The sequence below is a fragment of the Panthera tigris genome, chromosome D1 (assembly GCF_018350195.1).
Source record: "Panthera tigris isolate Pti1 chromosome D1, P.tigris_Pti1_mat1.1, whole genome shotgun sequence".
Taxonomy (NCBI): domain Eukaryota; kingdom Metazoa; phylum Chordata; class Mammalia; order Carnivora; family Felidae; genus Panthera; species Panthera tigris.
In genome coordinates, this window is record NC_056669.1 from 2,639,410 (window position 1) to 2,927,767 (window position 288,358).

A 288,358-nucleotide genomic window follows, 5' to 3' on the forward strand; every position below is an offset into this window, starting at 1 on the left:
AGTCTGTTTCTTGGTTTGCCTCTCTTTCTCTCTCTCTTTTTTTATCTTTGTTCGTTTGCTTTGTTTCTTAAATTCCACATACGAGTGAAATCATATGGTATTTGTCTTTCTGGGGCTGACTTATTCTGCTTAACGTAATACACTCTAGCTCCATCCATGTCATTGCAAATGGCAAGATTTCATTCTTTTTATGGCTGAGTAGTATTCCAGTGTGTATATATATTCCACATCTTTATCCACTCATCAAGTGATGGATGCTTGGGCTGTTTCTATAATTTGTCTATTGCAGATAATGTTGCTATAAGCATAAGGGGTGCATGTATCCCTTTGTATTAGTGTTTTTGTATTCTTTGGGTAAACACCTAGTAGTCCAATTGCTGGATCATAGGGTAGTTCCAGCTTTAACTTTTTTTTTTAAAGTTCATTTATTTGAGAGAGAGAGAGCCCTGGAGAGGGGCAGAGAGAGAATGAGAGAGAATTCCAAATGGGCTCCATGCTGACAGCAGGGGTTGATCCCACAAACCATGAGATCATGACCTGAGCTGAAACTGAGAGTTGGAGGCTTAACTGACGTAGCCACCCAGGCACCCCTCCATTTTTAATTTTTTGAGGAACCTTCATACTTTTTTCCCAAGTTGCTGCACTAGTTTGCATTCTCACCAACAGTGCCAGAGGGTTCCCCTTTCTCTACATTGTCATCAACCCTGTGTTTCTTGTGTTGTTGATCTTAACCATTCTGACCATTTCAAAGTGATATCTCATAGTTTTGATTTGCATTTCCATGATGATAAGTGATGTGGAGCACCTTTTCAAGTATCTATTGGCCATGTGAATGTCTTCCTTGGAAAAAAATGTCTATTCATGTTTTCTTTCATTTTTAAATTGGATTATTTGTTCTTCAGGTATTAAGTTTTCTAAGTTCTTTATATTTTGGATAGTAACCTTTTATCAGATGTCTTTTGCAAATGTATTCTCCCACTCTGTAATTTCCCTTTTGGTTTTGTTGATTGTTTCCTTCACTGCACAGAAATTTTTTATTTTGATGTATTCCCAACAGTGTATTTTTGCTTTTGTTTCCCTTGCCTCTGGAGACATATGTAGAAAGAAATTGCTATTGCCAATGTCAAAGAAGTTACTGCCTGTGTTCTCCTCCAGGATTTTTATGGTTTCAGCTCTAACATTTAGGTCTTTAGCTCATTTTGAATTTTTTGTGTGTGTGGTGTAAGAGAGTGGTCCAGTTTCATTCTTTAGCATGTTGCTGTTCGGTTTTCCCAGCATCATTAGTTGAAGAGACCATCTTTTTCCCATTGCATATTTTTTCCTGCTTTGTTGAAGATTAATTGACCATAATAGTTGTGGATCCATTTCTGGATTCTCTTCTGCTCTTTTGATTTATCTGAACTCAGTTGAGAATGTTATTCAGTCTTCTAGATCCTTGATGATTTTCTGCTTAGGATTACTCTGACTGATTGAGAATTGGGCATTGACATCTCCAGTTATTGTTGTTCATTTTGGTATTTCTCCTTTCAATTGTGTCAATTTTTGTTTGTGTATTACGGTTCTTTGTTGTTAGGTGCATACCTGTTTAAAATTGCTATGTATTACGGATGAATTGACACTTTTGCTATTAAGACATGTTCTTTCACTCTATTAACTGCTTGTCTTAAAGTCTGTCTTTTTTGTGTAAAATTATAGCCACTCACTTAGGGTTATCATTTGCATAGTGTATATTTTCATCTTTTTTAACCCTTAACTTTTTGTGTCATTGAATCTAAATTGTGTTTTGTACCCATTACATACAGTTAGGCTTATAAAAAAATCTAGTTTGAGAATGTCTGCCTCTTGATTGGATTGCTTGGTGCATTTATATTTATTGTAATTTTTACTATGGTTGGATACACACACACACACACACACACACACAATCTTATTTGTTTTCCATGTGCCTTGTGTAGTTTTCTCTTTGTTCCCCCTTAGTGTCTTGTTTGTGCCAAACAGATAAATTTTAGTATTCCATTTCATTAATTTTTACTATATTTTTTAAGTCATTTTGTTGGTGGTTGTTCTAGGGGTTACAGTATGCATATTAATTTAGCACAATCTACTTTAGGTTAATACTAACTTAATTTGGTAAAATGTGTAAATTTCATTCTAAATTATTTCCATTTCATCTCCCTCCTTTGCACTATTATTATTAGATATATCACATCTACATATGTTGTAATTCCAGCGATACAGTGTTCTTTTATGCATTCAACAACATTAGGTCAGTATTTGTCCTTTTTTGTATTATAGTCTCTGTTTGACAGCAATGATAATTATGTGTTTTCTTGAAATCAGATTTTAATTTTGAATGCTTAAACTGTTATTGGTGTGTCATTTCCTCATATTTGTTAAGCATGTTTGATAAATGTCAACCTTTACACCCATTTTTTAAAATTTTTAACATTTATTTATTTTTTGAGAAACAGGGAGAGATCGAGCATGAGCAAGGGAGGGGTAGAGACAAGGAAAGCAGAATCTGAAGCAGGTTATAGGCTCTGAGCTGTCAGCACAAAGCCAGAGGCAGGGTTCAAACTCCCAAACCATGAGATTTTGACCTGAGCCCAAGTCGGATGCTTAACCGACTGAGCCACCAAGATGCCCTGTTTTTTATACCCATTTTTAATCTTTAGCTTATATTTTCCACTTCCATAGGATTTTAATATTACAAAGACTATAGAAACTTTGGGGGGTAGAATGAACTAATCCAGATAAGGTGATTTCATTTACCTTTGAAATAATTCATATATTATTATATTTTTGAAAATTCTCAATCTTAGTATCTTACAGAAATTTAAAACATTTTATTTGAATGGCCCATCACTTAATGTAGAAATTTTGTGGCTGTGTAACTGGACCTGAAAAAGTGAATTCTTTTCCTCTTTGAGTGAGTCATATCAGTTCTTCAGACCCTCTTCACATGTCATATATTTCATAAGTATTTCCTGGTTCAGATTAGGTCTACCAACTTCTCCCTTTTCTGAACTTCTAGGAACCTACTATTTTATTCACCTGGTTATTATTGTGCTGCCCAATTAATTTTTCCTTTTACGTTTATGTTTCTAAGCTTAATCATTGTCTCAATCTTTAGCACTATCATTATTATGAACATGTATTCAAACTTTTACAAGTGTTTTACATGCATTACATTGCTGAATATTTTTTAAGTTTATTTATTTATTTTGAGAGCGCAATCACAAGCAGGGGAGGGGCAGAGAGAGGGAGAGAGAGAATCCCAAGCAGGCTCTGCACCATCAGCACAGAGCCTGATATGGGACTCCATCTCATGAACCACGAGGTCGTGACCTGAGCCAAAGTTGGCTCCTTAACCCACTGAGCCACCCAGGTGCCACTACACCACTGAATATTTAAAGCACCTTTTTAATGTGGATATTAAGTGATATTTGAAATATTTAACAACTTGTAAATCATGAGCGCTGGCCACGCTGAATGGATGTTGGCCATAAACAATTTTTACAATCATATTGATGGGCATTGGTGTAATATCACCTGGAAAGGCATTATTATTATTATAATTTTAATTTTGTAGATCTGTTGCTTGAAAACAATCTATAGTGCTTAGTCTGTGCCTGACAGAAGGCTCTGAAAGTATAAAGATAAATGAGAAAAACATGTTCCTTATTCCCATGGAATCTATATGCTAGTTGGAAGGACATAAATAACAAATAGTACCCTCTTTTTATTCTTATTTCCAGAATTTACCATAATGACTTCTGAATAATAGACAATCAAAGATATTTGTTTGCTAGTAGTAATTACAATGATGGCCCTGGTAGGAGTTAGGTTCTGAAGCAGCCAGTTTTCATATTAATAAGTGTTTTAAACTGTGCATCTGACCCCGATATATTCTGTACATCTATAAAAATAAATAGGAGAGAACAGCAAATAGGACTTGATGGTGAGCTTGTTTTCTATTTTAGTGGCTAATCTCTGATAAATTAGCAAAAATAGAAATTGCATTAGAAAGAGCATGAAACCCTGTTTTACCAAATGGATTCTACTTACCAACCCCATTATTAGATAGAACTGCATGCTGAGAAATAGTATTATTTCTTCAGCCTCCATTCATATTTGTAAAGATAATGAAGCTGTGTCAAATATTTATGTAAACCCATTAGAAAGCTCATTTTTAAAATATTGTCATAAATAATCATTAAATATTATTAGTAGGCATCGTCATTCTGATCCAAACCGAAGTGCTTTAAGTATTAATTAGGTGTTCAGTACCTAGTTAAACTAAATTAAAAATCCATTTCAAATTAAACATAGAGGTACTAAAAATATTGCAGAAGCAAAAATAGTCTTGTGGGAATAGAACAGTGAACAGAGTTCCAGGGCAGGGCCTTCAGTGTGGCAGACTCTGCTAGGCGTTTCTGGCCACAGATCTCCTGTCATATGTCTCTCCCCCTGTTCAGGACAGTGTTTCGTACACATCCAGTATCTTAGCCCCTATTTATGAGCATTGATGTATCATCACAGAACATTGTTATACTTCCGGAAGATTGTCTGCTCTTCTTTCTATTTGGAGAAGAAAGCCTCTATTTTAGTCCCAAGGTGGAGAGGTCATGAGATGTGGAGTCAAAAGACATTGACTCAAGTCCCTGCTTTGCCATTTCTTAGCTCTTGGACAAGACATTCTTTGAAGCTTCCGGTTCTTTAACTGCTCAGGGGGGAGAGCAGTCACATCCACTTACTGACATCCCAGAGGTACTATGGTGATTGAGTAAAATGCAATGTAGCTGCATGAAATGTAAAACCAGAGACATGTATAACATTATTTAAACAGTGGTGTTTATTATGTTATTAAATACAGTGACTACATGTTATTCAGCCACCTCTCATCTCATTTACTTTTCATATCCCCCGGAGGTAGGCATCACCAATCTTGTTCTAGAGACAATGGAAACTGAAGGTCAGAGAGGTTAAGAGACCTCCCAAGTGTAGCAGCAGAACCAGGATTTAGAACCAGGTTTGGTTTTTTAATCCAAAAATCAGTTCCACAGCTCTTCTGTATGTTCACTGAGCCATGTATAGTCAAGGTAAGGGGCAGGAAGCCTGGCAGGTGGCAGGAAGGAGAGGTTGTGTCTATGAGACTGGAAGTAGGCGAAGCATATGCCTTGCTTTAAGGAAACAGAATTTAGGAAACATCCTAAAATATAGAAAAATGAAAATTAAAGATAGATACTATGTTTGTACTCAGATGACTTTCTAAGGTGACATGACCAGGGACATTTAAGAAGCTATTTCTTGTGTATAAAACAATGTGCATCTGCAAACATGGCTTCCATATCCTATTTATCTGTACATACCACACCTCTGTAATGCTTCATCAGGTGAATTACTTCCACTGTTGGACACGAGTTAATCTCTACCCCCTCCTGAGTGGGAAAGATATTTTTCTTATAGTAGATCATAGGTATTGTTTTCCCAGATCTGGGTATGGAGCGGAGGACAGTATGTAAATGTGGTTGTATTAGTTTTCTATTATGGCTATAACAAACTACCACAAATTTATTGGCTTAAAACAATACAACTTTATTCCCATAGTTTTGGAACTTAGAAGTCCAAAATTACCCAATAAGGGGTTAATACCCAAAATATATAAGAAACCTCTACAACTCAACACTCTAAAAAACTATCCAATTAAACTATGGACAAAAACCTAAATAGGTACTTTTTCCAAAGAAGACATCCAGATGACCAACAGACACATGAAAAGATGCTCAACATCACACATCATCAGGCAAATACAAATCAAAACCACAATTAGCTATCACCTCACACCTGTCAGAATGGCTAAAATTAAAAAAAAAAGAATAAGTGTTGGTGAGGATGTGGAAAAATAGGAACCCTCTTGATTGTCAGTAGGACTATAAGTTGCTGCGGGCACTATGGAAACAGCATGGACATTCCTCAACAAATTAAAAATAGAAATACCATACTGTCCAACATTTCTTCTACTGGGTATTTATCCAGGGAAAACGAAAGCACTAGCTTCAGAAGATATATGCACCCCATGTTTATTGCAGCGTTATTCACAACAGCCAAGACATGGAAGCAACCTAAGTGTCTGTCAACAGATAAATGGATAAGGAAAATGTGGTTTATGTATGCAATGGAATATTACACAGCCACAAAAAGGATGAGATCGTGCCATTTGTGACAACGTGGGTGGATCTAGAGGGTATTATACCAAGTGAAATAAGTTGGTCAGAGAAAGACAAATACTGTATGATGCCATATGGAAAACCATACAGTGTGGAAAACCATACTGGTGCCTTCATTTCTGGCGGTAACAAAGTTCTGACTTAGGGATACCTGTTCCTCCCTTGCCTTTGTACTCTGGCTGAGGAGCATGGCCAGGGAAGGCTCATATGGAACCCTGTTGACGTAGAGAGAAGATGCTACTGTGTCAAGAAGATTCATTTCCCTTTCCTGGAATTTTTCTCACTCACTTCCCAGGGTGCACACATTCCCCAGTCGGTGTCATTTTCTCTTAGGACTACATATGTGATCTGTATGTGCAATTGGTAATTTGTCACAAACGTTAGCCCAGTTTATCTAGATTAATCCTGCTATAGATTCATCATCAATGACTTCAAATGGTCTCTCCCTACTGGCGAGCAACGTTTATGTGGCCTTCATCAGCGCTTTTGATGTTGTATCCAAAACAAAACCAGTCTTCACCATTTTATTCCAAACGATGACCTTTTGTCAGCACTTTGCTTAGGAAATGGAAGCCCACCGGACGCAGATGTCACACGTTGAACTGACACACACCAGCTTCTTTCTCTGTCTCTGTGCTGGTTAACGAACAATGCCCCCCCCGCCCCATTTCGGTGCAAAATGGTATTATTGCTTCTTTCGTCTTTCTTCTGTGGGATCATCACAGTCCTGTTATTTCCACGACCTTGATGGTTTATTTGGCAAGTCTCAACGAGCTTAATAAACAGAACAAAAAAAAATAATAATAATAACCAGAATGGAAATTAAAAACACGTGCTCAGAAGTCAGAAAATCTGGATTTGAATCCAGGCTCCTTGACAGTTTTCTGAGCCCACCTATGACTGTCTACCCTCATCTGTAAAACTGGATAGTTATGGCGTACTTCCTAAGGGTATTGAAAAAGATAAACGGAAATGATGGACACAAAGGGCTTTCAAGAATGCCTGGCATGTGGTCCACACTCAGGAAGTTAGTTCTTGTAGTTATTACCCTTCCTACCCAGCCCATATTAAATACTCATCAATGTTGTTTGCTGTGCTGTTGTGATTTGAGCTGAATGGTTTGGAAATCAAAGTCTACTTATGTTCCTCTCCGATAGCTTATTATCCGTGGGATACAGTCCCAGCAGGATGTGACGCCCGTCCCCTGCTGCTCCATGCCCTCGGTTTCTCTACTCCAGCCATACTGGGGCTTACTGAAGCTGCTTATTTAAATATTTCTAAGCTGTTTAAATGGCAGAGTAAGGACTCACCGCATGCAAGCAATTATTTGTGTCTTTATTATCATTAGCAACAGCAAGCTTTGCCAACTGTCACCTGTCTTCCTCCGTGGCAAGCCATTCTCTCTGCTCCGAATGCCTGTTGTCAGACTGAGTCTGACACCCCACTGCAGAGTGCTTTCCGTGTCTTTAAAATAAAGCCAAAGAAGAAGAAGAAGGGGTGGCATTGATCTGTGAAAAGAATCACACGTTTCTTGCAGATTTCTGGTTTTAGTTTTCTAGATTTAATTCTCGAGCTGTATTGAGATGTAAGTGAGAAATACCACAGTGTAGATTTAAGGTGTGATGGTTTGATAAACATCTATGTCGTAGAGTGGTTTCCACAGGAAGGTCAGTTGATGCATCCATACATAGCCTCATCTAGTTTCCCTTGTTCCCCTAGGCCTGGTGCCTCTATCTCTCAGGTTTGCCTCATTTCCTGAATCGCTACTTGGCCCACAGGACTGGGCTCAGGTGCGAACTGTTAGCTGGAAACCTTCCTTCTCTCTGCCAATGGCCGTCAGCTCGCCTTCTCAGTGCTCCCATCCCACTTTAACTCTCAAAGCAGATATCGTAGCAAACTGTGTCCGGATGTTTCCCTTTGAGCAGACTGAGTTTAGAAACTGGGGTTTGGGGGTGCCTGGGTGGCTGAGTCAGAGGCACCCTCAGTCAGGGGGTGCCTGGGTGGCTCAAAATCAAGCGTCTGACTCTTGAATTTGGCTCAACTTGTGATCTCCTGGTTCGTGAGTTTGAGCCCCTTGTTGGGCTCTGCGCTGACAGCTCGGAGCCTGCTTGGGATTCTCTCTCTCCTCCTCCCCAGCATGTGTGTGTTGCTTTCTCTCTCTCAAAATAAACAAGTAAACATTTTTTTTAAATAGGGCTTTTCTCATCTTTTCCCCTCTGCTTCTAGAAAAGTGTTAGCCACTTAGTATCTCCTGATGCTGACAGAATGAAGTAATAATTTGGAATTATGATGAATGAAAAAAATGAACTGATTGTGAGTTAGGAAGAAACCCAAACGAGACTGAACAAAGGGGCGGGGGGGGGGTGGATGAAAGAGAATGGGAATCGTTCCATTTCCAAAGTTTCCATCCACCTTTTATTCTCAGTAACCCTGCGTGTGACAGTCTCACTGGGGCCACCAGGCATGCCAGTCACATTCAGTTCCCAGTGAGCTGCTCAACAGTGTTTATGAAGCCTCCCCCCCACCAATTCTCAGAACTCAGAAGCGGTGAGATGCCCACGTTCCCAGCAGAACAAGTGGCTTCTTTCCAGGGTGACAAGCCCATGTTGTGGTTTGCTCCCAGAGATTCTGAGCAGTTATGCGCATTCCTCCTGCTCCTTTTCTCCTAAGGACACCTACTTGTGGGGGAAACTCTTAGTGGTAACTCTGTTTAGGAAGTTAGAGTTTCTTAAAGAAACACAGAGAAAGAAAATGATAATAGATCCCTATGGATAAAGAAATAAAGTGTTTCTTATGGCTTTGGATAGATGAGACCATAGCCCGTGTCACTCAGAGAGCATATGCTTGCTGAAGAAGGGACTCAGCCTTTATCGATGGCGAACTCAAAGATGCCTTTTAGGGAAGAACTTCTTTTCTGTCGCCTTCTCGCTTGTCCTAGATTCTTGTTGCTGAATGCTTTTCAGAGGGAAACGGTTACTTTGAACTAAGGAAAAACAGTAGTTGTAGTTAAGTCTGACGTTTAAGCTTGACATCGGTAATTCTTTGAATATCGTTGGGCAGAATATGTTATTGCTTAGAAATCTGTCCTTTTATTTTAAGAGTTCTTTTTAACCCCACTATCAATGGGATGTGTTGATATAATTACTTCTTGCTTAGAGGGGGTAGATTTTAAATAGGGTAACTCGATAATCTGCACAGTAATTTTTGTATGTGTGATGGTGAAACATAAAATTTTATATGTCATAGTCTGTTCCTCTATCGTTTCACACCCTCTAAAACTGATTTTCAATGTATGCATTAATAAAGTATTACTGTGTTATATTTTTAATTTTAAAGATCCTAAGGATTATAAAGTGGAGTGACATCTGCCACAAGATGTGATTGCCCAAACGTGGCCTGAGACCACCTGACATCCTAACGTTGCGAGTCAATGGCTGGTTCAACGTATCATAATATACCTTAGGGAAAATCATCTTTACTTCTTTTTACACCAGGCACCGTTGAGACCACAATCCCTTTTCTCAAGGAATTTATGACGCAGCTGTTGCTGGAGAATGACTTATTTTCATACAATTATAAGCTAAGAAGATAAAAATGTAATAACAGCTCAGTGGCTGGTGGAAAACCAAACATCTTCATGGTTTAGTGTCTGCTTCAGAAAGCAGGTGCACTACGTACCTAGATGGCAGGGAGGAATTGTGGAGAGGTGCCTCAAGCTAATTCAGGATCTCTTGTAGAAAGTCAAAGGGATCCAATTGACCACCGTCAGCAAATGCTCTAACCATTTTTCATATTTCTCTCTTTCTCAGTTTCCCACAGACCCCCTAACTCTCCTTCCTTCACCCACAAACCGGCCAAGCTCTGATCCTGACATAAAGCACAGAGAACTCTCTGCTGGCCCTCTGTTACCTCCAACTCTCATCGTTTTATTACGGACATCCATTTAGCATCTGCAGTTTCCTTAGTTTGTCTTCCTCTTTTACATCATCTTTTTCTCTTTCTCTTTCTTTCCTACATCCTCCTTTCTTTCCCTCTCACTGTCAAATAAGGCTGTTTCTCCCTGAATCCACAGTCCTCAGTGTCCTCTTCTGGATCCCTGAAGCTTTATACTTCTCCGGTGATGGAATTAACTCACAAAATACACCTGACATGAGATGGTGCTATGGTATTCTTCCCCCAAATTGCCAAGAGTCACTGTGATTGGCCTCCTGTCTGATCAGTTTGGAATGGCCTCAGAACAAATATAATGATAGATGAGGATACGATCAGATTTAATCAAGTTATGAGGTCTTCCTAAATGGTTTTTTTTATGTGACTGGTGATAAATCAACATACTGAGAAAATTAAGATGAAACACAGTCTCTGGATGCATCCTTGTCCAACTCAATGTGGAGACTTATCAAAAAAGCCACAAAGTATTTCATTTCCCATTGATCCTTGTTTTTAAACTCCACAAAAACATGAACAATCTGTGTGCCATAAAAGTAAGTTACATTTGCTTAGTAAAACCAAACAAAGAGTTCGGCCATGATATAAATGTAAATAAAACAGCAAAAAATATTTCTTTTTTTAACATTTTACTCATCTACATGAGCCAGGCTTAAATGATTCTGACCTATCTAATATTGTTTAGTGTTCCGGAGGACTTCTATTTTTACCACTAAAAGAAATGTTTTTCACTTTTAAAGACATGAAATTAAAACTCACAAATAATATACATTCGTACCTATGTATGGCAAATATCATTGTCAAATATACATATACACTTGTGAAAAATATTTTTGCCAATACGTTTGTCAAAAATATTTACATGACGAATATATTGCACAGCAGGTTCCTGGCAGGGAAGCTGCCTTTTCTGCTGCTATATGGGCACATGCAATCACGATTGGCAAAGCTGTGTCAAAGAAATGGAGAAGTCAGTAATCACCCCAGTGGGTGTCATAGTGAGTCGTTTAAAAACCAGCTCATAATTGATACCAAGTAAAAGCACTGGGCACCCATTAAAATACGACGTGATTGAGAAACAAAGTACACTTGAAACTTTCGAAAGGAAAAAAAAAACCACCTGATTTTAAGACTTGCTCTAAAGCTCATTAATCACGACACTGTCATATTGGTGTGAAAGGAACAGAATATAGAGTCCAGAAATGGACTGCCACGAATATGATCAATTGATTTTTGGTAAAATCGTCAGGGCTGTAAAATAGAGAAGGGCTTGCCTTTTTAAACATGGTGCTGGAATAATTGGCCGTCTGCTTGCAAAAACATGAACCTTGGCCTATACTTCACATCTTATGCAGACATAAAGTTATGATGGATCATGGGCTTAAATGTAACGTATGAAACCATAAAAATAATAGGAAAAAGAGACAGTAGAAAATGTTCATGCCCTTGGGTTAGAGGAAGAGTTTTTAGATATGATACTAAAAGCATAATCCTCAAAAGAAACAAACTGACAAATTGGAGTTTATAGAAACTTAAAACTTTTGCTTTGTAAAAGTCATTATTTAAGAGAATGAAAAACGCATGTCACAGGTATTTATAAATTATATTTCAACACACAATTTTTATTCAGAACATATAAGTAATACCCTCCATAATAAATTAACCCAATTTTACAAATGGACAGAGACATTTGGCTAAAGAAAATCTATGGATTGCAAGTACTTATATAAAAAGATTCTCAACATTCAACAATAGGGAAATGAAAATTGAAATCACAGAGCTTCCATTCTAAACCTTTTAGAACGGTTAATCATAATAACAGGGGGGATACTTGACAATTCCACATGCTTGCAAGTATATGAAGCTACTTAAATTCTCCTGTTTTGCTGGTAGAGATGCAAAATTGCAGAGGCACTGTGGAAAACAACTTGACTGCCTCTTATAACGTGAAGCATGCGCATACCACATGACCCAGAGATCTCACTGCTACATATTTAGCCAAAAGAAATGAAAAGTTGTGTTGGCAGAAAGCCTGTGTGCGAGTGTTTACAGAAGTTTTATTTCTCGCACTAAATACGTGGGAACAAGCCAGGTATCATTCACTTGGTTAATGGATAAACAATCAATGGTGCATCTACAAATGAACGACAGCTTAGCCATTTACAAAGGAAAAGGACGTTCTGGGGAATCTCGTAGTGGCAGAATGTGGGGAAGTACTTTAAGAGCAACATAAGATGTAAATATGTGGAAAGGGCGCAAATGCAGTGCCTCGTGGCCGAAGGTGAAACAGTTTGTGCAACCTAAATAATAATACTGGATTATAATCCAAAGAATAATGTAAACATTTTTGAGTCTAAACTGATATACAAATAGCTGTAAGAATAAATTAATGGAAGAGAATGGACAATTCTTCATTATAGAAGAAATACAATGAATAAGTGTGGAAAGAATGAAGGACATAAAAACATCTCCATTAGAATACCATGATAATTCCTGGGGGCACCTGGGTGGCTCAGTTGGTTAAGCATTCGAGTACCTCATTGGGCTCTGTGCTGACAGCTCAGGGCCTCAGTCCTACTTCAGATTCTGTGTCTCGCTCTCTCTCTCTGCTCCTCCCCCACTTGCACTCTCTCTCTCTCTCTCTGTCTCAGAAATAAACATTAAAAAAAGAAGAACACCATGGTAATTCCTGCAGCAGGCAAGATCCACAAATGGATGCTAAAGTTAACAGGCAAAACCTTGAGGATAAAGAGTGTATTTGCCTAATTTCAAAGCATTTTCCACAAAACAAATGTTAACTACAAGGAGAAAACATAGCAACTTTATGTTAGAAGAATATGGCACATCATTTAACCAAATGATGAAATTGAGCATCAGCAGAATATAATCTGTCAACATCATGTGCCTCCAGAAAAGATGCACTTAGGCACTTTGCCTCTGCGGCGTTCTTTCCAGTAATGTGTACCCTCAGTTGAATTATGAGAGAACATATGACAAAGCCAAATTAAGAGACCTTTTATAAAATAATTGACCAGGACTCTTCAGAAATCTCAAGGTTAAGAAAGAGAAAGAAAGACCAAGGAGCCATCACAGATCAGAAGAGAGTAAGGAAACATGATAGTAACAAGAATTGAGGACCCTGGACTAGATCCTAGTGCAGGAAAGGACATTAATGGAGGAGCTTGTGAGATCCCATTAGAGTCTCTGGTTTAGTGCATAGGAACATACCCATGCGAACTTCTTAGCTGTGGAGACGGGGCTGTGGTTCAGTAAGGTGTTGTCTTCAGGAAAGTCTGCATCACTGTTCAAACACTCTCTGCTACTTCTGTAACTCTTCTGTACCTCTAATTTTTTTAATTTGAAAGAAAATGGAAAGTAATCTTTAATCTTTAAATTAGGATTTCCTTTTCTAGGAGTCTCTTAAAATCAATAGTCAAAAAGATTATGGGGCACCAGGATGGCTCAGTTAGCTACACATCCAACTCTTGGTTTCCACTCAGGTCATGATCTTATGGTTTGTGGGATCGAGCCTCACATTGGGCTCTGTGCTGAGAGTGTAGAGCCTGCTTGGGATTCTCTCTCTCTCTCTCTCTCTCTCTCTCTTTCTCTCTCTGCACTTCCCCCACTCATGCTCAATCTCTCTATCTCTCAAATAAATAAACATTAAAATAAAAAGACTATGACCCAGAAGGAGAGCTACTAGAAAATACAGGTATGTGATAAGCCACATAACAAGACAATTCACGAAGATGCTGTAAGAACCAAGAGAAAAGTTAAGTGAAAAATGTGAGACATTGTCACACTTCATGGCGCCGAATAGAAGGAAGTGTCTCACCTTCTCCAAGATTCTGCCCAGGATTTCGTAAAGCTTTATTTTGTAAATCAGCCAGCTGCCTTTAACAGGGCAACATACAGTTAGAATGGAGTTGGTTTTGTAGGTGAACCAACAAAAGGTCCTGAAAAGAAAGAAGAATTAAAAGGAGGTCCGAAAAAGAAAGCACCTGTGGAAAGACATCACAGATCCAAACAGAATAGGAACAATCCCCTTTGAGAAAGAACATAGCCACTGTGGGTGCTGGAGTTTCCCCTTAGACCATAGATCTTGACATTTGACCTAACTGATCTTCAGATGTGACATATCTTTTTGCTTGTCCAAAAGAAAGGACATTTGCTTTCCTTTTGTAGATTTACAAATGCAAATATATATATCCAAATATATCACTAGTTTATTAGATTCAACTCTAAAGAAGCATGTTAAAACAGCACTGCTGTCCAGAACAATAAACGTGAGTTCCACCTTGTACTGGTGCCAACATCTCCCAACTGTGTCCCTTTCAGGCCATTGTTTCCATTCCCGGCTAAGAAAGCGCAGTCAAAAAGGTACCCTGAAATCGTCAAATTTGGGTCCTGATTTCCAAAATGCCTATGTGTGGTCCTATTGTACAGTTTTCATGAGGCGAGAAGGAGCTGAAAGCTACAACCCTCTAATCATGGGTTGGTCTTTCTGGCCACCAGTCACCATCTGGCACCTATCTGGAGATCCCAGTCACCTGCCACCTCATTAACATACAAAAGACTCTCTTATTCCTCAGCAGATTCCAAGGATTTTAGGAGATCTCCTTCTAGCCTCCTTCTAGCTGCCACTCAAAATGACAACCAACCTCTCTTATTTACTGCAGCTGTGGGCTACCCTTGTGCCCGCGCTCATGAGCAAGAGAGGCAAAGGTGGCAATTGAGAAGAGCTCCATGTCCCGAGAGAGGTGGGACTGACCACCTCTTTGAAACATAGCTTAGAACAATAAACAAGCAGTAGGAAGGACTGGTTGAAAAGATGGCCAAGGGGAGGACATGGCACCTTTTTGTGGTAGATAGCATCTGCAGTCTTTATCACTACTAAAAGAACATCTGATCTGAACAAATATCAGCAGTTACAGAATATTTACCTAGGTGAAAACCCGAGCTTTCTTTAGCAATAAATGCACCTATTTATAAATCTGAAATATCAGGGTAGAGCAGGAATGAAACCAAGGTTACTCCAGTCAATAATACATTAATGGTGTCTTACTGATTATATATATATATATATATGTATATATATATATATATATAAGCAGAGAGAGAGAGACAGACAGAGAGACACTTTGGCCCCAGTTTATGGCACAGATCTCCTAAAATCCTTGGAATCTGCTGAGGAATAGGAGTCTTTTGTATGCTAATGAGGAGACTGGTGACTGGGATCTCCAGATAGGTGCTAGATGGTGGCTAGTGGCCAGAAAGACCAAGCCATGACTACAGGGTTGTAACTTTCAGCTCCTCCGTCTACAAACCCCACCCTTTGGAGAGAAGGCCTGGGGATTGAATTCAATCACCAATGGCCAATGATTTAATCAACTGTGCGTATATAATGAAACCTATACAAAAACCCATTTGTAGTGTAGTTAGAGGATCATCCTAGTTGGTACACACATAAGTGTGCCGGAAAGGTGGCGCGCCATGGGAAGGAATGGACCTACCTACTAGGCACAACCCTCCCCCCACTGAATACCTTCACCTACGTTTTTCTTCCCTTTAGGTGTTCCTAATGTGAATCTCTTGAAATAAACTAGTAAACATAAGTAAACACGAGTTCTATGAATCCTTCTAGCAGATCGTTAAACCTGATGAAGGACTTGTAGGAACCCAAATTGATCAGAAATATGGTGGCCCTCTCTACCAGGACTTGTGAGTGGAGTCTGAAGGGGCAACAGTCTTATGGAGCTGAGTCCTTGACCTATGGGGTCTGCACTAACTCCAGGAATCGGTGTCAGATTTTAATCAAATTGTTGGACACCCAGATGGTATTGGGAAATCTGAGAAAGTGGATATCTCTTTCTTAATCTGACTGCCTGGATTTTAACCTGTTCTATTAGTGGAAGGAGGGGGAAAAGATTTACTGCTTGAAGGTATCAGTAGGTTTACAATTCATACTTGTGGGAATATGAGCGAGAACATGGAGAGGTATAGCCACTTCCACCATCACCAAAAGAACCAGGGATCAACCTTTCCCACCTCACCCCTACCCTTCTGTCTTGTGGCAGGACTCAGGTGGCCAGAGACCAGCATCTACCTCATTGAAACCTTGGAGTGATACTCAAATTTGCAAGATGCAGACTTCAGTAAACTGTGAAAAGAAAGGGGAAAGAGTCTAAGGGAATGGGATTTTTCTCTAAAGAATTGACATTTTTCTCACAGATGGAGGTCAAGATTCAGAACACGAGGTGACTATGGAAGGTACATGAACTTAAAGTAAGAGGAGCGAGATTAGGAATCAAACAAGCATTCTCAGAGGAAGCCCTATTATGACAGTCCATTGTCTTCAAGTGTCTTCGTCCTTGATATTCAAAAAAAGTTCACATTGGAGTCTTAATTTTCTTTTTTCTTTATAGCAAATCTCCTTAATCCTTTTCATATTATCTTGAGCTCTCTGAGGAGAGGGACTCTGACTACTTAACTAGATTACAAATTGTAGGTGAGGAACACTGTCCATGGTGAAGACTAGAAAGGATAAGCAGACTCGGGATCCTCAAAAAAAAAAAAAAAAAAAGGTGCAAGAGATATAGAAAGAGGCATTCTGCTGATGCAGGATGATTTTGGCTGTGGTCCTCTCATTGGGGAAGAGAGAGCACGTGGGGGTCTCTGTGTTATACTTGCTCTTCATGATTTGCTGATGCATTTCAGTGTTCATTCAGGGTTATTTCTCTGGTGACAAAGGGCCAGTCCTAAAAGGGAATTTGGGACTTGACATCCTAGATATTGGGAAGGATCCATGCTTTGAGCGTGTGTGTGTGTGTGTGTGTGTGTGTGTGTGTGTGTGAAGTGTCTGAATCCATTTTCTCTGAACATATTTGGGGACCACAAAAACAGTCAAGAGTTCCTAAGTATGAGAAGTGAGGTTGAAGGGGAATCAATATTCGTGTGTTTGTGCTACGTAACTCTCTGTGTGTGTTGAAGCATGCATGTCTGTATTTTAGTCCTAGATGACAAATTTTACTTTGACATTTGAGGCAACGGATGTAGGATAGATTGTAATAAACGGGGTGATCTCTAATTAGTTCAGTGCTAAATTATGGAATATTCGAATGGTCTTGCTCCTGGTGGGAAAGTGGGGAAATGACAGCAAGTTGAGAATTCTGTAAAAATTGACTCTGATGTGCATGTCTTAGCTTCCTAAACTCTTATACATTATGAGGGCTAAGGCCGTACCTTGCGTACTTCTTGTATGTTTTTGTTACCTACCCATAATACTAAGCATGTAATAAGCCCACATCTAATTAATTAGTAAGTTGCCTGAGTTAGGGGCACCTGGATGGCTCAGTCGGCCAAGAGTCTGACTTCGGCTCAGGTTGTGATCTCACGGTTCATGGGTTCAAGCCCCAAGTTGGGCTCGATTGTTGTCACTGTGCAGCCTGCTTAGGATCCTCAGATCCTCTGTCTCCCTCTCTCTGCTCCTTGCCTGCTCTCACTCTCTTTCTCTCAAAAATAAACATTTTTTAAAAAGGTGGCTGAGTTAATAATAGAGAGGTATTATATAAATAGAACACTCAGATGTTCAATATTTGGCCAGTGACGGATGAGGGTTTTAAAAGAGCGTGGAGAATATTTGTTAGGAAATCTGGGTTTACGACTAATTGGATGCATAAATTTGTTTGTGTTTAAAATTGAAATTGGGCTAATAAAATCAGTACAATTCATGTTCACTTTGGTCCCCAAATTTGCATTATCTGATAAGCAATAGAAAATGTGGAGTCTAAATCCAGTACGAAGATAAAGTAAAGATTTATAATTTCCTTTTAATGAGGGAGTCAATAGTGTCTGAAGAAACCTAGACTATTACTTATTTCCCAGAACAGGATCCTCACTGAGCCTGGTGTTCCTCATGAATAAGAGCCTGTTGTCTACAGAGACACGACTTGCCTTTGAATTTCAGATCTGCCACTGACTATCTGTATGAACTTAGGCAAGTTTCCTAAACTTTCTGTGCCTCAATTTACCCTCCATAAACAGGGGTAATAATAGAAGCCACCTGTTAGCATCCTCGTGATGATTAATGGGTTGATTAATGGATTAGTACATGCACATGCTCAGTATGTAGAGATGGCCAGGCACAGATTAATTAATCACAAATGTTATTCGTGAGCAGGAGGATTATACTCATTTCCTGTTGCTCCTGTGGCAAATTCTCAAAGTTAGAGGCTTAATACAAGTCCGTTTTATTATCTGACCCCATGACTTTAATATCTTACGATATTGTCTTTTTATCTATCTGTAGGCGACACGTCTGATGCAGGTCTCACGAGGCCAACGTTAAGATTCCGTTGAGGGCATTCCTCTCTGTAGGCTCGGGAAGAGGTGCTGTCTGGTCTTGTTGTCAGAATTCACTTCCTTGTGGATGTCGGGTCTCGGTCTCTGTGTTCTGGTCGGCTATGAGCCTAGGGCCATTTCCGGTTTCCGCCTCATTGCTTGGCTCATGGCCCCCACCCCCTATGTTCACAGGCAGATGAGGTCCTTGTCCTGTGGCTCCTCTTACGCTCCTTTCGTGGCTGTAATCCCCGATGGGAAAGGATCTTCCCTTTCGAAGTTTCATGACATTGGCAACGAGGAGCCCGCCCGGGTGATCCAGGATCACCTTCCCAGCCGGGAGTCCAGGCCCTGAATTGCATTGCATCCCTTTGTCCTTTGAGGTCACGTAGTCACAGGTCCGGAGACCGCCGTGTGGAAATCCTTCCACTGTTGAGGGGGGTTATTCTTCTGCTGCGGGTGGTGATAGCCTTACAGTTGAGGGCAAGGCTTCAGATCATTGCCGTTGCCAGGTGATCAGCAAGGGGATTTTTCGGTTTCTTGTATGTTTTTCAAAGTGGGAAGGAGGAAGTGACCAGCTACCCTGGGGTCTCTGTCCCAGGGAGTGTTTATAAAATATTCTGCTGACACATTATTTTTGTGAGATAACAGACATGAAATGAAACAAAAAAGTATGTATAGGAGGGACTCATGGCTGTTTGTCAAATAAGACTGATAAATAAAGCACGTTCAATCTGATTTTTTAACGGAAGATTATTTACTACCCTTACTATGCTAATGTGCATTGTGACTTTCTAAAAGGGATGGATAGTGTTTCCTAATCTTATTTGACTACAGAAATTTTATTTTTATTTATTTCTTGAGGGCTTCCGAATTACCTTTAGAAAGTGATGGTCTAGGCACTTGGCATTCCAGCAGTGTACTTGGCAAGCAGTGAGGACAACGTCTCATTGCTTACGAGGGAGACTCTACTCTGGACATATTTAAATGTTGTCTTAGGTATAACATCCTCTTTAGGGCTTATTTTTCTTTCAAAAGATATGAAGTATTTTCCCATAGTTAGTGTATTTGGAAGCATTTTTTTAATGTTTATGTTTGAGAGAGAGAGAGAGTGTGCGCGCGCACAAGCGGGAGAGGGGCAAGGAGGGAGGGAGACACAGAATTTGAAGCAGGCTCCAGGCTCTGAACTGTCAGCACAAAGCCTGATGAGGGAGCTCGAACTCAAGAACCTCTAGATCATGACCTGAGCCGAAGTCGGACGCTTAACCGACTGAGCCACCCGGACACCTCTCGAAGCTTTTGTACTAGCGGACATAGCTAATGCCTTAATAATAATTATTATCAACGTTGGATATCCTAGCTGGGTTGAATATGTCCTAGGCACTGTGCTAAGGACTTCATGAGTAGTGTTTCACTGACTCTTCATGACAACACTTATGACGTAGGTACAGGAATTAGGGAGAAACCGAGACTCAGCAAAGTTACAATAGTAACTATTAGGTTGCTTGACTATGTTGTTTCACGGCATGTCCTCCTTCTTTCCGTGTTCTACTGCCAGTGTAAGTGTGGTTATAAATACAGCACCTGATGCCACAGTAGACTTACAGGCGGTTTTTCTTTGGAAGTGGACATTCGTGACTACGCGGCACTCTGAGCATAAGGTGGGCATGTCTAGATGTGCCCCAGATGTGACAGTCATTGCTTCCCTGCACCTGTCCTTTTCATGAGAAACTGCCTCCTCCCCAAAGCCTCGTCTGGCTTTCTTCTACAACTCCTCATCTCCCTCTATCCTCTGACCCCCACGGAGATAACTGTACCAGGTAGAGAATCCAGGCTCCAGAATAACCAATCCATGAACTGGTCTGAGCCAATTAGATGATTTCTTGAGACTGAGTTGAGTCATGTGGGAACTGAGCTCCACTAAAGAGTCATCAGAAAAAGGACCTAGTATGAGGACCTGAATGGACCAGGGAGATGGGTGCCTTCTGGAAATAGCATTTGAAGGTTTCCTTTCCAAAACTGAAGAGACTGGAAAAGACAAATACAAAAGAGAATATGGATTTCTACAGAGCGGGAGAGTGAGAATGTACAGTTTTTGTGAAAGGCTGAGAGTCCCTGTTGACCGGGAATTCTGGCCTATCGGTCAGAACCACCTGGTCACTGGGGAGGGCGATTCACCAAGCTGCCACTGCCTGATTAAAATATCTTGCAAAGTCTTCAAAATTCCCTTAGTGTTATTTTTCCATTTGCTGAGCAACGCTCTGATTTTAATTTGCTTTCCCACAGAGGCCTAACAGGTGGTGAATGTGGGTGACAGGACTATTCCTCACAGTGATTTAATAAATCAGCATTCAGATTGTTAAATCAGTCTTTCCTCAAGAGGGTCAGAGAGAATCATAAGGTTTGGTCACCGCTAGATGAACAAATTGTTATGAACCCTGAACCCCTAGGGGTGCTTGGTGACTCAGTCGGTTAAGCATTTGACTTTGGCTCAGGTCATGATCTCATGGTTTGTGGGTTCGAGCCCCGCATCAGGTTCACAAAGCGGGTAGAGCCCACTTCGGATCCTCTGTCCCCCCCTCTCTCCCTACCCCTCCCCCACTCATACGCAAGCTTGCTCTCTCTCTTTCAAAGATAAATAAATGTTTAAAACGAAGAACCCTGAACCCCTTGAGGAGATGAATGGCCAGATCCAGTCCACCACCTTGGAGACCTGAGCTGACCCCAGAAAGCCACACACACTCCTTCAGTCACGAATCAGTTCAGCACATATTTGGTGGCTGCTTCCTGCTCTAGATGTTAGACACCTTGTCGTAAGCTGAGCAGAAGTGCACACGGGCCTCAGAGAATTTAAATTTCAGAAAAAGGGAACAGACAGCGATTTGTTAAGGTAAAGAAATAGATACAGAGACAAACACCGAAACAGACAGGAAAAGTATCGGTGTCAGGAAAACTAAAACGGGTGACACGTCGAAGGTAACTGGGTCTCAGCTACCTCGGAGGCAGAATTCAGAACTGGTGACAGACATGGCCTTCAGACACAGGGCCAAAATTATTTCTGTGATCGTAGGCAGTCGTCTTAGCCTCTCTGTGCCTCCGTTTCTTCCTCTGAAATTGAGGTTCAAAACCATAGGATCTCCTCGTAGGTCTGTTACTAACAGGATTGGGCTCATGGACGGAAAGTACTTGGGATTATGCCAGGATTGTGGGAAGAGCTGTGAAAGTGTGGGTGGTTACCACTGTGCCTACTTCTCTTCAAAGACATGTAGTTGACTGGACCCAGGGAGTTCCCCCCCCACCCCAAAATAAATAAATAGAGACATTTAGTGGAGATTTGAATGAGCAGAAGGGCTGTCCTTTTGAGTCATGCAGTATATTTCAAGAAGAGGAGAAAGCTGGTGCCAAGGCTCAAAGACAAAAATGCAGGTGGCCCTGTTCAGGATGGAACGGAAGGTCATTGTGGCCAGAGTGTGGGTGGGGAGGGAGTGGTGGTCTGAGAGGAGCCCCCTGTGTGGTAAGCCAGGCTGGGCCAGGAAGGGCCCGTCAGCAGTGGGTGGGATTTTCTTTGAAAACAATTACACTCGTGTTGCTGGGAGACTAGATAGAGAGGGTTATGGAGTTAGAAGAAGAGCAAAGATGGTCGACTAGTCAGAACACTCTGTCAATAGCCTGGATGCGTTGTGCCCATTTCAGAACCAATATGTGTAAGGGCTTTACCGTGGAGTACCTCAACCTGTATGCAATGATGTAGTGAGCAGTGAAAAGGGAAAACAGAAACGCAGAATCTTTGTCCTCATGCAGCATTCATTACATCATAAATCTTAACTCTGGGCAAAAAAGCTGTCCCTTGGGGATCCCCACCCCTTGTCCTGGGGCTCATCCCAAAACTAATCAGTGATATTTGTGGGACACCCAGGGCTGTCATTATATATCTCTCTTAAAGATGCTCAGAGCATATGGACGCCATTCTTCCCATTTGGAAGGATCCTTCATCATCCCTTCGGTTTGTAGAATGATGGCTTAGGTATCCGTTCTGGGTTTTGTCACTGTGGTAATGTATCAAAATGTGTGCATTTCCACCTGGGTCAAGAGTCAGCTATGTGTGGAAAGTATGTCATTGTTGCTATAAGACAGGAATTGTCAGGCTCTCCATTTGGTGGCTCTTCTGTCCTTCTTGTGTGCTCTTGGCACAATTTCCATAGTGTAGTCGGAAACATTTCTAACTAAACGTCAAATTGGCATAGATTTCTAGAGGTTTATTTAACAGGCAGCCAAGTGATTTTACTTCAGACCTAGAACCTAGTCTCATTCTATTTACTGTTTCGAAAATTATTCCGACATCAAAAACTAGAGTTTCCAAACTCTTGACCTGTCTGCTTGATCTATTTAGATCCCATCAAGTGATAACTCAGCTCTCAAACTGTTCATTCAACTCTGGTGGTTTCCTTTCCACTCATACCAAAAATAGATAGATAGATAGATAGATAAAATAAGAGTGAGATATTGATTCACTCTTTTCCTTCTTAACAATAATCAATTCATAAAATAATTGTGAAATAGCCTATTTTTTTGTATCAGTAATTATTTCTGGGGCTTAATTTTCTGCTCAGGACAATTTTTCAAAGTCTAAAAATTTCCAAAAGATTGTTGAAATATACTCTAATATATAAAAGGAGAATGTGTCTTAAACACACTCTCCTCTCTGCAGAGATGTGGGAAGGCTGGGGCCTAGCTGAGGCGGTCTTGTCTGCCTGAACTCTCTTCTTCACACGGATCTTACAGGCTCTAAAATACACAATTAGAGATTAATTAAGGTGTTTATCTACCTTTTGAGGTCTTCTTTAAAAAGCAATTAGTGCCGTAAAGAACTAACTCCTGCTGACCTAATATTTGACCTTATTCCAACCGGTAAGGGCAGGGCATTAGAAGACATGCCTAGAGCTTGGAGTTGGGTGAATAGCACTCAAAGAAGAAGAAAATGCTTAAATAAAGTGAAGACAAGAGAAACACTTGCCTTCTTTATCACAGCAATGGTTTGCATTTCCCAAATGGTGGCCATCACATACCCACTCAACCTTTTCAGTCCACAGCCTTGAGCAGAGTTTGTTATTGAACAAGGATCCCAACATAGTCCGATAAAGTTTGGATCATGACTCTGTTCTCTGTCTTGAGCCCTGCTCTCTCTCACTAATACTTTGGAAAAATCAAAACCCAAACCTCGATATATATTTTCACTATTCAGGGCCTCCGAGAAGACAAACAAACAGGTGGCAAATCCAGGGAGAGGGGGCTGCATGTGAGCAGAGAGGCGATTGGATTCCGTAAATATTTAAGTGAGAGTTGCCCTGTGACTGGCCAGCAGGAGCGATTTGGGGGGACCTCGGCCACCTGCCGTAAATGCCATAAGTGCCCTAAATGCCGTGGAGAACAATGAGGAAAGATCCGCAGCGTTCTGATCAAAGCACGCAACATTCCGCATGAACACTTTGCCCTTAAGTGAAATCAACCCTGCAGTCCATATGGGGGAAGCCTCTGTAGATCCTTACTGCTGTCGGAGCAGATGGGTCTGGGGATGCACATGTAGCTCTCTGTTTTAATACCTGCAGGCCTGTAGGCACGTGCACACACACGTGCACACACACACACACACACACGCACGCACGCACAGACACCAAGGCACCATATGGTGCTGCCTGTTGACCTTTGAAACATCAAGCTACCAAAATACATATGCTTATTTTAGGCATAAGGCACATCTGCTTGACTTCTAATGAGAACTATTATCACACTCAATAGTCTGTTTTAACTTCTGGTTTGCTCCCGAGCCCCATTTCACGTGTTTACTACAACCTGACTGTCCTCAGTAGCCTGAAAACTTTCTCCCCAGAAGATACTCTGCTTATATCCAGTGAGGCAGGAAAATACAGCTCAATTCTGTTCTTTCCCACGTCCTTCTAAAAGCACAGGCGCTAGCTGGGTCACGATTGTGAATTCATAGCAAACCCGGAGATGACTGTGGTCCAGTCGGCCCTCCGAGACCCGGGCAATAAAGACTTACTGAACCCCGGCGGTAGTAGGCAGAAACTTTATCGGACTAATGCGGCTGGGCCAAGCTAATCTATTGATGTTTCTCATGACATTGAGCCAATGTAAATCTCAGAGTGAATTCATTCACTTACTCACTTATTATAAATTATTCCAGGGCTTCGCTTCAGTTATTCAGTGAACATTTACAGAACATTTAATGAGAAGTAGCAATAACAAAAGAATAAAACCACTAACTTCGTGTGCCACTAATTCGCGTCCCGAGCTGACACTATGCAAGGACTCTGCCATAGTCTGTCCGCTCTGTGACAGCCATATAGACAGGCACTGCTCTGGCCGGGCTTACGCAGGGTGTACACATCGTAGTTAATATGACGAAGCTCCCAGTCTGAAGGAGGTAAGACTTACGCATAAGCACTCGTGAGGCTGTGTGGTATGGGCACCACGTGAGCTCACAGAAGCTGGAGAGAGTAATCTGGGTATAGGGGATACGGAGTAGGGGTTCCAGAGGTTTCATCTGACCTGAGCTCCAAGAACAAGTAGAGCCATAACATGTCATGATCGGAAAGACAAACCTCTCAGAAGGAGTGTAGGCACGCGTGAAATTCTAAATCTAGGACACCACAGAAAACATTTTCTCCCATTAGTGGGAATAGCAGAGCTCTGCAAACAAGCAGTGGGAGAGCAGTAAGTTAGCTCATACGATGAGCGGTGACTATTGAGCGACTCTTCCACAGCCAGGCATTGTTCTCTGCTCTGGGATGTGGTAGGAAACACAACATGAAGCTCATATTCCAGAAGGGCATGCGACAAGCAGCTTGCAAAATGGCCCCGGTGAGCCCTACCTCCTGGAGGTCATGTCCTTATGTAATCCCGTCACTCTTGAGTGTCCACTGGACCTAGTGACTTGCTTTGAATGACAGAATGTAGCAGAAGAGACAGGATGTCCCTTCAGAGATTATGTTACCAGAAGACTGTGATCCTCATTTTGCTCATTCTCTCCCACTCTTCCTGGCAGCCTGTGAGGGGAAGCCGGGTGCCTCACGGTGAGCTGCGCCATGGAAAGGCCCATGTGGCCAAGAACTGGCCAGCGGGGAGCTGAGTGCAGCCTGCAGTGACTGAGCCTACAGGTGGCCCCTCCCCAAGTTAACTTGAGGTGACTGCAGTCCTGGCTGAAAATGTGATCACAGCCTTGTGAGGATCCGTAAGCCAGAGATGACCCAAACGAGGCCTGACTTCCTACTCCACAGAACCTGAGACCACACACATTTGTTATTTGAAGCTGCAAAGCTTTCGTGAATTTGTTATGCCGATATAGATAACTAACATAGGGGAAAATAATCTCTCTCTTTCAATCTCTCTCTGTTTGTCCTACGCATACATTTAACCTTATCGTGACTTAGAAGAAAAGTCATATAGGATAGAGGGAGCCACCTGGGAGCTGGGAGTTTCAAGGGAGAAGCTGGAGGAGGTCGCGTTACAGTTTTGTAGAGAGTGGTCAGCGACGGCCACTGCGATGATGAGGTATTCGAGCCAGAGCCTTAAGGAGGAAGAGGGAGTGGGCAGGATGGATTGCTGGGCTACCACAGTACTGGGTAAAGAAGTCCTCATGTAGTACCACTTTGGACAGCAGTGTGTGGGATTGATTTGAGCAAGTGCAGGGGGCCGGTGTAGCTACCGGGGCAAGAATGGTGTGGAAGGGGCTGGTTATCTGTGAGGTCAGAGATGTAGTGGGGAGACTGAATATGTAGGGCTTTAGAGGATATGGTCAGGCCATTGGATTTAATACTGAGTAAACTGGAAAGCTTTTGAAGGGGTTTAAGCAAAGGAATGATGTTACCTGAGTCACATTAACATATATATGAAACTGATGGCTTTATACCATGTTCTAGAGGAAGGCAAGGGAAGAGGCAAGGATAGTAGTCAGGAGCCCATTATAATAATCTTGCTAAGAAATGATGGGAGTGATTCAGATCAGAGAGGTAGCAGGTGGTGGGGGGAGAAGTTAAGTATATTTCAAAGGTAGAGAAGACATGATTTTTGGATGGATTAGATGTAGGTGAGAAAGAAAGAGGAATCAATAACGACTCCAATGCCTTGGCCTGAACATCCGTAAATGAAATTTCCATCTACTCTTTTGGAGAAGACTCCTTAAAGAGTAGGGTTTGTGAGGGGCGGGTTGAGTGTTGTGCAATCAGGACATTTTATTTTTACCTATAAAGTTTAAGAGTTACTTCATAGACATCCCTGGAAAGATGGCAAATAAGCTTTGGAGTATGAGTTTGGAGGTCAAGGAATCTAGGCTGAAACTACGTTTGGGGACTGTTGAAAATACAAGACAATATTATGAGGCCAGTGCCTGCACTGCATAATTTTAAGAGGTACCACTTTCTTTTGGTTCCTCAGAACAATATTCATACGGATACTGTGAGAATTAGGACACTGGAAATATGAAAGATAGTCACCCTATATGAGACAGGATGATTCATCTCAGGAGTTAATGATAGAAAAGAAGGAGAAAGGTCTATAGACTGGACCCTGGGAAGCCCAACATTGGATCTTTGGGAGCAAAAACAGACTAGCAACGGAGGCTCAAAAGAGGACGCCAGCAATGCAGGCGGGATGTATCAAGGGAGCCAGGCAGAGAAGTTGTGTCAGGAAGCATAGAATAAGCAACTGTGTCAAAGGCTACGGAGAGATTTAACATGATTAATATAAGCACTGGACTGATTGATTGGACCGCATGGAGATACGTTTGTACACTGGTAGGAACAACCCAGCAAAGAGAAGAGAAAGTCAGATGTGCGGAAGGAGAGTCAAATTGTCAGAGGGAGGGCCTTGATTGTAGGACAAGTGAGGTGCTGTATCCATTGCACCGACGTGATGGTTGGTGCTGAGGAGAAAGCAAGGTGTTCGTCCACAGAAAAGGGGGGACCACACAGTAGGATCAGTCCTTGAAGGTGGATATGTAGCTGCAGGGGCCTGTGGGATTTCTCTTTTGATTGTGAGTATTTTGTCCGTGGAACAGAAAGCACGGCTCCTGAGAGTGAGGCTGGGAGGGGAGGAAGGAGGTACAGGAAGTGTGTAGAGACATAAGAAGGTATCGAACTGCCATGTCAGAGAGAGGAAAAGTGGATGGACCAGTGGCAGGGCTACCCCATAGCTCCATGGGCCCACCCGGTGCTCGTCCGGTCTCACTCAGGGTCCACATGTGAAGTGAGACCAATCAGCATGAAGGCGTGTTTTTCTGCAATGTCTCCACTGTCCTGGAGCAAATGTAGGTTAGGTGGAAAGTGGGATTTAACCAAGGGTTGGGCTTTGGCCAAGGGAATGTAACAACCTAGAGAGGACCACACAGGTGGGGATGTAAGCTGTGTAAGGACAGAAACAGAACAGAAGGATGAGAGAGAGTGAAAGAGTAGTAGCATTGATGGGTGGTAGATTCTTAGAAAAAGCTAAGGGGTCAAAGCTTGCTGGGGTGGTGGTACTGGAAGGAGCAAGCAGGAGCGATGGAAGATGGTAATTAGTGTGTGAGACCCAGGCTGTAGAAGCCGGAAGCCCCTACTCCATGATGCTCTCTTCCCCGAGGAAGGATAGGTCAAACCAGTGTGCCCAGAAGACCCATCCGATAGTTACATGCATGGCAAGAGGTGGACGAATATGTACGGGGCATTCCAATAGCAAAGGTGATTTTTTTTGACAAAATGTTTAAGTTGCATTGTTTTATACTCATCTCGTCATTGGAGAGTGTTCCTTAATAGTTACTCTCTGAAAAAGGCAAAGATAGATTTCCTTCTCTAGAGCACCTGCAGCTGGTCTCTTGTCAGTTGTTCAAATATCATTTGCCAGCTGGTAATGAGACAAAGAAAATAGTGCTGCCTGGGTGTGCGGTGACATCTTATACCTGCAGGCTGTGTGTTCAGCCGAATCGGTAGACTTGCACGCACTTGGGATCGGGCACCCCTTTACGGGCTCTGACTTCTTCCACTGCAGGCTTTTGCAAAGCTGTGTGCGTGAAGCAATATATTTAATGCCCATAGGAAAATATCATTGAAAGGAAACTCGAAAGCCATCCCTTTATTAAGTAGAAAAACTATATTTCACAAATGATTGTGCTGTGGCATAATTTATAGCTTTACTTCCAATGTCAGTATTTGAACATAATGTTAGGAAGTCATAAAATTAAAACATAGAGAACTTCTCCCCTGATTTCTCACCCCATAGAAGTTGCTAAGTGATCTCAAGAATATGAGTTTCAGATACTGTTTTTGAGATAAGCCTGTCCGGAGGAAAAGGACTCCCCTGTTTTAGTTACAGGCTCTCTGAAACTTAAGATGTAAATGCATAGGGGAAATAAAGTCTTCCTCAAGATCCAGACTTGCTCTACCCACATTTAGAACCATGTAGATTTAAATAAAAGATATTTATATTACATGACAGATAACCTTATCATAGGAAGTTCTGTTGACCTTTTCTTCTGCTATCCTCCTCTCAAAGATAATAGTATATTAAATGAGAGATATTTGTATTTCTTCTGAAATGACCTAAGATCATTTTTTTTACTCTTTGAATATTAATCAAAGTTAGGTCATTGAAATGTCATAAGCAAAAATTTTCTGTCTTCTAATGGGATCTTGGGAAAGACTTTCACATTTATTATTATTATTAATTATATTTTGGCTTCTCTATGGAACTGTGGGCATAACATTAAAAGATCTTCACTAGATATGACATAGCTCTCTGAAGCAAGGGTACATCTGGCTAGCCTCAGCGTGGAAGTTCCAAAGGACTGTAATAGAACTGAATTTTTCCTGTCCTATTCCTCAGAATTGTTGTGAAGAATTAGAAACAAAAATCTCTGTTGAAAAAGTGTCAAAGAAGGAAAGGAGGGAGGAGGGAGGAGGGAGGGAGGGAAGAGAGGGAAGACAGGGAGGGAGGGAGGGAGGGAGGAAGGCAGGCAGGCATAACTGGAAGAAGCAAAAGAAAAGCTAGGTGATGGAGAACATTGGTGACCCGTTTATCAGGAAAGTCTTAGCACCCTGATTTTCAGTGTCTGGAACAGAAGACAGTAAAAGAACGAGGGCTGCCAAATAAGGTAGTGCCCTTGAGCTGTTCCAGTCAACTGGAATATGTTTAATTATATGTCATTTATTATGTTTCCCTAAGGAGGGAAATTCAGGCATTTTTCTTCTCCTGTCAAATTCAGAAAGTTATTCTTTTTACCGAAAGGGATACAAAATAATCACCTATCTCTAAGTATGAATATGAGTGAAAACTGGTGTAGCATTGCATCACTGCGTAAGTAATTGAGATTTGAATACATAAACGAAAACTGTTTCTAGGGTAAGAAGAAATTAGCAGCAGATATCATGTAGGATGTTTTGGGACGAACAAATCTTAGGGCACATTAATAAGTAATCAAAGTTAAAAGGAACTTTGATTAATTCTAGGTGATGATTGAGAGTATCTGCAAACCGTTCTTTGAACCCTGGCTGCTGGAGGAGGCCAATCCCAGGATACTCGACGTGGTCCCAAGTGGTATAAGAGAAGGAGAGAAAAACAGTAGACCTTGAGCAACACAGCACGAATACCAATATTGCTGTCATGCCTATGGCTGCTACCACAGCAAAGCCTACAGATACTTAAGCAGTTGCTGAAAGTCAAGCACTATCATGACATTTTACACACATTAATTATTTAAGGAAAAGGAGACTGTAAACTTCATGAGAAAAGAAGACTAACGCTTACTCAGCTTTGTAATTGAAGGCATCCAGTACAGTACTTGACATAGATTAAGGACTCAATAAATGCTGTGGAACCAGATGAAAGAATACTAGGGCTAGAAGAAAGCTTGATTCATGCTGCCCAAGGCCTTTTGCTAGTTCTTTAGTAAGAAGAGCGGAACAGTGGTATTGGAATATTAAATGCATGCTAGGTCTTCAGGGAAGACAAGCCCATTCTCTCCCTGAAAAGCCTGACCTAGTGCGTCCCATGCTTGATCTTTCAAACTTGCAGCAACTCATACTCCTCTGTTTGAGTTCTGAAATGCCTTCTCAGTCACCTCCCGAAATGTCAACTTGTCCCAAGAGAGTAAGTTATCCTTGGCTCTTATCTGTTACCTGTGAGACCCAGTGTGTGTATGTGGCAGGGAGTGGAGGGCGGGAGGGGGGGCTTGGTAATGCTCTGGGCATCAGATAGAGTACTTACAAGGCATTGCCTCAATAATGAAGAACAATGGACTCTGGAACAAAGGCTGTTGTGATTTAGTTCTCTGTGGCTGAGAACTCTTAAAAAAAAAAGGCAACCTTAAAAAAAAAACAATTTTTTAATTGTTTGTTAATTTTTTAATCTGCATTCCATTACAGAGGTCAAGAATATTTAAAAAGAAATTTTTTTAATGTTTATTTATTTTTGAGACAGAGAGAGACAGAGTAGGGGAGGGGCAGAGAGAAAGAGGGAAACACAGAATCCGAAACAGGTTCCAGGCTCTGAGCTTTCAGCACAGAGCCTGATGCGGGGCTCAAACTCATGAACCATGAGATCATGACCTGAGCTGAAGTCAGCCGGCCAACCGAGACACCCAGGCACCCCAGACCTCAAGAATGTTTATAGGAGTACAGAAAATGTCCCACATCAGCAAAGTACAATTCGCAATATCTAGCATCCAAAAAAATTACCAGCCATGCAAAGAGAGAGAAAAAATACATTAATAATGAGGAAATCAAGAAATGACACAGATGTACCTCATGCCTGTTAGAATGGCTATCATCAAAAAAAAAAAAAAGTTAGAGAGGGAGGGAGCTAAACCATAAGAGACTCTTAAAAACTGAGAACAAACTGAGGGTTGATGGGGGGTGGGAGGGAGGGGAATGTGGTGATGGGCATGGAGGAGGGCACCTGTTGGGATGAGCACTGGGTGTTGAATGGAAACCAATTTGACAATACATTTCATATTAAAAAAAAAAACTCTCACAAAAACACAGCAACAAAACCAAGAGATAACAAGTGGTGGTGAGGATGTCAAAAAAAAAAGGAGACCATGTGCACTGTTGGTGGGAATGCAAATGGTGCAGCCACTGTGGAAAACAGTATGAAGGATCCTCAAAAAGTTAAAATTAGACCTACCATATGATCCAGTCATTCCACTTCTGACTGTATACCCGAAGGAGAGAAAAACACTATGTCTGGTGCATATCTGTCCCCCTACGTTCACCGCAGCATTAGGTATAGTAGCCAAGACATAGCAACAACCTAATTGTCTATCAACCTATGAATTGATAAATGGATCCATACACACACACACACTCACACACGATGGAATATAATTCAGCCATAAAAAAGGAGGAAATCCTGCCATTTGTGACAAATGGATGGATGCTAAGTGAAAAAAGTCAGAGAAAGACGAGTGTGATCTTACTTCAATGTGGAATCTGGAAAAAAAAAAAACACTCATGGAAAAAAGAGTTCAGATTTGTGGTTACCAGAGGTGGGTGCAGGGAGGGGGGGGCACTAGAGGAAGGTGGCCAAATGGTACAGACTTCCACTTACACGATGATTAAATATCGAGGACATAATGAGCAACATGATGATTATAGTTACCGCTGCTCTTCGGGATTATTTGAAAGTTGTTAAGGAAGTAGATCCCAAGGGTTCTCATCACAAGGAAAAATTTTTTTTTCTCTTTTTTTGTTACCTATGTGAGATTATGGATGTTATCTAGACTTCCTCTGGTTATCATTTTACACTATATGTAAGTCAAATCATTACTATGACCTTAAACTTACACAGTGCTGTATGTCAATTTTAAAACAGTTCAAAAAAGCATAGCAATAGATAGGATTCAAATGAAACACAGAAGAAGAAAGAAAGAAAGAAAGAAAGAAAGAAAGAAAGAAAGAAAGAAGAAAGAAAGAAAGAAAAGAAGTAAGGAAAGAAAGAGGAGAAGAGAGAAGGAAGGGAGGAAGGAAGGAAGAAAGGAAGGGGTATCTCATTGAGCTGCAGAGCAATTTCAGTCTAACGTACATGGTCAGAATCCCTGAAGAGGAAGGCCAAGAAAAATACTTGAAGAAATAATAGCTTAACATATTATAAATTTGGTTCACCACCATAATCTCACAAATCCAAGGACAGCAAAAAAATCCAAGAACAAGAAAATGAAACACGTGTTAAACCAATTACTCTAAGCCAGTGATAAAGAGAAAATCTTAAAATCAGCACGAGAAAAAAGGCACATTGGATAGCAGATAGGGGAATAGAGATAAGAATGCAGCAGATAACTCCAAACCAAAAGCTTACACAGGGCAGAAGAGAAACAGAGTTTTCGATCCATGTGCTAGAAGCTGGCCCATGGAAAATTCTTCCAATCCTCAGATGGCTAAAATATAAGTAGAGCACCCACAATACAAGCCAGAAGCCAGAAGAGCAACATGCTAAAAGGGGAAGAAACATAACACCTCACAACCCAAAATTCTTTACCCAGTGAACATATCTTTAAAAGTGAAAGGTAAAACAAAGGCTTCTTTCAGACATCAAAGGTGAAAGAGTTGATCACTAGCAGTCTTACACTGGGAGAAAACTTAAGGGAGGAACTCGTAGCGGTAAGAAAATGACATCGGACGGAAATCTGCATCTTCACAGGAAAGAAACGGGCACCAGAAATGGTAAATGTGTTGAGTTGTAATGGGTTCTCCATTGTAGGAATGTCTCCATTCTGGCATCACATCTGGATTCAGGGCGAGAAAGCAGAGTGTCAGACGCTATCCCTTGACATAATATGCCCCCGGACACTTAGTACCAGAAGTTTATTAGTAATGGAAGAGAAACACGGTTTTAAACCCTACGTGCCAGAAGCTGGCCCGTGAGAATGTTTTCCAGTCATGAGATGTGTAAAATAGAACTGGAGGGTTTCGTTCCTATTGACAAGTAGTCAAATGCAAATTTTCTACTTTTAGTCCTGTAATTGATATAACCATGTTTATAGTTACAAATGTAACATGTTTTTGGATGTGCATTTTTGGAGAAAGAATTGTATCGTAATTGTGCTTGTAGGGCAACACCTGTGGCAATTCAATTCTGTGACTCTCCACCATAACCGCATGTGAATCTGCTAATTATGTGTATATCCCAACATTTCAAACTGCATCAGTATATCTGACACATTTTTTTTTTCCTGATGAAGCCTGGTCCTTCCAGAAAAGTAAGAGGATTGCAAAATCACCATCAGTACAGTTAAGAGAAGCCCTACCCGGACTCACCAATAAATAATCGCATGTAAATAGGAGAGTGATCGGATTAAATGCTGTGTTGTTCAGTGAAACAGGGCAGCGATTTTGCATGTTTTTGGATCGCTCTTGTGCAGGATTTCATTTCAGATTGATTTTCTACATTATGAAAAATTAAAAACAAAGGACAGCTGTAGTGAGGAAGAGCTGAATTATCTTTTTACTTTCTCTATGGAAAACTCTATTATGATGGCTTCATCATAAGAAGAGATGACCCAGCGTATTCGGCCAGAAACTGTAGAAAAGAAAGAGTATTCTAGAGGACAATTAAGTAATACAATATGACATTATTTCCTGAAATTGACGACAATGTGTCAGCTTTTAAAATCGATAATTGGCTTTTATGTTCTAAGTGTACATTTATTTTTATGTCCCATTTTGTGACGGTTATTTTGTTTACGTTTCTTAGAACTTCACCTTAACTGGATAATCTTTTAGCCCCACAAAACCTGTGTCTGTGCCACAGCATAGCCCTGGTGGACATTAAACTTTGGTGGGGCGCCTGGGTGGCTCAGTCGGTTAAGCATCCAACTTCGGCTCAGGTCATGATCTTGCGGTTTGTGAGTTCAAGGCCCGCGTCGGGCTCTGGGCTGACAGCTCGGAGCCTGGAGCCTGCTTCGGATTCTGTGTCTCCCTCTCTCTCTGCTCCTCCCCCACTTGTGCTCTGTCTCTCTGTATCAAAAATAAATAAAAAGTGTAAAAAGGCAAATTTTAAACTTTGGTGTGGTGTCTCCCTAGACCTGTTTTAAAATGCAGCTCTCGTTTTAGACATTTTTGATGGAGGTTTTAATGTGTCTTCTTTAGTTAATTATATCGGGGATAGTATAATATACTCTATCCAAAAGGAAGTTAGAGATGAAAAGAATAGTTTGTTAGGGAAAGGAAGGTGAATTCACATCGATCCTGGGTCTTACCAAGCTGAACGGTAATTACCGGATGAAGGATCGCATAGAATGTAACTTAACATTTGCATGTTCAGGAGTGATAGCCGAGCTGGGTGACTCTATTTTTATTTTCCTGCCAGCCATGAAATCCTGCTTTTCCCAGAAAACCCAGGTGTCGTCTGGAGCTCTGGATCCTCCGGAAAGGTAGGTTTTCTCCAAACACCCTTCCCTCTCTCACCCGTGGTTTCTCTGCGTCACTAGGTTTGTCCTTGTGCCAGTAATGTCTGTTGAGCTCACATGAGTCAGGCAAAATTCTGCCCCACTACAGATTTCCACAAAATGTTCGCTCATCCTAGAACATTAATGAACCACTGTGAGAGAATCTGGGACTTTGTCCCGCTAGAATTCTCACCCCCATCTTTGAGCTGACTCTTGACACGTGGAACTTTTTTGACAGGTTCCAGGTAGAAACACAGCTCGCTGAAAGATGGATGACGCCGAGGGGTCCCAGAGTCTTACCGTGGAAGACCACAATTCCCCATCACACCAGGCGAGGTGGGAGGAAATTTGCTTCTGTCTCGCCCAGGGACATTGTTCTGGAATTACAGGTTCCCCGACGTACTTCCCCAGAGCCACCAGGAAGGAAGTGCTCACTGCTCGTGAAGGATTCCCTTGCCTGTTCCTAAATGGGTACCAGTCTTTGCGGTGCTGACTTCCTGGTTAGGTCAGGCATGATCTATCACCAGAATTTCCTGTCCTTATAAATTAGCGAAGGTCACACAGAAGAAAGGACTTTGTCTTGTTCGCAGTTCAGAAGGATGGAAGGTTTTCTTTCTCCTGTGCGATCCAGACGAGGAGCACTGATTGGTGAGTATCCAGTGTCGCCTCCAGAAGAGAAGATGACCGGGCAGGAGAAAGTTAAGTTTCCTGCTGAGCTTTGAAGTTCAATCTCTTGACAAAAAAAGATTAAACTGGATGGAGACGCTTTTCCACCTTCCACACACGTACAATAGACACTCTAAGATGATCACTTTAGTCTTCTGTGTAAAAATGTTACATGCAGAGATGCTGGTGGTCATGACATCACACCGAAAGGGGGCATAATAGGACTTGTCCGGCAACTGCCTCTCTCTTCAAATTTAGGACAGGCCTGGGCCCCTTAAGTCATGAGGTGTTTGCTATTTCCGAGCTAAACTCGTTCTTCAGCGAGTGCCATTTCTACCTGTAAACGTGTTCTCACGAGCCATTTACAAAGCCCAAAGGAGAATATGTATCAAGAGTTGAGTGTCCCAGAGCCACTATATGAGGCATCGTGTGTGATGTTCAGGGTGTGCACACATTTCCTGGGCACACGTATCTACAGAAGGGAATAGTTATAATCTTTTTTTTGTTTTCTTTTTACCAGATACACTCTTCCAATGAGTTGTTTCAGAGGAACGCCTTTCTGTGTTTGGACATTCATCGGTAAGAGAGCGTGTTACGTGTCATTTATCTGGAGCTAGGAATTGACATAGGTGGCATACAGCTCGATAGATTAGTTTGTTATTTCTGTAAGTAGAATTATTTCTCCTGGTGCCCACTGCCAGTTGAATCTCATGTAGAGAGTGAAGCAGCCCTTGGTCAGGTGAAAAGAGGAGAAAAACAGTTCTCTTGTGGTTTATGCAGACTTTCGGATCTTCTCTTAGTGAGTCTGTTTATTTAGTGTGACTTTAAATCGACATCGGATAATGTTTATGGACTCCCCCCTTCTGCCCTTCCCATCCCAGCCTACCTGCACTGAATGGCTAGTGGGGAATTTGACACCCTGGGAGAACTACTCCTTCAAACTATGATGTGTAGATGGGATTGGTAAGGACGGGGAAAAGTCTAGTTGATGCAAAAATGCTTCACCATCTGCTTGCCCTTGTGCCTGAAATTACTACAATGGATGGTAATTTACATAGATGGTAAAACTTTGAATGTATATTTATTTCTAAGCAGAATACCCGTCATTGACCCAACAGTTCTATCTGAATAGCCAGCGGAAACTAGAATGACTCCATACTTTTTTTTTTTTTGAAATGTTTATTTTTGAGAGAGAGAGAAACAGAGCGTGAGTGGGGGGAGGCACGGAAAGAGAGGGAGACACAGAATCTGAAGCAGGGTCTAGGCTCTGAGGTGTCAGCAAAGAGCCCGATGTGGGTCTCAAACCATGAGTGAGCCGTGAGATCATGACCTGACCTGAAGCTTAGCCGACTGAGCTTAGCCGACTGAGCCACCCAGGTGCCCGATTCCATGGTTTTAAACGTCATGCCTTAACTTGGTATAAAGGAGGCTGGAACAGACGCTCGGCTTTTAAAAGGTCATGGTTTAGATTCGTGAGTTCCAGCCCCATGTGTGCCTTTCTGCAGTCAGCATGGAGCACCGTTCAGTTCCTCTGTCCTCCTCTTTCTCTGCTTCTCCCCCACTCACACACGCTCTGTCTCTCAAAAATAAATAAACATTAAAAAAAATAGTAAAAGGTCATGATGTACTCTGGAGACCTCACCTTGTATACACCTGCACTCTCTGGTCTGAGTAAATTCCTTTTTATCAGCACCTCCTGACTTTGGCTTTGATTACTTAAATCCATCTGCCTTGGGATCTTGCCTTGGCCCATTTTTGTCTAATATCTCTCATTTCCTCTGTCCCAAAATTCAATTCTCCAAGACCATTTTGGTTTGCTTTCTGGCCTTGATTTTGATGATTTGTCTCTCTTTTCTGTAATACCGGAGATTTTTAAAAATGCTGTAGCAAGGACAGCTTCACCCTCTGACACTTCCTGGAGTTTTACAAGGTTGCCGATGCCGTGAGAAATGGAGAAAAAGATTTTCATTCAGAAGTCCGGGGAAACCAATGACTTGGGGGCACTCCTAGTACGTCAATGGAGAAAGATCAGTAGTCCTTGGGGGAAGGACAGGAATCCAGAAAACACTGTCAGTTTGGTTATTGCCAGGAAGAGACCCTGCCCTGAGTAGGTACTGACCTTGCAGGGTCAGAACTCCCCCACATGCTAGGCCCAGGCTTAGAGGATTTCTACAGGGTTCGCCAGCCATTTCTAGGTAGACGAGACCCACCAGTAGATCTCACAGCTCCGCCTGGACTGCGTATAAAGGAGTCACCACCACTGTTTGTCTCCTGGTAATTTGCCGGGAGACCCTAACCCCCCTAAAGCACTGCCCCGTCATCGGTGATCTCTGGCCTTTGGGAACCACTGAAACATCTCCACGGGCTGCAGAGTTTTGATACAAGAATAAGAGTCTTCCTCGCTCCTTCTTCCTCTCAGCTCAAGTGTGTTCCCTTTTGTGGGAGTCTTGACCTGCTGTTAGGTACAGTTAGGGAGCTCCTCCTTCTTGCCCCCGGGACCCGTTGTCCACGTTGTAGTTGTTCTTTGTTTGCACCCATGCCAACTACTATTTGTCGAATGAATTACCTGTAACGGTGTTCCGAACTCGCAGAGCATGTTTTCCAAAGCTTCTAAGGTAAACGCTTGCCTTATTTAGTAATGCTGCTCTTCTTTAGAGGTGATGTATCGATTAAAATGTGGAAGTCACTGAGAGTGGTCTCAAAAATTTGCATTTCCCGTTTCCTGCTTGCACTTTGGTTTTGCGGTATCCTTTCTTTTTGCTGTTCATTTTCATTGCAGGAAAAGCTAGGAAAAAGAGGCTCCTGGAATACATCCTTATCTTTTGGAATTATTGCATAGAACATTTTGAAAAAACTATATATTGGCTCTATTATACTTTTTCAACCATAATCATACTCAATCTGTGGTAGTTATATAAACAAATGAGTGACGCAGATAACAGCGTATCATATCTAGTTCCACAACTGAGCCTCCTGACTTATGACAAGGTGTGTTACTTTGACAAGGTTTGGGATGAAACCTGATATCCACTGCTTACTTTTCTGAGTACATTTCTCTTTTGGTACATAAGCCTTCTTGCTCTGGGCTTTACACTTGAACTTGGAGATTGCAATGGATGTCTTAAGTCTAGTTTTCCTCCCAGAGACTGGCTACACAAAATTAGGACCCTGAACAGCTGGCTGAACTTGCACTCCTTCCAAGGGCAAATTCTTCTAAGTTATTGTATTGATTTAATTTGCATTCAAATTGCTCAGAATTTTGGCGGTGTGTTTCCACTCGAATGATCTGCTATCAAGTGGAGAATGAATAGATGACATGTACAGACCTAAGTGTGGAGCTGAATCTTAAAATATTTACCGATTTTAATAGAACGATATTAATACCATAACAAAGGGTAAGCTATTGCAGCAAATGGTGGTTTAACATTATTTCTTAAACAAATCCTGGGAAATGGCATTGATTGTGAATTATCTTTATGCATTTGGTTTTATTTAGCATAAGAATTCATGATACAATTTTGTTAATCTGGCTTTATTGAGCTTTAATTATTAATTTTTTCACTGTAATGAAATTATCATTTAAATCAGTAGTTCCTTTTGATGCATATTAACCACAGGATGCAGTAACTATCATTTAAATGTTCACTTTATAACGTGTGATGTATATTTAATGTGTGATATGTTTATTATTCTAACCATCTGACTGCTTAGAATACAAATAGAAAAAAACCCTTTCATTATCTGTCTTGGCATTCCTGCCAGTAGTTGAACCTGCCCTGGGACCTACTGAAAATGTTAATAGTCAGTAATATTTGAACCATCATCTGTCACCACGCGGTGCCAAACCCTGCACATGTAGAAGTTGCTTTTGGCTCTTCTGGGTTAAGAGAATGCAAGTGTTTCCTAGAGCACATATACTTAGATCGCCTGCAGGCTCCACGGACTACGTTCACTCTATGGTGAAATTTGTCTGTAGCGGTATATGTGTTTATAAGTGAAATGGATTAATGGCTTTGTTTTTTCAGGAACTTCCTTCTTTTTGCTAGTGTTGAGGCAATATCGTGGAGAAAAACGTCTCTATTTTACGGTGTGGCAGATGGCAGGAAGCACAGTGCTAACTATTTAACAGGTGCTCAAATATTTTATAAATAAATAAAAGGAGGGAACATGAATAAATGAAGTAAGCAAAGGCACGCGGTGGAAATATACCAGGTTCCTGACCTGTAGCAGAGAGACAGAAATCAATCTCTTCTTGTTTCTTCTTCAAAGAGATGAGGATTAAAGTAAACGATGAGATGTGAGCATATTACAGTGTTTTCAGTCAAAAAGAATAAATAAAATCACAATGTAACTATTGTGGTTTTCTTGTTTGTTTGTTTATTCTTGACAGAGAGAGTGAGACAGAGCGTAAGCTGGGGAGAGTCAGAGAGAGAGGGAGACACAGAATCAGAAGCAGGCTCCAGGCACTGAGCTGTCAGCACAGAGCCCGACTCGGGGCTTGAACCCACAGACCGTGAAATCATGACCTGAGCCAAAGCCAGACGCCCAACCGACTGAGCCACCCAGCAGCCCCTTTAAGTATTGTTTATTTGCAACCAAAGGGCACCTAGAATTACACATTTAATCCTCAAAGATTTTTTTATGGTAACCACCAATATTATAATTTTGCTGTATTTGAGAAGGCTTAAATGAATTTTCTCTGGTTTAAACACCATGTTTGTTAAACCTCTTATCACAAACAGGTCTGTCAGATAGGCACAGTCCTAGAACACTGCTCCCTCCTTCATACGACACCTGAGCCAATATTTAGGATTTAATTAATTGGTTAATTATAGCTCCTATACTCTTAAGATAATGCTGCTTTTTAGTTGATTAATTTTCTTTTTTTTTAAGACTTATTTATTTGTTTGCTTGTTTGTTTGTTTTGAGTGGGGGGGTGGGGAGAGCAGAGAGAGAGAGAGGAAGAGAGAATCCCTAGCAGGTTCTGCACCATTAGTTCAGAACTCATTGCAGGGCTCGATCCCATGAACTGTGAGATCATGACCTAAGCCAAAGTTGGATGCTTAACCAGCTGAGCCACCCAGACATCCCATGTTGGTCCATTTTCTGATTCCTCCATTGACTGCTTCAGAAATGAAGGTAAATATTAACCATGTGTGTGCTCTGAGAGTGCTGGGGGAAATAGACTAAGCAGTGACTGAGAGAAACCACGAGACATCAAAGAAAGGTCAAGAAATGACTGGATACCAAGAGTGCATGGGCACTGTGGCCTCAAGGGTTCACAGAATTATAACCGTCGTATTATAACTTGGTACCTTGGCACGGCGTTTTGCATCCTGAATGTTTATAAATTCAATTCAGTCTTTCTAGAATAAAACACAAACAACAAAAAACACAAACTTGAGAAATGTAAGGTTTTGTTATTTTATGAATTCCTTAAAATTCTCAGAACTATGACATGAATTATATTTCGGAAAAAGTTCTCAACTCAGTAAGGAACTTGTTTTAGTTGAAAAAATGTCTTCCTTTTCTAGTGAGTATCTACACTCTATGATGATTACAAGTATTGGATAAAATCCATTAAACTGAGAGAAGCCTTGGGAAGAGATGAGAGCCAGTGAAAGAGGCTCTAGAAAAGCACGATAGTGACCCTTGGTTATGGGGGCACGTGGTGCAGGGTGAGGTAGGCATGCGGCAGGTTATGGATTTTCTGGGAAGGGCCAAACTATGTTTAGGTGTGATTACAAGTTATTGGACTTTGTCCATGTGACTAGTCTTATTTTTACAAGACATTTTTTCTCGAAATATCACATAGAAGACGTGACCTGCTTATCCAGAGATTTTATTTGCTTTTTGTTTGCATGTGTGAGGGATAAAGCCACTGAGGTGATCGGAGGGGTGGAGCTGGTAGGAGCAGAATGGGGACACCTCAGGATGAACTCAGTAGGATAGTTAAGAACCTTTTCAGTTGGGAAAGTGAGTTTTGACTGTCAATCATCTCCCCATCTCCTTAATACGAGATGCTCTTAATTACTTCCTAGACTAATTGTTCTCCAAAATGCAGTGATCTTCTGAAGAACACCTCTGATCAAGAAAGTCCTCTGGTCAAGAAGTTTCACTGGTTTCCATTGTGTATTGAACAAAGTTAAGGAGGAGGAAAGAGGTTTGTTGAATTTCTGGACACTTAACATAATCTCGTGTAACCTTCAGCAAAATTCTATGAAGCAGGTAAGACTGCACAGGGAGGCACTTGAGCTTTACTGGAAGCAAAGCAGCCTGACAGGAGAGTCTGTGAAGCCCAGTACTCACGTACCTTGCTCATGTTGTCTCCAGAATCCGTTAACGTCCGGGAGATTTTTCAGACATATTTGTTGAATGAATGAATGATGTAGGACTGTGTTTATACTCTATACATTGGTCCCTACTATAGTTCATACCCCTACTTAGCAATCACTTACTTGCTACCCCTACTATGGTTGTGTAGAAAAATTACATAAGCAAGACTGGGAAAATAGTTGACTGTGTTTTCCTAACAGGCTTCTGAGATCTGACTCTACTACTACCCTACTGAAATCATACAGGTGGAATTTTCTTTGCCTATCTCTGATTTCAGTCAGAGTTTCAAGCTATGGGTTTCAATGTCTGTGATTTCCTGTTTCGGCATATTTAAATTAATGTGGGGATGTGAGGGCGTGTGGGAAGCCATCAGAATTCAGAATCCCTCCAGGTTTTATACTTTTCCCTTCTCTATAACAGTTGTTGTGCTAAAAATAATCCTAGGAGTTGCTGGAGGATGTTGTTAAAATGCATATTCTAATTCAGTAGGTCTGGAGTCGTGGACTGGGATTCTGCATTTTTAACACATTTTCAGGTGTGGCTGGTGCTGTTGGTCCTTGGATCACAACTTGAATAGCAAGGTATCCGCCTACTTGTTACAATCTTTCACAATGCCGTCAACATTAGTATTTGTTTTAAGAAAACAGGGAGCTTGTCACGTGTAGGTTTCTTAAAGGGAATGTCTCCTGCATAGTTATGTTTGGTAAGTAGAAAGCGGAGAATGAGTGTCATCTTTGTTTCTTACCGAGTATACAACGAAGGCACTATAAAATGTTGGCAAGTCGATCACATGTAACCGTAAACCTCATCAACATTATCAGTAAACATATGACCCAGGGATTGACGTTAGGTAAGAGTCTGTGTAAGTAGCTGGGGTTCAGCGTGTGAAAGTCCAAAGATGTCAGCAAAGTGCCAGGATTATTTTAAAGAATGAAATCTAAGGGGCACCTGGGTGGTTCAGTCAGTCAGGTGTCCAGTTCGTGATTTCAGCTCAGATCCTGATCTCGCATTTCACAAGATGGAGCCCGTGTAGGGCTCTGACAGGGTGGAGCCTGCTTGGGATTCTCTCTCTCCCTCTGTCTGTTGCTCCCCTGCTTGTGCTCTCTCCCTCTCAAAATAAATACACATTCTTTTTAAATTAAGGAAAAAAAAGAAAGGAATTTAAAAGCAAGGACAATGTATAGGAGAAAAACATAATATGAGCAAAAGAGATGATTGCATAATTTGTCAATTTCTTTTTATTATGGTACCATGCTACATATGGTGTAACACAACAAAATTAGAGGGCTTCTAAAGCTTGAGTCTTCGGTCTGTGTTGTTTGTAGCTTCACTTTACTCTCTGGGCTGTAGTATCTTTTAGCAAATGCTTTACTGTTGTAAACAGTTGCAATAGCTAACCAGTTGTGCTAAAGGGCCTTCTGTGTATAATCACCAATTTAAATAAATTTACTCAGAGTATGTGAATATTGGAATGGCCTTTGTAGTAATAGCAAGGACAACCTTTAGCATAGAGGGTGAATTTAAAAATTGTTTTTAAAACTCTTGTAATGATAATAAATTGTTGAAGAAAAATTGAAATTTTCCACCAAATTTACACCACGTCTCTAATACCCAACTCTAACAAAAACAAGTCATTCTCCTGATAAGAGTTGGGGATTTTCCAGCAAGATGTGGGCACTGAGGAATGTGAATCGTGTTCTCGGTCAGGCAATGCAGCTTGAAACACATTAATTTATGAGCAGGAAAGAATGTAAAATGAGTAGCAAACAGTAATGTCTAGACACGTGCGAGCAGATTTTAGGGTTCTAATAAAACTCAGTTGGTTTTACATATACTTTAATCAAGTATAATGATGATGCCAATGATTGTTACAATAATTGAGAAGCAGAATGGTGTGGTGGAAAGAATAATAACTGAGGAATTAAAAGACTCGAATTTCGGTTCCAGTCCTGTGGCTCTGTGATGGGTACACAGCCCGAGTATAAGCCTCAGTATATGCACTTGCGTAATAAAAGGACCGACTTGAAGGGTTCTTTTATTTGAAACACTTGATTCTCTGGGATCTGTGGCAAACTCTATGTCCACTCTTGCAAGGTGTATGCTTAACAATGATGTACCTTTATTTGTAAAAGGTTTTTTTTCTTTTTACAAAGACTGCATTCCCTTCTTTCTTTGTTTTCTATATTACCCCACCCTTGTCCATTAATTAAAAAGAGAGATAGAAAATATGTTCTGCCCTTCCCTTCCCTCCATGAATGTAATAAATACGGTATAGGACAGAAATTATGTGAAGACACACACAATAAGTGAGATAAGTATGAGAAGTATTCAATCAGATCATCCTGATCAGAGAGCACTCAGAATGTAAGTGCAAGTGGGTTGGCTTTATGTGGAGGGGGTCAGGGAATGTTTGTATGAAGGTTTCAAGATCTGCTTAGCATCTTGGAAGACAGGAAGGAATTGAATATGCTGGGGGTGAGGGGTGGGGGCTCACTCTAAGTAGGGAAATAATGTACTTTAGAGATCTGTTTAAGGAATTCGTCCTTAAATATTTTTCTCTGGCCTTATTTCTTCCCTTCATTCCCCTACCTCTCATGTCCTTTTGTTTTTTCAAATCTCACTTTTATCTTCAAAGCCAAGTTATATATAACTTTGTGTGTAGAGCCTCACATAAGTTCTAGACTGTGACTTCCCAGAATGCATTATTTCAAAAACTCTTTCAAGACATGACAATAGGCATAACATGGGGAAAAAATAATCATTGTGTTGTAAGGATTAGCTGTGTACATCATGAAATCACAAAAAATGAGGGTAAGAGAAAGGTTGTAGAAAATGAAATTGAATCTTGAGCTAAAATCTTTAAGGAATGAAGGACAGTTATCTCCAGGAGTTAGTAGATGACTCAGATAAGGAGCCTCAATCTCATGTCAAGTGATTCCAAGTTGGGAGTTTTTAGAAAGGACAGAAGGGGACACTTGCCATACTCCAGGTTCAAGGGTAAGGGGAGAACAGTGGAGGCATCGTCTGGTCTTGCCAACTTAGAACAAGGGTCATCCACCCTCATCCAGGTCTGGAGGTGAGAGGGGTAGGGGAGAGGAAACAGTCCATTTTTGAGTGTGCTGTCAAGAAAGCGGCATCATCAGTAACACACTCAAGTTTAATTGCTGCATTAAGATGATAGACATTTTAGAGAGGAGACCAAGACTTTAGGGGGTCTTTCTGATGACTGAGTACAGGGCCCAAGAAAAGGGATTCTGGGTGTTGATAAGTAGAAGTTTATGGGGTTAGAAAAGAAGATGTATAGAGTCATATGGTTTTGGCAGTATGAGTATTGATGATTTAGGTTTGCATAGTTTTTCTTAGTAATGAGAATGGAAACCCAATTGGAGGGGAATAGGGAAGACTGAGAGATGAGGAAAAAGATACAGTGACTCTGGCCCCCACCTGAAAGACTTTGGTGTTGAAAGACACAGAGAAAAGAGGGCACTAGCTCAGAGGGAATGTGACGTATTATTTTTCTAACTTGGAGGAAAGAGAGTATGTTTATAGATGATACAAAGTCCCTTGAAGAAAAAGATAAATACTTTATGTGGGAGAGAGTGACAAGAGAGAGGGTTTGATTGGATGAGGGGAGCTGGACTCCAAACCGAAGTGGATGGATTAGGCTTTGATTGAACAAGGCTACTCTATTCAAGTACTTCGTACAGTTTTTATTTAATTCCAAGGAAAACTGAATGATACGAGTGTAATTATGATCCTCATCTTACAGATGAGGGAGCTGAGTCATGAATCAATGAAGTAAAAATTTACCCAGTGTTGCACACCCAGTAAGAGGTGGAGTGAGGATGCAAATCTAGGTTGATTTGAATACAGGTCATGACATGTCAGTATGGCAACTCTCACTTGGTTGACGGTCACAAGGAAGATGCCTGTAAAAGTCACAGCTGGGCTGACAAATTTGGAAATGGCTACGATAATGACAAATATTATTAGCATTTTCCTAAAATCCCATTTTGCCTCTAATCTGCTCAGTTATTTTAGTCAACGTGTTCCTACACTAGTCATAGAACAACGAATCGACACGTAAGTATACTCGTTCTGGTAGAGCATGGCATTCTATGGAGCTGCAGGTTACTTGGAAAAGCCATGTAATTAATTCTCTAGGGAGCAATTTGAACTAAAGGAAAACAAAAATTCCAAAACTGGATTAGAGACCGTGCAGTAGGTTCCTCAAGAGTCCTATGACCTTGTTCTTCTGGAAAGAGGTAGAGGGGATGCATGGTGGAAATGCTATTCTTTCAACCAGTTCAAACTTAAATATGCACTAGTTTGCTACTGTAGCCGCAAGTATTTTCATAATTTTGCAGTTTAATTATTGACAAATTCAAATGTATCGTCTTCAGTAGTTGACACGCGTCTTTGGAACACACGCATTACGTAGAAGGCACCAAACACCATGCGGTTTTATAAACTTTGGTGTCTTTGTTAACCCTCAGTCGTCTTGTTACAAGTCCATATGTCAGCGAGTGCTGCAGAACTCAGTCCACTAGCATGTGTTGGTCTGTAGGGTTTTGGAGAGCTGGGACAATGTCTATCTTTTATGTTGTTTTATTCTTAGCACCTGTCATACTGCTTCCTATTAGGTGTCCAATCCATATTTATTAAATTACAGAACAATGCACGCTGACATTAATAAGATATCTGTAATTCTGCAATAGCTTTAGCTTTCGGGTGATTTCTGGGAATCATGTGTCATCTCATTTCGCTCCAAGGGATCCTATATATCTACCAAATGGATAAAATCTATCTGAGGGCAACAGTAAGTGTTTAGTACAGATGTTACAAAACTTGTGTCGACACAATTTTCAAGGGATAGGGATTTGTTCGTTTCAAAAACAAAATTCTAAAGTAAAAAACTGAGTTGTGTGTGTATCAGAAATATCTCTGTGCCTGATGTGCTCAGTTTCTGTTTAGATGTTAGTGAGACAAATAGATATGATAATTCATTTTCCCAATTATTGATTCATTCATTCACAGAAAGATGCGACCTAGGAAAACAGTGAATTAATTATGAAACAATCAAAACAAAAACACTTTTATCGCTAAAGACATAACACATAAGAAAGCAGAGAATTCTTGTTTTTAAGCCATTACTTCTAATCACAGGGAATACAGTGACAATGAAATCTCAGTGGAATCCGGTATGAAGTCATATTAGAGTAAGATATTTATAATATTATAAAAAAATCCCTCAAACTTTTTGGGGTTCATATTGTGTTTACACAATATTAGAGTTTTTTATTTTGCTCATGGAAATGGGTATTTCAAGAAACTCAAACTCATGCAATAGAACATTCAAATTAATCTTGAATTTACACACTCAAACTAATGTGAAAATCCAAAAGATAAGGGAAAAACTTAACATTTAACATTTTTTTCTGGAAATATTTGACTCATCCATGTGTTTCATGCTTCTAATGATGCTGAACATTTATAGCTGCTTTTCTGGACCAAGAGTTGACTATACTTTGGTAAAATGAAAATTTTCACTGGACTTTGGAACAAAAAAGACTATAAGTACAACACACAATCATATGAATCGACTAAAACAAATGGCCTACATGTTTTATAACATTCAGTCCAAAATTACTCAATTTTATGTCAGCAATAGAACATTGTTTTACTGATACCATTAGCCACGTATTAACACAGATATTCTAAAAGAGGCTCTCACAATAATTTTGTCATGTTAGGTAGATGCAAAGTTTTCTGTCCTTTTTGTATTGGAATATAAATTCAATGTCTCATGACTACCGAGGTCTCAGTGATAGGAATAGCACTTCTAATTAATTGTCTTATTTATCTGAGGTTAATTCAGATTTGGAAAACTTCTAGTTATAATTTTTGAGTTATTTCTTGGCAGTTGATACGACTTACAATAAACGTCTCCACCTGTCAGAATTGCCTTCAGACCTACATTCCCTTAGTTCCAGTTAAATATAGAAATTTTAGTCCCATAGAGCTCCATTCCTGCAAATCGTTTTCATATTAATACTGTTAATAGGAAAATAATCTATTAAGAAGAACACTTAGAATTTAGGGGTGCCTGACTGGCTCAGTGGGAAGAGCATGCGACTCTTGATCTCGGGGTTGTGAGTTCGAGCTCCACATTGGGCATAGAGATTGCTTTAAATAAATGAATGAATTTAAAAAAAAATGAATAACACTTGGAATTTAAAAATAATTAAATATTAGTTGAAATTAGATAATTATATATTAGAATAATTGATTACTTTTAATATTGCATCTTTGTTACACACCTAACAATACATCGTTAAAATTATTACTTTATACAATCTTATATCTTTTAAAGAAGCTGAGAGAGAAAACAGAACATGTATCTATTTATAGAGTTTGTTTTTATTAACATCTTATTTATCATTTCTAGCTCTCCTAATTCCTTCCTGTGGCTTCTTTCCATCTTGTGTCATTTCCCTACCCTAAAAGCTTTGTTCTCACCTTTTCCCCGTTGTGTTACTATCAGATATGTTACTTTTCTATTTTTGATAGACCCGATAATACAGTTTTATACATCGTTTTTATGTAATTCCTTTTCAAATCAGTCAAGAGAAGAAATATGAAATGATATTGTCTTCTGTAATTACCTGTATACTCACCTTTTCTTGTACCTTTGTGTGCATGTGGTTTTAAGTTACTGTTCATTGTCACCTGCTTTCCACCTGAAGAACTTCCGGTAGTAGTTTTTCAATTCATGTCTGCTAGCAATGAATTCTCTTAGCTTTTGTTCGTCCGGAGACGTCTTTAGCCTTTATTTTTTTAAGTTAGTTTCTTCAAACAAAAAAGATCTCCATTGGCATTTTTTTACTTTCAGCATTTTGAATATGTTCTCCCGCTCTCTTTGGTGTCCATACCTTTCTGGTTAGAAGTCAGCCATACTCTTGTTGGGGTTCATTATACATAATGAGTCATTTTTCTCTTATTACTTAGATTGTTTTCTTCATCTCTGGCTTTCAACGTTGTGGCTATGAAGTGTCTGTTTGTGAATCTCTTTGGGTCTATCATATTTGGAGTTCATTGAGCTTCTAGGATGTTGTAGTTTGAGGTTTTTCAAACACCTTGGGAACTTTTCAGCCATTATTTATTTACATTTTTTATCTATTCCTTTCTCTCTTCTCCTGATACTCCCATTACACATACGGTGGTGAATTTACTAGTACCCCACATTTCTCTAAAACTCTTATCTCTTTGCCCTTTCTTCTGTCCATGCTTCATATTGCATAATCTCCATTGCTGTCTTCAAGTCTATTAATTCTTTCTTTTACCAGCACCAATCTAACACTAACCTCTCCTAGTGAACTTTTCATTTGGGTTATTATACTTCTAAATCCAGAATTTTCACTTGGCTCCTTTTTATAATTTATGTATGTTTATTTATGTTCTCTGTTTGGTAAGACATTGTCATCACACCTTCCTTTAATTCTTTTTTTTTTTTTAATTTTTAAAGTTTTATTTACTTATTTTGAGAGACACAGAGACAGTGCAAGCAGGGGTGGGGCAGAGAGAGAAAGAGAGAGAGAGGGAACCCCAAGCAGGCTCCACACTGCCAGATGTAGGGCTTGAACCCACAAAACTGCAAGATCATGACCTGAGCTGATAACAACAGCCAAATGCTCAACAGTCTGTGCTACCCAGGTGCCGCTGGTTTTTTTCAAATTTTTTCTAAAGTTTTCCTTTAATTCTTTAAACGTGGTTTCCTTTGTTTTCTTGAACCTATTTACAATCAGTCCTTTGAAATCTTTGTTTTCCAGGTCTACCTGTGGACCCCTCAAAGGCAGTTTCTGTTACCAGCCTATTTTCTGTGTATGGATTAAATTTCTCCATTTCTTTGCATGCCTCTTACATTTGTTGTTGTTGAAAATTAGATAATACACTGTAGAAACTCTGGATCTGGTCCCCCTCCTCATCCTCCAGTCCCCGGGAGTTGTGGTAGTTGGTGTTCACTTGGACACCTGTAATTTGTTAAATCACTTGGCTAAAGTCATCGTGCAGTTTATTTCCACAGCAGTGTGTAGTATCTGACGTTGCTGTTCAGATTTGTTTTCTCTCATTTTTAAATTTTGGTCTGGCGACCTATGTTTCGCCCTGAGATATGCCACTTACTGGTCAAAGGTTAGATTTTCACCCTTTACCTATGTGTGTGTGTGTGTGGTTTGGCACCTGCTATTGTAGTTCAGGGAGTTTACGTTTTGCCTCACATTCAGCCAGTGACTGGTAGTTTGGATGTCTCCTCTCTGAGTTTTTTGTTTGTTTATTTGTTTGTTCTTTTGTTTTTCTGTAGGTGAGAGGATACAGTCTTCCACACTGGCAGGGATGAATGTAACTTATCAGGAATTTCGTTTAAGCTGCTTCTTCTATTGAGGATTCATCCTGGGCTGATGGGTCCGTGTGCAGTTTGGGGAAAGTTTTCAAGTCTGTCGTGTGTGCAACTCTGCCCTCTTCTAAGTGGGTACAGCCTAGTGCATGCACAGACTTCTTGACCCCCAGCATGACTGTGATCCCAGGAGGGTTCCTCTTGGCTACTTCTTTTCTTGCCTCTACAAATATATGACGGTTCTAGTCTTTTTCTTATATCACAGAGCGTCAGCCTTCTCTTAATTACTTTCTACACGATCTCCACTGTTTTTGACAAATTCCTTAAGCATGGAGCTCTCCACTCTACCAGACGAAGTCAGTCCTCTCAGGTAGAGCTTTGGAACTCTTGGTTCTTACGGCCTTTATTCCTGAGCTGGAGTCCCATGCCATTGCACTGAAACTGAGGATGGGGACCCGCTTCCCCTGGAAGGACACTCCTGCTCTAGGAGTGAGTGGTTGCCACCTTCTGGTCTTGTTTTACCTATCCCACAACAGAGCTTTCGTTCTATGAGTGAGTTGGGGGTGGTGGCAGTCAGTGCCCACTTGTTCCCAGCCTGCCACACCTGGTGTGGATCTTCTGGTCTGCGAGTGGAGGCTGGGTAGGGGGAGGGAGAGCTGGTCCTCTTGGCCACACTTTCCTGGAATAAAGCTTCAGCAAAAAACGGGCCCGTTGGGCTGGATAGCATTGCTGGTAGTCTGCCCCTCCTGAGGTAAAACCAGAGCGGGACTGGCAGGTGGCATGAGAAGCAGTTCCAGGGTTTTTGGCCATATCTCGCTGGGGTACGGCATTGGTGACTGAGCTTCTGTAACGAGGAAATTGTGGTGGTAAGTGAGCTGCATGTGGTTCTAGTACCACAGATATGCACTTTAGTACTGAGATTTAGCCCACTTTTTTGAATGAGTGTTTTTCTGTTTGCTATATGCTCTGAGGGTAGTTTCCAGAGACTTTCATGTGTGATTGTTATATAATTTTCATTAGTTACATTGTTATTTTGCTGGCAGACGTCCCGCCGAGTGACTCTCCTTGTCGCTGGTCAATGGATTTTTGACAGACGTCACAAGGTTGTTCAATGGGTAAAAGATTATCCTTCTAGTAATTGGCCCTAGGGCAACTAAATATTCATGTACAGAAAAAAAGAGAGAGAGAGCTTCTACCATTAACTCACATCATATACAAATACTGACTTGAAATGGATCGTAGCTCTAAACATAAAAATATACAATGATAAATCTTTTAGAAGGAAAACTTCGAAGAAAATCACCGTGGTCTAGGACTAGGCAACACTTTCTTAGAAAAGTCCCCAAATCATGAGATGATGAAATGAAAAATCACAGATTAGGAGACTCTCTTCACAAAGCATAGGCCAGAATAAAGTAAAAAAAGTCTTTAAACTCTATAATCCAAAGGCCAGGCACTCAACTCAAAATGGGTAAAATAATGGACAGACGCTTCACAAAATAAGACGTGTGCATGGCCAATAAGCCCACTGTAAGTTGTTCAAATTCATTAGTCATCAGAGAATCTCAGATTAAAACCACAGTGAAATACCACTATTTACACATTAGAATGAACCATCTTAAATAGACAGTGTTTGGGTGGATGTAGGCCATCTTACATGGAATTCTCATATATTACTGGTGCTACAAGGTCTTGGGAAAACTTTTAACACTTTCCTATAAAGTTAAAGACCTATGTTTTGACGTAGCAACATCCTTCCTAGATATTATTACCTGGAGGGATGAAAATACCTATCTCCACAAAAACTTGCCCATGAATTTAATAGTAGCTTTATTTCTAAGAGCCAAAACCTGGAAATAATCTCAATGTCCAGTAACAGATGAGTAGGCACACAAAACATGTTTTACCCGTTTAGTGAAACACTACTCAGGGACACATAAATGCGTGCCACAACATGAACGCACCTCAGAAACATTAGTTGGAGACAAAACCAAATTGTCACAAAGGGCTGTATATTGTGTGATTCCATTTAAATGAATTCTAAAGTGGCAAAGCTAATCTATAGTGATAGGAAGCATATCAGTGTGGCCAAAGTGAAGGGATGAATTGCAAAAAAGAATGTGAGGGGACATCTGATGGTGATAAAAATGGGTTTTGGAAAGGGTTATGTTAATGTATATATTTGCCAAAACTCACTGAACTATATACTTAAAAAGGAGGTGTTTTTAATATAAATTATACCTGAATAAATTGACTGAAAAGTGGTAATACGGTATAGCTACTAAGAAGCACAGTATGATTATTACAAACTATTTTGTTATATCGAAATGTGAAGCGTACTTCACTAAATTTTTCGAATGACATTTAACAAAACAAAACAAACGATGCCAAAAATGCACTGGGGACAGCTAGAGCAGAGATGTACTTACCGAAAGCTAAGTAACAGTGATCAGTAAAAACAGAAGTTGAATAAAACCATTCTTCATTTGAGTGTCTCCTGAGCATTTGAGGGAGGAAAGGAGAATAAATGAATTAAAACTGTGTATTATTTGTGCTAGGTTTTTATAAAGGAAATGTCTAGCCTATTTAGAGTTCTACAATTTTGGTTCATGGTTCAACAGTAACTAGCACCTCTGACTTGAGGTTTTGTTTTCATGATGATGATAAATATCTCGAAGCTCATTCTGGTTTTGATTATTATGGTGTTTCTGATTTTGTTTCAAATCCCTATAAGATGCCAAATAATTTTAAATGCTTATTTTTCTGAGGTATATAATTAATATGTTTGCACACACATTTGTGGAATGTAGGAACTAAATGCAGATTTTAACCAGAGGACGTGATTCTTTTGACTCTAGTTATTTATTCAAATGAGTACACATTGAGCAAGCCATCTATTCCTTAATGGTGATTTTTGTTCTGTCCCTTTTCTTATTATAATATCCAGATGTGAAAAAAAAGTGTTTATATTCCTTGTCCTTTCTAGCTTACTTAGAAGAAACAAATCTGACGGGCAAAATAGGTAAAGGGAATTAAGGGAGAAGAAGGAGAGGGGGAAGAGGAGGGAGAAACACATTTGGAAAACGATCATTTATTCTTTCTAAGAGGGAAGAAGGGCAAGCTAACACATATGTGTTGGAACTGACAACACCGTTTTGAAACTGGGACACAAGTGTTCAGACCATTACAGTATTATTTAGCATTGTTATTTAATATGATACATTATTCTTGCCCCTGGAATACATCTCTGACTCTTTAAGCCTGAGTTAGGAGTCATCAGGATATTAGGAAACCCTGTGCATTTCATTATAATTCTGCATTAAAGAGTCTTATCTTTTCACTAGGTTGTGAAGGTGGGAGTAAAGTTTTACTCCTCTCTCCACTTCTATAACTACTACACGGCCTGGAACATTGAACTGATATATATTTCTTCCTGAATTTCTGGGAGAAGAGCCTGTGGAATAAAGCATCCACAGTCCAACAGGAGCACAGTTGGTTAGAGGCTGGTTAGAAGGTTTTCCATTGATGAGATTGAAGAACCAAATGCATCACCATGGAGTTCCCAGCTAATGCCACTGTCAGTTTTCAAGCAAAACCTCTCTCTGTGAGCTCACCATCAATTTTACATGAAGTAATCACAGCAGGTATTTGTGATATTTTTTTTTCACTATAACTGGAAATAGCATGGATACGATGTCTTAATTCATGTAGTAGGGGCAACATAAGGTAGTAGAATGGTAATTTTCTTTTACAATTGTAAGAGCTAGAGTTCATCTGACCATAATAGTAGAGATTACTAAAATAAAAAGATTCTGTCTACAACATTGTATTCCCATAGCTTTGAAGCATATTAATAAATTTTATTAATTATAAATCCCGATTTTCTATACAATGGCTTGATTCCCCAAATACTAATCACAACTGAATCCCAACACCAGTCAACATGGTGGTTGGTATTGCACAATGGTTAAGAGCTTGACCACTGGAATCAGACAGATGTAGTTGCTCAATTAAATGATAGCACTTATTAGCCATGTTACCTCAAAGAAATTGCTTAGTGATTCTGAATCTCAGGCTCTTTATTTGTAAGATGGAACAACAGTAGTACCTATATCTTGGCATCATTGGGTTAGTAGGTTAAATATCCTACTGCAGTCTATACAGTATTTGGCACAATACCTGGTAGAAAATCCTCCATGAGTTTGGTGTTTATTGTTATTATTTTTAAAATAGTCTAATGCATAATTAATATAAAGGAAAGGGCATAACATATAAACAAAAGCTGAATGAAGTATCATAAAGTAAACATCAGTGCCAAGAAAGGAACACGTGCATCAAGAAAGAGAGAAATGAATACAGCCCAGGACCCTGTGTTTGTCCTTCCTGATCACAACTTCCTTCCTCCGGTCTAGTTTTAACAACTATCCAGACTTGTATGGAAAATATTTTCTTGCTTTGTTTGAGTTTTACTACCCATGTACGCATTTCTAAATAAAATTCCTGTTATTGACCTTTATGTAATAAAGAATCTCAGAAGTCAACAACAGAACCAAACAAACAAAAAATCTAATTAGAAAATCATCAAAGTACATAAGGAGGCATTTCACTGATGAAGACATCCAGATGGCAAAGGGGCACATGAAGAGATGTTCAACATGGTTAACCATTAGGGGATTGCAAATGAGACCATTACAAGAGATCGTTACACAACTATTGGAACCGTTAACATTTAAGGAAAAAGATGACCACAGCATTTCCTAGTGTGTGGAGAAACTGGGTCTTTCATACATTATAGGAGCAAATATAAAGTGTGGTACAGCCACTTTGGGTGACGGTTTAGCACTTTCTTAGAAAGTAAACGTACACTTTCCATAACACCTATCCATTGCACTACATTTATCCTGGAGAAATGAAAATTTATGTCTACGCAAAAAGCTGTATATGACTGTTCAGAGCAGCTTTATCTGCTAGAGCCCCAAACTGGAAATGACCAAGATGTCCTTCAATGTGTGAATGTTTAAATAAACCACAATCCAGGGGCACCTGGGTGGCTCAGTCAGTTGAGCGTTCGACCTCAGCTCTGGTCATGATCTCATGGTTCATGGGTTTGAGCCCCACATCAGGATCTGTGCTGACAGCTCAGAGCCTGGACCCTGCTTCAGATTCTCTCTCCCTCTCTCTCTGCTCCTCCCCTGCTTGTACTCTGTCTCTCTCTGTCTCTGTCTCTCTCAAAAATAAATAAACATTAAAATAATAAATAAATAAACCATAGTCCATTCCAAACAATAGAATACTACTCAGCAATAAAAAGGAGTGAACTACTGATAGACACAACAACTTGGCTGGGTCTTGAGGATATTATGCTGAGTGAAGGATATTATGATTTCTAACGGTTACATACTATTTATGTTGTATTCGCAATGTCAAAATAATCTAGATGATAAATAGATTAGAAGCTGCCAAGGATTAGGAATCATAGAGGGGGATGGGGTGAGTGTGTCTTTAAAGGCATCATTCAGTTAGTATCTTTGTGTGATTGGTAGTTTTGCTGTTGTAGAAGCGTAAAGGACACAGAGGTGCACACACACATATTATTCAAGTGCCACTTTCTGGGTTTGGTACTGTACATAAGGTTATCGTAACACCACGGAGAGAGCAATCACTGGCAGCTTCCCAGGATTCTCACAGATGCATTTGGACCCAAACAGAAGGTACCAAGTAAGACTGCCCATTGTGACTCACCGTGCAGATTTTCACAATTTCAACTGATGGACGTCCATGAAACAAAAAATAGGGGCGCCTGGGTAGCTCCGGTGGTTAAGCTGCCGACTTCAGCTCAGGTCATGATCTCATGGCTCATGGGTTTGAGCCCCATGTCGGGCTCTGTGCTGACAGCTCAGAGCCTGGAGCTTGCTTCGGATTCTGTGTCTCCCTCACTCTCTGCCCCGCCCCTCTGCTGGCGCTCTCTCTCAAAAATGAATAAAAACATTAAAAAAATGAAAAACTAAATAAATAATAAGAAAGAAAACTGTTCTGGCTTTTGTTTTAACTTTCTTATCTTTCATCTTTAAATCAAATTTCTCTAACTAAAAACAGATATAAAATAATACAATAAAATTAGCTGGAATACCATGGTTGCCATTAGTGGCTATCTGATCTTTGTAAAATCACTCAGCCTCTCGAAGGCTCCCTTTCTCCATCCCTAAAATAGACTAAATGTACCTACTCTAACAGTCTTACTAGAGAAATTGCAATAGAAAAATGTTACCTGTAACAAACACTAAGTATGTGTGTTATTATTGTGTTTCCTTATTTTCTCCTGAATAAAGATTGAGCTGACCCCACATATTCTCTTCTAATAGACCAGTGGAATTTATTTAGGTGTTTAGACTGATGAGCTATTACCCCTGTTTTCATTTATGATTCTTTGAAAATGCCCAATGTGTCTTTGTAATTATTCAAATGGCTCTTGATTCTTCTTAACTGAAGGTATACCACACAGTTATTAGCATTCAAGAAAGTCTGAGCAAATTATGCGTGCCCTTGATTTACATTTGGTATTTCCATCGTTGGTTAACGACTGGAGTTTTACAAATAAACAGACATTAATAGGAAATTCATTAATTAAGGTAATCTTAACAATACTTTTGAAATTATTAAATGCTGGTGGGCTGTATTAAGATTTATTTAGTTCATTTGCAGTCATCGGTGACTGGTATTAAAAGAGAACAGAGTCAGATTTTTTATTTTGCATCTCTTGAAAGTGCAATGCAGTCACATTTAATGCTTTCACGCATTAGCAATTACAGTTGGGGTTAAATTCATAGGCTAGCTCTCCCATTTCCGTGCAATCGCAAACAGTACTATTATTGATAAATGTGGTGATGGCTCTTCTCTGTTTTGTGATATAATTGCTCTCTTGTCTTCACTATAGAGTTCCATCTAGGCTTGGTCATATTTTTCTTTTAATCCAGTATATGTATGGCTAATTTAGGGGGTAGTAATGGAAGAATACCGCACAGGCTTTGGCATGAGACTTATTTTTTCAATATTTATTTACTTTAAGAGAGAGTGGGGGAGGGACAGAGAAGAGGGAAAGAGAGAGAATTCCAAGCAGGCTGTGTGCTGACACTGAGCTCGAACTCAGGAACTGTGAGCTCCTGACCTGAGCTAAAACAAGAGTTGGACGCTTAACCAGCTGAGCCCCCCAGGGGCCCTGCATGAGATGTTTTTTCTTTTTTTATTAAAAATGTTTTTTTTTAATGTTTATTTTTGAGAGAGAGACAGAGCGTGAGAGGCGGAGGGGCAGAGAGAGAAGGAGTCACAAAATCTGAAGTGGGCTCCAGGCTCTGAGCTGTCAGCACAGAGCCCGACCCGGGGCTCAGACTCACGGAGTGTAAGATCATGACCTGAGCTGAAGTCAGACGCTTAATCGACTGAGCCACCCAGGCGCCCCTCTACATGAGATGTTTTGAATGCACCCACTTATTACTAGCTATGAGACGGGGGTAGGTCATTATCTCCATGCCACGGGTTCTTCAACATTAAAATACAGACAATAGTAACTTTTTAGAGCTGTTGTAAACATCGAAAAGACAATTCCTATAAAGCACTGGGCAGTAGCTGAAGAAATGGTACCAATGATGATAGTGATTATCGTTATTTCTGACGCTATTATTATGTTTATTAGATTCTACGTATCAAAAAGGCAGGAAGGAGCCACATGTACACACAAGAACTGTTTAAAGTGCTCCTGGCCTACTGTCGCTCCATCAGTGTTTTGTTTTTGACGGTTTCTTTTCCCTAGATCAGTGCTGTCAGTCCTAATTTGTAAACTCTTACGGGGATGGAGCCGCATCTCTTTATCTTACTCAATAAATCCACATCACTCTGACAAATATTTCTTGATTATGCTGCTGATTCAGCTGTCTTGTTTCCCCTAATCCAGCCGAGGACATTCTGGCACGCCTTCTCTTTTTGCACATACATTAATTCAAAATGAAAGAAAGACCATTGCCGGTTCAGTTGGCTTGGCCCGACACTACCCCTAAGCTTCATTTTTGGATTAACATGGGCACTTTTGCCATTTCATTCTTTCTTTGGCCCCTTCTGCTATGTAGGATTTCAAGATGACGATTCCCTTTGGACTTTTGGCTGAAGGCACCTGTCACTTCCAATTTATTATTTCCTTGATATTTACTCACTGCAGGGCCTTTGTCTCCACGCAAGTGGCTTTGGTAGAGGGTACACATCTCTGTGATAGCAAGACAAATATGATGCCTGATGAGAAACTTAGGAAAATGAAAATACAGGAGGGCTATTTTAGAGTTTCAGAACCTCCCATTGATATGTCTTATCAACACTGCTATTTGAGTTTCTAGCAGGTATAATGCCTATGACGTACCTCCGGGGAACAATATTAGTCATGGAAGGCAGGTTTACTTGCAGATGTTTTATCCAGCATTGTCTCCTGCATCACGTGACCTGACTTAGGATGATATTCATAACCTGGAAAATTTCATACCTTTGAATAAACAAAGGCTGGCATGCCTTGTATGAGGGAATAAACAAGCAATATCTATGAATATAACTCACTCATTATTTTGACTCATGACACTTGGTGCTAAATTTTGTTTGTACTTCTCCTTAAAAAAATGTTCAGAACATCCAACACCTTTCTTCCCAAGCAGTTCACCAGTTAGATGCTTACCATCCAGAAGCTACTAGCTTTCATATCACTTAATTCTGCTAAAGATGCAATTGTGAACTATTGGACAAATGATTACAGGCTGTGAAGCCCAAAACAATTGAGAATGTGGCATGTTATAGTTGGGAGAGCAGCGGACTTAGAATCAGGAGTCTGAGCATTTCTGTCTCCTGAATTTGTGACCTTAGTCAATAAGCTTCTCTGGGCCCATGAAATACGTGCTTCCCCCCGGATGACAGAGATCTTGGAAGATCTATAAAAAAATAGTAGATACGGGGGCGCCTGGATGGCTCAGTCGGTTAAGCGTCCGACTTCGGCTCAGGTCATGATCTCACGGTCTGTGAGTTCAAGCCCCACGTCGGGCTCTGTGCGGACAGCTCAGAGCCTGGAGCCTGTTTCAGATTCTGTGTCTCCCTCTCTCTCTGACCCTCCCCTGTTCATGCTCTGTCTCTCTCTGTCTCAAAAATAAATAAAGTTTAAAAAAAATAAAAAAATAGTAGATACGAAAGTATTTAATGTACACAGCAAATTTGTTCTTTTGTGATCTATTATTGCGTGAAAGATTTCATTGTTTTTATTTTTTTTCTTTGCAATTATGGCCTCTGACCTCTACCAGGCATTCCTTGTGCTTTACTTTTAAGAGCAAGTATTCAGTAATCCATTCATCGCCTGTTTTTGAGCACTTTCTGGTAGTAGGTGCTGTGGATACAGCAAAATCGAACCAGCAGGGCCAAAACTAAGCACAGAAAGGACGCTTTAGCAGGTGACGGCATCTGGATGTTAAGTTTCAGCGTGTTACAGTTTCATTAGTTTCAGTATTAGGTCATTAATTCATTAATTTAGGGCTACAATAGGAAAAACTACAAACAATTGTAATGCAAAAAAGATAAAGCTTATCTTAAAAGAATAATTAGTTTGAAATAAAAACAGTAACATGTGGGGCGACTGGGTGGCTCAGTTGGTTAAGCCTCTGACTCTTGATTTTGGCTCAGGTCATGATCTCAGGGTTCATGAGTTCAAGCCCTGGGTCAGGCTCTGTGTGGACATTGGGGAGCCTGCTTGGGGTTCTCGCTCTCTCTGCCCCTCTCCTCCCCACAACTCTCAAAAAAAAAAAAGTTTAAACATAGTAACATGAAGTTTACACTGAGAAAAATGAAATGTATTTTTTAAGTATTTTTTAATGTTTATTTATTTTTGAGAGAGACAGAGTGCCAGTGGGTTAGGGGCAGATGAGAGGGAGACACAGAATCCGAAGCAGATCCAGACTCTGAGCTGTCAGCACAGAGCCTGATGTGGGGCTCGAACCCACGAGCTGTGAGATCATGACCTGAGCCGAAGTTGGACGCTCAACCGACTGGGCCACCCAGGCACCCCCAAAAATGAATACTTTAAAAGCTATTTTCTACATTGTGCAAGCAACCAAACACACAAACCCATGTGGCTATAAATTGAAATATTTAGTTCATCAGCCTGATGGTCATAGTGAACATGTCAAGGGATCTGAAAACGATGGCATTTGTCACATCTACCATGTCTTGAAGAAGCTGGGTATCTGGAAGGTTATGGAACAAGTATCGCTGAAGATGAAAGGACTTTGCACTTTTATCAACTCACGTGGGTTTCCTTGAGAAGACATACAAATCAAGGTTTGCGATGAACGGCTTGCCCCTCCACACTTCGATGAGCATGAACAATATGGTCCTATGGGCAGAGAGTGGTCAGTAGGACTGGACGTCTCTCACCCTGACATCCCATCATCAGCACACACTAGTTGAGCTGAGTTATTTTTTACCTCTTTTCCTTGGGAGAAGAGCTGCTGATGTGGCTTGAACCCTCCGTCCTGTGCGTCTCAGCCTTGTTGTCCTGCGGATCATATGGAAAATCAAGGCAGAGACACAGCTGCTCACTGGACAAGGTCTCCTTACTTCTGAAATCTCTAAGGAGATTTTAACTTTTTCTGCCTAAGTATCGCTTTCAACAGAAACTTTACAGCAGGCTTTTTGTGGATGTTGAGTGAGTGAATCTAGAGATGACTTCCGTCACCTAGAACTTTCTAGTTCTGGAAACGGTGCTGGAGTCCAGAGGTAGTGCTGAGTGTGTGCAGTTCACGTGCTAGAGTCCAGAGGTAGTGCTGAGTGTGTGCAGTTCACGTGCTAGAGTCCAGAGGTAGTGCTGAGTGTGTGCAGTTCACAAGGAGTGAGGTCTTACTCAGTTACCCGGCCGGCTCTGGCTCTCTGTTTTTCTTTCTTTCTTTTTTTTTTTTTTAATTTTTTTTTTTAACGTTTTATTTATTTTTGAGACCGAGAGAGACAGAGCATGAACGGGGGAGGGGCAGAGACAGAGGGAGACACAGAATCGGAAGCAGGCTCCAGGCTCTGAGCCATCAGCCCAGAGCCCGACGCGGGGCTCGAACTCACGGACCGCGAGATCGTGACCTGAGCTGAAGTCGGACGCTCAACCGACTGAGCCACCCAGGCACCCCACTGGCTCTCTGTTCCATTTTCTGTAACATATCTCTTAGATAGATGCCTTTGCCTCTTTGAGTATTTATTGAGCAGCTCGGTGCTGAGGGTATAGGAGTGGCTGGAATTCTTTAAGTCATCAGAATGCTTTCAAAGGCACTGATACATAATTTTCCATTATTCTATGAAATATATTTCATACAGGTGGGGAATCTCACTCTTTCCAACATACAACATGCTTATTTCTCCCGTTGTGATTTTTTTTTCCTTGTAGAATCTTCTTTATCTGGCACACCTCCTCCATCCACCTGAATATGTAAATACCATCTGTACCTCAGGGACAGAGCTCAAATCTCACCCACTCCATAAATCTCTCCCATTTTCACTATTCCAATCCATGAAGCTCAATTCAATGTATCATCTTACTGTTCAGTTCCCCTTTGTTAAAGTGTGTTAGTTTTCTTTCCAGTTACAATGTAAACGCCTTTAGTTTATAAATTATATGCTGTATCTCTTTTGCTGATCCTCAGAACTTACCTAAGAGTTAACTGCACAAGAGATATCTAATAAACACCAATTCTAATTGCTTAATCAGTTTTTAGCTTTCAGCACCCCAAATGCTCCAACAGATGAATCAGGTGTTGTTTCCCCAAATAACGCAATTGATGGACTGCTGACTCTTGACTAGATCCAGTATATTTCCTCTTGGTTCTGAAGTTAAAAAAGCAACAGTTGAGTATTCTTCTTATGTTTACCTCACAAGGACATTCAGTAACTAACCAGATAGTCCCCATTAGCTGTTGCAAACAAGTAACAGTTTAACAGTGTTGCACTGGAAGGACCATGACCTGGTAATTTTGCCCAATGAGAAATTGTTTCCAACTTGAGCTCCAATGAGAAATTTGACCTTTCAGTAAATTTTTACTTTTAAGTAAAAGCCTGCTCGGAAAATGTTGTAGAGAATTGCACAAAAAAGGAAGAAAAGTCCTTACAAAGTTAACAAGCAAAACAGGGAGCCAGAATTTTTGAATAACATATTGAAAGCATCAAAAAGGCATTTAAAGTCTAAAATTTGAAAACTGGTGCAACGTGAGACTAATTGAGAGTTAGGTTTCTCAGAGGGGTGCCTGGGTGGTTCAGTCAGTTAAGCGTCCGACTTCGGCTCCGGTCATGATCTCACGGTTCATGAGTTCGAGCCCGGTGTCAGGCTCTGTGCTGACAGCTCAGAGCCTGGAGCCTGCTTCGGATTCTGTGTCTCCCTCTCTCTCTGCCCCTCTCCCGCTCGTGCTCTGTCTCTCTCACTCTCAAAAATAAAATAAACATTAAAAAAAAAGAGGTGAAAGGTACCCTGAAGAGACCAACACAGGACAGAGGGCTTTGGGGGCAACTCTGTCCTTTTCTAATTTTTTTTAAAGTTTATTTATTTATCTGAGAGAGAGAGAGAGAGAGCACACAAACAGGGGAGGGAGAAAGGGACTCTCAAGCAGGCTGCATGCTGGCAATGTAGAGCCTGATGTAGGACTCGAACCCACCAACCATGAGATCATGACCTGAGCCAAGATCAAGAGTTGGACATTTATCCACCTGAGCCACCCAGGCTCTCTCTGTCCATTTTTAAAGTGAAGGGCTCTCCATGCTGTCCCCATCCTGAGACATGGTATGTATACCCATTTCCACCTGGGCAAACTCTTCTGTGAAGCCTCTGGCACCCAGAGTGAATAAATTCAGGTACCAGGTGTCCTCAGAGGACGTCATGTTAATAAGTGTTATTCAGCAAGCAGTAACTACAATTGTACCACTTTCACCGTAGATTATAAGTCACAGTTTATTAGTTCATAAGATAACTTATTCATTTATTTATTAATGCACTTATATCTAGCTTTCGATAAAAAATTAATATGTGACGGCTAGGTCAAGAAAACTGTTCTTTAGTTTTGACTGTGCTACAAACCAGTGCCTTTGGGCAATTCAGTCAGTCTTTCTGGGGCTCCTCAGTTTCCACATCCGAAAATAAAGGGATGAAGGGAAATGATCTATGACATCTCTTCTTGTATATTTCTATACAATGCTCTGATTTCTTTAATATGCTTAGCAGGAATCACCAGAAAGGGCTTGTTGTGAATAAAGTATCAGATGAAGAAGGAGGCTATATAAATGCAAAGTAATAATAATATAAATGCAAAACAATAATTATCCCTGAGATCTGCACTTTACTACCAGTGGTGTCATTGGTAGAAGGTGATTCATAGAAGCACAGCCGCCCTGATTAAGGCAATAATGAGAGAGACTTAGAGGGAGCAGAGCTAAGTAAACACAGCATGAATAAGCAATCACTAAGTGGTGGCAAGCTCTTTAAAAGTCAAAGCTGCAAGGAAAGAATGAATTTATGGTATCCAAGCATGGGGCCCATCATGGGATACAACGAATAGAAATTTGTAAGGAAATGCAGGCTAACCATGATCAAATCTCCACAGTAACATAAAGTCCTGTGTTTTGGAGATCTCAGAACTTTATACATGGCTTCAGAGAGTGAGACCATTGGAAAACTTGCAAGATTCCACAACGAACTTAACTTCAAATAGAACAATCCTTGTTAATCTGCTTCCTTACCTCCATCAGGGCCTTGGCAGATCCCTAAGGAGGGACCAAAGCTGTTAACCTGGCTGCCTACAGACTCTACTTGATGCTAACAGTCTCCGACCAAGATGCTTTCTCTCTAGTGTTCTCAGGGACCGGGCTCTCCCTGCTCAGTCCTAAGAAACACAGCTTGAGACTTCAACTTCCATAAATGTGTGGCAGTGGGCTCATTGTAGGTGGGGGTGCGGATGGAGAGGGGCGGAGGAATAAAAGGGAATGAACACATTAATTCCTCTGTGGCTTGCCCTGTAATAAAATGCAAGTTCACAAACCACCGTGCAGATGGAAATATTCTCCTCGGGCTTTACGGATGGTGACCACCACACCCTGTTCTCTAGACTTGGATAACCTGGTTGAACAACTGCAGCTCAAGACATTTACCTGATGATCTTTTCGAGAACTTCCCTTATAGTAGGGACTTTAACCTGTTATAGAGTTTTATATGTGCTATTTATTCTTGTCACATCTTTGTTTTATTCATTTAAAAAAAAGTTTGTAGACAATGTCATCAAAGGCAATTTAGTCAAGTCCTTAAGTCTTTGTCTCAAATATGCCAATAATAATTAATTCAGTCAAGTCAGAAAAAAAAATTAAATGAACTTCAGTTAAATTACCAGTTGGCACGATTGTATTTTTAAAAAAAGGTTGGTGGGGATTTTTACTTTAGTTAATTGTTTTGGCATACTGTAAGAGTCATACACAGATTTTAATTCAGTTATTGCATTTCATATTTAAAGTACATAATTACAATAAATATTAGTTTCTAGTTTGATATTCATATTTCTTTATATTCTTGTATATATCTTTTGGGAGATTAGCCACAAGAAGGATTGGTTTCTTTTTAAAAATAATTTATTGTAAGATCAAACAAAAACGCAGAAAACCACACAAATCAAACGTGTGGTGAAACAAGCAAGTGAAGAAACATAACTTTGCAGTCACTCTAGAAGCGCCTTTCCTGTGACCCGCTTCTAATTTTAATCCCCCTCCTCCCCACACATAACCAGTATCCTGATTTGTATAGTAACTGCTTTCTTGTGTGTGTTTGATTCACGCATACCTTCCTAGACGCCATGTTTTAAACCTGCCATTTTGAAATTTCAATGTAACGTGTGCTTTAGGTAACCATCTGGTTCTTTGCTTAGAGGATATGGCATCTGTAAAGCTTTCCATGGCCTCTGGATTTTGCAGGTTACATATTCATGGTACAGTCCTTGTAAGAAAATGTACCAGAACGATACGATCTCTCTTTCTCCCCCTCTCCTCTGCTTTCTCTTTCTCTGAGGAGAGATTACATCAGCACACAAGGAGAGGGGTGCGGTCATTAACTCAAGAGGAGAGACCTCATGGGATACTAACTCTGCCGGCACCTTGATCTTGGACCTCAAGTCTCCTGAACTGTGAGAAAATAAATTTATTTTGCTTAAACCCCCCCAACTGTGGCATTTTGCTATGGCAGCCCAACCAGGGTGGACCAAGACCGTGAATATTGAATAACCACCTTTCTAAAAACCAACTATTGCCATAAATGGCCAGATTCAAGCTATCCACATGACTTTGAGAATAGAGTTGCTAAGGGACCTGCACAAGTGGTTCATGAGCTACATCATGTGTGTATATCATCATTACACGCAAACTCTTTCCCTTGGAACCTTTGTTTCTCTTAATCTACAACTAGCTGTAGGTTTCACATTTACCCCTAACCTTCGTGTCTCTGATTCCTTAGTGGTTGTGACTGTGCTCACCCACGCATTGATTTCTCAGGAAGAAGTCTCTGCAACAATGGTTCCCGAATTCTGGCAATAGGATACCATTGTTCTGTGATTTGCTGGGTACGACCCCCTGCACTCATGTTTTTGTCTACTTCCCTGCAACCCCCAAGAATCTAGAATATGCTACTCCTCTTTTCTTGTGGCATAAAGTGATATCAATGAAAATTTTGATGACAAACTCATGTCAAGTCACATGCCCTTGATTTCAGGATATTTTTCTCTTATTCTTTACTTTAAAAAAAAAATAGTAGGATAGATTTAATTTTTCTTTTCTGGCCAGATCAAGTATTCTCAGACATGGGGTACATTCTTTCAATGTATAGTTTCTTTTCTATTTCAAGATATTTTTATGATAGCCCCTAGTATTTATTTTCTTTAACTTCTTTCTTCAGACTTCTGTTTTTTTTGTGTTGAATTATTCTTGTCTTCCATCAGTATTCTTATTTTTCTTTCAAACAATTTTATCAGTTTCTTTGTATGTATGTATGTATTTAATGTTTATTTATCTGAGAGAGACATACAGCATAAGTTGGAGAGGGGCGGGGGGGGGGGGGGAGGCGGGCAGAAGATCCGAAGCAGGCTCCAGGCTCCGAGCTGTCAGCACAGAGCCCAATGTGGTGCTCAAACTCACGGACTGTGGGATCATGACCTGAGCCAAAGTCGGATGCTTAACTGACTGAGCCACCCAGGTGCCCTCCCAATTTTTTTTAATGTTTATTTATTTTGGGGGAGAGAGAGACAGAGTGAGAGTGGGGGAGGGGCAGAGAGGGAGACCCAGAATCCCAAGCAGGCTCCAGGCTCTCATCTGTCAGCACAGAGCCCGATGCTGGGCTTGAACCCACAAACTGTGAGATCATGATCTGCACCGAAGTCGGATGCTTAACTGACTGAGCCACCAGGGGCCCCTCGCCTTCTTTGCCTTTCAAACATGTTCTCGTTTTAATTTTTTTGTATGCTTTCTGATGTCTTCACTCCTGTGTTCCTTCTATTTTATTCTTTCCACCTGAAGTGATCTGTCTTTCCCTTTGTATCTAATTATTTCCTGTGCTCTGCCATGTCTTCAGTTTGTACATTTTAATTGGCTCATTTTGAAATAATAGTTACATATCCAGTGTCATTTTTGAGTGTGTTTGTCTGGGGTCTGGGTGTGCTTCTTGTAGGAATACCTTCTTGTCTTGTTTCCTTTGTGTTTATAATAACAGGTGTGGGATTTAACCTTACACATTTGTATTGTTCTTTCTCGTGTGATATTACTTTTGCTGAACTTTAGAAGGAGATGTGTTTCAGGGAAGTTTTTCTTATTTTTTAATGTACTTGTTTATTTTTGAGATAGAGAGAGAGAGAGTGGGAGAGAGAGCGCACATGTGCAAGCAGGGAAGGGGCAGGGAGAGAGACAGAGAGAGAGAGAGGGAGAGAGAATCCCAAGCAGGTTTCGTGCTGTTAGTGCAGAGCCCGACCTGGGCCTTGACCTCATGAACCGTGAGATCATGAACTGAGGCGAAATCAAGAACCAAACGCTTAAATGAATGCCCCCCCCCCACAGGGCGCCACCCCCCTCAATCCTAGGCAAGCTTTTCTAACTTCACAGAACTTCTGTTGTTCCATACAGTGCTTAGAAATAGAGGGACTTTCTTTGTGAGAATCCTGAGCTCTGCTTCACTTCCATCTCCCCCCTTTTTTCCCCCAGAACTTTCTCTTTCTTCCTTCTCCACTAGTGTGAGCTTGCTCAGTTTTAAATCCACTTCCAGTAGGTTTTCATCAGTATTGGATCCTATCCTGGAAAGGAAGGGGTTCAAGGGCAACAATGAAGCTAACATCTTATTCCCTTCTTACAGTGGGCCCATCGCACCTGCTGTTGGGTGGGGGAGGGCCCCTCCCTTTGCAGTTGGCTTTCTCAGATTGACCTGATGTGTTTTCTAGCAAATACTCATTGCTGCTGTCAGATTCTTGTATTTCAGGTCCATCAGCCTGCTTGCTTGGTTTCCCGTTTTTTCCCATATGGATGCTAATAACATTCCAGTCATGTAGCTGAGAAGATGTTGTGTGGCACCCTCCCTAGACTTTTGATTTTGCCGTTCAGGTTCTGTGTCCATTTTTTATGTGGAGATTTGGAAAGAGTCAAAAATGACGCTGCCACCATTACCGCCTTCCCACAACTTGTCAGTATTGGCTCCTTAGCCTACAATTCTTCAGATGCTTATTGTTCGAGTACTAGGCCATCTCTAGGCATTTGGTTATGAATCCTAAGATGAGCTGATCTATTTTCCCACAACTACAGAGCATGGTGTTCAATTAGGTGGGAAGTCCTGACAGCAAGTTAAAAGGAACATTGACCTTGCAGCACTTGGGACAGCAGACAGAACATGGCTTAAGCTGGGGAAAACGTTTCTCAAGGGCCGATTAATAGGCATTGAAATCTGACTTGTGCTTTAAAGAAATTGTTGCAAAAAATAGTCAGACATATGCACACACATGTTGACAATTTTCAGTACAGTTCAGGGTAAATAAATATTAATAGATCAATGGATGCATTCTAGAAGAACCTATATGTCTGTTAGTAGGAGATAAGTGAAAACATGTTATGCAATCACTGAAAATAATGATGTCCAGCTATACTCAATATTTAAGGGAAAGAGCTCTATAATTAACCATTTCCAGAATATTATTATTTTTTCAATTTGTTTTAACTCTCTATAGCATTCAGGATCATTTTTATATTTTTATTTTTATTTTTTATTTTTTTAAATGTACATCCAAATTAGTTAGTATATAGTGCAACAGTGATTTCAGGAGTAGAGTCCTTAGTGCCCCTTACCCATTCAGGCCATCCCCCCTCCCACAACCCCTCCAGTAACCTTGTTCTCCATATTTATGAGTCTCTTCTGTTTGGTCCCTCTCCCTGTTTTTACATTATTTTTGTTTCCTTCCCTCATGTTCATCTGTTTTGTCTCTTCAAGTCCTCCCATGAGTGAAGTCATATGATTTTTTTCTTTCTCTGGCCATTCCCAGAATTATTAAACCAAAATGATGTTTACACAGTCATTGTGTAGATATGCACACATACACATATATAGAGAAAGACTTAGGTGATATAATTTTCGTTGGTTAAAAATTGTTTTGAGAATATTTTTTGCATGGCTCTCTTTTTCCCCATGAGAATGCATTACTTTTATATCCAAGAGAAAGAGGTGGAGACACAAAGAGTGGACATGCATTGGCATTCAACAGATCTAGTATCAAGTACAGTCATCACCATTATTTATGGATTCTGCATTTGCATATTTGCCGATATGCTAAAATGTTTTTGTAACCCCCAAATCAAAACTCAAAGCCCTTTCCCAGTCACTCACAGACACCTGCAGAGCAGTGAAAAATTTGAGTTGCCCAAAGAGCATGTTCCTAGCTGATGTGTGAACAAGTTGACAATTTGCCTACTTGTGTCTGCTTTTACAGTGGAAACAAGCAAATACAAGTGTGATGTATTTAGTGCCATGTTTTTATCATTTTTTTGCTTTTTTCTTGCTAACTTCTCAGTTTGGCCTTGAGCATAGTGCTGAAGTGGGGTCTCACATTCCTAAGTGCAAGAAGGCTGTTGTGTGTCTTCCAGAGAAAATACATGTGCTGGATAACTTTCATTCCAGCATGAATACGTATTTTCCAGGAATTCATTGTGAAGAAAACAATAATATATATTAAATAAGTTGTCTTTAAACAGAAACACACATAAAACAAAGTAATGATCAGTCAATAGTGTGACCAGAGGATTGCAAGCATCTAAACCCTAGGAGCAAGAGGTCCACATTTGCTAATTAAGTGGTCACAGTCACTTTAGAGAACACAACTACTATGAATAGTGGGAATCAATTATATGGACTTGTCAAGTGCTAGTTATTTAGCCTTCCTGGGACTGCATCTACACGTGCAAAAAGAGGTACTTCTTCTTGGGATTTCTGGGTATTAAATATCATTGTGTATGGAGAGCCCATGTTGTATGGTTAACACTGAGCGCATATGAGACTTCACTCACTCCCTTCTCGAACTCCCTCACACCATCACTGCTACTGATGATTTTTAACTCTGCATACTCGTACTATAAACAATTGTGACCAAGAACGTACTTTATCTTTGTTGGAACATCTGAAGCCTCTCACATTTACAGAACTTCCCATGGTGGATCATGGGAATGTGTGGGAGTGTAGCATGTGTAATGTAAAAGTCATAGGAATCATTTATTTTTAATTCAATAAAGTTTTTTTTACATGTTTGACATAGGAAAGTATTCCTGAATGCTATCTCTTAAGGAGAACATGGCCAATGATATTTGTTTCTGCTTAAAATTCTGCTTTTTTTTTTTTTGGCTTTGAATTTGCCAAGAATGACTTGCTTCTCTGTGGGCAGTTCTGAACCCTCACTTTCAATGTGACCAGTTCTGGCTGATGAGTAGCAGATGTGTCTGAGTGCAGATAAGGGAAAATAATGACTCAACTCCTAAAAATCCCTAAAGATGAGACTAGAACTAAAGCTAAAATAAAGAGCAATTTCCTACCTACCATTCCTTTGAGAACCTATTTGTTAGAGACCAGCCTGTGGCTGAACTGGTAGCAGCTGTATTTAGGAATTCTAAAGTCAGTGGGATTTGGGATGAATGATTCTGGGGATAGTTTAGTGAGCATAAAAGAAATATGACCACGTAGAATCCCAACCAGTTTATAATTTTTTAGTGCCTTACAAATTATTTCAAAAAATTCATCTTCCATAAGGTGACTTTGGTCAGTGGGTCAAATGGCCAAAAATATATGATATCGTCTTCCAGATTTGGAGTTTTTCGAAATTACTGTGTATTAAGGTGTATCTTAGAGAAAAACAGGGATTAGGAACTTTAGCTATGGCCTACGGCAGAGCATATACACAGTACATTTTAACTTAGTACCAACATATAGTGCTGGTGATGATAAAGATTCCTTTATGCATTTATAACTTGCCAGGTATTAAGTAGAGCATATGTTGAAACAAATGCCTCACTTCCTTCACCTTCCTTGGAATGTAATCATACGAGAAGAAAAACATATTCTGTAGGAATTTTGTTGTCATAAACTCTGAAAAGAATTTGTTCTATTTTTGATCTTTTAACCTCTGTTGAAATAGCTAATTTAAAAAAATTTTTTTTAACGTTTGTTTATTTTTGAGACAGAGACAGAGCATGAACGGGGGAGGGGCAGAGAGAGGGGGAGACACAGAACCGGAAGCAGGCTCCAGGCTCTGAGCCATCAGCCCAGAGCCCGACGCGGGGCTCAAACTCACGGACCGCGAGATCGTGACCTGAGCTCAAGTCGGCTGCTTAACCGACTGAGCCACCCAGGCGCCCCGGAAATAACTAATTTAGGTAGATTCTCCAAATGAAGAGAATAAGAGTTTAAACTTGAATATAAGGAAAGAGAATGGTTTGGTGAATGTGAAATGATGGAGTGATCGACGGTGAACAAAGGGTCTTGATATGTGACATATATGCATGTGCAGAAATATACATGTTCAGGATGAAGGAGAAGACAGACTTCTCGAGTTCTGGGGACAGGTGAGATGGGAATTATGGAGGTGATCAAAGGTATGATACAGCCAAATGCATCATGAAACTGTAAAGTTGAATCTAGATCAGAAGTATCTCACAATTACAAGTTAAATTAAAACAAAAGTTAAATAGAATGCATATTCTAGGAATCCTTACTGCTTTTTACAGTGGTACCAACTATGCCGTTTGGAATTCTGGTCAGAGTCACAATAAAATATTGGATTTTCTTTGTTTTAAGATGAAAGATAGTTGAAATTGCTATTGGATTGTTGTCCTGCTGGCTATTCTAGGGTAATGTATCAAGTCACTGAGGACATTATTTTGTACAGCTTATATAAGAATAATTTTTTATTGGATTTCAGTGAGACCATCAGTTTTCAGTTGCCAGTAAAGAAATACTTTCAAAGTTATTGGTGCATGTACCCTTTCACTGGATGCATACGCTCCTAGCAAAATCTGGGGAGACAGGATATTTAACTATGGCCAGACAGAACAAGAACACAGTGCATTCTTAATTTTAGGAGCATTTTCTTCCCTTATCACTCAGAAGGATTTTTAATATATCTATTTTGTTTTAAACTCAGTATCAATCACAGTAAAAATCATATAAAAGAAATAGAAGATTGTCATTATCCCAAAAGTTTATTACAACAACTGAGTGTTACAACACTTAAGGCTATCAGATTTCAGTACATTCAACTAAGCAAGGTCACCTTGACCCTGTAATTTTAGTGAAATTACATTTAGTGCCCATCTAAGATTTAATACCATTCTCCAATACTTTTGTTTCTCTCCCCCCCCCTCCCCCCAGCTCTTTATAAATCTCTTGATATTCTTGGTTCACCTGTAACTTCAGCCTTATTTTTCCAGTTTCTGCAGAATTCTCATTACTTAATTTACAACATGCTATGCTAGGTTCGCCTGCCCTGGTGTGGCCCATCATTGGAATATGGCTCTTTTCATTACTGATTCACTCTCTCCCTACATTATCATTCACAGAAGAGGGTGTTCTTGGGTTTAAGGCAATCCAGTGATAGTCATTATCACAAAGCCACAGAGAAGATCCATTAAAAATTTGAATATTAGATACTTCTAGGTAAGGAGAATAGACTGAACATTTGTGTTTATCTCTTTCAAAACTATATTAAATCATATATATATGTGTGTGTATATATATATATATATATATAATCTAACAACATATATACTCTCAAGTAAAAAGAGATTATTTCATTATCTTGAATAAACTTTATTATAGCAGTTTTAGATTTACAAAAAAAAAAAATTACAAGAATAGTACAGAGGTTGCCATATGTCCCATATCCAGTTTCCAGGGTAAGGAAGCAGAAACACCTATATTTAACAATATTCATTATTTCAATGATGAAGTAAACGGGAGATATTTTAACTATAAAATAAGAATAGAATGCTATTTACAACAGCAACAAAAATATCAGCAAGAACTTTTGCAATTAAAAATAGATTACACACATTTTAAAACAAATAAAGAATTCAAGGAAAAAGTTTATGAATAAGGTTGAGGAATTTTCCGAGAATAGAAAATATGTATGTATATATTCACGTATATATGAAGATGGATAAAGGAAATATAAAAGAAGCTAATTGTAGGAGGTCAAACATCTGAATGGTAGGCATTTCAAGAGGAGAAAACAGATGATACGAAGAAGGAACTCAGCAAAGAAATAATTCAAAACAAATTCCCGGAGTTTTTAGATGAAAAGGGCCCATTGAGGACTAGCACAACGAATGAAACGATCACCCAGGCACATTAGAGATAAATGTCAGGGCACTGGGGAACAAGAAATATTCTCAAAAATTTCCAGAGAGACAAGAAGCCTACATAGAAAGAATCAGGAATCAATTTGGATCCAGAGGTCAAGTATGTACTGGAAGCTGGAACATTAAAAAAATAGCTTCAAAATTCTGGAGGGAAATTATTTCCAAAAAGGTATTGTGCTCAATGAAACCTATTATTTACAAGTGAGTAGAGACAGAACGGGCATTTTTCAAAAAAAGCCAGCCTCTATACGACCCTCCTTAGGAACCATCGAAGTATGTGTCCACAGAAATAAAAACAAGAAAAGGCAGGAGGAGAAAGAAAGCAGGAAGAGGGAGCCCCAGGCAGGACCGTCCTGGCGGCAGGGGCTCCCCCGGCGGCTGGGAAGTGCCCACAATCCCCCACAGGAGCCATCTCTGCCGCCCCGCGGCAGGTGCGTCGAGGCGCAGCAGGTGCGTCGAGGCGCGGCCGCAGGGCATCGGGATGAGCGCCCTGCGCGAAGGGATGTCTGGCGCCTTCCGCAGCCTTCTCCAGCGGGAAGCCGTCTTCGTTGGAGGACCGTGGCCCAAGCCGCAGAGCCGGGGCCCGGTCGTGGTCCGGGTGGGCCAGGGCGGGCTTTCCCCGGAAGACAGACGTGAGCAGAGCGAGCGGCACTCTGCGCTCTGTGACTTCTTCGTTAGGTGTGAGTCCCGATGGCCGCGCGAGGATAGGACGGCCTCGGATGTGCTGAGCCAGGCGGCGGCGGCCCCGAGAACGGCAGGTCAGGCCTGCGGCGCTGCAGGCGGGACCCACTTCCGGAAGAAGCCGGCCTTCGCAGGCTCTCGGGTTCTGCGGCCAGGCGCTGCCTGGAACGAGAGGCACCTGCGTGCCAGGTGCCAGAGGCTCCTCCTCCCAGACTCCGCCCACCACCGCGCAGGCAATCCCCGCTGCTCGTGGATTCCTCGCCCCGCCCCGCCCCCCCCACCCCCACCCCAGGCCCCAATTAGAGCCACTTCGTGGCGGCACCTAACTCACAGGCCCAGGCGCCTGGAACCTCTGTGGCGGGAACGCTGAGTGTGGGCGGGACTTCCGGAAACCGGGCCCAGGGAGTGAAATGCGCAGGCGCGGGCTACAAGCCCAACCGCGGAAGCCTCTCAGTAACCCCCAGAAGTGCTCGTGTGGTGATATGGGGCTGGGGCTACAATCCGGGTCCTGCCTGAGCTTCAGCAAACGTTCTAGGCCAGTGCGGCCCTAACGCGTGGGTCCACGGTGTCCACAGTGTGCAGGCTCTCGGGGGTCCCCTTGGGGGGCTCCTCTGGGGAGATCACGTCTGCGGTCCGTTCAGCCCTTGCCTCCAGCGCAGGGGACATGACGCCCCGTCTTCCAGTCGCTGCTGTGGACCGAGTTCTTCTCGGGATGTGAACAGATAAGACTCCGGCGTGTCGTTTGTGCGCACGTTTGCAACTGGTGGAACCTCTTGATTTACCTCTGTGGTCTGGAGACCTGGGGGCTTTCCGGGGGAAAAGCTGAGACCGCCGGATTTCGTGGAGCGCGAGGGGACGCTGCGGAAATAGCCGGGAGCCCCACGGAGGAAGGTGGCGGAGGTGGTGAGCATTGCGCGTCCACACGAGACTCGTCCGCCGAGGACTTACCGGTTCGTACCTGTAAGATACACCAGCCCTAGGTTCCTTTGCGTCCCCCGACCAGATGACGTCAGTGCCACCTTGCCCTGCCCCCCCCCCTCCCCCCCCCCCCCCCCCCCCGGCCGCGTCCTTGCAGCAGCTCCAGGTAGTGGGATGCTGGACAGGGGTGCAGGGCAAGGATGGGGGCTGGCGGGGCAGCCTCTGATTGACCGGGGTCACACCCCCTCCCTGACTTCCTCCCACCTCACTTTGCTGTTTGCATTTCCGCTGTTAGAATAGAGTCATTTCTTTGTCAAGATATAGGAGTTTGGTTCATAATTTGGGTGGTGAACAGGGATCCTTTCTATAGTCCATAAACATTTACCAGAGATCTTTATAGAATGTGCTAATTCAGTCTCCTACCATATATTGAGTGACTTCTGTGCCACGTACTATGACAGGCACCTGGGTTGTGAAGGTAAATGGTATTAAGATGTGTGATCTGAGAGTTAAGGAGGTAGTAGGGGAGGCAGTGTATATAATTGTGAACACGGGGCACCTGGGTAGCTCAGTCTGTTGAACTTGCAACTCTTGACTTCAGCTCAGGTCATAATCTCACAGTTCAGGAGTTCGAACCCCATGTCCAGCTCAGTGCTGACAACTCTGCCTGGAACCTGCTTCGGATTCTGTGTCTCCGCTTCTATCTGTGCCTCCCCTGCTTGTGCTCTCTCTCAAATGTTAAAAATTAAAAAAAAAAAATAAATAAACTTGAAAAATAATTGTGAACATGTATATAGTATAGTGGATTTAATATAAAGGTAGATGCAGGTTACAGAGCTGGGGGGAGCAGTCATCTCAAATTCAGGAGCAGGGGTTTTTTGGAGACCTTACTGAACACCATGTACACAGTTTGAGGAGTGTGTAGCAGTTTGGCTGGACAAGTGAGGTAGAGCGCTTTAAACATGGAGGGCAGATCATGCACAAAGTGACAAAACTAGTTTCTTTAGTAACATGCAAGAGATTTCATATAATTCATCACTATGGTTTGTATATTCCATATAGTTCTTGAATAGGATTTGTTATTTGAGTGGGGGTACAGACAAACAGTGGAAAGTAGGTTTAGGGATATGTGTATCAGCCTTACAATCTTGAAGATCTGATAAACACCTGTATCACATAATGGATAGTTCTTAAACCAAGCCTTGGATAGCTGATGTTTCAGTGCCATTAGAAATGACCCAGACCTTCTTGGATTAGTCCTAACTTGTACACATTTCACTCTTGTTCCCATCAAATATTCTTAACTCTTAGTTCTAGTCTCTTTCATTTTAAAAAAAAACATTTATTTATTTTTGGTAGACAGAGATAGAGCACAAGTGGGAGAGGGGCAGAGAGAGAGGGAGACGCAGAATGCGAAGCAGGCTCCAGGCTCTGAGCTGTCAGCCCAGACCCCGATGCGAGGCTCGAACTCACAGATTGCGAGATCATGACCTGAGCCGAAGTCAGACGCTTTTTTTTTTTTTAATTTTTTTTTAACGTTTATTTTTGAGACAGAGAGAGACAGAGCATGAGCAGGGGAGGGTCAGAGAGAGAGGGAGACAGAGAATCTGAAACGGGCTCCAGGCTCTGCACAGAGCCCGACGCGGGGCTCGAACTCACGGACTGTGAGATCATGACCTGAGCCGAAGTTGGCCGCTTAACCAACTGAGCCACCCAGGCGCCCCTAGTCTCTTTCATTTTTAACTTGAATAACATCTGTTCTCATTTTAACTGTTTGCTATTTTTCAAAATTTTTGTCTTTAGATATTTTCTCCTGGATTCCAGAATTTCCTGGAATCTTGGATCTTAGGGTTGTTTTTGACCATCAGTGGTAGTGATGCAATAGTAGTAACCTTTTATTTTGTTGTTGTTGTTGCATTTGGCACTGATCTATAGGGAACCACACACAAATCACGGATGTTTAAAATTCCTAGTGTATTTTCATCTCCTGGATACCAGATACCAGTAACATACTGGGTCACTCTAACCAGGTATACAGTTACATTTTCAATTTCACCTATAGGATAGATGTTGATTAGGTAAGCATTCTTGTTTTTCCACACATGGGTATTTTGAAATTTCAAAAGTAATGTATGATTGACTTGGCTACCTTCCAAAATAAAAAGAAGACCAGAAGCCCTCAAATAATGATAGGTATGGTTCCAGTGTCCACGTTGACATCTAAAGAACTTTATTTGGTGGTAATATCTCTTGTATGGTTACATAAAATAACCTACTTTACTGTTTGTGTAGAGAGAGAGACAGAGACAGCATGAGCAGGGGAGAGGCAGAGAGGCAGAGAGGGAGACCCAGAATCTGAAGCAGGCTCCAGTCTCTAAGCTGTTAGGACAGAGCCAGACATGGAGCTCAAACTCAAGAACTGTGAATTAAGCGTCCAACTCTTGGTTTTGCCTCAGGTCTTGATCTCACAGTTTGTGAGTTGGAGCCCTGCATTGGGCTCTGTGCTGACAGCCTGGAATCTGCTTGTGATTCTCTCTTTACCCCTCTCCCACTGCCTCTGTCTCTCTCAAAATAAATACATAAACCTTAAAAAAATTAAGTAACTTACTAGCATTTTTAACACTCCATAGGATGAAATATACATTATTTTCCCGTTAAAAGCTAACGAATCAAGGAAATTTCCAGCTAATTGAGAAATACAATAAAAATATAAATTTTGACAACATGCTTTAATTCTGCACCAAAGTATCAGTCTTAAAAATAACAGGAAGTATTTCAAAAGTATTTTTTGCTGTTCATGTAATAATCCTTAATAAAGTCATTACCTTCATTACTATTCTGAGGACATTCTTGTTTCAGGATCTGAAGCCACGGGTGAAATTAGTGCAGTGGAGTGCTCGATGCATTTAGTAAAAACTTAATAAATAGTAATTGATTGATGAAGTGTCAAAGCAGCTTTATTTTTTCCCCTTTGATCGTATCTACTCTAAAACACCCAATGGAAAAATACAGCTATTCAGTTGTTACATTATGCTCATGCAAAAAAATTAACTTCATATGAATGTAAAAATTACTTCAGAACTGAGTCAAATTGATTTGTATACATAGACACGTCCAGAATATAGGTATACTTGTATTTAGTTAAGATGTATCTGGTTATATAATCACTTTATTACTTCTCAAACTGTATCTTAACATGTCAAGGAATTAACATTTGACAGGAGTTAAGTTTTGCAAATCTTGATAATTTATAGGTAATAGTCACAAAGGCTATGTTATGAGAAACAAAAATTGTCACAGGCGTTAAAAATGACTGATTAGCACTATCATTCTTTTTATCAGAATTGTTAAATGCTGGCTTTCCCTATTATAGCCTTTTATATCACCTTTTAAAACTAATAATTTAATCAATATGATTTGATTAGTATGATTAATTCAAGTCACTGCAGTATGGTAAGGGTCTAGTCTTTGGAGCTCAGTGTCTGAGTATGAATTCTGGCTTTGCCACTTTCTACACCTAAGACCTTCAGCAAGCTATTTAACCTCTCTCTGTCTCAGTTTCTTTTATAAAAAAAAAAATAGGTATAACAATATTCATTTTATAGTGTAGTTATGATAATTAGGTTAATGTTTATAAAGCACTTAGAATAATCCTTGGAATATAGTAAACTCTATGTAAATGTTTTCTCTGTAGTAATGTAGGTAAATGAATAAATTCTCAGTGAACAAAATTCTTACAACACTGAAAACTGTAAAGAGGGATTCAGTGAATCACATACCAAAACAGTTTCATTACCAAGATAGAACATTTTGTGAATATTATTTCAGAATTTTCTCTTTGAATATGTATGAAACGAATAATGGATTGATAACTTGGAAAGAAAAATAACTTTATAAGAAGTATTGTTGTATGGGCTTTTAAAAAATAAAATAGCATTAGATATGATTTTATTTGAGTTTAATAGATGAAAAGGAAACTAAAGTGTAATTGATATAATTGCCAAAGTTCAGATAGTTAACTCAACGCACATTAATATTTTATAAAGGATCCCTCTTTTAAGAAAAGAGATTGTAAAACTCATTAACATGTTAGAATCTTTATTTTTTAAATCTGTTTTAAATGACTTGTTATGAGAGGTGAACTGATTAACCTTCCCATTCATTTTTTTATACTTCTTCCCCTTACCAGTATTTCCTCCTTGCATTTCAAGGATTCAGCCAGAATTTATCTTTAGGGGAGGACTAGGTGGCTTAGTTAGTTGAGTGTCCAACTCTTGATTTCTGCTCAGGTCTTGATTCCAGGGTCTTGAGATTGAGCCCTGCGTTGGGCTCCGTGCTGACGGCTGGGAGTCTGCTTGGGATTCTCAATCTCTGTCTCTGTCTACCCCTGCCCTGCTTGTGCATGCATGAGTGGTTGCACTCTCTAAAAAAAAAAAAAGATAAAAAAAATTAACCAGAATTTATCTTGAAATTAATTAGCGTGTTTATCTTCTGTGATGTGTTTTGTGGTATTTTGCAGCTTCGGCTCTCCCTTGTGTCCGACGACCTCTCTGATCACTTTTCCTGTTATGCGTGTTCCTGACTATTTCAATTGTAAGAATTACCTTCATGTTGAGTCATTCTCTGTCTACACAAGTGGTTGTCATCTTTCCATTTGTTCTCATTTATTTTACTTTAGTTTTTGCCTCCGTAGTTACTGAGATCACTCTTATCTGTTCTCCTTATCATCGATTTGATTTTTAGGAATGTCTTGTTTCCTGTTGTTTCTAACTTATTAGGTAAGAGTCAATGCTGTGTTTGTTGTCAACATTTTCCCTTGGTCCCCTACTTATTCTGATTTAGTATGTTTTTTCCTTATTGAGGTCTTTTTTCATTTGTTACATTTATATATATATATATTTTTTTAATTTTTTTTTTCAACGTTTATTTATTTTTGGGACAGAGAGAGACAGAGCATGAACGGGGGAGGGACAGAGAGAGAGGGAGACACAGAATCGGAAACAGGCTCCAGGCTCTGAGCCATCAGCCCAGAGCCTGACGCGGGGCTCAAACTCACGGACCGTGAGATCGTGACCTGGCTGAAGTCGGACGCTTAACCGACTGCGCCACCCAGGCGCCCCTACATTTATATTTTTGAGAAATTATCTAACATGAGGCAATTGAAAAAAACCTCCTTCTATTGCTTGAGTTACCTTTTCTTCCACACTGGTTCTTCATTTTTCCTTTGTCTGCCATTCTATTTTGACTTCGTATTTTTGCTGCACCATGCCTGTCATTTGTATGCCATTTATTTTCATCTTGTGCATACTCTGCTGTGATTCTAGAACGTCTGCTTGCTCTGATAAAGTTATGGGTAAGTTCTCCTTGACACGGGCCCCATTTGTGCTGTGATCACTTTATCATCCTTTGGAGCTACAGGAGCTAGAATCAGGTATTGCTTTGAAGACAACTGTTCTGTAGTTTGAGGGTTGAGTGGAAAATGAAGTGGTAGGCCGATTGAAAACCTGTATTTGCTCTCTGTTCTGAGATCCTGTTACGTGTGACCCCACACAGGGCTTCATCGGGGTCCACCAGTGGGAACAGGGCCTGGAAGCTGGCACGTCCTGGTTATTGTTCTTTTTACTACTAAGATGTTGCTGAAACATGTATGGGCTTCTGATAGATATTAAGGGTTTTTGCCTTACTGATTAAGTTTTTTACAATTTCGTATTTTCTCCCTTGACCTGTATCTCTATAAACTGGAGGGTATTCATGAAAACTCTGAGAATTTTTCAGTCATAAACCTTGTGTAATCATGTTCCTTCCCTTTCTTTAATTGCTGCGTGTATTTATAAAATCTAGCCATCCATCCTTTTATCTGTCCATCAATGTTTTAATGACAGGAAACTCTGTAATGCTAATTTATTTTGCCATCATTAGTCCCATTTTATTTCTCTTTATTTTTTTATTTCCCAGTTCTTTTTTCTTAATTTGTCCTTGTTACAATATGGCTTGGGATTTGGCCTACATTGTAACTAAACTTAATGACTCTTGACTCAAAGGTTTAAAACAGTGGTATGAAAACACTGCTTTTAGCCAAAATGTATACACAACCTTGAACCTGGAGTATTTGAATTATTGGTGGTACCTCCGTGACATCAGTGCCGTGATGCATCATGATGGCGTGTCGAGTTCATTACCCAGTTCATTACAGGGATCATCATGAGGACAGGGGGAGCTCAGTTGTTCGTCATTGGTCTTTCCCAGGGAGGTAGATCGCCCCATCACTTCATGCCTCACAATGGAGCAAGCACTGCTTCAACTCGCAGAGGTTTAAACACAGATGATGGTGACTTTTGGGGACAGTCCTGGACTTTGTTCTGATGCTTTCAGTGTTTAGACTTCCAGTAAGTAGAAGTGTGCTATAATGGAGTAATCAGAGATTTTTCTGAGTCAGGTAGACTTGGTTTCAAACCCTGGATCTATTAGCTCTGTGATCCATTGTAAATTCTTTGGTCCCTGTTTTTATTGTGTGATCTGTAACTTATCAAAGCTATTTGAAAGGATTAAATTAGATTAATTACATGTGCACAGCACTTGAAACATTGTAGTTGCCCAATAAATACTGTCTTCCCCACTATTCATTTATGACTGTTTTTAGGATTGTTAGTGATTGCCTGTCAGTTCTATTCTATGGTAGAGAAAAGCAGTAATTGGTCTTTTTTTCCTCAATATTGTTTTAGGCTACCATAAAATAGATTTTGGCATCAAGGAAGGCACACATTTTAGTTTTGCTCTGTTCTGCCTGATCACGTGCTGTCATGGGAGTCCTCAGGACCAATGTTGTCAATTACACTTTGACAAGGTCTCCACATAGGCTCTTAATCCCAGAGGTGTAGTTTATTTATTTATTTTTTTTTAAAATTTTTTTAACGTTTATTTATTTTTGAGACAGAGAGAGACAGAGCATGAACGGGGGAGGGTCACAGAGAGAGGGAGACACAGAATCGGAAACAGGCTCCAGGCTCTGAGCTGTCAGCACAGAGCCCGACGCGGGGCTCGAACCCACGGACCGTGAGATCGTGACCTGAGCCGAAGTCGGACGCTCAACCGACCAAGCCACCCAGGCGCCCCCCAGAGGTGTAGTTTAAAGGGTAGTAGTTAGGAGGCCAGATTTTGGAATCAGGTCTCTTGAGTTTCATTGTAGGCCACACTCACTTGTATTTTGGTCAAGTTACTCTTGGCATTGTGTACCTCAAATTTTTTCATTTCGGCGGTAAAGTGGGCAAGTAGTTGTTAAGTGGTTTTTATGAGTACTCACCAAGCTATTTCATGTGAATTGCTTAGCATACTGTGTGACATGGGGAACATGTAATATATGTTATTGTCTCTTACCACTAGGGGCATTGTTAAAAGGAAGATTCAGTTCAGTGGTTAACTCAACATTTTCTTGATATCTTCATTCTTATAGGTAGGATTAGCTGCTGTCTCCTTTGTAGCCCCAGCTAATGTAGTATATACTGCTCTGATAGCATAGTTGACATTTTATCACACCTTCCAAATTACCTATTGTTTCCTGCTCTCAGTCTGCATACCTTAAAGGGCAAATACTACATTTATTCACCTGTGGATCTTTGATACTTGGCACAGCCTAGTATGTAATACGTGCTTGATAGGTGTTGTGTAGTGATTAAGAATGAAAGCTCTCGAGAGAGACTGCCTTTGTTTAAATACTGGTTTGGTCATAGGCTAATTACTTAATATCCCTGTGACTCAGTTCCCCTTTGGTAAAAGAAGGGTAATTATATGCCTACATCATTGGGTTGTTACAAAGATCAAATGAATACATACACATGCAGCGATTAGAGCAGGGCTTGGCCTATTTTGAGAGCTCAATAAATAGTAGTTTTCAAACACTTCTCTACTGTTGTAAAGTTGAATTGGTATATGAAAAGAAAATGGTAAGGCATGTCATGGTCTAACATGTAAACATGAAAGTTTCAAGTCCTGACTGTCAAGGGAGTATTACAGGATATTTCCTCACGGCCAGAACAAGTCCAGAGTCCACATTCAGAAGATTTTCTTCATCTCTTGTTTATCTTCCTCTGGGAAGGAGCCATTTTTTATCACTTCATAATCACGTGAACCTGGTCTGCCTTCTTCTCTCTGCCCTCTGAGTACTTGCTCAGAGTCCCACAGCTTTACTTGGGGGACATTGGTTTCCTCTTCCTGGCGTTAGTCTGTCCTGACTTCAAGATTGCGACATTTTCTGGAGACATTACTTTTTCCCATTGCATTCTTTCCTGACTTCACAGATTGGGCCTTACCCGGTGAAGAGACCCACTGGCTGTTTCAGTTTGCTGAGCTTTAATTTCATGGTCCACTAGGGAGAAGATTCTTTGATGTTATTCCTAGTAGCCATTGGAATGGGGTGACGCAGGGTGAACAGAGCAATAGAGGAGATTTATGTTGACTTGTGATGTCTAATAGCTGGCCGTTTGTGGCAAACAATAATAGACAATTCCTTAGTGGAACAATTTTAATCAAAAGCAAGCAGTATTACCTTCATATTTTTCTCCCTTATTGACTGTTTTCAATTTATATTTGTTCTTAGTATCATTTGGTCAGAATTGGGAATATTGCAATTTAAAAATATATATATATATAAAAATCTCTCCCTGTTTTATCTGTATGCATACATAAATATACATGCATGTATCCTTTTCTAACCCATTGAGCCAAAAGAGGGGAATTGTTTTGAGGGTATGAATCATGCCATTGATTTCACCATCCCTGGTATCTAGCACAGGCCTATTATAGATAGGATAGGCATACCCGGTAAATGCTTATCAACTGAATGAATACAAGTTTTCTGTAAGGTGGTCCATTTCGACTCACTGAACACTCTGAATATTTGCCGTGTTCAAAGCCCAATAGCAAGCAGTGTCTCCTTCGTTTCCCAGTTAGTCCTCCTCATAATCTTCCCTTAGATCAATTCTGTTAGTCTCCTTTTATAGAAAGAGAAAAATAGACCAGCTAGGTTAAAATCACATCCCCAGGACCCAGAATAGGGTATGTTTATAAATGAAAATGGCCAAAGGATTCAAGATTTCTTACATTTTTTTTGGTAACATAAGATAACTTCATGTCCAGACAGAAAGGCAAGTCCAGTTAAAGCGTTTATATTTGCATGATATATTTGCATGAGGTAATTATACAAGTGAGTACATGGAAACTACATTTCACGCAGTACACCAAAGCGGCGGAAGTGAGCTGTGTGTGTGCGTGTGCACGCACATGTACACATGTTCATAGAGGCGTGCATATATATTTTAGGTGAGCGAGTTTTTGTAAGTAATCGGTTAGACCAGAGGGAGGATCCAATTGGCATATATGAATGATGAGGGAGATTCAGAGAGAGGGTTGATAAAGATCTTAAACTCTAGGCTGAATAGTTGATATTTTACGAGAACGGATAAGTTCAGGATGGGTTCTTCTGCGGTGCATTAACAGCATGAATAATGCATCAGAAGAGCGCTCTGATCCTTATGCACAGTAAAGGTCTTTGGGTCGAACTCAAAGCTGTCACTTCATCTTGGCTTGCTTCGGGTTCATTGTAGTTCAGAGCATTGTGCTGACTTAGCACAGGGGTCCTTTTTCTCTTGCATACCAATATTTCACATATTTAGTAAGCTTTTACGTATGTTTTGCCTGATACCTACTTAAGCTTGTTTCCGGAGCATAGTCCTAAGCAATCAGCAGTCCCTAAATGACTATCTGTGGGACTTGCGAGAATGCTCACAGCCCAGTGAGCTGGAAGAATTTCCTGGAGGACTAGAAGCATATTGTAAGACCAGCTTTCAGGATCCTTGTGGTTTGTCATGCGTTCCTGAGTAAAATAGATGGCATAAAATATTCACTTAATACAACCTTGCTTCATGCCTTTGGGGAGGTTACAACCCACTGTAATTATTATTAGCAGACCATACATCAACAGATAGGTAATGAAAGAAGTGCGGGACTTAAAATTACAGCCCAAGTTTAGTCTCACCACAACTAACAGTTACCAGAGAGGGATTTTTGAGGCCACAGATAACCTAACTGTTGACCTAAGGAACCCTACCAAGCAAGACTCTCTCTGTACATTTTGTTTTTCTGTTGAGATTGTTGTAACTCAGTCCTTTTGAGACCATAACTCTCCATGATTTAGTTCTTTTGGTCCCATGCCTTACTCTGTTTCATACTTTATGTTCCCAGTAATGCTACATAAAGCTTTCTGTAAGTTCTATGCTCTTTCTTGCTTTAGTGTTGAGAATAATGCCGTCCTTTTTGCTGGGAATGTTCTTTCTTCCTCTTATTCTTTCAGATTCAGCTCAGTTTGTCATGGCCTTCCATGACTGTAAAGACTGGGTGTGCCCTTTCCTTATCTGATAGTTGGTTCTCATTTTTGTAATCGTCATATAACTACTTTTTATGTTTTTTTTTTTTTTTCTTTTGCCGGGTCAGATTCTGTGTCTTAATCATATTTTTAACTCTCAGTCCCTAAAACAATTGTAAGCACAGTCTTGGGACTTAGTAATAGTTTGTTGAGTCATTAGCTTCAGGTTGTCCCACTCCGTGCAGGAGGAGTTCCAGCTTGAATATTTAAGGAAATGTTTCTGGAAGACTTGATAGACAAAGAAAGCTTTTTACTCTGTCCTAACCAGTTAGATCCCAAAGATCCATCAGGGAGATAGCAGGGTACGATGCTTACATAATAGAGTAAGGTCTTTATAATTTGTTGGTTCCTATAAGTGAATAGTAAAGACACATAGCTATAGGTGAGGGTCAAATACCAAGAGTTGGTCAGGATGCCAACATTTAGTCTGGGAAGGAAAATCGGAGTCTTAGGGATGTTGGGACATCATTTGTGTCTGACACCTGTGAAAGTTAGACCCTTAAAAAAATTTAAGGTCAAAATATGGCAAAACCTACCTGGGAGACATGGCTGGCAAGGCAGCAGACTGATTACAGTGGATTCGACACATTGTTGTGGACACAGACGTTTTTGAGCATTTTTTTCCAAGGCCTAGTGTCTGGATCCTGAAGAGTCTCCCACGTTAAAAATTGTGGTGATCGTTGAGCCTTGATGTGACAGCATGATGGCAGGCTGGAATCTGCTAGGATAAGGAGGAGGGGTCAGATTCAGGCCAGAGTCTTTTGTAGGGTCCCATGCTGAGAGTTTGAGGGGATTAAGAATTCTAACTTCTGAATGCACACTTGAATGACTGATGTGGAAAGGCTGTATTCAGAGGTAGAAGAAAAGAATTGAGATTCCAGATAAAATTCTCCGGTGGTCATTTTCTTGGGACCTGTCCAACATTGTTGCCGGAGATGTGGCTGTGATTAAGACTCTGGGGGATACAAGCAATAGATCGATCAGAAGGAACACAAGTGGAGAGGTTCATTCAGGATGTGTCGGAGACGGTGGTGACTGACGAGGACCTTCCCCTCCTCCTGTGTTTCACAGTTCCCAGTGATTTGTCTTTCCTCCTCCCCGAGTTTCTTAAGGTTTGATGAAGAAGTCCAACCAGATTCAGAACCAGGTTATGAAAGAGTCTTCAGCAAATCCACTTGGTGGTGTTCCATGCAGATTCTTTGAGAAGTCGCTGTGACTTACATCGTCTTTTATGGTAACTGTTGGAAGAGACCAATCTTTTCAGCTTGAGGCTTCCTCTAGTAGGAGATAGAATTTTTGCTTTATTCCGCGTCTGTTGAAAAATGGGAGCTCCTCACCCATGTGACTTTGCTTTCTTTCCACTCTGGTTTCAACATCGTTCTCGTTGGCTTAGATCCTTGATTGACATTGTTTCTTCAGTCTGTCTCCCTATTCTAACCATGCTTTGGTTTTTTTCCTACAGATTTTAGGACTCTCATTTCATTGTACAGGATGACTTTTAATTTAACAGTACTCGTTAGTTAGTTCTGTTTATTGAGTTAGTTCTGTTTACCAAGGCTTCATCCTCCTGCACCCTGGGACTGCTTGTCTTTGTGTAAGCTGTCCTCCCTGGGCAGAATAGAAAAGCCATAAACTACAGAAAACCTTAGATAGTACTGATTTGGTAAAATTTAGATTGATAACTGATAGTTTATATTTTGATAAGTTCTGACAAATTCTCTCTACATATCCAGATTTCATGGGAAAATTAATATAAAGACAAAGTGCAAACAAAAAAGAAAAAAAACCATTTTATCCAGGTTTTTAAAAGCCCCCCCCTTTTAAAAAAAAAAAAAAAAAAAAAAAAAAAAAAAAAGCTCTTCCTTCTCCATGGTAAGCACTGAGGCCCAGATATGTTAATTCAGTTCTCTGGAGCTGAGCCGTTGGTCAGAAATAGAGGGGAACAGACAGCAGGCTCCAGTTTCCTAGTTCTGTAACCACAGGGACAGCCTGGGTCCCTTTCTCTGAGCTTCTACCTTTAAACTGATAGCGTGAAAGAAATTCCATTCTTCAAAATGAAAGAGAGTGTTGCTTTTGTGTAACGTTACAGTTCCTTTGTAGCGCTAAGAATGTGTTGTAGAAAATATATCATTCCCAACTGCAGCAGCATAAAAGATAAAATACAGGGAAATGCTCCCATTTTTCTAGGTTACCTGAGCAGCCAGTGTGCACATTTGGAATAGACTTGCTGTTTGGGGCTAAAACCAGCGTTTTATAGCATTTTTGGATGTCGCACATCTCACTTGGCTTTAAAGTTTGCAGTGTGTACTGAGAGGCATTTCTGTGTCTCTTTTTTAAGGCCTTTTAGGGAATTGTGGAGATGTTAAGTAGTTCAGGAAGCACGTTAGTACACTTGTAGATAGGCTTGAAGATCATGAGAAATTTGTGTTTTGTCATTATTTCACTTATGTAGAAAAATGTTGAAGAACTCTCAATGTGCCCCAATAATCGCACGTTGAGCTGCAGTAAAAAATTACTAGTGGCTAAATTGTTGTAATTTTTGTTTTTATATTATTGTGAGTTCAAAAGCAACCTGCCTTATGATCTTAATTCACCCTGTTTCTTTTCTTAAATGCCTTTCGTGATTTTTATTCCTGTTTTCAAAGGTTGGACAAAAGCTCCAACTAGACAGGCAGGCTGCCTTATTTGTTAAGCTTTATTAAGCTTTACAACACATAATATACTTTATTTCATGCCTTAGCCCGAGGCAAGCGTGGTAGTGTGGGACTTCGGTCTTTTATTGAGAGCGTACAACACTCTGTCTACAGGCTTCACACACAATCACAAATAATGTTGTGTTATGCAAAGAAATTAAGAAAAAATGTAAGTTTGACTTTCTGATGCTGTGCGACACAAACATAACCACCCATTCTGCCCACGTACCTGTGTCTTTGGTTATAAAACAGCATGTGATAGGAATAAAAGTTAATTGAATAATTGCTTTTGACAGTTTTTAGTTCCGCATTTTTGAGGAATTGAATTAGTTTTGGACATAGGCTGTGTTGAGTAAAAACTCTCTGGGGCACCCGGGTGGCTCAGTCGGGTGAGCGTCTGACCATTGATTTTGTCTCCGGTCACGGTCTCACGGTTCGTGAGTTTGAGCCCTGCGTCTGGCTCTGTGCTGACAGTGCTGTGCCTGCTTGGGATTCTCTCTCTCTGCCCCTCCCTTGCTCGGCTCACTCTTGTGCGCTCTCTTTCTCTCTCAAATAAATAAATAAAAACATTAAAAAATTTATTAAAAAAAAACTCTCAGAAGGTAAGTGCAGAGCTCGGTGCCGTACCATCCTCAGATTTTCCCAGAGCCCCCAGTCTTGCCCCCTTTGCCCTATAAACCCCCCTTCACTCCTGTGAACAAACTGTAGTGCCTGTAATACCTCAAAGAAGGATCGTTAGGGAGGTGTTTTCTAGAAAATGTTTTCCAAATGGCGTATTTAACTAAAATGCTACTTCCCCATTATAGGTAGCTTTAACTTATTACATATTAAAATAACAGACCAATGGAATAGAATAGAAACCCCAGAACTAGACCCACAAACGTATGGCCAACTCATCTTTGACAAAGCAGGAGAGAACATCCAATGGAAAAAAGACAGTCTCTTTAACAAATGGTGCTGGGAGAACTGGACAGCAACATGCAGAAGAATGAAACTAGACCACTTTCTTACACCATTCACAAAAACAAACTCAAAATGGATAAAGGACCTGAATGTGAGAAAGGAAACCATCAAAATCCTAGAGGAGAAAGCAGGAAAAGACCTCTCTGACCTCAGCTGCAGCAATTTCTTACTTGACATATCCCCAGAGCTAAGGGAATTAAAAGGAAAAATGAACTATCGGGACCTCATGAAGATAAAAAGCTTCTGCACAGCAAAGGAAACAATCAACAAAACTAAAAGGCAACCAACGGAATGGGAAAAGATATTTGCAAATGACATATCGGACAAAGGGCTAATATCCAAAATCTATAAAGAACTCACCAGACTCCACACCCGAAAAACAAATAATCCAATGAAGAAATGGGCAGAAAACATGAATAGACACTTCTCTAAAGAAGACATCCAGATGGCCAACAGGCACATGAAAAGACGCTCAACGTCACTCTTCATCAGGGAAATACAAATCAAAACCACACTCAGATATCACCTCACGCCAGTCAGAGTGGCCAAAATGAACAAAACAGGAGACTATAGATGCTGGCGAGGATGTGGAGAAACGGGAACCCTCTTGCACTGTTGGTGGGAATGCAAACTGGTGCAGCCGCTCTGGAAAACAGTGTGGAGGTTTCTCAAAATATTAAAAATAGGCCTACCGTATGACCCAGCAGTAGCACTGCTAGGAATTTACCCAAGGGATACAGGAGTGCTGATACATAGGAGCACTTGTACCCCAATGTTAATAGCAGCACTCTCAACAATAGCCAAATTATGGAAAGAGCCGAAATGTCCATCAACTGATGAATGGATAAAGAAATTGTGGTTTATATACACAATGGAATACTACATGGCAATGAGAAAGAATGAAATATGGCCCTTTGTAGCAACATGGATGGAACTGGAGAGTGTTATGCTAAGTGAAATCAGAAATACAGAGAAGGACAGATTCTGTATGTTTTCACTCTTATGTGGATCCTGAGAAACTTAACAGAAGACCATGGGGGAGGGGAAGAAAAAAAGTGGTTAGAGAGGGAGGGGGCCAAAACATAAGAGACTCCTAAAAACTGAGAACAAACTGAGGGTTTATGGCGGGTGGGAGGGAGGGGTGGGTGGGTGATGGGTATTGAGGGGACCTGTTGGGATGAGCACTGGGTGTTGTATGGAAACCAATTTGACAATTTCATAATAAAAAAATAAAATAACAGTAAATTGAATTATTAGGAAATTAATATCACCCTATGTTGCTTATTTCTTCTAAGCATTTTATTTTATTAAAAAATTTTTTTTTCAATATATGAAATTTATTGTCAAATTGGTTTCCATACAACACCCAGTGCTCATCCCAAAAGGTACCCTCCACAATACCCATCACCCACCCTCCCCTCCCTCCCACCCCCCATCAACCCTCAGTTTGTTCTCAGTTTTTAAGAGTCTCTTATGCTTTGGCTCTCTTCCACTCTAACCTCTTTTTTTTTTTTTTTCTTCCCCTCCCCCATGGGTTTCTGTTAAGTTTCTCAGGATCCACATAAGAGTGAAAACATATGGTATCTGTCTTTCTCTGTATGGCTTATTTCACTTAGCATAACACTCTCCAGTTCCATCCATGTTGCTATTTTTAAAATTTTTAATGTTTATTTTTGACAGAGAGAGAGAGAGCGTGAGTGAGGGAGGGGCAGAGAGAGAGAGAGAGAGAGAGATAGAGAGAGAGAGAGAGAGAGAGAGAGAGAGAGAGAGGGAGGGAGGGAGACACAGAATCTGAAGCAGGCTCCAAGCTCTGAGCTGTCAGCACAGAGCCCGATGCGGGCTCGAACTAACAGACCGCAAGATCATGACCTGAGCCGAAGTTGGACGCTTAACTGACTGAGCCACCCAGGTACCCCAACATTTTAATATTATAATACCTTGGACTGTTGTGGAAATAATTTTATCATATATTACCTATTCTATTGAAATGCATTTTAAAAAATTTAGTTTGATGTAATCAGATATGACTGTTGGAATTAATCATTGTCTCCTAGTTTAGCTGCCTATTTTTATATAGTAAATCATTTCTTATTGTTTCTATTGATTATTTTACTATTGAGACCAAAAATAAAAATAATAAGGATTTCCATTGGAATGGAAAAAATGCTAATCTTCATGGGAATGAGAAAAGAAGAAATAAAGTCTCAGGTATTCATTCCTAAAGCCAATTATGAACTAAAACAACAAACTTGATAGCACATTTTACCAGATTATTTTGAAGGCTTAACAATTTATTTATTATTAGGTATTTCCCTGTGTCTATAAGCATGTGCATGGTTCATCGATTTTACGCATCCACTCCTGCTGTTTCTGGAAATAACTCTCTACTTCAAAATGTATTCTAATCCCCTATCAAATTGTTTGAGTTCAAGAAAAATCATGAACATAAAAAAATGGCAACTGCGTTATCAAACTTATTTTTCTTCTCGAAGGGAAGGGGACATGTTAATAGCAAGTTGTACCGGTCATAGTTGTTTTTTAAGTTTATTTTGAGAGAGAGAGAGCAAGCACAAGTTGGGGGAGGGGCTAAGGGGGGGGAGAAGAGAGAAGAATTCTGAGCGGGCTTTGTGCTGTCAGCACAGAGCTGGACGAGGGGTTTGAACTCACAAACTGTGAGATCATGACCTGATGAAGAGTTGGACTCCCAGATGAATGAGCCAGACAGGTGCCCCAGTCATACTGGCTTTTAAAAAATTACGGGATACAGGGGCGCCCAGGTGGTTAGGCGTCTGACTTCGGCTCAGGTCATGATCTCACAGTTGGTGAGTTCGAGCGCTGTGTCCGGCTCTGTGCTGACGGCTCAGAGCCTGGAGGTTGCTTTGGATGCTCTGTCTCCCTCTGTCTCCACCCCTCCCTAGCATGTGCTCTGTCTCTCTGTCTGTCTCTCTCTCAAAAATAAATAAACATTAAAAAAAAAAGTTATGGGATATAGACAAAGTTGATTTATTGTACCTTCTTAACCTAAATTAATGGTCTTATTACCGTCTCCTTCTTGCTGGACCCCCCATCCAGTCCACCTCCAGAAGCAACTCCAAACGCTCTATCTAGAGCACCCCTACGTGCTAACCAAAGATATTTCCAGTATTTTATTGTGAATGTTGGGTTGGTTAACGATATACCAAGTAATAGCAATAGTCCTGACTGAATGAGCTGTCATCGTGTGGTCGGCATTGTACCCATCAGTGTATCATGTGTTGGTTTATTTAATCATCACAAAAATTCTGTGAGATGGTTGCATTATTCTCACTTCTCAATGAGGAAATTGGGTCCAGAAAGGTAAAGGCAGTGAGCTCCAGGGCTGGGATTTGAATTTGGGGCCGTATCGTGCCAGAGTCCATTGTCTACTCAGTGATCAATGAAACACCAGGCTGATCAGCTCATCTAGCGGTGATGTCAGTTCTATGAAGTACCAATAAACTGTTTCCATCCCCTCGATGGCGATTTGGAGACACGTAGGTGATGTTCTGGTTGTGACCATGATTGTGAGGGGTGCATCTGGTGCTGGTGGGGCCGGTGGAGGTAGAGGGCAGTGTTGGGCAAGGGCGCCAGACTTCCTGCACTTCTTGAGACAGTTTCATGCAAAAAGAACTTCCTCATGACCTGCTGAATTTTGAAATTCAGGTATCCACGAAAGTGAGGAATTTGATCACTTTTACCTGAGCCTAAAACCTACCTCTGCTTTACATATAAGTGCACATTTTTGCTTTTTTCTCAGTTTTAATATACACGAGATTTTCAAGGATGCAATCACCATACAAATTGAAGGGAGAGCATACTTTTTTCTTGAGGGGTGGGAGTTGTGCTTAGAATTCATGGATAGCAAGCCAATTGTGGTCTTTCAGTTGTCACTAACGCTCATGTCTATCTTTCTTAGGAGCCGTCACATCCTGTGATTCTACAAACAGATGCTCGAATCTGCCCGTTCCATCATTTTTTTCTAGTATAGTCATGCCTGATGATTTAAATGACATAATGCATTTTTTTACTAAATTGCTTTTATTTTGTTACTGTTTGTATTTTTATTTTCTCCTGCAAGTTACATTAAGTGCATAATACTACTTTTCTTTAAAGAAATTAAGTGGGTAGTTAGATTATGTTACCTACTGGTTTCATTTTTGCACAGTGAAAAGTGAAGGTTATGTGAAATATTTGGTAAGGTGAAGTGTGTTGGGTCTGATAACCACCATTTCCTTGTCACTCTCTCCATAGGAGGGCCTGGTAAGCAGGAAGTAATGGCCCTTGATTATAGGAGCAGTTTCTGTCTTGTGGGGTCTCTACAGTGTAAATTAACTTTTTCTCTGTCCTTTGGAATGTTTCAGGACCCTTCATTATCCCAGCTGCTAATTCCTTGTTACTTGTACTGTAGTGAAAACTATGGTCTGGAGTCTAGGAGATGAAGCTTAAATGCTAGTTTTCATACTTTTCATTTGGGAGACTGCACAACAATTTTCATTTTTATGAAGCTTGTTTTCTTCATTTAAGAGCTAGAAGCCAGGGGAGTGTGGCTGGCTCAGTCTTTAGAGCGACTCTTGATCTCAGGGTTGAGAGTTCGAGCCCCACGATGGGTGTAGAGATTAGTTAAAAAAAAATCTAAAAGCTAGAAGCCAGTTTTCTATTCGACAAGATTGTGGTAAACAATAAACAGTAATTATGTGCTCATAAACAATAACTGACAATGATATGTGTGTGTGTGTATATGTATTTATATGCACCACATAGGGTCTGTCACTGAGTTTTTAGTTAGTTACATGACACAGTTCCTCCTGAATCCCACCCAAGGAATAGTTGTACATTTTCTTTGCTCTGTGTGTGTGTGGAATGTCCTTGTTCCCTGGTTTTGTTCTCTCTCACGAGCTGCCTGCCTGCAGTCCTCTGGTACGGCCCCTTTTGCGGTTCTACAGATACCAAGTATTTGCTGACATGTAGCTTAACGGGCTGTACCGTTTTCCCCAGAAACTGGACATTCGGGAAGCTGGGGGACGGCTTGTGCTCCTGACTGAGGAGCAGGGCACTCTTCTCCTTCTCCTTTCCCAGCCAGGAAGGCCGTTCCCACAGGGTTCAAGACAGGCTTACTGTCTCCAGTGCAAATGATATTCCAGCCCCCAAGGAAGCCGCCATAGTGTGAAGTCCTTGAGTGGATGTGGAAGGAAGGCGTGAAGTGTGGGGGACATAGCAATTTTACTTTTAAACCTTTATTGAGTACCATTTCATGTGAGAAAATACGCATGGGATATCACTCGTTCAGCAGTAGGAATAATGACAGTACTAATGACAAAAATGGTGACCCTTCATGAGTCTAGGTGTTAAACAGTTAGCTAGTCACTTTAAATGTATTATTAGGTCGATTAGTACATACTAAATTAGGTGGTGAATGTGGTTGCCCCACCATTCTACAAATAGGGAAATGTGCCTCAGTTCACCTGGTTTATAAACTGCAAAACTGAGATTTGATCCTGGGTCTGTCTGATCTGAGACTCCTGCTCCTTCCAGATCTAATGGAAATCCCGATCTGTAACGTACATACATCTATGGCATAAGAAGTTCTCTGAAATATAAGAAGTTCAAGTCTGTAACTTTGGTCTTGTCAGTTGATGAATGAATAGATTCTTCTGATTACTGAGTTTAGAAAATAAATTGTTAATTGACCTTTTTTTTTGATGTCTCAATAGTGACTTTTTAGACATTTCCCAAAATAGCTTTCAGTGAACAAAATTTCAGAAGTCTCAGAAAAGTACACTAAGGTAGTACTTTTGAAACTCACTGCACTGACATAATAGAAAATAAAAAAAATAGTGATTTTGATTGTAAAAGCATAAAGAAATTGAATTCAGCTTCAAAGGGATGCTGCAAAGGACTTTAAGGGTACCACCAAGATTTTATTAGACCACGGTGATCTGCTTTGGAAGCCTTTGAAGTTAAATACCCCTGCGAAACTTGAAAGTATACAGCTTAGAACCCAGAATAAAACTGCTGGGGGCCTCTCATCAACTACTTAGAGGAATTTTTGAATTGGCAAAGAAAATCGTATTTGGACATTGTGTGTGTGCGTTACTCAGAACAAATCCCAGAGAATTGACAAATTGTTGAAACTTAAACTGGGCCTCTCCACAAGCAAGCTTGTCTTGATTACATAAAACACTCCTCTCTCCTTCGAAAATGGAGACATGTGTTCAAAAGTATGGGCTTGAACCTTAACATTGCAGTTTATTGGCTGTGTGGCTTTGGGCAAATTTAACCTCTTCACCTCTAAATGTTTACATCTTTAAACCAGGGTACCAGTCCCTACCTCCCCTGTAGAGTAAGAGGTATTAATAATGCTAAGTGCTTGGAATAGTGAAGAGCACACAGTGTATCTTCCGTAAATCACTAGGAAGTATGCTTTTCCAGATTCAAAAATTCAGGAATAAAATCAGAATTTTTGAGATGCATTGGAGTCCAGAGAAAACACCCGAGTATCATTCTGCCTGATTTTATTCTCAGAATTCTTTTTTACTTAACAATTATTTTTCATCCTAACATAATGGGTAATCCTAGAAATGAAATTAGCTCATATGTCGTTTGAGATACAAAGTATATTTTTGTATTATAAACTCTTACTGTAGAAAATTTTCAATTTTGGAAAACAGAAAAAATTCAATGCCCACACCTCCAAAATAACTTTTTAAACATTTTTATGTCCTTCTCATTTCTTTTTCTCTATGTATTTGCACATTGTTGATTCAGTAAATATTTGATTAGCCATTTAATAGGCCTGAACTGTTAACCTAGGAACAATTACTCAATGCCTTTTTTAATTTTGCATTTTCACACTTTAATTCAGGGCGTCTCTTTTTATCCTTAATTTTTTCAAATGTTTATGTGAGTGAGAGGCAGAATGCGAGCCGGGAAGGGGCAGAGAGAGAGGGAGACACAGAATCTGAAGCAGGCTCCCTGCAGGCTCTGAGCTATCAGTGCAAGCCCGATGCCTGGCTCGAACCCAGGACCTGGGAGATCATGACCTGAGCTGAAGTCTGATGCTTAACCTACTGAGCCACCCACGTGCCCCAAGGGCTTCTCTGAATCAACACAGTAAACTGACAGTGTAGGAACTCAGATTTGGAACCTTCCTTGATGGTATTCAAGTAGTCCCTTTGGTTTTCTTCTTCCATGTAAATGGGATTAACTTCCTTTGACGCTATTTGGAAATTTTATATAAAATGTCTTTTAGCTGTGATTCTGTGCTACCCCCTAGGTTTATGTTGGCCTCAGATCTCCTGAATGTGTGTCTTTAATCTGGCCAGCCCACCGGTGTCCTGTTAACCAGTGCAGGTACTGGCAGAACCCCCAGTCAGCCTTCTTAAGACCACTGCAAACCCCCTGAAATTCTGGACCATATTTGGTAATTTTACAGTTACTTTTCCTGTCTTTCCTGTGGTATGCTCATGATTTACCTTTTTTTAATTATATATGCAAATAATTTTACCCCATTAACATAGATCTAACCACATTGAATTCCCCTCTTCCTTCACCCCCAGATTTTTTACCGGAGCCTTCAGCTGTGCCTTAGGGAAGCTTTTATTCTGACCAAGCTAGTAATACCTGTTTGCAGCCAAGTAAGATCTTCCTTCCGGAATTATACTGTAGACCCCTATCCTCCTGCTATCCAAATCAAGTCACTTTATAGGAAATGAAAAAGAACAGCTGTGAGATCGTGAATGCCAAGTTTAATTAAAAAAACTTTTCATTTTCTAGTACTCCGTATACCCGAATGTGGATCCTGTGTAAATTGAGAGGTTTCCTAATTACTTAGCTCAGTAATGACAGGGCAGGCTTGGTTCCTACCTGGACGTGGAGGTGCCAACACAATTACTGTTGCTGCACCAGTGACGAGTCCTAATTTACCGTACGATAGTTCCACCAGCTAAGTGTCTGCTTCTCAGGTCTGATTTCCATGCAGATTTCACAGTTACAGTCTTGTTTACTGAGAATACAGCATATTTGGGAAATACGTGACAACACAAGACTTGGGTTATAACTTGATGAGCAGAGCTCAATTAGACAAGCCCCAGATACTCAGGATTGTGGAATGCCTTGGTATAAGACACTGTAGAGGTCTTCTGTTCCTCCTAGAGCCCCGTAAGGGAAGTTGTGTGGCCATCATCACAGATCCAGTAAACAGTGAAGCCAGGCCTTGAACTCCAGTCACCTAATGCTCGTGGGTTCCAGGTCCAGTGTATAACCCTTTAATGAGATTTGTTTTGATTATGCACCTTCAGTGTACAGATCCTGAGAGTCAGGCCCTTGTCACTCGTGTGTTATAGGTAAGTCTGGAAAAGATACGACTCCATCAATATCAGAATTTTAGAGAGCTAGAATAACGACTTGCATGTGATTTGTATTAATGAGGGAAAATTGCATAGTGAAAAATAGAAGAGCGGTAATTGGGAAAGATTTACTGTTCCTATTTTCTTCACAATTCCAAAAGGGAACTGTTTGTTCTTAGTTCGTGATAAAATTGTGCCGTGTGCCTTGCAACGACCTTGGAGTTGAGGCACTTGAAAGGTAGGCTCACTTTGCTGTTTCGGCGTCTCAGCCCTACATGTGTTCTTATAAATTCTACTTATTAATAAGTGTACAGCATTCAGATACGCTTACTTTGTTTGGTCTTAACACAGTTTAGGCACATCTGCTTCAATGATTTTTCTTGATGTCTAGAATTTTACTTTTATTTACAAAGCAAACGTAAAGGAGATAAGCATATAGCTTCTGTTTTCTTTCAGAATTGGGTATTCATGCAGTGTAAGAGTAGATGCTCACAATGCGTTTGGTTGAAATCTGTATCTAATTGAATGTGTCGTAACATGAGATCACTTTTACCTTATAGGTAGGATTGATTGGTTTAGTTTGCAGGGACATTGTTAGATTTATCAGTCTAGAAACATCTGTGTTGTTTTTCCTCTTTTCTCATGATGATATTCACAAATACAGTCCTCTAAACAAAGTCCTAATCAGCTTAGCACAGCAACGAACATGAGTGGTACCAGGTGCAGAGAGTCCTACGGTGTTGCCTAACTGAGGTTCCTGCCTCCCTGGGACCATCACTCAGGTTTAGTCTCCTGAGGGATTTTGCACAAGGGATAAATAAGCATGTATCCTAGCATTGTTGTAAAGCAAAGTTTATTCCACAAATCCCTGGTCCTTTCTTAATTGTGACTTAGCTTCCATGGTCTAGAAAAGAGTCCGTATAATATGGGGCTTAAGCACTTGATGTTGAAGGCAAGCTGCAGAGTTTGAATTCCAATTCTATTTTGTATTTTCCATGTGATTTGCATGTTATTTCACCTTTTCGCCCTAAAATACACACCAACTTCATAGCTTCTCTGCCCGAACTGAATGTAGTAATCCATGTGCAATGCCTAGCCCATGTGTGGCACGTGGCGGGTGGGCAATAATAAAACGATGATGATTATCCTGCGTAAGGAATTTTTTTCTCACCTTAAGCATTGACTCCCAGAGAGCTTGTTGGGTGAAACTGCCTTCTGTTCGTGGAAAACGTCCTGGTGTGTTTCCTAGACTGAGTGCCTGGACCCAAAGTGAAAGGGAGATGGAAAGAGAGTGAAATGCTAGACTCGAGGCAGAGAGGGCTTTATCAGGATCTACAAAGTAAGACTGTGTGCTTGAGTTTTGACGTCTGTAAATATTTTTCATCCTACTTGTGAGAGTTACATTTCTCTAGGGAATGCTGTGGTGGGTGAGGATCTTAAACATTTTTTCGAGTGACCTTTCTACTTGTAAAGAAAACTAGGGCAAGAGAGGAAGAGAAAACCTCCATTTGTCAACAGGATCACAGTGCTGAGTAACAACAAACTCACTGTATCTGTCAGGTTGAAAAATACAGTTTATAAAGCCTTGAGAGGCTTCCAAAGGATTAAAAAGCTAACTCCTTAAATTTTAGTTTTAAGAGGGGCAAAAGATTAAGTAGAAATGTTTTTGTTTTGTTTTTATACAGTGAACTCTGTTTGCTTACAGCCTCAGCAAGGGTGCAGAGTTATATACACTTTACAAGGTTTGGTTTATTTGAACATATAGACTGGATTCAGCCAAGTTAAGGTTTCGTTGTATGTTATTGTTATATCGTAACGTTTACCAGGAGAGGTACTTCCAGATTTGTTAAGCGCCGGAACATTTATTAACAAGTGTGCAGATGGTACGTTAGATGCCTGAATATGAGGCTGTTTTACCTCCGAGGGGGAGCACACACACTGTGTTCGCACAGCACTCGTATAAGCTTATTTTAGAGCGTACTTGCCCTGTAGTATCGTGAGGAACTGTCTGTGTGTCCGGGGCACAGAGTGAACTCTGCGTTTGTTGAGGCAAGGTGTTAGGCTTTTCTCATTGTTTCCCAGAACCTGACATAAAAGAGCTTGTTAATAAAGTTGTGCTACATATTGAGCTGTTGCCTTTTAAGAATAAGGAGGATTAAAAAGTCTGCTTCTATCTAAAATCGAGTAACAGGAACCAGATTTCCATTTGAAACAACGAAAAAAAGAGACAGAGTACAGGAGGCAGTAGTTCTCAAGACACTGGACGTCAGCCACTGAAGGATGCTGATCCCTGAGAGATGAGGGGCAGTGGGGTGAGTCCTAGGATTGCCCCCAGCCACCGTGTGGGCAGAGCTCCCTGCCACCGTGTGGGGAGACAGCCGCAGGGTGGACTCTGCCTCTGAGGAGTAGAGGGGGAGCTGGGAGAACAGAGACCGGACTGGACTTGCGGAGTGCGGGCCACAGTGCCGAGGAGAGAGCTGCAAAGAAAGAAGGCTCAGGTCGTTCGCAGAGGACCTACCTTGCGCATCTGGCAGGACCGTGGTTAGTATTGTGTATAAGGAATTACCTGGGAATAGGGCAGGAGGATTAGAGGAAAAGCATCCACCTCTCACACGGGCTCTGGAATAGTACCTGTTTCTACCGCTTAGAGGGGAACTTGGGATTGATGATGCTTTGGGTGGAGAGCTCAAAATGGTCTTAACCCGACAGGAAAGTTACTTGATCTGAAAGTAAATGATGCTCTGTTGCCTCCATTCAAGGCTTGAAAGCAAGACCCAAAGACTAAAACTATTTCCAACAGTTGACCTTGTGCAGTTTTAGTGTAAGGTCTGGTGTGGCAGACAGACTCCATTGGGCTCCCTCCCGCCCTGCCCCCCTGAGTGTCCAGCTCCTAGTATTGCCACCATTGTCGGGTTCCTCCCTCATCGTACTACTAGGAGGGAGTTCTTGGCACAACCTGAACATCCCTGGAAGCAGATGGTTTGTAGCCCAGCCCCCGGATGGGAAGGCAGCTCAAGGGAGACCTTGATGGCGGGGTTGTGAAATCCTGAGCGGAGTACCCAGCTAAGCCATGCCTGGGTTCCTGACCCACAGAAACCAAGAATGCATTTTCACACGTTGCTAAGTCTGTGGTAATTTCTTAGGCAGCATAGTAAACTCCTGTTTTTGACATCCAGACATCACTACCAGGTACCAGAGAAGTAGTGAGAAAAGTCAGCCAACGCTGACTGAGGAGTGATGCAGATGATAGCATCAGTAGACAAAGGTCACGACGGTATGATGGCTTCAGCCTCTGTGTTCAAGGAACTCTGGGAAGGATTGAACACGGGAAGTGTGGACACAGAAGATACACAAATGACCCACACTTCATTTCTAGGTGGAATGGGGGGAGGGGTTGCAGATGACACATTGTAGAAGACAAGATCAGTGAGTTTGAAGATACAGCCCCGGGACCTGCGTAATGAGGCACACCAAAGATGAGAAGGTGGAAAATACAGTGAGCACAGCGTTAAGGAGCTGGGGGATGACTTCAAGTGGCCGGGCCCGCATACAACTTGAGTCCCTGATGGACATTTCTTTTCCACGGTGGTGGCAGAGGTGGTTGATTTGCAGGCTGCTCTCTCGGCGGGTGTCCGAGAAGCTCACTCTAAATCTGTACTCATCAGTACCTTTGCATCTGGCTCTCAGGCAGTGGGGTTTATTTACGATAACGCCGTAGCAGTTCTGAATTATTTACAATGTTGATAGACTGTGAGTGTCCTTGACGTGATTTCCATTTCATCATGATCAAGCTTCTGTTACTTAGGTTCCAAGTAACGCTCAAAACTGCATCAGCACTATTTTTGTTGTCTCTCATCCATTCCTTCTTTCTAACGAAGTGCCCCTGGGGAATCGCCTCTTTCCTACTTTGAGCCCATGTGGACCACATGGGGTGGATCCCCCCCTCCCCCAGCCCCACAGGAGTTCCATGACGGGTTCTACCTCCTGGCTACAGTGGTGGGTTCCAGACTCACGTTTCCACCTTGAGGCTTATTGAGATCTTGGACTGAGACTCGGGCTTCACTGGTTGGAAGAGAGAAGCTTTCTCTTTCCCACCAGGCGCAAAGCTGTGATTGGAGGTGAGTGCTGCCACAGCTGTTCTGTAACCAGAACTGATAAGGTGACGACATCCCATATGAGAATGAGGCTCAGGCCGAAGGCTGTAGAGTCAGTTGGAGGAGAAGGAGGACGACGAAGATGATGACCACCACCACCAATAACAGCCTTTTGGTTTTAGCCAGTTTATGTCAGGTTTTCTTTCTCTCATAATGGAGGGATGTTAAGAGGAACACCTTTGTTCACTCCGTCTCAGATCTGTGATCTGTGGCCCTGAGAGAGAAGGGCATGACTGGGGCCCACTGCTGACTCGTACACACCTTGGCCAGTTTTCTGTCAGACATGTGTGCACACAAAGGAAAAAAGATGTGGAGAGGTTTGCTTTTAACTCAAAATGAGGCATGGCCGTCGTACATATTAGGGTATTTGAAGAGTGAGGGGACGCATTCACTAATTATTATGGATGTAATCATTTCATTTTGCTACTGGTTTCAAACTGGCAAATACCATGTCAAACTGGGTGAGTATGTGTGTGAACACCTTGTCCAGGTCGTCTGTCCCAACTTCATCTAAGGAGACCTTATTTTAGAAAACCAGAGCTTTTGATCACTTGTCTCAACCAAAACTCCAGCTACTAACTGTTTGGTTTCCTAATACTATTGGCTCAGAAACAAATTCCCAATGCCCTTCCCTGCTGGCAAGCCCTCCCGGTGTTAGGTTTTGGGGGGTGAAGCTTTGTGCTTCCCCTGGAGCCTGGAGGTAAGTCTGGCAGGTGGGATCATTTGTCAAGATGGAAAACACAAGTGTAAATAGTGCTTGACAAAGTCATCTAGGTGTGTCAGGCCTGGCCTTGTTCTGTCTGAGATAATCTTCATAAAGTAGTGTAGTTTGATGGGGTAGCTACCTAAACCCAGAAAGAGAAGGTCTCCGCTGAAATCTGGGTTCTTCCTTTCACTACCGATCATATGAACTTTAGTATCTCTCCTCTGCCTTATACTGGGAATTCCAACATTTCCCCTGCCTAGATCACCGTGTTATTTAAAAAAATTTTTTTAAATGTTTACGTTTGAGAGAGAGAGAGAGAGAGAGAGAGAGAGAGAGAGGTGGGGGAGGGGTAGAGAGAAAGAGTGTGGTGGGGGAGGGGCAGAGAGCAAGAGAGAGATAATCAGAAGCACAGAGCCCAACCTGGGGTTCAAACTATCGGACCATAAGATCATGACCTGAGCTGAAGTTGGACCCTTAACCTGCTGAGCCACCCACGTGCCACTCACAGTGTTATTTTAAAAATATGATGAAGGCACCTGGCCATCTCAGTTGGTAGGGCATGTGACTCTTGATCTCGGTGTTGTGAATTCAAGTCCCGCACTGGGTGTAGAGATTACTTAAAAAAAAATCTTAAAATATATTTTAAAAATACGATGAGATCGTTCTCTTCAAGGGCTATATAAATACAAAACATTACACTTACTGTTTATTTTCCTTTTGTATTGCTAACTTGACTTACTGTTAATTTTTAACACTCTGGAGCATCAGTAGGTAATGGATGTTTCACTCCTTTCCTAGAAAACGAAAAAACTAACATTGAGGCTTAGAACACTTAATCAGTAGTGAGTAGAAGAACCCGCAGTTCATTTGAGGTGCATTTTCTATAAATATTGTCAATTCATCATAGTTGCTATATTAGTAGTTCATAAACTGCTTTCCATCTCATTCACAGAGCATAATACACAAATAATGATCAGTTTACTCTTAAAATCTTGGATATTCAAACTGTTGAAACGTATCTATGTATTATCTTTTTTTCTCTTCTGTCATCTGTTTATTTATATCTGTGTATATCTGTGTGTGTATGCATATGTAGTCTACAGTGTACTAACAGATTTGTATCGATACCGTGCTTCTCTCTTTCTCCAAACTTGACATTTTAAGTGTTTGTAATTATCATGGGAAAATATCTTCCCAATCTAAACTGAGACATTCAGAGAAAGAGCAAAAAGAATTTGATGCCACAGGATGTCTCTTGCCTAAGACTTTACAAACTTTGGCTATACCAGCATTATGATATAGATGAGTTTCCTCATCTATAAATTGAGGAAAGTATTTGATTGCATCATTTCTAAGGTACTTTCCAAACCTCAAAGTTGATAGCACTTTGATTTTCTTTTCATTTGGGGCTTACTTTCAGACACATTTATGCCTAGAAGTTGCTTTTGTAAGTACATAGCTCTGAGATTAAATCTACCAATATCTTTATGGTGTCTTTTGCTGGAGTATGTGTTGCTGATATTTTCAAACACTGGAAAAAGCAAGTGAAAGAACTAAGAGCAAGCAGTAGCAAACAATGGTTCTTTATTATGTGACACCAAATAAACAGGCCTGCAAAACATGAGGCTCTTGAAGATGTAGACTGTATTGAATAAAAATATTGCCAGGTAAGGAGTTTCTATAAATGAATGTAAGAATTGACTGGACAGTGCAATGTTTAGCCCAGTGACTTGAATATTGCTGGTGTGTTTCTTACGGACTTATTCTAGAAGCAAAACCAATACTAGTTATTACTAACATTATTCATACTAGCAAACATTAATTATAGATTTGGAATTAAAAACTGATTTCTTAAAACAGTTTTCACAACCATTTTTATTTCTTATTAGAACAGTGTACCCACCACTAATAAACAAAACATTAAATAATAAATGAAACTAGATACCTGGTTATGAATGAAATGTAACCAATTTTTGCCAAAATTTTTATTGAAATATTTTTCTTGCATAGATCTTATCTACTTGGTAGTATTTGCTTAACATTGAATTTGAAATATTTAGACAATCATGTTCGTGATGCTCTTTTTTGTGTATTCTGAGTAGACTTAATACGGCATTTGTATACTCCCATTCATTGGGCAATCTGACATCAGTGTTAGCTGCAAAGAGGGTGGAGTCATAACCATGTCCAAAGCTAACATGAGTACTTACAGAAACTTCTAGAGAAAAAAATGTGTTTAGTTGTTTAATTACCTACTGTGTGTTTGCACTGATCCCACTGAAGTGAATGATCTGATTAAGAAAAGGTGCACTACAGAAATCAGCAGTCAGAAGGAGTAAACGCCAAGGTAGACTTGGGGGCAGACTGTCATTGGTCGCAGTCACATGGGACGTTGGTGGTAGAGCATCTGTGGTGAGAGTCAGAGTTCGACTTTCGTGAGGAATCCTGAAAGCTCTTGGTCCCTGCTGCCAAAAAAACGAAATGTTGTGTGAAATGCACATACGGAAGAAAAAGTAAAGGAAGGGAGTTTTAAAAAGTTAAAATTTTGGTTTTGAATACAAGTGAGGGTGTGCGTGAGGGACGGGCAGAGAAGGAGGGAGGGAGAATCCTAAGCAGGCTCCATGCTCAGCCCGGAGTCCGATGTGGGTCTTGATCTCACAACTGTGACATCATGACCTGAGCTGACATCAAGAGTTGGACACTTAACCAACTGAGCCACCCAGGTGCCCCAAGGAAGGGACTTTTAAATTGTGCTCTTCCTTTTGTTTTTAAGGGTCTTGTGTTTTAATGTCTAAGCCTAAACAATCAACATTTAGCTTTCAGAGCGGAAAATCATTGCTGAATCTCTATGACCTGATAAATTCAGGGCAAAATGATTGAACACCTACACTGTGTTTGATACATTTGAAACTGGTTACAAAAGATGAATCTCGTGGATGTAAGAAGATAGCTGAGAAGTGTTTCTTAGGCATCTTCAGTAGCATTTGAAAATTATATGAAGATAACGGGACTGTAGTTTGAGGCTAGGAGAATACAGATTCCCTCAAAATGGGAAATGCACAAGTTGGGGAGGGGCAGAAAGAGAGAATCCTAGGCAGGCTCCGTGCTCAGCACAGAGCCCGACATGGGTCTTGATCTCACAACTGTGAGATCATGACCTGAGCTGAAATCAAGAGCCCGACGCTCAACCAACTGGGCTGCCAAGGTGCCCCAAACATTATTCTTTTTAAAGTGAAGAGTTCCGCGGCATCATAGCGTTCAGAGACTCTGCCACTGTCCAGTTCATCATCGCCGTCGTTACTCCTGGAAGAGCCCTGTACCTGTTCCTCTCGGCCAGTTTGTTTCTGTCCCCCCCCCCCCCACTCCCCGCATCCAGTCTCAGGCAGCTGCCCATGTATTTTCTGTCGAAATGGATTCACCTGTTCTAGATGTTTCATACAAATGTCATTGTAAAATGTGTCATCTTTTCTGCCTCCCAAATTAAGTCATTTTTATCAGAATAACATAGTATAATAAACCCAAAGAAATTTTAACAGCCTAATAAAGATGGAAATCTGTGAAATTGAAATCAATGTTACATAAGAAAAAAATCAAAATTTGTTAAAATGAATCAAGTCAGGTGGGGAGAAAAAGAGACAAAGCAGTGTTAGGAATAATTACTGATGTAATAGAAATTAGAGAGTTAAGAGGTAAGAAGTTTCTATAACATTCTTAAGGTACACCAATAGACATAAATGAAAAGATCCTAAACTTATTGCTACTGAGAGAAATGAGATTAAGACCATTGTGAAAAACCACTCAGCAAAATGAAGACACCTTACTTGGTTAGTCGGTGTGGAGCTTTGCCTAATCAGTTTGCAGAATACTTTGTTTTTTTGTAAAATTGAACACGTACATTCTTACTCTCTGGTCATTCCTTTATTAGAAATACCTTAAAGGAGTGCATGGGTGGCTCAGTTGGTTAAGCATCCAACTCTTGATTTTGACTCAGGTCATGACCTCACACCTTGTGAGATCGATCCCCACGTTGGGCTTTGTGCTGACAGCGTGGAGTCTGCTTGGGATTCTCTCTCTCTGCCTCTCCCCTGCTTGTGCACATGCCCTCTCACTCTCTTACTCTCTCAAAATAAATAAATAACAGTAAAAACAACACACAAAAGAGAAATATACCTTAAATTTACTGTCATATTTATGTACTAGAAATATGCAGAAATGTTCATAGCAGTACTGAATGTAATAAAAATAATGGAAATACAACCAAAAAGGAAAAAATCCCTTGGTAGACAAGTAAATGAGATGCGTATATGAAATAATTGTGGGAACATCATCTTAAGTGAAAAGCAGGTCACAGAAGAAGACTGCACCCAGCATGGGAGGGTACCCAAGTAAACACAGTATTTAAGGATACATTTGTGTTTCAAAGATTGCGTAGTAATGATCAACACTGAGTTTCATGATACAGACCATCTGGGGTTTGGGGCCCAGGAGGACCACAATGGTGGATTCAAGGCTATCTGTAGGATTCTTTTTCTAAGGTTGTAAGTTCACAAATGTTACTTTCATTATTGTAATTCATAACTTATGTAACAGGTAGATGTGTGATTATGATATATTAGATTTACACACTTAAAAAAGCGATAATATTTACAGAGATTTGTGGGGAGTAAGGTAATGGGGGAAACTATACTGTCATACATTATGCCCAGTAAATGTTGGCTGTTACTATCACTTTTCTCTCAGAGGTCTAAACGTTTCTAACTCTGTCAGTAAAAAACACGTTCATACACAGTTCTAACATATTTATTTTTAAATTATGTTAGTACCACTGCTCTAAGAATTCTATTGAACCAATAAATATAAGTATATAAAATATCAATAAAAATATATGAAATAAACAATATTTTTAAATTAGTAAGTTTTATATATTAATGGTAAATAATACTAGTGAGTGTAGATTTCTGTTTCTAATAGTGCCCTATATCAGAACATTTTTATTTACTTTCTTTATAGAGTGTTTAGACACTTACTGTTTTCATAATGTGAGCTGACAAACTCACTTTAGGACAGAAAGAAGCATGAACTCTTACCTGCTTTCATTTGCATTATTAGGAATTAGTCTTTTTATTTATTTTTTAAATTTTTTTATTTTTTTATTTTAGAGAAAAGGATAGAGAATGTTCATGTGTGAGCCGGGAAGGGGGGGAGTGAGAGAGAGAGAGAGAGAGAGAGAGCACGCGCGAGCGAGACACAGACAGACAGTGAATCCCAAGCAGGTTCCACACTTAGCTTGGAGCCCAACGTAGGGTCCCGGGAGCCTGGGACCATGGCCTGAACCGAAATCAAGAGTTGGACGCTCAACCGACTGAGCCACCCTGGCACCCCAGGAATTATTTTTAATGTGTAGTTTCTTTAAAAAATTATTTTAAAGCTAATTGTCCATTGTTTGAGGATTGACTTCATGAAACCTGATACAAGATTGCATAAATCCGTAATAGCTTGCAGTGTGTAGCACTATGCTGAAAATGAGTGCAAGTGTGGGGCACCCATCCCTCCAGGAATGGCCACCCTTCCTGAAATTGTGGCATGGGTGTGCTTCAAATACAAAGAGATGATTCACGTTTCAGTCACAATAGTAAATGTCAGAAAACTTCTGTTTTTAAAATTTGGATGAAAAATACTTTAAGTTCTAAGTCTTCCATCAGTCACTTCCTGCAGGTGATTGTCTTGCTGGTCTCCACTTTGGGTTCATTAATGTCACAAGTGAGGAAGGCTGGCCTACCACCCAGCGTCCAGGCTTCCGTAGTGGTGGCTTTTACCTGGGGGATCATTTGCGATTCTTTGAAAGTTTCACTCGCCTGCTGTCTAGAGCCCAATTGGTTAAAGTATTTATCCATTTAACTGTTGATGAAACCAACTCTGTTTCAGGCAACGTGTTCGGATATGAAGACGCTTCAGACATAATCCCTGGCCTGGAGAAGCTTTCAGCCTAGTGGGGAAGCAGGTAAGTGAACAAGTACAATGTCCTTTGCTAAGCACGATGGTGAACACTATTGCTGTGATGCCGTGAAGTCTGCTTATCTTCATGACACTTCGTGAGGTCAGTAGGGTGCCTGATCTTACTTCATTGTGTAGGTAAAAACACTGAGAGGTCATCAGAGTCACATAGGCCCCAGTACTGTCACGTCACTGTCCTAACCCAGGGCCACTGGGTTTTGAGGACCGTGTACCTTCCACAGCTTGGTACTTGCTGCATCGATTTCCTAAACCTGAGCACCTGTGAGAGAAATGTTGTGCCTTTCTTTCAAAATCCTGTTGATTCTTTTCCTCATAAGGATCTAAATATGAAGTTTCGTATTTCAAGAAACATCCTGATGAAATGAGGAAGGAATGATGTTGATAATCTTGGATGGATACACGAGGGCTTATTAAAAAATTGTTACTTGTTATGTGCAAGACATTTCTGTAGCCAAATGTTTTAAATTGTCATCTTGAGCTAAGCTTCATGATCTCTTTTCAAAATGTAGCCAGGTCATCATCAAGAACAAAGTTGAGATATTAGGTTAGTGTTAGAAATCCCTCTTGCACCAGCTAGGGGGAAAAAAGCCTCGTTAGGTGGTTTTAACTCTCACTTTTGTGATCGTGCAATAGGCATTCTCCCTATTTTCCACTAGTGCTTTGTGTACTAGTCACAACAACAGAGCCATATTTTCAGAAGCAATTTAGTTAGCCAGAATTCTTTTTTTTATATATATATATTTTTTAACGCTTATTTTTGAGACAGAGACAGAGCATGAACGGGGGAGGGGCAGAGAGAGAGGGAGACACAGAATCGGAAGCAGGCTCCAGGCTCTGAGCCATCAGCCCAGAGCCCAACGCGGGGCTCGAACTCACGGACCCTGAGATCGTGACCTGAGCTGAAGTCGGACGCTTAACCGACTGAGCCACCCAGGCGCCCTTAGTTAGCCAGAATTCTTAAAAAGAACTGCTAATCGCCCGAAAGAATTTGCAATCATTAATTAGCAAAGAAAGATTACAGTAATGAAATTATCATGAAATTTAGAGAGCATGAAAAGCATTTCAAAAACATATTTTAGAAATTAATTTGAAGGATAGTGATGATTTCCTATTAAAACCTCGATTTGAGTATAATCTGTTCTGATGAGCCTCTGCTTTTGAGTCTGCATAGGAGAGATTTTTCAGGAGAGAATATTTCATTGAAACAGTTTTAACATTGAAATTTTCAAACCATCAATCTCTTCTTCATTTTCTCACATCATTTGGTTACATTCGTAAATCATCTAAAATGTTAAGCTTAGGATATTAGGATCTAATGTGAAATAAATCACCACTGCAATACTTTTTCTAAAATTTCATGAGTTTGTACTGAAAGAAAGGACATGTGATAAGGGAAAACCCAAATACCACCTTGCATTAGGTTGAGTAGGGTTTAAATAAAATATTAGGCCTCTCTGTTTCTTCCCCTACACTGACTAGGAAGGAAGTTAGGAACTTAACTAAAACGTCCTTGAGGTCCGTGAGGTGGGTAGAAAAATGTGGCCAGGTCCGGGATGCTCAGTGGTGGCTCGCCTGTTGTGTTGCAGCTAAATTTTCCCTGTGTGGTTGTGACATATCCTTTCCCAGCCAGAGCATACAATAGGTGCGTTTCATCAAATTTCCTGTGTGTCAGACACAGAGAAATACCTGGGTGCTGATCGTGTCATCACGTCAGAGCACAGAACCTTAGAAACCACCTCCTCTGGCTGCTTTGTATTTCACATTCGGGAAGCTGGCTCCAGGAGGTGAGCTGTTGCAAAGCCCCTGACGCTGGAGAGGAGAAGTGGAGTGAGAACCCAGGACGCTTGTAACTCAGAGCGTTTTCTCCTCTGCTCTCTTCCTTTCACTGGTGTTCTTTCTGTTCCATGTGGAGCAGATGGTCCTGAAGAGACAATGTTTGTGAAAAAGGACAGACTCTGCGAATGTTTAATTTTGATTCTTCTGTCTCAAGTCTTCCATGTCTGTAATTTGATGCCCTAAGTGGATGTGCTTTGACCTGTTACTCTTGACGAGCTCCCTGGGGAGTGTGCGTTCAGCCAAGCCCGTGTTCACTCATCAGGAGAAAACTAACAGGGATTAACACGCTCCCCACTGAGGTTGTCTCCTTCTTCCACCCTCCACCCCCACCGCCTAATCTGATTTCACCATAACCCAAACCCTACATGTCTACAAACAACTATTCCTTTAGGAAACAGACATGGGAACCAGAGGCAGACCCCAGACAGGGCCGTGGTCAGGTCACAAAACTGTGAACACTTTACGCGAGATGCTTAAAGAGCCAGCGTGTAAAAGAGCATGTCTGCCGAGATAGCAGAACGGCGTCTTCTGCTGGGCCGCTTAACTCGCATCATCTCCCTCTTGGCCCTTCATCTCCCTCCGAAGATGCAAACCTCTGAGCAGCTTTGTCCTCTTGGGAGGTATGTCATTCTCACTAGACTTCTGTTGAGCCCCTCGTACCATTGTGGGCCTACACTCTGCCACTGCCAGGTACGTGGGACCCTGCCCCCGGGGGACACGCTGAGCTGTAGACAGTTGTGCCCCAGAAATCAGCTCAGTCTTCGGCAGTCGCGGTGTAGTCGGAAAGCCGTAACAAATCTATTAGAAGCGTGATTTTTTAAGGACATTTTGTCTTTTACTTCAATGTACTCATCTCTAAACTTCGTGTTCTGTTATTCGCCTACTTTTCAAGAAAACTAAGTAGCACTGTTTGGTCCAGCAATCATTTTTCTTAAATAATAATTTAATTCTGATTCTTTCCATTGCAAAGCTAATAACACACATTTCGTGATGTGAAGTCCTTTTAAAGTATCAGCATGCAGAAAATGTTCTTTACCATTTTAATTAATGTGGCTGTCATATTCCAAATATTCTGAAATACTTTCAAGGGGTGTGAAGTATTAGGTACATAAATAAATAAAAATATTCATTGTTGCATTTCATTAGCACTCAGGCAATGAATAGAAAAGGAAATTTCCATAAATTGATGTATTGAATTTTCAGCTCATTCACTGAACTCAACTCTTTGAAGCCTGTAATTTTCCATCTCGAGTATTCCCTTCATCAAATAATTTACTTCTTCCTTAATAAGGCTCAACATTGAGAACGGCAGCAACTAGTGAGGAAGGGACATGTGCCATGTGTGTCTGTGTCTGTGGAGTGACCTGCGTCCAAAGTAGATGTTTTCTTTGTGGATTTATGGTAGAGGTTATGGCGTCACTGGTGTTCTGAGCGTGACGGGCGGGACAAAGCAGCTGCTCCTGGACAGCAGGTGCTTCTGGCGACAGCCGGGGGATGGGCACAGGTTAGTGACCAGGTCCTGCTCTCACCCTCACCCTCACCCACAGCCGGGGGACGGGCAGAGGTTAATGACTAGGTCCTGCTCGCACCCTCCACTGCTGAGAGGACTCACCTCAGAGCAGGAAGGGTTCCCTTCCTGCCTCCTCTCTTCCCCTTTCAGATTTTCCACCATGTCCTTGCGTTGGTAGAAATGAAGGAGAGAGCCAGCTGGCTGGGAGCCTGGAGCCCTGACTGCACACCTGCAGGGTGGAGGGAAGAGGGTTGCGTCAGGCCTGTGAAGGGTTAGGACAGTGACGGGCTCGGAGATTGTGACCCATGTCCTAGAGGGAGCTTGCACGTGGATATCCACCTTGCCGTTGTTTCCAGTCGTTACATGCTGGATGCACTTACACGCTCCACAAGATGATGGGGAAATACGGAAAAATGGGTAGATAACTGCCTCGTGTCAAGTGGATAGACATAACAATATAAAGTAGAAAAAACTGGAATTGCTAAAGAATGCGCGAAGTGAGTTCACTTAGGTAAGGTCACAAAACACAGGTCACCCTGTACAGTGGTTTACGGAACAAGTAACAGATAGCGATGGGGGGTTACTTGTAGGAAACATGGTGATGGATAGAATTTAGGAAAAATTCAGAGGGGTTTCACCTGTACCTACTATTTGTTTCTTAAAAAAAATATAAATGAGTCAAACATAGCAAAATGTTGTGGTTTATTATAGATGAATGGCCAGTGCGTTAATGCTTATTTTCTTATTGTCTATTATTGGTCAATATTTGAGTTATCCCGTAGTTTTAAAAAAGACATACAAAGAAGTCCGGTGCTCCTTTTCACGACTCCTCGGTGGTTCCAGCGCGGGCACGGGCACCCACCTCTTAGCCCTGGTGGTCGGCTCTGTTCCCGGCTCTGAGTGTCCTTGCAAGGACAGGACAGGGAGATGTCCAGTGCCTCCCAGGGGAAGGCCCTCAGGGATGCTCCCTTTGTATTGGTGATAACGTTTGGCCCACCTACAGTACATGTTTGTTAAATACATGAAAACCAGTGATCTTAGGCAACTGGCAGCCTATTTTTCTAATTTTTCATATGAACTTTGTATTTCACAAATGCTTTGAAGTTTACTGGTTTCCGTTTTTATGGGTAAGAAAACTGTGGCTCAGATAAATGAAAGTTGCTTAGGGTCACCTGTTTGTGTCAGTACAAGATACACCGCCCTGCGTCCTTTTGCCTGTGATGCTCTACCACCCATGGTCAGGGAGGGGTGTCAAAGGCCTCCCTAACCAGCGTACACAGTGCAGACTACTGTGCGGGGACAGAGACCCTTGTGCAAACGTTCAGACTCGTCATAGACCTGTCATCCCCGTGTACTTGTTAGAACATCAGCTGTCATCCTTCACAGCATCACAGTTTGAGGTATCACTTCTCTCTTTATCTTCACACTCAGGAGAGCAGTCGGCTTGCTCTTAGTTCGTCCTGAGCAACATACTTGCTACATGCTGTCCTAGTTGGCTGGCAGTATTTTAACAAGGGTCTTGACAAAATATTCCATCAAAAAGGAAAAAAAAAAAGACAAGACTGATAACCATTTAAGGACTGTTTGAAAGATTTAGGCATCCTTACAGAAGAACAGATTTGGGGGAATGGTGAAGTTTGTTGTTTTTGTTTTAGTTTTTGGTCAAATTCTCAAGCTGTCAGGTTAAAGAAGATTCGGGCATAATCTTTGTGACGTCTAGAGCAAAATGAAGACGGCTGATGGTTGTTACGGAGAAACAGCTTCTCTCAAAGTCATGAACTTGCTAACAGTTAGAATGGACATTGGTTTCTTGTGTCTGATAAATGTGTTGGGATTTCCAGGTACAGGATCGTGACACCAGCATGCACACCTAGCTGGCCTCTTCACTTCCTTTCCGGTAGAAATGCTCTGTTTTCTCTGGACGGATTGCCTTCGCTAAAGTCTCTCATGAGACGTCTACAAAATGGCAGCTTACGAGACATCTTTGTCTCACTCCTGATTTTAGCAGAAGTTCTGTCTGTGTCTGCATTAAGGAAATCTGTTTTTATTTTTACTCGGGAATGGGCGTTGAATTTGTTCAGTGTCCTTTGACTACGGTAATCATACTGTTTTTATTATTTATTATTTATTATTAATATTTTTGAGGGGGGGCAGGGTAGAGGGGGAGAGTGAGAGGGAGAGAGAGAGATTGATTTTTAAGCAGGCCCCCTGCTCAGTGCAGAGCCTGACACGGGGCTCAGTCTCATGACTGTGGGATGATGACCTGGAGTGAAATGAACAGTCAGGTGCTCAACCCACTGACCACCCAGGTTCCCCACAACATGGACTTTTAAATCTTCTGTTTCAGGGTTATTTTCCTTGTCATTGTTGTTTCTGACAGTTGACTCTTTTCCATTGATTTTTACGAAGTTGCTACCTATTTATCTTTTTCAGGGACTTTTTAGAGGAAACAACTTTGTGGTGTAATTACTTGGCTGGATTTTTTTTTGTTTCTAACTCATCTGCTCTATTACTTTTCTGTTTTATCTTTATTTTTTATTTCATGCTTGCTTTCTTATTCAAAAAGATGTAACTGGTTTTTTAATTTTTATTCCTAATTTCTCTTGATTTGAGTGTTTAAAATCATGAATTTAAAATTATGAATCTTGTATATCACTGCTTTCATTGTATTCCGTAGATTATGATTTATGTGTTGTCTTTATCATTTTCTAGCAAGGCTGCATCTAACTTTTTATCCCTTCATTAACTGAAGCTAATACACACACATGGATAGCATATATACACGTGTAAATTTCTAGGAAAGATGCTGTCTTGGGTTTTTGTTTCTCTCTTTGAATGAAATTCCTGTAATGTTTAATTTATGATAGTTATGAGGCTTTCCATAATCCAAATGTTAAATTTTTAAAATATTTAGTATGGATTTGAAATGTATACTTTATCATAAGGATGCAAAGTTTGATAGATGTTCATAATATCTCTTCCGCTTATTGTATGCTTTAGGACTTCTGCATGTTTTTGCGGTGTCTGCGTGCCATGTCATGGACGGAGTGGCATGCTGACTATAACTATTGGTGCCATTCTAGATATTTTTCCTTGCACCTCTTGAAATTTCTGCTCTTAAAAAGTTGTATTTTGGTTCATAGATATTGCTAATTGTTCGGCCTTTATGCAAATTGTGGTTGTTAGCATTCTAGAATGTCTTAGTTTTGGGGGGTAAATGTCTTTGGCTTGGGTTCTAAACTTTTAGCAAACAAAATCGTAACACAGATTCTTTCAAAAGAAAGGTTCTATAAATCAACTTTATAGAGGTATATAATTTACTAGCTGTAAAATACATACATTTAAAATTTATATTTTGATTTGTTCTGTTGAATTTATATACTTGATAAGGACCACCACAAACAAGATATAGAACATTTAGATCATTACCCCCCAAATTCCCTTTTCCCCTTGAGTTGTTTTCTGCCCCAGGTGACCACTACTAATCTGCTTCTGGCCGTTTATCAATCAGTTTTGCCATTTCTAGAATTTTATGTAAATGGAATAATATGCTGTATAATTATTTGAGGCTGCCTTTTTTTAGTGAAAATGATATTTTTGAGATTCATTAAAAATGTAGCAGGTGTTAGTGGGTCCCCTCCCCGTTAATAACTTAGCAGTATTTCATTGTATGGAAATATTCTAATTTGTTTATCTGCTTACCTGTTGATGGATATTTGGGTTATTTCCGGTGTTTAATTACTAAGGATAAAAGTCCTATGGATATTCATATGTATCTTCATTTCTTTTGGTTAACAATTAAGAGTGAAATTCCCAAATTATATAGCAAGTGTTTTTTTTTTTCTTCATAAGAAACTGCCGACCTTTTTTCCAGTGTGATTGAAAGATTTTACATTTTTTCCAAAGTTAAAAAAAAAAATCACCATGACTTCATGTCCATATCAACACCTGTTACTGTCACACTTTTAAGTTTCAGCCATTTTAATAGGTATGTATTAGTATCACATTGTGATCTTAATTTTCATTTTCCCATTGACCTATGATGTCAACCAGTTTTTATGTGTTTATCGGACATTAATATATCTTTAATGAAATACTGTTGAAATCTTTCTTCGTCTTTCATTAGGTTGCTTGTCTTCTTGTGAATAATTTATTAATATGGTGGATTAAATCTTTTGGTATAAGTATGTATATATAAAGAGAGAGCAAGAGAGAGCTTAGAAGTTTATAAGTATGTAAGAGAGAGAAAATTTTCTCTCCATCTCTAAACTACCTTTTCATTTTTATCACAGTATCTTATAAAGAATAAACATTTTGGGTTTTGACGATGGCAACTCAGCATGGCACCTTCAGCTTCTGGGTATCAACTCTACTTAGTGTTTCTTTTAAAACCACAAACTTGCCACACTTTCCCTTGCCAAAGGCAACTTCTACCTGATTCTCTTCTCTGCTGCGATCTCGTGAGCTTCCTCTCTTGCTTTTGGGCTTTTATATCCGCCATTATGTTACATTATCACAGTAAACTCTGTCTCAGTTACACTGGATGCATGCACTGTAGGTGATAGCAATATTTGAATTGCTTTTGTTTACACAGCACACACACACACACACACACACACACACACACACACACACACACAAAGTTTAGGAATTAAAAGTCAGGTTGCCTCCATTATTAAACCGCCTTTCAAAATTTGAATTACAACTAAAAATTTAGTAGCACGTTGATAGTCACAGGGAAATTATGTCATTTGTTATTACCACTATTTCTATAAGATAGGCAGAGAATTAATTTTAGCTTCACTTTATAGACAAAGAAAAAGAAACTCCACATTTTTTTATTTCATATTCCTATGGTTGTAAAGTGAAAATGCAGAGCCAGGAATTCATGATATATACTCTTCCCAATCTACTGTGTTGATTCTTGATAGCTATTTTCCTTTTGGACAACTCTAACCTGTGTTAATGGAACCAAGAGAATGATACTGTAAATAGAGAAGGATTGTCTGTACTGGAACATGGCTCAGAAGTACCAGGTGGAAAGACAGAATCAAAGCAAGAGAATTAAATGTGCCAGTGAGTGAGTGAGTGACTGTGTGTGTGTGTGTGTGTGTGTGTGTGTGTGTGTGGTGGGAAGGAAGGAGGAGATAATTGTGTGGGGATTAAGAGGTAGAGAGAAGATTTGATTGGTCAATTAGATTTCACAGTCTCAACAGTGTTTTCTAATTCATAAACTTTATGCTTACTTTTATTTACTAAGCCAAAAAAGCATAATAGCTTTAGTACAGTGGTATCAGGTGACCAGTGCACAAATTGTTGTGAGCATTCCTTTTTCATATTAAGGAATCATTATCCTAAGTGAAACTTTGCTAAGGGGCTTACCTGACTTTTATTTTCTGAAAGTGGTTTAAAGGGAAAGAAGAAATACAGAAGATGTTTTTAATTTTATAGAACCATTGAGATACATTTATTCCTCCAGATGTATTCGTGTAGACTATGAAGACTGATGAGAGAAAGTGGGGGTGAGAATCACAGCAGAGGAATTCGTTCTCTGATTCTGCCCGTCTGTTGGTATGTGGCGACCCCTTACATAGAAATGGTTACATTTGTGGCCACTTAGCTCCTGACGCTGATTTACAGCTAGAGTCTCACAGAGTGGATTTTCTGTTGCCTAACTGTGATACAGAGACACACATAGATGTCGCGGGAGATGGGTGATCGCGCACAGTCGTTCTGATCAGGTCGGGGTGCTTGGTGTCTCTGTTCAGTGGCCTTCACACACAGGTCTGCCCACAGGCTCTCAGGAGCAACTGAAAACCGGCATAAAACATTACCCCACCTCCCCTCTCAAATTCAGTTTATGCGGTAATATTGCTGGTCAGTTTTAATAGTGGTTCACTTAAGAAAGCAGGGGTTCTTAAATAAAAGATTTTGTGATGGGATTAAGGAGATGAAGCTTATTTTACTTAATTCAAAAATGGGGGGGGGGAGCTCTTTGTATGCATAGGGAAAGGATGTAGAGAGGAGGAAAGGGACTTTATGAGAGGGGAAGACTGTTCTGACGATTAAGGGGATGTTGCAAATATTAGCAAGATACAAATTGTTTTTAATTACACATCCGTTTTAGATGATTCCAACTTTGTAAGGTGGTTTCTCATAAAATTAAATGCAGGCATCTATTAAAGGACTGTTTCTTATGTTTTCACTCATATGTGCAAGACTCAGAAGACTGAGGGGAAGAGGAAAAAATAGTTACACACAGAGAGGGAGGGAGGCAAACCTTAAGAGACTCTTAAATACAGAGAACGCAGGGAGGGTTGATGGGGGTGGGGGAGGGGGAAAAGTGGGGGATGGGCATTGAGGAGGGCACTTGTTGGGACAAGCACTGGGTGTTGTATGGAAATGATGAACCACGGGAATCTACCCCCCAAAACCAAGAGCCCACTGTACCCACTATATGTTAGTCAACTTGATAATTATGTTAAAATACAAAAATAAAAATTTCTGTATATATATTTTTACATTAAAAAAAGGACTATTTCTTAAAGGTCTTCTTTCTACCAACAAGTCACAGAACCAAACAAACTGCCTCCGGTTATTTAGACCTTTGAGGTATAATGATTTCATATGTTTCTTTTTACGGAACCCTTACCTAGGGAAAGGGGAAAAATAACAAACATGCATTCCTAGAGAATAAGCAGTCACTACACAAGCATTTAACCCTGACGTGATGATGTCACTCTGAAAAGCCGCAAATGAAGATAACGAATAACTTTTTGGAAACTCGTATGTCTAGCATTAAGAAATCTTTTCAATTCCAGATCCGTTTACTCCCCTGAAAGTATCCAAGCTGAATTCTTTTTTAATTCAGCATCTAAGCTGTCTGTCTAGGGCAAGATCATTGCTACCAGTGATCTCTGTTTGTTGACTGTTGCCTTAACAACGAGCCTTTCATTGTTACATTGCAGTTTTAGAAAAGGTCTCTCCTTTTCTGTTTCTCCTTTTGAACCGCTTCAAGCGTGTGACATTTAATGAAGTACGGAGAGCCTTCTCCCCCTGTATCTGCGCCCTGAGAATCCCTGTCCGGTCCGGTAGCCATCCACCCGACCACATGACTGCGAACATGACTCAGCAGTTTGTCGTCAGGGAGGTTCATGCCCACGGTGGCTGGTTTTGTGTTCACCTACACAGCTCCCTGCTCAGGTTAGCACACCCAGAGGGGAGAAGTGAGCCCTTGTGTTTTAATTGATTCTCTGTCACACAACATTTCAATTTAGAGAATCATGGAGAAAGCTACGCACACAAAATACCCATATTTAGGTCTTGTTTATTTAAATTATTTGTGTAAACTGATCATGGGAAGTAGCTGATTCTGTTTTGTGCTGAGCAGATGTAACTTCAGAGAAAATAATAATTTAATCTTCCAGATTTTTGCAGTCAGAACGAGGCTGTGTCGTGGGAATAGCTGAAATCAGATCAGCCGTGGCCAGAACCAAACGTACATGAGAAATGTAGACACTGTTTTGCTGATAAAGGTTTTAGCAGAGGAGTAGAAAATAAATTCCTGCTTAGGTTAATACAAAATAGATCAAATGATCAGGGACCATAGTGGTTTCCTCCCGACCTGCTTCCTTGTGGGTTTTCTCTGTGAGGGTGTCTGGTAGGTAGGCAGGGGGTGTGGCGGGTAGGGGGTCAGGTAGGTGCCCAGAACTGAGAGAAGATGGGGCAACCCTGCCAGGCTGCATTTTACGGCATCCTGTCGGGTCTGCCGTTTGAGTGGGCCTGTCCAGGTAGAGCTTGCCTAGGCTTCATCATCAGAGAATTAAAGAAAGGTGACCTTGTTGAAAGAGAAATGCCTGGTAGAAAGTCAGTTTTCGCTTTATATCAGCCTATTTGCAAACTTCATAAACCTTGTGCGGGAAGAGCTTTGCAAGGGCAGCTGGATCTGAACGTGGCGTGGTGGTGCTTCAACACTCGGAGACCGTTTGGCCACAAAAGTTTGGAAAATTAACAAAAAATGGAAGCAGTGTTTTTCTTTCTTAGGAATGGTTCAGAGAAATGCTCAAATTGCCATTTCTGTAAAGAAGTAGTCTTAGCAGAAAATTTTATTTTTAAGTCTTGTTTGTTTTAAATGAAAAAAAGCCGAGCATATGCATTCATGTGGCATCTTTATTTCCAGAACTTTTAAATCTACCAATAGAATTAGAAATACTGCACATTGAAAACACCATCGCAGAGTGTTTTTACCCTGCATTCAGTTTCGTGAACTAGATAGAACACAGAGTCCTTGTGTGTAAATTGGGAATGATAATACCTTGCTCATGGGTGGTTTTAAGTTTATTTATGCTTAATTTTTAATTTATGAAAGAATTCCTTTCGGGGTGGGATAGTTGCCACGATTCTTTGGTAACCCCAACTAAGGATCGCCAGTATGCATAGGATTAGTGGTTGCAAATAACAGAAACCAATTCTGCTTTGCACACAAAATGCAAGCTCTTTAGTGGGAGAGCATTGAAGAGATCATGGTATTTCCCCGAATGCCGGAGGACCGGTGGACCGGTGGACCGGAGGACCGGTGTGGGGACTCCTAAGGGAGGAAAGGCAGAGGTAGGATCCTGTCAGAGAACTAGTCTGCTTAGGACACCTCCGTTCAACTCTTAAAGGAGATGGCTCCTGGAAAATAGTTAGAGGGGTGCCTGGCCCAGGAAAAGGACTTACTTAGGTAGGATGGCCAATTACTACTTTGATTTTGAAGAGTCATTTGAAAGCAGAACTTTAATGGGGGAGAATGGGATGGAGAAAGGAATGTCTTCATTTTGGACTGTGAGATGCTGCTCTGAGAGGGATAATCTTTGGCGCAGAACTGGTTGTCCCCAAAGCACTAGCCTTGGGGGAGTCACAGGTGGAGGACTGCACCCACGCTGCCATCCAGTTACGTGCTCGGGCCACTTCTGTCGTTTTGTGTCAGGAATTGTGCTCAGAAAGGATGAAAGAAAATCATCAAAGTCAAGTTAATATTCTCTTACTACACTTCAAGTGAAGATATCCTTTGTGTGGGAATAAGCATTTTTGTAATTAGATAGCGACATACAAATTGATTGGCGGATCAGTGGAAAGCATTTTTAAACGATGAGAACAAAAAAGCCAGCATCGTCCTTTAGGAGAAGTGTGAAAACAGATACTCGTTGGAGATGGTTTTAAAAAACTATGACTGAAGACCAGTGACTTCTGTCTACTGTAGACAGATGACAGCACCACTATTGAGTACGGGAGTAGATGCGTGCCTATGCACTTTTAAATAAAATGTGTCTCTTTAAAAAAAAAACAACACATATTTTTGAGAGAGAGAGAATGCGTGCATGTGCACAAGTGGGGGAGGGGCAGAGAGGGGGGGAGAGAGAGAATCCCAGGAAGGCTTGACATGTCAGCACAGAGCCTGACGTGGGGCTCGAACTTACCAACCGTGACATCATGACCTGAGCTGAAGTGGGACAGTCAACCGACTGAACCACCTAGACTCCCTAATAAAATGTATCTTTATGTGAAAACACATTGAACGTCCAAATATGATAGAAATTCTGTGTCCTTCTGGTTTGCAGAGGGTCTCTGGAGATATAGTTTGACATAATTTGTACAGCAATGTTTAGACTCTTTTAATTTTTGATGTGTCAGGGGAAAAATGGGGAGATGGGATAAAACTTAGGGTTTTTGTATTGTCCTGAACAGTACAAGACGTGTGGTCTGTGAGCCAGTTACACTTCCATGTAAAGGAAAGGGTATTGTGGACCCACTGGAGATCAGTCAGTCTTAAGAAATTGTTATTATTCCTCTTGATGTTTCAGCTGTGGTTTTGAATCAGATTTAAGTTCCCCCCATTTCTCAGTTTTAAACTAGAAGTGATACCGTTTTCAGGAATCCTCTGTGGAATATTATCTTACACAGTAATAGTTAACATTTCCGCCCGTGTGCCTTTCCTTGTATGATCTCTAGGAGGGGTGTATACGATACAGCTCATCAGAGGGAAATAATGTTTCTTTCTTGACCTAGCTACTGCAGTCTCTCATTCCATACCTGACGGTGATGGTTACATTTGTGAATGTGCCACCTGATGTCCTTGGAATACTGTAGCTTTAGAGACGTTTATACACCGACTGTGCTAGGAAATTATCTAGCTGAAAAGAATATCCAGTTAACTGGATTAAGAAAACTAAAAAACCAAAAACCAAAAACACATAACTATGCTTTATTAATTTATGATAGAATTCCTTTTAGGGCCTAGATATTTGCCACGGCTTTCAGGCAAGTACAGCTAATGCTTGCCAGCATACATCGGATTAATAGTTGCACATGACGGAAACCAGTTCTTATTTGCACAGAAAATATCTGGTGGAGGAGTTGAATAGATCATGGCGTGTAGCTGAATGCTAGAGAGCCTGATGTGGGGATTCTTTTTTTTTTTTTTTTTTTTTTAACGTTTATTTATTTTTGAGACAGAGAGAGACAAAGCATGAACGGGGGAGGGGCAGAGAGAGAGGGAGACACAGAATCGGAAGCAGGCTCCAGGCTCCGAACCATCAGCCCGGAGCCCGACACGGGGCTCGAACTCACGGACCGCGAGATCGTGACCTGAGCCGAAGTCGGACGCTCAACCGACTGAGCCACCCAGGCGCCCCCAGGTGTGGGGATTCTTAAGGGAGGAAAGGCATAGGAGCCTGTACTCCAAATCTACTAATTCTCTAAATCTGACATACTTATATCCAAAACTATATACTCTTTCTTGCATTAAAATTTTTTTTAATGTCTATTTATTTTTGAGACAGACAGAACATGAATGGGGAGGGTCAGAGAGAGAGGGAGACACAGAATCTGAAACAGGCTCTAGGCTCCGAGCTGTCAGCACAGAGCCCAACACGGGGCTTGAACTCCCAGACCGCGAGATTGTGACCTGAGCCAAAGTCAGACACTTAACCGACTGAGCCACCCAGGCGGGGCCCCATCTTTCTTCCATTTTAATGGGTGGGTTATTTGTTGTTAAGTTTATGCTGTGTCCTTTGAAATGAGCATTGGGTCCCAGAGTCTTGCTTACTGAAGGACTTTGATCGTGAAATTGTTTTCTGTCTTTTTTGCATTATCATTTTCCCTGAATTGGATCATGTGCATCGTTGTATAAATATATTCTTATATCTGAGAGATATTAAAATCTGTTGACCACATATCTAGTTGAACTACTGCCACTTAAGTTCTCTGCCTCCCCCTTTTTTTGTTTTTACACAACTGCAAATCTGCCAGTACTTACTATATCCGTATTATCTTCTCTTTTATCTTAAAAAATTTTTTTAAATGTTTATTTACTTTTGAGAGAGAGCGTGGGTGGGGGAGGGGCAGAGAGAGAGGGAGACAATCCAGCACAGGTTCCAGGCTCTGAGCTGTCAGCACAGAGCCCGATGTGGGGCTTGAACTCACAAACGGTGAGATCATGACCTGAGTTGAAGCCGCATGCTTAACTGACTGAGCCACTCAGGTGCCCCCTCATTTATCTTTTGAATCCATACCAAAGAGCCTTTTCTCTCCATCATTCTGTGCAACTATCTTTTTTTTTTTTTTTGTAATTCTTAATGACCTACATCTTATTTTTTTTTTTTTAATTTTTTTTTTAACTTTTATTTATTTTTGAGACAGAGAGAGACAGAGCATGAACGGGGGAGGGGCAGAGAGAGAGGAAGACACAGAATCGGAAGCAGGCTCCAGGCTCCGAGCCATCAGCCCAGAGCCCGACGCGGGGCTCGAACTCACAGATCGCGAGATCGTGCCCTGAGTCGAAGTCGGACGCTTAACCAACTGAGCCACTCAGGCGCCCCCTCATTTATCTTTTGAATCCATACCAAAGAGCCTTTTCTCTCCATCATTCTGTGCAACTATCTTTTTTTTTTTTTTGTAATTCTTAATGACCTACATCTTTTTTTTTTTAATTTTTTTTTTTTAACTTTTATTTATTTTTGAGACAGAGAGAGACAGAGCATGAACGGGGGAGGGGCAGAGAGAGAGGAAGACACAGAATCGGAAGCAGGCTCCAGGCTCCGAGCCGTCAGCCCAGAGCCCGACGCGGGGCTCGAACTCACAGATCGCGAGATCGTGCCCTGAGTCGAAGTCGGACGCTTAACCAACTGAGCCACCCAGGCGCCCCGACATCTTAGTTAATCCAATCACCAATAATCCATCCTTGTCTTACTCAAGTCATCCATAGCATTTTACAAAGTTGATCAGTTGTTGTCTCATTTTCATTAACTGATTTTTTCCTCTTCTCATTGGCCACTCTGTCTTTTCTTCTCCCTTCTTTTATCTTGCCAGCCTCTAAATACTGTAATAGTCCAACACCCAGTCGTTGGACATCCTGTCTTCTCTGTCTGCTCTCACTTCCCAAGAGATCTTATCCAGATTCAAAGATGGCCCTACCATAGCGAGGCTGATGACTTTCATCTACTCCTAATTCTGGCCCTACACCCTTCTTCCCTCACCTCTTCCCTAAGTAACATCTGGCTCATTCTAGCAGTGGCTCAAGTCACAACCCTTTTAGCTGTTCTTGACTTGGGTTTTTCATTCACACTCCAAACTCAAACCATCAAGAAAAAAAAAACTGGATACATTCAGCGTCTTACCATTTCTTTGTTTAAAAAAACAATTTTAATGTTTATTTTTGAGAGACAGAGATAGAACACAAGCAGGGGAGGGGCAGAGAGAGAGGGAGACACAGAATTGGAAGCAGGTTCCAAGCTCTGAGCTGTCACTGTAGAGCCTGACATGGGGTCAAGCCAAAATCAACAGTTGGATGCTCAATTGACCGAGACACCCAGGTGCCCCAGCATCTCACCACTTCTGTTTGTTTTTAAAAAATTTTTTTTTTAATATTTATTTATTTTTGATAGAGACAGAGCACAAGCAGGGGAGGGGCAGAGAGAGAAGGAGACACAGAATCCGAAGCAGGCTCCAGGCTCTGAGCTGTCAGCACAGAGGCCGACACGGGGCTCGAACTCATGAACCGTGAGATCATGACCTGAGCCGAAGTTGGATGCTTAACCGACTGAGCCACCCGGGTGCCCCAGCATCTCACCGCTTCTAACCACCCCCATTACTGCCACCTCTGACTCAGCCACCTTCATCTCTCAACCTGGGAGTTCTAATGATCTTCTAAAATTATCCCCTTGCTTCTATCTTTGCCCTAGCCCAGAACATACTCCACACAGAAGTATGAGAGATCTTTGAAGTTGTAACTTAGCACATACTGCTTTTCAGTTTGGAATCTTCCATTGGCTTCGTATATCACTTAGAATGAAATAAAGATCCTCACCAGCCATGTACCCCTTATGAGGTCTGGGTCCCGTTTGTGCTCTGGTCTTTTTGTCTCCCACTCTCCTCCCCATCACCTGTTGCACTCCTCCTGCAGTGGTGGCCTTACTGTGTCACGTTCTTGCCAGTCCCACTTCTTCATCAGTCATCACATGGCTCTTGTCTCTTACTGTCTGGTTTCTTTTGCCCTTACCCCACCCTATTCTTACTCTCTTTGTGGTTTTCTTCCTCCCTCCCTCCCTCCCTCCCTTCCTTCTTCTTTCCTTCTTTCCTGTGCTTACCCCACCCTATTCATTCTGTCTCTGTGATTTTCTCCCTTCCTTCCTGCCCTGCAGATTGGTCTCCAGGGCCGTCTTATATGACCTTCCCCTGATGGATCTGCTCACAGTGTGCCACCAGCTTGCTTCAGCTCTGGCATTCCAGGTCTTCTCTTCTTACAAGAGACCATTCCCTGACAGGTGCAAAAGCAAGTCATGAGCTCACCCGCTTTGTATCTTTTTCCTTGCTGTTGTATTTTCTTTACCAGCCAGCACCTAAAATAGACGATACGTAAATGTTTCTTAAATGAATAATACTGGGCACTCAAATCAATGCATTTCAACTATATCTTAATGTAGTATTAAACACATTCTTTCGATATGAATTGCTTTCAACTAAACAAATACTGTAAGAAGCTGGGAGCTCAGAACTGTACCTGCATCATAAAGTAGGAAGACATTTAACTTGAAGGTCAAACTCAAACTATGGAACATTTTTAAGCTGCACATGTTCAGGAATAAAGATTTTACGCATATCACATCTAAGAGCTAGTGATCTGCTTTAATCTGATGCTGTGAGCTTTTATCGAACCAGGACTGCACCTGCATTCATGGCACAGAAGCAGATTCTCCTTGTGATTATGGTTTCATGATTTAGTCCCCAAAATGAGTATGTTCTTCGGGCTTTTTGTTTGTTTGCTATTAGCAACCCTGAACCAAGTTCAAAAAACTTGAAGTTATGGATTCCAAAATGAGGCAATATAAGCACTAGGAATAAAGAGAATCTTCAGTGGCGTTATTAATCACACGTACTGAAACCACACAATGTGGATCCCACTGGGTTATAGTTTACCTCCCTGTTAGAGGACCACCTGCTTAAATACACATTTTTGCCCACCTAGTAGTTTAGTTGTTGTGCTAAATACTGAAAGGGGCTTTCAAAAAATGTAACTCAGGAATTTCTGGGAAGTTAGAAGGATCTGGAGGCATGCTAAATGCTGAGGTGATTCTACAATGATTAAAACACACAGAACTTGTTTCTTGACTTTATGAAACTTATACATAGAATAAGACCATCTTTGTTCTTTTTTTTTTTTAATGTTTATTTATTTTGGGAGACAGAGTGCAAGCAGGGGAGGGGCAGAGTGAGAGGGAGACACAGAATTGGAAATAGGCTCCAGGCTCTGGGCTGTCAGCACAGAGCCCGTTGTGGGGCACGAACCCTTGAACGGTGGGATCATGACCTGGGCCGAAGTCGGATGCCCAACTGACTGAGCCACCCAGGCACCCCAAGACCATCTTTGTTCTTAAATGAGTTTACATATGAGTGATTGACAGATGTATATATGTGTCTGTTACAGATTTTGTGATGAGAACAATAGTGGTTAAAAGATGAAGGGATTCAAAGAAGAGTAAGGTCCACTCAAAGCCCATGAGTAGAGAAGGCTTTGTAAGGAAGTGTTATATCTACCTTGGAAAATAGCATGTTGGCATTTGGTGGATTGAAACAGAGATAGTGAAATCGAGTGGGGAAAAAAAAGGAAAGAAATTTCTAAGTATACCTCTTAGGAACATTAAAGATTAGAGGACTACAGGGGAAGCCATTACCAGTAATGCCCGTTCACTTAATTTTTACTAACTATGTATATGACCAAGTGTTTGTAATAGAGTGTGCATGCTTACAGGATTATACACCATTCTGAGTTAACTTGTCCGGAAGTACGATAGAGACCTGTATTGGATTTATGTTAGCATTGAGCTCATATTACTAATTAATCAGTAATTAGCTGATAATTAATCAGTAACATAGTTAATGTTCGTAATTAACTAATTACTAATATTGCCTTAGTAGTCAGTGAAACATGATGCAGTTCACCAAAAGATATTGTGTTACTATTAAAGAAGGAAGTAGGTTCAGCTTTATTTTTAATACTGCATGGTAACTAAAGTTTTTTTTTATAAGTGATTTTATTTATTTGCCTAAGTTTATTTATTTTGAGAGAGAGAGAGAGGAGAGAATCCCAAGCAGGCTCTGCATTGTCAGCACAGAGTCTGATGCAGGACTCAATCCCACAAATTAGGAGATCATGACCTGAGCCAAAATCAAGAGTTAGACTCTCAACCGACTAAGGCACCCAGGCACCCCCACCTCCTAAATTATTGTTATTTTAACATGTAGAAAGTTGGATTCTTTTTCTCATGGTTATCAAATGTAAGTGAACACCTTAGCATTACAAAGGAAAACATACGTCTTTTATATATTTATTCAGTAATAACTTATTCACTGCCTGCGATTATAAGACATGTCTTTAAAATAACCGCTGTGCTTGAAAGTTTGATTCCCCAAAGTGCTTCTTGAATAAATAAAGAGATTAATTGATAAGAATGACTATTGAGAATTTAAGAAAGAGCTAAAAATAACAATGGCATGGCATATTTTACCCATTGCACTGGAGAAAAAAAGTCATATCCAAATCTGGCAAAAGTATATGGAAATGAGCCTTATCACAAATAATCTTTGGAGTATAAAGTCCTATAGGAATTTTGGGAAGGAATTTGGGAGTATTCAAATTTAGGATGTAGATAACCTTTGACACATTTTGTGAATATATGTTGAGATAAATATATTTTTTGGTAGAAAGTATTATAGGATTTTTATGTGGTTAGAATAAAAATATAATTAGGGATTAAGAATCTACATTTTAAAAATGTTTTTCCAACAAAATAATTCAAAATAAATGATTAGTATCATAAGTCCACTCCCCATGTCACTGGATCACTTTGTTTCTATTTGTTTTCCACCTCCTTCAATTAATAATGCTTCTCTGTGGAAAGGAATAGATTTAAAGTGGCTTAAGTTAAACCTTCAGAGATAAATTTATATATATTTCCTCACATATGTTCATGAAGTAAAGGGGCAGTAATCCTCAGAATATATTCTTGGATCTTTGACAAAATTAAAACTAAAATGCTGGTGCTAATAAAAAGCTCCTATTTAAAACTCTTGGCGCAATTTTTCTCCCAACTTCTTTTCTGCTGAATCTGTGCTTTTCCTGCCAACTGTCTTCCTGATTTGGTGCCATCTCTTTGTAATGGACCGGATTTGTTGGTAGGATTTGTCAGGGAGCCCTCATGACTCACCCACGCTGAGCACTGATAGGTAATAGGCTTTAATTTAGCAAAGTTAATGGACAAGAGTCCTAATTAGGACCGTAAACTCTCCGTGAGAGCAACTGACAAGACGTTAAGCTATTCTTGTTTAATTACTTGTTACTTAACATCCTTAAAGGTAAATATGTTAGGATTCAAGAGAGTGGAAGGCCAAGCCATCTGTTGACATGTACTCTCTTGTTACTTAGTGTGACTAATGTTTGTGAATTTTGGATGCTGCAAGATACTAGGGAGCCAAAGAGAGCTTGTAGGTGTATCTGTGTTTTTCCTTACAGATGTGATCTCTCTTGCTAAGAGTCGAAACACTTACTATTCTGTTCTTTAATGCAAGTTTCAGTTGCTGTGTTGACCCTACTGATTCCCTCTTCAGAATTCTTCTTTTTTCCTCTTAAAATACCATTCATACCAATGATAGTGATATTATTCAATTCTATTTATCTATTTCTCATACACGACAATATTTTAAAATCCCATAGCTAACATTGAAAATACTTACAGTATAGGATAAAGCAGTGAAGTTTTCATGATAAATCAAAAAGCGTAAGTTAATTTTATTCAACACTTACGTGATTTCTCTGAAGTATGGAAGTCGACTAAGCTGTCTTTCTGAAAATTCTCCAAAGCTAAAAATCACCCTCCTAGTGGGACTAGGGTTCATACTGTCTTCCAGCTTTTTCCCACTTTAATACTGTCCACGTTTTAGTATTGTCATATTTCTTCATGGCCCCATGTTGGTGTACAGGTAGTGATGTCCATGAGAAAAAACCCATAGCACTGGTGAGGAGATAGTGATGGGGACTTGATTCATTTTGATAGCAACGAGTAGTTTTTTGAAAACTAGAACATGCAGTACATTTCTGAGTTACCTAACTGATTAGTCATCTTATTAGAGAAACAGGAGTAATAGAAAATTTGAGGAAAAGAAACTCTCAAATGGACAGACAAAAAAAAAATAATTTGATCTGATATGCATGATATGAAAGGCAAGATTAATGAAAATGAACAATTTTATAGGAATAAATGCAAATACCTTATAATTAGTGTACAAAAGACCCCTACCCAATGTTTTATTTAATAGAACTTGGTGTATTTTTATTTTTTGACTTGAAGTTATTTGTGCATTGCTCGTGGAAAATGACTAAATGGTGATTTAATCTGGGGCTGGTCTCATGGGTTGAGAAAGTGTGCAGGGTGGTGGTGCATGGTAGCATCTGGACAGCTTGTGGGGAGGGCGTTGGTGGCAAGGCCAGGGGAGTGGGTGACTCTTACTGTGTGGGGTGTTTCCTCTTTGTGTCTACATTATCACAGTAATGACAGAGTAAGATCCTATCATTTCTTTTTTTCTATTTTAATTTATATTTTAGTTAATGTACAGTGCAAGATTGGTTTCAGAAATAGAATTTAGTGATTTATCACTTACATACAACGCCAAGGGCTCATCACAACAGGTGTCCTCCTTAATTAATGTCCACCCATTTAGCCCATCCCCCATCCACTTCCCTCTATCAACCCTCAGTTCTCTATTTTTTTTTTTTAATGTGAAATTTATTGTCAAACTGGTTTCCATACAACACCCAGTGCTCATTCCAACAGGTGCCCTCCTCAATACCCATCACCCATCCTCCTCTTCCTCCCACCCCACATCAACTCTCAGTTTGTTCTCAGTTTTTAAGAGTCTCTTATGGTTTGGCTCCCTCCCTCTCTAACCTCTTTTTTATTATTATTATCATTTTTATTTATTTTTTTTTGTTCTCTATTGTTAAGAGTCTTTTGTGGTTTGTTTCCCTGTCTCCCCGCCCCCTTCCCATATATTCATCTGCTTTGTTCCTTAAATTCCACATATGAGTGAAATCATGATATATGTCTTTCACTGATTATTTCACTTACCATAATACTCTCCAGCGCCATCTATGTCATTGGAAATGGCAAGATTGCATTTTTTTGATGGCTAATATTTCATTGTGTATATACCATATCTTCTTTGTCCGTCAGTTGAGGGACAGTTTGTCTATGGACAAACTCCATAGTTTGGCTATAGTTGATAATGTTGCTATAAACATTGGGGTGCATGTGCACCTGTGAATCAGCACTCCTATATTCTTTGGATAAATTCCTACTAGTGCTGTTGCTGGGTCATAGGGTAGGAACCTTCATACTGTTTTCCAGGGTGGCTGTACCACTTTGCATTCTCACCAACAGTGTGAGAGAGTTCTCCTTTCTCTGTACCCTTGCCAACATCTTTTGTTTCCTGAGTTGTTAATGTTAGCTATTCTGACAGGTGTGAGGTGGTATCCCATTGTGGTTTTTATTTGCAATTCCCTAATGATGAGTGATGTTGAGCATGTGTCTGTTAGCCATCTGGATGTCTTTGGAAAAGTGTCTGTTCATGTCTTCTGCACATTTCTTTTTTTAAATAAATTTTCTAAGTTTATGTATTTATTTTGGGGGGGGAGGGGCAGAGAGAGAGGGAGAGAGAGAATCCCAAGCAGGCTCCACACCGTCAACACACAGCCTGATGTGGGCCTCGAACTCACAAACTGTGAGATCATGACCTGAACCAAAATGAAGAGTCAGATGCTTAACTAGTTAGCCACCCGGGTGCCCCTCTTCTGCCCAGTTCTTAACTGCATTGTTTGTCTTTTTGGGTGTTGACTCTGATAAGTTCTTCATAGATTTTGGGTACTATAACCTTTCATCAGATACATCATTTGCAAATAGCTTCTCCCATTCCATAGGCTGCCTTTTAGTTTTGTTGATTATTTCCTTCACTGTGCAGAAGGTTTTATCTTGATGAGGTCCCAGTAGTTCATGTTTGCATCTGTTTCCCTTGCCTTTAGCAATGTTTCTAGTAAGAAATTGCTCTGGCTGAGGTCAGAGAGGTTGCTGCCTATGTTCTTCTCTAGGCTTTTGATGGTTTCCTGTCTCACATGTAGGTCTTTAATGCATTTGGAATTTATTTCTTGTGTATGGTGTAAGAAAGTGGTCCAGTTTCATTCTCTTGCATGTCCGGTTTTCCCAGCATCATTCGTTGAAGAGACTGTCTTTTTTCCATTGGATGTTCTTTCCTGCTTTTTCTGAGTTGACCGTATAGTTGTAGGTTCATTTCTGGGTTTTCTGTTCTGTTCCATTGATCCATGTGTCTGTTTTTGTGCCAGTACCGTTCTGTCTTGATGACTACAGCTTTGTAATATAGCTTGAAATCCGGAATTACGATGTTTCTAGTTTTGTTTTTCTTGTTTAGGATTGTTTTGGCTAGTTGGGCTCTTTTGTGGTTCCATACAGATTTAAGGGTGGTTTGTTGTAGCTCTGTGAAGAATGCTGGTGGTATTTTGATAGTGATTGCACTACACGTGTGGATGATTTGGGTAGTATAGACTTTTTAACAATATTTGTTCTTCCGGTCCATGAACATGGAATGCTTTTCCATTTCTTTGAGTCCTCTTCAACTTCTTTCATAAGTGTTTTGTAGTTTCCAGAGTAGTTCTTTTACCTCTTTAGTTAGGTTCGTTCTTAGGTATGTTACTGTTTTTGGTGCACTTGCAAATGAGATCAATTCCTTGATTTCTTTTTCTGGTGCTTTATTATTGGTGTATACAAATGCAACAAAGTTCTGTACATTGATTTTATATCCTGCAACTTTGCTGAATTCATGTATTAGTTCTAGCAATTTTTTGGTGAAGTGTTGTGGGTTTTCTACATAGAGTATCATGTCATCTGCAAATAGTGGAAGTTTGACTTCTTCCTTACTGATTTGTATACCCTTTATTTCTTCTTGTTGTCTGATTGCTGATGCTAAGGTTTCCAGGATTATATTAAATAGTAATGGTGACAGTGGGCATCCTTGTCTTATTCCTGACTGTACAGGAAGGGCTCTCAGATTTTCCCTATGAAGGATGATATTAGCTGTAGGTCTTTCATATATGGCCTTTATGATGTTCATGTGTTCCCTCTATCCCTACTTTGTGGAGGATTTTTATCAAGAATGGATGCTGTATTTTGTCAAATGCTTTTTCTGCATCTATTGACAGGATCACACGGTTTTTATCCTTTCTTGTATTAATGTGGTGTATCATGTTGATTGATTTGTGAATATTGAACCAGCCCGCAGGCCAGGAGTAAACCCCACTTGATCATGGTGAATAATTCTTCTGATGTACTGTTGAATTTGGCTTGGTAGTATCTTGTTGAGAATTTTTGCATCCAGGTTCACCATGGCTATTGGCTATAATTCTCTTTTTTACTGGGGTCTTTGTCTGGTTTCGGAATCGAGATTCTGCTGGCCTAGTAGGATGAACTTGGAAGCTTTCCTTCCATTTCTGCTTTTTTTGGAACAATTTGAGAAGAGTAGGTGTTAACTTTTCTTTATATGTCTGATAGAATTCCCCTGGGAAGCCACCTGACCCAGGACTCTTGTTTTTTGGGAGATTTTTGATTACTGATTCAATTTCTTTGCTGGTTATTTGTTCAAAAGTTCAATTTCTTCCTGTTTGAGTTTACAGTCCTATCATTTCTGTCAGGAATGGAGAATTCAATAAATGAGGCTGCCCTAGCAGGATGCTCCCCTTAACGCTGGGGACTGTCATTGTGATCTCAATTTCCAACCGCAGATATCTGCATGCATGTTTTATAGACTGCTTACTCCAAGCACAAGATGTCAGTTCGGAGCGCCCAGGGGGCTCTCATGAAAGGCTCCGGCATCCTCCTTCCTGTGTAGGATAATCTGAGGTACACGTTTGGTGCCATCACCCAGAGCTTTTCTTACGGATTAGTCTCCGACCACCCACTACGCAGGCCGCTTTAGTAATTCGCTCTTTTATCTGGTATCCCCTATTCCTCCTCCATTTCTCCTTCTTTGCTGTATCACCAGTGTTTCCTGTACCTGCCAGAGAAGCTGTTTGCACGCCTGTTCCTATTTTAGAGTCTGCTTTTCAGGGAACCCAAACTGTCATGCACTGATGTGGCCACCATTCAGGTTCATGCCTGTCTCTGAAGCCTGTGGCCTTTTCACGATGCCCTGTGGTTTTCCTCCAGATAAACGGCTCCGGATGCTCCTTTATTCTGGAATCACATCATGTGATTCTGTGCCTGACATGGTCACATTTACGATTTTGAGCTTCTCTGACCAATAAAGAGGTGCACTATGATGTTTTGTTCCCACTCTTCTGAGAATAATCTGATGTCTATTATTAATAACACTGCCCGTGTGCTGAACTAGCCATCCTGTGTGAGCTGGTTTTAGAACAAAGGAACTTCTGAAAGCTTGGCAGAGCTATTTGTTGTTTTAGTCAATCCAGCATATTTAATATTCGGAGGAAATGGTTTACTCGTAAATTGCCTTTATTACCTGTCACTGCTGGGACATTATTTAGACACCATTAACATGTTTGTGCCATTATTTTCATTTTTGCTCAGAGGCATTTATGATTTCATATGCTTGAAAACCCAGGAACTTTTTTTTTGCCTATATATATATTGTCTAATCTCACTGAGTTTTCTAAACTGGATTTCAAATGGATCTTGTTTTTTTAAATAGATGCAGCGAAGTTTGTCTTCATTGAAGAAGACAAGACTATGGAGACTAACCACATGTGTAGGCATGACTTACTTTTATTCTAGATTATGTCAAAGCATAACCAAAACTAAATGACATTTGTCAGTGGAGTCTTTAAAGACCTTTTCCATTGCAAAATTCTGAGACAGTAGAGAGAAGACTTCGAGTGGTTCCTAGTTGAGCCGTAGTCCAGAGTAGGAAAAAGGTGCTGTTGTCATTTTCATTATAGTTAATCTTATGATCCTATTTTGTCCAAGAGTTTTATAAACTCTTCACGGGAAGAAATCCCTATCTCTTCTATAAATCCTGGAAAACCAGCCAGTCCTCAAGGAGAGAAAACTTGCCATCTTAGGAAACTGATGCATTCCTTTGCAGACATTTGTATTTCGTGCGATTTCTTTCTTACGATTATATTACTTAGTTACCACTAATTGGTCCTAATTTTACTCCTGGTATCACATAGTAAAAAAACAAAACAGGGGCGCCTGGGTGGCGCAGTCGGTTAAGCGTCCGACTTCAGCCAGGTCACGATCTCGCGGTCTGTGAGTTCGAGCCCCGCGTCAGGCTCTGGGCTGATGGCTCGGAGCCTGGAGCCTGTTTCCGATTCTGTGTCTCCCTCTCTCTCTGCCCCTCCCCCGTTCATGCTCTGTCTCTCTCTGTCCCAAAAATAAATAAAAAAAAAAAAACAAAACAAAAAACAACACACAATCCTTAGAATTGATGTCTTTGGGTGTGAAAGATGGCTCTTATTTCTAAATCTTCTTCCATCCTCCCAGTAAAGTGCCGTCATCGCGACAGGCAAGTCAGGTGTGCTCAGGACTCTCTCTGGCCCTTTCTTCTCATCCAGGAGTGCTGGGCTTCTGCCTCCGGGAAAGAGCAAGTCGACGTGAGGGTGTACCATGAAGCAGAACGAAAACGAACAGTTCCCCTGTTTCAAGGAATAGAAACAGAGTATTGATTGGCTTATGCCACTTAAAATATTTATAGCTAATAGTATATACGGGTGATCTGTGGCTTGGCGTTCGGTGCCATCGAAGGCCTTTTTAGTTTACGCCGTCAATCACACTAGAGTGATTTCTCCTGCTTTGGTTGTATCTTCCAGGGGAATGTGGTAGAATGAGCCTGTGGGACCACTTTCTCAGAGTGACACAAAGCAGAATCGCTTTTTAACTCTGTGTTTTGAATAGACATCAATGCCATCCCTACTGGGACGGGAACTGCGTACCCATGGAATGTACTGTTTGAGCCCGGTGACACCACGTTGACTGGCATGCATAGTTTGAGGCCCTTACATAGAAAGTAGACCATTGGGGTTCGCGAATTCAACCTTTACTCTACGATGGAACAGTGTTACTCCCTCTCGCTTCCCAGTTGTACGTGAGACCTGGCCTTCTCTCACCTGACGCCTTTAAGGAAATCAAAAGAGAGACAAATGAGAAGGGATGTGTCAGGAGCAGCGTTTACAAATTTGTGATCATACATTCTTGCTGGCACTTCCTGGTCTAAAAGTTCTTCCTACCTCCAGAACTGTTTTAGGATTCCCCATCATTCATATCTCGCCAGGCCAGTCAGCTGAGTGGTTGGTAGAATGAGGGTGTTAATTCCATGTGCCTCTCATGACAGTGCTCATTTATCACTCTTTCCACTTCCTTACTCTCTGCTCTCCACCTGCAGGAATCAGGGTTTTGTCCTTGCAAGTATGTTACGGAACCAGGCTGGAACGTTGGCGGATAAACTAAGCGGCACTCTGAGATCTTGGTGGATCAGAGATTTATTTAACATCGGCAGGCCCAGAGGAGACCCTTTCCCCGAAGATCTGAGCCCTGAATGCAAGGGGGGAGGATAATTTATAGTTGTCAGCTTCCACATCTGTGGGGGTTTTTGCCCACACAGCAAACAAAGGAAGAAGACACCGGAGGAAGGGTCTCTAAGCTAGAGACCAGAGTTTCTTTTGGCCCCATTGGCCATCTTTGGCGTACTTCATTTACTTCTCCAACAATTACACTGGTGTTTCTTTTTTGAATGCCACTCATGGCCTCCAAACGGATAAAACTTGGTTGTATTTGGCTCCCTTCCTGCCTCTTGCTGGATCCTTCTCTATGATGAAGTCTGTGCTCAAATGTCACCTTCTCTGACAGGCCTTCACTAAAAGAGCTCCCACCTCCATCGCCCTTACTACATAATGTTTCACATATTTGTGATTCCTTGCTTTCATAGCTTGTTTATACGGGTGTGGTATACACATATGTATGTGTGTATTCACGTACACACATAATTTCATCTCTCCTTTCCCATTAGCAAGTAAATTTTAGAGAGGAGGAAGGATCTGTTTACTTTTTCATGGCCATGTACTCACTGCTAATAACATGATATGAACATAATAGGTCCTTAGTAAATACGTATGGATGACTAAACGTGGATAGGACGTGGATGTCATGAACACATTCATGCCATGGGATTTCATGTCAGGTAACGCCTTCCTGATTCACTTTATATGAAAGTACAGGTTTGGTCGAAGAGTTCTTAATTGGTAGGATTAGAAATTCTTAGTGAGGTAATTTTGGTATCACCTTTGTGGAATAAATTATACCTGACTGTACCATCAATGACCTTCAGTTTAAATTTATGTACAATGGAACAAAAAAACTTTAAAAACAACATGTGAAAATCAATATTTATGCAGAGACTTCTGGATTTGTGTTATTTCTCTACACCCAACTCATCACCACTACTTCTTACTTGATTTCACTGTCTTTCCCCACCATTCAACTTAATTTTCATATGAACAACAGCTCTTTTGTATTGTATATCCCCTTTCACATACATTTAAATTAGATCAGAGACTTAACCTTCTAGCACTACAGGACTTAAAAGCACAAATCTGACTCTTGGGGAATTCAGGCTTAGCTCTGGAGGCAGAAGTGGGACTGCCCACCAGCTGTTACTGAGGAATGTGCCCTAGGGAACAGGGAGACTTTTGTAAGGAGAGGTTTAGTTCATTAGAGATCTGGTAAGAAAACTCCAGATGTATCAGTTTAAAATTTTTTTTATTAATTTATATTTACTTAGATACAAAGAATATAGTGGATTGGACATTTTAATATCAGTCTTTTAGCAAATTAGATTTAGGTAATTATATGAAATGTAAATGGAAAATATTTGCAGATAGGAATGCGTTTGTAAACTTTTTATTTTAGCCAGTTGTCCACTGGATGTTTCTTAGGACTTATTTGTTTGTGTACTGATTCAGCAAATGCTTACTGAATATTTCCCCTGCTAGTCGGTCTGTAGGAATACATCGAAGAACAAAACACAGATGTCTCTGATTTCCTTGGGAAGATGTGCTGAGGACCTTCTTTGCCCATCCATATGTACTCTACTCTTTTCCAGTCTAAGGTCCCTCCCGGGAGCTGACTCCTGTGGCTGTTAGACAGCTTCTCCGAGGCTGATTGTGAACACACAGGCCTCTCTAGGCGGCCGGCTCCACATGGCTTTCTTTTTCTTAGTCCTTGTAACCTTCCCATCCCTGATTCTTTGAAACCTGGAGGCAGGAAATGGTCCTTTGCTAGGAGACCTGGGGGTCCTTAACTGTCCCAAGTGATCCCTCCACCCCCTACTCTGAACCTTCTAGTAAGTCCTTTACAAATTAACTCCTCATAAATTATCCTAATTTAAGTGTGCCATCCATCTGTCTTCCATTTAGACTTTTTGTATATAAGATTCTTTGAAAAGTTTTGAAGTTTCTTTTGAGTTATGAAAGATTGAAACACTTTGGCAAATTTTAGTACCGATTTTATCTTAAGACAGTCTTGATTGTGCTTTGCAAGTTTGGCAACCAAATGGACTGTTAACTTGGTTAATTACCAAGAATGCCGTAATTACTAGAGTAAAAATCAAACTTGCCAAAATTTAAGAGGCTTGCTGGAGCATTTTTAGAGTGCGTGGAGCCTAAAAATACTATTTAAGGGTTTAGACAAGGATAAAGAACTGTAGGCCAGACTCAGGCATGAGTGTAGATCCATAGTATTAAGTAAAAGGTTAGCAAGTTGTATTTGGTATGTGTAGTGCTTTAAATTTTAATGAGTCATAACTAATTATGTTTTATCAGATGAATGCAAAGATGGTTCAGCATTAAGAAATCTGTTAATATGATTTGTTGCATTAAATTAAAAAGAAAATCCGTATGAACACACATATGCTCAAAAAACAATTGAAAAATCAAACCCCAAACTATTCTTTTTTTTTTTTATTCTTATTTTATTTTTGAAAGAGAGAGCAAGCGAGCACGCATGAATGGAGGCAGGATAGAGAGAGAAGGAGATACAGAATCTGAGCCAGCCTCCGGGCTCTGGGCTGTTAGCCCAGAGCCCGATGCAGGTCTTGAACCCAAGAACTGTGAGATCATGACCTGAGCCGAAGTCGGACGCTTAACTGACTGAGCAACCCAGGCGCCCCAAACCCCAAGCTATTCTTAAGTTGTAAAGGGTGGAAATAGCCCATCTCTTGTAAATATACAACTCTGCCACTGGTATTATGTTTGATGTCTACATATTGGATGCATGCTCAATAATGTTAAGAACAAAACAGTATCCAACTGGCACCGCTGTTGTCTAACTTTATAATGGAGGTCTAGCTATTGTAATAGATCAAGAAAAATAAATAAGAATTATAAATATTTGGAAAGGAAAGATAAACTAACTTATTTCCACATATTATGTTAAAAACCTACAAAACATAGACAATAATTTATTAGAATTAATTTAGAAATTAATTTTGATGGAAATAGTATCAACAAAAAAATCAGTAGTTTTTTCATTCCATTGGTAGGAGTAATTAGTTGAGATCTGTATGACAAAATTACCGTTTACCATAGCAACCAAAAATATCACATTCCTAAGAATAAACATTAAAAAAAAATCCTACAGAAAGAGTAGAAGACATTTAAATTTTTTAGTAAAGGTTATACAAACAGATTAATCAGTGAAAATATTCAATGTTATTATCTGTTGCTCCTAAAGTATTCTCTATATTGAATGCAATCCCGGTCATACTAAATCTCTACATCATGTAGAGGAGAAAATGAGAGAGGATAGCAAAGTAAAACAAAAGACAAAAACAACGATGGTCAGGTACTGAGGCATGTTGCAAAATCAAAAGAATAAAAATAGAAGGGCAGTAACAAAATAGACTACACAATAACAGTGGGAACAGATTAAAGCCTCTTGAGTCATACCCAGTGCAGTAAGTTCCCTGACATGTTTTAAGAGAGAACACAACTTCAAAGCAATGGAAAATGAATTTATTTTCAGGGGCAAATGCTGATCTATTAGAATGAAACAGATTTCTGATTTGTGCAATATTAAAAAAGGCATACCAATTTAAAAACTAATTCAATAAATCACTAAGGATATTTTTCACAGTATTTGGGTATGAGAGGCCTTTTTCAGTAGGTTACAAAACTGAGAGCCATAAAGAGATATATTTACAAAATAATGATTGTAAATATAATTTTAAACACTTTGTTAGGAGGCAGATAACTTGAAGTAAACAAAAACAAAAACAAGTCCTATCTTGTAGAAAAGATGACGATTTACGATTAGTCGTATAGAGGGTTTCCTTAAATCAGTAAGAGACATATAAACAACCCAACAAGAAAAAACAGGCCGTGACTGTAACTCTTCACAGAAACTTACAAGTTTCTCAAGCCTACTTATAGTGAAAGGTATGAGAATTGTCATAGCATTCAGATTTTATGTAATCAACAAGATTTTCAAAACTTAAAACAGTAACTTGGTAACTTTCAGTTGAAACAAGAACAAAAGTGAATATTAACTTTCAAATATTGATTGGATCTAATGTTTAGAAAGTAATCAAGAATTTTTTTTATCAAAATAAAGAATGAATTTTCTTACTCCCTCTCTCTAAAAAAAATTACATATTTTGCCCCCTCCCCCAAATGTTTATCGCAGCAGTTTTCCTAACAGGGAAAGTTGGAAATTACCTAAGTATCCATCAATAGGGAATGTTTAAATAGTTCTTTTTTTTTTTTTTTTTTTTTTTTTTTGAGTTTGTAATATAATCAGAAGCCAGTGGAAAAACATGGGAAGCAATTTATATTTACCCATTTGTCTGTGACAGATTTTGTAAATAGCTGATGTTATCTATGGTGCAAGCTGTAAAATCACCTCGCTTCATGTGCTTGTGCATAGACATGTAGGTAAATTAATAGAAATGCTGCAAACCTGCAAAATAATTTTGGATGTTTGGATTTTTTTTATATACTTCCTTGCCTATGGAGAGCGTTTTCTTGCACAGTTTGTAAACACCTGTCAAAGTTTATGCCGGCATTTTTGTCAATGAAGGAAAATGGCTAACTTCATCGGTAATTCTAGTTACCTAATGTTTATTATAAGTCTAGTTCTCACATTCATACTTTGGTACCACGCAGTGAACGCATATCCAATTGCTGTGCTCGATTGTTAATTTTGTCCATGAGAAAACTCCAAGAGGTAAGAATATTTGCTAAAGTTACAGGGCTGGTATGTGTGAGAGACGCTGGTAGCCACTATCAATAGTTTATTTTTCTTGAAAAATAACATTTATCTTGCCTTCAGCACTTTCAATGGATTGTAAAATAGAGAGTATGATAGCATGATAGACCCCAGAATGTTGAAGAGATAAATAGGCTCCTTTCCTTCCCATGAAAATTATAAAGCTCTTGTCCACCTGATTATTCACAGTCATCCGCTATGAGAATGGGAAACAGTGTCCTAGCAAACGCAGCATGGCATGAACCGTACCGGTCTAGATGGCACTTGATTCTAGGCTGCTTGAGTTCGGGGGTGCGGTTACAGACACAAGACGTTTCGGGTGCCACCGTCATACGCTGAGTAAGACGGGCGTGTTAAGGATGGAGTCTGAAGTACAAGTGGGTCCCTGGAGATACTGCTTGTGGAGGACGCAGGCGGGACCCTGATGCTGAGTGCCCTCTGTGCATGGAGGCTGGGGAGAGGGAGGCAGGGAGGAAGAGCCCGGGGGAGCCTCAGCCAGCTCTGGCCCGGGATTGGCCGCACAGGAGTGGACTCTTAGCTGAAATGGCCAGAGCGTCGCCAGGTCAGACAGGCGTTTGCTGGGCGCTGCCGTGGGGAGTGTGGCGTGGGGCCCAGTGCTACGGTAGATCTTGAAGGGGCTGTGTTTGGAGACGCTCGGGACACTGCTCCCCTGTGCCGGGTGGCCTTTGGAAGGGACATGTGAGGAGCGCACCTGCCTGGCTGGTGCACCGAAGGACAGTGCTTTGTGGCAACCTTCACATGGAACTTAGTGAGTACGCCTGCCTCTCGTGTCCTTGTCTCCAGACAGTGTGCTGTGATTGCGACGTGCTTGTGTTGTGTCTATAGCCCATATCCGAGATAGTTGTGAACAATACATGAATTGGTACGTTAGTAATGAATGAGGGTGATTCACCCCACTGAGCCCCCTTGGTCTTTAGACCACACAGGTAGGAGGTGGTGTCCTGGAGGAGTGAATTCACACCTCACACGTCTAAGGGCATCCCGTGTCGTTAACATGCTCACAGTGTCTAAATTATTGAGCCATGAGGTATTTGAGCGGGTGGTGAGAAAATCACTATATGAATTTAATTGTTTTCCCAATTGAAAAAAAAATACCTGTTGGAGGAAAATGTGTTACTTTGCTGTAGTGCTCTGCCATAGCCAATGGACAGATTTCTTCGCATGTGTACAAATCCTTTTTAATCATCAAAGTATATGACTGACTGGCTTAGAGATGATTAATATTTTAGTGCCACCAAATATCTTTTTTAAAGAATAAATCATTTCAGTGACTGTATAATAAATAAAGCTGAAAACTGTAATTCACTTATTTTTAGCCAAAAATGATTCCAAAGTTACGTTAAGTCATCTAAATGTAAAAGCTGAATTATAAATTTTTACTTAATTTTTCTAGTAGACTTAAGAATTTCTTTGTATTTATGCTTTAAATATGTGTTTGTAGGGACTGTTGCTACTATGGTCTGAACCTGCCGGTGCCTTGATTTTATATTTCCTAGACTCTAGAATTGTGGGAAATAAATTGCTGTCTCTTTTTTTAAGTTTATTTCTTTTGAGAGAGCGAGAAAGAAAGAGGCAGGGAGAGAGAGAGAGAGAGGTAAGGGGATAGAGAGAGAGAGAGAGAAAGAGAGAGGGAGAGAATATGAATCCCAAGCATGCTCCACACTGTCAACACAGAGCCTGATGTGGGGCTCAGTCCCATAAACCATGAGATGGTGACCTGAGCCAAAATCAAGAGTTGGACACTCAACCTACTGAGTCACCCAGGCACCCCCAAAGTTCTTTTTTAAGCTACTTTGTCTATGGTATTTTGTTATAGTAGCCCAAATGGACTAGGAAATTGGTTAAATTGATTAAATGTGTTTGAAATGTATTTATCCCTGTCTCTACCTCATTGTCTGGGACATTGCCACATACACAGAATGATCAAAAAATATTTGTTAACTGAGTAGTTGCTTACTTCAAATATATATTGTACTCATATCAACTTTTAGATGCCACCGACACCCAAGGAAATATTAGAGGTAAATTTGCCTTAAAGGTTTCTTTATCAAAATCCTATAACTGTATTATTAATTTCATGATAACAAAGATAAAAAATGTTATACCTGATTTATGTCTCTTTCTTATATTGGTCTCTGGGAATAGGGCATCTGTCTTTCACATCCTTGTGTCATGAAAAGTGGAGATCTTTGTTGGGGGGGATCATCAGCACTTAGCAGTAGTCTTCAAGGGGAGAGTCTCTGGGGAATCCCGCAAATGACGTTTCTCTCACCTTTTCCATAAACGTTGCTATTTGTGTCCCCACTTAATGTTGTGCGCAGTGGTATTAGCTCCTTTCTGAAAATTAATTCTCATGAGGAGTTTGGCATTTAGATAATTTAATGGAATGAAGAGATGTGGTAAGTTGACCCTATGTATTAGGATTTTTCTTGGTTTACATCTGCTGACTGACAGGTAGTGACCTTACTCTCTTGTCCTTCCTGCACCTGTATTGATAACCTAATAATCCTGTCCAGCGTGGTAATGTTTAATTGGAATGTATCAGCTAATATAGCATATCCATTTTTGATAAATTATGACGTGAAATACAGTTTCTATGACAATATGTTAGATGTTTATTATATAATATATAAAATAGAAGTTCAGAATATAAAATATAATGTAATATATTATGTACTATAATATAATGTATAATATGCATATATATATTATTCCCTCCTTAGCTGCAGAAAACTCACCCACTGCCAGAAAAAGAAAGTTATAGAAGCTCCTAGGTAATTTCCTTGGATTCTTTTCGCATTTCCCTCATCCTGCATTTCCTATCAGTCTTTCTGTGACTACAAACCTTGGCTTAACACTGGGAATCTAGCTCTCATTCTGTTTTTGGCCCTCTGGTGTTTATACTTGGCCTTCCTGGAGTTTGGCTCATGGCCTCGGACTTAGACTTGTCTTCTGGTTTGCTTCCAGCTCTTGGAAGCCAGTTCAGGTGCTGGTCGGTGGACAGACTTGCCTATCAGGTCATTTTTCCTCCATCACTCAGAGGAATGTATATACACAAACAAATTAGGACTCTTATTATTTTATAAGAAGAGAAGTCTTCATGAGAAAGAGACTAAGGCAGGTCTCTTTCACATTGATTATATTGAATTGGCATTAAGATTTGTCTCTGGACTCAACATCCTTAGCCCCTTCCATTAAAATATGCTTTCTCAAGACGTGTAAGTTTCATATTATTCTTGGACTCTGGGTTCTGTCTTCTAACTTCACTGTGATTTTACTCCTTGCCTTTTTTTTTTTTCTTTTTTCTTGGATAGTGTGTCACTGGTTACAAACTTTGATGAGCTAGTCTTGTTATCTGCAGGAGGGTAAATATTTTATATTTTAAGAAATTCAGTGACTGATTCAAATACTTGAAAATATATCAAGAGAGAATTAAGCTTTCTTTGTTTGATACTAGATAGAACTAAGTTCTGCAGAGGTGTTCTGCCAAAGATTTCTTCTGGCTCCTGTCCTAGAAGCCTTCTGAGAAAAGTCAACATGTGAACACTTGATTGGGGCAGTAGATGTTGACCTCTGCCCTGCCTTCGTCTAGGAGTCTTACCTTAAGCAAGTCCTATCACTTTTCTATGCCTTGGTTTCCTCATTGGTAAATTGGGTAGATGAAGAGAGAGTTTTAATTCTCTTGATCCTGGGATCGAGGCTTGGGAAGAATGGATTTGTTCTGGAAGATGGGAGCTTACTTGTATTTCTGTACCCTCTGAAGCCAGGATCTTACCTTCACTGTTGAATGCACCCATTCTCTATTTCTGGTGCCTGGTACCATGTATTAGGATCCTCCAGTCCACGTGGTAACAATGAAATCACAGCAGATCTTACGTCCCAGAATACATCCTGTAAGCCACAAGGTTCCAGACTACAGGAGAAAGAATGTGGCTCAGAATTTGGTTTAACCATGTAACGGCCTTTGTAGACTAGAGTCCTGTTTACCATTTGGCTCATCCATCGCCACTGAGCTGCTGTGGATCAACTCTGCCCATCTGTGCTGTGTTCTAACCAAAAGGATGGGAAACTTCCTTTCTCACATGGTGTGGATGTGCCACCTGGGATGAAATGGAAATACTGGCAGTCTGGGGGTCATGTTTCTCATTCTCCTCTGCTTTTGTCTTTCTTTTTTCTTCTCTTCCCAGTATTCCCCGTCCAGGTGTTTAATGATCTTGCACGGCCCTTTTCCGATTGAGGTTCTGGAGTCTGCCCCAGAATTCCTTTTTCTTCCTTCTTCCTCAACTACATCCCCTCTTGGCTAGTGGTTTAGAGAGGAAGCCACACATTAAACTCATGTCTATTATAAGTGAAGGGCTCCAAGTTTCTTAAGATAACTTACTCTTCAGAGGTGTCTGTATTTTAAAAGGAATTGACACCTCGGAAAAGGCTAGGCTAGGCATGAGATATATAGGTGAGGCATATATATATATTTACAGAATAGCTTTTCCAGAGCCTCATAAATCATACCTAAGGATGCCCAGCACATTTGCTTACTTTTATACTTGTACACAGTAGAGTAGTGACATTTAAAACATAAAAAAGTAAACGGTCTCTCAGTTTTACCAGTTGTTTGGTTTTCTATGAAAAGACCAGTTGCTGACCCTCTTGTGTCCTTCATATTTCATCCATTTCTTTTACTTTTGTCTCCACAGTGGAAGCTTTGTCTTTAACTCCAGGTATTTTAATGACATTCTGCTGTTTTTGGAATGACCGTGTATTGAAGGCTTTAGTATTCCGGGAAATTTGAAAACTATGTTAAATCAAAATTTAAAATGTCCAGCAAGCACTTCTTTATGGGTTTCCATCTTTAAAAAAATCCTAATACTCAGCTATTAGGGTAATCTTCCACTCAGTCCAAGAGAACACAGTGTTTAAAAGTTTTCAGCACACATGTCTCTCTTTTACTGCTGACGAAGCTAATGATGATGATACCTTGGCTCCCTACAATTGTGTGGAGTTAAGTTTTTAAAAATGCTCTGAGTTGTCTTTTCCTGTCGTCTTCCTTGTTTTCTATTTTTACTGGCAGAAAGAAATTGTTGTTCCTACCAAAGGAATCATTTTAGTTGGGAATGAAAGTTTGAGTGGAGATGGGTCTGTGTGGCCATGAACAAAGGGTGCCAGTAAACTTCATATAAACAGCATGTATGAGAACTCTGTCCTTTTCGGTGACGACACACTTTCTTCACCTTCTGAGCCACCACTGACCATTGGATCCAGGGAGAACAGTGAATAGTCTCAACATCGTCTGTGGTGGTGGTTTTGATAGTATCCGATTACATCTCAGCAAGACTCCTCACTGTCCTTGTGTATCTTCGTCAATTCACGCAGTCCACCATTCCATTTTGTAAAATTTATTTTTAATTTTCCCTCTTCTTCTGTTCTCATTGTATTTTCCCTTTTTCTTATGCCAAGCCATCTATTAGCCAAACGGTATGGTCAGGTTTAAGGGTTATGTTTGTCTTGATCTAAAGTTTCTAGTTTGTGGTATTCTCAAGTCAGGTGACCTTAGGTAGCTTTTACAGGTTTTCTGGGACCCCTGTGAAATAGATACTATTATTGTTCCAGTTTCATAATAAAAATTGGGACTCAAAGTGTTAAATAAGGTGTTCAAGCTCTCACAGCAAGATTCAAGAGTTTGTGACTCTCAAGTCCTTGATCTTAACAATTCCCGTGTTTTATGTGTGTGTGGTGCTGTGAGGGCAGGTGCTAGGAAGGGCGAGGGGGTGGCTTAATCCTCTTTATGCAGAGAGAGATAATAGAACCTTTGAGGTTGGAAGGGAGGCTTTAACCCTTAGCATTTCTAAATGCTTTATCTTTTAAAAGCCCATTCACTCTCTCTCCTGTGAAGGGCCAGTGTCCTATCTCTAAGTGATTTGAGAAGAGGATGGTATGTTTGGGGAACTGTTTTTCACTTGAGGCTACATGTTAGATTCAGGAGGGCAGGCGCAAGGTCCCCTTGTCCTGTGCTGAGTCACATGGCCCCTCGTTGACGCTAGGTGGGTATCAACTGAGTGAAAGGGTGCAGGTTATAGATGTTGGCCGTCGAAAGTAGACCTAGGACATGAATGTTCAGGATGCCAGGATTCAGGCAACAGAATGGTCGGAGTTGTGGGTGCATGCTAAATTCTGAATATTTCTCTGAGCTCTACTTGGGATGGTAATAAGCACACACATGCACACACACACACACATGCACTCACACACCCCTTATGAATCATAATCATTAAAAGAAAATACTAATTATTTGAGTGGTTGTTAGAAGAGTCAGAATAATGGAAGGAATTGTCATGTGGACAGCGATAAGCTGCTGTGCAAATTTCTGATTGAATTATACCCTAAGGCAAAGATAGTATGGCTGAGCCCTTGGAAATATTAAAAAACTAATTAACAGGGATTATATCTTTAATATTCAGATTTTACCAAGTATAGAAGCAATCTTGAAAAATATAAAAGATTAATGTTAAATTTGTGTTCATTTCTTCTCCTCCAGCTCCTTACCACCTCTGCCGTTCACCAATATTTGGTCCTTTTTCTCTCCTAAAACCTTGGATAACGTTCTCCCTTGACCATATTTTTTTCTTAAGCAATTAGCCATTTGAGAATTATAGCTAGGAAACAATTATCCCCAGAATGCATGGGAATAAAGTCCCCAATGTTTCTTTAGTTGTCAAGCCTTTAGCAGTGCCAAATTATTTTAGACTTGTGATCAGATAAGAATTGATTTTCCAAATTAATTGGGCAAGTTCCAGTTCGGGTTGAAAAAAAGTAACAACAGCAAAAAGATACTCTTATTTTTTAACACAATTTTTTAGAGCGGTTTTAGGTTCACAGCAAAATTGAGGGGCAGGTACAGAGATTGACAATATGCCACCTCTCCCACACATGCATAGACTTGCCCATTGTCAACATCCCCCACTAGAGCAATATGTGTATTACAGTTGATGTATCCACATTGAAATGTCATAGGTTACTGTAAGGGTCATTCTTGGTGTTGTATATTCTGTGGGTTTGGACAAGCATGTAAGTGACATGTATCCATCGTTATGGTGTCCCATGGAGTACTTCTGCTGCCCTGAAAGTCTTCTGTGCTCCACCTGTTCATTCCCCTGTTCCACACTGGCAGTCACTGACCTTCGTCAGGAGATCTATGTCTCCATAGTTTCGCCTTCTCTGTAATGTCACTTACCTGGAGCCATACAGTATGTAGCCTTTTCAGATTGGCTTCATTCTCTTGATAATATGCTTTTAAGCCTCTTCCATGCCTTTTTAGGGCTTTGTAGCCCCTCTCTTTTTAGTGTAGAATAATACTCCACTAAATGGATGTATCACTCATTTGCTGAAGGACTTCTTGGTTGCTTTCAAGGTTTGGCAATCATGAGTAAAGCTGCCGTAACCATTTGTGTACGGGTTTTTGTGTGAAAATATGTTTTCAGGTCTGTTGGGTGAATACCGAGAAGTGTGATGATTGAACCAGATGGTAAGGACATCTTTGGTTTCGTAAGAAATTGCCACATTGTCTTCCAGAGTGTTGGTACCATTCTCATTCCCATCGGCAGTGAGAGTTGCACTGCTCCACATCCTCACTGGTGTGTGTATTGTCAGTGTTCTGGATTTTGCTTGTCCTCACAGGTGTGTGGTGGCATCTGATTGTTGTTTTTATTTCCCATTTCCCTGATGACATAAGACGTGGAGCATCTTTTCATATGCTTCTTTGTCATCTGTGGATCTTCTCTGGTGAGGCATCTGTTAAGGTCTTCGGCCCAGTGTTTATTGGGTTGTTTTCTTATTGTTGAATTTCAAGAGTTCTTGGTATATTTTGCAAAGAGTCCTTTTTCAGGTGTGCGTTCTGCAAATTCTTTTCCCAGTCTCTAGCTTATCTTCTCATTCTCTTGACATTGTCTTTCTCAGAGCAGAAGTTTCTAATTTTAATGAAGTCCACTTTATCAATTATTTATTTTGTGGATCACAGGTTTGGTGGTGTTGTATTGAATAAAAGTCATTGCCATACCCCAGGTCATCTGGGTTTTCTCTCCAATTTTATTTAAAGACAAGTAAATATTAAGTGAAATTAACCTCTTTTAAATCTCCATAATCACATCTGAGTCCTTTCTCTTAAAGCAAAAAATAAAAAGAAGACAGCACATCTTTAATATTTCATACCACGATGCAGTGATAGAAGGAATACTTGTCACACAAGTTCAACAGTCACCTATATATGAGGGTGAGATGGTCTGTTTCGTTATCTAAATTTTAGAATATAGAATAAAAAGGAATTAACGTTCCTTGCTTATTTTTTATCATTAAAGTTTCAATAAACAAGATGCATGCTGGGGGCACTCTTCATGTACTGAACATGATAACAGTGCTAAAAATAAAAAAGTACTAAAATAGCCCTTTCGCCTTTTTTAAATATGTTCACTTTATATAATGTTAGCAGCAGTTCTGTGATGTAGATATTTTTATGTCCATTTTAAAGGTGAGAGTATTGGGTTTCACGGAGGTTCCCTGGGTCTCCAAGGAGATGTGGCTCCAAAGTGGCTATCAGTGCTTATCGAAGTGAGTAGTGTGACTGTTAGCAGTGGAAGACATACTTGGGTTTAAATGGCCACAGGGGCTTCGGTTTTCTCACGTGAAGCACAGTGTAGATGTGGACGGCTGCTGGCCTTGCCTCAGTGGCCTGAGAGTAACAGGGCTGAATTCTCTGCAGCTCTGTGCCTCCTCCCTCTTGGTGACACAATGGCAGTGCCGGTATAGACACTGTCTTTCTGGAAGTTCAAAGAGGAAATGGAAGAGTAGAGGGGAGAGTGGTTCCTGTGTCAGGAAAGCAGTCTTTCTCTGAACTCTAATCCATCATGGATGGGCCACTTTGCAGTCTTCAGCCTCCGATGATCCTGGGATGGTCAGTGTTTACCTTTTCCGGGTCTGCTACAAAGGACAGCAAGGAAGAGGTGATTGGGAATGGGGACAGGAGAGCCAGACTGTAGTACCTGTCACAGTGGTACATTCACAGTGGTAAACTCCAGTGTCAGACGACCAGCTGTGTTTTTTAAAAACATACAGGCCTTCCAGATATACACATATTGTCCTTCAACGCTACGATCAAAATAATTAAGCAAAATAAAATTGTTGCTATCCAAAAGAATTCTTGTCTTCCCCTTATACAAGTAATTATCTCTGTACACTAAATATAAACATGACTTTATTGCATTTAAAAGGGATACTGGTCTAACTTAACATATCAGGTGTAAATTTTTTTTTTTTATGAGGTATAACTGATGTACAATATCCTGTTAGTTTCAGGTATGGATCACAGGGATTTGATATTTTCATACATTATGCACTGATTCCTTGGTAAATCTAGTTACCACTGTTACTGTATAAAGTTAGTAGTATATTATTGACTATGTTCCTTGTACTGTACTTTTCATCCCCATGACTTATTTTGCTTTAATGTTTTATTTATTTTTGAGAGAAAGAGAGAGAGAGCAAGCTGGGGAGGGGCACAGAGAGAGGGAGACAGAGAATCCGAGGCAGGCTGCAGGCTGTGAGCTGTCAGCACAGAGCCCGATGTGGGCTCGAACTCAGGAACTGTGAGATCGTGACCTGAGCTGAAGTTGGACACTCAGCCGACCAAGCCACCCAGGTGCCCCTGACTTACTTATTTTATAACTGTAGGTTTGTACCTCTTAATTCCTCCTCATCTATTTAACCTGTCTCTCCACCCCCTCCCCCTTGTCATAACCACCAGTTTGTTTCCTGTATCTCTGAGTCTTTGTTTGTTTTGTTTTATGTGTTGGGTTTTGTTTTTCAGATTCCACATATAAGTGAAATCACACAGTGTGTGTCTTTGTCTGACTTCGTGCACTTAGCATAATGCCCTCTTGGTCTATCCATGTTGTTGCAAATGGGAAGATCTCATCCTTTTTTTTTTTTTAAGTTTATTTACTTTTGAGAGAGAGAGCACGTGCACACTTGGACACACAAAAGCTAGTTGGGGGAGAGGCAGAGAGAGGGGATCCCAAGCAGGCTCCATGCTCTCAACGCAGAGCCCAACATGGGACTAGAACCCACGAACCATGACTGGAGCCGAAGTCAGATGCTTCACTGACTGGGCCACCCAGGGGCCCTGAGATCGCATTCTTGGTGATGGCTGAGAAACTATAAATGATTACCAGAGGTTATTTTTAGAGGAGGGTATGTGGTCCTTTGTGTGGCTGAAGCTGTTCATTGGTCACAAGCCTGTCTCCTCTTCTTACAACCCTCCCCTTACAATCACATTCCTTTGTTGAGCCTCCCTTGCCGTTAGCTGTGGCCTTACGCCATGTTCCAGCTGCTGGAAGTTGCCCGGAAGCGAGGTGTGGCACCTTTCAGGGTGAACCACATGAACGTTCTGTGCGCCTCCGTCGTGTCGCTCGCTCTCCACCCAACTCTTGTGGCAGACCCTGGTGGTTCTGGGAAGTGGGGGAGCCACCATGTGGGAAGAGCTGTCTGCAAATGAGAAACACTCACATGGGTCCATCAAGTGAGCAAAACATTAACATTTGGTGTGTTAGGCTGAAATTTGGGGGTTTTCCAGTGAGAGCATTTATAACACTTCAGAAACAGTTATGTTTGGACAAGGGAAGGAGGTAAGAGAGCTCATTTGCTGTCAGGTTTGGCCGTGGCCCAACCTTCTGCAGAGTCACCCTCAGAGAGAGAGGCCTCTAAGTCAAGGCTGGTGGTGCCCCCTCAAGAAGGACTTGGCTTTGAGCGTCCCTGCTCAGCTCAGTCCGTGCAGACCGTTAAAGTCTGTCCCACTGAAGCTTTTTTAAAAATTAGCTCTTGTTCGAAACTGTGTAAGTAAATCACAGTAACAGTTCGGTTGGATTTTCTAGGCCAAGAAGCCACACAGTTAAAATCTGTGAATAGATATAAGTATATACTTTAATATATCACTTTTGGCAAATGTTTGCAGATGTGTTTGAAAAAAATACTTTGTAAAGCGTGTGTTTCCTGACCTTTCATAGCCTGGGTGTTCTGGCTCTGCGTTTATTTCCTATAGGAATTCCATAATGTCTAGACATTTATGAACTGCTAGATACCAGATTTAATGGCATCGTGATAGAACATTGTTGTCAGTGGCCTTCTGAAGAGGCTGGCTTGAATCTCTTGGAGGGCGTATTAAGCTCAGGTTGATATTAAACTTCCCGAATTGGGCACCTGCCCCTCCATACCGGGCAGTTCCCGGTCCTAGTTCCTTGAGGACAGGAGCCTTGTATGACTCATCTTTGTACCCTGAAGCCCTCTATCATGCCATACCCACTGGAGACATGCAGTGGATATTAGGTGATCAAATGAGTAAATGACTTAGGAATGGGTATAAACTGTTACAGTTCTGTTTCTGCTCTGATGGTTCATTTTTAAAGCATGCAGTTTCGTAACAGAGATCAATACAATTGAATTCACAGTTCAAATGCTGACATTCATCAGTGAAGTAATTTGTGATGACATTATGAGAACTAGCATTGAACATTTAACTTCAGGTGACCATAAAGAGAATGTGATCTGAAAAGAAAAAGGTGTCAGTGAGCCATAGCAACAAGCGTGCTCGCCGGGCTGGTGGTGATGGTGATGGGAAGGGGAACCTGTCACACGCTACTCCTCCCTGTGTTGGTCATGGTCCAGGCTGCCGCGTGAGTCTGCCTGCCTCCCTTGGTTCTACCTGGCATCCTTCCTCTGGGCTTGTGTGTGGAACACGTGACGGCATACGTGGGAACAGAGAGTGTGGAAGATCCAGAAGTCGCCTGTCGTGGTATCTGGGAGCCGACCAGATCTGACTCCACCTGAGTTTGCAGCCCGTTTCTTTCTGGCTTGTCTTCCACCATCTATTCCTCCAGGTACAAAACTCTAGAAACCAGCGTTTACGTAAACGTGTCCGCGTGGAAGGCCTAACCCGGGCTTGATGGTCTAATGACCTCCTCCTCACTGTGCAGATTATGGCACAAATGGTCAAAGAGCAAACGGGGTGATTGTAGAAGTCTTCGGGGGCAAGGCAGACGGGAGCACGTATCTGTGATGGCTTCATGGGCCACCAGTAATCAGGGATTCATCAAGAAGCAACTATTGTGAACCACAGAAAGAGACGTGATATTAATAGTCGCTGGAACTTCTCCAATACCTTTAGGTCTTCTAAAAACCCATTGAACGAAACCACTCTGCACATCCCCAGAAGGCTCTGCTCATTTGGCGAATGGGAGCAATTCAGAAATAGTTTTATGCAAACTAAGGATTGCTGCGATAAACAATAGTGCACTCGTTTATTCTTCCCTTGGAGTCCCTGCAAACTGGAGTCGGGGGGGATGGAGAAGGCAGGACACAGAGCTTGCTGCCTTTATCCGGTGGCTGCTCTCATGTCCTGCCTCCTTCTCCCATAACCCGGGACGTGAGTAGACGGCAGCCTCGGTTCTTCCTCCCTCCCAGCACAGCAGCCCCTCACCGCCCCCCCCCCCCCCCGGAGCAGCCCCAACCCTGCCACTTTGACATCGGCCACGGTTTGGCACGTACCTGAGGGAGAGCAGCAGTTCCCCAACACTAGGCGGTTGTCTGTGCCTTCCGAGAAGATGCTCTGAAGTTTGGCTCTTCGGAAATGTGACCCAGAAATTGAAGTGCAGAACGTTGAGGGTTTCTTCCTCAGTGACTTGGTCCTGTGAGCAGGATGAAACCCAAGGGACAAGGTGCTGTTTGAGTTCAGTCTCTCTGCACACAGGTTATTTTATGGGGGTTTCTTGCGTGCGTCCGATGTCTTTAAAGTGCCTGTGTGTGTGCAGACACACAACTTTATGAAGAACGGCCTTGAGAGTGCTTTATAAAAGAGGCTATGGAGAGATCAAAGTCATGAAGGCCAGGCAAACAGATAGTGGAAAACAGATTTCGGGGTCAGTCAATGCTCTGCTCTTCCTTTCCTCCTGTTAGTTGGCCCACATCCATGGTTGGTCTGCACAGTCAAGAGAGGCTTCTGTAGGAGCTTCTGGGGGAACCATATGAGGTGCATCAGTTGGGCCACCCGGCCCCGCTGCTTCTCCTGACTGATGCCCTGAGCATTGCCCCAGAATCGCAGGACCAAAGTCTTTCCGCCCATTTCATCTGCATTCCCCTCTGGGGTGTGTGTGTGTGTGTGTGTGTGTGTGTGTTGTTCATATGTATGTGTACATTTAGCAGCCACAGCCTCTGCAGTCAGAAGGTGGACGCTTCCTCACTCGGAACCTGTAAAAGTGATCTATGCAGGGTATAACATTAAAGTCTCAGGCGAAGAAAAAATAAATCCTCCTGCTTCACGTGTTTCCCAGGCTTGATGATGGACAATTTTCTTTCCCCAATTCCTCCTAGCCTAATTATTCCTATCTTTGTGCCTCACTCAGGTTTGCAGGACTTTGCAAATTGTGGGCACTTGATTGAAGCCCATTTATTCACCGCTGTGCTGCACAGAAAACTTGCATGGCGAGGTCTGAGTACTGGCCGTCCCAGCCCTCTGCCTAAGACTTCATTCTTCATCTGATTTCCTGTTTGAATTCTCACCGTGCCATAGATTCATTATGACATTCATAACATAGAAAATCTCAAGTAATTTTTGGTGTGGATTGTTTTTGGTTGGTGTACATGTAAGTATGTATGCATGTATGCCTATTATGTGAAGCCGTATCACTTTTACGTTTTTATTTTTGAAATTTTCAAATGGTTGAGTTGGTTCTGTGTTAAAAAATATTCTCAGTTATCCTAGGTCAGCAAGCAAATTTTCTCTTCGTAACAAGAGAACCCATCCTTGATTTCACAACCCCCAAGAGTGACGTCTGGGTTCTTTTTTAGGAGGGCACAGTTACCAACCCCCACCTTCTTCCCAGATACAGAATGTCTTCTACCCGTGCTATGTCACTATTTTCTACGAACCTTTTTGTGACGCTCAGTATGTTTCATTGTGCCGTATTGATGTATGTGCTGGTGTCCTCTTCTGAACTCTCAGTGTCCAGGCAGACCTGTGTCTTTATGTTTCTGTGCCCACTAGCACGATGGCTGACATGGGAAAGTGCTCACATGAGGCCCAAGATTCTCTTCTGTCTGTTCCTCTTGTTGATTGAAACTCAGATGAGGGAAAGCAATGATAGGAGGAAGTTTCTCTCAGCTGCTAATAATGAGAAAGTAAGGTAGGTGCTTTCTGAAAACCGCCAGACAGAAAGAGCACCGTGGAGGTTGACACTCCGGATGGCGTCCCTGGTCCCGGTGCGGCAGTGCTCACGTGCGCCCGCCTGGCCCCTTTTGCAAGATGTCACTTCTTATTCTGGAGCGAGAATCTTGCTCTCACCCATTCCAAAAGAACGTCTAAAGCATCACAAGCAGAATAGACTCCTTCTGGAGCCAAATCACCCAACGTGGGTTTCAAGGAAGCAGATCAGGGTAAGGTGAGAGGCTGGAGAGAAGCAGCGGCGATAGAATCGCAGCCCTTTGGTGGCTGGAATGTGAAGGAGGTGAACGGCGTCTGATGCCGGAGACCGGCCCTCGCCGCGATCCTGCCCCCCACGAGGAGACGCCATGTGTCCCCGAGCCTGTGTGAGCCTTGACCTCGTTCCACTCACACAGAGGAGTCTGTCTCTTCTCATAGCTGCTGGACAGAAACGCGCTTAAAGTACATCTTTTTCTCGTGCTCATTGGTGCCGTTCCCTCTGCCCAGACGTCTTGTTGTCTGCTGGAAATGCAGCAGATAGAAGCACACTGCCGGCCGTGCGCGCTGTGAAATGTGTGGGCTCCCATTCACGGCCAGGAGGCCCGGAGAGCTGCACCGTCCTCAGGGGAAGACAGGCCCTCCAGGTGACCACGGCGATGGCCACAGGCCAGGCCTGGAGAGCTGCACTGTCCTCCGGGGAAGACAGGCCCTCCAGGTGACCACGGCGATGGCCAGAAACCAGGCCTGGAGAGCTGCACCGTCCTCCGGGGAAGACAGGCCCTCCAGGTGACCATGGTGATGGCCAGAAACCAGGCCTGGAGAGCTGCACCGTCCTCCGGGGAAGACAGGCCCTCCAGGTGACCACGGCGATGGCCACAGGCCAGGCCCGGAGAGCTGCACCATCCTCCGGGGAAGACAGGCCCTCCAGGTGACCACGGCGATGGCCACAGGCCAGGCCCGGAGAGCTGCACCGTCCTCCGGGGAAGACAGGCCCTCCAGGTGACCACGGCGACGGCCACAAGCCAGGCATCGGCCTCGTGCTGGCAGTTGTGAGTGCCTGGCACGTGGTCTCTTGTTAAGTCTTCCCCACAGTGCCCTGAAGAGAGAGCCCTGCCTTCTCAGTTTCTCTCGTGGGGAGATGAGGCGTGGAGCAGTCAGGGCGAATGTCTAATGTAAGGAGAGGTAAGCACCACGGATTCACAGCTACATAAGTGTGACGTCAGAAGCTGAGCTCTGATGCTTCTGTGCTGCTTCCTGGTGTGGGATACACGGACGAAAGGATGGAACTTTTGGACCATGCTTGTCCTTCCCTCCTCCCTCCCTCCTCTCCTCCCCTCCCTTCCTTCTCTCCTACCTTCCTCCCCTCCTCCCTTCCTTCCTTCCCTCCTTCCTCCCTGCCTTCCTCCCTTCCCTCCTCCCTCCCTCCCTCCCTCCCCTCCTCCCCTCCCTTCCTTCTCTCCTACCTTCCTCCCCTCCTCTCTTCTTTCCTTTCCTCCCTTCTTCCTCCCTTCTTTCCCACCTTCCTCCCTGCCTTCCTCCCTTCCCTTGAGACACACAGGGACTGTCCCATGTTTGGTAGAAGATCCTATTGGTTGTCAATACATATGAATTTTAGGCAAGGAGGTACCCTCCTCGGTACACACGTGGCAGAAATACTCTAAGCTTTAGACTTTTCACTGTAATTAACAGCTGGGGCTGTAACTATTGAGGACTAGAGAGAGATCAGCAGGACAGTAGCCACAGGAAGAGAAGTGTGAAGAAGGAGAGAAGTGACTCAGAGTTTCCTGAAATTAGAGCATTTTTAAAATGTTCATTTTGAGATGGAGGGAGGGAGGGATGGGGGGGAGAGAGAGAGAGAGAGAAGGAGGGAGGGATGTATGGGGGGAGGGACAGAGAGAAAGAGAATCCCAAGCAGGTTCCATGCTGACAGCACAGAGCCCACCATGGGGCTTGATCCCATGAACCGTGAGATTGTGACCTGACCTGAGCCAAAATCAAGAGTCACATGCTTAACCGTCTGAGCCACCTGGATGCCTCCAACTTAAAACATTTTGTAGACATTTTTTTTGACATTTATGTTCTCGTCTCTAAAAGTCCTTAGGTATAAACAGTGAACATTTCTTTATCCATGAAAATAGCTCTGTGGTTAGCTCATTATATATGTGGTTAGCTTTGTGGATCACTGGATCCATCTCTTTGATATACAATTGATGTAATTTATGGACCTTATTTCGCTGTCTTCATCTAAAAGGAACGAATTTAGCCTGAAGGGAAGAGGGAATGATTATCAGTGGGATACTTGCCCCAGTCTACAGAGGATGGAATGAAACACGACAGAAGTTAGGATGAAGAGGGGTCTAACAGGGAAAAGCTTTTATTATCAGAATGTATTAAGAGCCCGCTTACATGCTGCCAACAGAGCAGTAAAACGTTGTGGGGTACACTGTTAAAATGTATAGTCAAGTTTGTTTTAGCTGTATAGCCTATTAGAATTAATACAGATATGATTTTGATATCACATTCCATTTCTCTGTTCAATAATTATTATTCAGTTCTGTCATTATAAAGCTGGACTATACAGTTTGGTAGCTAATAGCCACTTGTGACTATTGAGCAATTGACAGGTGGCTTTTCTGAATTAAGGAATTCTGTAAATGTAGAGCTAGAACAAACAATCCTAAAATTTGTATGGAACCACAACAGACTCTGAATAGCCAAAGTAATGTTGAAAAAGAAAACCAAAGCTGGAGGCATCACAATCCCAGACTTTACCTCTATTACAAAGCTGTGATTATCAAGACAGTATGGTATTGACACAAAGATAGACACACAGACCAATGGAACAGAATAGAGAAGCCAGAAATGGACCCACACACATATGACCAACTAAGCTTTGACAAAGCAGGAAAGAATCTCCAGTGGAATAAAGCCAGTCTCTTCAGCAGGTGCTTCTGGGAAAACTGGACAGCGACATGCAGAAGAATGAACCTGGACCACTTTCTTACACCATACACAAAAAGAAACTCAAAATGGATGAAAGACTTAAATGTGAGACAGGAAACCATCAAAATCCTACAAAATCCATCTTTGACCTCTGCTGCAGCAGCTTCTTACTTGACATGTCTTCAGAAGCAAGGGAAGTAAAAGCAAAGAGTATTGGGTCCTCGTCAAGATACAAAGCTTCTGCCCCACAAGGAACACAATCAACTAAAAGGGAACAGACAGAATGGGAGAAGATATTTGCGAATGACATATCAGATAAAGGGTTAGTATCCAAAATCTATAAACAACTTAGCAGACTCACTACCCACCCCCCCCCCCAAAATAATCCGGTGAAGAAATGGGCAGAAGCCATGAATGGACACTTTTCCTAAGAAAAGTGGCCTACAGACCAATGAAAAGATGCTCAACATCACTCATCATCAGGGTAATACAAATAAAAACCACAATGAGATACCACCTCACACCTGTCAGAATGGCTAATATTAACAACTCAGGCAACAACAGATGTTGACTAGGATGTGGAGAAAAAGGAACCCTTTTGCACTGTTGGTGGGAATGCGAACTGGTGCAGACAGTCTGGCAAATAGTATGGAGGTTCCTCAAAATATTAAAAGTAGAACTACCCTAAGAGTCAGTAATTACACTACAAGGAATTGATCCATAGGATACAAAAATTCTGATTTGAAGGGGCACATGCACCCCAGTGTTTATAGCAGCACTTTCAACAATAGCCAAATCATGGAAAGAGTCCAAATGTCCATCAAAGTGGACTATTAGTGATGAAGAAGAATGAAATCTTGCTATTTGCAACAACATGGATGGAACTGGAGGGTATTATGCTAAGTGAAATAAGTCAGTCAGGAAGACAGATACCATATGATTTTACTCATGTGTGGAATTTGAGAAACACAACAGATGGACTTAGGAGCAGGGAAGGAAAAATAAGATAAAAACAGAGGGGGAGGAAAGCCATAAGAGACTCTTGAATATGGAGAACAAACTGAGGGTTGCTGGAGGAGGCAGTGGGGGTGGGTTAAATGGTTGATGGGCATGAAGGAGGGCACTTTTCAGGATGAGCACTGGGTGTCATATGTAATAAATGAATCCCTGGGTTCCACTCTTCAAGCCAAGACTACACTGTATGTTAACTAACTTGAAAATAATAATAAAAACAACCCAAAATCTGTAAATGTAAAATACACACTGGATATTGAAGACTTCTTATGAAATAAAAGTATAAAATTCATCATTGGCAGATTTTTGTATTCACAAAACAAAATAATAATTTTATCATGAAAATTATAATATAAATTGATAATATTTTGGATATTTTGCATTCATTAAAGTGTATTATTAAAATTATTTTCATGTTTCTTTTACTTTTTAGATATGGCTACCAGAGAATGTCAAATGATGTGGGCGATGCGTATGTGGCTCATGTTATAATTCTGTTGGACATCCCTGCTCTGGATTTTTCTCTTCTTTCTGTTCAGCTCCATATAAATATTTTGAGTAATAAGTAGAATTAGATGATCAATACAGTTTCATTTGGCTCATGGGAGAAAACAGCTAAAAAAATTAGTAGATGGAATGTTTGCTTTTTGTAGAAAACAAAATACATTTCAACAAAGATATTTATATTTTACTTATTTAAAAATTTTAATTGGATTACAGGTGACATACTATATTAGTTTCAGTTGTATGACACAGTGAAATCAACATTTACATACATTACAAAACGCTCACAACGATAGGTGTAGTTATTATCTGTCACTGTACAAAATTACTGTTTGTATTCCCTGTGCTGTGTACTTTTTAACCCCATGATTTATTTATTTTAAAGCTCAAAGTTTGTACCTGTTAATCTCCTTCACCTCTTTCACCCATATCCTCTTCTATTTCCTCTGGCAACTTCCAATTTGTTTTCTATATTGACAAATGGTTTTGTTTTTGTTGGTTTGTTCATTTGTTTTTTTAGGATTCCACCTATCAGTAGAATTGTATGGTACTTTTTGTTCTCTGACTTATTTCACTCAGTATAATACTCTGTAGGTGCAACTCTCTAGATTGTTGCAAATGGCAAGATTTCATTCTTTTTTGTGGCGAGTAATACTCCATTGTGTAAATTCCACATCTTCTTTATCCATTTATCTCTCACTGGACGCTTAGGTTGCTTCCTTATCTTGGCCATTGTAAATAATGCTGCAGTGAATATAGGGGTGCATATATATTTTCAAACTAGTATTTTCATTTACATCGTGTAAACACCCAGAATTGGAATTACTAGACCATATGGTCTATCTGGTTTGACTTTTTGAGAAGCTTGTACTGTCTTCCATAATGGCTGTATCAGTTTACCGTCCCACCAGCATTGTACAAGGCCTGCCTTTTTTCTGTGTCCTTGCTAGCACCTGTTACTTCTTATCTTTTTTTTCTTTTTTCCTTCCAATCTCCATGTGTACAGTGTTACATTAGTTTCACATGTACAATAGAATGGTTCAACAGTTCCATATATTAGGGCTCATCAAGAAAAGTGGACTTTTAATCCCCTTCACCTGTTTCACCAATCTCCCCTCCCATGTTCCCTCTGCTGATCATGTGTTTTTGTTCTCTATAGTTCAGAGTCTGTTTTTTGGTTTCTCTCTCTCTCTTTTTTTTTTTCTGCCTTTGTTTGTTTACTTTGTTTCTTAAATTCCACATATGATTGGAATCATATGGTATTTGTCTTTCTGTGATGGACTGATTTTGCTTAGTACTGTGGTCTCTAGCTCCATCTATGTTGTTGCAGATGGCAAGATTTTTCTTTTTTATGGCTGAATAATATTCGATTGCACAACTTCTCTATCCATCATCTGTGGATGGACACTTGAACTGCTTCCATAGTTTGGCTGTTGTACATAATGCTGTGGTAAACATAGGGGTGCATCTGTCCCTTCAAATTAGTGTTTTCGTAGTCTTTGGGTGAGTACCCAGAGTGCGATTGCTGGATTGTAGGGTAGTCCTATTTTTAATTTTTTGAGGAACCTCCACACTGTTTTCTGCAGTGGCTGTACCAGTTTGCATTCCCACCAGCCCTGGAAAAGGGCTGCTTTTTCTCCACATCCTCACCAACACTTGTTCTTTCTTGGGTTTTTTATTTTATCCTTTCCTACAGGTGTGAAGTGATACCTCACTTTGGTTTTGATTTACATTTCCCCGATGATCAGTGTTTCGTATCTTTTCATGTGTCTCTTGGCCCTCTATATGTCTTCATTGGAGAAATGTCTGTCTCTTCTACCCATTTTTTAACTGGAGCGTTTGCATTTTGGGTGTTGAGTTGTATAAATTCTTCACGTAGATTAGATAATAATCCTTTATCAGATATGTCATTTGCTAATATCTTCTCCCATTCAGTGGTTTACCTTTTAGTTTTGCTAATTGTTCCTTCATTGTACAGAAGGTTTTTATTTTGATGTAGCCCCGGTAGTTTCTTTTTGCTTTTGTTTCCCTTGCCTCGAGAGACATATCAAGAAAGATGTTGCTGTGACCAGTGCCAGAGAAATAACTGCCTGTGGTCTGTCCTAGGATTGTTATGGTTTCACATCTCACATTTAGGTCTTTGATCCATTTTGAGTTTATTTTTGTGTATGGTGTAAGAAAGTGGTCCAATTTTATTCTTTTGCACGTAGCTGTCCAGTTTTCCCAATACCATTTGTTGAAGAGACCGTCTTTTTTCCATTGTATATTCTTTCCTGCATTATGAAAGATTAATTAACCATATGGTTGTGGGTTTATTTCTGTATTTTATATTCTGTTACACTGATAATGTGTCTGCTTTTATGCTAGTACCATATTGTTATGGTTACTACAGCTTTGTAATGTAACCTGAAGTCTGGAATTATGATACCTGCAGTTCTCTTTTCCTTTTTCAAGCTTGCTTTGGTTCCATACAAATTTTAGGATTGCTTCTTCTGGATCTGTGAACAATGCTGTTGGTATTTTGATAGAGATTGCATTAAATGTGTATATTGCTTTGGGTAGTATGGATATTTTAACAGTATTTTTTCTCCAAATCCATGAACATGGAATGTCTTTCCATTTCTTTGTGTTGTCTTTACTTTCTTTCATCAATGTTTTATAGGTTTTTAGTACAGATTTTTCACCCCTTTGGTTAAATTTCTTCCTAGGTATTTTATTTTTTTGGTACAATTGTAAATGAGATTGTTGCCTTAATTTGTATTTATGCTGCTTCATTATTGTACAAAAAAGCAATGGATTTCTGTATATTGATTTTGTATCCCATGTCCTTACTGAATTCATTTATCAGTGCTACTGTTTTTTTTTGGGGGGGGGATGAAGTCTTCAGGGTTTTTTATATAGTATTATGTCATCTGCAAGTAGTGAAAATTTTGTTTCTTCTTTACCAATTTGGATGCCTTTAATTTTTTGTTGTTGTCGTTGTTATTGTCTGATATCTCTGGCTAGGACTTCCAGTACTGTGTTGAATAATAAAAGTGGTAAGAGTGGACATCCTTCTCTTTGTCCTGACAAAGAAATGTTGAGGTATGTCCCCTTTAAACCTACTTTGTTGAGGGATTTTTAATCATGAATGGATGTTGTACTTTACCCAATTTTTTTTTTTTTCATCTACTGAAATGATTATATGGTTTTTATCCTTTCGCTTCTTGATGTCATGTATCATGTCGGTTGATTTGTGAAAATTGAACCACTCTTGTGTCCTGGCAATAAATCCCACTTGATCTTGGTGAATAATTTTTTAAATGTATTGTTGGATTTAGTTTGGTAATATTTTGTTGAGAGTTTTTGCATCTTTGTTCATGAGATATATTGGACTATATTTCTTTACCTCTCTCTCTCTTTTGTTGTAGTATCTTTTTCTGGTTTTGGTATGAGGGTAATGCTGGCTACATAGAATGAATTTGGAAGTTTTCCTTCCTTTTCTGTTTTTTGGATTAGTTTGAGAAGAATAGGTATTAACTCTTCTTTCATTGTTTGATAGAATTCACCTGTGAAGCCATCTGGCCCTGGGCATTGGTTTTGGGGAGTAATTTGGCGTTCAAATTAATTTTCTGCTTCTCCTGTTTCAGTTTTGGTAGTTTATATATTTGTAGGAATTTTTCCATTTCTTCTAGGGTGTCCAGTTTGTTGGCATACAGTTTTTTATAATGTTGTCTTACAGTCATTTGTATTTCTGTGGTGTTTTTATTTCTCCTCTTTCATTTCTAACATTTGATCTCTCTTTCTCTCTCTCTCTGTCTCTCATAATGAGTCTGGATAGAGGTTTATTAATTTTGTTGATCTCTTCAAAGAACATGCTCCTGGTTTCGCTGATCTATTTATTTATTTATTTATTTTTTAGTTACTATATAATTTATTTCTGCTCTAATCATTATCATTTTCTTTCTTCTGTTGGTTTTGGTTTTGTTTGTTCTTTTTTTTAGCCCTTTTAGGTATAAAGTTAGTTTATTGAGATTTTTTTCTTGCTTTTTGAGGTAGACTGGTATTGCTAGAAACTTCCCTCTTAGAAACACTTTGCTGTATCCCAAAAGATTTTGGACTGTTGTGTTTTCATTTTTATTCCTGTAATTTTTATTCCCTGTAATTTTTTATTACTTCTTTGATTTCTCTGTTGATCCATTCATTGTTGCTTTTTTTAAACTTTTTTTTAAAGTATAGTTACTTTGAAGGTGAGAGAGCACATGAGCATAAGCACAGGAGAGGGACAGAGAGAGAGAGAGAGAGAGAGAGATCTGAGAGAGAGAATCCTGAGCAGACTCCACACTCAGCTCAGAGTCCGATGCAGGCTCGATCTCATGAACTGTGAGAACTTGACCTGAGCTGAAATCAGCAGTTGATGATGCTTAACTGGTTGAGCCACCCAGGAGCCTTTCCAGTCATTATTTAATAGCATGTTACTTAACTTTCATAAGTGTGCTCTCTTTCTAGATTTTTTTTCTTGTGGTTGGCTTCTAGTTTCATAGTATTGTCAGAAAGGATGGATGGTATGACTTTTGTCTTTATGAATTTGTTGAGACTTGTTTTGTGGCCTGATATGTAATTGATTCTGGAGAATATTCCATGTTCCCTTGAAAAGAATGTGTATTCTGTTGTTTTAGGTTGGAATGTTCTGAATATATCTGCTAAATACATCTGATCCAGTGTGTCATTCAAAGCTATTGTTTCCTTGTTGATCGTTTGCTTGGATAATCTGTATTGATGTAAGTGGGGTGTTAAAATTCCCTGCTATTACTGTATTATTATCGATTAATTCCTTTATATTTGTTAGTGTTTTTTTTTTTTTAATGTTTATTTTTGAGACAGAGAGAGACACAGCATGAGCAGGGAAGGGGCAGAGAGAGAGGGAGACACAGAATGTGAAGCAGGCTCCAGGCTCTGGGCTGTCAGCACAGAGCCTGACGTGGAGCTTGAACTCACGAACTGTGAGATCATGACCTGAGCCGAAGTCGGACGCTTAACCGACTGAGCCACCCAGGCGCCCCTATATTTGTTAGTGTTTTATGTCTTGAATGCTCTCATGTTGTGCATAAATATGTACAATAGTTATATCTTCTTGTTGGATTGTTCAACACAGTATCCTCCATTGTCTTTTGTCACAGTCCTTGTTTTAAAGTCTATTTTGTCTAGTATAAGTATTGCTGCTTTGGCTTTCTTTTGATACCCATTTGCATTACAGATGTTTCCCTGTTCCCACATTTTCAATCTGCAGGTGTCTTTAGATCTGAAATGAGTCCTCGTAGGTAGCATATAGATGGGTCTTGTTCTTGTATCTATTTTGTCACCTGTGTTTTGTGATTGGAGCATTTAGTCCATTTACAGTGAAAATAGTTGTTGATAGATACGTATTTATTGGTATTTTTTAGTTGTTTTTGTAGTTTTTCTATGATCCTTCTCTTGCTCTCATTCACTCAGTTTCTTAGATGGTATACTTGGATTTCTTTTTCTTTATTGTTTTTCTGTGTATTACTGGGTTTTGAGTTGTGGTTACCATTAGGTTTGTATATAACATCTTCTATATGTAGCAGTATGTATTAGGTTGATGGTCACTTAAGTTTGAACCCATTCTTTACTCCTTTCCATCCCACTTTAGGGATATGGTGTCATATTTTATATCCTCTTATTTTGTGAATCCCTTCCCTGATTTTTATGGATATACTTATTTTTACTGCTTTTATGTTTCTTACCTTTGTAGTCTTCTTTTTTAAAAAATCTTTTAATGTTTATTTATTTATTTATCTTTGAGAGACAGAGTGCAAGCAGGGCCTAGGGGCAGAGAGAGCGAGACACAGAATCCAAAGCAAGCTCCAGGCTCTGAGCTGTCAGCACAGAGCCTCATGTGGGGCTTGAGCTCACAGACCATGAGATCATGACCTGAGCTGAAGTCAGATGCCCAACCGACTGAGCCACCCAGGCGCCCCATATCCCAACTCTTGATTTCAGAGCCTGGAGCCTGCTTCGGATTCTGTGTCTCCCTCTCTCTCTCTGCCCCTCCCCTGCGCATGCTCTGTCTCTCTCTGTCTCAAAAATAAATAAAAACATTAAAAAAAAAAAAGAGTTGGAGCCCTTACTGACCGAGCCACCGAGGTGCCCCTCTAATGCATTTTTAATTGTATTTATTGTGTTCTTCATCTGTAGTTATTTTTTTATTTCTTAGTTAAGGGTCTCAGTATTTCTTGCACTCTCTTCTCATGTCCAGTGAGTATCTTTATCATCATTGCTTTAAATTCTCTATCAGGCATATTATTTATCTCTGTTTTTGTTTTGATCTTTTGTCGTGGTTTCGGCATGTTCTTTCATTTGGGACATATTCCTCTGTCTCCTCACTTTGTCTAACTCTGTGTGTCTGTGTGTGTTAGGAAAGTCAGGTACTTCTCTTGTTCTTAGAAGTAATATCCTTATCAAGAAGAGGTCCTGTGGTGTCCTGCGGTGCAGGGACCCTGGTCCCCAGAACCTGGGAGTGTCTCCAAATGTGTTCTCTTTGCCCTGCTGTGCCCTGGCTGCTTTGTCCTTCACTTGTCTGCAGCGTTAGGTCCCCAGCCAAGGTGGGGTGTCCATTGTTACCAAGGTATCCCTGGGGGCACTGCAGGGTCCCCCCTCCACACTGCGCATCGGTCAGGATGTGTGATGTTGTCCGGGTGTGCACGGGTGCCCTAGGGTCATTGCCTCTACAGTGCTGGGACTCTGGCAGGGGTGACTGGAAAGGGCAGATGCACTGAGGTGCAGGCTGGGGGGAGCTTGCGCGAGCTAGGTAGGTGGTGCGTGTCGGGGCTCTGCTGGTTCCCACAGGTGTCCATGTGTTTATGCTGGGGGCGGAGGAGGGAAATGGTGGCTGCCAGCTGCTTGGTTCCTGTGATCCCTGCCTGTAGGGACAAGTTCTGAGGAGAGTAAACAACTCGCCCTCCTGTGTGCCCCAGGTATTTTTCCAGCTGCTACTTCTGCACTACTTCTGAGGGCTCTTTGTCGTTCTTCGTGTGGGAGAGGACTCAGCTTCCTGTGGTCCTCCGGGCTCTCCCAGAAGTAAGCCCGCTCATTTTTAAAAAAAATTCCAGTCTTTAAATCCCTCTGGTTGTAAGAACTCATGAAATGCGTCCCCTCTCGCTTTCAAAATCAAATGTTATGGGGCTTTGTCCTTGCCGTGTAGATGTTAGGAAAGTATGGTACCCGTGGAACCTAGAGAGAGTTATTTCACTTGGTGGGCATGTTGCTGGCATCATGTAAAGATTCATGTTGACATGTTACAAGTCACACTCAGTAGACTGGGGACATAGAAGCCAGACTGCAGTGGGTGAGACAATACATCAGAGGTGAGGGTACAGAGACAACACATGAAGACGAGATGTTTCAAGAAGTGTGACATTGATGGGGGTGGGGGGGGGGGCTGCATGGCTCAACCGGAGGAGCGTGAGACTCCAGATCTCAGAGTTGTGTATATGAGCCCCGTGTTGGGTATAAAGATTACTTGAAAATAAATCTTTTTTTTTTTTTTTGAAGTGTAACATTGACAAGGACTAGAGAACTGCAGCCATAATTGGAAATGATTCTGAACAAAGAAAAATGAGAGGAACATTCTTTATATCCGGTTCTGTTACACCCTGACCTTCAGGAATAACCCTCATTTTATAGTTCTTGAATAATGCAGTAGTTTCTTATTCTAGCTTCCCAGTCTGTCCCTGGGGAAATCATGTATCTGTTGGCCCAGTACTGGAGAACCTATTACATGCTGAACCCCAGACTTGTCCTGTGATCCAGCAGTGAAGAAGGCAGTCCCCGGCCCAAAAGGCTGGGATAGTGACACAAGTAAGCAGGAAAACCGACGATGTGGATATGTGTACCTGTGCTGAGAGACCTGACAAGTGGCTGCTAGGCTTGGCGACCCAGAGTGACTTCCTATGACTCGAGAGAAGCCAGGCAAAGTCTGAGCAGCTAGGGGACCTGAAGCAGGGAGAGGGTGACACAGGGAGGAAGGTAAAGGTTCACACAGCAGTAACAGCCTGCAAAACGGCTTCAAGGGACAGGGGGTTCGATGGACTCTCAGCCTGTTAGTGTGACTGGAGCATGGGCTGGGGAAAGCCGGGGTCCTGGACGCAAGCTCTGCTTGTGTGCCTCTTTCTGTGTTGGGACACTGACGGACCTGATTGAGGCTGGTCTAGAGTTGCCATGTTGGGGACCCTGCGGGACAGGACGGGGGCTGGTCTGGAGTGTTTGTGTTGGGGACACTGAGGGACATGACTGAGGCTGGTCTGGAGTGTCCGTGTTGGGGACACTGAGGGGGTGACTGGTGTTGAGTGTCTTTTGGGGACACTGAGGGACATGATTGAGCCTGTCTGGAGTGTCCATATTGGGTACACTGAGGGACATGACCGAGGCTGGTCTGGACAGAAAACCCTTTAAACAAATGTTAAGATAACAGCGGATCCACCTTTTTTCATAAGATTTTTCAAAGCAGCTTTGTAAATGTGAACCACTATGCCAGCGCTAAGGAGGTAGAAAGACATAGTGGGAGAAAGTGGTGAGAAGTGTTGAAGTCAGACCTTAGCTTAAACACTCGTTTCCAGCTGGCTCAACATTTAGACAGTGGAGAAATACTGGCCAGACATACACTCTTATTCTTTTAATAAAATGCTGTAGGTTTTCATCATTGTTGTTCATTTTACTCTTGTTGAGCAATGTGTGTCACCAAAAATATACCCTATACCTATGAAGTAAGTACTTAGGACACGGTAGTTTTTTGTATTTCTTCTGGTGAAAGCAAAACACAGAAAGCATATATCTTATGGACGTCACATGCTGATAAGATTTCAGCTAATATGTGATCTATTCTTTCTTGTATAATTATTTCCTAAAAGATACAGTATTTCAAACAAACTACATAATAATTGATTAAAATATTTCTAAATAATAGGTATCCCTATTTCTAGCATGGTATTTTTTTTTACATTTATATATTTCCATTTTTGCCAGATCTTTAACATATAAAAAGGATTTTAGTGACAGATTTTTCTGCCTGGAAAAATAAGACAAATAAAAATGAAACCACCAATCAATTCCCAGCTTCAGTCCATGTAATATAAAAATTATTACCTGACGTAACAACACAGCAGTGGGTTTTCATCTCTTAGAGTAAATGCATGCAAAGAACGTAAACTCTGCACACCTGAAAATCTTTTGAGTTGTTTCCTTCCCTATGAAAACCAGAATGTACCTAGTACTGGTTATCCCATATAAAGCTGATTGTGAAACTCATTAGAATTCAAAAAACATTCCAGAGGAGATGAATAAAAGCTTTGGTTATTTTGCATAAGTAATGGTAAGCTCCTGAAATAAATGTGGAAAAGTTTTTATATGTAGCAGTTAAAGTCTGTGTTCTTGTTCTCTTGTGGAAAGACACATTTATATGCTAATGAATTCTACTTCAACAGGATTCTGTATTTTCAAAACATCTCCTGGTATCACTAAGGGGCAAGTTGTTCCCGCACCCACCAGTATTCTTTCCCAAATGATAAATTAGAGCACTTGTCATGAATTGAAATGAAAACCTCTCATGTTTTGTAAAGAATTAATGATAATATCCTAGGTTGATATTTACTATTTACAAGACTGTCCTGTGTTTCCTGTGTGCACACACATACACACACATACACACACGTGCGCATATATATTTGCATAATATGTACATACTTCATGTTCTTCAAAGCAACCCTGTGCTGCAGGTACTATTATTACTTGGTACAGGTGAAGAAACTGACACAGAGAGGTCAAGAACTCGCTAATCGTATACACTCACAAGTCCTGTAGGTTGGGCACTTGATCAAATACAGAACACCCAGGTAAATTTGAATTTCACATAAGTAACAATATTGTTTATAGAACTATGTTCCAGATATTCAGTTGGATATAATTAGATTTGAAATGTTAACTGTCTGTCTGAAAGTCAGGTTTAGCTGCGTATCCTGTATTTTGATTGGCTAAGTCTGGAAACCCTAAGTGGAGCAGAGATTTCTAGTTTGGCCGCAGAAGTTGTGCTCTTTTCCATGACCCTGAATCAGTACTTGGTGTATCAGATAAGAAGGTTGAGGGGGCACCCCGGTGGCCCAGTTGGTCAAGTGTCCGACTTTGGCTCAGGTCATGATCTCACCGTTCCTGAGTTGGAGCCCCGCGTCGGGCTCCGCACGGAGAGTGCGGAGCCAGCTTGAGTTTGTCTCTCTTCCCTCCCCCCACTCGTGCTTTCTGTCTCTCTCAAAAATAAATAAATAAATCTTTAAAAAAAAAAAGCTTGATAGACAAAATGAGGGGCTAAGGTACTTGAAATCAAATACTGGGCAAGGACAGCTTGAGGACCCAAAACACAGCACAGCATTTCTTCCTCGTTTGCAAGTCTGTCATCGGAGTCGTCGTCGTGGGTGCTACCTGTGCTGGAAAGTCCTTCCTGGGCACCAGGCACGGTGCTTCCTGCCCTGCGTACGGTAATTCATGTTTTAATTTCTTTTAATATTTATTTTAGAGAGGGAGCGTGAGCAGGGGAGGGGCAGAGAGAGGGTGACAGAGAATCAAAGCAGGCTCCAGGCTCTGAGCAGTCAGCACAGAGCCCTACGCGGGGCTTGAACCCACGAACCGTGAGGTCATGACCTGAGCCGAAGTCGGACGCTCAACCGACTGAGCCACTCAGGCGCCCCTACATTAATTCATTAATTGCAGATATTCTTTCCGTTTAATAGGAGGGTTCAGAGAGGTTAATATGGTCTTCGAGTGTCACACAGCTAGGAAGTGGTTTGAATTCCAAGCAGGTGCCCTTGTGCTGAACCTGAGATCACCTTTCCTACCTGGTAATGTTACCAGCCAGCGGTTGTCTGATTTTAGCTTCCATCACCGTCTCCCACATGAGGACTAGTTAAAACCCAGATCCCTGAGCCCCATCTCTGGAGTTCCTGCCTCAGGTGTTGTGGTGTGGCACTCGGGGAATTAGAAGAGTCTCCAGCTGCTGGTCTGGAGATGGTCTGTGAGAGCTGTCTCCTGTCTGCAGTTCTGTCCCCTCTTGGGCTGCAGTCCTAGGACACCCCGGGTTGGGGAGCTTCTAAACACCAGAGATTTATGTCTCACAGTTCTGGAACCTGGGGAGTCTAAGCTCAACGTGGCGGCAGGTTCAGTGTCTGCATAGACCTGGTTCCTGCTTCAGAGATGGCTCTTGTCTCATTGTGTCCTCCTGTGACTGAAGGTGAGAGAGCTCTCTGCTCTCTTTAAAAGAACGCCAGCCCCATTCATTAGGGCTGTGCCCTTCTGACCCGGTTGCCTCGCAGAGGCCCCACCTCCTAATACCATCCCATGAAGGGTTAGGTTTCCACGTAGCAGTTTGGAGGGACCCCCTCACAGGGGTTTTCCTACCAACGATCCAAACATCAATGAAATGAAGGTTAGAAAATAGAACCTTAACAAGAAAATTAATAGTATCTGTGAGAAGAAGACACAGAACAGCAAAGTGAACATTTAAGTAGCCACATGTGGTAACTACGTGGCATTTTCTGAAAATGTTTAAGCACGATGATGCAGAGTAACCACAACACCTGATTGATGGGTGCTGAGGGACCTCGTTCAGGGACTGCGATGAAATGAGTTTATTACCATTTCAGATGTTACACGTGTAAGCTGGCTCTCCGTCCAGAAAATAATGCGGAAGGACTTAAGGACTGTTTTCTATTACGCATGACTTTTTGGGGATGAAGTTTTTATCTTCAGCATGGAATCAGATGTGTACAAAATCCATCCGGTATTAATAATTGCTGCCCTTGAGTATGAAGCTAACCTTCCCCTCAGGAAGCTGGGGATTGTGTTAAAAACAAAAACAGAACATAAAAATACTACCTTTGACCCAGCGATCCCCCCTTTCAGGAGTCGATACAAGGAAATTATTACATGGTGACAGGCTTATAAAGATACTAATCACAGCTCTGCTTCCAACAGCTGTATCAAGCTGTCAGGGCACCTGTCAGGCTGATCTTTTCACTTCCCTGAGCCCGGGTCCTTTTCACCCCAGGGCCTTGCTGGTTGGCTCCTTCACACCTTTGCTGTGTCACCTGATGTGTTCTTGTGTTTCGTATGCTTTTTGGAGTTAGTTACGTGTATATGCTGCCCGATTCTGTGTGTTCATCTCCAGTATGTAATGTCCTGCCTGCTGGACTCAACACCATGTAAGCACTGGGTATTTACTAAATGAGTTGATGCATAAATCCCTTCCAAGATTTCTGCCTTAGAGATTTATTGTTTGGAATTCTGTATAATGTTGATTGAGCCTTTGCAGTGAAAAGTGCCACAAATTGTCTGTGTCAGGTGACTCTGTGCCATTGGTATTTTATAGGAACTGTGGTATTAAGTTCTGTTTTTTTGTTGAATGATGGTAGTATCTCTCTGCTTTAAAGAAGAAAATACTGCTTACTTAGTCGGTAGGTTGAACTGGAACCTCTATTTGCCAGTTAAATTTTCATCAACCTCGCTAATCAAAGAGAATGCAAAAAGTTGTCTTCCAGGCATAAACCTTTTGAAAAATTCAAATGAAAAGAGGAGATGAGCAATATATTCTATGAACCATTGGGTCAATGCCTTAGGTATATGAACGGTTTCAGGGACTAGAATTTATCTCCCCATATTCTTGATGTTGTTAACTAATTGAAAAATTAACAATTAGCCCTGAATAGGGACACAGATATGTTCTGGCAACAAACACACATAAAAAAACCATGTTCGTGTAAAAATACTCGAGAATACATTAACTTAAGGTACTTTTCACTAAAATCATCAAATACTCTGCAGTAACGGTGATGAGCCCAGTTTGTTCTGGGCTCTGTGGTAACTTTATATCTGGACACATTGTTCTCCACTTGTCCTTAGAATGCTGGGCTCTTTATGACAGTCCCTCCCCTGTTTGTTGATACAACTTACAAACTTTCAAGCTTGTGTATCCTCTGTTGTGTTGAAGCTGAAGTCTTGCTCGTGGTAAGTCCTTTGATGTAATTTTAACACTAGCTTGAAGATTGGGAGAGAATTTTAGGGGGTTGGGATTTATTTCTATGTTTGCAGTATCTGAGTGCAAACCCATGCCCCCGATTGTATTTTACTTTGTTAGTTATGTCAGTAGGGTTCAGTCAGAGAAACAGAACAACAGGAGATATGTAGGGAGGGATTTATTGCAAGGCGTTGGCTCGCGTGATTCTTGGGGCCAGTAGGCGTGTCTCAAATCCATGGTGCGGGCTGTCAGGAAGACATGCTGTCCCTGGACACAAGTTCAAGCTGCCGTCCATGGGCGGAATTTCTTCTTGTTCAGGGAAGCCCCAGATAAGCCATATAAAATATTTCACAGAAACACCTAGCTGACTGATTGAATTCCTGGGGAGCACAAGTTGAGAAATTAAACTATCGCATTAGTTTGCTCGTCTGAACTACAACAATTGTGTCTTGCATACTATTAAATAGAAAAAAAAATTCAACTATAGAAGTGAGGTAATTGGGAAAGAAACTCTTCAAATTCCCTTTCAGCTCCACATTATGAATGAAAAGTGAGATATTTCCCAATGGTAAGACCGAGATTTCATTCCCACGTTAAAGGGTTGCTGGATAGAAGAAAGAAGAAAGATGGTTATCCAGAAATAGGGTGTTAGGTAAGGCTTTCAAGGACTATGGGAATGAAGCATTATTTTCATAATAGTTCTGTTTTTTGCATAACAGTTCATGAATCTTCACTGGTAAAATATCAAAACCTTGAAAAATAGGAAAACACAGAATGTGTGTGAAGTGGATATTTTTAAACATACCCTTACAAAAAATGTCTGCTGCGCTCCAAATATTTCAAAATTACCAAATATTCAGTAGTCCGTGAATTTGTAGATATCTTCATGAGTGTAAATTTGAACACTTGGGAAAATTGCAGAAGAAATGGGGAGTGTGAGGGAGAGAGGGGTAGGAAGAGAAGAAGAGGAAAACTTCTTGGAGAAAAATGGCGAGTTGCTGTATTCTTTCTTTCTGCATAGACAGACTTATTCTTTTTTTTTTTCTTTTTCTTTTTCTTTTTTAAGATTTTGGAGATGTTTAGTTTATGTAAAACAGAAGTCAGTGTGTCAGATAACACAGATGCTGTCCACATAAAACGGGGATTGAAAGATGTCCCTGGAGAATTCTGCAAAATGGGTAGTTGCTCTACTGAGACGTTATGCTCTTCTTCCCCATCCCCTGTTTTGCTCTAACTTGGCATCTGGTATAGTAGAAAGGGGATTCATACATTAATGTATTGACTGTTACTTTGTGACTTCTTTATTCTACCTTTCTTGTCAGTACTTTATGGGCATGTTTTATGTGTTAACAGTTAAATTTTCTTTAGTCCCAATAATGAAAATATTTTTGGAAGACCGTTAGATGTTGTTGAAAATGTGATGATAGGAATACACAGGCATGGTAGTCTGTTATATACTTCCAGTCATAGAAATGAGGGAAAAATGGGAGATTGCTATCTGCTTCTACTTTTTTGACCTCATTTTTTTCCCTCAAAGTTTTGACCATCTACCACTCAGAGAAACTATGAAAGTCAGAAATAAGGTGATATATTGGGTGATGGGGATTTTTCAATACCATACAGGGGTGAAGACCACCTGAGAATTTTCTAGGTGAATGTCTTTGGGTCATCCCACTGTTCATTATAGCTAAAGGTGCCAGACATTGTAGGGAAGGTAGGTGCAAATGCATCCCTTTTTTATTTTTAGTAGAGATGCAAATAAAGTCTGTTGCAGTAGAGCAGATAATCCTGGTGACTCTGTTTTATGGCCCTGGATATTTTCTGGTCTTTTTCTAACCAGGCAATTTGATCTTAGAATTTATCTCTTCCTGCTTAATTCACTCCTTTCTCAATTAATTTTGGAAATGAAAGATAGTGTGTACAACCATATTTAGCAGCTGTGTACAAGCTGAGTATACTTATTCTGTGTCATTTTATATTTTGTGGGGAGATTTTTTAGTTATGAAAACCATTAAAATTAAATATCAGAATTAAATAAATATCAGACTTCAAATTCATGGATGGAAAGCTGAGAAGATTTTCACAACCAGTGGAGTATTTTTATATTTTTCTTATAGGGACACATACTACTTATAAATGAAATTAAGTGTACTTAGGGTGTAATTTCATTCATTTATTTCTAATCAGTGGTCTTCCAGAAGAAATGTAAGTAATCTCTAGAGGACAGTAGCCTCATTTAGAGCCTCTGCACACTTTGATACACTATGTCCAAGACTCAATTCCTGATTAAAACAGGACAAAATGAGCAAACCCTAAAACAGGGGGAAAAGACCATAGAATAAGAGCCACAAGTGATCCAGATATTGTAGTTAGCAGAGAGACACTTTATAAATAACTGTGATAAACATTTGTAAAGAAATACGAAGATTTTTACAACAGAGATCCGTAAAAACAGAACCAGATGGAAATTCTAGAACTGAAAATAAGACAACTGAAATTTGAGATCAAAATTTTGGCTAAAAAGCAAGTAAGACATAACAGAATAGAAAATTCCTGAAATGGGAGATAAATCCATAGAAAATAACAGATTGGAAAATGAAGAGAGAAAAGGATAGAAAACACACAAAAGGTTATGAGACATATGGTACACAGTAGAGGATCTAAAAAATACTCAGTGAGAGTTCCAGATGGAGAAGATACAGAAGACGCATCAGGGCACTATTTGAAGAGACAGTGACTGACGCTTTTTCACAACTTAGGAAGCAGATTACATCACAGATTCAAGAAACTATGAACACCAAGAAGGATGAATACAGAGAACTACACTGTGCACATTATGGTCAAACTGCTGGAATTCAGCCAAAGACTGAAAGAAAATCAATTTAAATCAAAAAATGGGAGGGGGCATGTGACCATCAACAAAACAATAATGTTCCCGTGTGTTTCTCCAGAAATGATGAAAACTACATGGGGATGATATGTTCAGCTTCCTGACATAAAATAACTGCTGGTCTGGCTCTAGAGCTTCTGAAAATAAATTAAAATATAAAAAATAAAACAAGGACATTTAAGGAAAAACTGAGATAACTCCTTGAAAGTGGAAGAAATACTGAGGGCAGCTTATGAGGCAGGTGGATATCCCAAAATCTGAGGGAATAAAGATTTTAGTAAAAATATATACACGTGTGAATTTAAATGTCTGTCAGCCATAAAAACAAAAATACTGTTTGCTGGTTTGAAACATGTGTGTAGAATGAAATCATACGCAAACAATGGCACAAGCATAAAGAGGTTAAAAGGCAGTTCAAGTATTAAAGGTAAAAAGGAAGATAGCACCGATTTCGATTGGGACGTGATGGATTCTAATTCTAGTATCTCTCATGAGTCATCAGTACGCGTTAAAATATTTAGAGAGGATCCTGGGAAGATGGCGGCGTAGGAGGACGCTGAGCTCACTGCGTGTCCTGCTGATCACTTAGATTCCACCTACACCTGTATAAATAACCCAGAAAACCGCCAGAAGACTAGCAGAACGGAGTATCCGGAGCCAAGCGCAGACGAGAGACCCACGGAAGAGGGTAGGAAGGGCGGAGAGGCGGTGCGCGCTACACGGACTGGTGGGTGTGAGCTGGGGCGGAGGGGCGGCCCACAGGCCAAGCAGAGCCCCTGAGTCTGGCTTGCAAAAGTGGAGGGGCCGGAGGGAGTGTTCCGACAGCCAGAGGGACTTGACATCTGGAAGGTTATAAGCTAACAGCTCTGCTCAGAGAGCGGGAGGGCTGGAGGACAACGGGAGGGAGAGTTGTTGAGCCCCCGACAACAGAGCTCAGTTTGGCAGGGAACAAAGGTGCTCGTCAGCGCCATCTCCCTCGCCCATCCCCCAGCAAAATCCCAAAGGGAACCAGTTCCTGCCAGGGAACTTGCTTGCACCTCGCAAACACCCAATGCTGTGCTTCTGTGGATCCATTCCTCCGGTGGGTCTGACTCCCTCCTGGTGCCGCAGGCCCCCTCCCGAAGCGGATCTCCGAAGGAAAAGTGAGCTGAGCCTGCCCCTCCCGCCCCTCCCGCCCCTGTGCACCTTGCTGATCCACCCCAGCTAATATGCCAGATCCCATCGAAGCAGCACCACAAGCCTGGCAGTGTGCAAGTAGCCCAGACGGGCCATGCCACCCCACGGTGAATCCCGCCCCTAGGAGAGGGGAAGAGAAGGCACACACCAGTCTGACTGTGGCCCCAGCAGTGGGCTGGAGACAGACATCAGGTCTGACTGCGGCCCCGCCCACCAGCCCAAGTTATTCAAGACAGCACAGGGGAAGTGCCCCACAGTCCCCCACCACTCCAAGGAATATCCAAAATGACCAAACGGAAGAATTCCCCTCAGGAAAGCGTCCAGAAAATAACAACAGCTAACGAACTGATCAAAAATGATTTAAACAATATAACAGAAAGTGAATTTAGAATAATAGTCATAAAATTAATCGCTGGGCTTGAAAACAGTATAAATGACAGCAGAGAATCTCTTGCTACAGAGATCAAGGGACTAAGGAACAGCCAGGAGGAGCTAAAAAATGTATCAATGAACTGCAAAATAAAATGGAGACAACTACAGCTCGGATTGAAGAGGCAGAGGAGAGAATAGGTGAACTAGAAGATAAAATTATGGAAAAAGAAGCTGAGAAAAAGATAAAAAAATCCAGGAGTATGAGGGGAAAATTAGAGAACTAAGTGATGCACTAAAGAGAAATAATCTACGCATAATTGGTATTCCAGAGGAGGAAGAGAGAGGGAAAGGTGCTGAAGGTGTACTTGAAGAAATAATAGCTGAGAACTTCCCGGATCTGGGGAAGGAAAAAGGCATTGAAATCCAAGAGGCACAGAGAACTCCCTTCAGACGTAACTTGAATCGATCTTCTGCACGACATATCATAGTGAAACTGGCAAAATACACGGATAAAGAGAAAATTCTGAAAACAGCTAGAGATAAACATGCTCTAACATATAAAGGGAGGCCTATAAGACTCGTGACTAATCTCTCTACTGAAACTTGGCAAGTCAGAAAGGAATGGCAGGAGATCTTCAATGTAATGAACAGAAAAAATATGCAGCCGAGAATCCTTTATCCAGCAAGTATGTCATTTAGAATAGAAGGAGAGATAAAGGTCTTCCCAAACAAACAAAAACTGAAGGAATTTGTCACCACTAAACCAGCCCTACAAGAGATCCTAACGGGGATCCTGTGAGACAAAGTACCAGAGACATCGCTACAAGCATGAAATCTATGGACATCACAATGACTCTAAACCCATACCTTTCTATAATAACACTGAATGTAAATGGACTAAATGCGCCAACCAAAAGACATAGGGTATCAGAATGGGTAACAAAACAGGACCCATCTATTTGCTGTCTACAAGAGACTCATTTTATACCTGAGGACACCTTCAGATTGAGAGTGAGGGGATGTAGAACTATTTATCATGCCACTAGAAGTCAAAAGAAAGCTGGAGTAGCCATACTTACATCAGACAAACTAGACTTTAAATTAAAGGCTGTAACAAGAGATGAAGAAGGGCATTATATAATAATCACAGGGTCTATCCATCAGGAAGAGCTAACAATTATAAATGTCTATGTGCCGAATACAGGAGCCCCCAAATATATAAAACAATTAACTCACAAACATAAGCAACCTTATTGATAAGAATGTGGTAATTGCAGGGGACTTTAACACTCCACTTACAGCAATGGATAGATCATCTAGACACACGGTCAATAAAGAAACAAGGGCCCTGAATGATACATTGGATCAGATGGACTTGACAGATCTATTTAGAACTCTGCATCCCAAAGCAATAGAATATACATTCTTCTCGAGTGCACATGGAACATTCTCCAAGATAGATCACATACTGGGTCACAAAACAGCCCTTCATAAGTATACAAAAATTGAAATCATACCATGCATACTTTCAGACCACAATGCTATGAAGCTTGAAATCAACCACAGGAAAAAGTCTGGAAAACCTCCAAAAGCATGGAGGTTAAAGAACACCCTACTAAGGAAGGAATGGATCAACCAAGCAATTAGAGAAGAAATTTAAAAATATATGGAAACAAATGAAAATGAAAATACAACAATCCAAACGCTTTGGGATGCAGCGAAGGCAGTCCTGAGAGGAGAATACATTGTAATCCAGGCCTATCTCAAGAAACAAGAAAAATCCAAAATATAAAATCTAACAGCACACCTAAAGGAAATAGAAGCGGAATAGCAAAGACAGCCTAAACCCAGCAGAAGAAGAGAAATAATAAAGATCAGAGCAGAAATAGACAATATAGAATCTAAAAAAACTGGAGAGCAGATCAACCAAACCAAGAGTTGGTTTTTTGAAAAAATAAACAAAATTGATAAACCTCTAGCCAGGCTTCTCAAAAAGAAAAGGGAGATGACCCAAATAGATAAAATCATGAATGAAAATGGAATTATTACAACCAATCCCTCAGAGATACAAGCAATTATCAGGGAATACTATGAAAAATTATATGCCAACAAGTTAACTGGACAACCTGGAAGAAATGGACAAATTCCTAAACACCCACACGCTTCCAAAACTCAATCAGGAGGAAATAGAAAGCTTGAACAGACCCATAACCAGCGAAGAAATTGAATCAGTCATCAAAAATCTCCCAACAAATAAGAGTCCAGGACCAAATGTCTTCTCAGGGGGTTCTACCAGACGTTTAAAGCAAAGGTAATACCTATCCTTCTCAAGCTATTCCAAAAAACAGAAAGGGAAGGAAAACTTCCAGACTCATTCTATGAAGCCAGTATTACTTTAATTCCTAAACCAGACAGAGACCCAGTAAAAAAAGAGAACTACAGGCCAATATCCCTGATGAACATGAATGCAAAAATTCTCAATAAGATACTAGCAAATCGAATTCATAGCATATAAAAATAATTATTCACCATGATCAAGTGGGATTCATTCCTGGGATGCAGGGCTGGTTCAACATTCGCAAATCGATCAATGTGATACATCACATTAATAAAAGAAAAGATAAGAACCATATGATCCTGTCAATCGATGCAGAAAAGGCCTTTGACAAAATTCAACCTTTCTTAATAAAAACCCTCGAGAAAGTCGGGATAGAAGGAACATACTTAAACATCATAAAAGCCATTTATGAAAAGCCCACAGCTAACATCATCCTCAATGGGGAAAAACAGAGCTTTTTCCCTGAGATCAGGAACACGACTGGGATGTCCACTCTCACCGCTGTTGTTTAACATAGTGTTGGAAGTGCTAGCATCAGCAATCAGACAACAAAAGGAAATCAAAGGCATCCAAATTGGCAAAGATGAAGTCAAGCTTTCACTTTTGGCAGATGACATGATACTATGCATGGGAAATCTGACAGACTCCACCAAAAGTCTGCTAGAACTGATACATGAATTCAGCAAAGTTGCAGGATACAAAATCAATGTACAGAAATCAGTTGCATTCTTATACGCTAATAATGAAGCAACAGAAAGACAAATAAAGAAACTGATCCCATTCACAATTGCACCAAGAAGCATAAAGTACGTAGGAATAAATCTAACCAAAGATGTAAAAGATCTGTATGCTGAAAACTATAGAAAGCTTATGCAGGTAATTGAAGAAGATATAAAGAAATGGAAAAACATTCCGTGCTCATGGATTGGAAGAATAAATATTGTCAAAATGTCAATACTACCCAAAGCTATCTACACATTCAATGCAATCCCAATCAAAATTGCACCAGCATTCTTCTCAAAACTAGAACAAGCAATCCTAAAATTCATATGGAACCACAAAAGGCCCCGAGTAGCCAAAGTAATTTTGAAGAAGACCAAAGCAGGAGGCATCACAATCCCCGACTTTAGCCTCTACTACAAAGCTGTCATCATCAAGACAGCATGGTATTGGCACAAAAACAGACACATAGACCAATGGAATAGAATAGAAACCCCAGAACCAGACCCACAAATGTATGGCCAACTCATCTTTGACAAAGCAGGAAAGAACATCCAATGGAAAAAAGACAGTCTCTTTAACAATTGGTGCTGGGAGAACTGGACAGCAACATGCAGAAGATTGAAACTAGACCACTTTCTCACACCATTCACAAAAAATAAACTCAAAATGGATAAAGGACCTGAATGTGAGACAGGAGACCATCAAAACCCTAGAGAAGAAAGCAGGAAAAGACTTCTCTGACCTCAGCTGTAGCAGTCTCTTACTCGACACATCCCCAAAGGCAAGGGAATTAAAAGCAAAAATGAACTACTGGGACCTTATGAAGATAAAAAGCTTTTGCACAGCAAAGGAAACAACCAACAAAACTAAACGGCAACCAACGGCATGGGAAAAGATATTTGCAAATGACATATCAGACAAAGGGCTAGTATCCAAAATCTATAAAGAGGTCACCAAACTCCACACCCGAAAAACAAATAATCCAGTGAAGAAATGGGCAGAAGACATGAATAGACACTTCTCTAAAGAAGACATCCAGATGGCCAGCAGGCACATGAAAAGATGCTCAACGTCGCTCCATATCAGGGAAATACAAATCAAAACCACACTCAGATATCACCTCATGCCAGTCAGAGTGGCCAAAATGAACAAATCAGGAGACTAGATGCTGGAGAGGATGTGGAGAAATGGGAACCCTCTTGCACTGTTGGTGGGAATGCAAATTGGTGCAGCCACTCTGGAAAACAGTGTGGAGGTTCCTCAGAAAATTAAAAATAGACGTACCCTATGACCCAGCAATAGCACTGCTAGGAATTTACCCAAGGGATACAGGAGTACTGATTCATAGGGGCACTTGTACCCCAATGTTTATAGCAGCACTCTCAACAATAGCCAAATTATGGAAAGAGCCGAAATGTCCATCAACTGATGAATGGATAAAGAAATTGTGGTTTATATACACAATGGAGTACTACGTGGCAATGAGAAAGAATGAAATATGGCCCTTTGTAGAAACATGGTTGGAACTGGAGAGTGTGATGCTAAGTGAAATAAGCCATACAGAGAAAGACAGATACCATATGTTTTCACTCTTATGTGGATCCTGAGAAACTTAACAGCAACCCATGGGGGAGGAGAAGGAAAAAAAAAAAAAGGTTAGAGTGGAAGAGAGCGAAAGCATAAGAGACTCTTAAAAACTGAGAACAAACTGAGGTTTGTTGGGGGGTGGGAGGGAGGGGAGGGTGGGTGATGGGTATTGAGGAGGGCACCTTTTGGGATGAGCACTGGGTGTTGTATGGAAACCAATTTGACAATAAACTTCATATTTTGAAAAAAAATTATTAAAAAAAACTCTTTAGAGAAACTACTTAAAAGTGGAAGATACAGTAAAAATGTTTAAAAATCTAAAGGAGGGAGGGGAGTGTGGAAAAAAGTAATAACGATAGCACTTATGGTGTTGTAATTGTATTTCTTGATCACCTAAAAGAAATCAAGGAAGGACAAAAAAAAAAAAAATGAGAGTAGCGGGGACAAATGGGAAATTAATAACAAAGTGGGAGATGTGAATCCAAACAAAGTGGTGATGATACTAAATGTGAATTAACTAAATATTCCTCATAAAACATCAATATTGGCAGCCAGATTTTAAAAATTATGGTCCAACTCTGTGCTGCTTAGAAGAAGCACATCTTAAGTACACTGACACAGGAAAGTTGAAAGTGAAATAATCAACGTATATTTTCACTTACAACCTCCTCTTTGCTTCCTCCACTTGCCCCTGAAAAACAGGAAGAGAAGAGAAGTGGGAAATAAATATAGAATAAAATTATTTTGAACACATTTTGGTCAATAAATAGGAAAATATAGATCAAATAAACATCAGAAGAAACAAAAATCTAAAATATACTGTAATCTGTTAATGAGATTATTTTACTGAAATACACAAAGAACTCTCCGTGCTGAGATGCCTTCACTGGTGAATTTCAAACTCTTAACGAGTCTTTATCAGTGATAATACACAAACTCTTTCAGATGAAATACATATCTACTCACCTTATAAAACACAATACCAACCAAAACTTTAAACGAGCATCACAAGAAAGAAAATTCCATACCCTTCTATCTCATGGAAATTGACACAGAAGTCCTAAGTGGAAAATTAGCAGATCAAATACCAATTGTTCCACTTGCCTGTTGCTTTAGAAGAAGGACAACAACAACCCCTAAGACAATAGTTTATTATTATCTCCCCCAAGTCTGTGTGTTGGATAGATGCATGTGGTGGGTGTTTTCTTGGGGTCTTGCCTACAAGTATAGTCAGATGGGGGCTCTGATGAGGGCCGTGTGCAGGCTTCTCCACTCTCCTGTCTAATGTCTGTGCTGGGGGGGCTGACACAATGGGTATTGGTGGGGCCTGTGGCCTCTCCACATTGTTAACCTGGGCTTCTTCAGGGTCTGGCCTTACAAGGTCTACGTGAGTTCTTCATGTCAACAGGCTTCCCCGAGAGAGAGTGACTCCTGGGGGGCTTAAAGTCAGAATTCACACACTGGCTCTGCTATTGCAGTGGTCAACAACAGGTCAAGTCGCAGAGCTAGCCCAAAAGCAAGGAAATGGGACTACATAAGAGAATAGATATGTGTTCATTTGTTGGGGACATATTGATCATGTTTATAGACGATATTATATAAGAAGCCACGATGTTTGCTCCAGTGATGGAATATTTTGTGTTAATTTTTCACATTTGAAATTCAGTGTCGTTCATCATGATAACAGAATAAAGAGGAAAAATATATGATCTTCTGAAGATTAAAGTTAAAAAGGATTTATAAACATCTGTACTCATAATTTTAAAAACTCAGAAAAAGCAATGTATGGAATTGATAAGTATTGAAAGCTTTCTTCCTGAGATTTGGGTGGGACAAGGAAGTGCTCTGTCACCAGAGTCATTTAAGAGTGCACAGGAGATGATAACCAATTTAGTAAACTGAGAACAATAGAGATTGACATAAAATAAAGCATTAAACCTAAATGGTATGTTTGTGCCTGGAGGAAGTTGAAAAGCATCAAAAACCGTTAAATGAGTTGTATTGAGCCGAGTATATATTCATATGGAAAAAAATTACTTCTGCCTCAACTTTACAGTAAAAACGAAAATTAATTTCAGGTCAGATTATGGACCTAAATGTAAAGGTTAGAGTAATAAACATTCTGGAAGATTATGCAAAAAAATCTTCATGACCTTAGATTAGGCCGTGACTTCTTTTTTTTTTTAATTTTTTTTTTTTAATGTTTATGTATTTTTGAGACAGAGAGAGACAGAGCATGAACGGGGGAGGGTCAGAGAGAGAGGGAGACACAGAATCTGAAACCGGCTCCAGGCTCTGAGCGTTCAGCACAGAGCCCCACGTGAGGCTCGAACTCAGGGACCGCGAGATCATGACCTGAGCTGAAATTGGATGCTTAACCGACTGAGCCACCCAGGCGCCCCTAGGCCATGACTTCTTAACCAGCCATGAAAAGGAGGAGCCATAGAAAAAGTGGTTTACAAATTGGAATCTATTAAAATTAAGACTCTCTCTTCCTGTAACGATATCATTAAGAGAGAAAAAAACTTAATTCAGAGGATGGGAGACTCCGTGGGCAATACATATATGTGGTAAAGAACTTGTTTCTCCAGTATGTTTATTTGTGCATAAATACTGCCGTAAATCAAAGGCGGTAAATATAACAGAAAGTCTGGAACATTTCATAAAAGATTACGTGCAGGAGGCCAACAAATGTGAAAATATCCTATTATCAGGGAAATACTAAAACAACGATGTGGTAACATCACTCACTCACCAGAACGAATAAGATATTTAAAAGGACCAAAACCCTGTGTTGGAGCGCATGTGGACATTTCCGTGCATTGATGGTAAAATTGTGAACTGTGGCAGCACACCGGAAGACTCTTTGCGAGTGTCATCGGCTCGATTTACATATGCGCGGAAGTAGCAATCCCATATGTAGGTATTGACTCAGCAGTGATATGTGCACCAAAATGCATGTAGCTGAAGGTTCATACATCTTTTTTGTTTTGTTTTTAATGTTTTTGTTTATTTTTGAGAGACAGAGCAGGTGGGGAGGGGCAGAGAGAAGGAGACACAGAAACCAAAGCAGGCTCCAGGCTCTGAGCTTTCAGCACAGAGCCTGACGTGGGGCTTGAAGTCACGAACTATGACATGATCATGACCTGAACCGTGGTGAGATGCTTAACTGACTGAGCCACCCAGGCGTCCCTCAAAAATGCACATTTAGAAAGAAAGGAAAAGTGTGAGCCTGACTGTATTTGATCTCTATTTCGCACTGTCCTAGGCTTCCCTTCATCTGCAGGTGAAGACCACCATTAACAACAAAGTACACATGATCTGGGTGGGGCCTTTCTCACTGGCCCCATTTCACACCCTCTGTCTCTAACCACGCTGGTGGTTTTCTCTCCCTGGGATTTTTTACACTGTGTTCATCTGGTTGGGTTGACCTTTTCTGCTGCTTGCGTGCTGACCACACCTCCAATCACCTAGTTAACTTTTACTCATCTTTCGGAACTCAATTCAAAAGGCATTTCTTTGGGGAAGCATTTTCTTTTTCTTTTCTCTTCTCTTCTTTTCTTTTCTTTTCTTTTTTTTCTTTTCTTTTCTTTTCTCTCTCTTTTTTTTTTTTACTTTAACCCAGATTAAGTCAGTCTTTCTTTCTATAATCTTTCTGAACACCTTGAACTTTATTTCACAGGATGTAACAAATCATAGTTACGTACCTAACTACAGAGCTTGTTGGTTTAGTCTTGACTGCTAGAACATAAGGTCCATTGGTTCAGACTCTTTGTTTTCTATACTGTTCTGCTTCCTCCATACCTAATGTCTTGCCTGTGTAGATACTCCATTCATATTTATTTAAATTTATTTAAATTAATGAAAATGATTAGACTAATGAAAACATTTGGAGCCAAATAACCCTAAATTCAGGCCCCAGTTCTACCCATTTGTAACTTTTTACCTTATATTGTGTATTTTCTTTGTTAACCTTATTTCTTATTATCTCTAGAATGGGAGCAGTGACATCTTTCCTCAGGTGGGTTTTGTGAGTGTTGAACTTTATATGGGTAGAGTTCCTGGCACATAGTAGGTGGTTGGTAAGCATTAGTGCTCATAAAAACAAGTTTTCATCCTTGATTATCTTAACCAACAACTGTCTTAAGCCCTTGTACTCACAGCATGGTCAGCGATCCCAGGGGGCTTGTTAGAAATGTGGAATGTCCACCGAATCGGAATCTGATTTTGAACAAGATCCCTGGGTGATTGTTCCGTGTTGTGACCAGCACTGCGTGACGTGTGGACGTGTGGAATCACCATGTTGTACACCTGAAACTAATATTACCCTGTGTGCTAACAGTTTAAATAAAAACTTAAAAAAAAAAAATTTCAGATCCCTCGTATCTAGATTTCACTTGTTTCAGTTGTTTTCCCAGTTATGGAAGATAGCTAAAGATGTTTTATTTGTCATCTGATCTAATTTGATGGTATGGAAAAGAGGCTAAGCATCATTTGATTATTAATGAGTCTTACTTTGTCTTTGACCCACCATTCTTTATTAAAAATTGCCTGTGCTTGAAACTGATCTGTGTGTATCAGTGAGTAACCTGTAATCCTGTAGCTAGTCCTGGTTGAGGAACGTTAGCTTTCTAAGAAATATTTGTACTTCACTTTGCTTTGAAACAAGTGGAAGTCTTTCCCTGCGTTGTGCCTGTGAAGGTGATGTCGGGCAGCACAGATCCAGTAAACTCCACCAGCCAAGCCCCTTGTGGGACCAGTGCCCAAATCAATAGTGTAGGTAACACAATTACCGCTTAACAAATCGTATCCGAGTTTCCCTGAGATGAAATAACCCACATTTCATTGTTGTGATAGAAACAATATTGTGAAAGAATGAGACCCAAGTGTCGGAAGATTAAGGGAGATTGTCAGAGAAATTTAGTAGCGTGTAGGGATGGAACACATTTTTCTTATTATTCGACTAAATAGCGTATAGTAATTTGTTTCCATTGTTCATCTCCAAGGCATTGGGCTGCATCTTGTCTTGTTTAATATCCCCGCAGAGCTGAACCAAGAAGTAAAAAGTACCTTTGAAGCTAACGGGAGCTCTGTGCTCAGGTGAGCCCTACAGGATTGGTGCAGTAAAGCAAGAAGCAGGACTTTATTTATGTTGGTGAGGGTGTAATCGCAGGGGAAGCGACTCCTCCCAAGGACGGCTCTTAGAGCAGCCAGGGTGTTTGTAGTTTTAACTCTGCTTTAGTGGTTTGTGTGTTTTCTTTATTAGTCACTTGCTCTATGCTAGCAGTGTGTTCTTGGAATGCACGTGCCTCCCTTAACTGAAAGAGCTTTGGACAAATGGCCGGGAGTCTTGCCCTGGTCCCAGCCCTGGTCCTTCCCAGCAGAATGTCCTTGGGAAAATCGCCTCACCTCTCCAGGCTTTAAGTAAACCAGATTAGGTAATCTCTGAAGTCCTCTCCTGAGGAATTTTTGTGACTCAGGGTAGTAATTACGAAGGAGCCCTTTGAAAAGAAAGGTGTCAAGGGAAGTGTTCTTCCTACAGTCCGAAGATGGCACTCGTGGGTCCAGGAAGTACCTGTGTCATGTATACAGTTGTTTGCTTGCATGTGTTCATGGAGGGGGTCTGGCTGTCATCTGATCCTTGAACGTGTGTGTGACCCCACAATGCAGAAGGATCATGAGTTGAGACCACCTCTCTGAATGAAAGCTTAACATAAGTATATTTCTAAACTTTTAATAATGACTTAACTTCTGATAATACCACAAACATGCGTGCTACACGCTGCCCAGCATATACTACTCACATACACACACACCCATACACACACACGTGCACACTACATACACACACCACACACAGACACCTACTACAAACACTACACACATACACACACTACACACACATACACAACACACACACACACACACAAACTATATACACACATGTACATACACACACCACACACATCACACACTACACGTACCTACCCCTGAAATAATTTCCCCCATGTTTGGCTAATCCTATGAATTATTGCTTTTTATTTAGAACAGTTATAAGCTAATTCAAATAGTGTTAAAAACAGCATTTCAGAGACAACTGAGAACTCAAGGGGAATGAGAGGAATATTTAAAATACAATCAGCTTCTACAAGAGAAACCTGGGTAAGTTTTAAAGACTGGGACTGCTCTTCTGGAAAAGAATAATTTTAAAGGTGTCATTTCATATAACGGAAGGATCTTGGCAACTGCTTGAGGTTTGTTTCTTTCCCATTCTAACAAAATTGAATTCTCCTGAATGCCGTACATATATTCCCGAGGAAACAGGATTCGCCCCAGCAGAGGCGATTTTGTTTACCGTGTCATTTGCGTGAGGGTGCCTCGTTGCAAAGAAGCCCGTGCACGTAATTTGCTGTTGGTGTTTCCCTGGACACCAGTGTCTGGGATGCGACTTGCTCCGTGCGTATGGCCCAGGCCGTAGTGATTTTGAAGGTGTTGGGCACATTTAAGGTAAAATATTTACAGGCAAAGTGACCCTGCCTTGTGTGACTTCCTGTCTCTCTAGGCTTGTTATTTTCATGTGTGTTTTGCCCGGGTGACGAGGAGGCAGAGTCTTTGCTTCCGGGGAGCCCTGCCTGGTGGGCGTGTGTTAAGAACGGCGTCTCTCCAGCCACAAGGAGCAGGTGGCAGGTTCAGCGCCCGCACATACAACCACCCTTCACTTGAGGGCGCCAGCTCGGACTCGTCGTCTTAACAAGGACCCTGAAATTCTTCCAGAAGATCTTAGTTTTCTTGGTAGTAGCAATCCATTTCCATTCACAGATGTGCTTTAGGAGACAAAACACTGGTTTCCCGTCTCTGCTTCCTCCCCTCTTTGCCTCCCCCCGATGTAGGATCAGACCGTCCCCTCCCCTGCAGCTCTCTGCGGATCTGGTTCATGGCTGCTGACGGTTGGGATTTTTGTCCTGGGTTCGTTACCCGAGAGCCACTTTTGTGACTCCCAGAAAGCCATGGACCTGTCATTCTCACTGGGGGAAGGCAGGCTGCTAAGAGGTGTGGCCTCCAGGACCAGATGTTTTGGACCCAGGAAATGGACTCTTTTCCAGAACGCCTTGCGTTTCTGAGAGCTGAGAAGCAGTAAGAGCAGGAACAGAGCCCCGCCATTATCTCCCAATCCCCCCCAAAGTAACTGTCTCCCACCCTCTGCATCACGCTGACGGCCTGCTCGTGTTTGGGGGACAGAGAAGGCAACTGGGTTCTTTTCTTCACTGATCCAGTTCAGAATTCAGGCTTTGCTGACCATTTTTCTTTGGCTGATCACGCAAGTTGCTGGCACGTCTCCCGGCCTGGATGGTGGTCTGTGGACACATAAGGTTGCGTGCTGGTGTGGTCAGAAGGAGCATAATATTGGGGCCTCACCAGACGGCTGAGGCGCCTGGGGGGAGAGCCGAGCACTGCCCCACGGAAACGTGGGGTTCGGGGTGCCCTGTGGTGGCTTCGGGTTGGTCACGTGTGCAGTAAAGCGCGTAGGACGCAGTCCTGCATACACAAGTCTGTCCTCTTCCGAGGACAGTCCTCCTTGCAAATACTTGTCTATTTGAAGGTTTGCATACCTGTTGGGCCAGCTGGTATGAGTGATTCCAGCTGTTGGGTCAGGTGGATGAGTCATAGACTTAGTGAGACTTAGCCTCTGTGTTCTGGGGCCGTGCCTCTTGTTGGGAATGGAGGGAGACCGCGAGGGCCCTAACGTCACTGCGTTCGTGGTGTTAGGTTTTGAGGTCGTTAGGTTTGGTTGGGGTTTTGAAAGATGGGGGGGCGGGGGTGGGGGCTGGAAAGTAGGCGTCGCACAAATGGTGACAGGACCCTGTCAGGGGAGCTCTGGGAGACAGCCTACGGGAGCTGCTTCTGTCCTGCGGGGCTTTGCCCGCCCTCTTGGCCCCACCCGGTTCTGTTCCACCTTCCAGTCCCCGCAAAGCTTCCGCCCGCGCCGACCGGCCCTGGCACACACTGGGCACAGCCCGGGCTTCTCTGTCTTCGCCGCTAACGCGTGGGCACGCACCTCGTCTTGATGTGGGTTTTCGGGCTCGCTCTCACTCCTCGAGGCTCTCCGTCTCTGCGAGCAGGACCCTGGCCTCCCCTGGCCTCCGTCACATCAGCACATCAGACTGCCTCCTACCGGGCCTGGACATAGCAGCACGGGCACAGCTTGCTGAACGGCACTGCCTTTGTTGTGCTTCTCGGACGCCGCGGTGGGTACAAAGTGCAGGGCTGTGGCAGCCAGCCCTGCGTCGAGAAAGCCGGTCGCTCACACCGCCTTTGCCCACTTCATGTCTCCGTCACATCTGGCGAGTGCTCTCAGTATCACGGACTTTTCATTATGATCATATCTGCTACGGTGGTCCTGGACCGGACGGGTAGAGAGAAGTGTTGGGAAGGAAGTTCCATTGAGGACTCCGAGACACCAGGATTCGGTGACTGGATATAGGAAACTGAAGGAGGGGAAAGAAAAGTAGATGTTGCAGGCTATTCAGGGAGGAGGCTGGAGTAGGAGGGGAAAGAAGAGACGAGGGCAGAGTCTGACGTGGCAGCCTGGCGCTCCGGTGGCCGTGATCACGGACAGGTGAGGAGGTCTCTCTTGAGCTTCCAAGGCAGGTGCAGGCTGGGAACATAAACCCGGGGTGGGGAGGTCGGCATCCCGACCGAAGCCACGGGAGCCCAGGGCAAGAGCGGACAAGGGGCCCCCGTGTCCACGAGAAGTGTTAGCATCTGGATGTTTCCAGCCTTGGGCTTCTGTGCAGTACACTGCGTCTACACCGCGTGCCGGTGGTAGGCTTGTATGAGCGAGCGAGCGCCCGTGTCAGCCTCTGGCACCAGGGAAGCGTCTGGGAAGTGTCGTTGTTTCCCTTTGTCTCTGTGTATTTAATACGATTTTTAAAGGTAACCTCAAAGCTGAAAGCTAACAAGAGGAGAGTTTAAAGTCTAAAACACGGATACGAGATTAGCGATGTCTAATCGACGGTGTAATGCATTGCTTGCCTTTTTACTTTAGTTTACTGTCTGTGTTTCATTTCTAAAATTCTTTGTATTTTCACATTGGCCCTTCTCTTATTATTTCTTTCTTACGGTTGTTTTATTTTCCTTTAATCATTATAAACACATTTATTGTTGACTCTCTGTCAGAGAGTGGATGTTAAACTTCAAGAATCATGATAGGAATTGGTAGGAAAAAGACAGGATTCTATCTCCTAATTAAATGTAGATTGCTATTTAAACCAAGAAAGAGAGAGAATCAAATTTAAAAACAAAACCCCAAAAGTGCAGAACACTCATTTAAGGTTTATGTTGAGATTTCCCTTTGATTTGTTTTTGTTTCACTAGATGTAAACCCTCTGCATTTTTCTTGTTTGGCAGTGATGCAGGGATTGGAATCCATACATTATACGACTAAAGAGCAAAAGTTAGTATAATAATAGAAAGGAAAGCATCTTTCCTGAATAGAAGGATTAGGATTCAGAGTTGCTAGAATGGATGCCAGATTTAAAATTAAAAAACAAAACAAAAAAGAAAGGATATTTTTGACTAGGTTCTTTAAGATAATATCTTCAAATAAGGTATTGAGTGTGGGGCTTAAAATGAACTGTAGATCATTGAAAAGATGCTGTTATCCCAAATTTAACATTGTCTGTCCTTTTATAAATTCACTGAGCTTTTTGATTAGATAAATTTATTATATTCTGTCCCTGCAAGATTCAAGGGGAAAAAGACAACACAGTGAGTGCATTAATAAGTTTTACACACACACCCTTAAACTGTTCCTTCCTAATTCATCTAGGGACTTGCTTTATGCTAAGTCCAAGCCCAAGAGTTGTATCAGCCGCCGAAATGAAATTATTACAGACATTGTGGCTGTAATTCATATGCTTCTGGTTTAGTGAAAGTTTTCATCATTCTAAAGTGCCTGCCCATAATGGAAAACGAGGGCATAATTTTTCCTTAAAAATCTCTCTTCATTTCACTGCACACATGGAGCGTTATCCTTCTGTACCCATTTGGAGTAGTTCTGAAGACGTCACAGAGAAATTTCACACCAAGTTGGAAAATGTCAAGTACGTTTAGTATTATGTTTGACAGTTGATGAACAGATTCCTTCATTCAGTTTCTTCATTTTATTTCTTAACATGTGAAGACTTCTCCGATTAATATGCAGACGTCCTTTTTTTTTAAAAAATTTTTTTTTCAACGTTTTTTATTTATTTTTGGGACAGAGAGAGACAGAGCATGAACGGGGGAGGGGCAGAAAGAGAGGGAGACACAGAATCCGAAATAGGCTCCAGGCTCCGAGCCATCAGCCCAGAGCCTGACGCGGGGCTCGAACTCATGGACCGTGAGATCGTGACCTGGCTGAAGTCGGACGCTTAACCGACTGCGCCACCCAGGCGCCCCGAGCAGACGTCCTTTAAATAGGCCAGCTTTGAGACTTCTGTGATAAAGGTGCGTTTCGGGTCCTAATTTCTCTATTCCCTTCAAGTCACCTGTCGGTGATTTCCTGTCCTGTATTTTCAGAGCCTTCTTCTGGCTGTTTGTGCTGCAGGAGAGGTCAGGGGTCCTAAAGGCATATCTCAGATGATTCCGAATCGGGCCCCTTACCTACCCCCTCCCCCAGTTTCTCTTGTCCACTAGATTGTTTTAGAAAGCAGCATTTTTATGTCCTCAGGCAGCTCAGAATCTGGCCACATAAGATGTTAATATAATGATTGTGGAGCATGACTGTTGACACATTTATGTTCTGTATTTGTACGTAAATGCCACTAATGCATGTGACATCATGAGGTCACAGAGGTGCCTGCGTTTGGACATAAAAAAGTGCTTTGGTGTCAAGGAGCATAGTTTGATTGGACCCGGGTGTGGGGATGTGTGTATGCCAGGGATCTCATCGGAGCTAGGCCCTCGTGTCAGTTACACCGAAACACAAAAGCCAAATCGGAAACATCTACAAATACGTGCAATTCCAGATGCATCCCTAGAGTCTGCATCCTTGCGCACTAAGGTCCCAGAAGCAGGTGAGAAAGTTTTAAATGGACTTGCCCCCAGTTTTCTTTGTGACGGTGAAAGGTCATGACCTGCCCCTGGGAGTGTGCCCCGTTTGTCCTCTTTCGTGACCCCGAGCTCTTCCCCTACTTCACTGAAAAGGTGTAGACGGGCTGGGTGCTCCGCACGTGTCCTCACCCACTGGGCCGTGTTTCAGCATTGCTGGGCTCTCATGGACGCCCACTCCCTCATTTCCGTCTCCTCAGGGCTCGTCTCTCTTCTGCACCAGGCGCCGTCCCTTGGCCTCGGCCCTTGGTCCGCCCTCTGTGTCTCCCCCCAGACCTCGCGCTCCGTCACTTTCTCCTACGTTGTTGCATCTTTCTCTCTTTGTCTCTCCTCGTCTCATACACCTGTGTACCTGTCTACGCATCTTTAACTCAAAACCAGTATCTTTTTCTCAGCAACTTCACAAGTTTCTATACTCTCTTTCCTTCTTTTGGCCACAAATACTTTGACAGTCCCTACACCTGATGGTGATTGGCGATTTCTCCTTGAATCCCCATGTTGTTTGTGCATTTTCTCCCTTCCTGCTCTCTCGCTGTCGTTCGTCATTCTTGGCCCCCACCGTCTCCTCGGAACTCTCTCCGCCTTGACTTCTGTGTTCTTCTGTTTCTGTGCGGTCTTCTCTCTCTCGTCCTTGTATATTTAGGATTGAGCGTAAGCATTCTCTAACGTGTTCTTTACGACTTCTGTGTCTTCTGTAATCTCGTGTGTGTGTGTGTGTGTGTGTGTGTGTGTGTGTGTGTGGCTGCAAATATCATCTTCACTCGAGTGCCTTTCAGATGTAAGATCTCTGTTGAGTATCATCATTGGGATGTTGTGCACACATCTCAGACTCACCTGAAAGAGGTCTCAGCATCATCCTAAACTTCAGTTTTTGATCCCAGATTTCGATTGAGCTGTTTCTGACTTCTGTTTTTGTTAGGACTGTGGCTGTCATTCTCCAAGATACTTGGATTTAAAATCTGGATGTCACTTTGCCCACTCTCAGTGCTTCAATAATCCTCTGTTAGTGAAGTCGGTCATATCTTTTCTGTCCTTGAAATACTGTGGCTACCACTCTATTTCACATTCTCTGCACTGTCTCATATAATTGAGAAGGTTGTGCCCATTGGTAAGGGTGCCGTGTGCGTAGGATTAATGTGAATAGTGTTTCCCCAGTGCTTTCACACTACAGAATCTGCAGAAATGCACACAACCTCCTGCACACCATACGTGGACCACTGTCACAGACACCCCATACACGTGGATCACTGTCACAGACACACCATGCCACGTGGATCACTGTCACCCCTGGCCAGTCTTCTAACGCGTGCTCTTCTGTGTGAACTAAACCACACAACAAATTATCTTCTCTAAAGTTTGGTACCCATCAGAACATTTTCCTATTTTGAAGCCTTCAGTGGCTGTGTTATGTCTTCCTGAAGGAAGCATCAACTCCCTTAATATTTTAATGAAGGTCTTTGTCAAAATGCCCCTACTTTCCGGGGCACCTGGGTGGCTCGGTTGGTTAAGCGCCCAACTCTTGACGCTTGGTGTCAGCTCAGGTCGTGATCTCAGGGTTCGTGGGTTCAAGCCCTGCATCAGGATTTGTGCTGGTGGTATAGAGTCTGCTTGGGATTCTCTCTCTGTTCCTCTGTCTCTGCCCGTCCCTTGTTCATGCTCTTTCTCTCTCTCTCTCTCTCAATAAATAAACTTTAAAAAAATGCCCCTACTCTCCTAATGTAAATTTTTCATTTTTTTTTTTAATGATTACTTATTATTGGGAGAGAGGGAGAGAGAGAGAGTGAGCAGCAGAGGGGCAGAGAGAGAGAAGGAGACACAGAATCTGACGCAGGCTCCAGGCTCCGAGCTGTCAGCACAGAGCCTGAGATTGGGCTCTAACTCATGAACCATGAGTTTATGACCTGAGCCGAAGTCAGACACTTAACCGACTGAACCACCTAGGTATCCTTTAATCTCCTAAAGTATTTTGTGGTTTTGAAACAGAAGTATTGTTTTTTTAAAAAAAAAAAATTTTTTTTTAACGTTTATTTATTTTTGAGACAGAGAGAGACAGAGCATGAACAGGAGAGGGTCAGAGAGAGAGGGAGACAGAGAATCTGAAACGGGCTCCAGGCTCTGAGCTGTCAGCACAGAGCCCGACGCGTGGCTCGAACTCACGGACCGCAAGATCATGACCTGAGCTGAAGTCGGCCGCTTAACTGACTGAGCCACCAGGTGCCCCCAGAAGTATTGTTTTAAATATTGGCATGAATTAAGATCTATTTTTTATTTCAGATACAAATTGGTTGCTCTTTTTTCTTTTTTCTTTGTTTTTGGTTGCTATTTTAAATTCACATTGGAACTTATTTAAGACCAATGGACTATCTCAGGTATCTAAGTAAGTGTAGCAGTGACACAACACAAAACAAAAAACAAAACAAATATCCTATAGTTTAGGAACCAGTTCAGCCGTTCAGACTCTCAGCATCAGGAATTCACGATGTGTCCCTTGTTAAAGAAAAAAGAATATGTATATATTCATGGTAAAAATTTTACCCACGGCCCTAAAGATGGCAGTGAGTCCCGGGGATGACAGTGGGGCTTTGCGGCAGGAGAGAGACCAGGGTCAACTCCGAACACGGCCAAGACAAGTGAGGTTTTAGCCGTGGCTCCAGGTGGGGTCAGTGGATGGAGGTTACCAAGAGGAAGCTTGAAGGCTGGGGCGTTGTTGCTAAGCTGACTCCGCAGGTGTCTCGCTGAAGTCAGGCTACGGGGATAGGATTCCCAGGAGATAGATGAGGGATTTGATCCAATGTCAAGGTCGGGGGACTTTGCTAGTGTTTGCTAGAGTTGTTGTTGAACCTGAACCGCACTGGCCAAGGGCAGAGCCCAAGGGGAGGGCCTTGACGGTGTGGAGGACTCTGGGTAGAGTCCGGCCACGGAGAGAGTGGTTGTCACCATCCGGCACGCTCGGAGCTTGGCGCCCAGTGGCTCTGGGTGTCTGCGCATCTCAGTTCAAACTCCAAGGACCTGGGAAGAACGGGTCTGTCTGCTGCATGTAGCAGGCGCTCTTACAGTCCAGTATCTGGGGGCCGCTGCACAGTCATTTCCTTCATTACACTTCCCTGATCTCCCTAAGAGGTCGTGGCCCCCTTTCCTGCGAGTCCCCTAGAACACGAACCTATGTTGTCAAACCCGTATTTGTTGTTGTACCCCACACCTGGAGCACAAGTACGCGTCCCCGCGAGCGTCTTGCCCCTGTCCCCTAGCAGGCAGGGCAACACCTGGTTTAGAAGCACTTCTCAGTCAATGCTGGAGAAAAGTGCATTCAGAGGGTTATGTCTTGAGTTACTGTGTCCCGAGTCCCTTCCCGATACGGAAGAAGAACCCATCCTGGTCTTTGAGCTCACTGTCTCCTCCTCCACATCGCCCTCTTTCCTGCTGCTCGGGACCCTGTTCGCATAGTCCCGTGATGCCGCATCGGGACATACTCTGCCCAGAAAACGGAGCTCTCCCTTGACAGCCTGGAATTTTCCTCAAGTACGCGCCTCCACATTTTCCCTTCAGTGTGATTCTCAGCGTGCACTCTGCACTTTATTGATGCCGAGAGTCTGAAGTGTAACATTTTGAGTTAAAACCAGCTACTTAATTACACTGCTTGATGCCTGATTATCAGAGATAGTGATTTGCGCATCTCTGGGATTGATCATTTTTGGAAGCCTGAGGTGCAACATTCCCACCTGCTGTCTCTGTCTCATGGGCAGATTTACATATTTGACTAAATGCTGTTCACACTTTGATGAAATTTAAATTAATTATACTTAGTTAAGGCTTATTTAAAAATGCCCAGTTGCCTGGGGCTCGGGAAGGATTCCCACTCAATTTTCTAAGTTCAGTGTGGACGACAAAAAAAAAAAAAGAGGGAAACCTAAGTGTCCTGACAGAACAGATTTAGTGTTGTACCCCAACACAATTTGCCAGAGTGACCCATGCTGGTTAGTAACATGTGCCTCTGAGACTAGCCTGCATGGTAATTTGGTAAAAAAGAGTAAGCATTTAATGCTGATTACCATAGATAATAAGGTTTTCCTACACCAAAGTACATGATCTGAGGTTGGCTCAGGGAAAAGCAGCAAGGAGGGTAGTCCAAGTTGGTTGTGTTTACCACGACATTGGCTCTTGTGTCCTCATGGTAGAGAGCTCTGGAACCTGATCTGGCAGCAGCGTTTTGTGGCTAACTTGTGACTGTCACCTGCTTCATCTGGGCAGGAACGCCCGGTAAGGACTGCAGTGTGTCAGTACGTCTGCGTGGTTAGAACGCACAGAGAAGGGCCGAGTTCCTGCAGAATGTTCTGGTAACTTGTCCACTCGCTGTATCCGGGGCAAACTTTTTTTTTAAGTGTTTAGACATTAACTTAACACCGTCTGTAGAGCTCGTGGGAATGGACAGTTGCTATGGAAACGGATGATGGGGATGACCTGTGGGGGGTGGGGTTGGGTGTAAGCACACTGGGGCCTTTTTTCTTCATGTCTGTCTTGCGTTTCCTGGTTCTTAGGCTTAGCCTGGCAGTGTTGTGTGTAAAATCTCCAAAGTGCTTTGCGGGGCTCATTTTTCTATCACTCCTGCTGCAGTTTGACCCTGAGTAAACACCATCAGGGCCCATTGGCTTGGGCAGGGCCTCCTGTTGCTAATTGCCGTTCCCTAAGCAGGACATGCTGTTCCCACGAAGTAGCATTGCTTTGCCCTGGGAGAATCCGTTCCGTGTCAGGTGGTGACAGGCGTGGCGAGTCCCCCTCCTGCTGTTCAGGCTCCGGTGCGCTCTCCCCGCTTCCCCGTCTCCCGTCTGTGGGTGCCCATGATCCCAGGCTTGGGGGCTTGGCTCTGATGCTGGGCCTCCGCATCCTGTAGGATGCAGGGCACCCCTGGCTTTCCTCTCCGGGTTGAGCCCCAACTTCTCTCCTGGGTTACCACTTTTCCTCTCCAGTGTCAGGACCAACAGTAAAGCCACCTTCCGTGTGCGTTCTAGAACAGCGTTAGCGAGGTAACAGGTGAACTCCAGAATCCCACGTGTCGCTTACACACGTGAAGTCAGAGGTGGGGATCTTGACGGGCAGGGTTATCCTGCACTTGGTGCCAGAATTCAGGTTCTCCCGATCTTGCAGCCAAGCCTGTTAGCTTCAGCATGTCACGTGCAAGGGAGTTCATTTTTCTCCCTCTCCGAGAGGAAGGAGCTTGGAGAAGGGAATACTGGGGGGGTTTCTAGGCCACCCCAGCGGGGAACACACATCAGCTCTGCTTGCGTTCCCGGCATTCATTCACAGGATTTCTTCTTCGTACATGAGAGGGTGCTAACTGTGGTCCAGCTACGTGCCCCCAGATCAGAGGAGAGGTCTGAGGAACAGCTAGCCAGGCTCCCTTTACTAAGTGGAGGTTGCACTAATACATTTAGTTGAACAGTAGCACATTTTAGTAAATTCACCTTGTGCTTCACTTACAGCAGCTTTTATCCTGCCTAGTTAACGATTCCACACGGTTCAGAATGTCTCACAGCTTCAGATCACGCTAGAATTTAGAGGCTAAATAAAGCATGAACTCCGCAAGGGAGGGCGAGGACAAATGGAGGGCTGGAGAGAGGAGGGCAGGAAGGGGATCGTCAGGGACGGTGCCGTGTTGTATAGGCGGGTGCCTTTGGTTGCCGACTCACAGAGATGATGTCTGTCGGGTCTTCTGTTTGTAGGCACAGGATCCCACCTGAGCTAGCCCAGGGCCCAGCGAAACATGCTGAGATGCCAGAACTGGCCTCTCACTTAGTACCCTCTCTTTTCTTACTCTCTGTCCCGGAGCTAACTTCCCTTTTGATTGTATGTGCTATCAAATAGTTGCCCCAGCTGCCACACTGAAATCCGGACTTGCAGGATATCCAGGTCGGTGAGTAAAACCGAAATCTTTAATTGGTCAGCTGTGGCCGGGAGGTCAGAATGTGTGTATCCATTCAGCAACATTTTATTAACATCATTAATTATCACTTACTTCTTTTATTGCATACTAAGAGCCAGGCACTATTCTGTATACGTGCTGTAAACACGTTTGTAGGGGCACCTGTGTGTGTGCCTGTCCTGTCTCTCATTCAAAGGAGGACTCTGGTTGGACAGAGACCCCACAGGATCGAAGGGTAGAAGTCACAGTTGCATAGTCCAGTGTGTGTTGTGTGTGTCTTAACTCAGCTGTCTCTTGTTGGCTAGACTGCAGAAATAGCTCCCATGTAAAAACAAAAGAAAAAATTCAAGTGTATAAAAATGAGCATCTAGATGTAAAAAGGACAAGTAGGGTCAGAGGATAGATTTAAAGGCAGACGCTTGTTAAACAAATCTGGCAAAAAAGAGTGTCATTTTTTTTTTAAATGAATTGTTTTGGACATTTTTTCTGTGACTGTTTGTTATTTAAATGGGGCTTGACACTGTGCCATCAAGCTTGTACCAGTCCAAATTGTCACTTGTGAATTATGAGATGGAAAAAAAATGTGTGTGTGTGTATAATTGTAGGAAAAAGTTGTTGAATTTTCAAAAATGTTTTCAAACTGGTCTTAGGAAGACATTCTCAAACCATTACCTTTGCTTAAAACAAACAACACCAAAACACTTAATGTTTTCCTAAGGGACACTACAGATTCATTTAAATGACATTAAATGGCTTTCTCAGAATCAAAATCTGTTTATAGGTATTTTAATTATCTTCACCCAACTGTGACCCAAAATCAGGATAGAAATGGGAACGCCCCTGGGCGCCTGGGTGGCTCAGTTGGTTGAGCCTCTGACTTCGGCTCAGGTCAAGATCTCGCGGTTCATAGGTTCGAGCCTCGCCTTGGGCTCTGTGCTGACGGCTCAGAGCCTGAGCCTGTTTCAGATTCTGTGTCTCCCACTCTCTCTTCCCCTGCCCTGCTCGTGCTGTCTCTCTTTATCTCAAAAATGAATAAAACATTAAAAAAAAAAAAAGAAAAAAGAAATGGGAATACCCCTTAGCATTCACAAAATTAGTAGTTCTGCATGAACATGTATGACTTTGTAAAGCATGTGGACCTACCGTTTTTACAATACATACCACAGCAGTGGAACGGGATACACGCTCTTGGCTATAGCAGAAGGCGGAGGGAGAAACCAGCAGTCGGGGCAAGAACACCACCCCCGGAGCTGGAATTGCCTGAGAACAGCAGCCAACAACCTTCTTGGGGATGCTTGTGATAAATAAACCACTCTTCTTGAAGCCATATCCCAATACTTAGCGAGCTTCTTTCTTTTTAAAGAACTTCCTGTATACTCTTTGCCCAGGGCAAGATGGAACCATCAGCTCCAACATACAAAGCAGGGAAAACTGGGGTACAGTGGTCTTCACCACGGGGTGGAAGCTCCCGCTGGGGGCCTCCCAAAGGCCGCCAAGTCACAACTAAGGAACCAGGAAACAAGCTGCAGGATTTCAGGAGAAAGTCATAAGAACCAGGATATATGAGCAGCGACTAGAGCGTCTATATGAGCACCCACCGCGTGTTGAGACGTGTAATGTGACCACTTAGTAGTTTTAATTCCTGTTAGTACTTACAGCAATGTGTTTCAGTCTCGTTTTGCGTATGGTAAAGTTGAATATCAGAGAACTTAAAAAAAGTCTAAAATCCTGTATCTGAGTCTGAGCGGCCTAGTGTAGTAGCCGTTAGGCACATGTGACTGCTAAAATGTGAATATAAATTAAAGAAAATTAAAAATCCCAGTCCGCAGCCATCCTGGTCACATTTCAAGTATTCCGTGATCGCATGTGCCCGTAGCTCTGGCATTGGATAGTCCAGATGGGACATTTCAGAAAACCCCACTCTGGGCTGGTTCTCCAAGAGCCTGGGTTTGAATCCAGCTTGTCCCCAAGTCAAGCTCTGTCCCCTACAGTAATGCGTGGGCGATGCTTACACTGACTCACTTGAGAGAGTTTGTATCATCGTATTTCTATTCTTTTAGAAATTAATGAATGCAAAAATCTATTTTGAATATTTCTTTGACTAGTAGTTATATATGATTACACACCTATTTTTCTTTTTGCATTAAAGAGGTGTTTACAATGATTTTATTTATTTATTTATTTATTTATTTTTTAATGTTTATTTGTGTGAGAGAGACAGAGTGTGAGCAGGGGAGGGGAAGAGAGAGACGGAGACACAGAACCCGAAGCAGGCTGAGCTGTCAGCACAGAGCCTGATGCGGGACTCGAACTCAAGAACGGTGAGATCATGACCTGAGCCGAAGTTGGACGCTTAACTGACTGAGCCACCCAGGCGCCCCTACAATGATTTTTTAAAAAACCACTTAAGGGCAAAATATTCACAAGTAGAACATGCACCAAAATCATTCCTGACTTCTTCAAATGTTTATGTGCAGAAATTTTTCTGTTTCCTGAACGTATGGTGGTTCCCGGAGCAGACAAAAATTCCCTCGGCTTCAGAGCTTTTCATTGTAGGAGGGAGACAGACAAGTTTATATAATCTACTTGTCATATGTTACAAAGTAATAGATGCATTAAGAAGTACAAGAAGGTGGTCTCGGGGAGGCTGTAATTGGAAATCTGATTTCAGATATTAAAGAGAAGATGATGTGTGAGTACAGGCGTAAAGTAATTGATAGTTGGTTCCATAAGTGGTACGGTCATGCCAGAGAGATGAATACGGACAGAGACCGCATGGCGAGCTCGCCTGATGAGTTCTTGGACAGTGAGAGGGGTTGGGCTGTGTGCGAAGAAGGAGCGGGTAAAGAAACAGAGAGGTGAGTGGGGCGGAAGGGACTTTGGCCAGTTCTGTCGGACCAGTGTGAAAGTTTTCCCTGTCAACAAGACTGGGCCAAAGGATACGCAGGCAGATGGTAAAACATGGCCTCTGGGCCTGTGTGTGAGGGTGTTTCCAGACGACGTTAGCGTTTGAATTGAGACTGAGTGAACCGGTGGGCATCATCTGTTCTGTGGAGGGTCTGCATGGAACAGAGAGGGAGGAGGGGTAGATTTGCTCTCTGCTTGAACTGGAGCATTCATCTCCTGCCCTTAGGTATCGGTGCTCCTGGGGGTCCTTCGGGCTCAGGTCAGGCTTGCACCATCAACCACCAACTCTCGGGCCAGCCAGCTTGAACTGGAGCCTCCCCACCCGCTTCCTTCCTGGGCCTCCAGCTTGCAGACAGCAGGCCAGGGACTCCTCAGGCCCCGTGATCGCTCAGACCAATCCCTGACAACACGTCTCTTTCTGTTTGTCTTTTGTTCTCCTCTTGGTTCTGTTTCTCTGGAAATTTTGATTCAGCCAGGTAGGTCCCTTAAAAAGCACTTATTCGCTCTTGTTGAGTGAACGAAGAAGACCTAGGAGTCAATCACGTCAGGTACAGAATGCGCTAAGAAACACGCATTTTGCCAGAGCCAAATATTTTGATAGACATCTCAGGTCCTCATAAGGGAGTTTTATAACCTGTAGGTAAGCATATGTCTGTATTTAGATTAAATTACTGTACTTTAGGTAGCCATTATATTTAAAGCAAGCTATTATGACCACACTTCAATCAGGAAGCGCCAGCTAAGAATGGTAACGATCCTCATTTGGCAGACTGTGTTCTAAGTACTTTAAATCAGATATGATCAAACACTTCCCGAGAGCTTGAGTCATTCACCAGATGATTCAATCCTTTGGCCTTGGGGAGGAAGACGTCGGGGAGTCAGTCGGGTGTGTGTCTGTCACCCCAAAGCGTACAGTCTGCTGGGAAGAAACACGCAAGCCAGACAACTAGCACTTGAAGGTCTTCCTGGATCTGTGGAGACACCTCCGATGTGCCTAGTACAGTGCCCTGTGGTTCCGTAGCGTCACTGGTAATGCAGCTAGATACAGTGGCTTTATACGCGTTCTCTCTGGGTAAGAGCCAGAAGCAGATACCCTATTTATGAGTTCTCACTGTTACTTCCTTGACTTCCTACTTTTGAAGCCAAAGTGGTTCTCGGTGCTGATTAGAGACCGGCACATCCCCATACTACTAACGTACGAAGTTGTGGTTATGCCTCAGGGCGGATACCTGCAGATGCTGCTTTGAAAGAGAGTTACTGAAAATCACTGCGTATCAGCGCGATGTGCCCAGTCCTGCAAATTAAGCTCCTGTAACCTTGAGGATACGCTAGAGCATTTTGGCTTTTGAAACCTTTGTAGTTTATATGATACTGCATCCAGCCTCCAAATATTGGATTGCATCCTTGAGATTTTTTTCTTCCCATCATGCATTTCATTCAAAACGTGGTACCTTTTACTGCTACTGATATTCTGTAAGGACGGACTCATACACAATGTCCATATATATGTGTGTGTGTGTGTGTGTATCATATATGTATATCATATATATATATATGGACATTGTGTATGAGTTTATTTATATATATATGTATATATATGTGTATATATACACATTGTGTATATATATATATATATATACATATATATATATATATAGAGAGAGAGAGAGGCATGATTATACAGAAGCTGAAATCCATAGGCATTCTGTTTAAACCAGTGGCAGCTCAATGTTGAAGACATTAATATATGTTTAACTGTTTATTAGCCTGCACTTTGTATTATTTGGAATAATCAGTATATTTTATAGTGAATCCAGGGATTACCAGCTCCAAAACATTTCCAAATAGATATCACCCTGGATTCATTTACTGTCTTGCCATAAATGAATTGCTGAGGTGAAGTCAGTTAGCTCATTATAAAACGGGATATCTGCTTCTTACACGGAGTATAGGGACAGTAAGTAACAAGAAATGGAGATAATAAATCCTTTCACCTAAACTCAGCTGACATAAAAACACATCTATTTAAAATTAGTTATCTAAAAACATTTTACCAAAATGTTCATGTGATGTTTCTAACAATTAAGTCGCTTAAAATTTAATTTGGGGGTGTTAATTTTTTGTGACCATATTTGTATGTTAGTGATTATTAAATGTGATAATTTTAAAAATTGAAATATTTTTCCTCAAACCTTTGCTCACTGCTGCATTTCAAACTATTTTGTATGCTCACAGTGCTGTATGAGCACCAGTGTTATAGTAGTCCACAGTGCCCCCATGGAAATAACGTTATGTTGTGATGTCTCGGGAACTTCTGATAGGAATATGACTCTGATAATGACTGTCATGCAGGATAGCCGAGGTTATGCTGCGGTGACGATCCCGTGTCTTAATGTCATGAGATAGCAGTCATGTTTTCTAGTCATGCATCCCATGTGCCACAGGTCCACGGGGTTCCCTGCTCCCTGTCGTCCTTGTCTGGGGACCTTGAGCCCAGGGAAGCCCCACCACTGCTGCATGGGAAGATGGGGTGGTCCACTGGCTCTGAAAGGTGTCTGCCAGAAAGAGGCACTCACTTTGCACACATTTCTTCGGGCGACACAAATCACGTGATCACGGTTAAATTCCAGGAATAGAGAATTAATCCTGGTAGTTGTATCATGTGCCCTGAATGAAGAGAACCAGAAATATAGTGAGAAATACTAGTAATGACGTCTGTTTCAAGGTTATTAGTAAAGAAAGAACAAAAGGGAGAAAGGGAGGAGAGGAAGGGGAAGGAGGAGGAGAGGAAGGGGAGAAAGAGGAGGACAGAAAGGGGAGAAGGAGGAGGAGAGGAAGGGAAGGAGGAGGAGAGGAAGGGAAGGAGGAGGAGAGGAAGGGAAGGAGGAGGAGAGGAAAGGGAGAGAGGAGGGGAGGAAGGAAAGAAGGAAAGAGGAAGGGGAGAAGTAGGGAAGAAGGAAGGGGAAGAAGGGGAGAAGGAGGGGGGAGGAAAGGGAGAAAGAAGAGAGAGGAAGGGGATGGAAGAGGGGATAGGAAGGAAAGGAGGAGGGGAGAGGAAGGAAAGGAGGAGGGGAGAGGAAGGAAAGGAGGAGGGGAGAGGAAGGGAAGGAGGAGGAGAGGAAAGGGAGAGAGGAGGGGAGGAAGGAAAGAAGGAGAGAGGAAGGGGAGAAGGAGAGGGAAGAAGAGGGAAGAAGGGGAGAAGGAAGAGAGAGAAAGGGGATGGGGGAGGGGAGAGGAAGGGAAGAAGGAGGGGGGAGGGGGGAGGAAGGGAAGAAGGAGGAAGGGAAGGAGGAGGAGAGGAAAGGGAGAGAGGAGGGGAGGAAGGAAAGAAGGAGAGAGGATGGGGAAGGAGGGGAGAGGAAGGGGAAGGAGGGGAGAGGAAGGGGAAGGAGGAGGGGAGAGGAAGGGAAGGATGAGGGGAGAGGAAGGGAAGAAGGAAGAGAGAGGAAGGGAAGAAGGAGGGTAAAAGGACGGGAAAGGAAGGGGAGAAGGAGGGGAGACGAAGGGGAGAAGGAAGAGAAGAAGGGGATGGAGGAAGGGGGAGGAAGGGAAGGAGGAGAGGAGGGGGAGAGGGAGGAGGTGGGGGAGGAAGAGAGAATAAAAAGAAAAACAGAAAAGGAAAGAAAAAAAGAAAACCTACCTAAAATACTTAAACTGTGCATCTGGGTGCGTCTCCTTAATGGCAAGTCACGGTGTTGGCATCCACATGCAGTTGACACGGTGGGTTTAGGAAAGGCTTGTGAAGTGGGGTGATGTGTGAGCGCGATCTTGTAGAGGAGGACCAGGAACTTAGCAGGTGACATGATCTCACAGAGGAGGACCAGGAATTGTAGCAGGTGACGTTTGAGCATGATCTCGCAGGGGAGAACCAGGGGCTTACCAGGTGACTTTGAGTGGGTTCTAGAAGAAGAGAAACAGGGACTTACCAGGGGAAGGAGAGGTGAAAGGGATTCCAGCTGTGAGATTAGCATCACTGAAGATAGAGAATCAACAAAGGAGACAGTGACTCAGAAACTGCTTTTATCTAGTTTTCAAATGACTGGACATGGTAACTTGGATTGTTGGTCACCTTGTATTCCCCATTCTATCATCTGTGGGGCAAACACACATTTCTGCCCCGTTGATTTATTTTAGGCATGACCACGGACTTTTCTGGCCAGGAGAGCGTGGCTATAATTGACAGGGTGCAAATTCTGAGCTTTGACATAATAAGGTGTCACGTGTTCCTGTTTGTCTTCAGTAGCATCTGACCTCTTTGGTAAAGAGAACGTGCCCAGATAGCTGCTTTCTCTCCAGTCAGGGCTGGTGAACGGGCCTGGGAAGTCAGACAAATAGCTCACCCCCCGGTCTGTAAATGTGGTAATAGATGCGTTTTGTCCTATCACTGAGTTTTGTGTTGATCCCTTTGTTACATAGCAGTATTGTATCCACAGCTAACTAATACAGTAGAAAACTTTCTAATGTTCTGAGTTCTTTGAGGCCAAATGCTTTAAGCAAGGATTCTGGATATGTAGTGTCTGTTTTACCTCTTTGTAGGCACGTGGGAGGGGAGGGGTGGCATGTCTATGTCTTCAAGGGGAAAGTTCCACACGGTAGCTCTTGGTCTGGATCGCTGCCAGCTTGTGCTGGACGGGGTGACCAAGATGGCGGGGAATGTCCTATGCCAGCTCTCTGCTTTGTGGGGCCCCCTGCCTGGATAGCCTATGCACGGGTTGTTAACAGGCTACCAAAGGTCGGTCGTCCTTCATGCTTCAAATCAAATTCTCTGAATTACTTTGAGAGGAACGTTCTCAGACGTAGATGCCGCATCCCTTGTTTTCAGCCCAGACTTGGAAGTGTGATGCGATGGTGAAAAACTTGGGTCTGGGACTTGGCCCTGCCACTTACTAGCTGTGTTGTCTTCTGTAGATGATTGAACTTACTTAAACCTGAGTTTTGTCATGCCCAAAGTGAAATAATGATACAACGATTGCACCTGACTGTTCCTAGCTCCTCTTTGCAAAGGTATTTGGGTAATGCCTGGCGCAGTGGAAGAGCTCAGGGTTCGGCAGTGATGAAAGCACGGATGATAATGGGTTTCTGCTGGTCGCTTTTGTCACAGCTTAAAGACAGAAAAGCAGATGTCCATTGTTGTTGTCACCTTATGGATTCTACAAACTTTGCATCATTTGATTTTGGGGTAGCCTGAAGGAGAAAATGTCTTATGCAGAGTTTGTTCAGAGAGTTGTAACCTGTTTGAACCTATACTGTTTCTCGTGTACAGTCACTGTTTTTTGGTAAAAGTACAGAATTCTAAGTATTTTTAATGAAAACATGAGGTTAGGGTAATTGAGAATTTCCTGGTACGGTGATCTTTTACTTATTTATTTAAAAATTTTTAATTACGTTTATTTTTTTTATTCCAGTATAGTTAACAATACAGTGTTAGTTTCAGGTGCTACTTTTTTTTCAGAAGTTTTTAATTTTTAAGCAATCTCCACACAACATGGGGCTCGAACTACAACCCCAAGATGAAGAGGCCCACGCTCTGCCAGCTGAGCCAGCCAGGGACCCTTCTGGTGCTAACTTTTAAAAATAACATGAGTACACTGTATTTTCCTAGTCTGCCCCAATTTAAATCAGCTGGGTAGAAATTTTTCATTGATTGATTTAAGAAGTTAACGTTTAATTGTTCTCTGCTCTTGACCCACATGAAGACCTTATCACATATTTGACTGGACAGATAAACAGACCATTGAAACTATTTTCATGTTTTGGTCTGGGCTCATAGAACAGTCAACTTTCATGTTGTGAAGTAGACCATCATTTGAAACATTACACAAGAGGTGCATCGGAGAATAAAACATGTAAATCACGTAATTAGCTTCAGTAGTGAGGACTGAGTGTAAGCAGCCACATTTTGACAGATTGAAAATAATGACAACAGCAACAAAGCTCACGAACCAGGCTACATTTACCACGTCACGGGTGAGATAGTCATAGAGTTTTTTCCCCTGCCATTTTTCTTTGAGCTCCTTTTTCTCCTTTTCTTTGTGCCCTTTTAAGTTCAGCTTTAATCATAGTCTGTGTGACTGATTCTTATATTGTAGTTCTTTCGGGGATTGTGTGTGTGTGTGTGTGTGTGTGTGTGTGTGTGTGTGTTATGGGGTACATGTACAAGTTGCACAGGATGGGGATTGTGTGTCATGTGTGTGTGCGTGTGTGCATGTGCATGCATGCGTGTTATGGGGTGCATGTACGTGTTGTACAGGATGCACAATGCTGTGTGCAGGGTGTGTTCTGGGCCATATGTGAAGGCTACATAGAATAAGACATAGATTTCTAGAACTGCTTTGAATTTTTTTTTTAATGTTTATTTATTTCTGAGACGGAGAGACAGAGCATGAGCAGGGGAGGTACAGAGAGGGAGGCACAGAATCCGGAGCAGGTTCTGGGCTCTGAGCTGTCAGCACAGAGCCTGATGTGGGGCTCAGACTCTCAAACCGTGAGATCATGACCTGAGCCGAAGTTGGTCGCTCAACCGACTGAACCACCCAGGCGCCCCTAGCTCTAGTTTTTTTAAAAAAATTTTTTTAAATGTCTATTTATCTAGAAGTGCTTTAAATCAAGGGCAAGAGAAAAATCACTGTGATGGGTCAAGGTTCTTTTGGTTTTAAGTACCATTTCCAGTTAGTAGCTTAAGCAAAAAGTGAATGTATAGATCCTGGAAATAAAGAGTCTCAAACAGTGAATGCTAGATGCAGGCACAGCTGTTACAGGGTCAGCAGTGGGACCTTCAGGGATGTCTCCCTGTCTCTCAGTTGTCTCCTTTTTGTGGGCTTCCTTCCCATGAGTACTCAGAGGGCACGGTGGCTCCTGGCAGCTCCCCACCATTCCTGCCTTCCTGTCAGCACTTGCAAATAGATGTATATCTGAATGGACTGGTTGTACTTCAAACATTCCTTTATGACTTTATGGGCTATTCCTGGTCCCTGACATACCCTCTCCCCTTTATTTAACCAATCAATGATTAATATTTATTCAATTATTAATATTCAATTATTAGTTTAGATTTTTCCTCCAGGGAGCCCTCCCTGATCACCTGAGACTTGGATCTCTTCATAATGTGCTAATTACACCATCTGTTCAGCCTCTTTGGGCATTTATTCCATGACTGGAAACGTATACTTTTATTTCTGTGCGCAACCTGAAACTTGATGCCTGTGAGAAAGTAGGTGCAGTGTGCTTTTCTCAGTGCCTCAGTTCCTGTTTTCCTGGAAAAATCTCTGCCTGTTACAAGTAATTATCTGAAAAAATAATCAGTAATGTGTCTTTGATCTTCACAGGCATTTCTCTCCTGGTTAAGTATGGAATGAAAATATGTGTATCTTATTAATTTGTAAAATGCCTCTGCTCCCCTCCCCTTTTCTGCACCCCCTACCCTGTATCTGTTGGTATTAGCCTGCAGACATTTTGCTCCCATCAAAACAGTCTGGTGTGGGGTGTGGATTCATTTAAGCAGTTTATATCTATCTGGAAAAAAATAGTGGCACTCCTCTGAAATTGTGTATCAGGTGAGGTTTCTCGGAGAAGATAAATAGAACATAAAAGAGCTTATACCGTAATAGGTGCTGACTATTCATATTATTGTAAGCAATAACTTATTACCTGCCTTCCCTTCTCCCTCCTCCTTTTATATCCTTTCCTTGTCTCTTTCTTCCTCATCTCCATCTCTTCCTCCTCGTACTATTTCTTGTCCTCCCATCACCATCACCACCACCACCATCATCCATCACCATCTATCTATCCACCACCATCACTGTCATTATCACCGTCCTCCTCCTCCTCTTCATCATCACCATCATCATCACCATTACCATCATCATCACCACCACCACCACCACCACCACCACCACCACCATCATCCATCACCTCCTATCTATCCACCACCATCGCTATCATTATCACCATTGTCCTCCTCATCACCATCTTCCTCCTCCTCTTCATCATCATCATCACCATTACCATCATCATCATCATCACCACCACCACCACCACCACCATCATCATCCATCACCTCCTATCTATCCACCACCATCGCTATCATTATCACCATTGTCCTCCTCATCACCATCTTCCTCCTCCTCTTCATCATCATCATCACCATTACCATCATCATCATCACCACCACCACCACCACCATCATCCATCACCTCCTATCTCTCCACCACCATCGCTGTCATTATCACCATTGTCCTCCTCATCACCATCTTCCTCCTCCTCCTCATCATCACCATCACCATCCCTATCATCATCACCATCCCTATCATCATCACCATCCCCATCATCCATAACCACCACCACCATCATCATCACCATCATCACCTACCTGTGGATAACCATGGCTGAGTGCAAACTCAGGGGCCTGAATAGATCAGGCTGGGAATGCCTGTGCATGACATCATTTTATATGTGGTGTACAGTTATAGGTGCCAGACTTCTTGGTGAGATTCTAAACCTAGCACCTGATTAGTCAAAGTACATTACAAACTCCTGGACAGACTAAAACAGGTTTGTGAAGATACAAAAAAAGTACAAATGATCAAATGAACCTGTTGGGTGAGTTCTGCCCCCTGGTTATCAGTTTGCTGTCTCTGCTGTACAGGCCATGTGGCCGCCAGGATAGGTGAAATGAACCACACGGCAGGAAGCTGCAGTCCCAACCACTGAGTTCATGGCCTTCGGTCTCACCAGAAGGTATATAATAGTGGTTGAAAGCACAGCCCCTGGGGCAAGAAATCATCAGTGTTGCCCCCTGTCCCCAACTGTATGACTGCAGTCAAGTCACATGACCCCTCCTTGTCTTTTGTGTCATAGGTCATAGTGACAGTTAAATGAGGTCATAAATGAGAAATGCTAGAATTGTGTCAGGTACACAGTAGTATATGTCTCTGTATTAGGCTTCACTTCTTTTGCTATAATAGACACTTGGACTTGGGTTATGTCTAAGATACATTTTGGCTCTGATTCTTTATGCCCCAAAGAATTTGCATTGATATTGGCTTTAAAAAATTATTTTGAGAAAGCCTGAAAGGTATTAATTGTCCCAGTTAGAAAGAGAGAAATGGAGGGGCACCTGGGTGGCTCAGTCACTTAAGTATCTGACTCTTGGTTTCGGCTCAGGTCATGATGTCACAGTTTGTGAGTTCAAGCCCCATGTCGGGCTCTGTGCTGAGAGTAGGGCCTGCTTGGGATTTTCCCTCTGTGCTGTGTGTGCTCTCTTTCAAATAAATGAATGAATGAATGAATGAATGAAATTGAGTCTGATAAATGTTAGAATTACTGGCCTGCAAACACTTGGCCAGCGTGTTGAAGTCCTGTCCTTCTGAGGTGGACCCTGTGGTCTGTCTGCACCATGCCTCACCAGCTTCAGGCCTAGGTATTCGTTCTGTCCCAGTTGCTGGAGATGCAGGCAGGTGACAGGTCTCAGTAGAGCCTGTCTCCAGGACTGCCTTCTGCTGAAGGGAGTCGCCGCTCCCAGGGTCGTGCCCTGCTCTCCAGGTGCCACCATCCAGTGTCTGAACCACGTGGAGGTGCAGGCCCTGCTCTTCTTCCCCAGTTTGTAAGAGCAAGGCCTTCCCAGCTCTAGACATTTCCACAGATTCCAGGAAGGCCACTGCTGGGGCCACAGCTCAGCTCAGCTCCTGCCTCTGCTGAGTCCTGCTTTCTTGGCTGCTCCAGAAGGTCCCATCCAGACAGCTTCCTGCACACAAGTTCTGTCTCAGGGATTTTGTTCTCAGGAAATCCAACCTGTGACACTTTGGAATCCTTGTCAGCTTCTTTCTGTAAGACTGGAGATGAGAACGCAGGTCTGTAAATAGACCAAAGCGGGGCTAACTTTACATTCAGTGTTTTTTATATTCTCATCAAAGTGAAGCTCATTTTAGGAGCATAGTTTTAAATTTATATTTACAATCATAAAAATGGCTAAATTTCCCATTTTAAAAGATAATAACTAACTTTTGTAGAGAAAAGATGAATTGAAGTCCAACGGATTTTAAGACCTTAGATTTAAAACGACTAATTCACGGTTGCTTATCCTGAGAATGGGTCCGCCTGGGTGTCAGCCCCAGTAGTGGGTATATTGTGCCTCTGCTAAAATTAGACTTGACGTTTTGGGTATTTATACAAATCCTCAGAGCAGTAGTTATAGCATTGGGAAGAAAACAAAATATCTCTGCACATTTAAATCTATACAGTGACTGGGAAAATCACTCTTTATTTGAGTAAGAAAGTGGACCATCAGTCAGACAATTTCTGCTCTGTCTAGTCTAGATTTTGAATAATCCCAGGAAAGGAGTATTAGATTTTTGCTAAGTGTTCATGGCAGCTGAGGGGCATTTAAATTCAAAGCAGTGTAAAGGACCAAAGTAACTTCATTGTTGCTTCTAAGGGGAACGGAATTAAATATAATACCAAGCAGAATTTCATGATGTGGAATCAAAATGGCAGATACGTTTCTGTTTCACTTTAGATGCTGATTTTCAGGGTCATTTGGATGTAAAATTTACCTGAATTTAGTTATTCTTTGAAAAGCATGATATGTGCCCACCAAATTAGACGTTACTTACTTTTCTTTACTGTTTGATTGGCAACAATATGTTATATTGATATTTATGTATATTTATGTTAACATTTGAGTGGATTGTAACAGAAAATGGGAAATGGTTTCATAGACCCTCAGATAAATACCAAATAGAAATAATTACGCAGAGTGCATTAGTGTGCTGTGGTTTCTAGAAGAGGTAGTGTAGACGAAGTGGCATTAAGACCAGCATTTCCCTTCCCCAGGATTCTGAGATGAAGGTGTATACAGGGTTGGTTTGGTTCTTTGGCCTCTGTCCTTGTCTTGCAGATGGTCACCTTCCCCTGGGTCCTCACATGGTGGCCCCTCAGGCTGTGTATGTTGTCTGTGTCCTCGTCTCTTGTTGTTGGTCAGGTTGGATTAGGGCCCAGCCTTATGGTGTCATGTCACCTTCATTACCTTTTTAAAGACCCTCTCTCTAAATTGTCTTATACTCAGGTCCTGGGATTCCACCTTTATCACGAGGGTTTTGGGGAGACAGAATTCAGTCCATAACACAAGTTAATATATCCTTGAGCCCCAAAGGAATTCCCTGAATATTAAATAAGCACGTTCTATGGAATCATGAAAACAAAGTGCTTGTTTTCACCCCAGTTCTGGCATTCAGTAGTGGGTACTAACAGACGTGAGAGCCCTTCAGCCTCTGCTCTCATGGGTATAAGACACACGGAGTGTGCATCGGCGTGCATCGTACCGACACCAGCAGTAGATTAAAGAAAAGAAAGTTCGGTGAGGTCTGAGAGGAATGTGGCAAGTCTCCTGTAGGAAAGGGACCTCGGTTGAGGAACCAGATAAGTGCAGAAGGAGGAGAAGAGGAAAGGGCATTTCAGGAGAGTGAAAAGGTGTCCCCCTTGACATAGATATGCACAGAGTGCATGATATGATGAAGAGAAGGGAGTGAATCAGTCTGGCGCGAGGAGAAGGTCGCTGAAGGTTTTCTGCAGTAGAAAAGTATATTAAGAAGATTAAACTGGCAACAGAGTGCCGAATAGATTGCAGAGGGTGCGACCAGAGACCAGTCAGAATGTTAATGACATCAGTCAGACAGAGTGATGTTGAACTCAGACGGCGGTGCTCCAGCCCAGCCAGCGGTAGAGACGCCAGGGTTATTACGAAGGAGGCAGTGAACCCGCAGAACAAGAGCTATCAGAATATTCCAAGGTGGCTGGTAAAGACGTAAGGCACTTAAATGGAGAGTTTTGAAATAAAGCTTCTGATTTGGAGGGGGGTTGAGTTAACTTTTAAATACCTGAAAGGGCCGTGGATTATCCCGGTGAAAATACCTAGTAGGCACTTAGGAACTGGCAGTCACGCACAGCAGGGAATGCCCAGTGGAGACGCACATGTATAAGCGCGAGAGTCCCTGTTGTACCAGGTGAGTGGGTAAGGGGTTATACAGGAGGGGGATATTGAGGGCGCCATGGTCTGAAACGCTGACAACAGGCTTGTAGACCTTAGAAGTCGCACAACATGATCGGATGGTGAGGTCCTAGATGTCGTCCTGTTGACCCAGGGAGTAAGGCGTATGGGTCCTCATTGGGATCAAGGAAGTCAGCAGTGCCAAAGTTTCATTAACATAAATACTCGAGTTATCGAGACAATGGTTGATCTTAAGGATTCCAGCCAAACCCTAAATTCACTTTAGGAAACCCAGGTGGGGAGTGTACGTGTTTCGTCTTTTCTCGAGACAGTAGTCCTTCAAGGAGCTCCTCCTTCCATCTCTCCTAAAGAAATTGGTACAGTTGTTTTTTTTTTTTTTTTTTTTTTTTTGTAGAGAGTAGTTCTAAGCATCAACTTTTCTTACATTTCAAATGTTTGAAAACTGTAACTAAACCAGTAATTAATTTGACCTGCCTGCGAAAGCATGGACACACACACACACACACACACACACACACACACACACAAGCATGTATGTGCACATGTGAATACAAACGTATTTAGAACAATAGAACATTGAATCTAGGAGGCCATGAAGAGGTTATCTGAGCAGTCCTCTTATTTTACGTGTTTCAATACATTCTTAGGAAGTTTAAATACCTTATATATAACATTTAAGTGAATTACTATAATCAAGCCATTAGAATAGTTCATGGCACAAAGGAAATGTTCAACAAATATTGGCTGGAGTTAATATTTTAATTACTGTCACATTCCTTTATTCTCAAACATCTGTAGGAAAATGAGTGGGAAAGCCAATAAATGACCAAACACCCATACAAATATTTCTGTACAATTGTATATCTTCTGGAATATTTTGAGGACTCATAAGAAATGAAAGAGTTTCAAAAACTCATATTTATGGAAATAATAGAGTCTATTTTCTAAGGTAGCATTTGCTTTATTTCACATCTATAATGAAGAATGAATGTATTCTATACTATAAAGTTGAGTATCCAGAAATATCACTATTATTACATATTATTATCATTATACTGTTTGTGAGTAGTATGTACATGGAAGTTTGGGATTAATGCACTTTTGGATAATTTCTATTTTATCTATGATAACACGTTCTTTAAAAAAAAAAGTTATGTGTTTTTTTATTTTGAGAGAGGCAGACAGAGTGCAAGAAGGGGAGGGGCAGAGAGAGAGAGGGAAACACAGAACCTGAAGCAGGCTCCAGGCTCCGAGCTGTCAGCACAGAGCCTGACACGGGGCTCGGACTCATGAATCGTGAGATCATGACCTGTGGTAAAGTCGGATGCTCAACTGACTGAGTCACCCAGGTTCCCCCTATGATTACACATTCTTAATGCTTTGCCCACCCTCAAAAGTACTGATTTCCTTAATGCCCTGTAGTATATGAGTACTTATTTGTGGTTACCAGAAAATTGATGGTGTGTAAGGAAGTTCGCATGCACTAAAGAGATTCTTAAGTAAATAAGTGCTGGTAATATATTGGGGGCTGAGGCCTGGAATATTCTCTTCAGCCCTGGACATGAAGGGCAACTGAGTGGAGCTCGCTAAGTGTGTTTCTCAGCAGCCAGACACACAGCCAGCCCGTCTGAGGCTGCCGTTACTCAACTTTCTTCCGAATGCTCAAGAGTCTTCCAGATCGTGTGGAGTGTTGTTATGAACGTTGCCCACGGTGGTAGTGATTGTACCTCCACGGCTGGGCTTGACGCTTCGTACGGTGTTGGAGGTCCTCTCGTCTCCAATCAGCAGATCGTATCAGGATAATTGGGCAAATCAGTCGGTGATAGTGTGAATGAGTTTTATAAGCCAAATGATTGTATCGTTAGTGTTCATATTAAAACAGTCAAAACGGTCAAAGATTGCAGCAGGAAGGTTGCTTGGAATTTTGTGCTCGACGTACGTAATTTCCTGAAGGGATCTGGTTTAGGGGGTGGTGTCAGCAGATAACATCATACAAATCTGGCTGTTAGTGAACAAGGCAGACGGCCTGGGAACTTGCCAGGTACCCTGTGTGACATGTTGCCAACCTCCATCAGAATGAGGCAGGTTACATAAGAGATCGGTTTTGTTCAGCCCCCTTTTTGCCACACCGCTCAGGGGAAGAGCGCTTAATGAAGAACGGCTTGGCGATGCTTCCCAAAGGCAGTCAATACACATTAGCTCATTTAAGAAGTCATTTATTATGTGCAGCTGACCTTGGTCCTGGTGCATATGTATAAATGACACATTTGGCAGAGCACCAGGCTGCGTGCCACTTGTCGCAAGGGAGGCCTTGCGCGTAGTCGCGGCTGGCTCCAGGGTTTGGCTTTCCCATTTAATGAAACGTAAGAAAGACACAGGAAGTAAAGGGCATACATGGTTTATTCATGGCACCTCGATCCACATTGTGAATGTCTGCTTGAACGTTGTGTGTGTGGGGAAAGGAGCGAGATGCCACGTGTGTCCTCGGTGCCACGTGGGCCCTGCCCGCCGACTGTGGGAGAGCCAGCTCTTTGGATCCCATGGACGGGTGTGTGTGTGTGTGTGTGTGTGTGTGTGTGCGCGCGCGTGCGTGTGTCTGTGCATGGATGAACAGGAATATACCCTGGTTCCGTTTAGGAGGGGTCTTCTAGAAGGGGAAGAACAAAGATTTTACAGTTTCCACTAGTGTTTACCCTGGGTAAGAAGTAAGCAGTTGTGATTTCTCAACCTTTTTTAATAGGCGCTCCTTCCCTGCCTTTTATCAGGTTAAGTGTCAGTGTGAAGACCAGATCACCAAATCTGGAGGTTTCAGACGTGCTGTTTACCCGGCCTTGACCCGCAAGGCGGTCAGAATGCCTCACCTTTCTCTTGCATGGGGTCGCACGAGGCACGTTCCGAAGTACAGGGTCGTTCAGTGGTCACAGTAATTGTGTGTGGTGTCGGCTCCCCCACCTCACAAAGGAAAACGGAGACTGAGCCCAGCGGTCCACAGGCAACAAGTGGCAAAGCCGAGCCATGAGTCCGCCTCCAGCCAGTCCTGGAAGCTTCTTCCCACCTCCCACTTGTCTCTCCTGGATGGGAGGCGGGCAGAGAAAGTATGATGGCAGAGGTCACACTAACTTGCTGAATGCCCCCATGGGGTGCACGAGAATGAATCGTAGGTGAACTGCAGGAAGGAGAGAACTGAAGATCTGAATCTGTTCAAACAAAAGCACCAGGATAACATGTCACGTAGGGTCCGTGTAAATGAGGAAATGGCAGTTATTTTAATAACAGTGATCTCTAGACTGGTGTATCTGTGTATTTATTCGTTTAAAAGATTGAACTTCTGAGGAATCCCTCAGGTCCCATCCAAATCAGTGAAATGTTTCTGTCATCATCGATCTGAGGTGATCACCTTGGGAAGACCTTTGCCCTGGACTTGAATCTTAGAGCTCATCAGCGTTTGTCAATGTACCTCACACGAAAGAGGTAAAGAAAGCATGGCGTTTCCAGTAAGCAATACCATGGCTCCTCTCATCAGGTCATCTCTAACATGACCTGTAAATTCCACCTGCTGGAATTTGCACACGTGGCCACTGTGGGTCCACCAGGGCATTCCAGCCTCTGTCAGTTTTGGGGCAACAGACCTTGGAACCCGTCGTAGAAGAAGAAGACAGCTAACACAGATTATCAGTTTCGGAGTAATTCCGTTTGACACACTTTTGTTTTTATTTAACAAACATCTCTATGGGCTCCTTACTCATGTAGTCCCATTTTACACTACTATCCTCATACAGGTTATAGCTAGAACTGAAGCCCTCCTTCCTGTGATTTGAGGGTGCGAATAGGACTTTGGTGTATTTCACCCCCATTTTGGGCTGGATCATGCCCTCACACCACCAGAGCCCCGTGTTGAAGCCCTGACCCCTGGAACTTCAGAAGGGAGTCTGGTGTGGACGGGGCCCCTGAAGGCATGAGGAAGGTAGCACCAGGCTCAGAGCCTGGGCTCTGATGCAGTCTGATCAATGTCTTTCCAAGAAGAGGAGATGGGGACACAAGGACACAGCACAGGTGCGCACACAGAGCGACGTCCTGGAGATGCAGCCAGAGGGCCATGTGTAAGCCCGGGAGTGTCCTGGAACACATCCTCCCACGGTGGTCCCGGGACATGTCCTTCCACGGTGGCCCTGGACACGTCCTTCCCCAGGGGCCTTGGAGGACCCCTGTCAGCATCTTGATCTTGGACTCTTGGCCTCCAGAACTGTGGGAAAATACATGTCTGTCATGTCAGCCCCTCAGTTGGTGATGCTGGTTGTGACAGTTTTGGGACGTGAATACGATTCCTCAGCACCCGTCACTGTGCCCGGCACATTGTACGTGTTCCATGGCCCAGTGGATGAAGTTCTTCTGCAGAAAATGACCTCCTTTCCTTCTGCTCCAAAGCAGGTGGACACCTTCCTGCACCACCTTCCCTTCCTCTCCCATCACAGAACAGCCTTATGGAGTTCAGGGAACACTTGGGAGTAGCTCATGGACTTGTGGACACTGCTGCTCACATACGGGATTCCTGTTTTCTCCTTTGCCGTTTACGTTGCATTCTCCAGAAAGTTCTTTCGTCAGAACTTTTCACCCTTTGCTATTATTATCTTTAATATTTCATATTATTTCCCTCAGAACGTTTTTAGCGTGATGTCCGTATGTCCGTACCAGAAAAACACTGTATATAGATCATACAAAAGTCATGGGAACATGACAAGCATAATCAAAGTTTTTTTTTTCCCCTGTGGTTTTGTTTTTCTATTTTGTGTCTTGGAATTTGGAGAGGACTTGGGGAAAAGGAAAAGAGCTTTGGCTTTCCTACATGCTCCTCAGGAAAAATAGATCCAGCCTTCAGCTTTTAGGTTTGCCGTGTGCTCCCAGGAGAGAGCATTCTTGTGTCCTACAGAGTAAGCTGTGGAGTGGTTTCTGGAGAGGAAAATCTCGTATCTGGCATCTAGTATAACTAATCATTCAGCTCGCTTGGGAAAACTGGCAGCTTGACATTTAAAACGATGGCTTGAAATTTGTATTTTGCAGACCACATTGATCTTTAAGACAAGCTGGGGAGGGTTTTAATAAATCTGGAAAGCATAATCATCCAATTATGTCTCATTGTGATGGTGACTATTTCTAGCAATTGTAACAGAAAGAACAAAGGCTACACATGGAAAAACATTCGCCCTTCTTTTTAGAAATTTGGCTACAAATGCTGCTTATAATAATTCACTAAGATCTTAAATTCTTTCTGCAGTATTTACCCTCAGAGGAAAAGAGTTACCTTATTTTCAATGAAGTCAGAGGTCACGTTTAAATAAAAATGAAGTTAGTGCTCTGGTGCAGCCACTCTGGAAAACAGGATGGAGTTTCCTCAAAAAATTAAAGATAGAGCTACTCTATGACCCAGCAATTGCACTACTAGGTATTTATCCAAGGGATACAGGTATGCTGCTTCGAAGGGACACATGCACCCCTATGTTTCTAGCAGCACTATCAACAATAGCCAAAGTATGGAAAGTGTCCAAATGTCCATATACATACATACATATACATATATATATATACACACATATATATATATACACATATATATATATATACATATATACATATATACATACAATTGAGTATTATTCAGCAATCAAAAAGAATGAAATCTTGCCATTTGCAACTACGTGGATGGAACTGGAGGGTATTATGCTAAGCGAAATTAGAGAAAGACAAATATCTTATGACTTTGCTCATATGAGGACTTGCAGATACAAAACAGATAAACATAAGGGAAGGGAAGCAAAAATAATATAAAAACAGGGAGGGGGACAAAACATAAGAGACTCTTAGATATGGAGAACAAACAGAGGGTTGCTGGAGGGGGTGTGGGAGGGGGGGATGGGCTAAATGGGTAAGGGGCATTAAGGAATCTCCTCCTGAAATCATTGTTGCACATTATGCTAACTAATTTGGATGTAAATTTAAAAATAAAAAAATTGAAAAAATAAAAACATTATTCTCTACAAGAAAATAAAATGAAGTTAGTGCTAATCCTTCCTCAGGAAAGGAGAGTCAATAATACTGCTTACAAGTAACATATCCTACCCACGATTAGAATACAAGTCCTTGACATATATGCATACATTTGTCATTTTTCTGATACATTGGAAAAAAAGATGGTGTCTGATGTGCTGTAGCACAAGATGGGATCATTGGGAATGTAGGAAATGTGGAGTCCTGGGGAGCTATGGACTTCCAATGTATCTATATGTAAGTCTAACATAGACTGCTCCTTTTATTGGAGCCAGGAATTAGCCTCTTAATCCAGAACCTTGTTAAAGAGGTGCCTGGGTGGCTCAGCCGGTTAAGCATCTGACTCTTGGTTTCATGTCTGGTCACAACCTCCCAGTTGGGGGATTAAGTCCTGCTTTGGGCCTCATGCTGAGCATGGAGCCTACTTGGGATTCTTTCTCTCTCTGGTTTCCCCCCACCCACCCCACACATGCCTCTACTCATGCTGTTTCTGTCTCTCTCAAAGTAAGTGAAATAAACAAACTTAAAAAAAGGAATATGTATAAAAAAGTCATTAAAGAAAAGGTCTTCATATATACATATACATGTGTGTATATATATGTACGTATATATATATATGAAAAAGATAAGTAGCTTTTAACTATATATATATATATGTATATGTACATACATACATACGTACATATATATAGTTAAAAGCTACTTATCTTTTTTTTAATGTGTATTTGTGAGAAAGAGCACGAGTGGGGGAGGGGCAGAGAGAGAGAGACAGAGAATCTGAAGCAGGCTCCAGGCTCTGAGCTGTCAGCACAGAGTTGGACGCGGGGTTCAAATTCACAAACTGAACTCAACAACCTTGAGATCATGACCTGAGCGGAAGTCAGAAGCTTAACAGACTGAGTCCCCCAGAGGCCCTGAAGCTACTTACCCTAATGTATTTACCTGCATGTAAATGTGCTAATTCTTTAGTGCAGAGATCCGGCTTTTTGAAACAGTACGTATTCTTTGGTAATCAGCATTGTTGGTTTTGTATTAATTCCAGTTAAAATGTATGTTCGGCAGTTTCCCTACCTATGTAATCTTAGAGAAGAATACCATGTTCTTTTCAGTTACTTTTTCTCCAATTTTAACATTTCTTTCACCCAGGTAAAATTTACCAGCAAGTTTTTAGTGTCTTCTCTTCATTGAACCATTCCAAAGCAGCCTCCTTGGTGTTCATAGAAATAATAACTCTCTTCCTTTTTGCCTTTGTGTTTTATTGTCTACTTAGAAATACAAGTCAGCTGATGTTAGCCGGTAAAGAAAGAACTGATGTGAACAGAGCAGAGTAAGTGGAAGGCACACCAGAGATTCAGCCAATAGCTATGAGCTTCCAGGACCCGTGGGCCTCTGCGTTTATGTTCTTTGGAAGAAATGGAGAGCTGTAGGTAATGGTGACTTGAGTAAATGGAGGTCAGTGAAAGGTTATCTGGGAAGAGGTGAGGAAGCTGCCAGAAGATGCCCTGACTCGGCCCACGCCTGCGATGACAGGGATGCGGACAGAGTCCCAGGAGGCTGTTGCTGAAATTACACCCATCTGTCTACTGCAGTTGGGCAAACACAAATGAAGATAAGTCTTAGAAATAGCTAACTATGAGTGGTACCCTAGGTTAAAAACGTCTTTGCTATTATATATGCTGCTTAAAAATTAATATGCTGTATTAAGCTTAATAGGCTCAATTTGATCTCCCTTTTTTTTTTTATTATTAATGTTTATTTTTGACAGAGAGATAGAGCATGAGTGGGGGGAGGGTCAGAGAGAGGGAGACACAGAATCTGAAACAGGCTCCAGGCTCTGAGCTGTCGGCACAGAGCCCGATGCGGGGCTCGAACCCACAGACCGTGAGATCGTGACCTGAGCCGAAGCCGGAAGCTCGACCGACTGAGCCACCCAGGCACCCACGATCCCTTTTTCTAGACTGAAGATCACCCCTTACAAAAGTCCAGGCAAACACTGTCCCCTTCATTTTCTGAAGTCGCAGAGGTCATAGATGTGTGCGGTTAAGTGTGGTTACTGGTTACTGCAGGCTCCTCATTGTTTAAACCTTCTCTCCTTTCAGTCTTGGGCTTCGGGCAGAGGAGATGTGGAGGGAGTAATGGGGCGGGTTCCCTGCCAGCTTCTGGGGGACAGTCGTGCCATACACTCCCCTTCATCACTAATCGCTTCTTCATCTTCATCAATTATTGAACACAGGCTACAAAATAAAAGATGAGTAGAAGCTGTAAAGTGAGAGTCCAACAGCACATCCGTTCACTCTAAGCTATTGTGGTGCTAAATAAAGAAAATTCCCTTTAGTCAATCAGACAGTAACGAACATTGTTAAAAAAACAAACGACAAGCTTTCACAGAACCTGGTGGGTAATTGACAACAATATTTTTTTATTAGTGCTCCAGTGGTGATTGTGGGAGTCAGAAAAAGATGATGTTCATATCCCGAAGATGTTCACATCCTCATACCTGAACCTGTGAATCTGTTCCATTCCCTGGCAAAGGGAGTCAAGGTCACATTTGCAGTTGAGGCTGCTGGTCAGCTGACCTCAGGCCAAGCCAGCACCCTGGATTGCCTCTGTGGGCCCAGTGTATTCACGCAGATCTCTATTTGCCATGATGGGTTCCCTTCTTGTCTGTTTGTTGTAATAGGAGAGAGCACCTTTTTTTACTTTTGGATTTTCCTCCCCTCCTTCATGTAATGCACTTACCTGAGCTATTTTGCCTCCTTTCCTGGATCCCAACTGAAGATTGGCACTGTGTTCTTGTGGGGGGACAATCTGAATTCATTTCTGTGGTCACTGCTAAAACAGGAACAAGCACAAGGCGTCGGATGACAGGGCTACGTGGGGCCTGTGTTTGGGGTGTGTGCCTGTGTGTCCAAAATGTGATCCTTGAAGAATCAGTAGAGGGTGAGGCATGAATCCTCAAAGACCAGAAGAGTGTGTAAACTGAGGCAGAATGGCAAATGGGAGTGGCTGTGCTCGGGAAAAGATGTTTACGTATTATGCAGGGGAAGTGGGGAAAACGCTTTGTGTATAGGATCCTGAAGAAGCTTTCAGAGGATTGTGGGTGGTTCAGTTTGACTGGAATGACAGGGATGATGGGAGGAAGCGGCAGAAGTTGTGTGAGGAGCTTAGAGACCCAGTGAGGGACTTTTGGAAGATACCCAAGCCCACACCTGCAGAGAAGTCCGGCAAGTGGGATGTGGAGGGGTGCAGATGCTCGCCGACCTCGGACAGTGTCAACCCGTTAGCTGTGCCTTATTTGAGACGTTGTTAAGCAAGAGTCCTTGAGCCCAGGAAGCTCCTTAATTTTAATTTGGATGCTCTGATTTTGAAATGTCATGTCGCTTATGCTTTTTATTTATTCTCGAAGTTTCTAGTTAATTTATTAATTTTTTTAATCTGTTTTAAAAAAAAATTTTTTTTTAATGTTTATTCACTTTTGAGAGGGAGACAGAGTGTGAGCGGGGGAGGAGCAGAGAGAGAGACACAGAATCTGAAGCAGGCTCCAGGCTCTGAGCTGTCAGCACAGAGCTGGATGCAGGGCTCGAACTCATGAACTGTGAGATCATGACCTGAGCCAAAGCCGGATGCTCACTGACTGAGCCACCCAGGCGCCCCAGTTAATTTGTTTTTTAAACTTAACTGATTTTCTCTGGTTAGTCTAAAAAGGAGCTTTCTGCTCACATGTGTCTGGGCTATTAGAGGGTGCTAGTATGGCATATGCTTGGCTGAGAACCTGGGGAAGCCGGGTGGAATCGGGCTCCTTGGGAGTAACTTGGGGAGAATTCTGAGTGCAACTTGGTGGCCACTAGAAGTGTTTCCTGCTTACTGACTTTTGAGTTACAGTGAAAGCATTTAGTTCCGTAAACGTTTTTATAGTTTGGAGCCATAAAAAGCAATTCTGACAGTAGTTTTCATGAAAAAGATTAGTAAGTGGACTCTAATGAAGAAGATACATTCCATTTTGCCATGTCGTAGTTGTTAAGCTTTTACCATCAGGGAATGAATTCTTACTTTTTGAGGATGGCCCTAGTTTTGTAAATTCGTTCTGGCAGTTCTAGAAAGGACATATCCCTCAGAATGGAGCCAGAAGGTGAAGTTTTCATAACACTATAGGAAGGAGCTAGATTGGTGAACCAACATGGATGTAGTTAAACAGGAAAGGTGGACAGGGGTGGAAAACACTGGAAAAACCGCATTCACGATATTTATTAGGCTAATAGTTCACACTCACAGCTGAATCTGCAAATTACAGTGCACAGTTATTGAAAGCGTTCTTCAAGGACTTTCTACAGCAGTCATTTCTACTGAGGTTGATAGTTTGTAAGAACAAAATGTTTCCTAGCATTGGCTCCTGAGTTCATTTTTCTCCTCTATCAAAATCTGTTATTGTGTGCATTTAGCACAACTTACTCTCTTGCCTATATTTGATTGTATTAGTAAAAGTGGAAATAATCTTAATTAGGTAATTGAATCACCATATATTAGAATTATGCAGTTCCCCAGAAGTCTAGATTATTCCCTATATTTTCAGTAATCCTGTCTTGTGCTAGACCATATGAGACATGACCTTTTTTCCCCAGTATACTAGAAAATGGAAAGGATTTGCATTTTATGACTATGCTGTATTGTTGAGGACTTTTTGCGTTTTGGTGGATTATTTATCCTGAAGATCATGCTTATTCTTGAGTTTGGGTTTGTGCTAGTCATTGAGTCTTGTTTGCAAATGAATTAAGAAGTAGTTTACTCATCATGTTTACAGTGATTATTCTGAAATTACATACTTTTTAGAGCTGAAAGAGACCTTCTGGATCCTCATGATAAATGAAAATGCTAAGTTCACTGAGGGTGCACATCGTAGTGATTAGGGGCACGGTGTCTGACGTCTGACTACCTCTCTGTGAGTTCTGACGTAGCCTGGCTCTATGAACTTGAGCAGGTTACTTAACTTAGGTTGACCTCAGTTTCCATATTGAGATAGTGAAAATAAAAAGTGGGATATATCATGGTTGTTGTGAGGTTTAAACAAAACAATGCACATGGACTTAATAGAATCTAGCTGGCTTGCATACCATAGGCATGCTCCCTTTTATTTACAGTAGGATGACTTTTCTGGGGTCTTTCACATTATTAGTGGTTGAGTGAAAAATAGAACACAGATCTCAGCTACGAAATATTAATAAACTAAGATACTGTTTGTAGCATCAGCTCTTAATTGATCTTGAGTAGATATAACTGTTACCATGAGCTATCTTATGTTTCTAAATTTGTTGTAGAATGTTATTTTAGCGCACCTAAGTGGCTCAGTCAGTTAGTTATGTGTCCCACTCATGGTTTTGGCTCAGGTCACAATCTTGAGGTTTGTGGGATCGAGCCCCATGTTGCGCTCTGCACTAATAGCACTGAGCCTGCTTGGGATTCTCTCTCCCTCTTTCTCTCTGTCCTTCCTCCCCATCAGCTGTGTGTTCTCTCTCTCTCTCTCTCTCTCTCTCTCTCTCTCTCTCTCTCTCTCAAATAAGTAAACTTAAAAAAATATTCACCTGTCCCTGGAAGGAAAGAACCAGGTTTTCTAGTTTTGAGCCATAGGAGTTCATGAAGCTTTTCTTTACAAATGCAGGGGGCCAAGCTTGGTGCCCATAGAAACACAGTTCCTGTCTTCAGTGAGCTTACAGGTAGTAAAAGTAAAAGTAAATAAACATGTATACACACCACACATATATTCGTACCCACACACACACAGCAGGGTATAGCTGAGAATTCCAAAGAGAAGATTGTCTCCTTTGTAGATGTGGTGTTTCTGAAAGATCGTTTTGTTTATGGTGTGTGTGTGTGCATATGTGTGTGTGTGTTTTCTGAATAAGTAGCTTCGAGACGTGGACCTGAAAGATTAGAAGTTTGCACACGCTCTGTGACTGGTCAGATGCACTAGTGAATCTTGATGTACGAAGGGACACATAAATGTTTTCTCACTCAGTAATCCACACATGATGGAAACGTAGGTTATGACTATGGCATCAAGTAATTGATGTGTCCAGGATTGTTAGGTAACTCATTTATAATTAAAACCCCTTGGTATACGATTTTTCCCCGGCTGGTTCAAACACATTCTGTCCTGTAGCCATAGGTAGTTCACACAAGAGACTCCTCCCTGTTTAGTGAACGATTGGCCATTCCAGTGTAAATTTCATGGACTATCTTCCACAGAGTCAGGAAAACGTGATGGAGAGAGAGCTGTAGTCGGTGTCTCGCATCTCCTAACAAAGTGAAATGTGGAATTTTGTTCAGTTACAGTTTGCCAGAAAATTATGCTTTGAAGAGTCGTCAGTGTCATTTTCAGGGTCCTCTGTCATTATGAACCAGGCGTACTTACTCCAGTTAACATCCACTGTCAGGGCATCTAGCAGAACTTTCCATTTAGTGATGAAAACAGCGATGGCAAACACAGGCCACGTAATGTGAATTCCTGAATGTTGGAGGCCGTGTTTCCTGGTGCTTGTTCAATAACTGGACCCTTAGTTAAACTTGGAGGGAATTGTAGGAACATGGGCTCTACGGGACTGCTTCCCACTGCCGTAGGCTTTTTTGGGAACCCTTTTCTTGAGGCCAACGGTGATCAAATTCAACCCTTAGGAATGATCACAATAACTTCCCTTAACGATTATCTTAAATTTCGCAATTCTTTTCCATAATTCTCCCCATCAGGGAATGAATTATTTCTCAATAAATAAATTGAATCATTCAGTGAATAAATAAACCTCCTCTCCAAAAGCTTCAATCTGAGGGACAAATATTGAGGCAAATTTTTTTCACAGTGTCTAATTGTCAAAAATGTGCATTTTCATTGGATTTGGTACTGAATTCACAACAGTGCTGTCTGCCAGCCACACAGTCTAATAAGTCTTAGGCTGCCTCTGTCTGAGTGTTTATAACCAAGTCTGTCAGATAATATGTGGTCATAATATAGGTAAGTGGAAGAGAATAATAATAAAACGTTATTGTGATCTGTGAGCCTCAGTTCCTATTCCAGAGAGTTACTACTCATCATAGTTTATCTTCACAACAATCCTCAATATTGGTATCTTTAGTTCTTTTTTTCCTAAAAATGGTACACTGCATCATAGCAAAAGGATCTTCAATTACAGGCAACTAGATATATGTGGCCTATTTTATATTCATCCATATTCACGGTTTCTCCTGGAGGTGCTCCTCCGTGACGGAGAATGTCCTCTCCCACCTGTGGCTCTCAGGCATGACCACGTGACACGCTTGGGCCAATGACATCTAGGCAGCAATAACATCTGTCATTTCTAAGCAGAAGCTCTAAGACCCAGCATGTGATTCCCCATTCTGCCCTGTTGTGAGAATTAGCAATGTTCAGAATAGAACCTGCCCCATCAGCCAGGGCTCCGTGGAGAAATCACGTGGAACAGAGTTAAAGCCAGCACAGTATAGACACGTAATAGATGCCAGAAATAAACCTTCGCTGTCAGCTGCTGACATATTGGGGGCACTTGTTACTAGAGCAAGTTACTAACCCTTCTTCACTGACACAGAACCAAAGACAGGACATTCTCAACTCAATCTCAAGGCTCAAGTTTATACTGCTGTTACTTTCCTAAAAGAAAAAACCTCTTAGCATAGAATAATCATCGATGTTTTCTTCTTGACCGTGTAGCCTCTTCTTGTACATTTAGAGTTCTCTTAGTAATCAGTCTTCCACTCTGGGATTTCTTTTTTTTTTTTTTTTTTTTGGCCTTTATTTATTCCTATAAATGAACAACAAGTAGAGAATAATGTTTGTTTCTCTTTCCCTTTTATCCGAAAAATCTTTACAGTGCTCAAGACCTGACTTGTAATTTTCTTGTTCCAGAACATACTTTTGATTAACTGTATACCTTGCAGCGAGTGAATACAGTGAAAACCATCAAATGCATCCTTGTATCTGGACGTTGTTACCATGGTCTCTCAGTTCACGGGACTCTTAGGTCACTAACTGACTGTGAATGCACTTGGACTCTTTCTCCATGAATGAGAAGGTCTCGTACTGCGGGGGACCAAAGTGCTGTTCCTACCACACGCCGGATATAACGCAAGCCATTATTGATGTCCCAAAGGAAGTCATGTTCCAAGAAATGTTGTTCCACAACATCTCTTCTATTATCTAAAGAGTCCAGAATTGCTAACTTCCTCATGAGCTGATGGTCTTGTAATTTTGTTGTTTGGCAAGGACTGGGTGAAGTTTCTGGCAGAAAGCAGCTGAGGGACTTTATATTCGAGGACCGGACAAGCTGGTCCTCATCAGTGGTCTAAGTGTGCAGGCATTTCCCTTGTGGGAAATATTTTTCACTCAAAAATAAGTAACTAGAACATTCCTGAGGAGGAAAACAGCAGCGGGAAAAGATGCTAGCTCAGTGTTTGGTCGAGCCTGTTAGATAGCCCCAAAGGCCAGATAAAAATCCTAATAGTTTTAAGAATTCTTTTTGGTTTCCTATCCATTTTAAGTAATGTTTTATTTTATTTTCTGTATTTTCTGTGGGTATGATTTAAAAAAAATAGTATTGTGTTAAGATACTGACAATGAGATTTATTGATAGGGCAGACATATCTGCTTTTCTTTTAATTCTTGAAAGATTCTAGCTTTCTTTTTGAAGAGTAAGCTCATAAGATTGTATAACATTAAGTTAAAAGATAATTTACCTTACTTATAAGGCAAACAGGAAAGTGTCCGTTTCAGATACAAGTGACTCAGAATCCTTATAATATAAGGACTATATTAATAATATTGTGTTAATAGTATATTAATAATCCTGCTAATATAATGATAGTTGTGTTCTTGCCTCATAATAGCTGCCTGATGGTGCCCTTTTCTTTCTAGGGTTTAAGTGAACCTGGTATACAAGCATGCCAAGGTAAAAAGAAGAATACATCTTATTAACAGGGTCAGTCTTGGCTAAGAATTTTATCATTAGTTTTACTCTATAACAGTGTCCCAAATCCCATTGTTTCTTTTCTATTCATGATAATATTAATCCCAGAAAAACTGCCCAAGAGTTCTTGTGGGGAAACTTTTGAAAAGATCTCAAATGAGATATATGACTGCTGAAACTCCATTTATTTCATTTCGGCCCAATTCAGTTCTTTATATGCTCGGACTCTCCTCTCGCTAGCCAGTTAATTGGCACAACAACACCCTTACTATAAGCTTCCAGAAACGGTAAGGTAGCTCCATTGGAACCAAACTTCTCACAGAAAACAACCGTAAAATCTGGGAGTGGGGGGGGGGGAATATTTTATGTTTAAAAATTGTTAAGAGAGTAAGTTTTCATCAGGAGAAAGAAAAAGTTGTGGCTATGAGTGGGGACACCTGTTGACTTCCTGGAGCGATCACTTTGCAGAGCACACGTGCGTCAAATCATGACGTATGGCTACAGTTAGTACCATGTTATAAATCATTTATATCTCAGTTTTTAAAAATGTGGGAAAAAATGAAACTACCCAGAGCCACAGGACAGTCCACACATGCAGACAGAAACTGAAGTGCAGTTGGCATCTGAAAGAGAGAAATACTAAGTGAGTTTACTCCTTTTGCGGCCACCAGTCTGAGGGCACACTCCGCTTAGCACCAAGGTGACCATCTGAAACGCCCAGAGAAACCTCTAGTTTTCTTGACTCGGGGAACCCGAGAGTAAGTGTTGAGGCAACCATGGTCACAGAAATGTTAGGGGTCAGCCCCGGGAAGGATGCCACCAGAGCGGAACGCCCCAAGTTCTATGCAGCATCTTGAACTGTGCACCTGCTGTGGAGGGAGCGGCTGAGTGAGGCCATAAGAGCTGGTGGGCAGTCTCAGTCCACCACAGGGCTACCAGCTTGTGGAGCTATCGGTCAGCCCCATCAACTGCCCGCTTGAAAATTAATAGCCCTCTTTGGGGAAACATAAAAAAAATTAGAGTTTTGTACAATAAAAATTCACTATGTCCGTGGTCTAATTCACAATGGCTTGTCGTATGAATAAGAAAACATATTTTCTCCAGAGGAAAGACAAAGGATCAAAACTTTGAGATAGCCCAGATACTGGAATTAGCAAATATTTTAAGGCAGTTACTACATTTATGCTGAAGGATTTTTTTTTTATCAAAGATAACATTAGATATTCCTTTAATAAAAATAGAGTCACTATGCCTGGAAAACATAGCACTCCCCATAATGTCCACACACATAGAAATGCCCTCTCGTTTAGGCTGTATGTGAACATTCTGAGAGTTTATTTCCCAGTGGATAAGAACTATCTGACAATACAATTTCCTGTAGTTATGCTGATAGGAAAAAATTCCTTGGCAGTCCTACTCTTGTATTCTACCAGAGAAAATTCTCACAGTAAATCCGATGTCTCTGCCTTCTTCAGATATTTCTTAGTGGTGAGCAGAGGTCCCTCCAATGATTGGAGCCTTCTTCCATCAACCACTCAGCCCAGAGATAAAGTATAGGATTTTATAGCAAATCATTGTAACAGAGGGTATTTTAATGAAGCATGCGTACAAGGTTTATAGAAGGAAACCTTAAGAAATGAAGACAGACCACCTGAGATAGGTGTAATCATCCACGTGGATGCATTTAAACGCTGAGATCACGCATCAGAGAAAAGCAGGGTATTTTGCCTCTAATGTTACCACTCACTGTTGCAAAGTTGCCACTCGGTACTTAGAGATTCAGATATTGCAGAGAACAATGAGAAAATCTATTGGCTCTCTTTCGGGGAAGACTGTTGAGGTACATAAATCATTGCACGTTATCATGAGGGAAGATCAAAACTGTATGGGATTCCACGTTTCTCAGGTATTCTGAACAAAAAGCGAGAAGGCAGAAAGCAGAATGGAGGCTGAGGGCATTGAGGTGTGCACCGGGTTCTGTGAGGTCGAGAACCTGTTCCCCTGGGCGGTGCCCAGCGAAGCTCAGAGCCAGCGCCCTCTCCCATAGGGAGCTTTCCTGGTGTGTTAGCTCCTGTGGTTCTAACCCCAGGCGACCTAGGGCAGAATTGCTGGGAGGAGGGTGACTGAACATTGCTAGTTTCCATGCGTGTTCTGGGTGATCCCGACGCGGTGGCATGGTTTGGAACCATTGCTGTAGGAATTCTGTGAGGATCTACTTTTTGCTTGTAGGCATGTGAGTTGAGGTAACTGTGGATTTCAGTCCTGTGCTCTTTCTGTAACATTCGCATCACTGGTTGTTTCTTAGAGCTATCCCAGCTAGCGGGCACGCTCATGTTTTTGGTGGGATTTCAAATACCGTCACAAGAGCCCTGTACTTAAAGGAGGTGAATGGTGAAGCAATAATTCACAGCTGTCCTCTGGGCCTCCAGAGAAAAGCCAGAGGCTGAGCCCAGAAGCCTTCAATACTGCTGAATATAATACCCCAGAATCTTGCCCCACATTAAGGTTTTAGATTAATCTTAGATGAATCTAGATGAACTTAATCAGGTTAAGTTTTCTGCCATCTACTCGCTGTAGCCAGATTCTTTGCTCTTATTCGACTTGGTCATTTTTCAACATTGCACAAGAAGGAAACTTGACTAAGGTACCATTCAGCTCATCATTTCCCCCAGATGAATAAAGGCGAATACCGCTAACCTCTAAATGAATGATAGCTAAATATTTGCGACCTTCATCGAAATACTCTCAGGGAGTGTGTGCGTCTGCAGGCTCGCTGCCAGGCCGCTTGACGAGGACAGGTGTCCCTCTGCAGACTCTGTCACAAGGCTGCTGAGCACAAGTTCCTCCTGCTGTCTCGTGGACTCTGGGAGAGGGTGACGCGTTTCAGCCTTTGTGGAAAGGGCCGTTCAGTCTCCATACTGTGCAAACTCCACCTTTGTCATTCAGTCGCCTAAACGGGGGCCTCCAGCCAGAGCACGTCTGTTGTGCCGTGGCCCAGGGTGCAGGTGTGAGCACTTGACTTCTTTGTGGACTTGCTGTGATTTGTGGAGCGTGCAAAACAGACACAGCTCACTAAGCCACTTGCCCGCTGGACACTTGGACTTTTTAATAACCTGTGCACACGAACACCTGGCTGAAGGAGATCTCATAAACACCGTTTTGATAACAATGTATTTGTGTGATGCATCCCTGAGTAATGATGCATGAGGCTGCTTACGGGGTTAGACTTTTGTCCAACCTCAGAATATGTTTTGCTTTCAAAACAAGATACATTTCTTTTGTGTGTGCTGTGGGAGCTGAACAGATTTCCAGATTAATTATTTACAAGTCATTTATGACTTGGGATTTTCAAATTTCTTTAAAAAAATTTTTTTTAACGTTTATTTATTTTTGAGACAGGGAGAGACAGAGCATGAACGGGGGAGGGTCAGAGAGAGAGGGAGACACAGAATCTGAAACGGGCTCCAGGCTCTGAGCTGTCAGCACAGAGCCTGATGCGGGGCTTGAACTCACGGACTGCGAGATCGTGACCTGAGCCGAAGCCGGATGCCTAACCGACTGAGCCACCCAGGCGCCCCAGGATTTTCAAATTTCAAAGCAAAGACGTGGAAAATATAATCGTATCCATTACTTCATACTATTTTGGTGGTTTCACAAGAGGAACGCCATCATTCAAAGCATGTTGTTTTCCTATATATGATACCTTTTAATACTGTGAAAGAGGGTGCCAGTTCACTATCAAGAAGTCACTGCAACTTCATCTCCTCTCAATGCGAGCACCCGAGTGTCTTTTCACATCAGCCTATCTTTCTGTAAAATTAACAGAAGTTCAACGTGGCGTAGTATTCCGTTGAGAAAGGAATATGATATCAGGATGCTATTGCTCAATATTTTTTGAGTTAAAAAAATATTTTTTGGGGCGCCTGGGTGGCTCAGTCGGTTGAGCGTCTGACTTCAGCTCAGGTCAGGATCTCACAGTCTGTGGGTTCAAGCCCCGTGCCGGGCCCTATGCTGACAGCTCGGAGTCTGGAGCCTGTTTCAGAGTCTGTGTCTCCCTCTCTCTGCCCCTTCCCTGCTCATGTTCTGTTTCTCTCTGTCTCTCAAAAATGAATAAACATTAAAAAAATTTTTAAAAAGTATTTTTCTGGTTGAGTAAGAGGCAGATGATTCCTAGTGATTATTTTCATTCCAAATATTGTACAGTCTTCAGCATGATTATTTTTTTCCAAGGTATAACTGAATCTTGAGATGATTTATTTTCATGGTTTTGTGATTTGAACAAAGCTTTTAAACAATTTATAATCATGGATAAATCTATAAATAGATCACTGCAGTCAGTTCCATTTAATAAAAGTAGCGGCCTTGAGTTCTTGGGAGTTCTGATATCCTTTTATTAACAGAGAGGAAGCCTGTTTATAGACATAATCACCTGTATTTAATGAAAATAATAAGTCATTTTGTATGAGACTTAATACTCTCCGTGGGAAGGAAGGTGCCAATTAAGCAGGCTAATCAGTGTTGATGGGTGTTGAGTAGATCGCCTTTTCCAGTCAGTCTCATCTTCCATTAAATATGCTTCACAAGGAAGGTACATAGTAGTAGACAAAAACAACTTTGTACCATTTACACTTTTAAAGGAGAGATGGACAGAAAAAGGAAAAATTCTTTGCTTGGCTGAATTGTGTCTTCCTCTGATGTTGGGGATTCATTTCTTCCTTTACCATATACCAGTAAAGTGCCTTGCCCAGTGTTAAGGTATGTATGTATGTATGTATTTATTTTAACCTTTATTTTTTGAGAGACAGAGAGTGAGTGGGGGAGAGGCAGAGAGAGGGAGACCCAGAATCCGAAGCAGGCCCCAGGCTCTGAGCTGTCAGCACAGCTGACATGACTGTGAGATCATGACCCGAGTCAAAGTCAGAAGCTTAACCAACTGAGCCACCCATGCACCCCTCCAGTGTTAATTTTTTATAATGAAAACATGATAGAAATAGGGTCCTTCTGATTAACTCAAAAGGAAGCTGTGACCATTTTTCGGCCAGTTTAGAACTATCTAAATACTTTAGCACCAAAGGATTTGGTGTTTGGGAGTAGGAACCCTACCAGTATCTTTGTGTTCTCGGGGAACTACCTGCTCTACTCCCTGTTGTCAGTGGAAAGATGGGCTGTAGAGTTCTTTTCAAGGAATATTTTATGCGTGGTATCATACATATAAAGTTATGCGAGTTTCAGATGTTATATTTGCATATAAATTGACCAATGTGAATACACCAGTGAGAAGTGAGGCATTTTCTTACATATATGTACATATATATATATATATATATATATATATATATGTATTAAATGAACACTTCTCTTTCACATACAAAGCTTAAGTACTAGAAATTAGAGTTTACATATGACCATTGTAATGTAACTATTAGAACACTACTGAGTAAGTTGCATTCACTCATTACAGTACACTTCCATCTCCTGGAAATAATAACTTTTCAGCTCTTCCTGTAAATTCATATTCCCAAGTCCAAAAAATTGCTTAGCTGTTGAGAAAGCAGAGAACTTGAAGATACGTGCCTGAACCAAGGAAAAGAGAAGTATAGTCCCTGAAGACTTGGGCTTGTGACATGTAAGCCCTTCTGACCCCAAAGCCCTCTGCCTGTTGTCTGTGGACTCCCCCCTTTCTTTGCTCTTTGTGTTCTCCGGCACTGTTTATCCATATTTCTCGTCTTCCTTTACTTACCTCCTTGCCTTAATTACATCCCAGTCTCCGCATGTTTCTGCCTCTGGCATGGCAGCTTCATCTTGATTCCTAGTAATGCCCTCGTTCGGTGGCTCAGTTTTGGTATTCTTCATCTTCAGCTGATTTCTGACTCTATCTATTCTAAAAAAAATTTACAAGTAAAAAAAAAAATCTGTCTAATAGGGATGGTGATGGTGGTAATGATTATCATGATGATACTGATGGTGGAAGGGACACTTTGTGACCAGATAGTAATTGTTTATATACAATATTTCTCTTCTAAAGTGATTCTGTGAGGCTGGCATTATTAGTATCATTTTCCGGAAGATAAAACAAGACATTGGATAGATTAAATAAATCGCCCAAAGTTGTGTAATTAACCGTGTTAAAGTGGGACTGGAGCCTCATCTGACTCACAGTACTGTGCTCCTGCTGTGAAATCCTGCTGTGAAATCCTCCTCTGAATAGAATTATTGAATGAAAACAGCATGTCAGGCATGTGTAATATGTCTCATATGTTACATTTATACATAAATAGATTTGTAAATATACCAGTGATAAGTGGATCGTTTTCATTTCTTTCTTATGTCAAATTTCATGTTTCTTTCTGGGATTGAATTTTCCACCTACAGATTACCTATATGCGATACTGGCTCAGAGTGGAACCAGATCTTTCTAGAATGCCATGCACGGGCATTTAGTGCCATCCCACTGTTGTTTACTGTCTTGTTTATTGTATCTCAGTTATGTTGAGATTTTAGAATTAGAGGTACAACAGCATGTATGATGAATTCAGTCAACAGATGATCATAGTCTCAGGGCTTTGAATGAACACACGTGCACACTTATGTCTATATATGTGTGTGTGTGCCTAAGTATATGTGTATGTATATGTGTATGTGAGCACCGTGTGTAAACACACTCACACAGTCTTCCAGTGTGACATAAGCCACTATTAAAGTGTTTCTGATTGTTTAGACTTTATTTCATTCAAAAAATGTCTTGCTTCCCTGGCATGTATTATATATGAGTGGTTTCTGGCAGTTAATTTATTGTGATGATTAGTAACACGTGCAAATCAGTTAGCTACATAAACATTCCTTTAAAAAAGCACATATGAGAATTGCTTGAATTTATAAAAACATGAATCAACATTTGATTCAAATCAGAGTACAGATCAAGGGAAAAGAAACATCAAATTTTTGTTAGGAGGATATAGGTAGGAAGAAATAATGCAAGAAATCTCTCTCTCTCTCTGTTCAAGAGGATAGTGTGAAACCTTTGACTCAGGTCACAAACAGACTGCCCTGTAACCACCTACCCAATTTCCTGGAACCGTTTTCCTCTATAAATAAGAGCTCACCCCACTGACCCTATTATGGGGAAAGGAAAAGAGAATAGCCAAGTATATTTATTCCGGGCAGCTAGGCTACAGACTTCCAGAAAACATGCCCAACAAATGTCTTCCCCCACAGAATTCAGCCCTAGCAGCTCTGCTGTCCTGGCTTTCTGGACTTCTCTCTCTCTCTCTCTCTCTCTCTCTCTCTCTCTCTCTCCCTCTCCCTCTCCCTCTCCTTCTCTCTCTCTCTCTCTCTCCCTCTCCTCTCTCTCTCTCCCTCTCCTCTCTCTCTCTCTCCCTCTCCTTCTCTCTCTCTCTCTCCCTCTCCTTCTCTCTCTCTCTCTCCCTCTCCTTCTCTCTCTCTCTCTCCCTCTCCTTCTCTCCCTCCCTCTCTCCCCAACCCTCTCTCTCTTTCTCCCTGTCCTTTTCTTTCTTTCTTTCCCCGGAAACCTCCATGAGTGTGTCTGCGTCCACACATAAGTATGTCCTGTATTGCATTTATTTGACAATGATTCCTTATCCATCATTGTTACAAAGAAACTCTGAGGATAAGTATTGTCAACAGTGGTTCGCATACAGATTCCCGAGTTTCTATATCTGTGTGTTCACAAACTGACAAGCTAAAGAATGAAAGAGAGAAAGAGAGAGGGCAGAGGAGGGTGAGACAAAGGGCAGGGAGTAAAATTAGAGAATTAACCCAAATCACGGTCAACGTGTGTGCAACTGATGTATTGCACTATGTTCTCTGTGTCTGGTATGTCCTTTTAAAACTACCTAAGATCTAAATTCCTGTTGTGTGAGCACAGATTACACACTGGTGAAACCCTAAATAGAAAATACATTTCTTTTTTTTTTTTCCAATATATGAAGTTTATTGTCAAATTGGTTTCCATACAACACCCAGTGCTCATCCCAAAAGGTGCCCTCAACAATACCCATCACCCACCCTCCCCTTCCTCCCACCCCCCATCAACCCTCAGTTTGTTCTCAGTTTTTAACAGTCTCTTATGCTTTGGCTCTCTCCCACTCTAACCTCTTTTAGAAAATACATTTCAATGGAAATTTCTGTTTAATACAGCTAGTTTTAAGTTCCAGTAGGATGCCAACTTATTTCAATAACTATTTGCTGCCACACAGGCGCTGTGCAATGACAGACTTTAAACCATGTTCTTGAATATACAGTATTTACGATCACTTCTGCGCTTATAAAACTCAAATTCTTTTCAACACACAAAACATCAGTTTAAAAATGGAATAAATTATGTATAACTTATAAGTAAGATGTTAGTGGAATAGAATGTGCTTCTTGCTGTGATCACAGAAGATACTTTGTTCTGATTTAAAAGTTATTTTCCCGATGGCTGCATATTGGTGTGGTTGGCAACGCGAGGTGTGGTGTCAGGGTGATGTGAGGTTAGAGTTTGCCCCACAGTGTGCAGCAAGTTTCCTAACTTGCGCTGCACTGCACATTCCCCGTAGCACGTTGGGTTGTGGTAAGAATTACCATTACCTAACTTAGCATCATTTAACTGAGCATTTACGATAGATTTGCAGCGTTTTGTCCTTACACAAGTTTTTAGGTCATGCTTTTACCACCCCTGTCTTGCAGTGTAAGAATTGAAACTCAAAAAGATTCTGTGACTTTTCTGAGGGCACGGAGGTAACGAGTGTGGACTTGGGATTGAGACGCACAGAGTCTCAGCGGGGAGCGGTGTTTCCCCTTACCCGCTGTGATAAACTCCATCAGATCATGCTTGTGTGCGTGCACAGTGCTTGGTGTTAAGGGCTCAGTAGATGCGAGCTTCAGTTTTCAAGCCTTTTGTCCACCATTTCATGTGTCTGTTATTACTAATGATAAATTCTCTTTCAATTTTTCTGTTAATTCATCCAGTAAATGTGTCTTGTGTGCCCACTGTGTGCTAAGCATTGCTCTTGAATCAGCAAACACAAAGGAAACAAAGCAGCGAAATCTCCGTGCAGGTGGAGCTCATGTGACGCTCCCACGTGTGTGGGGAGATACACGAAAATAAGGCAAGGTGGATACACGGTGTGGTAGTGATGAAACACAGGAAAGGAAGTGCAAGGAATATACGTAACCGGAAAAATGATACAGGAAAGTGGAATAGTGCCAGGGTACGTAATTTCGCGTGAACTGTGGAATGCTTGTAACCATTGGCGTGAGCTGTTACATGCCTTTGTATCTTCATTCAGGATAGGAGTAGTAATGTTTACTCTGATGATTCTGACAAATTATGTGAGAATCTATTTTTTAGATAAGAGCATGCTTTAAAAATCATATGATGCTGCTAAAAATATTCAGTGCCTCAACACTTCATAACACCTGCATGTGAATTATGTATGTTTTTGAAAACGCGTATGACTTACCAAATGTTGATTAACCGTTGCATCTGGTGTATAACTAGGAGTAAAATTAGGGAAGAGGAACTCCAGGAAAACCAGATACTTTGGGAAAAGCTGCACGTGGCGGACAGAGAACGAACAGTGTTTGAGTGGCAGGTAATATCCTGCATTGCGTGTGCGTTCAGCAGGTAAGGTATAACTTAACTAGTAACGTAATGTAACGTAATGTACACCCATGGGTGATTCTCATGACGTTCCTGTACCGAATCAGACCTGTGGGTTTCATGACTTTGTGCATTTTGTCTCCAGTTTTATCAATGTAACTCGGAAAGTATCCCCCTGGTATTGCCAGGGAGGGGGCAGTCCAGTTTCTCTCAACTCGTGCCCTGACCTCTGCAAATAATTCCTTTTAGAGGCAGCATCAGATTGCGTTTTCTCCACAATTTCATGTTAGAGAAGTGGGCCTGAGTACTTCCATGGGGGACGTGAGAAGTAACATTGGAAAGTCTTCCAGAGGGAACTGTGGCTCCAGCCGGCAACACTGTTGCGTCCACATCCCTCCTCTTTCCTGCCCCTTGATGTTGGCCTCTGTAACGGCAGGCACCGTGGCGAGCATGAGGGGTGGGGCTGAGTGAGGAGCTGGTTCCGAGGGCACCTGTCCCTTCCGACAGTCCCTGGGCATTGAAGGACAGGTCAGGGTCAGGGGCGTGGGTGAGCATGCACAAACCTTGGGGCCGAATCAAGGAAGGACGGCACACAGAGAAAGCAGAAAGCAAAACATTGGGAATTTACAGGAACGGAAAGACTGGGACAGAGCAGGGGTCAGGAATCTCAGATTTGTGGCAGGGGGATGCTGGCCGGAAGTTGAGGTCACAACCACCACAGACTGACATTGAAAAGGGACGCTTCAGTTGAGAGACCTGTCCACCGAGGCCTGCAGGTTGTGTACCCGCTTCCTGCCTGGGAGAGGAGCAGATGGTCTGAAGCCCCAGCTTCCATGGCTGTAGCGCACCTGCTGAACGTTCATCTAGAACATCCACCTGGCACCGGGTCCCGACTCCCTGCTCCTTACAGCTTCCGCGTCACTGCTGGATGAAAGTAGGAGAAGTGAATGAATAGAGGGTAGCTGTAATTTTCCTTCTCCAACTTGGAAGGGAAAACGGTGCTGTGAAAATGTCTTCTCCGGGGCGCCCGGGTGGCTCAGTCGGTTAAGCGTCCGACTTTGGCTCAGGTCATGATCTTAGGGTTTGTGAGTTCAAGCCCCGCATCGGGCTCTGTGCTGACACCTCAGAGCCTGGAGCCTGCTTCCGATTCTCTGTCTCCCTCTCTGTCCGTGCCCCTCCCCAACTTGCTCTCTGTCTCTGTTTCTCAAAAAGAAATAAACACTTGAAAAAAATTAAAGAAATAACTTCCCTCTGTGCTGTTGTGTCTTCCTCCTCTGACCATCCAACAGCTGCTCACTGCTGATGCTCAGTAAACTGAGCTAAGGAAGAGAGTGTGAGCACATCCGAGAAGGGAGTGAAGTACGTTTCTCGTGTGAAAGTTCAACACGCCATGTTTCATTGAGATTTTGCACCTCCTCTTCCGATTTCTATGGAGTCAGCCCCGCATGAGCTGAGTGTTTCACGTATCAAAAAGCAGACTCATTATTATCTTTCTTGCATCTGTCTCTCCCCTGTTACCTCTCCACCCCCTTTGTTAATCGCTAGAGCCTCCAAGGGTTCTGCTTGAGGCAGCATTATCTTAGATGATTTCCAGCATCACATAAAACAGTGCTGAGTCCTGTCATTTCCACCTTCTCGGGAACTTTCATGTGTGTCTTCACTTGTGCAATTCACTTGTCTTCACGGGCTCTCGTTGAGACTTTTTCGCATCTTTTCCTTGGAATAGGGCATGTGGCTCCCAAGAGCTCTCCTTTCTAGTATCTTTCACTTCCTAATCCTCTTCTGTAAGTGGACTTCCTGAATAGCAGATCAATTATGCAATTCCCTCCTGAGACCAATACCCCAGTACCTCCTAATGCCTACAGGTTAAAATCAAAACTTATTAATATGGTTCCAGCCAAGCACCCAGGATTCCCCAAACACATTGTGCTTCGCTGTGTACAAGGTGCATCTTCTGCATTGAATTCTCATCTACTTTTTGCCTAATGACCTGCTACTTATCATTCAAGACCTTAAGTATAACTAATCTCTTTGATTGTTCCATCTTAAATAAAGTTGGTTACTTCCTTCAGTGAGTTGTCACTGTATTTTTATTTAATTTCTAATTTGGAATCACCATGCTCTGCTACACTTACTTGTTTATGTATGTCTCCCCTTGTAGATTATATATAAATGACTTGAGAGCAGATACCATGACTAAATGGTAAACATTGTTTAGCATCCTTTATATAGAGCTTGGCATATAGTAGTAGTGATTATGTAAGGAACACTGAAAGGCATAACTCTCAATTTCTCTGATTGCATTATTAAAGAAAATTTATATCCCCCAACATATATTATCTTTTTTAGTCTAATGTGTGTTCTACCAACCATACGATGAATAATTTTCTGCTTGTTTCCATCGAATAAAAACATTCCTTCTCATTTCAAATATCGGAACTAATTTCTTCATAACATGTATATGTGTGTGTGTGTGTGTGTGAGGTGTGTGTTTGTAGTATGTGTATGGTTAAAGAAAAGTGTTTTCATTTCCTATAGAAAAAAAAGGACCAGTACTTCTAGAAACTTTCAAGGTCATCAAAAACAAAAATCTGAAAAACCATCAGAACCAAGAGGAGCCTAAGGAAACAAAACAACTACATGCAGTGTGGTGTTTTGGAATGAATCCTGGAATGGAGAAGAGCTTTGGGTAAAAACCAAGAAAATAGGAGCAAACTGTGGACTTTGTCTAATAACATCACATCAGCGCTGGTTCATTAGCTGAAGCAGATACACCACCCCAATGCAAGATGTTACTTAGGAGAACCTGTAGGATACGTAGGGACTCCTTGTAGTAGTTTTACAACTTTTCTTTAAATATAAAACTTCTAAAAATCAAGTCTATCAGTTATTTAGGAATAGAGGTGAAATAGTTTCTGAGACAAAAAAATAAATGATAGAATGGTCAGCAAACTTGCATACTGGACTTGTTAAAAGGGAGGTCTTCGGGCAGAAGGAATATGGTACCAGATACTTGGAGCTTCCAAAGATGGTTAAAAAGCTTATAAAAGACATCTTCCTTATCTCTAATGACTCTAAACGACATGTTATTGTTCAAAGTGTAAATAGTAACAAAATAATGTGGTATTTTAACGTATAAAAATAAATGATGTGGCAACACAAGAAAAACAGTGGGAGATGGAAATAGGAAATGTTGCCTATATTGTGAATAAGGCAGTAATTTCTTTAAAAAGTTGAATAGTGATACACCAGCGATGTGTACTGTAAACCCTAATACAACAACTAAAAAAGAAAAATGAGGCTGTGGTCTAACTACTAAGCCAGTATTGGAAATAAAAGGGAACCATTAAGTAAAAATCAAGTCAAAACTAGGGAGAAACCAAAACGTGAAAGCACAGAGGGCGCCCAGAGGAAGCAGAAAGTGGCTCGAAAAAATGGTTGAGTATACTTTCAAACATATCAACGAGGTTTAGAACATTTCAGTTATGAAGTAAGGATTGTGAAATTGGAGGAGAGAACTAGGAGACTGCTTCACATGGACCGCAAGAACCCAGATTTTCATTACACAGACACAGAGAAGCGAAGCACCAGAGGATGGAGACACACAGGCACACGGCCAGCGGAAAGGCGGCGGGAGCGGCTGGGTGTGTGTCCGGTGGGAGACACTCCAGAACAAGGAGCAGGACTCCCACTTGCAGACAAGGGGCGCCAGTAGGAACCGGACCGACCCTGCTTCCTGAAACAACCAAGCACAAACACACAGTACACACCTGAAAATGCAGGGCCTTGACCTCCAAGTGGCTGGAAGACAGGGAGGGGATCTCCCCATCCTTGAGAGAGGTCCAGGTATGGGCGCGGGGGGCGGAGTGTCTGTAAGTGTCCTGCCTCAGCAGTGACCAACAGCCGTCCCCGGAAAAGACCCGTCGGGCGGCCAGATTCTCGCCCTGACTCAAGTGAGGGTAGCCAGGCTCCGCCGAGCCCCCTTTTGACGAGGCCTCAACCTTGACCTCTAAAAGCTTGCGGGAAACACTGAGCATAGTCTCTAACAGCCTCAAGGATGAAGTGCCTGCCTGGGAAAACTCAAGGCTACTAAAACAGTTGCCTGCTGTTCCCATCAACACCTGAAGATTGGGCGCGTCTCCCAGTCTCCGTGGGACGTACGAGCCTAACTTCAGTAAGCGCCACTTAGCAAACCCAGATGGTTTTCATGTGGGCCAACCTGTCCTTCTTGCTTTTTTAACTTTTCACTTCCCTGTAATTTTTCTGCTGAAGCCTTTCCCCTCATTCTCCTTTTCAAACGTCCAGCCACCTCTGCACGTCCAAGTTGAGGTCAGCTCATTCGGGACACCTTTCCTACGGCCACAGTACAGGACGCCACTGATTGAAATGTGCCCTTTTGCTTTAAGTTGTGCTGGCCTTCTTTATCTTTGACCCTGGCCCAGCCCGATATTGAGCAGAGGGCTGGAGGCGGGAAGGAGTGGAGGGAGCCTGGCTGCAAGCGTGGGTCGGGTGCACCTGATACCAGGTCGGAGAAGGTTGGAGAAGGCTGGAGCTTGGTGAGCTGCAGAAGCCGAACTCTTGTTAGCTCTTCGACTTTAACGGAATAAACTCTGGAGCCATTTGGTGCTTTTAAGTAGATGAGCAACATCATTTGACTGAATTTTAAAAGGACAACTGTTAACTTTTGTGACTGATGTGGAGACAGAACGTAGCAGGTAGGGAATGGACACGGAAGTGGAGTGACATCACGGGAATCCTGGGGGAACTTGATGCTGTTCCAGAGCAGGTGTGTAGAAGCAGATGAGGTAACAGTGGTTCGGATGTTAGAGGCGGTGTTATAGGCCCATAGTGCTCACAGATTGGATGTGAAGTTTGAGAGAAGTGCTGGGGCCAAGGGTGTTTCCAAGGTATTCATCTGAACAGAGAAAAGGGTCAGGTTGTCCCTCGCTGAGAGTGGAGAAACCCTTGGGAGGGATTCTTGGAGGGGGGTGGTGGGATGCTTGGTGCGGACGTCAGTTTGAGGGTTCTGTTAGACGTGAAAGGGGGTGTGTTACATACAAAGGTGGTGTGCAAGTCTGGCGTTCGGGAGTGGAGTTAAGCCTTTGAGAGTCATCAGCACGTATGCGTGTGTGTGTGTGTATGCATAGTGTGTAAAGCTATAAGAATCAGTAAAATTAAGACAGTGGATATAGGAAGAGAGCAAAGAGAGCGTCTCCGAACTGATACCCGCATCATCTGAAAATCGAGTAGTCAGAGAGGTCAAGGAGACTCAGCCAGAGGATGGCAGAAAAGTCAGGAGGATCGTGAAGAAAGCATTTTCATGACAGAGGGTGTTCCCAGCTGTGTCATTCGCTGCCGCTAGGTTTTGACAGTTGACCAGTGCATTTGGCAAAGTGGAGGTTCTTGTTCATACAGACAGGAGCGTTTTTAGGGGAGTGTAGGGCAGGGACCCTGATGTAAGGGGGTTAATGAGAAAAAGGGAGGAAAGAAGGTGTGCAGTAAACGTGATGATTTATCCCATCTATAAAAGAAATAAAGCACTTCACACAGAGGCTCACCTATCATAAATGATCTATTCGCTATAGTGATTGTATTATTGTCAATCAAAATAAAATTTATTTTACTACATTATGAGCTTATCCAGTCCATGGACTGCTGACATGCTTTAATACTCTCTGCCTTTTATAGGACCTTGCATTTAATGGATGATCAATTAGACACTATCAAATGAATAATTAAAAAAATATTCGACAGCTTAAATCATTGTGTGAGTTCTGGGTAAAGTGCAGCTAAAACTTACCAGTTGCTGGAAGAAATTTCCCCATGCATGTGGAGAGGGAGCCTCTATCTGTGTTCACATACATAATATGAGGGAATTAAGCCCTTTGTGAGATCATTGATGTATACTCTGCTGGCAGAGTTAGTTTGGGTCATATTGGCTGTCCAAAATAGTCATATTTTAACCTAAAGAACTGTTAACTTTTAGATGAAATTACGCTAGAGCTAAGATAATGGAGTTGGCCAGTTGTGTTTTTATTATGTAAGTTATTGTTTGTAGTAGTAAAAATTGGCTGTACTAGGCATTTTCTCAGTGTTAATAATCAAAGCTTAAATGGGAGTAATTTTAAAATGTCTTTGACATATCAGCTCCAAATCCCCCTGTGTTAATTCTCGTGTTTTTTAAATGAATGACTTATGCAAGTTTTGCAAACTCATTGGAGATAATTGAATCCTGTTTGCATGGATACCAAATCAGGGCATCCTTCACTATTTTTTGACAAACTACTGACACTGATCGACAGGAAACAGCAGACAATTAAACAGAAAATAAAATGCCTGTTTTCTTAGGCACAGTGCATGCTCTGAAAACCAAAGCACTTAATTTGGGGAATAATAATGAACTTTCAACATGTTGGGTGTTGGTTTTACTCTCAGCTAAATTTTAAATCCCTTCGAGTATATTAATATCGAACACTGGGAATCTGAATGAAAATATTTTGCTTATTATTTATATTCACTGGTGCTGGTGAAAGTGAAAGCCCTTTTGCCAAAGAGAGTCCCCTTTCTAATATTGTTGAAAAATCTCATGGACAGAGAATCTCTGTTTTAACCTGTTTACCAAATCCACCTTGTAGACACAGTGACGTGAAGACTTCTCTTTAGAGAATACGTTTGCCTGAATTAGTCATAACGTGTTAGAAACTGTGCATTTTGTTTGGCACACACACCACTCCACAGCCCAGAGGACCAATATGCCCAAGGAATACTTGGGTTCTTCTGTCTAGAGGGAAATAAAAGGACACATTTCAAACGAAGCCCTGAAGTTGGGGCGAGGAGCACACAGATGGACGGGATGACCAAGCTAGACTTCTCCCATCTTGTCGAGTAGTTCAGACTATCCCCAGAGAAGCACCCCTTTTCTGTGTGTTGTTGACTTGGCCGTCCACACTGGAGATCAGAAGTCAAGGGGCTGACAGTTCGTATGGACGCAGTCTGGTGGACTCCTAGTCGTTCCTCAAGAGCCAGGTCCAGTAGCCCCTGTGGAATCTCCTTGTTCTGGGTGTCTCTGACCCTCTCCTTGGACCCACCACACAGCAAGGGGTGCGTCTTTCTCATCAGCTCATCCCCAGTCATCTGCACTTAGTGATTGCTCTGTTAATACTGAATGTAAAAACCTCCCACTGAAAGACTGACAAGAATAGGGACTGTGTTCTGTTCTCCACGGCTGTATCCCCAGCTCCTGGTATCGTCCTGTACTTACCAGGCGCTAAAATAATACCTATTACATGGATACACTGATGAGAATTATGCAGCGCATTATATCAGCGCTGGTTCCTGCCCAACTGGGTGGTTTTTCCGAAGGTCTGGCCGCTTGGTCCCTCCCACATCTGTCTGGTCCATCTCCGGGTCAGTGACTCTGATCTTGTATCCCCATTTCCTTCTTAATACATCTGCCTGCACACTCGGCTAGTGCTCTAGAGTGAAGGGGTTTAAAATTGAATTTGTAGCACGCCTGGGTGACTCAGTAGATTAAGCATCCGACTTCGGCTCAGGTCATGATCTCGCGGTTCATGGGTTCGAGCCCCGCGTAGGGCTCTGTGCTGACAGCTCAGAGCCTGGAGCCTGCTTCTGATTCTGCGTCTCCCTCTCTCTCTCTGCCCCTCCCCTGCTTGTGCTGTCTCTCTCTCTCTCTCTCTCTCTCTCTCTTTGTCAAAAAAAAAAAAAAACATTAAATAAATAATAAAATAGAATTTCTAGCTACTTGTTTTAAATTTCTTTTCTGATAAACAGACCTCGGTTTACTGGATTGTCTGTAACTTCCGGAGTTCGTCCGCATCATCCTCTTCCTTGCTGCACTTCCCATGCTCTTCCCGGTGAGGCCCTTGACCTCAGCCCACACTCTCGCTTCTGACTCTGACCTTTCTTCTCGGAAGTGCATAGTAGAGTCCTCGCGGTCTTTTATCCTGGACTTCTGGGTAGATTTCTGTCTGCTTAAGTCCGTACCACTGTGTGTGCCCTGTGTACCCTGCTCTCTCTGCTTCAGGTTCCTCCGCCATCTTCACCCCACTCCATCTGTTCTACATGGTTTTTAAATCTACCAGATGCTTCTATTTCCCATCTCTTTCCTGCTTAAAATCAGTCTTGCAAAATTTTTTACTAAAGAGAAGTTCACCTCCTTAGGGCACGCAAAGTTAACAGTATCTAGACCCGACCTATTTTTACAGTCTTTCTCCTCCCCTTGCATTGTTTTGTAATTATATTCCAGCCAAACTAAACTGAGCCCCTCTGTTCAAACATTCTCTGTAGTTGGCAAATATTTGCTTTGTGTCTGAAATAACACTTTCATTCCTGTCTGTTTAAACCCTACTTACTCCACTAAGATTCATCTCAAATGCTACTCCCTAAGAGCATGTCCGGACTGGAACTCGGATCCAGGACTGCTCACACTCAGCGGGTCCCAGCCCGCTGTCACCCCTGGTCCGTATGAGGCCCTCCTTCTGTTTCACCCAGCTACATAGGCCCTTGCAACCCACCCGTTGATCCTGTTCCTGCGCAGCCTTTCAAGAGCAACCCTTGGAAGGGGGTTAATCTATAGCCGTTGATTCATGTGTGTGCCAGTCGGGCCACCGGTATGTAAGTGGCGTTGGGCTGCGGGGCACGTCATGCCTTTTCCTGTCGTTCAGTGCCGCGGTTGTGGGAGTCCTGCCCGCCTCTCCGTGTGGACGTCTCGACTGTGGCTTGTAACTGCTGCCTCGTTTTCTGCCAGCCCACTCACTCCACCTCAGCCCAAGTGACCTTTAAAAACACACATTTGATCGTGTCATTCAGTCGCTTAGCATCCTTTAGCGATGTTTCATGTCATTTAGGATAAATACCACAATCTTGACACGTCCATGCGGCTTTCCAGGCTGTGGGCTGCAGGCAGCTCTTCAGTTCCCACCCTTACCCTTCTTCCTGTGGGTCCTTGTGCTGCAGCCACATCAACCTCGTGCTCCTCAAACCCGCTTCATTCTCCGTTTGGCTCTGTCTTCGTTGGGCTGCCAGATTAGCTTGCACTTCCTCAGGGAAGCCTTTGAGGCCTTGCAACCTCAGCTGGGTTCCAGAGTCTTAAATATTCTCTCCCATTCATCTTCTTACACTCTGCATGGTCTGTATATGTATTTATCTCTGGGTTCAGTTCTTCACTGTAGGTCTGACCCACCCTGACATCAGCTCCATGAAGGCTCAACCCTTCCCCAGTCTGTCTTGTTTCTGGCCAATGGGCAGCCTACAGTAAAGCAAGTGCTAGATGAACAGATGACCTAAGAAAAGCATCTTACCCAAGGTCAGACACCTAATGAGAAGTCAGGCTCAGGACAAGGAAGTGTAGCGCCTTTTCCCTTCGTGAGTGTGATGGGTCTTTGAATGTAGTGCTGTGGTGTCTTCTGTCCATTTCCACCTCAGTGCCTTGTGGACTACAGGTGCTCACTACCACAGAAATGCACGGAAGTAGCAAGAAATGAGACTGTTGATTATGTGGCCTTACCTTTGCACTGAATGGCTACTTAACTCTTCCATGAAATCTGCAAATCTTAGAAATCAGTGGCAAAAAAGGGCCATTGCCATTTTCTTACATTCATATGCAGACAGTAACTACATTTTCCATTTTTTACCAGGTTGAAGCTGTTTTTATTTTATTTTATTTTATTTTATTTATTTATTTATTTATTTATTTATTTATTTATTTATTTATTTATTTTACAATCATAAGGTCAAAGCTACATTCTGAAAGTGTTGCCAGGAGATTCTGACTCAGAAAATGTCTGCTAAAATGTATGGAAGCTGAGTTGCAGACCATAGCCGAATAGAATCAATTTATGAATGTTCGCTTTATGCTCATTTTAATAAAGGAAAAAGACGAATGACCTCTGCTTAAAAGAGGATGGATGGATTCAACTTTCTAAGGATATTTCCTTCACTTCAGGAGAACTAGAATAATAAACTGTCATTCTCCCCAATTTGGTTTCTGCCTGAGCACCTCTTATCAATGGGCCTGTCACAATGCTGAAATTGGGAGCTCTTGCTATGTTGTTTTATAAAGCTAATTATCTTGACTCCTGCAGTATCAGCAAAAAAAAAAAAAAAAAAAAAAAAAAAAAATTTAAAAAGTGTCCCAAATAGACTTTTTCCCCGCTTACTTAAATTCCTAGCAGTATGAGTGACATTGCCATGTTTTCACCAAGTGGTGTATTTATATTACTTACTGAATCCAGACCTTGAAAACCAAGAATGATATTTTTTCCTGTTGTCTTCGAAAAGTTAAATTATTTGGAAGGTCATACTATTTTAACTTGGGGCGGTGTGGATAGGTAGGTGAACAGACAATGTTGCCCCTGTTTAGTGTGACCGGAGAAGACACGGGGAGAAGAGTTCCTGGTCCCACTAGCCTGTGTCAGCATCTGACGGTCTGTTATCTGGGACTCACTCCTTTGGTTTAAGGTATTATGTTCATAGGATTCTCGTATTGATAAAATTGTATCCAGTCTTCAGCTTTTACCTGTTCATTAAGTGTTTCATCTTCACACACCCATTAGCCAGATGAGGTGTTAATACCCAGTAACAGAAAAGGAAAGCTGAAACTCAGCAAGGCTCGTTGATTTGCCCAAGGACTCGGAGCAAACATTCAGGCCTTCTGACTGGAGTATTTCGTCAGTATCACCAAGTGGTAATGAGTATTTACTGCACGTGCTTTGGGGCTTTTACGAGTCAGTTTTCATAAATGTAAACCTTTTTTCCTTTCCAGTAGACTCTCGTTGGACAACCTTTTACTTGTTTTAGAAGCGGCCGTCCCGCCAGGAGCTGCTTTGTCCAACAAGTTTTATCTGTCTGGTGCTGTCTGCACCTGTCAGGGCTCCCACCGTCAAGTCCTCAAGCTCTTGACAGGCCACCTGGTGGGATTCAGGAAGGCAAACAGGATGAGGATGAAATTCTTGAAGGAAAAAGAGGATGCTAGGCGGTTGCCTCTGGCCTCAGGTGGTTTAAAGAGGAGTCCAGGGGTCATATTGCATTTACGGACGTGAAGCAGGTCCTCGAAAAGGTGACAGAGGACTGAAGCCAGCGTGAGGGTGAGAAGTGGCAGTTGCAGTAGTCACAATTGTCTATTCACAAGTGACAGTTCTCTAGTATGGCAGCTTAAGCAAACACAGGAAGTTCATCGCCCCCATCACTAGATGGAAGAAGAGAAGAGGGAGTGTGGGTGGAGGGTGGCTTCAGGGACGACTGTAGTCAGGGATCTGAACATCGGGACGCCCTCCACTTCTCATTTCTACTCTCCTCTGTACAATTTCTTCTTTCTCTGCTACTTTCCTGGCTGGGGTAGAGATATTTAGGAGATAAATCTGATGAACCACTTTGGGTCATATGCCATCTTCTTTGTCAATCCACGTGGATGGTCGCAAGTTTTGTGACAGCCCAGGTTGGGTCATGTGCCCACAGCTGCAGCCGGGGAGGAAGGCTGGATTGCCGGAAGAAGTGGAAATGGTGCATTTATTGCCTTTCAGACCAGGGATAGATCATGGGGAGCTCGTATGCCTTGCCTAAAAATTCACAGTTTATCCTATATGCAGAGCTTATCCATTGCAGGACTTAAAGCAGGGAACATGTAAGTTTTGAGGTCAAAAAATAATTCTGGTAATGATGTAAAGGATGAAATGGATTCCCTCCCCCCCCCCCCAGGTTGATTGAGGCATAATTTTTCCAGCTTTATTAGTATATAATTGACCTGTAACATCACGTTAAGTCTAAGGTATACAGCATGATGATTTAGCACGCGTATACATTGTGGAGTGATTATCTAAACAAGGTTAGTTAACACATCCATCACTTCATGTAGTTACTTCCGTGTGTGTGTGTGTGTGTGTGTGTGTGTATAGTAGAAGTGGGGGTACAGAGTAGGGTCATGCTTTAGAATCGGTATCGAGATAGAATCTATAGGATTGTCCAGGCTTGGAGGTGGAGAGTGGGAGAAGATGATATTTCTAGCTAATGTGATTGCGTAAGTGATGGTGTAATTCACAATGTACAGGAAACACGAGGAAAAGCAGATTTTCCAATCATCTTCTTTATAAAGTCATTGTAAGTCCTGCCCAGTTTTTATCTCTGGGTTACCGGGCAGTGACTGTGAGCTTTCTTAGGTCTTATGTGTATGTATAGCTGTGTATGCATTGCACCTGAACTGCACACTACTTTTCAAATCTTCTGTAAGGGGAGCCTGGGTGGCTTATTTGGTTATGCATCTAACTCTTGATTTCGGTTCCGGTCATGATGTCATGGTTGTGAGATCGAGCCCCACGTTGGGGTCCACACTGGGTGTGAAGCTTGAGATTTTCTCTCTCTCTCTCTCTCTCTCCCTCCCTCCCTCCCTCCCTCCCTCCCTGCCCCTTTCCCATTCTCTCTCATCCTGTGAAAACAAACAAACTTCCTTAAAAGTTGGAACAAGGAATAGCTAGAGTGGATATGGGACATGTGTCTGCAAGGATCTCAGTGAAGAGCTTGGAGATTCTCCATGAGCATCACACATTCAAGATTCTGAAATGGTCTCAAATTCACTTAATATCTTTCTATGTGGATATGGGTTTTCATGGAATTTTGCTTATGCTGCCACAGAGCTCAGGCTCACCGACTGTACCGTCTTGACACGGATAAAAACATCTCGTTCTTGATTGGATCTTACTGTCTCAAGCTATCAAGTGCGTTGTTTGTTTTATGGTGTTTTTACCCATAAATAACAGGAAGAATATTAGCACATACTTCCTCAAATCATTTTGACAAGCTTTCTAGTGTGATCTTTTAAGATTCCATTATATAACAGTTTCAGGTCATTTTATAAGAAGTATTTGTATTTCTGAATCTCTGTCTTCTAGACCAGGGATTTCGAACTATGGCCAACAGCCTGGTTGCTAGTTTTTGTTTTGTTTCGTTTTGTTTTAATGTGGTTTTTTCGGAATACCGTCATTCCCATTTGTTTAAGTCTGTGGCTACTGTTGTGATAAAATGGCAGAATGGAACAGTTGTGATAGAAACCAGTTAGCCTTCAAAGCCTAAAATGTGTATTCTGTCTCTTTTTAAGGAAGAGTTGTGCCAGCCTCTGTTGTAAACTATGATTTCTTGATAAGGGGAGATCCTAATTACAGCTAACATTCTTATTAAAAGCATATAGGGGTGCCTGGGTGGCTCAGTCGGTTGAGCTTCCGACTTCGGCTCAGGTCACGATCTCGCGGTCCGTGAGTTCGAGCCCCGCGTTGGGCTCTGTGCTGACAGCTCGGAGCCTGGAGCCTGCTTCCGATTCTGTGTCTCCCTCTCTCTCTGACCCTCCCCTGTTCACGCTCTGTCTCTCTCTGCCTCAAAAATAAACGTTAAAAAAAATTTAAAAAAAAAGCATATAAGAATAGGGCAGTGAAATACTCTTTAAAAAAAAATCTGTTTCCTCTGTCAGCTTCCTTTTCTTCCTGCAGTTCGTTCTGTGTCTGTAAGTTTGTGTGAATCTGCTGCATTTGCCCCACAAACCAGTCCAAGTTGGTACAAGTGGACCAACACCAGGGTACGTGTGTTGCACAGGTTGATTTTTTGGGTGAAATTGGAAAAAGAAAATAGATCATAAATATTTTCTGCTCCTGTTCTGCTGTTCTCCCTATGGCAGAGAATTCTTTTTCATTCAGAGTATTTCTGGGAGGAGCTAACAAAACCAAGACATAATGCTCTTCTCCGTGCCTTCTGGTTTCAGTTTATTTCCAGGGAAACAGAGATGTCACAGTTGTGTCACAGTCCTTCTGTGTCTGGATATATATGAGTCATAAGATCTGTGGACTGAATGCACATTTAGTGAAATGACTTACAGTCTCTCATGTGATGCTAACCTTTTTGTAATTCAGGTCCTCCCTTAGGCAAAATGAGGTCCCTTTCTGAAGGAAACAGAAGTTAAAAAATACAGGTAAAACAAACAAACAGAAGCCCGTATCCCTTTGCTGAAACAGGAAAGGGAGAAAGCAGTGGTTAGAGTCCCAGTACCTGGGGGTGGTTTCACATAGTCTTCCGGGATTAGTTTGAGTCTCTGTGCGATGACTTGGCCGCTGTGTGACCTAAGATCCATTTCTTATCTGTAATGTGGGATAATAATAGATCCTATTTTGTAGAGTTGTAAAGGAGATTAAAAGAGTAATTGCACGTAAAGCACTTAGCATAGAGCCTGATATTTAACAAATGTTCAACAAACGTTAGCTCTATTAATAGGGGCAATAATACTTGGAAGGCTTATTACTGTCTTAGCTCAGTCTGCCGTCCCCAAATACCATAAACTGGGTAGTTTATCCACAGCAGGCATTTAGTTTTCAGAATCCTGGGGTTTGGAAATCTGAAGTCTTGATGCCGGCCAGCCGGGTCAGGTACTAGTTAAGACCATCTTCCAAGTTGCAAACGGCTGCATTCTCCGTGTATCCTCAGGTCAGAAAGAGCGCCAGCTATGTGTCTCTCAACGGCCTCACTTTGTAATACTGCCACACTGGGGGGTTGAACTTCCAACATACGGATTGGGGGAGGGCACAGACATTCAAATCATAATACCCATTACTCTTAGGGAACAAATTATGTTCCAAGAGACTCTGGAATAACATCTATATACACACATTGATTCAGTGGGAGGCCAGGGGTTTAATGGAAATGAATGGCTACGCAGAAGCTGACAGACACTGAGAACTGGCCTGAAGGGGAGAAAATAGGACTGAATGGAAGACAGTCTTACCGGTATTTATATCTACGCTTTTAATCACATGCACTCTCGTCAGTAAGAATATGTCACCAGGTGAGTAGAATTACTTACTTAGAAGAGATTTTCAAAGTGGCCACTGCTTTATTTAAAAATAAGTTGATTACTCATATTTTTATAAATATGAAATTAAGAACACTATATTTTACTGTGGACATTAATTTTTAATAATGAATATGTAGAGTATTTCAATTTAATTGATATTTCTAATCCATCAACAGTGACCAATAAATATACATATCTTCTAAAACATTAGATAGTCACAGGGAAAAAGTAGTAAAGGAAATAACAAATAAAAACTAGGACCCTGTCTTTTCCTACCTGAGGAAGAAGACGAAGGATTTCTACCCGAAGGCCTGGAGATATGGCCTTCCTCTCTGTAAAAGGAATGATGTTACTGAACAATATCACACTGACGATTACTCTTGTCCCTTTAGCTGTATGGTAAGCTTGTGGAAAAATCTGCAACCTGGTCATCCTTCTTGTTAAGTTCTTGACTTCAGAATACACTGGGGATATGATGGCGCCTTAACTTAAAAACAAACAAACAAACAAAAACGATGTTTTTCATTATTACCAAATTTCAGTAAGAACATTTACCTGGTATTCCATTTCACAGATCTTCACGAGTTCTCCAGGGATCCTTCTGTACTTCCTTAGTCACATGTGGTCTTTCTAAACTAGCTTTAAAATGGATTCTTTTCGTTAGTAGGTATTTAGGCTTTCTTGGGCTAGTCATTTTTCCCCCCAGAATAGGTTTATTTTAGAAATTAAAAACTCGAGATCCATTAATGTTTCAATTACCAGTGATCTTCCTACTGTAACTGACTGCGGAGTGTAATATTTTAAAAAACATTTTAAGAGTTATTTTAGAATTCTGATGATAGAGAGTAGAAGAGAATCCTGATTGTATTAGCAGAGTTGCAAGAGAAGCTGCAAATTAGCTAAAGTTATCTTCAAGAATAGAAAACAGGGATGTGTTTGCCAGACAGTGAGGATCTGTGGGTGATCCTTGAGGTCAGTCGATAAGCTAAGGTTTTACTTGAGTTGGGTTGTGATTATCTTCGGTAAGCTGTAGAGGTTTCCTTTGGAGAAAAATAAATATGAAGCAAAATGTGAATGGAGTCAACTGTGTAGTGTGTGAAAGTAGATTTCTTTTAAGAGATTACCTGTGTGCTCATCTGGGAAATTTAAGGCCGTTTTTAGTATTGCTGCTTTAGAACATCATACCGCACATAATTCCATCTGCCTTATGACGAAGCTAGACTGCTCTAGCAGTCAACAGAGAAACAACAGAGAAACAACATGGAGACATTGTATCTGTTTAAGTCAGCATTTGTCTTTCTTTTGGATTGCCAGCCTCCCTGAAAGTAATTTAAGTCCGTGAAGTCACAAAGCCGCTGCTGTCTATCTCAAGTTCAAAGCTGTACCTACTCACTTACGGAGACTATAATCATAAGTTGTCTGATTTGTCAGCCTGTCTACTTGGTGGGAACCTGGGAATGTCAGGTCCTGTCATGTTTAGTCCTTTAATGAGCCCCGATGAGTCACATGAACTTCGTCCTTACTCTCCCCCCACCTGCCGCCATTACAAACACGCATGTGGGCGATTGGAGAATCTATAAAGGGGATCGTCCAAAGTCTGTTCCTGAACTCAGGCAATGCCTTCTGTGAATCTGGAAAGTTGGGAAAAGCTGAGATGCTAAAGGTAGAAAACTATAATCCAGTATTCTCACAGATTACAAATACTTGGGCTCTGAGAGGTAAATTTACTGTTGACCAAAAATTAGTGGCAAAACCAGGAGTGGAAACTAGATTATTGATTCCTGTGTCAAAAATATAACTTGTATTTTCACTTAAAAGCTACATTATAGATAAAATTTTTACTTTTAACAATATGTACTGAAATGGAAGGATTATGTTTAGATTTATGTGCATTCAGATTATTTTGGATAAATTCCTTCAGTTTTCGATTCAGTTTCTACTTTAGCTAGTAATGATTTGGAAAATTCCACTAAATTATTTTTTCCATTATTTATTTTTCTGTTAAATTATTAACTCCTGTTGCCACAATTTTCAAAATAATAATTGATTTTCTGATTATATAGTTGATAAAAAAATCACTTTATAAAACTCGTAAAATAAGTACATAAAGACTTAGATGTGACTACAAAAATGTGTATGATCTCAACGTTTAAATAACCCACTAGTACCGTTTTGGAAAATTTTCTTTTGTTTTTTATTTTTAAATTTTTTTTTAATGTTGATTTCTGAGACAGAGAGAGACAGAGCATGAGTGGGGGAGGGGCAGAGAGAGAGGGAGACATAGAATCAGAAGCAGGCTCCAGGCTCTGAGCTGTCAGCACAGAGCCTGACCAGGGGCTCAAACTCAGAAGACCACGAGTCATGACCTGAGCCGAAGTTGGACGCTCAACCAACTGAGCCACCCAGGTGCCCCTGTTTTTTATTTTTAATATCAATCAAGCAACCATTAAATCTATCAATCATTTGTATTCATTTTCTCAACCTATTCTGGAGTATTCACAAGTTTTAGATGCTGGACATACATTAAATGTAAGACAAATAGCCCCTTTTGTATTTATATTTTGTGTTTCTTGTGAAAGTTACCATTAAATAACTTGAAAATAATAAATGATAACTATAATTGCAAGGAAGAAGAACAGTGTGTCCTCTGAATATATAACAGAGGGAATTTGGGTGGAGAGAGGCCAGACAAAGCTCCTCTAGGAAAGTGACATTCAGGTTGATCCTGAATGATAAGTGAAAGCTAGGTAAGGAAAAAGTAGGGGAAGGGGTTAAGGCAAGTATATCACGTTATACACCTCGCTTTTTAATTTTATTTTTTATTTTGAACATTAAAAAAACTAGCAGTAGCTGTCATTTATTATGCCCTGCCAAATAAAAATTGCCCAGTCTAATCTTCACATGTTTTAAAAGTAATCTCTACACCCAATGTGGGGCTCAAACTCACAGTCCCAAGATCAAGCATTGCACGTGCTACCAACTGAGCCAGCCAGGTAGCCCCTCGTCTCAACTTTTTAAAAATAAAATGAATGTAAATATAACTTTGGTTTTTTGTTTGACAGAGAGCGAGAGAGTGTGTGTATGGGGGGGTGAGGGGCAGAAAAAGGGAGTGAGGGTAGGAGAGATTGAGAGAGAGAGGGAGAGGGAGAGAAAGAGAGGGAGATAATCCCAAGAAGGCTCCACACTGTCAGCACGGAGCCTGATGCAGAGCTGAATCTTACAAGTATGAGATCATGATCATGACCTGAACTGAAAGCAAGAGTCAGACGCTCAACTGACTGAGCCACCCAGGCACCCCTAAGTATAACTTAATAAGTGAGGGATTTACAGGATGCTTTTAGTGCCCTTTATTGTATATTTTGAATATCCATTATTTCAGTTGTCTAAACTATAATGACAATATTTAATCAAAAATGCTTTTTGAATCTGTGACTATTTCCTTAATGTATATTCAGAAATCTGTAAAACCTTGGCTAAAAATTGTAATGATATTAATGACTCTCAATACATACTGAAAACATTATTTTAGGAAATATATCAATTATTCTAAAATTAAAAAAATTTTTTTTAATGTTTATTTATTTTTGAGAGAGACAGAGACAGAATGCGAGTGGGTTAGGGGCAGAGAGAGAGGGAGACATAGAATCTGAAACAGGCTCCAGGCTCAAAGCTGAACCCGACGAGCACAGAGCCCGACATGGGGCTCGAACCCACAAACCATGAGATCATGACCTGAGCTGAAGTCAGCCCCTCAACTGACTGAGCCATCCAGGCGCCCCATATTCTAAAATTTTTTTTAATGTTTTTGTTTTATTTTTGAGAGAGAGAAAGAGCATGAGTGGGGGAGGGGCAGAGAGAGAAGGAGACCCAGAATGTGAAGCAGGCTCCAGGCTCTGAGCTGTCAGCACAGAGCCTGATGTGGGGCTTAAACTCATGAACTGTAAGATTATGACCTGAGCGAAAGTCGGACGCTCAACTGACTGAGTCACCCATGTGCCCCACAATTAGTTATTGTAATGGCACTATGGGCAAGTTTCTATGTAACTGTACCTGTAATATATGTTTTTATGTCCAACAATAATATTTAAATTTGAAATTTTTTGAATGCTTGAACACTTTATTTTTATTTTCTTCTTTTTCTGTTTATGATCATTTGCCACGAAGGTAAATTACTATTTTGTGTGCCCTTCCTCTGTATTAGTATAATTTATTCATTGCTGTCTTTCTTAATTTTATTCTTTATCAGAAAGTTTTGCATATTGAAACTATTAATACATTGGATGTTTGGCAAATATTTCCTTATTCTTTATTATTTAGCTTTAGTATTTAAATATGTTATACAAGCATATTGACATTATCTTATTACAGATTTTGAAAGTAGTCTCTATCGTAGGTTATATATTCTATGTAGAGAGATGTTTAGAGAAGCAAACCCCAACCCCACCGTGATCCACACAGCCAACCTTGCTTGGCTATTTTATGTGAATTCCTGCAGCTTTTATTCTATATATTTACATATGTGCACATTCATAGAAGCTTTTCTTTTCCACAAAGATCCTATTCTATAAACATGGTTCTTCATGGAATTGTTATGTCCTCGAAATGACTTCTTGTCGTAAATTTATTTCTTTTTGGTACAGATAGCTCTGCCTCATTCTTGTAAATGTTTATATAATGTTTCACAATGAGAAGCTAGAAATAAAAGCAGTGTTGTGCTGGGAAATGTGTAACCACCGCCTCATTGGGGAAAGAACACTAAAGCCCTGATCTCTACCTTTACGGACTTGCAAGGTGGAAATCATCTCACTCTTGGTGGTTTCAGGCTGCCAGTAGTTTCACTGTCAGATCACAGAATTGTGAAAATAACTCTTGGCTTTTTGCCCCTTGCACAAAGCTGATCCTTTGCAGGCCAGCTTCCCGGCAGAGCCGACTGCTTGCGGGAGAAGTGCTCTGCAGCCCGGTGCTTCAGGGAAGTCATGGCCATGAACAACGCACACTCCTCCCTTTCTTTGGGGTGCAGAAACGGTGGCACAGTGCTGGAAATGGAGTTTCTGCCATCCTCTCTGGCTGGAGCCCTTGATTAGGCCAAGGAGAAGCAGACACTTCTATTCATCCAGGTTGTAACCTGAGTACCAGGGGCCTGCATCTGTCTCTCCAGGAATCTGACCTCTGGCCTTGAACCGGTCACCAAATTCTGGATGCATTTTCTCCCAATCAGTTCTGTTCCAGTGTGGCACCAATCTTTTAAACCAGTGCTCTATCAATGAATATTAAATTATTTCCACGTTTTCAGTTTTTTAAGTGTTTTTTTTTTTAATTTTTTAATTTTTTTTTTGAAAGGCAGAGTGTGAGCAGGGCAGGGGCAGAGAAAGAGGGAGACATAGAATCTGAAGCAGGCTTCAGGCTCTGAGCTGTCAGCACAGAGCCCGACACGGGGCTTGAATTCACGATCTTTGAGATCATGACCTGAGCTGAAGTTGGACAGTGAACTAACTGAGCCCCCAGGTGACCCTCCAGGTTTTCAGTTTTTAAAATATTGTTTCATAAATGCTATTATATATGCAAATATAAGATAATTTCTGAATGATAGAAAACTGGAATTTGAATTACTTGATTCAAAAACTTTCCATAAAACATGGCAGCATATCCTCCTGGATATGAGTTGCACTTTCCCTCCAATTCTTTTGTGTACTTGTTTCTCTTCAATGTTTCCAGTATTGTTTGTCTGAAGTTTTGAATTGTTTCCAAAGTAGAGGACACAAAAAGAAGTATTTTGAGCCATTGTAACTTGCACTTTCTCACTTCTATCAGTATTGATCATATTTATACTTCCTTCCATGTGTTTTGTATTGATTCTTGGAAATCTTGTTCATATAATCTAATTTCTAGGTATGTTTTTTTCTTAATATATAGAAGGTTAATATATATTCTGGGTGTTAATTTTGATCGAATATTAAATACTTTCAAATTATCATTTATCCTTTAATTTTGACACTGGTGCTTTTCCTCCTCCAGAAGTTAATGCCAGTCTTTCTTCCTTACGGCTTTTGATTTTTATATCTAACTTACTGTGTCCTTTTTCATTTCATGTGGAAGAATATTTTCCTACATTGGCTCTGTAGATCTCGAAGAATTGCTTTCCTTTCTGGTACGAATAAGTAATAGAAGTTCCTAAATATTGCTTGTCTGTTTCTTCCAGTGATTTGGAATTCTCCCACCTTCGTTAATAAGGTTATGATTATAGACTCCTTACTTCCATGGACTTGTGTTTCCCTGTAACAATACGATAGCTTTATCATCGTCCTTCCTTTTGAAAGTTATCCTGTGCATTCTTGAGCATTTTATTTCCCGATGAACTTGAGAATCACGTCAGGTTCTGTAAACTGTCTTTGAGAAATTTTCTGAATTTTTTTGAGAAATTTTCTGAATTCAGAAATTGTACTGAATTTAGACAGATACTTGGACATTCGACTTCTCTGGTAATTTATTATTATTATTGAGCCTTCTTTATCTTCTTCAGTAAGGCTTTGGCATTTTACTACATACCTCGTAACAATTTCTCGTTGTGTTTATCCCCAGGTGCTCGTATCAGTTAGGATTCTAGTTGCAAGCAACAACATTCTCTGGACAAAAATAGGCAATAAAGACTTTTTCCAAAGATATTGGGAGGCTCACAAGTAGGCACCAGGAAGCTTTTCAGTAGGGGATAGTGAAGCACTTCCAGAGTGCTGAGAAAAAGGAAATACGGTGACACTGAACCAGCCAAGCACAAGCCAGGATCTCTGCCGCTGCAGTAGATCCGGTCCAGTCGTTCTGTGTGAACTTGAGTCGTGAGCTGGACGTGAAAGATCCTGGAGAGGCCAGGGGGGTGGAGCTGAGGCAGGATATGTGTCCTCTGTACTCCAAGGAGTTGGGAGGGAAAGATTTACGTCCTTCTGACTTCCACAGACGGAGTTGGACTCCTGGGATTATTTCCCACAAACACTGTATTTCCTGGTGAAGTGCTTCCCTCCGTGGAACTGGGGGTGTCTGTAGGCAGTGGGGGAGGGTTGGGTGGCAGAGGCAGCCCGCGTACCATGATACCTTCTGGGGGTCTGTAGGGAAGCTGCTCAGTGTTATATGCTTATCCTGTATTTGCTTACTGAACGCTTTTATTAAGTGAAAGAATTGTTCACTTGACTGGCATAGAGATTTTCTAGATACATCTTTGTATTATAAATATAAATTATTATACATATTTATAAGCATAAATTTTTCTCTTCATGTCCAATATTGCGTCTTGACTTTTCTTATTTTATTGCATTTCTTTTTGGCCTTTCTGGAGCCTGTTGTTTGTTTGTTTTCTTTCTTTCTTTCTTTCTTTCTTTCTTTCTTTCTTTCTTTCTTTCTTTCTTTCTTTCTTTCTTTCTTTCTCTCTCTGTCTCTCTCTCTGTCTCTCTCTTTCTTTCCTTCTTGTTTATTTATTTTGACAGAAGAGGGGGCGAAAGATACAGAATCCCAAGCCGACTCCATGCTGTCAGCACAGAGCCGAATGTGGGGCTCAATCTCACGACCCTGAGATCATGACCTAAATCGAGATCAAGAGTTGGATGCTTAATCTACTGAGCCACCCAGCACCCCAAGCCTATTGTTTCATTTATCTTTTATAGTTACTATGTCCTAAGTAATAATGCCATATTGTTTAGATAGAAATAGTAAATAGCTCTATAAACCTCATACTCAAAACCAGATTTTCCACAGCCACCCTCACTTGTCTTCCAAATTCCTCTCTCTAATGACAGTCACTTTTGATTCTTCCATCTATTTTTTCTGATAGTTGTATTCATATTTCTGGATGGTATATCTTTAAAAAAAATTTTTTTTTATTATTTAGTTTTGAGAGACAGAGTGAGGGTGGGGGAGGAGCAGAGAGAGAGGGAGACACAGAATCTCAAGCAGGCTCTAGGCTCTGGGCTGTCAGCACATAGCCTGACACGGGGCTCAAACCCACAAACTGTGAGATCATGACCTGAGCCGAAGTCAGATGCTTAACTGACTGAGCCACCTAGGTGCCCCTGGAAGGTATATCTGTAGAATTCTTTTTGTTTGTTTAAGTGTTTATTTAAATTCCAGTTAACATAGAGTGTAATATTTGTTTCAGGTGTACAACATAGTGATTCTACACTTCATTACATCACCCGGTGCTCATCACAACAAATTTCACCCGTTCCCCACCCACCTCCCCTTCAGTGACCATCACTGTGGTCTCCATGGTTAAGAGTCTGTTTGTTGGTTTGCCTCATGCTCCCTCTTTTATCCACTCTGCTCATTTGTTTTGTTTCTTAAATTCCACATATGAGTGAAATTGTATATGTGTCTTGCTGTGATTAATTTCGCTTAGCAGAATACTCTCTAGCTCCATCCATGTCATTGCAAATGGCAAGATTTCATTCTTTTTTTATGGCTGAGTAATATATGTGTGTGTGTATGTGTGTGTATGTGTCTGTATGTATATATATTGTATGTGTGTGTGTATAAATCACATCTTCTTTATCCATTCACCAGTCAGGGGACACTTGGGCTGTTTCGATATCTGGCTATTGTAAATAATGCTACTATTAACATAAGGGTGCATGTATCCCTTTGAGTTAGTGTTTTTGTATTCTTTGGCTAAATACCCAGTAGTGGCAATACTGGATCATAGGGTTAGTTCCATTTTTAACTTTTTGAGGAATGTTCATACTGTTTTCCACAGTGTCTGGACCAGTTTGCATTCACACCCACAGTGCATGAGGATTCTTTTTTTGTCAACATCTTTACCAACACTTGTTATTGATTACATTGTTGATTTTAGCCATTCCAACAGGTATGTGGTGATATATTATTGTAGTTTTGATTTGCCTTTTCTTGATGATGAGTGATGTTGAACATCTTTTCATGTGTCTTCCGGATATCTGGATATCTGGATTATTTGGGTTTTGTGTGTTGAGTTGTATAAGTTCTTTATATATTTTAGATACTAACCCTTTATCAGATATATTATTTACAAATATCTTCTCCCATACGTTGCCTTTTAGTTTTGTTGATTGTTTCTTTTGCTGTGCAGAAGCTTTTTATTTTGATGTAGTCCCAATAGTTTATTATTGCTTTTGTTTCCCTTGCCTTAGGAGACATGCCTAGGAAGAAGTTGCTACAGTCAGAGAAATTACTGTCTGTGCTCTCCTCTAGGATTTTCATGGTTTCAGGTGTCACATTTAGGTCTTTAATCCAGCTTGAATTTATTTTTATGTATGGTGTAAGAAAGTGGTCCAGTTTCATTCTTCTGCATGTTGCTGTCCAGTTTTCCCAACACCATTTGTTGAAGAGACTAACCTCTTCCCATTGGGTATTCTTTATCTTTAGAAACTCTTCAGAAGTTTCAATTTTGGTAGAGATTACTGGTTCTCCTTTAACTTCCTTATGTAATTTCCTCCTTATTTCCCTGCTTTTATTTTCCCAACATAATTGCAGTATAATTAGTGAAACCAGTAGCAGGCTCTTACACTATTCTGTGTAGGTAAATACATATGTATGTTTTCACTGATGAGGCCAAAAGTATAGATGATGTATTCTTTACTCATATTATTTTTCCTCATATTTAATTATTGCCTTATAGCTTTTATTTACATAATTATCTATTTATCTTCCATCACTTTTCCCAGAAGCGATGATTTTCCACACAAGCCCTAATTTTTACAGCGCTAGAACATACCACATCACACATCTGGCTTGTCGTTTTTAAACTCCTGGTTTTCCTCCTCCTCCTGCTCCTCCTCCTCCTGTCTTCCCTCCTGCTGCGGTCTGGACCGGTCACTTGTCACCTGCTGCAGGGCAGGTACCCTGGGACCCTCTTTAGCCATCCTTCATCACGTGAGGCCTCTTTTCTGGATCCCGTACCTTCCTCTTGCTTTACTTTCCACGAGCGCCTTTTGTAAAACTCCCTTGGAAAGGGTACCTGGAAGATTAACTGTTAAATCTTTGGTTATTTTTAAATGTCTGTGATCTGTCGCACGGTTCGATGGAATTCAGTCATGACCCTGCACGCTGGGCTAAAAATGAATTTTCCGCAGAATTCAGAGGGTGTTTCTCCATTTTACTCTAGGAAGCAGACTTGCTGTTCCGCAGTCTAATTTCGTGTTGCTTCTGACCCTGTCACATGCCCAGCTCCTGACCCACCACCTCATGCTTTTAAGATTATCTCTATTCCACGTGGTATCGAAACGTCATGATGACATACACAGATGAAATCGCTTGTTCCTTTTACTGGTCTTTCACTAAACCCTTTCAGTATTGACATTTAATGTGTGCCTCTTTTCAGAAATTTTCGTGCTTTAAAAAAATGTATATATTAGTTGCATACACAAATACATGTTTTTATCTGCTCCTTATCCTTGTTCTCCTTATTTGGGTTTCTTAGCTGTGCCTAGGAAGCATTATCCGGCAACCCTGCCCCTCACCGTTGTGCCAGAACCATCTGTCACTGGGTTGCATTTTATTGTTGCTCCTGAGGCCTGATTTTATCAGTTTTTATCAAAATGACTTTTCTTTTTCAAAATAAAATGTTCTTATTTGAGCATGTGTGCTCAGCAGTTAGAAGCACGCATTACTGCCGGCGCCTTACCGGCAAACACGGATATAGGACGAAGAAGCTGGGGTGAGGGTCTTGTTTATAATATTTTTAATATGTTCATTTCTTACATGGTATGAGACAACTCTTGTGGTCTTGGAAATAACAAAAGTCCAGTATCACATAGCCATGCCCTCATTTACGAATTTTTTTCAAGAAAATGAACCTGCTCTGTGGGTTGGAAATTGGAGGATGCTGACTTTGATGAAATAAAACCTGAAGCACGTTCCCTGGACCAGAGGGGCTCTCAGCAGGTACAAGGAGGCGAGAACATCAATGAATGAGAGCCAAATAGATAAATAAATACAATGGCACACCATTTTCTGTTGCCTGAGACAATTATGGTTTAGAACTTTATAACTAACTGTGACTCTGGAGTTTGTTTTGTCCAGAAAAGAAACAACAACAGTGATCACTCACTCTGGAAGAATACCTTTAGATATTTTCATTAAACCCCCAAACAAATAGGATACTGTATCACATTTGCAGGTGCGAAAAATATCCAGAGTTTCACCCACTCACCTGTTATTTAGCCCTTACTAAGTGTCAGACCCTATACTCTGCACAGTACAGTCAGTCAGAAATTAGACTCATTGACCCTGATTTCACAGAGCTTAGTCGGGTAGGTGTGCAATCCGTGTCAAATAATCACACACACAAAACGTGTAAGGGTTTAGGACACATGACATATGCTGTTGTCAGCATTCCATAGTGGACTTTGTCCTTTTTGTTCATTCAAGAAGTGTTTTAGAACTTTGGCTTGTGGCCAGGCTTTGTCCTCTGGTGGGAAATACCACCCAAACAAGTCAGACACAGATCTTGCCCTCAGGGGAATTACAAGCTAGTAGATCCTTAGAAAGGACAGGAAATACGCTGGAGGTTATAAATTTGGGAAATAGGGAGCTGAAATTCCAAAATTAACACTTATTCTGATGCCATAGCCCATCGTCCTCTATCTCACACACCTTTCCTAAGTTCACATGTGTTTTTGTGAACACTGGTCTCTTTGCTTGGGTAGCTGCCCCGCAGGTGGACGTCCTTCCCGTGTTGGAGAACTCCCCACACTGTGTGAGTCTACAGACACTGAACACACAGGTACTTTTTTCCAGGTCGCTGTGCAGAAACAGGTCGGGCGTGTGGTCTTACCAATTCCCTATGCTCATCTCCATTTCATTTAGGGTTAGGTGTCTCAAAGGAGGGACCATGTGTGAGTGTATTGACAGAGAAAACACCTGGCTTTAGGGGATCACAGTCACGGAGTCCAGTTTGCGGCTCTCGCAGCCACAGAGTCTGTCTGTGGCTCCGATATTCAGCCACGGAGTCTGTCTGTGGCTCTTGCAGCTACCGAGTCCATCTGTGGCTCTGCTGTTCTGCAGTGGAGTCCAGTCTGTGGCTGTGATAATCAGCAGTGGCAGCGGGAATGGTCTCATTGTGCTGTGGTTTTGACTCCAGTTGTCCCTTTTTCTTACTACTGTTGAGTCTGGTTCTCCCTCTTTCTCACGGCTGATGAAATCATCTCATAGCGTCATTTTCTATTACTTACAACCGAGAGTCCAGGCTAATTCGCTTTGGATTATTTCATTGCAAACACCGACATTGCCTGGCCAACAGTGGGTTGGATGACAGGGAAATGAAATTTGTTGTGTGCTAATGCGGAGTTCTCTATAATTTCCTCCTTCCTTCCTTTACTGTAGGAAAAGGTACATTAATAAGAATTAAAGTATTGAAAATGCTTTCAGGACCATGACTTGTGTCCTGGCAAAGATAATCCACTTAGAATAATTTGGCTTATTGAAACCTATACATTGATTCGCCCAAAATGAATGTCTACAAATATCCAGACTTTAACTGATAGCATCTTCAAGACAATTGAAATCAGTGATAAACCAGAGATACTTTCCTTTTAGTCTGCTCCTAGTAGCTGTTAACCTTTTATTCTTATTTTTTAACTTGTCTTTCAGATTTTTGTGTGGACATAATCATTTTAAAAATGTGAATTGAAAAATCTGTCAGTCTTTAACCTCATATCACCAAATAACTGAGCACTTGTGATTTTTTTCACTTCTCAACCAGTAACTTTGATATCATCTGCATACAGCCTAAAGAAAATGTCAGTCAGGGAATTTGCCGATTCTCAGAGCTGTGTTCTAGCAAAGGAGGTTTCTGACTGCCCCTGCGTTTGTCTGTGCTGACTGGTTTGCTTACCAATGCCTCGTTCACCTTGTGATTTATGAGGAATTCGTTTTTCTGAGTTTTCACTAACATTAATCTACACAAACCTTCTTTGTGTTGTTGTTGAAATTTAAAAGAGCTTTATGTTTGCCCCCTGCAAAGTTTGTCAAAATAAATACCTATCTGGCTAAGTAGAAATTTTCTGTGATACTTATTCATGATAGAAATTGGTAAAGACTCTTTTGATTCAACGTGTTTAATTATAGGACCACGTTAATGGTTCTGAAAAGAAAAATGGTTACACTGTCCACATTGTTCATTCTGTCAGCCTTTCGGATCTTTCAAGGATATTGGGGAGCCCTGGCCACTGGGCATATGGTCTGTTGGTTAATACCAGGACATGTCAACCACCACATCTTAATCACATGCCGGTTAAACTCTATATGCAGTAATTTGGATATTTCTAGATATCTGGATGTTTGATAGATGGATACCTACGCAATTAAAACAAATTCCAAATGTTTATCTTTGAAGCCTATGTTGCCATGAACTGATGCCTTTAATGGCTTATCTAAAGTTCATGGAGAATAAGGAAAAGTGCTGTTATGTCAGTGTCCAACAAAAATAAAGTGCAGCACATAGATAAAAAGATACATCCTGGTCCCTAACCCTCAGATACAGGTAAACATCTCTATGTGAAAGCAGATGCTAGTAGAGCTTTGTATCAGTTCCTTCTTGCCGCATTTACTCCATTGCCATCATCACTGTGTCTCTGAGTTCATCAGCGTTAGCTTTGCTGTTTCTTTCTTTTTGATCAGTTTCTTTGGGAGTGATGTTTTTCAGATTGACTTCATGTACTTTTAGCCGTATTATTTATTTACGTTTTCACCATAGCTTAATGTACCAAAATACGTGAGTGCTATTGACCCTTTGTCCTGAGTGACATTCTGTGCTACAGTTAATATTTTGTAAGATAAAAGCTATTCACAGTAAGTTTGTTTTAATATTAAACCAAAGACTTAATGAAACCTTTCTACCTCAGATTTAGGGGTGGGGACAAAAGAGGTCCAGATAACTTCAGCAGGAGGCCAGCATGCATGACCAGTGCCTTCATCCATTCTCTGCCCTCGTTTTCTTCTTGCAAGATCTCTAAGTGAATGAAAGGCCTTTTGTCTTCATCTGTCATTGGGGAAGGTTTAGTTTCATTCTCTTCCAGAACGGAAGGGACTCACGGTGCCCTGAGATGTACCGAGTCTCAGCTTCCTTCTTGTTTTATTACAGATACTAGTACTGCAGTAAGCTTACATTTGCTTGTGCTGTTTGTATTGCAAATACTTACACAAACGTTGTCACTTTGTGTGTCCCACGCAGTCTAACCAAGTATCAGTTTTTATCTTCACTTTATAGATAACGACACTAAGGCCCAACGAATTCCGTAACATGTGATGGCTCGATGTGTAGATTCACTGTTGAGAAGGGCTGGTTCCAGAACCCGTGTCTCCAAGCTGAGTGGCCTTTGTAGTACAACACAGCATCTGTCAGTTACTATGCTCGTAATAAGTATTTACCTGGCCAAACCCCTATTTTTTGGACCCATGATAAAGCCCACGGCCACTTTTATTGCCTTATGGCGCCAGGTAATAGGGATTCAAGTTCGATGGTGAAGTATCAAAAATACTGCTTTCTAGATATTGCAGTGTAGTGAGTGCAGGCGGGAGCAGTTTGGTCGTATTGTAAGATGAGAATCAAATTCACTTCGGTATCAGAGAATTAAATCTGTGGGATCTCTCAGTCTCAATGGACAGCGAACTGACCCTTTAGTGTTACTTACTTACAGCTTTTCTCAGAGTTAGCTTCTTACGAATGGGGACCGATTTCAGCTTTTCTCAATCATCTTAAGAGTAAATATGAGACTATAGAATAACAGTGCTGTTCACTTGAATTGCATTTTACAGGTTTTTAACAGCCTGATCTGATAGGAATCCTGGGGGGCGGGAGTGAGTGGGTGATGGAACAAACAGGTTTTAGAATTCTCATTTTAGGGGCGCCTGGGTGGCTCAGTCGGTTAAGCGTCCGACTTCGGCTCAGGTCACGATCTCGCGGTCCGTGGGTTCGAGCCCCGCGTCGGGCTCTGTGCTGACTGCTCAGAGCCTGGAGCCTGTTTCAGATTCTGTGTCTCCCTCTCTCTCTGCCCCTCCCCCGTTCATGCTCTGTCTCTCTCTGTCTCAAAAATAAATAAACGTTAAAAAAAAAAATTAAAAAAAAAAAAAGAACTCTCATTTTAGAGATGAAAAACTGAGACGAAGGGGCTCGTCCAAGCACACAGATCCTGAGCAATCATCTTGGGGCTAGAAGTCCGTTTTCCTGACAGTTGGGTTTGCATTTCTCCTAGCTCCCTACCCCTGCCTCCCACCACCCCCCCCCCCCAACCCCAGCCCTACCAGGGTTGGGGGCTATGCCAGCGCTCCCGGCAGGTGGCGTTTTGTGATAGCGAAGCGGCGGCCACACTGTTTTTTTCAGTTCTGTTCAAGAGAGGATAGGTAGTCTGGACACGAGCCTTCGTGTCATCAAGCGGTCAGAATTCCTTACGGTAAAACCCAAACGCTCGTCCTCAGGTGATGCGTGGAGGAAACGCTTTCTGGGGGTTGTAACGTGTAAGTGAACGTCTGTACCGCGTGGCCCTGGGTGCTGCTCGGTGCCCTCCCTCGATTGAACCCTCCCCCCCCCCCCCCCCCCCCCCCCCCCCCCCGTGGGTCACGCCCGCGCCCTCGGGGGTCCTCGCCCAGTCGTCCGGTTTAAGCACACCTGCCTTGAAACCGAAGCGTGCGCACGGGACAGGATGGCCAACAGCTGGCCGTTTGTCCGCTCACACCCGGCCTGTTGACGCGTGGCTCGCCCGTGGGAGCCGACGGGTGGGGATCCCGGAGTGCGTCTTCCAGGACGCAGACGTGTGGGGGACGGCACAGCCCCGTCCCCGCAGAGGAGGACGCGCCCCTGGGGAAAGGAGGAAGGCGGCAGCGACTGGGAGCACAGCCGGTGAGCGCGCGGAAGGGGGGAGGGGCGTGCCCGCCGACGCACCTGCGCGGACCACGCGTCCCGCCTGAATTGGCACGTGAAGGACGGGTGCCCGGCCGGGCTGCCTGCTCAGGTCGGGGGGCCATCGGCTGGTCGGTCGGGGCGCCTCCTGCTACAGCTGGCGCCTGTGGGCGGGGGCAGGTCCCCAGCCTCTGGCAGCTGAGCGCAGGCGCGAGCAGCCCTCGCGGAGTTGCAGCCGTCAGCCCTCCTTTAGCTGCAACGTGTCCGTGTGCACGGCCGCTTCTCCCTTATTCGCGGGCGAAGAGGACAGAGGGCCCTAAGACGCCCTCTTCAGCCTCCGAATTTTTCAAAGCGATCCTCATCCGAAAGTCGAAAGTCTTAGCGCCCTGCTCAGAAAATCCACCTGTGCAGCCCCGCAGAGACCCGGAGGCGGCTTCGGTTGTAGTGGCCGCAGGCTCCCTTTTGGCCACGTCCGGCGTCCTACTGCAGGGTGTCCTCACTGCCCCACCAGCGGTGTCCCGCCTGCGGGCCGGCCTCCACGGTGCTCCCGAACTTCACCCCGCCTGCTTCTCCCGTTTCACTTCCCTTAGCTTCTCCGTCACGTTGCCTGTTTTCCTGTCCCAGCAACAGCTTTCTCGTCCAAGGCCTTCTGCTCCTCCTGCTGCCTCGTGCCTCTTTCCCACGCTGGGGGCTACCCTGGATTCTTCCGGGAAGTTCCTATTCGGATGCATCCTCTCTCCGAAAGTATTTTCTCCTTGCAAATGGGCAGGGGGTCACCCATTTAATCCCAGTCACAGACGTCGGCAGGTTACAGCCCACAAGGCTCTATTGTGAGCGGTTCTCCGTCTTTCTCAAGCCTTCCTCGGAAGCAGAATCGGCAGGACTCTAGGTGTTGGGGGACAGACGTTTTGTTGACAAAGGGTCATTTTATCAGGCTGCAAAGAGCTGACCCAGAGTGCTTTCTCTGTGCTTACTGAGCGCCGTTTGAGAGCTCAGCCAGCTCTGTAGTGAAGATTCAAAGAGGCATGTTCTGTGTTTATATTTCCAGCACTTTGTTTCAGAAAGATGCAGGGCGACGGTCCATTCGCCTTCGCAGCATTGTAATTATCTTAATGATGACTAACTCACCAAGCTCTTTCTGTACAGTCATCAAGATTCTTGTGGTTGCCACGTCCAAGAACTTTGTCAGATTGCAATGTCCCCCAAATGTGATGGTCCTCAGAACATATTAGTCAGCTAGCGTGACACATCCATTCCAATTGTTTTTCTTAATTTGAGTTCCAGAAATTAGGAATAAGCCTTAAAAATGATTAGAGATCATAAAAAATTACAGGAGGTATTTGTATGTTTTCTTTATTTTGAAGCTACTAGGATGCATTTCCATTTGTTTAGCAAATAAATACTGAGTAGTCACTCTTTTCCTTAATATACTATTCCTCGAAGGTAGTATTGTGCAAGTGTTGGGGAGGGTCTACTTAAAGTTATATCTTTTTATGTCATTAACAAAATTATTTTTATTTTTAATTTATTTTTGTTAAATGTTTATCTGTTTTGAGAAGCAGAGAGAGAGTGAGTGGGGGAGGGGCAGAGAGAGGAGAGAGAATCCCAAGCAGGTTCCACACTGTCCACGCAGAGCCTGACCTGTGAGTTCGAACTCACAGAATCTGAGATGACGAATGGAGCCAAAACCCTGAGTCGGACACTTAACTGACTGAGCCACCTGGGCATGCTGAAAATGATGTATTTTTAAATAAAAATTCTGATACCTTAATGTAAAGTGATTGCTGATCTTGTTAAAACATTAAAAATGTTTCAAGCCTTGTGCTAATATTTGGCCCTAACGAGCTTATGTTCTGGTTACAGGAACTTGTTTACCTACAGAATCATAGGGAGCGAAAGGAGGTATTGCAGTTAGTGTTGCTTGTTTTTGTCCCAACAGACTTGGAGTGACTGCTGACGTCCGTGTCTTAGGATTCCTCACCCTCTGAGACACACAGAACAGTAATACCAGTTACTTTCCTCAGGAAGCTCACAGTCTAGTGGGGGAAAATAGTTCACATGTAATAGTATCTCATAATATCTATGTATTTTACTTATTCGTGCTTAGCGCTGTTTCATAGATGGGACATTGAATGTCGTGAGTCATCGTTTGCCTGAAGTCACACAGTAATGGGGTGGTCAAAGCTATGTTTCAACAAAGGTGTCGTGCCTGTGGATCAAGGGAACCGCCTGCCGAGGATTTGACCTTACATCATGGGGCACCAGAAGCCCTGAGAAAATTAGAACCTGTCTTCTCTCAGACTCTTGAGTTGGGAAAATTAATGCAAAGATGGCACTTCATTCTGGATAAACAATCATTGTCTTCCGATGTTTTCTATATTCATCTGTCCACTTGATCTCTTTAGTGTTTCATACCTTTTCAAGTGGGGGAGAAACAGAGACAGTGTTGTGTCCTGAAAACTCTGTAAAAACTGCCAGCAATTCTGGAAAAGCCCAGAGTCAGTTACAAAGGCTCAGCCTCTGTTTTCTGGAATGAGTGTAGTTGAGTGCTATCCACACTTGTCAGTTGAGACAAAAGGATTCCATGTTTCTCAGTGGGCTTACATCCCCTCAGCCTCTCGAAGAACCACAAAGCCATGGGTCTCTCAACAGCCATGACTGTTGGTTCCACTGAAAACGAGAAAAATGCTAGTCTGGGAAGTATATGACCAATGGAAAGATGAGAACAACCAGTTACGGGCAGAAAGGTCCTCTGCCCCGTCAGAAAACACGAGTCAGGACACAGCTCATGAGAAGAAGCTCTTCTCGCGGTTCCAGCTGACCATGAACAGAGTAAGTGGACTGTGAGGTAGTGAGGTTCCTGTGGCTGGACGTTTCCCAGAAAGCTCTGTGAAAATGTTTTCGGTAGTAGCTGAGGCAGTCCTGGCAGAGGGTGAGGGGCTGACACACGGTCTCATTTTCCCTCCGTCCTGCTTCTCTGGCGCCCTCCCTAGGGTAATGCTTTTTGCTCCTGCCCCTTCCTTTTGCGGCTGGCGGTTTTGAAAAGTGGGTCTACAAGAGGCAGAAGGAGGATCATAAAAAGGAGAGAAGGCTAGGAGGAGGAGGAGGAGGAAGGCAGGTAGGAGATAAGGGAGGGAGATGCATGGTGGTGAGGTGGGGGGTCTTGTTGTCCTTGGCAGGAGCGCGCCGGCACAAAATTACTCCCGTCTACCTGTGTCACAGACGTGTTGGCGCGGCGTGTGGATGCCCGGTGGAGAGCTCCAGGATGTCAGGGTGTAGGGTAGGGTAGGGATGCCAGGGTGACCGCTGACACTCGGCCTGACCCCTTGCACACCTTTTGCCCCCACGGCCTGCACAGAGCCCGGTGGGGAGGCCCCGTCCCAGTACCGGTGGCCCTCTTGGGAGTAACGCTCCTGAGCTTCTGCACACAGCCTGCCTTCGGCTGTCTCTGTGTCTGTGCAGTCTCTCTGCCTGGTTTCTGTGGTCTTCTCCCTGTTCAGTGCAGTGGTTGCCCTCTGACGTTACCTTTGCTTCCTTTTAGGGAAAGTGTGCCTGTGTGTTTTGGAGTTGTCCAGAGAGGAAGTTGTCTAACTTAAGCCCCTGCATGCTTGCCTTGGCCCTTAAGGCCCTTTTCGTGGCAGGACATGGTCTCATGACCTGCCCTTAGAACTCTCCAGGTCCTTCCTCTCCTCCTCCCCTCCCCTCCCCTCCCCTCCCCTCCCCTCCCCTCCCCTCCCCTCCCCTCCCCTCCTCTTTCTCTCAGGTCCCTGCCTAAGGTCTCCAGGCTCTAGTCGGTGTGGTACCAGACTCTCCCAGAGCTTTCTTCAGGATGGCAATGGTGAAAAACTCCACCATTAAAATTAAACACTGAAAGCAAAGAAAGACCTTCTGTTTTCCCTTGCGGTAAAGAACAATGTAGAGACTTAAAGGGCAGTGAGTATGAGGGAATTGTGTAAGAAATGAAAGAACGTCCATACTTGCGCCTTGCCGGGCACATCTGTTCCCTTTTCTCGTCTCAAATCACTGCACGTCGTGAACTTGATGTACACGTGTAAGTGCCACGCGTGGGCAGTGGGCTCTGTGGGGGACCCTAAAGCCCACACGGGGTGTAGGAAGGCTGTCCCTCGTGTCACAGCCCACGCAGGGATCGTTCCAGTGTTTTGCCGAAGTTACTGTGTTTCTGCCTGTCGCTTCCTGCTAACCTTCCCTCATTGGGCCAAGGCTCTCTCTTCAGAGAGGTCGTGCGTGTGACAAATTGCTCTGCTATGTGGCCGGAGCCACAAGACAAAATATGGGAGGTTTTAGCATTTCTCAGAGTGTCTCTAAGTTTGGAATTTTGATAACAAAACAAAATTGGCAAATATGTCTAGACTTGAATTAAATCGGAAGCAAACACTATTATGGTTTGTATCTTTAGAACCACAGTTGGGACTTTGGCTTCTATTTGGGAGGGAGTAGCTAGTATCAAAAAATCCTCCAGAAGGAAGGAAATGTCAGATCTGGATAGAAAACGAAAACAAAACACGGCAACTGTTGGAATTCGTTTGGCAACGATCACAGCAGCCGAGTTCTGTGGAGACGAGACCGAAGAGCAGAGGAAGTTGCATCAGGGTGAACCCCACGTGTGCCTCTGTTTCCCCCCACGTTCATCGGTGAATCTCAGCGATGGGGATGAAAGCGAAGGAGACCGTCAGTCGTAGAGTCCTGTCAGTCTTGTTGTGATGGGGAGAACGCATTCCGGGAAACCGAGGCAGCCAAAACGCGAGAGGAAATGGTCCTCGAGGAGAGTGCACTGCAGAGACACGAGCCTCACATTGTGCCGGCAGCTTTGCCTGCGGCCTGTGCCACCCACACACGCATGCACACACACTGCACACACGCCACACACATACACACGCACATATACCACACACACACCACACACACCATGGAGACTCAGGAAAACACCTCAGTTGAGATCTCAAAGGGCTACGTCGGCAGTAAGAGCTGCACCATAAAAACCTAAGTACCACGTTGAAACGTAAAGACAACGTGCAACTGAATAGGGCTAACAAAGCCTGCACCACATCAAGGTGATCTGGTCACCCACCAGTGGCTCGTGACAATTATGCTAAATTCTTTTTGCTGGAAGATCACATTATTCACTATCACTCTAGTGATTGTTATCTCCAAAGCCAAGTTAAAAAAAAAAAAAGTTGTCACCGAAGGAAAAAGAACAAAATGACCAAAAAAGAAAAGGAAAAAAAAAAAGACAAAAAAGAAAACTAAAAAAAAAAAAAAAAAAAAAAAAAAAAAGACAATAGTAAAACACCTGTAAGAGATTTGATTATTGTAATTACCAGGCACAAAACTTCAATATAACTATGATTAATGGGTTTGAGTAGTAGAGAAAAAAATGGAGAATTTACCCAGAGAACTGCAATCTACTTAAATAATATAAATTCTAAAAACATATATAGTAACAAATTAAGACAGTGATAAAAGTTAAAATAGTAATTTAGGCACAATAAAACCAAGGATTAGTGAACTAGAAGTTGATTCAGCAAGAAATTCCTAGATTGAAGTCCAAAGAATACAAAAGATGAAAAAGAAAAGATTGTAAGAGCCAGATACAACGTAGTGAAAAGTCTGGAAATTTGTGTCATTACAGTCTTCGAAGACAGGCAACAGAGAATTGAAGGAAGCAACATTCACATAGCTTTCAAAATACCTCAAATAACACACAAGACACACATGCACACACACACACACACACACACACACACACACACACACACACTTGTGCGGACCATATAAAAAGTCCTGTTTCCTTCAAGGGTGAAATAATAAGACAGCAAAGTTTTTATCAGAAACAGTACAAGACAAAGAGATGTTATCCTAAAACACTTGAGAATAAAATAAGTCCCACTTTAGAATTATATTCCTTCAGAGAATAAAGAAAATAAAGTCCTTTATAAACAAAGAACAGAGATTCATCTTGGGGTGACCACACTAAAAGAACTATGAAAAGATGTTATCATCGAGGTAAAAAGAAAAGAATATTCACTGTTTAAAACAATAATAATATGTTGTGGGGTTTAAAAAATGTAGAGAAATCACATAAAGGAAAATAAGTGCACAGAGCCAGGAAATAGAGTTCAGGTTGTGAGTTCCTTGTGTTGTCAAGGCAGTAGGGAAAGTATTCGTTTGAAATAAGATCTAATAAGTCAAGGATACCTATAGTTACATTTAGGTTAGCCACTAAAATAATTAAGCAAAAAGTCATAGAAGAAAATAAAGTGAACGGTTTAAAAATCCTAAATAAGAGGGCCGCCTGAGTGGCTCAGTTGGTTAAGTGTCCAAATCTTGATTTCAGTTCATGTCACAGTCTTATTGTTTGTGGGATCAAGCCCCATGTCGGGCTCTGTGCTGACAGAGTGGAACCTGCTTGGGAGTCTCTCCCTCTCTGCCCCTTACCTGCTTGCACATGTGTGCTCACTCTCTCTCCCTCTTTTTCAAAATAAATTACTAAACCTAAAAAAAAATTTTTTTAATCTTTTTTGATGTTTTTTTTTTTAATTTATTTTTGAGACAGAGAGAGACAGAGCATGAGCAGAGAGGGGCAGAGAGAGAGGGAGACACAGAATCTGAAACAGGTTCCAGGCTCTGAGCTGCCAGCACAGAACCCAAAGCGGGGCTAGAACTCACTGTGAGATCATGACCTGAGCTGAAGTCAGATGCTTAAATGACTGAGCCACCCAGGCACCCCAAAAAAATTTTTAAATAAGAGGGGATTTAAAAGGAACAAAGAGCAAATAGGATAAGTAGGACACCTAAGTGGGACACTTTAACATAGTAGATTTAAAACTGAATATATCAGTAATTATATTACATATAGATATATGTCTTCAAAACTAAAGACAAAAAATTTCGAGTTGGAAAAATCTCAACTACTTTGATAGGTTATAGACAGTAAGTTGTGTCCTGTAGAAGTCTGATGTAGCTTAATAAATTTATATACAACTTGGACTAAGGACAAAAACTATTGAAAAGATTGACATTTCATCAAAATAAAATTTTCCATTCATCAGAAAGTTACAATAATTCTAAATTTGTATGCTGCTCATGCAGTAACATAGACCAAAATAGTCTAATAACACAGACTCAAAGTACAGAAGGCAAATCTAACAAAAGGAAGAGAAAACATGGAAAAGATAGAATCATTGGAGCCTATGTAAATATTAGGACATGTAGGAAATAAATCATTAAGGATGAAAAATATAACATTCGTAACCATTGACATAAGTGAAATAAGTAAACGATTGCATCAAACAACTGAAGAGTAAGTATACATAAAACAGTTTTCAAAGTAGACGATATGCTGGATCAGAAAAAAATCACTACGTTTCATAGGATTGAAGTTCTTCAGAGTATGTACTTTTCTTAGAGGAAAATCATGCAAGAAGGCAATATGAAAAGATTACTTAAAAAATTCAAGTACTTTCAGAGTAAGCAATAAACATTTACAATAACCCATGAGTCGACAATATTAAGTTTTAAACCTGTGGGATTTAGTTAAATCTGCGAGTAATGGGAAGTTTATAAGTGTAAATACTTCTAATGGACAAAAATAGAAACCTTAATATTGTGATTTATGTGTTCCTCTCAAGAAGGTAGAAAAGGAACAGCAAATTAAATACGAGTAAATCAATAGAGAAGAACAGAAATAAGAACAGAAGTCAGTGAAAGAAACAATAGAGAAAATTAAAACTAAAAGTTGTGTTTTTGAAAAGGCTGATGCAACGTCTAGACCTGGAAGTGTGTAGGGAGAATTCTCTTTCAAAGGGATTTGGGTCTGGGGGTGCTTGGCCAGCTCAGTAGGTAGAGCGTGTGACTCTTCCTCTCGGGGTTGTGAGTTTGAGCCCCACGTTGGGTGTAGAGATGACCCACAAATAAAATCTTAAAAAAAAAAAAAAAGACAAAGGACTTTGCATCCTGCTGTAGGGGTGAGGTGAGGAGAGTCATCATTTGTGGCCTCCTTCAGGGTCTGCCCCACCTGTAGAGATCCATGTGCTCTAAATCATTACCATCCTGGGGCAGCTCAGATCGGCTCGAGGCAGGTATGTAAAGTCTCTACAATTTGAACCTGCTAGGGGGTAACCCTTGGGAAATTCTCACTTAATGCCACCTGCCATGTTGGTCAAGGTTTCGGCAGGCCAATATCATAATATTCATTACCTATAAATTGCGTTTGTGGGCTGGGAGGAGTTGAAGAAAGTGGGTAAGAAGATACATAATTTTTGAAGTTGTGCTTTGAAGTTGGATCCTCTAGCAGCCACCTGACAGTAAGAGTCCCAGTGCTGCAGGTTGGAGTACAGGTAGACCTCCCAGAAGGTGGTGGCCCCCTTGCCAACCGTTTCACTGCTGGTGAACTAAGAGGTGTAGTGTGGGTAGGGAAGGCAGCGCCACAGGAAATGGCGGCTGTAAGGCTGACATGCGTGTCTGGCTCTTGGCAAATGCCATTGAGGTCCCACAGAAAGGTAATTTAGGGGGGAGTCCTGGGAAACTGAAAGCCCGATGTGAAAGCCTCTCCTGCAGTGAGAGGAAGAGAAAGCTGAGGACCAAGTCAGCAACTTAAGAGAGGCCAGCCTCAAAGACAATTCAGTGCTTACCAAGGCTGTCCTATTATGTCAAGGTCATTTTCCCTGGCTGAAAAAAACGAACACGGGCTTTGACACACTGGATGAAGACAGCAGTGTGGATGCATGTGACTTTCTGTCTTCCCAGAATCCCTCTGAGTTCACAAAAGTAGCACCTCCCTCCAGAGCCGACATGCCTTGTTCCCCACCTCTTATGTTGGAAGACGGCTCCGAATCAGGTGTGCGGGATCCCACCTTCCATCGTGGCCACCACTCCTGTAACCAGGGTTAACTTGTTGCATAACCTGGGTGGTTTTAGAGCCCCTGAGAGCTGCAAGAAATGGATGTTCTATTCCAGGAGGTCCTGGAGGAGTAGGAGCAGGACTGTATTCTGAGGGTGCTAAATCAAGAGGCAAGAATATACAATAGGAGGGGAATGAGTTTATTCACTTGGAAATGCTCTCCTGGGATGTAGGATTTAACACAAAGGAGAAAAGGAAACCAAAGTGCTCATGAAAGTGGGCATCTGGGATGGGACACGGTATGTATGCCAGGTCAACCACGTAATCATGTTCTATGGAAAGGTGCAAAGGACATGCTGCTTCCAAAGGTTATCATGACAGGGACCCCAGAAATGCTGGAACTTTATGGTGATTTTACTCTGTAAGCCTGGCTCTCAGAAAGACTGTTATAAAATGCAGCTAGCTGATAATAACAGGGATGAGAGGACCTCCCTCAACACTGGATAGGCGCTGGGGTTAAATACTAACTCTAATAGGCTACAGTGATCCTATTAGCTAACAAGTTGAAGTGGAAGCCAAGAGATCTGATGGACAAAGGGTTTTGTACGTGGCATCCTTGAGGGCGAAACGGGACATGTGCAAGGGTGCCACTCAGCTCTTCTCAAAGAAGAAGGCAAAGATTGATAAGGGGAGGCTGAGGGCAGCTGCCTCAGTAAGAAGTGGGGGTCCCTTTCTCACTTTGCTAACTTGAGTCTCTTTCTCACTTCCCTAACATTTCAGGGGCCCTGGGACACCTACCTGAACTGACGCTGATCCCTGGAGTCCCTTTCAAAGTATCATCATGGCTCCCTGCCAGGGTCTGGTCCTTTGGGGCCAGATGATATAGAGAGTCTTGACAAAGTTGTAGCTTATGGTGGATCTCTTGGCTGTGTGGGTTCATCCAGGAGCCATTTTTCAGTTTCCTAAATGTGTAATTAAAATACTTAGCAGTTGGGACGCCCAGGTGGCTCAGTCGGTTAAGTGTCCAACTTCGGTTCAGGTCATGATCTCGTGGTTTGTGAGTTAAAGCCCCACATTGGGCTCTGTGCTGACAGCTCAGAGCCTGGAGCCTGCCTCCCTCTCTCTCTCTCTCTCTCTGCCCCTGCCCTGTTCATGCTCTGTCTCTCTTTGTCTCTCAATAATAAATAAATTTTAAAAAAAATTTTAAAAATGCTTAGCATTTGGTAGAATCTGATGCCTTAGCCTTTGGAATAAAAACTGCCACACTGGGGAAGACAAAGTCATAGACTCTGGAACTACTTCATCCTTCAGCCAAGATAGTAACTAAAAACCACTCTCGTGCTCCAGTGTGATAGGGGAAAATGGGTACCGTAAGGTTAATTTGCCCCCGACCCTTTTTTAATGCACCCTGCTCTCCTTCCGCGGCTCCTTTCCCCAGGACCTTAAAGTAACTCACCCACTCGGTTTCAGCACACTCCTTACAGGGATTCTTGCCCCCGGTCTTCTGTGTCCTCATGCTGCGCTAGAGTGGTCATTCTAACACAAGTCTAGTCCGATAGCTACTCCTCTTCGGCATCCATGCACGCTTCACTTTTGGGTTAGGTCAGAGGTCTATAACCTGGCACGTTCCAGTAGTGTGCATTTTGGAGACCCCTCCTCTGACCTCTAGTGTGGACTGCCATGGGGCTCTCCTTCATACCTTCCCAGACCACGCTGTAAGTCTGTACTATAGCTTACCTGTTCCCTCCGGGCATCCTGCCCACGTGAAATTATACTCGGAGGCAAGGAGCCGTGCCTTTCTTACCTTTCTTCCCAGCGCCTTATCTAGCGGCTAGTCCTTCGTCAGGCGCTCGGTACACGTATGAAGGAATCCGTGCTTGCAAAAGTACCTAGCCCACATTAGCAGGAAGAGTCAACAGTGACTGGCTAAATCCATTAGTTGAGTACTGCCAGCAGGCACAGTGGAGGGGGCTACCAGGGTGATATTTGCTTTAGGGATGCGGGATTGGCTTGTTGTCTTTGCAGAATTTATTTGCTTTCATAATTAATTTTTAGCCTGGGCTAACATTAAAATTAGTTGTTCTCCCTAAGGGCATGGAGGATGCCAGTAAATGATGTCAGGGACAATTTTGTCGGAGCAGAAGCTCTAATAATGTGGCAGTGGCTAATTCATATGCAGGTGGTGCAGTTGGCTGCGATAGCAATGCTGATCGATAATGAAAAGGCACGTTAAGTTCTCTTCTGTGCAAGTGACACCTGCCCACGAATTCTTGCCACGTCGGTACCCGGAGGACATGTATGTAGCCCTAGTCTCATTTCTGAGCCCAGAGGTTGGAAAAGTGGCCACCCACCCCTCTGTCATGCGGTGGGATATTCGGGACAGGAGGACTGGTCCCGATCTGTGTACGGCTACCTCCACTGAGCTTGACTCGCAGATTTCTAGAGGCGCCATATGCCAGAAATGGAAGGGTTTTTAGTATTATTTTCATTTGACCCTGTTCCCATAGGTAGTCCATAAAGTTGGTCTGCAAATATTCTGGAGCTCTAGCCAGCAGCCCACATTCAGGGAGCATCTGGAGCCCTCGGGCATTTTTTTCCTTCACTGAATGATGCCTCTGTGAGTGGTGTGGCCTGATAGGGTCTCCTCAGGGTCTGATTTAGTGAGGGTCACGTAGCCACAGCATCAGGGACGTGGATCACAGAGGTGAACTCCAGCAGGTAGCCCACATCACGTATGCTCGTGTACCTCAGTTTTGCCAGACGTCGTGTCAACTTAGACATATAGATTGTTCTTTGGAACATTTCGTTCATTAATTCTGTTAGGTTTCCTTTTCTTCCTGAAAGTAGAAAGTAGAACGCTCACATGAAAGGCTTGGTTACACATTGGTTATCTCTTGAGGTTTCAGGGAAAGATCGTTCATTCTTTCAGTATGCTTCTGTGGGTAAATTTTGGGAAAACCATGAAACTAATTCCATTCCCAAAGTGTAGTAAAAAAAAATCATTCAACAGCATGTTTTTTAATCTAGGGAAAGCAAAATAATTTCAATTAGAATTCTAAAATAATAATAAAATTTCAGTACTAAAACCTCATTTCTTGTCAGTGAGTATTTAAAGGCCCACTCTATCGTCGGAAATATTTTTAATCAATAAGTGACTATAAAAGGATATTTTAATTCCAATGGCATTCAGTTTGTTTGAAACTGTGAAATATCGTAGTCATTTTTATTAAAGTATTTGTAAAATAATCCTTTTATCTCTGAGTAAGCAGTTTGACAGTTACAACCCAAAACTGAGGAGCTGAGAATTCATCTCAGCCAGTGTATACTACCTGTTAGCATTCTCTGGGCGGTACTGATCTTGGTTGGAGGTACAGCAATTATCGGTAACTCCTCTCTCTGTATAATTACAACAAAACAAAATTCTAAGAATGCACTGATTTATCAAAAAGTATTTTTTTGGGCTCCACCTTCTATCTGAAACTGCCCAAAGCAGTGTGTTAAGATTCTAGGTTCATTTCTGGAGAGGCGCTAAGATTCTGGGACCTAGACATTATTTTAGAGGCCCAAGTCTTGCCATTTTCAAAGTTTGTTTTTAAAATATAGAGAACAAAATCTTTGCATACATTGAAGAACTACCTTATCTTGCCCTCCAAACCTCTTAGGTTTCATTTTCAAGGAGTTTCCTTAAGAAGCCACTTAGTCAACCAGAGTCTGTGGAATTTCATGTGAAAAAAATATTAGGTCCTAAATACATATGTAAAATATCTATACCCTCAAAACTTCTGACTCCCTGCGTCTTCTCATCCCAATGGAAGATGGCATGTTTACTGCCTAGAGAGTTTGAGGATACCAGGTGCACCTGAACACAAGACAGAAGTGCCTTACCAAGACAGCACACCAGCTCGAACTTCAAAGTTAAGAATGGAAGAGAGCAAAAGCAAAATTGAAGATTAGTTGTGCTGTGAATGAGCTACCACACCAGCTCTGGAATTCCTACTTTGAGATTTCTTCTGTATCCAAAACCATTACATGTCTTTAATGCTCAGTCTACTCTTTTCTTTCATTTCTGAACTTCCAGAAACACTACCCACCAGCTTAATAGTACCTTTGTCAGGAAAATAAAGGACTGTTCTCTTGGGAAGTCAATTCAGTAGACAAGCCCTTTGTGGTCTGTCAGCCTTCTGTCCCGGTCCCCCTGCCATAATTCCTGGCTCCACTTAACTTTTTACCATCTTCCTAGTTTCACCTTTTCCACAATGCCACGTGGCTGGAGTCACACAGCGTGTCGCTGCTTCATGCTGGCTCATTTCACTTGGGAATATGCGTTTAAGGTTCCTTCATGTCTTTTCATGGCTTGACAGCCCATTTCTTTTCAGTGAAGAATAATATTCCACCGTCTGGAGGCTTTACCTCTAATGGAAGGAAGTATAAACTGACACTGTCCAATACAGGGATGCAAGAAAGGGAATAATTGGGGCATTTTCTTTCTAAAATTTTAAACCAGCCCAGGCAATTTATCTCCGTTACTCATTGCTTTGCTTTTTACTTTTAAGGTATAATTGACCTACGATCGAGTATATATATGGAGTGTACAGTTTTATAAGTTTAGACGTATTTATATACTCATGAGACCATCACCACAATCAGGATATTGACTCTATCCATCACCCCCCCCCCAGTCTTCCTTACAATCTCTCCTTCCTGTACACCCCACACCTGTGCCTGTTCTACAGTAACCTCTGACCCACTTTCTATCACTGTGCATTAGTTTGGATTCTTTAGGTTTTCATGGAAACGTAATCGTAGTAATAGATAATCATTTTTTACTTGCTTCCTTCCCTCAACGTGGTTTGTTTGAGATTCATCGTGTTATTTTGTGTATGGTTGGTTTATTATTTTTATTGCTGAGCAGTAGTTTATTTTTACTAAATTTGTTCATTCACTGGTTTACTGATGGAAATTTGGGTTGTTTCGGGTTTGGTCCATCATATATAACATTGCCATGAACACCCTTTTCTGTGGACGTAATCTTTCATTTATCTTGCGTGAATACTTACAAGTGAAATGGATGATTCCACATCCCTCACCACATTTGGTGGAGCCCCACCCCCCTTTTTCTTTCAATTTTAAACATCCCAGTGAGTGTGTGGACAGATGCCTTGTTGCAGTTTGCATTTCCCTAACGACTAATCATTTGAGCATATTTTCCTGTGCTTATATAGCGTCCACATACTTTATTTTTTCTTACACAACAGAAATTTTTTTCTCACATTCCTGGAGGTTGGGAAGGGCAAGAGGCTTCACTGGTAGGGGGTTCCCACCTCACCCGGTGCTCCTGTGAGCTCTTTGTGGGGGTGGAAGGAGTGGACTCCTCCATCCGTGTTTTGTGAAGAGTCTGTTCTAAACTTCTGCCGAAGATTGAGTGTGGTTTTTGTTTCTTATTTTACAAGTTCCTTCTGTTTTCCAGCTGTAAATTCTTTGCCACCTGTATTTTTTGCAGATACTTTCCTCTGACCTGGGCTTTCCTTTTCTTTCCCTTAACAGTGTCTTTTGATGAGCAGATGTACTTAATTTTAATATGGGGTTTATCACTTTTTTTCCTTGGATATGTTTGTGCTCTTAGTTTTTTATGTAAGAAATCCTTCTTAATTCGATATAGCAAAGACTATCTTCTGTTTTCCTCTAGGAATTTAAACCGTTTCAAGGTGATACCTAGATCTGTGATCCATTTCGAGTTAACTTTTGTACATGGTGTGAAGTATGGATTAAAGTTCACCGTTTTTTGCACATGGACATCCAACTGTTTCAGCATCATTTTATTCTGAAAAGACTATTCCTTCTGCACTGAATTGCCTTTTCACTTTTGCTAAAAATCAATCCTTGTATTCTTTAATCTGTTCCATTGATCTCTTTTGCTAATTCGTTCCATTGATCTACTTTGACGCCAACATCAGAGTCTTGATGCCTGTAGCTTTTATAATCTGTATTGAAGTCAGGTTATGTCATCATCCAACTATTTTTCCAAGGTTATTTTAACTTCTCTAGATCCTTGAATTTCCATGTGAAAAATTATAATTTTATCTCCATTTTCTAGAGAATAGCCTACTGAGTTTTAACTAAAATCGCATTGACTTGGGGCCAATTTGTGGAGAATTAATATCTTAACAATATTGAGTCTTCTGATATATGAGCATGGACTAACCTTATTTCCCTTTGTTTATGTTTTCTTTAATTTCTGTCATCACTGCTTTGTAGTTTTCAGTGTCAGGGTCTGCATATCTTTTATCACATTTATTTATAAGTGCTTTGTGTTTTTATATTATTTTTAAAAAGCTATTTTCATTTCTGATTGTTCATTGCTAGTGTATAGAGATACAATTTATTTATTCTAGATTGATCTTGTATCTAGCAAGTTTTCTAAACTCACTTATTAGTTCCAATAGCTTTTTGGGAGCTGCTATAGATGCTAATGAATTTTCCACAGAAAGGATTATGCTGTCTGCAAACAGAGTTTGACTTTTTCCTTTCCAATCTGCATGTGGGTTTTGTTTTTCTTGCTGTAGTGTATTGGATAGAATATCCAGTACGGTGTTGAATGGACGTAATGAGATTTTCTGATTCCTGATCTTAGGAGCAAAGCAATCAATCTCTTAACACTAAAAGTATGATGTTTTACATAGGCTTATTTTTTCTAATATTTTTTAAATCAACTTCTCATCTTTTCCTCATATACTGAGAGTTTTTATCAGGCGTGGACATTTGATTTCATCATGTGGTGTTTTTTTTTTTTTTTCAATTGAGATTATCATACGATTTTTCTTCTTTCATCCGTTAATATGGTAAATTGTATTGGTAAATTTTCGAACATGAAACCAGCCTTGCGTTTCATAGTGCCAGCTGGGTAATGAGATATTGCTTCTTTTACATATTGTTGGATTCCATTTACTTATTACATGTGTATTCATGAGAAATTTTGGTATCTGGTTTTCTTTTCTTGTAAAGCTTCCTTTCTGGTTTTGTTGTCAGCTTAATGCTGTCATCAGGGAGTGATGGGGATGGTTTCCCTCCTCTTCAGTTTTTGGAAGTCTGCGTAGATTTGGCATTACTTCTCCCATCAGTTATTCAGAGTAGGATGTTGTAATCTCTACCTATAATTGTGGATCTATTTCCCCTTGTAATTAGATCTGTTCTTTCTTCATGTATTTGGCAGCTCTGTTACTGTATGCAGATGCATTTAGTCTTGTTATATCTTCTAGATAGCCTAACTCTTCTGGATGGTGGGAGGAGTCAGTATTCATGGCTCTTTATGAACTCCACTTATTCTCCCTAACCCTTCCAGGATGAGACCCTCTCTTCAGCTTCAGGAAGATTTCTCACACACGTGTACGGATCAGTCCTCTCCTAGAGAACTGGAGACAGGCCTTCTACGTCTTGTCAGAAGTTTCTTCGCCACTCTTTACCCTCTGGTGCTGTGTAGACTCTTGCTGGTTTGGCCTCTGAGCTCTCACCTTGGCCAGAACGCCACACTCCATACTTATTCTCGCTCACCTAGCTTGGAAACTGTAGCTGATTGCATAATGCTCGAGTTCAGTTAGGCTAATTGAGTACGAAGATCTGAAATCTCATGTGAAATCATTCTTATACTCTTTATTTAAGAAATAAGATGCTATGGGGCACCTAGGTGGCTCAGTCAGTTAAGTGTCTGACTTCAGCTTGGGTCATGATCTCACGGTTCGTGGGTTCAACCCCACCTTGGGCTCTGTGCTGACAGCACGGAGCCTGCTTCAGTTCCTATCTCTCTCTGTCTCTCTGCTCCTGTCCCTCCTCCCCACCCCCCACTTTCTCTCTCTCAAAAAATAAATAAACATTTGGAAAAAAAATAAATAAGAGGTTATAATTCTGTTTTAAAACAAATTATGTAGAATATAAGGATTGAAAAAAGGACAAATAACTTAGGAAATAGTGACACCACTGAACTAATTCCGTTTCCTAGTGTCAGGGAAAAGAGAGTTTTCAGAGGCATTTTCAAAATCTAACTACTATTCTTACAGTGTGATGTATGGTCACCATGTTATAAAGAGAAGCAAGTATAAATAATCATTTTCTGAAAGACTGTTATAGATGCACACACTTTAAATAGAACAAGGCTAAAGAACATTCTGTTTCTGTTATTGCTTCTCCAAAGTCTGGTGGTTTGGTTGCGTTCAGATAAACCCTCCAGATATTTGGCTCCTTGTCTGAGCTCATAGCAAAGATGCTCAAATGCCTTGTCAACCGCCTGTGCCCTTTCTCTGCTTCTCATCTCCTGTCTTCTCATTTTCCCTCTAACTGTCCCCTGCCCTCGTGGCCTCCACATCTAATATTCCTTCATTGAGGACTGAACAGCAGCTGGACAGATTTCTGGGCTGGAGTTTCCTCTCTCCACACATTTCAATTAAAATTCCGTGATGTTCTCATTGCACTGAGTCAGTAAAACTCCCTCATGTTTCCATTCTTTAGTATTTCCCTGCTTGTACTCCCCACGCCTTTTGTGACTTCTGAAAAGTTCTTGATATTTAAAAAAAATGTGAAAAAACACCATTGCTTATTTCTGCCCAAGATGACCTCAAAATGAGATACTTCTGTAAAGATTTGGATGGACAAATATACACATTTATTCCAAATTAAATGAATGGTGTTTGAATTGAGTTTCAAACTGCAAACTTCAAAGGATAACTAATTGTACAAATCAACAAAATTCCTTTATGAGAACATTGACACTCATAGGAATGTAAGCTGTTATATTCCCAGAGAAGAGACAGAGGGTCTGTGTTTAACATTTCTTGACCAAGATGTCTGGGAACCACCATCACAGGCAAGACATTATTCTTAAGATCTTACACAGAATGCATTCAGGGAATGAGGGTGGTGTGGATGCCTCAGCCACTGTGTGAGTTGTTCCTGGGGATGGTGGTTCTGTATCAAAATATTAATATTATTTGATCTTTCTCATCAAAAAACAAAAGCCGTTCTACATATTGAAACCCATCTTCTGTCTTAGCAGTAGTGAACTAAGTACAATGATGAAACACAAGAGAGGGACACACATCATAACCTTAACTTGGCTCTAATAATGAGACGGAAGGAACTTGGGTTCACCATAAGTTGATGGAGTCTGGAAAATGTGGCTTTTATCCTAGGGAGAATGCAGAGTGGCTGCAGAGGGTTGACGTGGCAAAAGAAGAAGCGTCAGTTTATTTCTGAGGAAAGAACAGCTTGGCTCTGGACAAAGGCAGTCATGTCGAAGATGTATTTAAGACCCTGCTCCCCTATTGTTCGAGCCCTTTTACACCATTCTTACGGTATTGTCTCCCCTCCCAGGACTGTGGCTGTGTTCAGCTTGATTGCTGTTATTCCTTGACTCGGCAGCTTGTAGAATGACTAGCGCGCGTCATGGGACCCCGGCAAAAGACAATACAGACAACAGGAAAATGGTACGGCATTCCTCAAACTGCCGTATGTTACGAGAAGGACTGTTCTAGACTCTCCAGGTCCGTAGAAGAATATGTCAGAATAAGGACCCGGGGAGAGACGGCTGATTGCAAGAGCATTCCACGTACAAAGAACATAGCGTATCACTGCATTGTTACAGAAATGTTAAGAATGTCAGTATATGAATCTTTTGGTGGGGGCGGACGTGTTTTAAATTCATACACTTCTTATACCACCTTCCTACCTAGGTGGGGAGACACAGCCCATGGGCCTCCTGGCGATGGCATTCTGAGGCGAAAGCCCTCCATTCCTTGGTGGCTCAGTAGATGGCAGTGTGTCTGAATCTAGTATCATAGGAGGGGAGAGCGTTTTAGCATTTTCCAAGAACATGAAAATTTTGAAAGCTGTGAGGCAGCGTGGGGCCTAGAGCATGGGCCAGGAGACTTGATCTTTATTTCTGGCTCTACTCCTGAATAAATTTATTGGAATCAATGGAGGTTGGCCACTTAACTTTTGTATTCCTTACTTTCCTCAAGTTGAAATTAGAGAACCTATTCTCCCTCTTCCCGTCTCCCTTTACCAGGACACCGTGAGTCTCATCAGACTTCAGAATCATTTCCGTTCACTGAAGAAAGGCTCTTTATGAATTTGCTGCGCTGTTTATAACGTGGGTGGCAGAACTGATCGGGATTGTCTATTGGGACTTGAAGTAAATAAACACAGAGGCAGTTGGCAAGAAGGGACCTCTGTATTTCCATGCCATGGATGTTGGCGTATTTTGGTTTCAAGTGGCAGCATTGGATCTCGGGATGCAAAATAACTCCTGTTCCTTGGAATCGAAATGACTCCCTCAACGCCATGAATCTTGACAATGATGGAGTGAAGCCAAGGCCTCTGGCAGCCTCCCAATTTAAATGTCATCTGTTCGCTGCAAGGACAGATTCCGTCAGATTCGATAATGTTCACTCGTGCCGCCTCTTGAACGTGAGAATCTTCACCGTGGCATTTTAATCCAAAGCTGGCACTGTGATAAATGCCAGATGAGCTTATAAATGGGGCACAGCGTTCAACGGTTACACCGCCTTTGTTTCCCCTGCTGTGACCTTCATCTGAAGCTGGGTCCCCACACCCCCCCCCCCCCACCACACACACAGCACAGGCCTGTGGTGGCGTGGCACCTAAGTGGGTCATGACAAGATCACATTGGGACAGAACTAGCCGTGGCATCTGACCCGCCAGCCGGGCTCTGGCCATGTTCGCAGACAGACCGCTCTGCAGGGGCCCTGCCACTTGGAAGCCAGCACGGGGGGTCAGAAAGGGATGAAGTCTGTAATACCTTTGTGGACAGGTGGGATGTGCTGGGGCGGGTACACTGTATCTAGTGCAGATTCCTGTTTCACCCACTCCTCCAAGAGGTTATATTTGGGGGGGGGGGAGCCAGAAAGTACTTGCTGTACAAAAGGCAAAGTCACAAAACCAAAAGGATGTCACGACTCAAATACACACCAGCCCATTGCTTCTTGCTGGCAAC

The 288,358-nt window shown here is 41.7% G+C and overlaps 3 long non-coding RNA genes across 7 annotated transcripts; 2 read left to right on the plus strand and 1 right to left on the minus strand.

Annotated features, from left to right (window-relative positions):
• Window positions 1–74,457: 74,457 nt before the first annotated feature.
• Window positions 74,458–227,192, plus strand: LOC122231385. The gene is made up of 3 exons (XR_006208605.1): window positions 74,458–74,913; window positions 108,103–108,178; window positions 227,138–227,192. It is a non-coding gene; the product is annotated as an uncharacterized LOC122231385 (long non-coding RNA).
• A 24,090-nt stretch (window positions 227,193–251,282) lies between these two features.
• On the minus strand, window positions 251,283–268,153 carry LOC122231382. Of its 2 annotated transcripts, none has more exons than XR_006208599.1 (5): window positions 267,902–268,153; window positions 266,800–266,974; window positions 252,920–253,130; window positions 251,845–251,933; window positions 251,283–251,643 (listed from the first exon to the last, which is right to left on the minus strand). It is a non-coding gene; the product is annotated as an uncharacterized LOC122231382 (long non-coding RNA). The 2 variants fall into 2 exon arrangements; XR_006208598.1 differs by lacking the exon at window positions 251,283–251,643 and adding an exon at window positions 251,667–251,738.
• Window positions 251,651–263,597, plus strand: LOC122231383. 4 transcript variants are annotated; one of them, XR_006208603.1, is made up of 3 exons: window positions 251,651–251,767; window positions 252,277–252,634; window positions 257,552–257,890. It is a non-coding gene; the product is annotated as an uncharacterized LOC122231383 (long non-coding RNA). The 4 variants fall into 4 exon arrangements; XR_006208601.1 differs by lacking the exon at window positions 257,552–257,890 and adding an exon at window positions 263,446–263,597 and having other exon boundaries at window positions 251,652–251,767; XR_006208602.1 differs by lacking the exon at window positions 257,552–257,890 and adding an exon at window positions 252,929–253,016 and having other exon boundaries at window positions 251,652–251,767.
• Window positions 268,154–288,358: the final 20,205 nt, after the last annotated feature.